Genomic DNA, 206,831 nt, shown 5'->3' with positions numbered 1-206,831 from the left:
CTCGTGTCTGCTGTCTTCAGGCTGAGGTGCAAAGATCGATGGTGGATGAAAGGAAATGTGCCAGCGAGAGCGGCTGGCCCGGGTAACCAGCCTACAATGGGACGAACCTTGCAATTATCGGGGGAGAATTACACCGACGAATCGAGAACGAAGTAATGTGTATGCCTTTTCATTATGGCTGACGCGAACTTGCTCGTTTTTAGAACTCATCGACCGATTTTCTCCTGGGATCAGCAGAACTCTAGCATCTTCTTAGGAAAACAAGTCTTTGATGCTGTATTCGCATATTTTTGGTATGAACCAAACAAAATCATTTACCTGCTGCTATAAACGGTTTTATTTTTAGGTTTTGAGTTCACTGATGGAAAATCCAATCCAACAAGAAAGAAAACTGAAATAACCATGAAACTAAAAAAAAAATTCGATGAAGTATGTCCGACAAGTGAAAACCTAAAATAACAGCATCAAGGTATGACTGTCCTTTCAGAATAAAATATTGTGTAGCTAGATGACTGACCTCGATTCTATCTTGTTTGAGAAACACGTGTTTTGAGCTAATGAGGAATAATTAGCCTTCAGGAACGATGTCAACGCTTTTGTATCGATTATATACTTAACATCATTACATATGCAAACACACTGCGTGCTCGGAGATTACAAACAGGCAAAAACATTGAGACGGAGAGACAGCTTGGCATCGCAGACTTGTGTTTGTTGTCTTTAACCTAATCAATTAGACTTGTGAGTAAATCACCGACTGTCAACTGCTCACATGTGCAGACGTAAACACGTAGTACGAGCGAACACCGCCATCTGCGCTCACAGCCGAGGGGAGCTAACCCGACGAGAGGTCACAGAGTTCACTCGCAATTTCCCTCTGCCAGCAAATATATAGGTCTCATAATTCAGGCAGACGATCTGCTTGCTCTGTCGAGCTCTGGCGAGCTCAATCAGGTTTTCATCTCTCTTTCTTTTTTTTTTTCTTTTAATAATCTGACGTCCGTGACGTCGATGCAAGAGATAATTTGCAACAAGGGAAAGGAGGGGCCGCGGAATAAGAATAGAGTCGAGCAGATTACGATATTAAAGAAGATGATGTGAGAGTTGCTGTAGCCTAGCAACAAACAGATGGAGCCCGACTGCTGTATTGGGGAGATACACGCAAGATGTTTAGTTTCTGGGTGTTGGTGTTCTCGACACGCAATAACGAATGGACATTGAATGCAAACGAACTGCTTGAGACTTGCAGAATATTAACTGTCATATTGCCTGTACAAATAAACATTGCAAGAGCCAACCTCTTCTCCCGCCCTTCTGCCTATGAACACAAATTAACACACCACAGAACAGCTCGAGCTTCTCTCTACAAGCATCCTTGTCCTCCGACCCTGCGTGTGATATCTGTTTAAAGGGCTGGATACCTTTAGTTGAGGGCTCGGGGTAAAACATTAATCCTCCTCCTCCTCCTCCTCCTCCTCTCCTTCCATCCTTTCTCCACCTACAGGAAAAATCTGGTTATAATCTGATTAGCTGAATCATTCTGCGAGACCGACTATATAAATGATGCAACAACTTGAACAAGCAAGCTTTGAACTTCACAAGTGCCGAGGGCTATGTACATAGAGGCAGCGCAGTTCTTAAGAGCTAACATCTTGCACAGTTTGCTTAGTCATCATCGCAAAGACTAAAATGTGTCAACACCTTATTTCTTGCAACATCACAAGAGTAGACTCCCTGTAATAGCAATTTGTTACCATGGCCTCAAAGTAATTAACTAAACCTTCCACTGGCGACAAAAGTTAGAAGTTAGGTCGATCCCTGTATTCCTTCCCAAACAATTATCCAAAGATCATTACTGACACAATTATAATATGGGTGTGATCTACTAGCCTGTCAGCAACTTTGAACTTAATTTCATATTTGTTTTGGGTTGGCCTTTAACGCATTGTTCTCAATAAATGAATTAAAACGAGTGTACAAATAAATTTACCAATGAATGTACATATGTCACAGAAACACAATAAAACACCAATCTCATGAACTGACACCAGTGTTGCTACCGCTGTCTGTTCAACCTGAGTAGCACAGGTAGATATTCATTGGAGTGGGGTTCGAAAGTTTCACTATAGAGCATGATTACACTTTTTTCTTCTTGAGACGACAACAGTACAAAGTATCTGGCATTATACTCATTTGTACATCAAACAACGCCCCCTAGGTGATGACTGCATGTCAAAGCAAGGGATGGAACTTAGTAACTGTAGCTACAAACAAGCTTGCAGGTGTGAAACTGTGTTTACTTTCTCAATGTAATACCGTAGTTGATTAGTTTTCAATTTCTGAGGGTCCTGGGACAGGAGAAAAAAAATCGCTCGCCATTTTATTGGGCGAACAAATCATCAGACGCCACATAAGCCAAGGTTTACCAGAAAAATAAAAAGAAAAATAAATGATTTCTATGACTGGCTCCACCTCACGGCATTGTGGAAATCATCGGGTGTGGCTGTGTACCGGGGTTCGTGCCGCGACTGACTTACGGATGTCACCAGCGTCCCGTGTGTGGGATGAACCGCCTTTGCCTATACCACTCACAATTTATCAAGCATCAATGTGCGGAAATGTCAGCATGGTGCAACAAAAAGCAAGTTTACTGAAGACGAATGGAGAAAGGCTGAGGAAAATTCGTGAACATAGATAACTGCTGACAAAAGTCTTACCCAGGTCCAGCTGTACTTTATATTCAGGATCAAACAAACTGTCGACAGGGTGTCTGCCATCTTTACTGGTGACAAGTACCCTGTACTTTCTGTAATGTCAAGGTTGCGGTTTCTTTGATGTCAAGGTTGCATTGTCGTTAATGTCAAGGTTGTAATTTCGTTAATGTCTGTGCTCTTTGATGTCAAGGCTGCAAATCTTTAGAGTCAAGGTTGCAGTTTCCTTTATGACGATGTGATATTTCTTTATTGTCAGGGTGGCCGAACTTGCCAACAATACTCAAAGAAACTATAATTCATTTCTCGACAAATAAAATGACAAAACTGAGAAATAAAGAATCTGAAACAGGCCGTGAGGGGCAGTAAACTGAGAGAGTAGCTTTAAACAGATGTTTATCATCAGTGCAGCTGTTGAAAGCTTTTCTCCTCCCACTATTAATACACCTGACTAGAGAACAGACATGTAGTTGTCGATAGTTGGGATTATAGTCGATTGACTAGTCCGTCTGCTCGTCTTCTTCTGCGGATTTATGACACTCTCCATCTTTACTGCTTGTTCCCTAATTCCTCTTTGTGCATTTTATGTTTTATTTTATTATAGTTGCTTCTCCGTCCGTCCATCATCAGCGTTATTATGCGTTATATTATTATTACAAGTGGAGGGACAAAAGGATTTACTCACTTGGCGAATAGGTGGGTGTGTGGGTGAATGAGGAGGAATTAGTGTTTTATACCGAGCTAACAACTCAGCCTGTATCACAGCAAGGCAGCCAGCCCTGTAAACAGATGCCACATGCAGAGAAAGAACAGCATACCCGAGATAAAGTCGACACCCAGGACAGCCAATCCTCGCTGTATCGGTGACAGGCGCTAACCGGACCATCCAGATGGATATATGTTCCCTGCAATCTTTCAATCAAAATGTATTGAATCCCCATCCTCCAACTGGCCTCCATGTGTTTCCATGTCATCAACCAGATCGCTGCTTGAATCATAGCAGTGTTATCTCCGTCTGTGTTCCATCCAGGTCTCTCGGCTCTTATCGAATTTTCATGATCCTCTTTGAGAAAAGATAATCCCCATGGACAGCTATTTTTTCTTTCCATCCCACGCTTGGGATGTTCCAGATATACTTTAGGTTAGCCAAAGATGTATGGTGGGTGGGTGCAATAAATATACTTGCATATGACACTTTGTAAGCGCCATAAGTTTTCCAATCATCAATAGTAGTAGTTCATAAAAACGGAAGAACGTACTAAATGTATGAGCAACTGATGAATTGAACGAGAGTGGCAGGACGCGTGGGTGGACTGCCTAATAGATGGAAGCAAAAACGGCTGGTGGAGGGACGAAGCGTACACGCGTACTGTACGTAACAAGTCTAAAATGAAATTATCAGCAGCCACCACTGCTGCACCTGAACATGAATGTTCCTCTATCAGACCGGTGTCATGCGACACTCCACTCCTGTGACAATGCTTTACCTTTTTGAGGGCCTTGATTTTGCTGGCCATTCTCAGTCCCGCAAAATTCTCATGAAAAATATTCGACGATCGATGGGGCATCAGCCTCTGAAGACTTCCAATGCTCAGCTTCATCAGTGAAGCTTCCCATTGCACAAAAAAAAAAAAAAAATTGGATCAATGAAACTGGAGTATATGAATATTCCACAGTCTCTTAAAATTTGTTTAAGCAAAACAGATGATACAAGGCGTTCATAGAATTCCTAGCAAACTCAAATCAGAGATGTTACTTTAAAGAGACACAATACGGACAGCAGTTTTGAAGCTGGGGTGCAAGTACAGCTGCCTCCGAGGTTATAACTGTTCACCAAAGCAAAGACAGGTTAATGGACAAGTTTCAATCAGAACCACTTTAACCCACAAGGTATCAGGTAACTTGCGGGTCAACATCTACTATAACCTTTACGGTTTAGAGATACCTTTGGTGCAACATTACCTAGAAACAAGGAACTGAAGTGACCCCCAGGGTCTAACCTCGATTAGCTAATTGGCCACTCTCAGCCTTGACCTTGAAATCTCACGACCAAGGACTCGCTGCACAGCAACGATGACGGCGATGACAACGACACACTGGCTTCATAGTAACCTCTGACAACCTTATTACACTTGCTACTTAAGCTCACTGCAATTCTCAGTTCAACCCATCAGCCTGCTCGAAGTTTCTAGACAGCATTAACGACTTTCGCGTTTCTTGGTCAGGAAATACAGTTTTATTCTCGCTTGTTGAGGTCCTGTGTTGTCCATGGTGAATGTGTGTGTGCGTAACACCTTCCTTATCAGTTATATCCATATTCACGGAGCGCGGAGACCCTGGATTCTGCCATTCCGTTCTATACAAGCATGAGGAGGAGGAGCAGGAGAATGATTATTATTATATTCCCTACACAACAGCGTGTCACGGCGTTACCCTCCTAATACAGCGGACAACTTTGCACTCGTTACATAGCAAATATTACAATAGTACACGTGTTGGATTTACGCTCGCTACGTCTGACAACGTGAGGCTCGTATGACATCAACCGTCTGCTTGTTACATAGCGATATCCGGTAATTAATACTCTGGCTGGCGAATAACATGTGATAATCTGACTTCACAACGTCTGACAGCCAAACTCTTGCTACACAGTCACGTCGCCCCTCGTTGCCTAGCAACGTGTGACAACTAGCTTACCCCCGCTACACAGCAGCGTCTGACATCCCGTGTACACTCGCCACCCTGCAGTCCAGGCCACGCCGCAATCAATACCTCCGGCAGAAAGCCACCATTGCTGTTGACGGAAGCACGGCTAACGAGATGTCACAAACAGGCCGGTGGCACACGACGCGACATCATGTCATACCTCCGTGGGTCATGACAGTCCCACTGACCTCCGACCTTACGAGACTTTTTGTTTTCTGGAACTCAGTTTTCGGGGTGGCGGGGTAACAGAGGGGCAGCAGCTGTGCTAATCTAGTATCATTCCTAGTGTGTTGACTGTGGGATGCAACTCGATCAGTTGTATGAATGTGAGAGCAACTGGGATTTTTTTTTTTTCACCTGAGCATCCCCGCGCGCTGTGGGTGACACCACGCTCACCTTTTCGTTGCGTCAATCCAAAAAAAGCGTCACATTAATACGCAAATATACTGCGTAAGAATCTTTACAGTCAAACGTACGTCACATACTTAATACGTAATTTCTATACGTCATTAATTTATAGTCAAAACTATATTTAGTACGGACTTTCCCTACATCGCCGGCGCGCGCGCACCAACACACGTTTGCACGCAAACATTAGACTCAAAATCACACTCTCTGGGAGGCGGCTCTGCACACGACTCCATTGGTCTGTTGATGAAAAACAAGATATATCACAAAAACGCGTGTGCGTTCAAGAATTGGTTTAGGGAAAACAATATATATATACACTTTAATATATGGGAGAAAAAAACCCTCGGAGAAGCAGGAATGAAATGAAGGACAGACTGGATAATAATGGCAATGGCATAATTCTTGCATCTGGATTTCACCAAACACCACCACTCGACGGCTTTCTTGGCCAGAGGACGGGAATGTCCTGCAGCCCGGTAGTGAATACCCTTGGGTACTGCCAGTCGCTAGAAGAGATAGAACAGACTTTAGGGTTCCTTACCTTTAACCCCTTTTGACGCCTGGAGGAAGATGCGAGTGGTTCCTATTTATCTTACGGGTTCTTTCTGTGCGTTCAAACATTTGTGATTAAAGGATACTTCATAAATTGTATGTCCTTAATGAACAGGGCGAGTAAGCTAGCAGAGGAAGCAGAGAAGACTGGCTTAAAGGTCAACAGAAAGAAGACCGAAGTGATGAGAATCAGCAACAAACTCCCAATCCAACTTCAAGGAGAGAACATCCTGGAAACAGACCGCTTCACGTATCTGGGGAGCATTGTCAACAAGGACGGTGGTTCGGACGAAGACATCAAAAGCCGCATCAACAGGCTTTCAACAGCCTACCCCCATCTAGAACTCCAGAGCATTATCCGACCCACATCTTCAATGCCAATGTGAAGGCTGTGCTACTGTATGCTTCTGAAACCTGGAGAGTGACAAACACCATCAACAACAAGCTCCAGACCTTTACCAACCGATGCCCACGCCATATTCTGGGAATAAGATGGCCTGAAAAGGTATCCAACAGCAGCCCGTGGAAAAGAACCAACCAGAATGCCACTAGCCAAGACATCAAAAAGGGGCTGGACAGGACACACCCTGCACAAACCAGCTGATACCATTGCCAAGCAGGCACTTGACTGGAACCCCAGGGGAAGAGGAGAGTTGGGAGACCAAACCAGACTTGGAAAAGAACAGTGGAAAGCGAGGCAAAGGAGGTCGGAACCACATGGGCCCAACTGAAAAGGGGCTGCCCAAAACCGGGTCCGCTGGCGAGGTGTTGTTGCGGCCCTATGCTCCTAGAGTAACAAGGACTAAACTAAACTAATGACGAGGGCGGTTCTTTCTACTTTATTGCTGTTTCACTCCCACTCATATTTACTCCCAAAGATCTGTTGTGTTAGCCCTCAAGACAGATTTCTCACATGCATGGAGGAGGCATTCTTGCAATACTTTTCACGTTCTAAATCATTGATTTTTTAGAATAACAGTCCCAAATGTTGATTTTGACACTCTTATTGAAAATTCATGTCTTACACCCACAATCTTCATGCAAATAATTTACAACAGGGTGACAAAAAAAACTGATACTGAAATTTAATACTAAATACCAAAAAAAAAGTCACAGGTTGTAACATACAAATAAACCAGAAAATTGTGATACGAATAGAGAAATATAGCAAACAGTGGGCTTTATGCATCTCCCACACAAGTAAAAAATAGAAACATGGCTTCACTGTCACAACATTGATAAAATATGCAGATCAGGGGAAATTTCGATATCATACAGCTAATCATGAAAAAATGTGTAACATAAAATCTGAACCAGCATATAAAAGTATATCATGTTGGCAGCATCTAAAAATATTGTAAATGACATGAAATACGTGATTTACTTGGGTACCCTTTTGTAACAGGCTAAATGCTGAACCACTCCCCCCTTTATTCCAGTAGGTCCCATCACCAAAACCACCACCACCACCACCACAGCAGCAGTAGCTGTACCCTGTTGGCTGTTGCTGATATATAACAATCTTTCAGTTTTAGCTGCTGACACTGCTGTCTCATTACCCCACCAAAGCCCTCCTCTAACCTGTTCCAACATTTTGAAACAACATACAGGGTCTCCAAAATCCTTAATAAAGTGCAGTTTGCACCCCACCCATCCCACATAAACTTACACATGGTTATTTGCATCACTGTAAATAACTATGTCCCTGTGATCTGTCAGATATGGGTTTAGCAAGGATGTGGCTGAAGCTTAATATAGACAACAGCCATCAGGTGAGTATAGATTTCCTAACAGTTGGAATTCCCAGATTCTGAAGCCTTATAACAATGAATTTTTTTAAAGTCTTTGCCTGCATTCCTATGGTCTAATCCAATGTGTAAACAATTTATGGCAGTGTCTTCATTTATTTTTTCAACTCAATACAGCTCATGGCATTTTTTTGTTCTTCACAATTTTGTTTCATTCTTTTTTCCTGGAGTTGTCTGATGTGCAGACATGTGCTTGCATTCATCCACACCTGCAAAATTTTTCATACAATGCCCATGTGCACATGCATGAATTTTTTTGTACTATGCTTTTGTGGTGTCTGCAAGACAAAAACATTAAATTTAACAAATTGGAGCTTGGATGCATCAATCACAATGAACAATGATTAAAAACACAAACAATACTGTATGAACTGGAAGCTGTCTTCACAGACATAATCACCTTGAGACACTGGACATCTGCTTCATGTACAATTTTATCAAACTTTTTAAAAAAAAGCCTTACACAGACTGCCTGCAACTGCCAAAAAAAAATACAGCCCAAGCAAAAACTGGCAACCTAAAACCACATGCCTTGTAATGGAAGCAGAAAACCATTTACACCATTAGGATCAGCAATAAAACAGTTGCCCTCCTCAAAAGGGAAGCATGCTGAAGCGAATGAAAAAAAAAGCATTAAAAAATTGGCTGATAGAAACATTAATTCTTAACTACAACCTCTCTCTCTCATCATACACATCTTTGTATCCAATCTAGAATGCAAAAGGTAGTGTGTGTGTGTGCAAACATGCACGCATCCTAGTGTTGATATGTGTGTACACATGCACTTGTATGTGTGCAAATGTGTAAAGAACAAATGCATGCAGATGTGTTTTTATTAATTCATTGTGTAGACATGAGTCTCTGCACTGCCTGCACAAGCACACACAGAATTTTCATTTTGCATGCACAAGCACAAGTATCTTAAAATATATTCATGCACAGCTAAAAATGAAAGAGTTTGCATATGCAGAGAAATGAAGCATATGAACAACACATTATGTCAGGAAGACCTGGAAAAAATCACCCATAACAGCAATAACATCAATGTATACAAGAGTCAACCATAATGTAGGATGCTCATTCAAATACAAGTATCTTAATATTTGTTATAATTTGTATGGATAAGAAAAACAACCCAGCATCGTACAAAAATTAACAGGATCCATCAATGTTTGACATCTTGTACTTGCACAAGGACTGTTTGACACAGACATAATTACAAATCTCTACATCATCTCAGAACTTGAGTCTCTTAGACTCTGTAGAATTAAACAGTATTACAATATAACTTGACGGGGTGGTAAATTAATTAATAGAGTTCTGCACATATCTGGCCCCTCAGTTTGTTTTCCTTTAAAAAAAAGGACATTTAAAAAGAAACTCAGCAATAATTAAACATCAGTAAAATATTTCTGTAAAAACCAGTTTTATGTATCATATTACATATTATAAAAACACAGACACCATAAATTATTTACAAAAAGAAATGCAAAGTCATTCTGCAGATTTTTTAAAGATGCAGGGGTAAAACTATAATGTGAAATATTGTTTAGCAGTTTTCTATAAGTAATGTAAATTCCACAACAATATTAGTTATTATTTATGAACACAATCATGTTCCTCAGTCAGGCTGTGCAGCAAAAGGGATCAGCAATAATACACCAGTTCTCTTTAAGAGCAGCATATGGCTTACAAAAATGGACCCTATTCCCAAGAACTGTCAATAGGTATGTTTTGAGCTGACACATATTTGTTCATTTAGACGTACACTGTTTGGTGTACAGCACTAAAACAGGAGGTATGATTCATTTTTACACATTTTGTGTCAATTAGTTCTACACAATTTCCTAAACAATATTTGGATTGCTCAAAATAATGTAAACATCTTTTCTTTCCAAAAGTATCTCAAAAAGCATATGATCAGATAAAATTCTACCAAGAAGAGTACATTCCCAGCTCATTATCTTACCACCATTCATCCAACACAAATCTTAAGTGAGAGGTGAGGGTACAAGATCCATAGCCAGGAGGGTGGTAGGAGTGGGAGTACTTGGGGAAATCTGTACAGCCACAATGTGCGGCAAAGAAGTTGGGGTTGGTGAGATAACAAGTAGATGGGAGTTCAAAAAAATGTTAGTTAAAAATATTCCTTAAAGAGAATGGATGAAAATTAAAGTTGTCAAGACTTCCATTACTCTCATCACTGATGTCTAAAATGCTCCAAGCATTACTTTCTTTTCTCCTGCCTACAAATACATTGTACAATCTTTTGTATGATGGAATTGTAAACAAAGAAGATAATCAACCTTTACAACAACTGCTTTGATCCTGACAGGAAGTAACTTTTACGGCAGCTTCTGAGTTCAACATCTCAATTTTTCTGTTTCCAACTCTGATAATTTTGCTACCTTCTTTACTTTTACATAAACACTAAAAATGTCTTCTGCAAAAATGACAAGAAAATGAAGAACTGATAGCATTTAATTAAAGGATTTGGGAAGACATGTTTGGCTGGTTATTCAAGATCTATGCTGCCCTTAACATGCATGTCAGTTCATGACCATAGAGCTGGTGACATGAAAATCAGACAGTTCTTCCTTCTTTTTTATCCATTAATTCATTCAGGATTTGAGGTTCTCCTGACAAAAACAATACTGGCCATTTTTAATAAAAGACACAATGAGCAGACAATCAAACAGTCAAGAAAATGACTGATAAATGAACAATGCAGGTGACCAAAACAAAGTAAACTCCTTGTAAGAAAGGAAAGCCTAAATAAATCCATTTGTAAAACTGGTGCAAAGTAAACTAACAAGAAATTAGGTGTACTGATGACTAATGTGTTTTCTATGTATCCTTGTAAAAATCAATCTTTTCGTAGCTTTGGCAATAAAGGATCAAAATTATTTATCTGATGAACAGGAGACTGAAATATACACTATGGGTGAAATGACAAAATTACTGAATCCTGAATAGAAGTTTACAACAGTCTTATTTAAGTCCCATTTCTTTTTTTAAATGACACTTTGAAAAACACATGCACCTTCTGAGATATCTGTTTGTCATGAAAGTCATGTATTGCATGTCAGAATAAAGTTACAAAATCTTATAGATAAAACAGTGCGGTGATGTTTATGAGTATGGCACCATTTGTCAAACCAAATTCATAATCTGGCAGGAATATTCATTTCAGTTATAGTTCAGTTGCTGACTATGATTGGTTACCTTGCAGAATGTTTATTTTTGATATCTATTTTCTCAAATATGCTACCAATGACTCCGGGTGAAATAAGGCTAAGCAGAAGAAACTGTTAAATATTATAACCAAACCAATGACAGAAAGCAAAGAGAGAAGGAGGATAGTAAATGACAGTCACAGAGAGACAGAGGGGGAGCAAAAAGCAAGCTGCCTGGTGGTTTCATGCAAAATGTTGTGCACCTGTTGCCAAAGATGAGCAGCCAATTTTTGGAAGGGACATCAAGAGATGAAGTGTTTGGCTATTTTTCTACACTGATGCTGCACATGAATAAGCTTGGACTCAAATGACGCTACAGAGTAAATGCTGATTGTAACATCACAGCTTGGAATAGTTAGCGGCAGAAATCATCCCACATGAAACTGGGTATCCCAACTAGTAAAAAACATAAATCCACAACTTGAACAAGGTTCAGACTACAGATTTGTGCATAGCTATTTTCAGCTTATGTGCTTAACACAGGTGAAGGTCACAATAAAAATTACATAAAAAGTTTTGACAGCTTATGAAATCCTTTTTAAAGCACTGCCTATGCAGATATATTTACAAGCTAAGAACCAGATGTGCTAAGTCTTTATTTAAAAAAAAAAAAAGGAAGACAAAGAACATCTTGCTGAATCTCTTTTGTCATCACAAGAGATCTATAAGATAAGGGCGTTGGTAAGGTCCATTCACATAAGGTCAATTTCCATCATGGTGTGAACAGCCAAGCCTATTGTGGCTGAAATGAAACCCACTCCAGCTATGTCTGCAAACAGAACAGATGGCAAACTAAAATGCACTGTTGTGATTGTCTGAATTGTTCCTATTAAATTTCTTAGCTGTAAATATAACATTTATGTAGAATATTGACATGGACACTGTTCTGTTAGATGTTATAATCCAAAATGTGCTTTGCAAAAAAAAAAGCTATGGTCAGTCAATGGCAAATGATAGAACATTTCTAATACTAACTGATGGATAGAATAAAAAAACAAAGACAGAAATAAAGAAAAACAGATGGGAGAGAAAACATTAAAAAGATAGAAAAGAACCCCAACTGTACCATCCACAAAACACAAATTAAAAGGGCTAATATTGCAAATCCTAAGGATGCCCTCCCTCAAAAGTAACATCGCTGCCTTCATCTTCAAAGATTCTTACTTATTATTACAATATATTATGAGCCATGTGATAAAGTGCTTCTTTTCTCTCCTGCTCTCAATTCCTCCGTTTTTGTTTCCTCTTCCCCAAGTTGACCCTTCTAATAGCCATCCAGCAATTTCCCAAAATCTCTGACAGTTCCCTAAACATACACACTTACATACTTCAGCATAATGTTAGTTCATGTATAGCTGCATCTTCATTAAATAACACTTTTCTTGAGTAAGCAGAAACAAAAGATCAAAGAAGGCAGCTGGGACATCACTAAAATATAGTGAACTTTGCCAAAAATAGATGGTTCTTCCATAAAATGATTTCTTGTGCACAGATCTTTTAAAAATTTATATATACAGATAAAAGTCGTTTCTTGAGAGTTTTGCCAAACACATTCATAAAGGGAAAAGAATGCACATTATTATGTTTTAATACTCTGTTGATGCACCTACTAAGCATGAAAAGTTTATGAAGGTGTAAATGTTTGTTTTAAATGATAGTTCATTACAAGATACTAATTCCCAAATTCTGAGTGAAAAACCTCTTTTGTTCATGAATAACAAATTTTCGAACACAGAAATCTAAGTCAAAAGAGTAATGTCATTAATGAAAGAAATATTACTCGTGGAATTGTGCAGAGAATGAGGTAAAAAATATGATGGCATTGTAGTTCATGGATACCTTATATTGTGACAAAGCCATAGTCAATCATACGTTATATTGAGACAAAGCCATAGTCAATCAGAGAGCTCGAAATACATGTATCTATGCAAAAAAACTGGATTTTAAGCTCAGATTTCAGGAAACAGAATCTTTTAACAAGCTATGCCCATCACAGAGTTCATGGATGTCTTTTTTGCACAACGTAGTGTACATGTTCCATCCCATGCCTATTGCCACTTTCAAAGTACAATTGCAAAGCTCGCAAAGTAACCGCATATTACACAAAATAAAGCAAGGGTTGCCTTCAAAGAAAACTGTAGGTAAGAATAATAGAATCATGGCATGCATCAAGAAGAATAAGCTGCTCAAAAGCAGACAGACATCATTTTACAGCTGTCATAGAACGACTCATTCACTTTGGACCCAGTATCAGCCTTAGGGCTTAAATCTGAATGGAACCATGGGAAAACAAAACCAGTACTCTCGATTCACAAACATTCTATCTAAAATTGTCTGGCAGAAGCTGGAACCTCCTAGGTCCCCCTCAAGCCCTTCTCTTTAAACAAGGATTGTATCTTGTTCAAAACTCTCCAAACCTTTCCCTCCTTCTGATCAAAAGCCTAACAGACATTTGGGAACCTGCCCCAATTCAAGCACCACCAGTGACCATTACTCAGAATTATCACCTGCAATAAAGAATGCCTCACTTGATTTATTTCCACAACTGATAAGTGTTCTCCTGAGTAGGTGTGCAAGAGAACTACATGCACGTTACTTCATTTTCTTGATACACCTGCCCATTTATGCCATCTTGACGATGCACAACTACGATACTTTTCTCTAAACAATTTACAGCTGCCTAAATACAGTCACCACCGCTTACTCATGTCACTACTGGCACTTACAATGTTGCTCATTGCAAAACAAAAAAACACAAGAGGCATCAATGCCTGGCAGTTAATGCAACTGACTATGGATCAGCTTCTGACCGGAGATATCACCTGACCACCCAGCTGCTGTCCTGAAGAAAGAGCTACACATACCTGTTTTATCAAGGAAGGCAAAAGCAGTGGAAAAAGAGGGTTGAGCTTATCTGCCACAAGCCATACCCTAGTCACAATGTCCTTGCATTCACTGCCTCTATGGCCAGTAAGCTACAGTGTAGGTTCGTGAGCAAGTTATCTAGAAAACAGTTAAAAAAAAAAAACCCAGAAAACTGTCAGCTCAGTCATCATCTAAAATGTCACATTTCTCGTTTTGAGTATTAATACTAGACTGCTGCACCTAACCTAATCACAGGCATCTCCTTAAATTATTCAGGTAAAGCCTAGTTCAGTAATAAACAATTCAATGACCACATGCATAATAATAGGCTTCTGTGTTGCTTGTATGTCAAATCGTAATCTCAATTGTTCTTGATTTGCTGGAAATAACAGATTTCTTATGTAAACTTGACTCTTTTCACATATCCTAGCAAATGGCATGATATTACCACTAGAAGTGTAAGCTACAGGTGCAACAATAAATTTGCTCGACACTCATCACTCCTACTAAGATATTCTCTATTGTTTTGATAAACTGAGCCTTTACAGCAGATCAAACATATGTCCTAATATGAAGTTAAGGTGATGTGCATGACTGTAATTTTAATGTAGCTTATTATCACTCCCAAGATCAGCATTATGTTGCAATATTTAGCTAAAATGGACTGCCAACACACTTTTATCTGAACTCTTGATAGTTTTGATATTATAGCAACTGATGAATATTCAAACCATAATGTGAAGAAAAACGCTCTACAGTTTGAAAATGAGCTTAAACCGAAATGTATGCATGTGAAAAAAATCAGCAAAATAAAGACAAAAATGTCTCTAATAAAAATAAATCACACATTCCAAGATTTATCGCTGTTCCGTCAAGCAATATGGAAGACAGCAGACAAAATAATTGCTCCTCACAAATAACTATGATGATCTGATCAGCATCTAAATTTCACAGCCTTAACATCCAATGCCTCCCTCAGTGCAAGTCATGCATCTTTCACACAAACATGGAAATCATGCTGCCAGTCACAATCTTGTGGTCCTCAAAAAATCCCTGCAAATGAACTCTTAAAAAATTTTAAAAGCATTATTTTACACTTTTAATAACAAACATGAATATTCTAATGCAGTTTATAGCTTATTTGGAAAAGAAAGGAAAAGCATGAACATCTTGCACACAGTCTAGGCTTCTCTACCTGGGAAAAGGACACACCTGCAGGAAACTGGCTGCTATTTATTCCCACCTCGTCTGACTAGCGGTTACTTCCCCCTGGTAACTGCTCACTCAGACCAGGAAACACTGGGAGAGGACAGGCAACAAAGGTCGATGGGTGTGGAAGAGTTTGCGTTCCTGCCTGACTCAGAGCTGCTGTCTGTCTGAGCAAGGAGTCGTTTGGATTCTGTCCAAGTGCCATGCGGGCCCCAAAAAAGTCATGCATGTTGGCACCCATTCCTCCCGCCCATGGGGACAAAACCCCAGCTCCAAATGACTGCATGGTGACATTCTGGGCGCCTGGAGCTTGCTGCACCTGAAAACCTGCTAGCGAGGAGGGAACCACCAAACCCTGGCCCCCACAGGTCTGAGTGAGGGAATCGACTCTGGTTAGGCAGGTTCCCTTCCACCCCTGTTGCTGCTGTGCATGCACCATTCCAGCATCTTGAAGCTGTGGGGTTGAAGCAGGACCCTGTCCATGGTGCGGGCCTTGCTGTTGCTGTGGCTGCTGAAGTGACACCTGTTGTTGCTGCTGCTGAGGGTTTGGTGTTGATGCACCCATGGGTAACGTATTGGTCTGAGTTGCAGCTACTGTCTGAGTGGGATGCGAGGATGCATTTGGCCCGCTTTGTGAAATGTCGGCCAATGTTGTCAGAGTCTTGTCAGCATTCCCCCCACCACTACCACTACCACCAACAGAACCATTGGCACTGCCTGAATTCCCTGCGTTACTTCCTGCAGCAGATTTCTCTCCAACCTCGACATCAGGATGGGCCTGGTTGCGGTGGTCTATCATCTCCTTGTGATATGCAAAACACTGACCACAGACATCACAAGCAGACTTTCTCATGTGGTTGTGACGCACTTCATGGAGGTGCAGCACTGACTTGTACTTGGCACGGTAGTCACAAACTGAGCATTTGAAGGGTTTATCTGTGTTGTTGTGCGTATCTTTGTGCAGACGGAGGGACCTGTAGCAGCTGAAAGTAAGCCCACAGACAGAACAGTCGAACCCTTCCTCTTTCCCATGTTTGAGACGGTGAGCACGAAGGTTGTGCTTGTCAGCTGTACTGTAGCCACAATAGTCACAAATGTACGGCTTCAGGCCAGAATGCTTCAACATGTGTTCCTTCAGATTCTTTTTCCAGGCTGTCTGAAATCCACATGTCTCGCACCTAAAACACTTGTCTCCTGTATGGATTCGCATGTGTTTTTCCAGATCAGAGGCTGATTCTGTCTTGTAGTGGTCACAGAACTCACAAGCGAATCGTTTCCGAGCATCACCACTACACTTGTGAACCCACACCATCTCTTCACTCTGGAACTTGAGTGTGCACACCTAGCAGACAAAAATAAAAGTAAGAAACATCATGATCAGAAAATTTATTCCTACATTTAAAAAAAATCAATGACTTTATTACTTGATAGTGGGAAAAAAACAATGACATACAGTGTGTACACTTTTAAAGACAGAGTAGCTAAGATCATACAGAACAATCTACACAACTCACCAAGTTGCTTGGGAGCTGCAGCTCCTGCACATTGCACAGGCATCACTTGGGAAGAGTATTTAGTATATATATATTTTAATCATCCTCTATACATGGACTAAGGGGAGCTACTGCAAACCAATTTGCTTAGGCCATGGTTATCCCACTTTAACCACATTAAGAGCCATTTCCTGTACGATTCCCTAAGTGAGAACAGTAGTCACCAACTAGCAGAGCAAAACGTTGTTTTTACATAATTACATAATTTAGACACATCAAGAACAATTTTGGTTGAATGGCCATAGCCAGTGAGAGACATGAAACAACATTAAATGAAATTTGTAAAGTTCATGTGGAGGTGTAACGATTCGCGATTGAGACGAATCTAGTTAGATTCATTTTTATTTTTAACTTTCCCTGTGGTCAGGGAAGAGCAGTCGCGCGAGCGCTGACGTAGCTCTGTGTGACGATTCTTTTGCGTCATATAGTGAATGACGCAAAATGAACCGAGCACAGTGTAACTAGGGCGACGGTAGGCTATGGAGAGCCATGATTGGTGGAGAGAGTCTACAAGAAAGACAGTTGGATGGTCGTCCTGGTTACCTGGTCGCTAGGTGTGCCTGATTGGTCAGGAGGGAAAAAAGGACGTGTTAACTAGCGGATGCTAACGGTTCTCGTGAGAGACGAGACCAAGCAGTTGGTGTGTAGAGACCAAGCAGTTGGTGTGTAGAGACCAAGCAGTTGGTGTGTAGAGAGCTCCGTGGGGAGTGTACAGTATACAGTTAACTACACAGATAACTTCACGAACTGCGTGAAGGAATTCAGAGGATTAGCCTGCTGGTCAGTGATTTCTTCAGCGCCAACCATCTGAGAAGCGTTTGGAAGAGGTTGACGCTGGAGGGGGTAGTGTCCTTTTATTTTGTTTCATCCTCATCTCATCGTTAGTTAATTTCATAAACATTAAATGTGTTAATCGTTGGCCGGACCTTTTTGTTGAAAAAGGTGAAAGAGTGCGGCGAGCGTGGTTTACATGCAGATGTTTACACGCGCTCGCAAACACATTCAACACACTCTTTCGTTAAAAACGTTACAAATTGGGGGCTCGTCCGGGATTTTTCCCATAAATCTTTTTTATTGTAACTTCCGACCAACGCCACATTTACTGTTTACCATTTTCATCTTTTATTTGCTCATTCTTTTAGTGCAGTTAGCACATAGCAGCGTAGATCGGGAAGCGTAGCAGCGTCAACCTCTGATTCTTCTGAAGGTTGTCTACGGATATACACAAACATGCCAAGGAGCGGCAGATCTCGAGACAACGTCGACGAGGAAGAATTAGACTCCACGTTCGCTCGGGCGAAGGCCGAAGGGGAAGCTCTCGGTCTCAAAGGTGCCGAGCTTGCGAATTATATTAAGGAACAGCGCCAAGCTGAAGCAGAGGCGGAACAGCGCCGACTACAAGCAGAGTCGGAACAGCGCCGACTACAAGCAGAGGCTGAGTCGGAACAGCGCCGACTACAAGCAGAGTCGGAACAGCGCCGACTACAAGCAGAGTCGGAACAGCGCCGACTACAAGCAGAGGCGGAACAGCGCCGACTACAAGCAGAGTCGGAACAGCGCCGATCCCAGGCTGAGGCGGAGGAGCGACAGGCGGAAAGGGACTTTGAGCTGCAGAGGCTTCGCATCCAAATGCAAGGCGATACAAATGAAAATGCAGCGAACCCGTCACGCTCTAGTTCCGGCCATCAGCATGAGATAAGAATCAAGCTCCCATATTTCGAAGATAGCGACGACCTAGAAGTCTACCTTCGGAAATTTGAAAGATCTGCAAAAGTGCAGGGGTGGCCTGAAGACCAGTGGGCGCCACGTTTAGGAGCGCTGTTGAAAGGCAAGGCTGGTGAAGTATACAGTCGGCTAGACGATGAAGATGCCAATGACTATGTTATCTTAAAGAAGGCCCTGCTCAACAGATTTCGTCTGACAGCAGACGAGTACCGGAAAAGGTTCAGAGACGCCAAGAAAGGACAGGATGAAACCACACAAGAACATTTAGCCAAAATTGATATGTGGTTGTCCAGGTGGCAAGAACTAGCAGGGAGGAAAAGTACTTTTGAAGAAATAAGAGACATGTTCCTTCAAGAAAAATTTATCGCAGGTCTTCCGCTAGACCAAGCGAGGTTTATCATGGAACGCGAACCAGCCACAGCGCAAGAAGCGTTAAAACATGCGCTAGTGTTTGAATCCGCAAAACAGGCAACCTGCAGTGATCGAGAGAGGGTGAAGAAATTCGAACCCAATCAAAATGATGGGACATCTGAAGGGAAATCACAGGAAGAAACAAAGTCTGGAACAAACAGCAAAGGTGGACCGACGGCAACTAGACAATTCCAGCATTCTAAAGAGGGTGCGAAGAAGATAAGTTGCTTCATATGTGGTGGTGACCATCTTGCTAGAAGCTGCACGCACAGGCATCAGGTAGCGGCTGCAGTGATTCAGGACTTTCCGCACGCGCACAAGAGGTGCGATCATAAGTCATTGTGCACGACTCATCGTGAAATACCTGCAAGTACATGCAAACAGACATATCAGTCAGCGGTTGCATTAATTCGAGACTTTCCCTACACGCACAAGGAGGGCGATTGTAAAATGTTGTGCGCGACTTGCTGTAAAATACCGCTCTCGCTAGAGTGTGAAGTGGTCATCGAAGGGAAAAAGATGTCTGCACAGAGAGATACCGCTGCTTCAATTACGATTGTGCAGTCAGACTTAGTGCCTGAACGGTGCAAAACAGGAAAGACTGTCCAAATGACTTTAGCCTCGTCGTCACAAGAGTGCAATCTCCCAATTGCAATTGTACATATGGACACCCCATATTTCAACGGACTCACTGAGGTAGCGCTCATGGCAGATCCAATCCATAAGGTGTTGATTGGGAACTACCGCATAGAGGCTGATGGGACAGTGAGTGCAATCCCAGTGTATCCAGTTAGGAAAGTTGGTGCGACAACGCAGACAAGGCTTCACGGGAGAAAGACTGACGAACCATCGACACCATCACAGATACTGTTTGGTAACATAACTCTACAAGAACTGGGACGAGCTCAGCGGGTGGACCCCACCCTTGCTCGTATACGCAAACTGGCTGCAAGTCATAGCACCAGGCAGGGAAACGAAAATCAAGCGACAAAGCCTGAAGCCACCTACCGGTGGAGGCAAGGTGTACTATACAGAGTCCACAGCAGAGAAGGGAAGGCGGTACACCAAGTCGTGGTGCCTAGGGCATACAGACAAGAGGTGCTGCGGTGGGCGCACGACACACCCATGGCTGGGCACCACGGAGTCAGAAGGACTAAATACAAAGTGGCAAACAACTACTCCTGGCCGGGAATCTTCGCCGACTCGAGCAGGTATTGCAAGGCGTGCGACATCTGTCGGAGGGTGTCACCCTGCAACAGTGTATTCTCCAGAGTTGTGGTGGATAAAGGATATACGCCGTCTCTTACAGAAGAGATTAACAGTGGGAACTTAGAATCAGTTTGCCCAGGAAGCGCAAACAGTGATGTAGAACCCACCAAATCGTCTAACCCGGTGGAGGGTCAAGAGGAATCAGGTGGAGCAGAGACACCTGAGAGGAAGGCAGGAAAAGGAGACAGAAAGAAAGATGAGGAGAAGATGATTACTGAAGAAGACAAGAAGGAAAGAGGTGTAAAGGATGCTAAGGAGTGAATAAGAAGGAAAGTCGTTGGGCAAATAGAAATCATAGCACCATGATCATAAAATCGACAAGCAGAGTGCTTTGCGGGAATCAGAACTTCCAGAATGTCTTCAAACCCAAGATGAAGCCGGACAGCTTTAGGAACGGAAGATGGAAGTCATAAACAGTAGTGTTACATAGTTGTCGTTTATTTGAATCGCTCATCATGTTTTTAGCCAAAATTGGGAATTTTGGCTTAAGGGGGGCCTGTGTAAACGATTCGCGATTGAGACGAATCTAGTTAGATTCATTTTTATTTTTAACTTTCCCTGTGGTCAGGGAAGAGCAGTCGCGCGAGCGCTGACGTAGCTCTGCGTGACGATTCTTTTGCGTCATATAGTGAATGACGCAAATGAACCGAGCACAGTGTAACTAGGGCGACGGTAGGCTATGGAGAGCCATGATTGGTGGAGAGAGTCTACAAGAAAGACTGTTGGATGGTCGTCCTGGTTACCTGGTCGCTAGGTGTGCCTGATTGGTCAGGAGGGAAAAAAGGACGTGTTAACTAGCGGATGCTAACGGTTCTCGTGAGAGACGAGCCAAGCCAGTTGGTGTGTAGAGACCAAGCAGTTGGTGTGTAGAGACCAAGCAGTTGGTGTGTAGAGAGCTCCGTGGGGAGTGTACAGTATACAGTTAACTACACAGATAACTTCACGAACTGCGTGAAGGAATTCAGAGGATTAGCCTGCTGGTCAGTGATTTCGTCAGCGCCAACCATCTGAGAAGCGTTTGGAAGAGGTTGACGCTGGAGGGGGTAGCGTTATTTTATTTTGTTTCATCCTCATCTCATCGTTAGTTAATTTCATAAACATTAAATGTGTTAATCGTTGGCCGGACCTTTTTGTTGAAAAAGGTGAAAGAGTGCGGCGAGCGTGGTTTACATGCAGATGTTTACACGCGCTCGCAAACACATTCAACACACTCTTTCGTTAAAAACGTTACAGGAGGCAACAGCAATATGCTAAGCTTAGGAAGACAGACGAAAAATAGTGCACTCTTGGCCAACCAATTAAGCTTTTTTACAAGAATCTTGTCTTCCCCGACCATAATTGGCAATAGCCATTTAGAAAATATATAAACCGTCATGAAATACTGGTGTATAGGCACTTTTTTCAACATCCCATTAATGTTTGTTTAGTATAGACAAATCAACTAAGCATACTACCTGATAGTTCAATTACCGTCATAATAAACACTCTATTATTTGTGGTGCAATCATAGAAGCATTCCACACTGAGTTGGTCTGATGAACTATAAACTGAAAAATTCCTCCTATTGTGCTAATGTTAGCATTAACAGCACAGACAGAAAGTCTCAGAATAACACTAATGTATTACCCATTTCTCTTAGTTTACACCTGGTTCAAATCAATTGTAAAATAAAGACTAACGAGTATTTTAGATAAAAAAATTTAAATCCTTGGTCATGCTCTTTTTCTTTTAATAAGCACTGCAGATTGACCCACAGTGATGTGCAAAATACTTTTAAATTATTCACAAGAATTTACTTGCTGCTCAAAATGTAATTAATTCCAAGGTCAGGTTCACAAAGCTCTGGAAGAAAGCTGTACTGTATTATTGCTCACCTCACACGTGAATGGTCTCTCCACCATCTTGCACACATAAATCTGATGATGGACAAGTCCCGCCTCTGAGGTCTGTGTGCGACCACATGCACGGCACCTCAAGGGATGTGAGAGGTCAGAATTGTGTGTGTTCTTGTGATGAGCCAAAAGGTCAGTGAAGCGGTCAAAAGTAGCTTGACACAGCGAACACATAACCTTCTTCAAAACATCTGCAATTGAATACATTTTGCTCTTTTCTGAAAATGCCAAAGCAACGTAAACCAATAAAAATACATTTCAGAAAGGACTCTGCAAAACTAAGCACCTCAAATCCTTATGTCCACAACAGCTACTGATACTAACATTTTGATGAGTTAAGAAGTTGATGTTTGAACACCTATAGTGTTTTATAAAGCAGATCAAATAAACAACACATGACAAGCAGTGCATATGCACCAACCCTCAGGCTTGGTATCACAAGGAGTAGGATTATAGTTGGTCTGGGTGATCCGTTTGGGGGCATTTTTACGACGATTTGGTGTGACATCATCTCGACGGTACAGCGCCAGTAGTGATTGGAATGCCAAGACTGGGTCTGGCATGGTTCCTTGGTTGGTTAAGGATGTAAGAGAGGATAAAAAGCTCCCTGTAGTATTGCTACCAGTACTGGTAGAACCCGATGGGCCGTCCCCATCTCGTGGACGTTTACTCTGCATCAAAAAAAGAACTAAATGAAAAAAGGGACAGTTATAAAATATATACATTTCTGTATCAGCATGCATAGGTCATCCTCATACAAGTGCAGCACATGTGCACATCAGCATGCAAGCACACAAACAAGACCTCCAACTATATATGGCTATTAACTGATAAATTAAAAATATAGATTTCTCTGTACTTATGTTTTAGCTTGTAATCTGCAATCCTTTTTTCTTGACTCTTCTATCCCCATTAAAAACAAAATACAATTACCATAAAGTAAACAACGCAGTCTGAATTACCTGCTTGTTCTGGTCAACACTACAGCCCATGAAGGCTATTTCTCCATCTGTCTCATTATCTCCCTGCATTCGTTCTTCTGAACACTGAGGGTCAGGCAGCTCATTTTTAATGCTAATGTTGTTTGGCCTGCACATGAGACGAAGTTTTGTTTTTGACTTTAATAAAAGTATTAACATATTTGTGGTCTTGTCTTTTTCATAAAATTCCATTTTTGTTAAATATTTATGCTAGAACAAACATGAAAAAGATGAATAATTAAGTTTTTTTTTTAAAAAACAGTGAGGCAGAATTGTGCACGTCAATATTGCTTGAAACTTTTAAAATATCTATCTTGTTAACCTGCCATGCTTTTAATTGTGCCAGTCAAGAGGAAGAGGATTTTATCATAGAAAGCAAAGAATTCCACATGCACAGTTTGCTGGCGGGAAAAAAAACACCCACAATCTACAAGCTGTTTACTTTTTGTTGAATGCACTTATATTTAACAAATCTGTGTCATTCTGGTTTAAAGTTAAATATGATTGAAAACATTTAAGTTGCATTCCTAAAGTATCTGACAACCTTAATATTTTGCTGTAAGGAACAAAAACCTGTTTAGCTTCATAGTGTACATATTGAAAAAAAATTATAATACTGATCTATGGAAGATCACATCTTTGAACTGTCTTCATTTAAATTCTCACAAAATCTGTCATCTAGCTCTAGTGACAAGCTGCTGGCATGCCACAAAATCTCTTTCTCTCTCTCTTTCTCTCCCCCCACCCTTTATTTAAACTCCCTAAATTCCTATGTAGCTACATTATTGGGTGTATGCTGATGTGGAGTGTTCACTCACCCAAGACCGGAATTTGCCTGGTCTCTTTGAAAAGGTTGTACCAGCTTAACACAGCTGTGACAATAAACCATGAAAAATGTAAACGGATGCTCAGAATACTGCTTCACTATCTTTGTTTTTGTCTGTACATGGCTTAAGAAATTTATATTAAATTTATATTACATAAAAACTTTGGAAGGAAGAGTCAACATTAACTACAACAGGGCTTCTGCTTACGCAAAAAATTCCGTACAGTACGCATTAAGATAAGATAAGATAAGAGATAAGAGAATACTTTATTGATCCCTAGAGGGCAATTCAGTGAAAGAATTTAGTCTTAGCAGAAGCCCTGTACAACAAAAAAAAAAAACAAACAAACAAAGAAATCTAGATAGAAACTGAGGCACACGCAGAACAAGAGAAGGTAACAAAAAGAAAAATATTTTGATGATAAATTCCTTTCTTCCAGTACTTACCAGATGGCCTGACTATATGGAGTTATCCCAACTAGCTACCTCCATTCCAGCTATCCAGTACGAAAAAGAAATACCATTTTTTATGATAAAATTCCTTTCTTTGAGTACATACCAGATGACATGTCTTGCTAGCTCCCTCCAGCTTCCCCAATCCGGGTTTTGCTTCAGCCAGAAAAAAAAGTGGTGAGAGAGCTCACTGACTGGCAAGGGTAGAACGGGGTCAAACTGAGTTGGTCAAATTTGCGTTTTACCTGTTTATTGGTCAGGTCTGACCAATCAAGAGTGGATTGCTGGAATTGTAGTAGCTAGCTGGGATAACTCCATATAGTCATGTCATCAGGGACAGTACGAAGAAGAAAAAAAAAAAAGAGCAATGTGTTAAGTAGCATAATGCTCACACATAGGCGTGATTACAGAAGAACCCAGAAAAAAAGGACAATATATATGCATATCTTATGCATAAATGTACACATACATGTATGTGTAATGTGCATGTGTGATAAACTGAGAAAGATTAAAAAAATGAAAGGAGAGTTTCAAAGTTAACCCAAGTCTAGTATTAAGAATTTAAGATCAGTATACCTGACAGGTTAAAAAGCGTGGTGCTCTTATTTGTCAAAAAAAAATGTTTTCTTTTTAAATAAGTTAATAATGTTTACATATTTTCTAACTTCAGTGAAGACTGCAGCCAGTCCAAGAATTTGAAGCATCTGTTTATGAGGCACAAAAGCTGCTAGACTACATTTATTGGAAATGAAATATCACCTTTTCAAACTGCTGATGATGATTCAAATGTCTCAGATATTTTTACCTCACAAGGTTATTAGCTCACATTTTGGGAGTTAGTCTCCTGTAAGTAACCAGTTATCTCAAAATAATTTTGACTTATGTTTGTTTTGTTTTTAAGTGATTTGGTTTTCTATAATTAAAGATAATGTGACAAGAAACCAAACTAAAATGTTCTGGCAAGGTAGTCAAATAAAATACAATGCAGGAAATTAGGTATGCATTTAGAAACAAAAGAAAGAAGATCCCAAGACATGCACTTTCCACTAACAAAACTAAAAATAGTCTCAATGTCAAAACTTTGCTAAATTATGTATGAATATAGAGGCATCACAAGACTTCCAGGAAAAAATCTCTCCCAACATCATGTCTGTTCTTCCTTGTGTCCGTCACATCCAAAATTTTCAAGAAAGGAATTTTAAAAAACACTAACCCTTACATTTTGATTACATCGGTCATTATGCCTGAATCATTTTTATTTCCATAAGCAGCAAATTTGTCATTAAAACAGCATTCACACAGAAGTAAAATTCTTCCAATAAATATTATTTATCAATAATAAATCAAACTGTTTAGCATTTATTGCTCATTGATTGCTCATCAGTAATTACACCAAAAGAAACACCAACCACACCAACAAAGTGGTCCAATAATTTAGTGAATGCTACTTACTCACCAGTCATAAAATCCAATGATCCAGTAAAGTATAATGACTTACCAGTGATAAAGCCCAAAAAAGTGCTCCATCAGCTCATTAGCTTCAAGTTTTGTTTCAGCCATGATTGTGTGGAATCTGTCCATTACATCCTTACGAACAACAATGGCACCAGCCTCCTCTGCCATTCTGTTCTTTTTCTTGGCGGAGGCTAAACTATACACAGACAATAAAATGTATTAGTTAAAAACAATTCTGCACATGACAGGAGAAGTGAATGCATGATTTAAATATTTTGAGTAAAAACTTCTCATAAAGTAAATAATGTATATCACATCTGTCCATAAAAGATAGCAAGTACATGATCTCTTGATTGCCTTTGACTCTTTTTATCCATACCTTTGGAAAAATAAAGTTACTACCATAATAACCAACAGCTAGTATATAAGATGCATTTTATCACAGCTGTTTTTAAAAATGTGCATGATTGTGGCCATTTCTTTAAAAGGGGCACTAACCCTTACCGCTCTGATTGAGGTGTAAATAAAAACTGAACTGTTCTATTACACATGTACTTTTTAATATTTTTATTATATTGTTTCACATACTTCTTTCAGAATTCAATATATTGCTTTTGAGAATTACTTTATCGTTCTTTGTTAAACCTTAAAGTGCTTTTCAAAAATCGTCAAACATGGAGTGTCTGCTTGTTTATTGCTGTGCATTAATGTAAAAAAATTTACAAAATGTCATCCTCTAAGCAAACTATGAGTAGTCTATTGCAAAATATGTTTATTCCTCTTCCTTCCGATGTCACACACCTTGATTTCACCTACACATTTCTATCAATCAATTTTGCAATATCCCGATATAAGATCGACAGCTGTGCTGTGTACTAATTTCAATTTATTATCCTTCAATGGTGTTATGAACAAGTGACGAAATGCTGAACCGTGGGAAAATTTTTTTCTTTTTACTATCTCCAAGGGTTTAGTTATATAAATTTTTCAAGTGTGTGAAGGGGCGAGGGTGAGGACCGCAATCTGCTAAAGTGAGTGTGTGCTAATGTAATTATTGTAAGCCTCAAATGTTTGCTTCTATAATTCTGCATTGAAACGGTTGTATAAGTAGGTCAGGTAAGGAAGACCAAACAAAAGACTGCACACTTGCACCTTGCATTCATCCTCACATTTGCTCAATCGCAATGACCGTGACCTCTGACTTCATTAAAGGCCTTGACCTCCGAGGTCGTGTCACTGCGCTCTGGGGGGTGCTACCTTCTAAGCAACGATTGCAACTTTAAACCTTTTCTTTGCGACCAACTCATTCTCTACTGTGCTTTCTTTGAGACGCCGAAAACCTTACCTTGTTTTAGCAGAGAAGGCAACACGACAAACGGAGGATATTGGAATGCACTGTCACCCCCCGACCATGGTGGAAGGAAAATCCAAAATGGAGGCGTTGTGCGCCCACTGCAGTCGCATGCAGACAGTCGAAGACACACTTTCTACCGAAACCCCAGCCGCGTATCAGTTGATTTAGACGAATAAACCACGTGGCAGTAGGTTCTATGATGACAAAGTCATCCTTTGTTAAGGATGAAAATGGCTACTGATGTGATTAATAATGTCTGGTAGCGACCTACTTGCAGACACCACCTCCCCCCTTGCAGACTGAGCATTTTCCCCCTCCTGTCGGGGACAGATGCAGGGGAGATAACCAGGCATTGTGAAACGATTTTTTAAGTGGTAGTCAGTTCTACCTTCTGGCTTATCACAAAATACACCCGCAAGGCCGCAACTATACCCGTACGCCGCTATCCTTGAAGAAAAAAGTCGCCTTGACATGTAGCCTAAAATCATTCATGGAGGATACTTGAAAATTTAATCATATTTAAGCAGATTTTTTTTTTAAAATGGAAACCTGACACGATTTCACTCAGAAATTATAGCCGCGATGTTGCGAGTGACGATCGAGGAGGAGGAGGAGGACTCGGTAGAGTTAGGCAGTGCGTGGAGGATTCATCGACTACAAGTCAAGAAGCTCTCGCCAAGGAGCAGACTGTAGTCAATTGTTAGGTCTCCCATTTCTCCTGCTGTGTTGCTATACGCGGTTGCCCGGTCGTGCGTGCACGGGAGTTGATCAGAGGATGGAGGCTGCTGCAGTTCAGATTTTGCTTATAAGTTCCTACTTTATGTGCATCGAGCACCGTACCTCTCGCCTCCTTGTTTTTGTTGTTTACTATTTTGCAGACTGTATGGTATGTGCATGTGCGTACTTTATGTAAGATCTGTATTGCGCGTGCTGTGCGTTTATGCGCGAAAAATGTCGACGATGGTTGTATGTGTGCTTTCGAAATACCTTTAATTTCTTAAATAACGATCAGCTGATAACCGTACGTACGTGCCTTTTAAATCCTGCTCTAAAAAAGTATTCATTTCCGTGTGCAGGGATATATATATATAGCCGGAGGTAATTTAATTATTGTTTCCGACTGCTGATATATCTCGATCGCTGCCTGTTTAAATTTATTTAAGCTGGCATTGCCAAACTGGACGTATGGTTGCGTTTAAGAATTATGATAGAGAAATGTTTTAGTGTTATCAACTTATGTATCCCGTGCAAGCTGACTATAGCTATATACGACCTGATCGAGTGACATTTTTAGTCTACAATCATGATCGACCTAATTTGATTATCACAGCTGGGTGAAGTGGTCTGAGATTTGACATTTTTTTTTAAATTTTTACTCTAGCTCAAGTAGTGTTGACCCAGATGACATCTTCAGTCTCATGTGCTTTGTCTTCAGGTTGTAATGAATCTTGCATACGTGTAATGATCGTTATCGCACTTTATTATTTTTAATCTCCGGAGGATATCGAGTGTGATAGTCATCAGATCCAGAGTGAATCGATCGTCTGTCTGCTGGAGCTGGAACTGATCAGTAGCAAAATCAGCTTCCAGTATGAGCAGCGCGATGCATGGCCTGTTAGTGTTCTGGATCACCGTCACTGTCATCCAGTGGCCATTGCCATCTGCTGTTGGTGCTACCTTTGGGGCCACTGACAGCGTCACCGAAATATACGTTTCCTTTGACAGGAATAACAGCGTTTTTAGTTTTCGAGAAAGACCAGATGACTTTACAGTGGCACACGCTCGTTTTGACAACGCCATTAATCGCACTGGGTAAGTGTTGCACGTCGTCGCTGCTGGCAGTAGTTGATGGCCTTTCAGTGACGTATAGGAAGATGCTCGGCTTTGGGATCGGGGGACTAACTCCATGCTGACAGTGAACAATGTTATAATTCACATTCTTGTTCCTTTAGTATCTTTTTTGAGGGGGCAGCTGCCCGTTGCCCCTATGGTTCCTACGCCACAACCTTTTACATTGAAAAAGTGGAAGTTGAAGCCAACTGTGTGATGTGACGTCGCAGCTTACATTCTAGGGCAGTAGCGACGTCACCATACCACACTTCATTTGCGATTCCCACAAAGGGTGGGCAAGCTTAGCCTTACAAACATATATAGCTGCCACAGGGTAGAAGAGTTTGCCGCGAAAACACCATCGCACATGTATATACAGACTTTAATTATCTTACTGTCATCTGTAGGATTACAGGTGTCCTGTGTCGTCGTGGGGAGTAATCGCGGAGATCCATTTAGTGAATTCCGCCTTTCTCTAAGCCTTCTGCCATTTAAGTCTCATGAGATTCAGTGCTTATAGTGCCAATAGAGCGCATCTTTGTGATGCGGATACTAGCGCGTTATAAAACTACATCATCATCATCAATAGCACACAACAAGAGCTTCACTTCTAATTCTCACTTCAGATAAAAGCTGTAGTGAAAATGCCCAACCAGCCTCCCATACCTATATAGCTTTTTTTTTTCTCCCACTGATAAACTTTACAATAGCAGCTTAAGCTCCTTACTTTACATTGCAATGACCCAGAGCAACAGAAACTTTTTTTTCCTGGCTGATCTATCAAGAAATGCTAAGGATTGAAATACCCATATATATTTAAAGTCTGCAAATCTTCCAGAATCAACAGCTGCCCACTTCACTTTTAGGGGGGGGGGTTGTTTTGTTTGTTTTTTTTTGTTTTGTTTTGTTGTTGTTTTTTAAATCTGTCATAATTTTACTGACCAGCAAAAGCAGATAAATTTTAAATCTATGTGCAAAATGCTTTTTTGAGGTCATGCAAGTTTTGTTTGTTTCTTTCTGCAGGTTTAGCTACCTGAGCATCACAACAGTCAATGACTATACATACCAACTCAACAGCTCAGTCCAAGCATATGCTGCTGGTTTGGCTGAAGGCTTTCTTACTCGTGAACTCATTTCCCTTCATTTTCTGAACACTATTGGAAGCTTTTGTCAGAATAGAACCACATCGTCATGCCAAAAACTGGAAACGTTCTTAAAGCAGAACTTGGATTGGATTACTGACAATGTTAATGCAAATCCTGATGACTCCTATTGGTATCAGGTAGAATATTGAAATATTTTATCAGTTTGTTTTTCATATTATTTTCTGGATTTTTATCTGCAAATATCAGGCTGTTTATTTGTGGATCCATGGGGGAGGAGCATGCATGCAAACTCAAGTGTACCTTAAAATAATCATCCACATGTATGAACAAACAAACAAACAAATTTTATTGATTAGGCCATTGGTTCATTTCAAAAGGTAGCTTTTCAACCCTTTAACCCTCATAGCAGTGTATAAAAGTATAAGTATTACAAAGACTGGCTAATAACTGAAAACTGTGAAGATGGCAGTGGGTGATGTTTGTCTTTATTATTGCTGCTTTTATGTAAACATTACACCAAGGAATCTATACATTTTTAGAAAGGAGAAAGCGAACTTTTCAATAAAAGTAATGAAAACTGCCTTCCCCTTGCTTCCCTGGCTTATCATGCAATAAGGGTTTATAAGCTCCTTTGTCAGGAAATACCAAATAGGGGCTTATCACAAGTGAATAAAAATTATTAACATTTACAAAACAATCATGCAGACAAGACAATAAATTCAAGAACAATTTATATCCACTTCTAAATCCTTGAAAACAAATAGCAATAGACTTGACAGTCTTCTAGCATTTCTAGTGCTGAATAACATAGTTAACTTCAAACTGAATACCATTTAAAAATTATAGATGAATTTCTTTTTAATACTAGTGTATGCAAGACAAATAGTAATAAAATACAGTTCTGATTCCTATCATGGGGGAAAGTGTGTGTACATTTTCCTTCATATATTCATGTTTAAATTATAATTTTGGATCTATTTCACAGGTGCGGCTATTTTATGAACAAATTCGTGGTCTTCAAGATGGCTATCAGGGCACTCCAGCACAAATAACGATGGATGTAGATGATTTCTTAGGGATATAGTAAGTATATTACCGTACATATACATACTTGGCACATTCTTCTAAGACACATGGTATGCACTTGTGCTTTGCACATTAAATTGTTGAATTGGCAAGAAGAGGCTCTTTATAGACTTCTCCCCATGAAACATAAAAACATAAAGTAGAAATATGAACACCTAAAAGCATCCATAATAAAAAGATGATGTTTGCTAAAATCTTGTTGGAGAAGTTCAGAGTTTAAATTGAGTGATATATTTAATTATATCCTAATCATGCAATTATTTTATGCATATTTATTTTAGAATGAGTTGTACATTAACTGTTAAATAATTATTGGAGATCATGTGCATGTTGTCATTTCTGCATGTATTTAAAACTTCATATAGATATCATTCGAGCTTACAAACTTTTGTTCAAATATTGGCAAAGTTTACTGCAGATCTCAACTGATGTGTATGACATATCCAAAGCACTGTCTGATGATGGTGGCGATGCTGAATGGCCACAATATGGTCATTGCTCTGCACTTATCAAGTTGTTGCCAGGCAACAAAGAGATTAAGGACATCTTGATTGCACATGACACTTGGACGTCATATAAAGCCATGTTGCGTATTCTAAAACGATATGACACCTATCTTCATGAAAACCCAATCGAATCTGGTAAGACAGCTGTAGCAGCCACAGGCAAGTTAATAATAATAATTAAAGGGCATTTCATACTTGAATGTCTGTATCTCTTGAATCTCCACTGTATGGAGTAGCAGGAGCAAGGCACATACAAAAGTGCAGCAAAAGAAAAATTATGGTTTAGCTTCATATATTACAAACTATGAGAATTTTATTAATGAGTTGGGGTGTTCTCTAAATATCTAAGTCTGATGATGTTTAACTAAGAGGGTGACACATGATAGCTTGCATCATAGTCAAATTAGTCATTTTGAATCATCTTAATCTAAAGTGCCTCAGCAGTTTGATGAAATATTGTACTTCATTTAGTATATTCCCCTCATTTTACATAAATAATAAGTTATTAGAAGTTCCAGAAAAAGAGGAACACAGAATTAGAGATGATTTTCCAGCATTTCTCATTTATTTTATATTCTTTGATCAGATCCTGTGCTTGGACACACAATGACATTTTCGTCATATCCTGGAAGCATAACATCAATAGATGACTTTTATGTATTATCTTCTGCAATGGTAATATAATAAGTTGGTGTTAATTTAATGATGAGAAAAGGTAAAATTTTCCTGCTAAATTAAGGGAGAATGACTTAAAACAGATTTTCATGTGACCGGGCAGAGTACAAGGTACTATATCGCAAAATCTAAACTCACCTCCTTTCTTGAAAAACATGCTCAAAAATACCCCCATGCACAGAAAAAGATCAAGATGCCAGTTAGAGAATTGGGACCATAATATGTTAACTAGGCATATACATGGACAAGATCATGTTAAGTAATAATAACAACAGGATTTATGCAGTGTATTTTCCCACATAGAGGCAAACTCAGTGCATTTTACAAGAGACAAGGGGTAGTAGGTAATGAGACTGTATGACAGAGATGAGCATCATGATAAGGCAAACATCTATGCACAGTGAACAGGAAGGAATGCAGAGATAGGAGTAATGTGTCAAAAAGAACAGATCATCATGATGTACAGAATTGCTTTCTTTTTTGTGTTTATGTTTTTAGGCTTGTATCTCAGTAAAATAAGGGGGTTATTTTCCCAAGATATATGGAATACAGTATTGTGAGCTCAACTTAGCGATTGGAAACTTGACAGCCTTTAAGACAATGTATTTCTGCTTATTTCATATATCTTATACTGTGCACAAGGCATATACACTACTCAACAAGTTTCGGTAACTGAAATATAAATTATTGGTACATAAGAAGTAGCCATTTTTAATGAAGGACTATCACATAAAATGTATAGATAATAACAGTATATTGTAATAGTAAGCACATCTTAGTCTAGTTTTAACAAAAGTGTCTTTCACCAACTAGGTCACCATGGAGACTACTAACCCTTTATTTAACAAGAATTTGTATAAGAAAATTCAGCCCAAGTGCGTTTTGGAGTCAGTGCGTTCTATGGTGGCCAATCGACTTGCAGATCATGGTGATGACTGGAGTCAGATCTTCTCTCAGTTCAACAGCGGGACGCAAGTAGAACTTTAATTCATCTTAGTCTTAACATTACAAGTCTTTGGATTGTCATTTTCTGTTCCCCAGTTCTGCATTAGTGTTTGACATCGTAAAGCATTTTCATTATTTTGAAGGCATTTCAATGTCAGAATTTCAGCTCAGTTTTTATCCAGTCTTTAATTAAGTTCCTATTATGTGTGTAAACATGTACCTTTATTTGTAATATATATGTATAAAAGTATATTTTCATTATCTTACAGATTTCAGGAACACTCTTGCTTAACGTCAGACTTCATTTTGTATTGCAGGTATAATAACCAGTGGATGATAGTTGATTTGAAAAACTATGATCAGTATTTCCATGAAGTTCTTCCAGGATTTGTGACAGTTTTGGAACAAATTCCGTAAGTTTGTTTACATATTTCTGACACTTTGATGTCACTGTGAAATGTTTTAAAGATGCTTTAAGAGACATTGAGAAAATATTTTCATTTGATTTTTGTAATTAAGGGAAATAATATGTTAGCTTTATTATCAAACCATAGTGAACTGCAGCTTGAAAAATTTACAGTTTAAGTATAGCCTTCATTCATTTATTGCTGTTGCAGTGGCCAAATTCGCTATGCTGATCTAACTGATACCTTGCTAAGTAAAGGTTACTGGGCAAGCTACAATTTACCGTAAGCAATTACAATGATTGGTTATAATTATTCAACAAGTAATTGAAGTATCAGTCTCTTTCCCCACAAAATCTTTCCACCACAATGTCAGTGGTCTCAAGGTTAAATACGGGTATCACCTGCATTGCTACATTATGATGATGATAATAATAACATCAAAAAGTGTGATCTAATAAAAGAGAGGACAGAAAAAAAAAATGATTTCTATAAATACCAGGTCAAACATCCAAGAGTAAACTTAAAAATGCTAGTTTTGCTGAGAGTGAAAACTAAGAAGTTATGGAGTTATTTGTGGATCCTTGTCATCTGCAGGTATTTTCCAGACATCTTTAACATGAGTGGTGTGCCAGAAATGGTTGCAAAATATGGTGATTTCTTCAGCTATGATCAGAGTCCACGTGCACAAATTTTTCGGCGAGATCAGTCTCAAGTAGTTGATATTGAAAGCATGATTAAAATTATGAGGCAAGACTTCTTTGTTGGCTGAGGTGGCCTTAAGTTAAATCCATGAATTATATGTTTGCATGTTCTCATAATATGATCTAAAAGACTTGGCACAGCATATCCTATGACCATATATACAAAAGCAGTGGCATATTCATATGTAGTGAAGACTAGCTGTTTTCCATAATAAGAGACTATGTACAACTTTAAGCATGGTTTACATCTGAGACTAACTAACTATAATGTGTATTAATGTATGTACCACTTAATTATCTCAGGTACAATGATTTTAAGAACGACCCCCTATCCAGGTGCAACTGTACTCCCCCATACAGTGGTGAAAATGCTATATCTAGCCGCAGTGATCTCAATCTGCCAGATGGACAATATCCCTTTCCAGAACTCAGTTTTGGTCTTGGTGGAGGAATCGATATGAAGGTCAGCTACACCCTATGACAAGCTTTTCCGTTATAAAAGAAGAAAGGAAACATTTATCCTCTAAAATCCACAGTCTTTGCATCGAGTAAAAAAAAAGATTTGTAGGTCAGCATCTGCCTGCTAGGATATTAAAAATCTCTCCAAGGCACACGTGTATATTTTATTAAAAATTAATTGTAAATAGAATTATAATTTGATAAAATGATAGGGAAACACCAGTAATGCAGTAAAAGCAATAATCACAAACACACCACATTGCAAACAACTCACTCTGTTTTCACTCTAATACCTCATTATGTATCAGACTCAAACCCACATCATATGCATTCTATCTAATGTAAGTACTGCTTTAAATTTCTTCTAGATTCATCATATGATTTAGTCAATATATAGACCTTAAGTCTCTTTAGGCATAAAGTTGTGACCACTTTTGTACCTTTACTTGTAATAAAATCTTATAATATCAAGCAAATAATTCTTCATGAAATACTTGCAGCCATTCCCACATTGGCTGAATCTTGCCTGTTTTCATGGCTCTCTGACTTCAAGATACATATTACTTGTAGCTTAATGTAAACTTTTAACAATTTGCAGAGGAAGTTCCATAGATTATAGTTCAAATTTGTTAGCAGTAACTGAATCAAATGTACATCTTTAAGAACACAAGTTTTGTGCTTCAATCATCAATGTCAGACATAGCATTGGCATAAAATTCAAGAAATACATGGTATACAAAAGTATTGATCAGCATATTTTAGTCCGATCCCTAAAGGACAGCACCTCATTTCTCATAATCTAAATTAGTAGAATAAATGTATCAAATGCATTGGTCCCTAAAAATAAAGTTAATCTGTTACAATGTTGCAGTAGCTCATAAGCATTATAATTTGAAATTTGTTTGAATTATTAAATTGAGGTCTGGTATCCTGTTACAGCTGACATCCCTCTCCATGGCCTTTGAAACTTTGACCTTCCTAGCCATAAGTGGACCAACCTTTGACCCACTGCCACCATTCCAGTGGAGCAAAGCGTTTAATAACACCAGTGTGCCACACTTTGGTCATCCAGATCTATTTCAGTTTGGCCCAGTGTATTTCAATGGAACTTTCTAGACCAATAAAAAAAAATTATGCATGCTGTCAGAAAATGCCGTTGAATGAAAGGATGATGGATGCAACAGATATAGATCAGAGACAAAGTCATAGAATGCCAAGAGCCCATACTAGACAAAGAAATATGTCAGCAATATTTCTTTGCTGGGGATGGACATTGGCTGATGTCAGCGTCGACGGAGCACCTAGGTAGCAGTGCAAAACATCTTCAGCCTCCTCCAGAGTCCACCAACTTTTCTTTGAGACCGAGCCAAAAGGGCTAAGACTCTGGAGAAAAGACGATTGGGTTAGAGAACCTTGGCGAAAGGTCAGTGACAACGGACGTGTATCAGAGTCCGAGTCAAGTCGCAACAGGGTGATCAGCGGCTGTACGTGGCAGGTGATTTATTATAACCAAGATACAGAAGTGTCTGTTTGCAAAGATAAAATAAAGGATAGAATGAGATATCCAGTGAAACACAGGTGTAGAAGCATGTAGAGAAGAACAGGGAGAGGTGATAAATGGTGAAAAAAAGAGAATGGATGACTAGGAAAGCAGAAGATATTTCATTAAGAACAGCAATTCCAGATATGCATAAAAGATTCTAGCAGAGATCTGAGAGTAAGCAGAAAAATAGTTGCAAAATGTTGAAATGAATGAAGAGTATAAGAGACTAACAAAATAGAGATGTAGAAGTTGAACTTGTTCAAAACTAACAAAAACGGGTGACAATGCAAGAAGTCAGAACAGGTAGAGATGCATTAGAAAAGTTTAAGTCAGGCCATAGGAAAAGGATTATGTAGAAAAGTTTTGTTCATGTGTTGTTTGCCCTAACACATGCATTGCCTTATAGGATTACATTACCAATATCATATTGCTTTCAAGGCAGGATGTTTGTCACTATTTTCTGTGTAGAGTTCTGCACAAAGATATTTAAACCAGCTGATACACAAAAATGATGCTGGAAACGAATTGCATAGCAAGTTATTTAAGTTTATTCAGTTTTTTTTTAATTGGGCTAAAATTAAGGGTGTGTTGTGCTTTTTTATTTTAAACACAAGTATATTTGCTGAAGAACTGTTCATACATAAAAAGAAGGCTTCAAACAGGTGGCTTGTTTCTAATTAGATGAATTTTATTTACAGCCACCTTGAACAGCATTTTTCCGTTCCATGTCCCCGACTCCTCAGTAAAGAATAAACTTTCATGTTTGATCTTTGCATCCTTAAGCATACAAACACATGCATGGAAAAATAAAATAAAGGAGTTTTAATTTGTATGACACTTTTATTTTAAAGCTCAACATAAATACAGATGGGATTATCTACACCAAAAAGATTTAATACTGAAATCTATAACATCTTTCAACAGAGTCTTCTATTGCCATTTTTGTCTGATTGCCTAATTCACAAGAATTACACCTAACTGTAAAGTATCTTAAGGTTTAACCATCTTAGCATGGCATATAAGTATGTACAAAGACAATGGCTATTAACTGAAGACAACAATGGATGATGTTTATTATTATTATTGCTCTCAAGTAAATATTAGACCAAGAAACCTATAAATTTTTGGAAAAAACAAAGCTTGTACTTAGCAATAAAGGAAATGACATTTGCTTTCCCTGGTAAAGCCGTGATCATAGCTCATAGTGTTATAAGGATTAAAATATCTCAAAGTACTTATTAGCTCAAAGCCAGAAAAATGGTGCAAACAAAAATGCACACACAAAAGCTGCTACACCATAAAATGTTTAGTGGCATTCTCACAATATTAACCCAAATAAATGCAAAACAGTAGTTCTGCTGCAAAAACAAGCCTCCCCCCTCAAAAAAAAAAAAAAAAATGTTTAGTTCCTAACATTTATTTTCTGTAATATTTACAGAAAATTTATTGTCTTATATTTGTGCCTGTTGAGAAGCTAACCATGCGACGCCATAGTTATGAAGCAGATCTGTAATCCTGGGGTTTTCTTTATCTTTGCTCAGTATGTACAGCTTTAGGAAACACTATCCATAGACCGTACACAAAAGTTATCAACCAACCACTTAGGTTCACACCTGTTTCCAAATACAGGAATGTTTTTGGTCCACAGATAACCCCGAGACAATGTTACATTTGATTAGTATGCAGCCTTGCGTAAGATAAGTTAGATAGCATACCTCGATTATTACATCTAGAAAGTCTGATTCACATAATACTGGTTTTGCGAAATGGTATAAAATGTAAGTTTGTGTTTTAACATCCATAGCTTTCAAACCATACAGTATGAAAATATACTGAGTACAACTATTTGGTTACTTTTAAAAAATGTGAAAAAGGAATGCAAGCTTATGCGGTGCAAGTAAAGCACAAGTCTGAATATCCAATGGTCTTAACGCACTAGCCCCTAAGTTCCTCAAAATAAATTCAATCTCATTCAGAAACAAAATGACCAAAAGAAAATGTTGATCAGAATAGTCTTTTATGGTATCTGCTATTCTTAAAATATAAATTTATTAAAAATGAAATGCCAGTTCTGCATCATTATCTTTATTAATAATAATAAGTTTTTCAGCTCTTGAAAAATTTTGTTTTTGCTTCTGTTAACTAAATCACCACTCCTGACAATTCTGAACCCATAATTCTCATCTTTATTTTCTGGCATCCACTGTGCCTTAGTCTTCACCAACCCTGTTTTCATACACATAACCTATGATCATACAGATCTGAGATTCAATAGAGTATTTAGGACAATTGAAGGTTACTTAAATGTTATCTGTCATGGGTGACCAAGTATTTCAAGCAATTTAAGACCTTTGATAAAACATGTCCAGGCCATACTACAACCACTATTCACAAGACAGGTGCAAAGTCTAAATGGTGGGAGGTCAATGGGGAATATGCTACATTCAAGGTATACAATCATTTACAACAACCAAGAACATAAAATATTTCTTACTTTGTGCCTTGAGTATTGTAATATTCTTATTCTCTTTTGTCTACTCAGCTTTGTGCTTCTCAGCATGAATGCTTATGTAACATTTTAATGCAAATATTCTTCCCAAAACTATTTACATTAAATTCCATTACACAATTTAAACGAAATATCAAATGAGGCATTCATAGCAGAAGAGAAAAACCACCTGGTCAAGTGGTTGTTACTTTTTCAGCGCACTTATTCAGCATAACAAACCAATCGATCAGATTACTCTTTGGCATAAAAGTTGGTCATGCAAATCAAAAGCAGCAAACTGTGGCATCAATGCTTTTCAAGTGGTAATGATCAGTTTTTATGTCAATATTTCACAGTGATTTCCTTCAGTCCTTCAGCATTCAAGCACATTTTTAAGCAGTCTTTAGTATTTTAGGCATAAGAACTGACCATAAGAAAATTGGCTAAAGGTTCTCCAAAAATCAGATGAAATGGCTGAAACTTGAAATTTACTGTGGCATTACCTCTATCACAAATTAAGCGAGGAATAAAAATTGCAAAATAGCTCATTTTAGTGTAAACTGCAGTTTGAATAGTAGATGGATGGAAATACAGTCAGAAATAATACATAGCACTGAAACTTCAACGACATTCAACATATTAATAATTTATTTTGCGAAGATTTCAGTCTGAGCAGAAAATCAACAACTGGCATACAATTCTTATGCCTGGTTATTGTACTGAGCAAATGGGGTACTTGTTAAAAGCACCTATTAAAATTAAAATCCTGCTTTGTCTTTAGAGCATAGTATCCATCACAGGAATTATCATTTACTGAGGGAAAGTGATCTTGCATTGAAAGACAAGGATTAGCGAACTTAAATCAGAAATGTATAAAACTTCCTTCTCTAACATCTTTATGATTGATCAGACCTTGGATACTTTTAACTTCACAGACTGATCCGTGGGAAAGCAATATAATAGAGACCCACATCTGTAATCATATTGATGAAACAAAACATGTAACCACCTTGAGTCAATCAGGTTGAAGCTGCTTGCGTTTTCTGAATTTCCAATTGGTTACAAGAGTAACAGCATTCACTTTATTTTAAACAGCCATCCAGCGGGGTAGGGGTTCATACATCTATGCAAGTATAACACAATGATAATATAAGAATTAAAAAATACTGGACATCACATAGTTCTGGAAAGGACTTTCATCTTGGAAAATGCTGTCCTTTCATCTTAGATCTCCTTTCCAAATATTGGTAGACGCACAAGGATTAAAAAAATAATAATAATAATAAATAATAATGTGTAAATGCTATTCACTAATACACTGCATTAGCCCAAAGTCAAACTTTGATACAGCAAACATGTATGCAAAACCATGCGTGGAAGCATTAAAAGACCAAAAAGTTGCTACAGCAACTAAAGTTCTAAGCAAGAGACTCACATACCATTGTAATCTCAGTGGCACCAAAATGATACAGACCTGATCACCAAAAATATTCTTGGGGGGGTTGCTCTCCTAATATTTTCTTAATATCGTAATACATGGTTTTAATTTTTTGCAAAATGTAATCTGGCAGGGTTGTGGTTACTTTTTAGAATCTGCACATAATGAAGGCCTCCAAGTTTGTGAATGCTGTGGTCAAATACAAAAATGGTTATAGTTCTATGCTAGGCCCTTAAGGCCACATGATGGCAAGATATGGTTTTGTAAAATGAGAGAAATTTCATGTGTCCAATACAAACTCAGATCCTTCGACCAAAAATACCATCTTGGTTATTATTATCCTGCTCTATTCAAACTCAGGAAAATAAGAGGTATTGGAATACAACCTCAGGTAGCTGTGGCATCTTTGAGCATCATCATGCTTTAGGACAGCTGATTGGAAATTCTAATAGAGCTCCTCCAACTAAAAGGACTGTCATAACACTAAAAATAGTGCTTATGAATTTATATTTGAAGTACTCTCACAATCTGATAATAGTGTATCAAAAAGCATGATATCCCCCTATGGATGAGGGATGTGCTCCCAACATACAGCAACAGTCATCAAGTGTGTGCCTCAACTCAACCAGTAATACCATACTTAGCAAAGGTAAAATTATTGCTCTGCAAAGGAAAAAAAAAAAAATTAGAGAGGGTAAGAAGTTCATTCAAAAAACAGCAGCTTCCCCTCCATAAGACTAGTCCTCAAGTCTGATAAACTTTTTCATTGTCATCTTTCAACATCACCTCTGTCCAACTGAACAAATGTCAACTGACTAGTCCTCCTTTTTCATTGTCATCCAACAGATATGTTTCTAATCAAAATAGAGTTCTCCAGTCCTTTAGTGCTCTTAAAATGTTTCCCACTAAAATGTCATGAATTTTAAAACAAGCAAGCTTTAAATGTGGAAAAAAAGATGCATGGTAAATTTATCCCATCTTGAAATTCTGGACTTCCAAATCTTATGCTCTAAGTCCAGTCCTTTTCAGGGACTTTTGTATTTTCCACACAACAGCAGTTTGTGAGATTCTCTTGATGCTTGCTCCACCTGGTCTCAGATCGTATAACACATATAGTACCCTCTTCCCCTCCCTTTAAAAGGCCTTTCCCTATGGCCAGAGTCAGGATCCTCCACTTTTATCTGCACCATCCATGTATCACACAGCAGCAAGTACTTCCTAAATTTCCTGGTGGGGAGCAAAAAAATTTATTATCTCATACATTTTTGAAAACCTTTACATTATGCTCAAATCAACAAAAGAAAGCCTTATGTTTCAAATAATTGCAGAAATCTTTCATGAAGATGCTAGCTCTAGCAGACAACATCAATGTAAAGGCAGACGTAAGATGACTTACTATTTCCATCATCTTTATCCTTATCAATGTTAACAACAATGATGTCATAGCTAGTTGCAAATAATTTACAAAACAAAGTGGATTTTTCATTGGTAGAAGGGAGATTAAGCTTTAAACTGGTTGATACTTCCCTACTGCTTGAGTATGTTCTTGTACCACCCTTCTCCACAACATGTTTGTTTTGATTTAAAGCAACCAAAACTCTTGATTTAAATGTGACAAAGAAATAAAAATAAAAGATGAGCTTGCCAAGATAATAAAAGACAGCAATACACAGAAGATACCTACTTCTTCAGCTCTTTCAGTCACTCAATTCATACGTGAGGTATCTGCACAGAATGTTTGGCAATGGCAAGTGTACAACACTTTGTGTAGGCAAAGAGCGCCGCAAAGTTATTCTGCAAAGGTGCATAAGGCTTTCAGGTTCTGAAGGAGAGGCTAGAACTGTCAATGATCCACTGCTGTTTCTACAAAAAAAAGAAGAAAATACTCCTTTCAGTCATTTACAAGGAGTTATCAGCACAATTAGTCAGTCAACAATGCCTTTTTAATAAATGTTACCTACCACTGCTATTTAGAGATATACCATATAGTATAGTAGATGGATCTTAAGGCATTCATAGCTTGTTTTTATTTTTAAATCTCTGGAAAATTGACTGACTTGGTAAACATAACAGCTTGCACTTTTACAGTAATTACTATTAGTACTATTTTGGGTATAACACAGCATCTGTGATGTTTAAGAATCTGTACATAAATGTGTTGAGATCCATCTACTGCACAATAATTGGTTTCAACTATTTCTGTGTTGTCCAGTATCAAAATCTGAGTATGGGCTAGTTACCCACTTAGCATGTAACTGATGGCAAGTATAAGGAAAACAAATCACAAGATTCAAGAATAAAGATTGACTACTCTATAAATTTTTACAGATATCCACATTAATTTAATTTTAAAGCAATGTCTTAGATGTTGGCCAACAAACCTGGAGACCCTACTGACTAGCAACAAGAGTTACAGCAGGCGCAGAAAGTTTTTGGCTTTCTGGCTGCAGCAGAATATGGGCACGTCACTCTTGCCAGCGTCTTGACAATGTCAACTGCGAAGAAATTAGCAGGTTCCAATAACATGATGAAAATGGGCAAAATGTGCCCATAAACCAATGGTTGAAAGAAAAGAGGATAAAATGAATTTATAGTATCTCACGCTAGATGATATAATCATGAAAACAAAACAAAAATGAGCTCGTTTTGATGATACTATATTTCCCTTCTTATTTTAATGTCTGACAGGAAACTTGTGCTTAGCATTTGAATGGTTTTTCTTAAAATTTAATGTTTTTGTATAATAACAGTTCTCTTTCAAACGTTTACCATACTCATGTAACAGCTTTTCACCATTCAATGCTATTCTGTCAACAGCATGCACTACACTCAAACTAAGTGCAAACTGGGAAACAAGCACAGAAAATGTCTGAGCCATGACACTGAAATGCTCACATATGGATCATGCCGCTGTGACTAGAAGTCAGCTCCCTACTGCATGGTGAGATCATCAGGTCAATGTCAACAGACCATAATGGAATTGGAACTATCCAGTTCTCTGACCAAAGGTCGTCTCGGGCAGAATAAAACCACTGTTTCAAAGCGATCTATGATTGTTTACTTTTTATATCCGTTTTTCCTTAATTTCTTTTAAACAAGCAGTATCAAATATGACAAATTTGTTTAAAAGGTAGCACAAAGGTACCTAAATTCAACAGCATCATCACCCTTTCTCAAATCTCCTACAGGTTATAAACCTTTTAAACCGACCATATCTATTCTATGCATTTTATTTTTAACTTTTCCACTGATAAGACACTTGGTATTGTGATAAAAAAAAAAAATAAAAAAAAAAATAAAAAAATGGAGTACTTGATTTTGATTTTAAAGCTTAAGTGAAATTGGATGTGTTAACACACACCATATACTTAAACTTGTTACAGTAAGAATGAGTGACAATGCACTGGCAGTGTATATATCATAAACCAGCCCATCTGAGACCTGAACTCAAAAGTTTAGTGACCTTTGCTTGCTACAGTTCACCAAGAGTCTGAAGAGTGACATGAATGTAAATGTGTGCATGGATTCAGATAGATTTATGGCTGCTTTAAATAAGTCTCTTGAAGATGTCTTGTTTAAGAAAAAAATTCTTAACATCTAGTCAAGTGCTTGCAAGCATATAAAGCATATAAAAATTAAGACATGAAAAAAAATCTCTCATGAGCACTTTTGTGCCTTTTTTTTTTAGCTTCCACTTGTCTTCAACCCGTACACAAAAATAGCAAACCTCTACAATAGTCTTGTTTTAATAGCAAAAACCCCAAATGAAATTCCTAACCTTACATAATTCATGCATGAAAATAGGAACTGCCATCTCACACACTACTTGTAATATTTCACTCTATTTTCAACTATAATCGCAAGCAGCTTTACAGAACTTGCACATCCTCATATTTTTGCACAAAGACTTTTTGCTGGCTGCCTTTTTCAATGCCCACACACTGTTACACAATCCCCTAGTATTGCATCTCTAACCAATAATGTCCTTGACCTGTTTCTCAATGTTATGCCTTTAGAAAAGGCAGAAACCTGTCCTACACTATCAAAACCATAAATGTCATTCCCCGTGTAAATTACGGGTATATATCGACTAGATGTCATAAAACAAAAGACCAAGTAGCTGCACTATCCTCTACCTGAACTTTCTACCAATCTACATAATGCTAGGGGTTTCTGACTCTCATTTAAAACTGATGGAGGTTTTTAAATATGATAAATGTGATAAGATTTTTCGTATAAAATTTTGAAGTTTCAGATTTCTTTTTTTGTTTGTTTGTTTTTTTGTTTTACAAAGTTGTGCTGCAATAACTTTCATCTTAAGAGATCCATGTTTTAAAATTAGAAATAAAGCAGTCACTACTAACAAGAAGCTACAATGCAACAGTGCATACATTGTATGCTGCTTTGTTTGCTTGCAATTTCTTTTTTAATTTATATTTTCTTCGGAAATATTCAGGGACACTCAAAAAGACTGACTAAACTGTTTTTCCCAGACCAATGATAGTCTTTCTCTTTTTAAATATTGCTACCCATGCCTTTCAAAACCACCTGAAGCGAAGGCATCAAGAAATGCTCTCCACATGCCACCAGTCTAGGAAATGTTTTTTACAAGTGTTTAAACAGATACCTATGTTGTGACACGTCAGCTATTTTTAAGCTGAGAAAAGCGTATTTAACCAGAAAAAGGAATATGTTTAATAAACTGCAAACTTGCAAACTTAACAAAAGGTTAATAAAAAATTCAATTTTTTTTAAGGTGACCAAAGCTTGTCTGTGTATTAGAATATAAATGCAATGCCTGTACCTAATGTTGAGTGCTCATGAAAGTTTTTACATAAATACTGACACCTCTAATTTGTCTGCACAATCCAATGGATTAAATCTCCAAATATCAGTAAAAATTATTTTGAACTCAAGAAAATCTTTCACTCCTAAACAGAAGATAGTAATAAACAGAGGCATGAACCTTACTGGTGAGAGAAAATACAGATTTGTACTATTCAGTTATAAATGTCTAAACTGTACCCTGAACTAATATCCCTGGACTGCTGGCAGACGATTTTTTTTCCAGTTAACTGCTAAAACAAGGCATGAGACAACAAAGCTTCCGATTTATTCACATTCTTTGTTCAGGCTCGCCGAGACTAACAGCGAATCACTTCGCAAGAGCTGAGCGTTGGTCTTGGCAGACAGACAGCAATCCACCTATACACATCCATGGCTGTACTACTTCTGACAAGCGTTCTTACTTTATTTATGAGCTGCACAAAGGGAGGGTCAGGGAACAGAGTTACTTGAAAGTTCCATCTAATTTTCTTTTTGGTTTCAGTGGCAATGTTTAAATCTTTCTGAATTTAAAAAAGCAAAGCAAGGAGCTCAATCTTCTAACCTATTTTATGGTGTAGAGAGCAGTCCTTTACCCTGTGCATGTTAACACTGAATTACACCCCTGGCCCACTCTAATCAACTATAGATATATAAACTATCAAGTTTCTTTAGCTGTTACATTTCTCTTTATCAATTTTCTACACTCCATTAATATTATAAACCATCGGGATAAAACCAGAAGGAAACTGATTCCACTGTTTATTTTTTTTTTTTTTTATTATAATTAATTCATCCTACTGATACGTCAGCTGAAAAAGAGAAGGATTTATTTTCCTGTATTAGTTGCAGGTAGCAGTAAATAAGCATGTGAAGGTTAACAGCATCAGCAAAAATTTCCGTTTAGAATTGATAATCATAAGTAAGCCGAGCATTTTAAATATCTCAAAATTGTAAAACTATAATTGAAATCAATATATGTTAACTTCCTTTAATGATCAGTCACAAATAAGCTAGGCTGAAATGAGAGCACACAATGTAGACAAAAAATATAGTTTATAATGGGGAAAGTAAATGCAAAGAGAGAACAAGCCTAGAAACAAGGATGTGTTCGCAAGATACAGGGTACACTTGAAACTGATAATCAGTACACCTACCCCTACAGCCAGCTGCTGTCCATCACAGAAAATGCACAGCACAGTCCCACTTCAATCTCTGACACAGCTTGAGGATCAGCAAGTATTTCTCAGATGCCAGAAGTCGAACAACATACCTGCCATAGGAGCATAATTGTTTTCAGATCAAGCTACATTTTTGTACTTAAGGGGATTAAAATTTAAGAAAACAAAAAAGCAGAGAGGGGAACAGAGGAAAAGGAAGAGGATTTAACAAAAGACTACATGAAGTTCTACTTTAAAATGCTGCACATATCCATTTAACATTTTTTAAAAAAACCACACACACAAATGTATTTACTATGCCAAAAATGAAATGGTGAATACTTGTTTTGTCTTTCTGTTGAATGAGAAAGGTGGTTATCTTTAACAATGGCATTAACTGAATAATTATTTAAACATAATCAGATTCACTGCAGAAACAGTTTAGTGCATAAGGCAAACTTACCCATCATAGACACAGAGGCTATTCTCAAGCATCAGGAGCAAAAGCAACTCCCCGCACATAGTGGTCATTGGCTTCCCCCAGCATAGATTGGTCGTGGACTTGATGCAAGTGACTAAATAGGAAAAGGTGATAGTGTTAACTGACTGAAGACACCCTTCTCTCTGAACTAAATGGTGCTCTCATTTATGGATTTAGTAACTTAAAGGTAATACATGTTATAAAATCCAGAATGCTCACCAAGTTCTAAAAGCATTGTGCGTGTGTGAATGTCCATACAATGACTCTGTATCACAAAAGCTGTTGCAAGCAAAGCACCATCCCGATGAAAGTCACAGCTACGACATCATGGTGTGTCCTCTTCCAGACGCCATCTGTTTGGGACAATCACGTCCTTCTACACTGAACAAAAGCACCTGCAAGATTAAAAAAAAAAAAAAAATAAAAATGAGCATTTTAAATAATTTAATGTCAAATTCAAAATATATAAACAAGTTTTCTGTGATGTGTTTTAGCAAAACAAAACAAAAAGTTATATCATTTCTAGGAGCAGAGATAAACTACTTCAAAGATGTGAGTTGTGCTTTCAGCATATTTTGATAACTTTTTTCCCAACTTTGTAAGCTTGCTATTTTAATGGCAAGTGAAGGTAACAATGACAATATTTGCAACTCTAGGTTGTTCCTAGTTCAAACAAAATCCACAACTCAGGAGTATTAGTTAACCTTAAATACATGATCCAAAATATATAAAAGCATATTTGAGGCTTCAAAAACAATAAGTAATGAACTATCACATATCCAAAATCATAAAATCTACAGACAGCAGCAAATACTTTGTACTTATTTCTTCCTGGGTAAACAGTCAGTAGTGTCCCAAAGTGTGTTTCTATCTGTAGCCACAAAGTTTGATATTTTCTAATCTATTAGGTGTAAAACATAGGAATTAACTTTTTGTTAAAATACCGGTAAACTACAAAAGATACAGCTACAAAAAATTTGCAAGATTGTTAAGGGGTATATAAAACTATTTGAAGGTTGTAATCTATTATATAAGGACATTCATTCAAAAGTGCAGGAAGAGAAATTAAAATGAAATTCAAAACAATATTGGTATGCATACATTCGACTAAGAGGTGACTCAATATCATGTCCAGGTATGAATTTTTATCCCACTGTTAAATATACAAGTTAGAATTAGAGTTAATTATATGGCTATAAAAAATTTTGGCTTGAAATAATTTTTAAAAGAAGTAACGTACAAGTCTTTTAACTTTAAGTGGGCCCTTCAACTAAAAACTGATCATGTGTGTTAAATCATAAAAACTCAAAATATTAATCAGGCTTACTTATCGACAGTTCTAAAGATCATTTAAGAACAGCAACATTTTTAGATTTAGTAAATCAAAAAAAAATATAAACCTACAAACCATCTATGCCTCAAATAAGAGTGCATCATGCCTGGAATAATGCAAAACTCTCCAGTAAAAACCTACAGCAGACTATCTGCTTTAAAAACAAATCCCTTTCAGTGACAATAGTCACTAAATAACATAGGGTTTTTACAAATGTGTCAAAACTATTGCACACAATGTTACATGAAGTCATCTTCTACTGTATATGCAACTACCAAGCTCATAATATTAGCTTTAAAAAAAAAAAAAACATAAAAAAAAATAAAATGAAATAAAGCATTCGTTCTGGTATGTCCATGGTCAAGAAGAAATAAACCTAATCCTGTGGTGTGGCATATATTTCTCAAGCTTATAAAATAAAAAGAAACACATTTATTTGCAAAAACTGCAATTATGGTGGAAGTAACTGACCATTTTGCAAGATCGACGTTATTTACCGAGAATATGTTTACATTTTTCAAAAATGCTGTCCATACTAGCAAACTTATCGCTCAGGCATAAATCTATATATAGCGATCTCTGGCTTGGCCCGGCATTCTCAGCCATGCTGAACTAGCAGTGTGGCGTGACTTCAAAGTTACTTTTATTTGAATGGCTGATGAGAGGCATCATCACAAATAAGTTCTAGGTACTGATTCACTTAGTGAAAAAAGAATCTTCCAGACATACCTGACACTTGAATGTTATTTTTAACAGTTTTTCATGGACGTAAATCAAAGTTTACTATATTTTTCAAATTAAAATTTTGGTTATCCTAGCTCTTAAAAACAAAGATTATAATCCTCGCCCCCCCCCCCCATAAAAGCGTGATCGTTCTGCTTTTTATCAGATGTAATTCTCAATTTCTGATCCGTAAAATTGGCACACAGCCTGGAATTTTCAAGTGGTACTGCAATGAGCAAGGAGTCCGGGCTTTATAAAGTCCCACTTATTATTAATACTGTTTTCACTTTGTCAAAATTGGACACCGTCAGAAAACAAGCAAATGTCTAAGGTAGTAGTCTGCTTTTGTCTTCACCACACAAACATTAAGACCCAAAAATAAAATACAAAATATGACGGTGAAAAGTCCAATCTTTAATTTTATCTATTTTCCTCACAACAAAACTGAGGTATAATGTACCAAAAAAGCAGTTGGAAAACACGATGTTTTTAAAGGGGTTTAGCGGGTTTCTGTATCCACCATGGGCGATAGCCCCTGCCTAATGACAACCTTTTTTTTAAAATAAAAAGGAATTATTTTTTGCTAAATATTTTTCTATTTTAAATACTAACCACTTTCGTGCTCCCAACAGCAGCAATAAACTTCATGTTTGGAGACCATCTGCAACCAAATACATGTTTTGTGTTGGATTTTAAAGAGCGATATAAATTGCAGTCTCCTTTTTCATCAAATTCCCACAATTTGATGTAGCCATCCAGTGAAGCTGAGACAAGGCGCAGACTGTCATCGGTTGCAAAATGCATGTCACGAACCACATCTTTATGATCAATAAGTTCCAACAGTAGTGACCCTGGAACAAAACATGCACTTAAAAGGTCTGGCTGTATGAGAAAGCTTTCCCGTACCAATGAGGAATAAAACTCAACAGTAAGGATGGGGAACAGACTGACAAGACATTCAAATTATTTGAAAGAAATAGTGCAAAAGTAGTATAAAGACAAAGCTCTCATATTTAATATATTAAAAGTACGTTATATCCTACAGTAATTTTCTAGTTGCTTTTCATGAAATTTCATGTGATTTTTTTTTTTCTAACCACTTGTGATACTGGTTTGGACAATTTGTCATATTAACGAAGGCAAACTATGAAATAAGCTTAATATGTAAAGCAAAAGAATACACAGCAGTTTCAAACAGATTACCCCCACCCCTCTTACTCAATTAGCTAAAGCACGTTATGGAAAAACACAAGTAGATTAAAGGCCTCTGAAAATGAAGTCCTGCAAACAGATGTCTATTCCCCACAGTCTGATCATGAGCAAACAGCATGATACAACAGACATGCTCTTACAAAAGAATCTCAACTTCCAGTGGAACAGAGTTACACAGGGACATGTGTCTATTATGCCAGCTGTGCAAAGGTGGGGGGAGGAGGTATACAACATTTCTAGCCGCAAAACTTGACAAAATTTAAAGCATACGCTGTAGAAAATAAAATATTGTCTTATCATTATGTAATGTTCATTTTATAAATGCTCTTTTATTCCTGTGCTGACAAAAATTAATTAATTCTAGGTTAAGGTAATATCAGGATAATAAATTTTGATTAAAAGTCGTGTCTTCAAAAGTTGGCGAAGGAAAAAGCAAAAATTTAAATAAATGGAAGCAAAGAAATGACCAAAAAAATGTATTATCTATATTCTGTAGTTAATTTACCTAAAACCTACCAGTTTCACAGTTCCACAGCTTAATACGACCTGATTTGTGTCCTGTTGCAAGCACCACTGTGCTGGTCAAATTTTGATACATCCATCGCTGCTTTTTGACTGTGTTTGATGTAATTCCAAATGCTACTGAATGCACCAACTCTCCAGTATCAATCACATGATAATTTCGCCCTTGCAAACCATCCATATGATTAGGGTTGTGCCTATAAATGAACAGACCACTTTTATTTAGTGATTTGATAATATATGGTCAGTAACAAATACCAGAGACTGTTTCACCTATGCATGCATTCTCATGCTTCCTTCACTTAAGCATGCCACCATACAAGAGAGCTGTGAATTTTATAGGACTATAAACCCTTATGATAGCCCTACTTCACCGATATGTCTGATTTTTTTTTTCTTTTGTGGATAGGAAGGCTCCTCTCTGTTCATCATAGGAAAAACTGTTACTAATCCTAAACAAATGAGACTTTCAGCTTAATTACATACTGATATCAATGAACAATACAAAATTATAGCCAATTTTCTTTCTTTTTTTTAAAAGCAGATGTTAATATCTATATTTGAATTATACTAAGCATTTTCCAGAAGACAGCCCCATTCTGGAGGAGTCATTTAAAGGAAGAAATTCTTACTTTTTTTGCTTTTCAACATCCCATGGCAGCAAATGGACTAAGCTGTGACCAGCTGACCAAGCTAAATATGATCGATCTGGAGCCCATGCACATTTCCAACTCTCACAGCCAGTTTTGTGGCCACTTCGTCGTGCACTGACAGGCAAGTTCTGACACACAGTTACATGGTCCAATTGTTCCAGCTCAACAAGTCTGGCTGTAAACAAAAACAATAAAATCGGCAATTTTAAATTAACTTTAGAGGCAGTCAAACATAGCAGGACCCAGATATGTATAATGACAAATCATTTTTTGCTATAAAGCTATATACCATATATAACAGCATAATGGACAGAGAAACTAAAATGCAAGAGAAAAAAAAATGAAGCTTGTAAAGCGTAGTGGTATCTGTTAATCTTGAAAGTTATGCTATAACGATGGTGATTTAGAGTGTGAATGTTTTGGGGTTTTTTCTCTGCGCAGCATTACTTGTAAAATTTAGAGTATACAATGCACTTTGCTTTTTCTCACTATTAAACCATTTCCAAAAATCAAAAGATAAACTCCTTAACTTGCTCAAGGGGTTAGGAGAACAAACGAAAGTGTACAGGAAAAAAAATTTAAAACGCAAAAACAAATTATAAGGCGTATATAACCTCTGCAAGGCGCCTCACTTGAAAGAGTTAAACTAGCAAAGCTGACGTTGCCGTGAATATAACTATTCAAACCGCAGGTTTTATTTTTACAAAATAACTAAGTTCACTATTACAATTACGAGCTAATCACCATTAGTATGCCCATGACCCAGTTAATGGACATTTTAATTAAAAACAGTCAACAGTTGCCACTTCGGAAATACTTACGAAGTTCCTCGGGATGTACAAACTGAAAACTTGCTTTATTCATTTCAGTGATATACAGAGTCTCTGAGTTTGGAGTTATGTGTTGCCTAGCCTATGCACACTGTTCGAGAAAGTTCAGTACACAAGGAATTTGTAGACAACGTCAACTCAAGCTGAGTCGACAGCGGCATGTGCGACTCACAGAGCCCTCATTTGCATACCAGTCAGACGAGCTGCGATTGGTTGGAATCAAGGTCATAGTGGGCTACGTGCAAGTTAACAGACGAATACAGCGAAGAAAATGTTTTACAAACGTAATAAAGAACAAACAAACGAATACCCCATCTGTCAGTGATCCAGAATAGTTTTCTTTAATCTGTATATGCGGACTTCAATAAATATTCTTTTTAATAAGCATTCATCCGCGTGAGCGTGAAAATAATGTCCAGACGATGGGCTAGATAAGAGACAAGGTCACTGTGAGAATTCGTGTCAGTGGGGCGCAAGCATATTGAAAATACAGTCGTGAGGTCATTGCAGGTCACTTCCTGTAGGCGTCAAGGGGGAGTTGTCTGAGTATGTTTGGGCAGAGCACTCCAAGTAGAATGACGACGCTCTCAAAGTGTGCTCGGCACACACTTGTATACGTCTACCAGTTCTGCTGCTGCCTGCAACCACCTATCTGCTGTGGTTGTCAGTCTGCTCTGCCACTGCTGCCACATTGACATTTATGTACCATCAGATCTATGACATATAACCAAGACTTATGAAGTGAAACAGACTGTTTTCTATAATTTTTAAAACTGTGCTTTGAAAAGTTCGCGTAAAAACCAAAATAAACTCACGAGACACCACCAATGACGAAGTCAAATCTTCGCAATGACCTCACACACTTCCTGTCCGTCTTTGACTGACGTCACAAGCAGACTCGTCTGCTTGACCATCTCGAGACGCTATACAAGTTCCTCTGCGGAAAGACACAAGTGTCGATTTCATTGGATTTTTTCAATTTGTATAAACGTCGGCTGCCGAAAAAGTGCTAATAAGTGGTAATTAAGTGAGAAACGAATCATTTATTTCTCCTGTATTGCTCGCATGCTCTGTAATTGTAATTAAATATATTTTTGAAACGTTTGACCGTCGCCACAGCCTTATTGCAAACCTTGATTATTCCTTTAAAGCAGTAGTTCTTAACCGGGGTTCGACGTGAGTCGGTCTCGGGGGTTCGGAGGAGCTCCCATCAAGGAAAAACCCAGTCACACCACAAACATCCAAAACACTATCACACTCTTTCCTTTGTTCGAACAAAACAACCTATAAACACCACTTGATTAAAACAAAGACCGGCCGGCCATCCCTGTATGACACTGACAGCCGCAGTAATTGGCCTCTTTCAACCTCAATTACTTTTCCCTATCCCCTTCCTAACTTTAAAAAAAACATAAAAAAAATATAGCGCAGCAGGTTTGTGACACAGTGCTGCGGGGAATTTAGTGTGCTCAGTGGTCACCACTTGTGACTGTCGTAGTCGTATGTTGTGTGATTTCTTTCTTAGTATTTTAATCCATACTATGTGTTGCAAAAAAAAAAAAAAAATAAGAAAGTGGTCGGACGAATATGTACAATATGGATTCACATGTATTACGGAGCGTGATGGGAGTCAGCGTCCTATCTGCATGATTTGCAATGCCAGGTTGAGCAACTCTAGTCTCGCACCGGCAAAACTGAAGGAACACTTTAATAAGCTGCATGGAGATGAGGAATACAAGAACACAACGCTTGCTGAATTCCAGGTGAAAAGAGCAAGATTCGATGAAAGGGCCACTCTGCCTGCTCTTGGATTTGTACCCGTGAACAAACCGATCCTCGCCGCCAGGCCCGTTCTTAGCCCCCGCGGGGCCCGAGGCAAAGGGCATGTGCGGGGCCCTCACGCCACGATCACACGGTTTTGGTTGGGATCTAAAGTCACTTTTTTCCTCAGGGATATCTCGTCTTTTATCATTGACAGCACGCTGCATACACATTACAACATAAGCCTACGATTAATTTAAAAGCGCGGGGCCCTAGGCAGATGCCTCGTCCGCCTGCCCCTAAGCACGGCCCTGCTCGCCGCATCGTACGAAGTTGCTTACCTGATCGCAAAGCAGGGCAAGCCGCACACCATCGGTGAAACTCTCATAAGACCAGCAGCGTTAAAGATGGCGAATCTGATACTTGGAACAGCGGCCGAAGGTAAATTATCCCAAATTCCTCTTTCAAATGACACCATCAGTGACAGGATAGAGTGCATGAGTAAAGACATCTTGGCTCAAGTAGTTGCAGATCTCATTTCAAGTCCGGCAAAATTCAGCCTTCAACTGGACGAGACCACAGACGTTTCTAACCTAAGCCAGCTTGCTGTTTTCGTGCGCTATGTGAAAGACAACATGATAAAAGAAGAGTTTTTATTTTGTAAGCCTCTTACAACAACTGCTAAGGCAGCCGAAGTGAAGAAGCTTGTGGATGACTTCCTCAGATACAACAATCTTTCATGGGATGGTTTCTGCAGTTTGTACGGACGGAGCTCCAGTCATGCTGGGAAGAAAGTCTGGTTTTGATGGCTAGTAAGAGCCGATGCACCACACATCATTGTTACGTATTGTATTCTGCATAGGCATGTGTTGGCAACAAAAACCTTGCCTCCAAAAATGGCAGAAGTTTTAAAAACTGTAGTGGAATGTGTGAACTATGAGCGAAATAGTGTTCTGAGGCACCGTATCTTCAGTCAGCTGTGTAAAGAAATGGGCTCTGAATTCGAGCTAGTCCTGTACCACTCTAATGTTCGGTGGTTATCCTGGGGACAGGTGCTGAATCGTGTTTTTGCCATGCGTGTGGAATTGGCCCTGTTTTTGCAAGAGCACCAACATTGTCATGCAGATTGCTTCAAAAATCCTGAGTTCATTCTCATTTTAGCGTACATGGCTGATATATTCGCAGCTCTAAATCATCTCAATCAGCAGATGCAGGGTGGTGGAGTCAACATCTTGGAAGCAAAAGAAAACCTGAAGGCTTTTCAAAATTCGGAAAAAATGAGATACTTCTCGCGCTTCGTAAATTTGGCCGATACGATGGAAGGCGCGTATCGCGTTCGTTTCCCTCTGACCTACGCATAGAAGCGTGACGTCACAAGAAAAAGTAGTTCCACACAGCGTTTCCCTCTGACCTACGACACCCGAACCGCGCATAGAAGCGTGACGTCACAAGGAAAAATAGTTCCACACAGCAATCACTCTTGCTGGCACAATTCCGCATGAGGCATTTGTCTCCTACATTTGCTAAAGATTCCACAAAACGTGCAGTTGTCTTTTTGTTGAGAATATTTACGATTTCAAAGAGAAAATGAAAGTCAGATTACAGCGTTTATTTCACGGAAATCTTTCGTGGGGAAAAAACCGAAAGTAGAAACAAAAGTGTTAGTATGCCATCGCCATGGATGCTGACACTCAGCACTGAGGTACACTTTTGCTCAGTGTGAATTGTAACTACCGACAGTGATGGCAAAATATGCTGAGAAAAGAACGACATAGGCTATAACATCTGATTTTAATACAGCTTTTACAGCATCGTACACCAAAAAATTAAGGTAAGCATTCATTTATAAACGAGATATTTGTGTCATGTCGAGAAAGCTGAAAAAGGCCATCTCTATGTCACAACATCTCTGTGTGAATCTTCGATGCATTCTATTATTTATATATTTAGTGAAATTTCCTGTCATGATTCAACTTCATTATAGGAAGTGGGGTCTGGAGCATAGCGAAGAAATTCCACACTATATTCAAGCCACCTGCGCAATAGCAGGGGCACTGCGTAGTTGGCGCTACAGTAACGAATGAAATAGGGTTTAGGAAAATGCCTTTTCATCGAGGTACGTACATTCCACAAATCTGGAAAACTATAGCCTTCCCTTTGTCTGGCCTCAGGGACAAAAAAACAACAACAAAACAAACAAGGCAATCTTTAATAAATAAGGCATCCCTAAGCTAGTAACTATTTTTGTGTCACGAATTTTAACAATGGAATCAAGAGTGAATAACAGTGCAGCTACATGACTATACCACGGGCTAATTTACGAGAAACTAATGCTTATGTGAAAGGAGGCAGTGCCCAAATGTTTGAATTAGTGTCATTTGCCAAACAAACGTAGCTGTTGGTACGAAAACAATAATAAAGTATTTTGTTATGATTACAATTAAGCCGTTCAACGGCTTCACTTGTGAATGCTCAGATGTAATTTTAATTATGACATAAACCTTGAGTGATGATAAATGCGTCCAATATAAGACAACCGGAAAAGAAAGTTGTAGGAAGATTAATCCACAAACTTGTCTCCGTGATTAATCAGTGGGCAGAAAGGGAGAATCAGGGACTGATCTGGGCCGTGAACTTGTCAGGTTTGTTTTATACGTGCTTATTGATATAGCAGGGTGTAGTTTTTGTACTTTTAGTATCTGTTCATTATTATTGTAATTGTCGGACTGTGAGCCTCGACTTTTTCCCCAGCGGATTTTTCCGACTCCAGGAGCATCATACCACGAACTTGTATTACTGGACTGCTGGCAGACGATTTCCCCCACCCCCAGTTAACTACTAAGACGAGGCAGGTGTGTACAAAGCTTCCGGTTTAGTCACATTCATTAAGGCTCGCCGAGACTAACAACGGAAAACTTTGCAAGAGGCTAAGCGTTGGTCTCGGCAGACAGCCAGCAATCCACCTATACAGGTGTAACAGGGTTAGATGCGGTTCTCTTCCCCAATCCTTCCTCAACAACAAAACACAACACTTTCTTGGGTTCTGGATCATTTACTCCAGCGCCAGTCGATGGTTCTGGTAATGGCGAAACTCCACACCACACACTCACTCTCTCCGACGCTCAAAGACGGTAGTCCCTGCTGGTGTGTCTGGGAAAAGGTCCCGACTCCCGCTCTGTCCTAGCCTATATGCCACTAGAGCACGTGGTCCCTCTGACTACAATGAACTTGTCCTTACGCTATCGATCTTTAACTAAAGTGACTACCGCGCTATACTCGGGTACCTATGACATCTACTGTTCCTCTTTCCCACGGTCGTCCACATCAACCTCTGACTGCCGCGACCATTCAGCACCGGTGTCCCGTTGAAACTTCGCCCACGACTCTGGGTCGTGACCTTGTCCATCAATCAAGGCTGCCTGTCGTCCGTCCCCCCCCCCCCCCGATCGGCGATCACTCGTCACCCACCTGTTGTTTCAACTTGCTCCCACGCCGCCCGTCCATTGTTTTTCTGGGTTGGCACCCGGCCAGCGACCTTCTATCAACAAAAATATTTGAATAATTAGGTTTAACTCCATTTTCTGAAACAATAAATGTAGGCTTACATGTTACTATTCTTGATTGTCGTGACATGTCTCAGGACTAAGCAGATTTGCATTCGCGAGCAGTCATTCGACGACCAGAGACAATGCCAATCGATTCGTAAAGAACGCTTTATGGCGACGAATGAACATTGTATAACCTAGCTGAATGTGCATCACGTGTAACATTCTTTCCTTCCACACAATAGCAGAGGCAAGCTTCTCGACTCATGTCTTTTTTCCGTTGTCTTCCCGCCTACAGACCACGGTGACCGTGACATTATAATGGCTGGAAATAGAACTATAATGGATCCGTTCGTGCAACACCTCTAACTCAACCACTTACATCCACACAAGCAAGAAAGGTAAAATAAGAAATTAGGAAATATAATTAACGTAAAGAGACAAATCGTGTTAATAAAATATATACAGCTATATGACAGTGTATACCAACCATGCAAACTTATCTTTACAAACTTTCATGATGGCATAGAACTTAAACCTTTTTAGAGAATTTGCTCTTCGTCACGTCGATTGCACACTGATGTAGACAAGAAATCTGCAGCACCTTTCTATAGTCGTATTTTGCTGTTTGGTCTAAAACTCAGACTATAACAGCTTCTGACATCTACACACAGAGGCGGCGTTAGGAATACGCGGGGCCTGGGGCCGACCATCTGCGCGGGGCCGGGGTCATCGAGTACGACTCAGTACGTGTATCAATATCCCTATTGATATGATGCCGGAAGCACTGATTCATATACAGTTAGATAGGCTGGATCCATTTCGCGAAATAACCACGAATTTAGTGTTTTAATTGTTCGTAACCTTTCCCACCGTTTGTGACAGTAGCGGTTTTTTCTTAAAGCGAAATAATATGGTGACGATAACTTAATAAACTGCTTGTTATTATTGTTGGGCTTAACGTGAAGACATGGGGTCAATAATTTGCTTAATTAGAACTTAGAAGTGTTTTCTGAACGTCAATGTTTTTGTCACAAGATGTTTAACACAGCGAGCAATAAGTCATAAAGATGACCTCGGCTAAGGTGACCAGACGTTTTGGGGGCGAATGCGGGACGTGTGCCGATGATGATGGTGTCGTCACCGACAAAGAACAAACAGTGGGGGGGAAGGGGGGGAGGAGGTGTGTGTGTGGGTACTTTCCTCTGACTTTGTCGAGTAGTGATGCTTTCAACGGCAGGTCTGTCCACGCCACTACAGTATTCCACTTTAAATAGAAAACCGGTATTTAAAATTTAAATTAAAATATTCCTACCTTATCTCCCGCTCAGCCAACTTTGCGGACGTGCAGGTGAGGCGCTGTATAAATTATCGTGGCAATAATGGTTCGGCACCTTCGTCATCTTGTGGGGCTGTTGCCCCCAAGCCGTACTTCATAGACCGTGAATCTCCTAGTAAAGTTTCAGACATTGCAAGATAATGTCATAAATATTTTCACAAGGATTTCCTGAATTTTCGCTATCGAAGTTGCACTTCACAATTAAAAGTCCTTTCAGTCTTTTCACTGGCGATCTTCGTATCGTCTCCGACATTAGTTCAGTCACTGATCCGTACTCACAGAAAAAGATTAATGGAAGCGAATAAAATGCCGGGCAGCGGAAGACACGCGGGAGGAAGAAATGCCGAGAGGTGAGAGAAAGGTGCTGACGTACACTTTATGAGATGGCAGGGTATCTGATACCCGGCCCGCGGTTGTGAAGGGGCCTTGGTCAGTGGATTGTTTTCCTTCTTTTTCTTTTCTCTTACAGAAAGGTCTTAAGAAGGAACACCCAAGTCTGCAGTATACAATTTCCACACCTAAGGTAGGCGGGCAGTCGGGGTAGCGGGCAGGTGTCAGAAAGCCGGTGGACACAATGATTTATCGCGCATGAACCGTAGAAGAACGTTCGTGCATTGTGGTCGCTGGATTAATGTGCCACTTGGGGGACCTGCAAGCAAGTTGGAATCGACAGTAAAGAGGTGGATATGTTACCACTCTGGTATGGCCACTCTGTGAACGGAAAGGATGGGGCCACTGGCACTACAACCTCTAAGCCCGAAGTGGTAGTTACTTCACGACACCGTGAAACTTTCTCTTCCCGTCTCTCCATCACCAAGCAAACTACATTAGTCTACAACTCTATACCAGGGGTGGGCTTCCGTACGGCCTGTGGATGCCTTTGGATCGGCATGTCTGCACTTGTTTTCATTTTTAAGCCTAGCTTAATTTGTTAAAAATTTATTTTATCAAGTATAACAGAGTTAGAAATCGGCAGTCCGTAGCACTCCAACACAGACAAAGTAAAAAGATAAATAATAATAACTGACATGTCTGATGGAGTCGTTAGAGGCTTCCTTCAAAGGAAAGCGAGCGACTTCAAGCAGCTTCACTTTACATAATAAAGTCAGCAGATGAAAGCAATTGTGTACTCATTGGTTGTCCATTCCATATATCACTAGGTTTGGGGTGTAGTCAGCTGTTGGCGTGGGTTGCCACTGGGAAGTAGGGGAACTCGGACGGACAACCGTAGCCAAAGAAGCTGACACCTTAAAGAGGGAGCAGCAGACGACCACCGGCGATGTACCAGCGGCGCGTGCAATAAGATATCTGCCGGCAGGTCATTGTCGTCACGGGTCAAACACCGGAGCCCGAAGAGCTACGGTGGGAAAAAAAAAATAGGGATCAGTAAGACAACACCAAAACCAAAGGCTCCGATGAGAATCAGTGTAGGTATTTTTAAAGCTAAGCGGGACATTGATGGACTTGCCACAAAGCGGGACGTTGGGCGTTCGGACATTTTATGAGCAGGCGGGACACGAGGTCAAAAGCAGGACGTCTGGTCATCTTACCACGGGGCTGAAGCGCGGGGCCCCTTCGAGAGCGGGGACTGGGGCGGCCGCCCCATTTGCCACCCCCTAACGCCGCCGCTGGCTGCAGTGTTTCCTATGCATAAGTCTGGAACTTCTTCTAACTTAAAGTAGAAGTGAGAAAGATGAGACTGGTGTATGGTCCAATCCATCCCAGGGATCCGCACCGACCATTCCCTTCCCCATCCACCAACGCAGCCCCTCCCCCACCCCTACTCCGTACCCCTTCCCCTTGGTTAACTGGTCACTGCAAATATGCCTTCAGATGATATGCTTTCCTGCAACACATGAACTGCAAAACTCGCGTGTGAACGTACAAGCAGAGGAAAAGTGTCCTTCAAATGTCATTATGAAAATGTTTTTCCCTTACATTTTCAGCCACTTACAAAACAAACACAGGCCATTTTTGAGCCCCCACTCCCTTCCGTGACTGTGTCTTAGACAATCTGCCTAATGGTAGAACCGACCGTGTGGCCAGACCATAAGGAGATGTAATTCGTTCTACCTGAGGCATCAAGGTTTGCTGAACTACAAGACCAGTGTCTACCTAAAAAGCGCATAATGTAGCTTTAATTCCCTACGCATGCGCAGACCATGAGGAGACGTCGATTCTACCTGAGGCATCGGGTCTCGTTACACCCCTTCGTCTTTAATTTCTCACCTTAATTTCTCATTATTTTTGGGATTGTGAAGCTAGCATCTCCGAGCAACCGTATACGACATGTGAGAGAGGCAAGTTTACAAAGCCTACCAAAATGGTGATTTTCCCGACAACCCCTAATTTGATCACGTGACGAACCAATGGTTTCGCCCGTCCGAGGGAAGGTAGGAGTACACGTTACTGATTTTTACCAGCGGTCAGTTTTCCCTAACTGCTACCCTGGCCCCGAAGCAAGGTAGAGATCACAGGCAATAAACCGAGCAATAAAACGTCTTTCTCAGCCGAGTGCTTGCTGTTGGCGCTTAGAAAGCTGAAGTGAAACGGTTTGCAACTGAACATACTGTCAGTATCAATAAGTCGACCTTCCCTAAGTCGAAAACCTCCCTACTAAGTGTTAGTTCCCGGTCAAATTCCATAAGACAATGTATTTTAGATCCCCTTAACTCGAAGATTTTTTGGCTTCCAACCTCCGTTAGTCGAATTTTGAGTCATCACCAACCATGCAGACGCAACTATGTCTCAAACTGTTCCAAACTATGTTCCTGTCTCAAGAAAGACGCACGCTTTTACCCCATTTTTCTTTCATCTTTGTCAGTCTCTTATCGGGACGAGCACTGACTAGAGTTGGTGTCGGTGTGGTTGTTCCCGTGCAGTACGTGTCGAGGACATGGCAAGTGGTAAACGTCAGTTGACAGCGTTGTCAATCGCAGAAAAAGTTACTGTCATCATATATATATATTTGAATGTACTGTTGGATAGTACAGTACGTATAAAACGATAATATAATAAATGGTTCTAATACATTAATTAAGCCGGAAAAATAGTGTCCTTGATTAACCTGCGCCTATTACGCCATTTTCCTTAACTCGAAAACTCCGTAAGTCGATTTTTGTTTCCCGAGTCCCTTTGAGTTCGACTTATCGAGGTCCGACTGTAACGGATTTGTATCTTGTTCACTTTACATATTTGTTATTCTGTTATATAAACTGTAGGATCAGTGTTAAATTTTGTGGTTCCATTGTTATACTGGCGATTTTGCTTTGTTATATATCAATCTGTATGACAGTGCCTCCAGCCATGCATTGATTTTGTTTGCATACCTGTACTTCATCTGCCAATAAGAAACGTTGAATTCCTTGAAGTGTTACGTAAATAATGAGATGAAGGGGGAAGGTGTTTGAAACTGTGCAAATAAATTAAATGAATTTCAGTTGCAAACTATATTTTGTTGTTATAGCTGTTGCTCTTTTTCCCTCTCTTACTCGTTTTCGTTGGGTTGCCCAAACCGAAACAGACCCCACCAGAGCCAAACTAACAGCGATGTATATACAAGCTCTGCCCTCTTAATTGCTTCCAGTTTCGGATTTTATTGAGTATTTACAGATTACTTTCCAGAAGTGTATAATGAGTAGCTGTCACGGAAGTGCAGAGTGTGGTAAGAAAATGGTGTATTAGAAAGGACATCGAATTAATGAGATGGACACGACTGTCATTTTCCAGATTCAGAGTGTAAGAAACAAAGTAAACATAACAACTGGAAACTAAAATAATACCACTACAGTGTGAACACTACCGTACATGCACGTCGCACTCAAAATTTGGGTGGAATACACACATAGTACATGTAAGCACGGACTACAAGCCGAATATTGATATCCCCGCTTATGAAGAAAGAAAGATAAAGATATAGAGAAAGATAAAAAAAAAAAAAAAAGCAATAAAAATGGAGTTTGAAAATTCAGTTGTCTTTATGTTTGTGTCATTTGCGCTGTTCATCATTCTCTCCTTTATATATTCTAGTTTTGTTTGGAGAATGCATCAGTCCTAACCCTGACGGTATGTTCAGTTGGAAACCGTTCAGCTAGAAATCGTTTCACCTCAGCGCTCAGACCCTACAGCAATTACAATTACAATTCTTTATTTACGAGGGGTAAAATAAGCAACTGAGCGCTTTTTTCCATTTAGCCCTCGCCCTTTACAGGGAACGTAATTAATTAAGCATTATAGAAAAAAATTGAATAAGCATAAAGAAGGGTGGATATTTACAAGGTGATGGTTAAGAATATATATTTACAAGGTCACCTGGAGTTGGGAGGAATCTCTAGAGGCCACATCTATATGTCTTGTAAGTGTTTAGATAGATGGCGTCGAAAGCAGTTCAGGGAGTGCAATTGCTTGAGATGGAGAGGGAGGCTGTTCTAAAGCACGCTTCCTGAGAATCAGCAAGGGTGAGGAAGACGTTTTATTGCCAGACTCGTCGGTAGTTCCTGTGATGTCTATTGTCCCTCCTATTGACCGGGTAGTAAATGGCGACGACTGGCCGCTTGCAATCCGCACCACGTGTACTCCTACGTTCCCTCGCACGGCGATACCATTCACCTCCGTCCGGACGGTAGACATCAGCCAATAAAATCAGCCTGAGCCCTATGGACGGTAACTCTTAGCAAAAACACAGTTACCTCTTATTAGCCCTTGCTACGCGAGGTTCCTGGACAAACGACTGTCAAACGACTTAAGCAGAAGGTACCTTCGAGTTAGAGGCATTAGCGTGAGGCACATTTTAAAAAAAATTGTACGAGAATGATTTTGTTCCTAATTTAAAACATATTTTCTTCAATTGTTTGATATTTGATTTCATTGCATTTTATTAACCATGAACAACTAGTTTAGCGTGTGGCAGTTTGATGTTCGCGCCGCTGAGCCACGTTGGATAATGCATTATGGGACGCTGAGGGGAATTTTTGTATTTGTTTCTCATTTTATAATTAAAAAAATTGAAGTTTATAGCTAGAGAGAGAAAATGATGAAAAAAACAAGGGCATCCTTATTTGCTGTTGACCTATTTCGTCTTCTTTCTTCACTGATCGACACTAACATAACCAGGTGGGGCTGTGGGAAGTCTTTTTGCATGTTTTTTTTTCAGCCTTTCGCCCTTCTTTATTGTGTGTGTACGCGCGATATTGCATCGCTTAAATTTTTCTACAAGAAGCTTTCTGATTTTTTTTCCGAAAAACTAATAGGTATTTTAGGGATGCTTGTTCTATGAAATCGGCAGGGCTTCTGTTAAGGCTAAATTCTTTGGGGTCCAAATTCTTCAGATTTTTAAGGGGTCCCTGTTCTTCGGCCAAATTTGAAGGGGACCCCATTGACGAAAATTGAAGGGATTCTCCGAATTTTTAATGCGTACTGTACGTAATTTTTTGCGTAAGCAGAAGCCCTGTTAAATCGCCATGGTGAAGAAAACTGAAAATTTTGGAAATTTGGGTATCATTAGCGTATTTAAAAACTCCAGCATTTGTGTTTTTATAAAAACGTAATACAAACCAAGATGTATTTTAAAAACAGTTTATAAAACCTTTACGTTTAGCTGTGTATAGTCCATCATTATTTATAGGCGGTATAGAACCCCAGCAAATGTAATCTTTATTATAGCCCAGCTCCCCCCCCCAAAAAAAAAAAAACAAAAAAGAGAAAAATTTACAGAATTTCTGCAAATTAAAATTCGCTGTAGACTAATATTAACTAGGCTCTAATTTTGAATACTTTTGTCAACTCTCAGGCTAAAACTTATAGAACTATTTTACAGTGTTGATGGTTAACAAACTATATTGTGAAGCTGTCATCTGCTTAAAACTCAGACCAAAATAACATGATTTTGAAAAAAGGACGTTGAACAGGCTCTTAGTCCTGAGCAATTTAATACTTTTGAGCATATTAATCACAAATTAAATAATACATGATGACAAACGTTAGTGCGCTACATTACACAATTTTTAAAATTATTTTATCTGACTTATTGATAGCTTACCACCAGATTGTTTTTGGAAGGGGGGATGGGATGGTAATTTTGCCCCTCAGCAAAAAACAGTTCATCCCAGCTAGGTCCAGTTTGTTCCAGGTAAGTCCATTTTGTCCCAAGACTGAGAAGTCAAATCGCCCGAATCCCAATAGTGAATTGATCATCGATGAAACAAGTAGCTCTTGACGTCAAATATTACCTAAAGAGCCATGTGTTATTCGAACAATATAGGTATATAGGTATGCAAGGTCAGCTGTCCATTTTAAGCAGAATCGTGGCAATAAATGTAGCCACCATTTTACTTGCATGTATCTTACAACGGTAAACAAACATGATAAGGGTGCACTACTGTAGTATGATGTGCTTTAAGCTAAATGACTACCCAATCAGCGATGTCTCTTTATATAATTATACGTAGCAAAAAAAAAAAGGGTCAAAATACAAGTTCACAATGAAGTGACAAAATCTTTAATTTAAAAGAGAAGGACAGTTGTGCCAAAAGTGTTGACACACTTCGGCGAAACTGAAGCTTAACCAATGACGGCCTGTGAATGACATTATAGACTTCAAAATGACCTTGGAGGAAAAAAAGGGCTCCCCACCCTAACGTTTAAACTTTATATCTTAACCTCTCCATTGCTTTCGCCAACCTTTCCTTCACAATAGTTTACAAAGTGAAGTTATATTGGCAAGAGCTGGTTGTATGCAGGGAGAGAAAGTAATGCTACAGCTTACAGGGATGAAGGGTTTGGTGTTCAAAGCAGAATATTGTCTTCAAAGGTAATGGCTTGCATAGAAGTACATAAATGTAGTCACTGCCTTTGGTTTAATGCATATGTGTTTCCTATGTAATATTTTGTAATTTTGAAGTGACCTTTTTCTTGATAGGTACTTTAAAGATGAGTGGAAGGGCCCGAGGAAGAGCGCGTGGCCGCGCTAGGGGCGCCGGAGAACCGGACGTAGTACGTAGGCCAGGGGAGCAGAACGAACCGCAGGTACTTCCCTCATGTTTCTTCTAATTTTATCTACTGCCTGGGAAAAAAGAACTTTAAAACCTGATGATTAAAATAAAATTCCCAAAATATGACGACATAATTATTCTTAATTTTAAAGATATAAGCCTTCAAACATCTGCATTCTCACCTGCCACTAGGAAAGCAGGAGAAAATTAGTCTCCTATATTGAAGAGTTATGTTATGTGCCAGCAGTATTTGTAACAGTGAGTGTGTCTCATTTCAGCAAATCTATGCATGTCTTTGAGTCAAAGGATGAAAATCGCTCACTTTGTGTTCAAGAAACAATTTTTTTGCCCAGAGAATGAAACATCTGATTTTGGAATACAGTGTTATAGATTTAAACTTAAGTTAGAAGTTCAACTGAAGTTTAGGAAAAAAATTAAAAGCTTCGAACCAAATTCACTCAACAGACTGGTGAGAAAATTTTTTCCAGATCAAAATTTAATGGGCAACAATCACAGACATTGCAGTCTATGTTACGTTATTATTGATTCTGTGTTACTAAGTAGGTGCATTTGGATTAATTTTTCCGGGTGAATTATTGTTAATGAAATATAAATGCAATTTAAATGTGCATTTGTCTAAGATAAGCTCCAGTGATTTTTTTTTGGGGGGTGAATTTTCAAGCACTTTATTTTTATTTATACTTTACAACTGACTGCTCATAATGACTTTTACCATTTAAAATAATAATTTGATACATTAACATATTGAAGTAAAGACTTATTTAGTTGCAAGAACATCAACGGTACCTTTACACTGTCAATTGTTTTTAGCATTGTACAGGATAAATAATTTATAATTTGGTAATTTATTTATGACTGTGTAATGATATTACTTGTAGAACGTGTCAGTGTTCCAGATTTGGTGCTTGATCTTTAAGCTTTTTCTTGACAAATCCAGGCTTGATTTAAAGAAAGATATTAATGTAGTACAGGCAGTCCTCGACTTACGTTCCTACATTGTGTCGTAAGCCAAATTTCGCTGTAAGTCGGAACGTACGTACACAATGTACGCAAATAACATACTGTAAGCACTTATCCTATTCTAACTTAGTAATTATCAAAAAAGACATACAAAATATGTTTAATAATGAAATCAAACATTTAGTTTGCGTTATGACGTTTACTATGCAAAACCACTTTAGTCGAAACAAGGCTTTATACAGTAGATGGAAGATGTGTCGTAACCATGAAACATCGTAACTCGGGGCTGACGTAACTTGGGGACTGCCTGTATATGTTGTTATGATACTTTTTGCTTTATTTCTAGTGATTTTTGCTGAGCATTTATGTGGTCCATTAACGATTTTCCAATTTGGACCAAGTCAATTCGACAACCAAATATCAAAGATACTATTTAGTATAATTTTCATTGTACATACATTAAAGTAAATAAAATTTTTAAAAATAAAACTTAGTCACATGACATACATAGGTCAGCCACCATTGTTAACAAATGAAAAGATGTTAGTATATAGCGCAAGGACAACTATCTATGAGCAAGGAAAAAACCCAAACATTTCTTGCTTTACTTAATAGCAGAGTAATCACCATGGCCCAGCCATACTGTTTGTAGCCAACCCTCCCTTTTTTTTCCTTTTTTAAAAAAGAAAAAAGAAAAGCAAAGAGTTCTGAAAGTGTGACGGTGTTATTGTTTACGTGTAGAAAACTCTGGTTTATATTGATTTGGATTCTCTCTCTCGCATGCGCACACACACACATACACAAAAGTGAGATCAACATACATCAGCAAAAGGGGAGTACATTGAAATTTTTTTGTGACCAAATAATCACACAGGGAATGATTTGGTTGAATCTACCATAGGTAAATGGTGGAATTGACTGATGCTCAAATCAACAAGCCATCAGAAAATTTCATGTTTGTTTCCAGTGTATCCCCCACACACATATGCATGCCTAGACACATTAATTAAGTCTTTTTTTGATTATTTCCAGCAACAACCCCCACCTGTACAGTTACCCATGCCTCAAGGTGTAGTTACACCAGAGCAGATATCAGCACAGACAGGTGGTACTGGTCGTGCTGCATACCGAGGGGGACAGATAGTGGCCCGACCTGGAACTGGCAATGGTGGGGCAATACCAAAAGTGCCAGCGGAGAAACTTGTAAAGCTCGAGATGGGAGCTGCTGGAGAGGCTGAAGATGAAACTGTTCGTGCTAAGACGAGATATTACAGAGCTGATCATGTGAGACAAAATAAGAGAGGTAACTACTCCTTGTTACTTTGGATTATTCTTTTTTACCTGCCAAGACTAAACGTCATTGCTGTAGATTTGGTAATGTTAAAGCAGGGCTTCTGCTAAGGCTAAATTCTTTGGGGTCCCAGTGACCCCTTCTTCAGATTTTTAAGGGGTCCCTGTTCTTCGCCCAAATTTGAAGGGGACCCCATTGACGAAAATTGAAGGGGTCCTCCGAACTTTTAATGCGTACTGTACGCAATTTTTTGCGTAAGCAGAAGCCCTGCTTTAAGGTATTTTTATCTATTACAGGCACACAGGGCAACAAAGTACAGGTGCTATCAAACAGCTTCAGGCTGACAACAGCTCCAGATTGGACCCTGTATCAGTATCATGTGGACTTCTCCCCACCAATAGAAAGCAGGAAACTGAAACAAGCACTTCTGGCTCCTCACAAGGAGTTCTTAGGAGTTGTACAGGCATTTGATGGGCATGTGCTGTATCTGCCTAAGCGGCTACCGAATGATGTAAGTATTGATTTTTAGTGTTGAATTTAGCTTCTGAAATAAATGACATGACAAACTTTATTAATCCCAATAAACAATTAAAATTTAAGAAAGTTCTCAGTTACAAGACAAGGTAAGTGATGCAAAACACAAAGATGTGCACCCAAATGAAGCTGTTCTTCTTAAGGTATGTTATATGTATGAGCACATGATTATATGCACAACACCAACACATCTTTGGTTAAGCAGTTAGATTGCTAAGAGTATAAACAGTTCAAAGTGCCTATTGTATCTGTTTGCATAGGCAAAGCATAATGTTTAACTGAGCTCAGAACAAGCTTATGTTTGAATGTGGAAAAATTGCTGGACAGTATTTGACAGCTTGATCACAAGCCAAGTCCCTCATCTTGACACCAATGAACTTTGAGCAAATATGAACAAACTCTTCAAACTATTCCTATTATGGGCAGAGTGACATGGAACCAGGGTATTAAGGAAAAAGGCAAAAGACTTGGATTACTGATAAAAGCAACAAAATATTGCTTTGCTGATTAAAAATGATTGGTTTGTGAAGAAGGTACACTCTTTCCTGACAGACCACATTTTATAATATGTTCAATGGTTACGTCCCTTGCCAGCAGTCAAAAACATTTGTCTTAGTATCTTAGAGCCAACAATCTTAACAGGTTTGTTGCATGTCATGCTGGAAACAATAACAAAAACTTTTATTTTCCTAAATATTTTGTTATGGTCTTTGCATCTTAATCTCATTTAAAACCTAATCTGCACATTTCTCATTTTAGATAATAAAAAAAAATTAATATTGGTTCATATTTTAGTCCAGAAGAATTTTTAAACAAAGGTTACAGCGCTTTACATATGTAACCAACAGTCCCTGATAACTACGTAGGGGTGGGCTATTACAAGAACACATCAAAGATGGAAATTGCCGCACAGCTGTAGATTTTATTCAGTTTCACTCAGCAGCTGGCCTGCCATCTCTTCACTCTCGCTTTCAAACCATAAAAGCCTCTCTCAGCTGAAAAGCTACACTACTTATACTATCTCCCATCAAACGTTCCAGAAACATCCACTCCCTTTTCCCACAGTTTTGTCACAACCTTTCTCAGTCCCCCTCTTGGAGCCAGTGGACACACCGACCCCGCCATCTGGTAATTGTTTCCCCAAGTGGCTCAGGCAACTTCATAACTTCTGGTGTATTAATAGGCGCAGTAGCCGCTTGCGGACAGTTCAAGGCTGGCTATGAAGCACACGGTCTTCGTGAGAAAGGGATAGTCCTGGGAGCCGTTCGACCCCTACCCTCTACAAAGACCTAACTCAGTACACAAGGGTCAGTCCTGGGAGCTGTTCGATAGGTACACTCTACAAAGACATAACTTGGTACACTACTAAGAGTGCTACACATACATGTGGTAGATTTTCATGTTTAGTCCTTGTTGCTCCTCGAGAAGCATAGGGCCGCAGATTTTCATATTAAAGGACCATGAAATTATGTGGTAATTGCAAAGAATAAGTGTACAATAAAATGAGAACAAGAGCACATTTTTAAAGGCTCAGTGGCACGGTACTCAAAGTGGTCCAGGAAGTAAAATACCTTGGGGTCATCTTTGACAGTAAACTGTCTTTTCTGTCTGCTATCAAATCTCTACGCCTTTCTTGTCAGAAAGCCTTCGACATTCTTAGAGTAGTTGGCCATGTCAGCTGGGGGCGGACCGCACGGTCCTGCTTCATCTGTATCATGCCCTGGTCCGCTCCAAGTTAGACTATGGATCCATCATCTATGGCTCTGCTCGAGAGTCCTACCTCACAATTCTTGATCCTATTCATCAAGGGCTCTGTATCTGTTTGGGTGCTTTCCGCACAGCTCCCGTACAAAGTTTGTATGCAGAGGCTGGTGAGCTTCCACTTTCTCTTCGTTGTCTGAATTTCAAGCTGAGTCTATCCTGTCAGATCCTCAGGAACAGGAAATGGGCATCCCCCGGGGCAACATTCTTTCACCAACTATTTTCAACATCCCTCTTGCAGAAGGCTTCTCTGCAGAACTTTACGCCAGTTTGCTTGCCTTGCAGCACATTTACTGCTTTTTGGAGCACAACTTTTTGATTAGTTCAGGTTCCCTTTCTGCCCTCCAAGCTCTGTTTTCCAATTGTTTTGACCACCTGCTCATGGTCCAACTTCATAAACTTCATGCAGCACTCATTCATGGTAACAAGGACATTATTTTCATCTGGGCTTCTGGCCATGCTGGTATCTCAAGCAATGTTTGAGCAGAACAAGCCACCAAGGCTGCATTTCGGTCTCCTGGCAAATTACACTGACTGGTGTCATAGGACTGTAAATCTATCTTCTCAGCCTACGTTCAGTCCCTGTGGCAACACTACTGGGACGCTCTAGCCTATAATAAGTTACATGCCACTCTTTCTTGTCTTTCCGACTGCCTGTCCTTGTGCTAACCTGTTTGGTTGGAGGAGCTAGTTCTGACTATGTTTAAAACACACCTTTGCCATGCAATTGCATCTTTTACGTGATGAGCCATCACACTTTGTCCATGGTTCAGTGTGGCAAATGTTTTGTCCTGAATAGCCAGCAGGGTTTTTTTACAACAGACTCTTTGTTTTACTTGTTTAGGTCTGTCCCATCAGCAGCTATTTTTACATTTTTAAGAAGAATAGGGTTCTACCATAACGTTTAAGCTTTCTTTTTAAGGCTTGATAGTTTTTTGTTTGTTTATTTTTTGATGGGTGGGGGTATTCTTTGGTGGCCTTTTGGCCCACAACACTCCTTTTTACTCTTTACCCACTCTTGCTTATTGTGTTGGCTTTTATTGATTCAAATTTTGTTGTTATATCACAGGTTTGCAAGCTATTTTTGTTCAGTGTATGTTTAAAGCTTTAAAGAGCCCTTTAAAAAAATTTTGTGTTAGAGGATAGTCACAGTGATTGCCTTTTTCTGCAGAAATCTTAGAATTCAAACGTTTGTTCGCAGATTGTCACTTAAAAAAAATTTTTTTTAAACATTTGTGCTATTAACTTGTTACAAATGTGTTACAGGTTAATGAAATGCATTCACTACGAAACTGGGACGGTGCTCAAATTAAGATCACCGTAAAACTAACAAATGAGGTGCCCCCTATGAGCGTGCAGTTTATTCACGTGGCTAATATTATTTTAAGAAGGTAAGAATATTTTCTCTTTTGCTTATATATGTCACAGGGTTCCCAGGTCCTTGCAAGGTCCTTTTAAGTCCTTTTATATTGAATTTTCGCCAAAAGGCCTTTTAAGTCCTTTTATTTGCCATGCGGTCCTTTCAAATTCTCACACAGGTCCTTACATTTTCTCTGTGACCCTTTTAAGTCCTTTTATCGATAAAATATTACAACAAATTTATTTCCGGAGTAGACTTTGGCGCAAAATACCGACGATTTTTCGCTGCATTGCTATTTTAATCACATGAACCCAGTCTCGCTCGCGGCGGGAACGTCCGTTTCGGCCTTTCGCGAGTTCACTCTCGTCGTGTCGACCACATTTCTTTGTCTGCTTAACAATTTGAAAGATGCCGGGGAAGTGCTCTTTTCAGGAGAAGTGGCTAAAGGAAGACAAGTATAAAGATTGGTTAATAAAAGACTCGAGCAATAAACATTTGGCACGATGTGCTGCCTGCAAAATATCTCTGAATCTTTCATCAATGGGCGAAAGTGTTCTGAAACAGCACATGGTTACCGAAAGACACCAAAGGCAAATAAAAGTATTTCTGAAAGATGCGCGCTTTTGTGTAACTGATTACTTTCGTCATCGAGAACATCCACAGCCCGCTCAAAATCAGACGGCACCGACCAGCTCTGCAAGTGTGTCCAGTAAGTTGACAATTATTATCTTTAGCGATTCATTTAGTTAACGATGTGGGTACTTAGAAAAACACATTAAATTAAAGCGTGCATAACATTTTGCGGTTTTTTTTCCACTCTTTATTAAGCCTATCGTCTAATTTACGGTGAAGCCAATAGCTTAAAGATCAGTAAATAGCAAAGAATTATTTAAATTAAAAAGTTGAGATTTTCATTTTCTCATGATTCGAACTACAAATAGAGTTTTATACAATCACGAATCTTACTACAGCTTTGCTGCAGAAAATTGATCTGAATTTTTGGCATCTGATCAGGAAAGATTAAAAAGAAAGTATAATTTAATAATGTATGCTTATTATCCTATTTTACCAGCAAATACATTATTTTTTTGGATTTTTAAAATCAAACAATTTAACATTAAAGCTAAATCAGTTAGCTGAAAATAACTTTCATTTTCAACTATGCTGCCATCTTTATACTTTAACTTAGTTTAGTATTATTTATATTAATCATGTCATTAATTATTGCTTTTTGAAACCTGTCTTTTATTCAGACAGAACATAATGTTTACAGACATAATGGTAACTTAAATGTTTTCTTTGAATAGGTTTCGTGATGAGCAATGAACGATTGAAGGCAGAGATCCTGTGGACTCTCAAGATTGTGGAATCACACTACAGTTTCAGATCTGCTGAAAAGTCTGCTGAACTGTTTCGACTTATGTTCCCAGACAGCCAAGTAGCTGCAGAATTTAAGTGCGGTCAAACAAAAGCCAGTTATCTAACTTCATTTGGGCTTGCTCCTCACTTTTCGAAATTGCTTCTGGACTGTGTAAATTCGTCGCCTGAGTATGTTCTTTTGTTGATGAATCTTCTAACCATAGACTCAAACTAAACAGCTGGATTTCCATGTTCGTTACTGGAGTGACAATGCTGTAAGGACTCATTACCTGACCTCGGAATTTTTGGTCATTCCGCGGCCATAGACCTTCAACAAAAGTTCAGTAAGGTAATTAGCGAATCAAACTTCAAGCAAGCTAATTTACTTCAAATTTCTATGGATGGACCTTCTGTAAACCTAAACCTTCTTGAGAAATTAATAACGACATGATTACCAATCACAATGTTGGTTTGTTAAATGTGGGCAGCTGTGGACTCCATGTTATGCACAATGCATTTAGGCGTGGGTGCGAGGCTTCTCAATGGGAGCTTGAGTCATTTCTTACATCTGCTTATATCTTGTTCAGAGACAGCCCAGCCAGAAGAGAAGATTATATAAAAGTAACTGGTTCCACATCTTTTCCAGCCAAGTTCTGTGCTCACCGATGGCTTGAAAACAATTCTGTTGCTGAAAAAGCAATTGTTATGCTTCCATACTTGGAAAAATTTGTCAAAGCTGCAATGGAGAAAAAAATAACATTGCCAAAGAACAAATCTTTTTGATATTGTAAAAGCTGGAGTCGTATCTACCCCTTTGCTTTCATTGTCGTCTGGCTTTCTTTAGTTTAATTGCCAGTATACTTGAACCTTTTTTGAGAAAATACCAAGCTGATCAGCCTCTTCTTCCTTTCCTTTGTTTAGACTTACATGACATTATGAAAAATCTGATGCACAAATTTATCAAGTCAAATGTACTTAATAAATGTGAAACTGCCCTCCAACTTGTGCAGGTTGATATATGCAACAGTTCTAACCATGTCAAATCTGAGCATGATCGAACTTGGCTTCAGGGTTGATAGACTACTGGCTGTAGCTAAGAAACAGTCATCAGTAAACGATGGAACTCTCATGGCCTTCAGAGCTGAATGCAGAGATTTTTGAAAGCAGTTGTTCTAAAATTGCAGGATAAATCTCCACTGAAGTACACCCTAGTGAGAACATAACTTTCTTAAACCCAAAGACCATGGGGAAAAGACAAATCAATACAAAAAATGAAAAAGGTTTTTGTTGTATTGCCAAGGTGTGAAAAGGTTTGATGATGTGACTTGTGACAAGGTATTGTCAGAGTTCCGTAATTTTCTTGACAGTTCTGCAGGTGAGTGTGGTAGTAAGGCTTTTGACCCTATGACACAAAGACTGGATAGTTGGTTTTATGATGCCCTTGCTGGAAAAGCAGAGTTTCAGGTGTTGTGGTCTGTTGTCAGACAGTTACTCCTACTCTCTCATGGTCAAGCTACAGTGGAAAGAGGATTTTCATTCAACAAAAGAAACAGTAGCTGACAATCTTAGTCAGACTGCACTAAAAGCACGCAGAGTAATTCTTGATCATATTCACAGTGTGGGAGGGGTGGAAAATGTTGAGATCTCCAAACCACTGATGATATCCGCTTCTAGTGCCTATGGCAGGTATGAACGTACCTCTCTGAGCAGAAGCAGCAGAAGGAAACAGAAAAAAAGCAGGTCCACAGAAAGAGATTAGGAGATGAGCTGGTAATACTCACAAAAAGGCTAAAGACCACCAGTGCCGAAGAACGACACTGCTGGAACTGGCTGACAGACATAGTTTCCAGGCTGAAGAGCAAAAAAGTTTTTCACTTATTGAAAGATCTAACAACATGCGTTTGTTAGCCAAAGACAAGAAGAAGGAGATAAACAAAGATTCAGTCAGACATTGATAGATTACAGGAAGAAATTAAAAGGTGTTGAATTGTGACATTCAGAATTAATGTTTATTTCAGTTTAAATAAGCTGCACAATTCTGTACATGTATGCTATGGAACAATGTTAAAAAACCAGAACTATTTAGAGGAAATTAGGTTGTGTAAAGAAATTGTATTGTTTAGTATTGGTAAAGCTGTAGGGGTGACAAAGAATTGAATTTCATCAATGAAACTTTTGCTTATAGTAGATGGATTGCTTTGTCATTTTGTAATCTTAATCTTATGTGTATTAGTATATCATGCTGTTTATGTATATGTTTGCATGTGTTACATGTATGTGTAATAAGAATGCTTAAATATATCTCAAGGTTAAAAAATAAATGGGCTGTAATGCTTGACAGTTTCGACTCATTCCATCTTGGTTTAGCATTAGGATCACACTCTTTTCATTCCTCATCTGATCCTCCAATCCTTGGCATTCCTTGTAGTCACAAGAAAATGTTTGGTCTACACATCTGTACAACACTAGTTGCCCTTCCGTATTCGCAAAAAACGCTCTTTTTTCAAAAGTTCTTTAGAAACTTACTCTTTCTTGAACTTTGATCTTCTAGTACTACTGTGCATAGCTCTATTTCTATCTCTCTCTTCCCATTAGAGTGTGTGTGCGAGAGAGAGACACGTGAACTGACTTGTATTACACCAAAGAATGGCTTTCAGGTTTTGCAATTATTATTACTTAGATTTCTAGAAAACTTGGAACATTAACGGTGTAATGTTATCAGCGCGCTAAGGACACTTTTTAAGTTATCTAATCTAAAATATGGCAGACAGGCATCAAAATTAACTCTTTGATTATTTATTACTAGAAATACATGTATTTGAGAACATAGAGAAGACCACAGATTCATAAATAATACATCTTTCCGACCACACAAGAGAAAAACTTAAGCATTGATGACTGTCACTTAGGTCCTTTCGAATGCATGAAAGGTCCTTTTAGGTCCTTTTAAGGTCCTTTTTTGGCACCATCCCTGATCCCTGGGAACCCTGATGTCAGTGTATCTTAATATATTTTGGAATCCAGACGTAGTAGCAGTGGCAGAAAAAAGTCCTTGCTCAAGACACTTTAAAAACTTGAAGGTCTGAAATAAGCAGCATGATGCTGGTTCTTTATATTTTTAACCTTGCCAGTGGATGTTGAGGTCAAAGAAGGTTAAGAAATGTGAGGTTTCTTTTTCGAAAAAAAAAAACCCTCACAATTGTTTGGTGACACCAGAACAAAGTTTGAGAAACAAGACAGTATGAAAGGTAATCTTCAACTATCCTGGTCAAAATGTTGGTAAAGTAATTTTTATGAGAGTTTTTACATATGCTTTTTTGACAGAGTGCTTGCACAGATGGGATTGAAGCAGATTACAAGGCATTACTTCAACCCAGACAATCCAGTGATCATAAAGCAACATCAGTAAGTTAGACACACCATTCTACTTGAATGTGCATGCCAGTAATTTAGAAGATGGGCAGTTGAATTCCACAGTGTAATGTTTCGAACACAAATAAACAAGTAAATAAATTGCCTTACCTTTTTTTTTTTTACCTGAGACGGCATTATGGTTTATGTTACCTTCATGTGAGAATTGATTTAAATTATTAATATTTATCTGGTAATGCAAGTCTTAAATGAATGATTTTAATCATAGTCTGCAGGTCATGTCCGGTTATGCCACATCTGTCCTGCAGTATGAGAATGATGTTCTTTTGTCGTGTGACCTGGCCCACAAAATTCTTCGTGATGATAATGTTATGGACCAGATATATGAACTGTTTGTCCAGAAGTTGCCAAATGCACAAAAGATGGTTGAGAGAAAGTTGATTGGAGCCATCGTCATGACAAGGTGGATCTAGATTTCTCTACTTTTCTTTTGCCTCATCCAAATCACCTTAGCTGACATTCTGATGTGATTGTTGCTGTATTGGTTTTATTTTAAACAGACTGCTTATAAAGGTTCAAAAGACATGGGTCTTTAAAAGTGTATATAGTTATCCATTTGTTGGGTTCTGTACGTTAATGGTTCCATGCCCTAAAAAAAAGAGCATAAAGAGGGGAAGTAGAAGAGATGACATTTGCTCATTACATGTGGTATCAATATACATTTGGTGGTGCTTGTGGTGATTCAGTTAAAAATATTTCACATTTTAAAATGAACACTTTGACTCACAGTATCTTAATGCATTCAGTACAAAGTCTATGTCCTCTGTGTTAAGTGTCTTAATAGCTCTCCCTCATCCTACCCATTCCACTCTATTCAGATCTACACACTGCCTTGTTCTCTCCAATCCTATTCTGATCACCATAGCTCTGGCCTTCTTGTCCTTGTAACCCTAAGGATAGGACTACACTTCTTTTTATTTTTCATGCACTCTTTTATTTATGTATGATTGTGTGAATGCTAATGCATTCACCATGAAATGCTGTTGCAGGCACAAGTGTTGGCTAAATAGTTATCATTCCTAATATCTAAATATGAAAAAAGAGGCTGTTAAAATAGTTAACATTTTTATATTTCAGGTACAACAATAAAACCTATCGTGTTGATGACATCAGCTGGGATCTCAATCCTACCTGCACGTTCGAGAAGTCAAATGGCACATCAATTTCTTATGAGGACTACTACCAAAATGTAAATAATTTTTTTCCTTCAGTGTATTTTAACTTAGAAGTTTACGGTGTTTCTAAAAAAGAAATTTATTTTTTTATAGGAATCGGGTCACGCACAAAGGCAGTGAGCAGTTTTTGGGCCATTTCAGTTTGTGTCGGCATAAAATGCTTTTGCTATCAAAAGTTTATTCTTGTAGACAAATTGTTAGGTGGTTTTTTTTTTTTGTGATAATAATATTGATACCAGCTATCCTCTGGTAACAGCTTATGGTGTTAACAATACAGGTAGTCCTCGACTTACGACGGGGATCCGTTCTTAACGCGGCGGCGTAAACCGAATTTCGACGTAAGTCGGATCATACGTTGATACAGTACTGTACCATAATAGCAGTACAGTACTGCAAACACTTAGCCTATCCAAACACCTATCCTTGTCACGACCTGACGTCGGACTTGCGCATTCTTTTACGAAAAACACGAGATCACTTCCAGGTTGGGACGTTTCTTTTACTAATACACATAAAAACATAAACAAGCATACACAGGAGAACAGCAGTTTCCACAATTGTTAACTTAAATCCACTGATAGCTACGACAATCTGTCAATAACAAGGCACTGGTGAAGATGCGTCTTAAAGCACCTTTCAAATCGCACGAAAGGTCCACGTGCACAAATATTTGGCAACACAAATCAAGGAGTAAGGGTGCACATGCACCGCTACTTACTACTAATGTCCCGCTCTACCAGTTTGCTTCTCACAGTGTCTCTGTCTTCTTAAACAGTTCAAACATGGGCTCTTACCCTGATCATTCTTCAAAGGAGTATGAATGACTCACGGTCCCCTCCACGTGGGTGACGATGGTGCCTCAGTCCTTCGGCACCTGCTTCAGTGTAGTCACTGCTGACTTCCTTTCGGCGGCTCTTGTCCTCGCTCCTCCTGTAGAGTTGCTGAAGACAGGCCTTCTCTAGCTGTTTGGGATGGTGGGGGGGTTCCTCTACTCGGGCCACCATCATTCCGATTGCAGGTGTCGTCGTCGTCGTCGCACCGACTCCGGCTGTCCAACCTCTAGCCGTCTCGAGCGGCGCCTCACTCCCCGCACACAGCAGTAGAGTTCACTTCTCCGCAGACAATCGCAGAGCTTCTTGGAGACTGCAGCGAGACTCTCTGGTCCCACTTGTTTCTTGTCTCACGACACACCTTACTCCCGCTAGCAACTTCCAAAACAGCTCCTTCACGTTTACACACCGTCTGTGTTAATCCAAAGATCGCCCCCTTAGGCTTTCAACTCTCGTCAATATATACTCCTGTCACACCCCATTCAGGGTGAGCACTTCATGCCTCGCTCACGAGGTCCACAACTCACGTGGTGCCCGAAATACACGTGGTGTCCAGAGACCCACGATTTCCAACTATAACAGGACAATCACGCTCTCAACCTTCCATCCGTCCTCTCTTACACTGTTGACAATTACATGGCAGAGGGGCGACACACAGGGCGGGCTACTCCACCCTGCTCCCCTCCACCTCTTTCTACCATACTCAGGTGAAGAAACACTGGAGGCACGGACTAGTCCGTGACATTCCTCCCTTCTCTAAATAAAAAATGTTACAAACATTTTTCGAGCCATGGACATCCGTGACAATCCTAACACAGTACCCTACATAATTATCAATAAACATAAGTACAGTAAAGTATTGTGCAGTACAGTACGCTTTGTTATCACTGTCGCTGTCATAGAAGCAGATCCTGTCACGTGTTCAAGGATACGATCTTTATCCTTGATAATCGTAGCGACAGTCGAGCGACTAAGTCCTAAAGACCTGCTAATTTCTGTTGCTGTTTCCCCTTCTCAGACTGCCTTATGATATCCACTTTCACCTCCATGGTGATGGCCTTCCTTTTCTTTGATGCACTGACCTCGTAAGTCGGAATGAGCGTCGTAACCACAAAACGACGTAACTCGAGACCGTCGTAACCCGAGGACTACCTGTATTTATACCTATCTATCTGACCAGCTCAATATGTTCAAACACATAGCTTTTCATTATGCTCAACAGACGCAAGTGTGCACAATAATTTTTAAAAAGTTGTTGCATTAGTGGCAAACGCATCTAAATCGTAAATGATAGTGTCATCTTTAAGCTTAGGAGGAACAATAGACATGTCTATAGAATGTTTACAAAATTCTGAAATCATTGTTTTCAGGAAATTAGTTGTCAATTTTCAATTATCTTGTAACTATTGTATGAGAATGTCACAACAGATAATCTCTGCACACTATAACACCAATATTTCTTGTTTGCAGCACTATGGAATTAAGATTACCGACCGTAATCAGCCACTTCTTTTGAGCAAGCCAAAAAAGAAGGACATCAGAAGGGGTCAAAAAGGAAACATCTACTTGCTTCCAGAATTGTGCCTTTTGACAGGTATAGTAAGCACTTAGACCAGGGGTGGGGAACGTCAGGCTTGCCAAGGCAGCAACAGATTTAAGTAAATCTATAAGCTTTTTTAATAGAAATTATTGCTGTATATTAAGTAATAATATAGTACATTTTGAGGGGTAGGCAAGGAACGTCTTACAAGATAGGAAACATACGAGTACATGACGGGACAGACACATGTGCTGTCGGCCTATGTGGACTATTTTGGAGAATTATGCATGCATGTAACCTTCAGTCCAAACCTAAGATAGACCACTTCCGGTTTAGTTGACTGTTGATACACATAGGCTTCTTCATCAAATAATTTAAAAAAATCAATCATTGAAATTGCTGTTACTGTTCAGGCTTACATGTGTCCAACATTTTCTTATTGCATTTCCTAAGGATGAGCAAATGAAAGCTTTGGTTGGTTTAAATTCGCTTGGATTTATAACTTGTGCATGTGCAGGAATGTCTGTGTGTATAGATTGTTCAAGTTGCTACCCGTAATAATAAATGCACTTGGTGACTTAGAACAACAGTGTGCACATTGTCACAGTTTCTCACATTCATGTAGTTGCCTGGACAAACAAGACAGCTGAATCTGCCTCTTTTCAGGCCCTGTCTAAATTTAAGTATGGAAAAATTATGTTACAGCAATTAATAATACTGGATAGAATGTAGAGAATCTTTCATTTACATGCATTAGTCAATCCTTATTATTACCTAATTTAATTGTACAGACAGTCCTAAAAGAAAGCTCCTTTCTCAAGTTGACAGTTCAACATACAGTCACTCTTAACACTGATAATTATTTTTAACGATACTTTTAGTTTCAGTCACTGGATACTGTTGTTTCACTGTACTAACGATACTCTAAGTGACAGTGGGGACTAATGTTCCAGGAATCCAAATACATATATATCTTGCAAAAAAAAATCTCAAACCACAGACACCTCCACTTGGGGACAGAGGTTGCAAAACAAATCAGCACTTGCTGTTGGAAATAAGCGACCACACTATGCTTTCTTAGATGCCACCTCTAGGGGCAGACATCACACACACTGGCGTACACACAAAAGTATAAATACCTTCCTAGAAAGCTGCAGCCTCCAGTCCTCTACACGTAGTGTCTCTGCACTTGCTGTCTCCCTTGGATGTGCTGGCCAGTGTCGTTTAATTTATTGCCTTCCACTTTTCTATTTCAGCTGTATTAAAAAAAACAAACCAAAGAAACTATTACTCATTCAGCAGGTGCAGCTCGGCCACCTTCGCTGTGCCGATTTGTTAACTTCATGTTAACCCTCTGTGACACATTCTTCATTTTTTCCTTCTTGATCCTAGTCGCCCCTAGGGGAGCATAGGGCTGTGGCAAAATTACAGCTCGATCAGTTAGAGCAGGTTAATTTTAAGGAGATAATTTTGTCTGTGAATGATGAGAAACTGTTGATTTAATAATTAAAGCTTTTAAAAAAGATATACATTTATGTTGGCATTCTCAGGTTTGACGGATGAGCAGAGGATGAACTTCACTGTCATGAAAGATCTGGCAGTTCACACAAGAATTGGCCCAGACGGCAGAGCTCGGAAGCTTTTAGAATTTTCTGACAAAATCCACAAGTAAGAGATGCATTATATTGTGTGTGATTGTCTGTGTAGAAAGACTTGGAATGGTGGAAGCTTGCCTACAAGAGTTCCTGGTGGGGTATGGGTTTGATTAGCTTTTTCTTGTGATTATGGTAAAAGAAAATTCAGGATTGAATAATGTCAACTGCTTACAGGACTCCAGATGTGGTGGATACGTTAAAGAAATGGAATATATCTTTCGAAAACCAGCTTGCCAGAATTGATGCTCGCATTTTGCCACAGGAAGTGATCAAACTAGGAACTGTGCCAGTAAGTACATCATGCCGATAAAAGTTTAGGAAGCTGTGATAAGAATTAAAAAAATTTTTTTTTTTTAATATTAAATGAACTTCCTCTTTTGTTTGGCCAACAGTTTTTGCATTATTTGACACTAAGATAACATGCTTGTTTTTAGATTTTGTTATTTTACTTTTTTTAATTATTATTTATTGTGAATAAAATAGAAATTTGCTTGTAACTTCAAGGCTGCTTTGTATTACTTCTAACAACAGCGACAGTGATGCAGAATATAATTTATTTTATAGTAAAAAGTTTTTGTGGTCTGTCCATAGACAGTTGATAGTAGAGGTTTCAGTGTATATGATTGAAGATTTAGATTGAGTTATTCGCTGTGATGCATGCTTTGAAAAAAATTGTCAACATCTAGTTTTCCTTTTTATAAATAGAGGTAGTTGGATGATATAAACAACAATCCTTTTGTGAAGAAGGTTTGCACACAATAACTGTTTCTATTGCTGTTACACTTATATTTTACGCAAGAAATATTGCTGTTTTCCTTGCGTAAAATATTAGTGTAACTATTGATATATATATACTGTTAGGACTGTCTATAATGAATAAAAACAGACATTAGCTCCGCTCCAGTAGATTTTTGTGTTGTGAAATATTGCACTATTATGGGTGCCAAAAGTTTTCTTCAAAAGAACTAATCTTGTAAAGTAACATTGTTCAGGAAATGGTTCTTAATAAACTCAGTAAGGTCACCTCCCATTCTGTTGCCACATTTTGACTATTTTTAAAAAAATTGTACAAAATTAACTTTGTCAAAAATATTTTGAATTAGTGTTAAATATCACACTTAGCAAAAATAAACTGTTCTACCTTTAGAAAGTGTATAATATACATACAGTGGAACCTCGGTTAACGAACTTAATCCATTCTGGAAAGCTGTTCGTTATCCAAAATGTTCGTTATCTGAAACATTATTTTCCATAAGAAATAAAGGAAATTGATTTAATTGGTTCCCAGCCCCTGTTGACTCACTAATCTTTGAAAGTCACAGGCTATATAGGTATTTGTTTTAATGAGAACAGTTATAATACAATCTAAATGGAGTTAAATAAACATAAAAATATTAACGAAAGCATTTAAACATCAGAAAACTTGCTGTTTTGATGGCGTGGTAGGAAGCAGGTGTGGGGAGGAAGGGGTGGAATTACTGTTTTGATTCCCCCTCTATGAGCATACGTGACATTATGAAATCGGGGGTGACTTCCCTTTTCTGTAGCTTTGAGGTTAAAGGAAAAAACTTGTCCAGTGTCTGTTCCTTCTGCCTTTTTTGTAAAACTCTTCGGTAATACATCACATATCTGACAGACGCATGCCACCTTCACACTTTACAAATCATTTCCTTTTTCAATTCATTTGTTGGCCCCTTCCTTGTCATTACCTCACTACTATTAACTGCTCTTAATCTTCTTTGGAGCCATTATTGAGGATTATCTTATTAAAATAAAGCACAAAAATCACTAAATAAGAAGGATGCGCATAGAAAAGGATCGACTGATCGTAACTGTGTCTCGAGTGCGAATGATTAGATGCTGGTCGGTCACGTGTGGTTCACGTGGGTCACGTGTGGTTCACGTGGCTGTTCGTTATCCGAAATTTTGTTCGTTATCCGAAATATTCGCTATCCGAGGCGTTCGCTAATCGAGGTTCCACTGTATAGAAAATAAGCATATATCGGCATACTCAAAACTGGCTTATAGATTTCGGGAGTAGAGCCATAATGAAAACTTGGTATACGTAAAAAGTTCCAGTTATTAATACACACGAGTAACTTTTTTTCATCCTAGTGGGAATACATATCCAGAATCAGGAAAATCACATGATACACTGTGGCCCACCATTTTATTAGTTATGCTGTATAGTTAAGGAAAGGAGAATGAATAAGAAAAAGAGTAGTGATCATTAATGTTCTTGGAATTTTGTAGGTGAACTACAGGCAAGAAGAAGCTGACTGGAGCAGAGACATGAGAGGAAAAAGATTAACAGCGCCGATAGACTTGAGGGACTGGATTGTCATAGCCTTTAAGAAGGATATTGATTTAGCAAAGGATCTTTGCAAGGTTCTTATGACAGTTGGACCACCAATGGGCATGAAAATTTCGCCACCACAGCTGTATGTGAACTTTTTAAAGTCTCGGTATTGTTAAATGATGCAGAAATATAGTTGGTACTGTCTTCAGAGTAAAGTTTAAGAAGAAACATTTTTCATCAGATGTTAAACTTTCTATGTAAAAATTCTTAGTAAGGTTTGGGCGGGGGGTGGGTTGGTGTTTTACGCCGTGTCAGCAACTTAGGCTATATTACGGCAAGGCAGCCAGCCCTGTAAACAGATGCCACGTGCAGAGAAAGAACAGCGTGCCCGAGACGAGAAATGAACTCTGGGCAGCCAACCTTCACTGTATTGGTGACAGGCGCTAACCGTTGCGCCACCGGACCGCTGTTCTTAGTAAGGTATCATTCTGTCTGAAAAATTAATAAGATAGAGTATAAACAGTGTCTGTGTGGGTGTATATTTATGTTTTGGTGTTTCAGAGTGGAGACGCCCAATGATAGGAATGAAACCTTTGTGGTGTGCGTGAGAGAGAACCTAAGGCCCACTACCCAGATGGTCTTGGTTGTTCTGCCGAACAACAAAAAGGATCGCTATGATGCTATTAAAAAGACAACATGCATAGACAGAGCTGGTAATATGTATTTTTAAAAAAAAATTATAATAATATAAGTTGATTGGGGGAAGAGGGTGGTGTAGAAATGTGGCATAAAAATGAAGTTTTGTTGTCAAGAGTTTATTTGATTATTTTCCTTCAGCTTAAGCATTTATTTTGCAACTAGCTTTTAACAATACATTAAGATTTGTAACTACCTGTTTTTGAAGCATGTATCAAGAAATCAAAAATTTTTGCGGTTTATGCAAAAACAGGTAGTTTTGTGGATTTCATTATAATCACATGTTCCTCGTGTTTTGTGCTTTAGAAATATTTTAATTTTGCAGTACCATCCCAAATGGTGGTTGCCCGTACATTGACAAAGAAGCAAGGTTTGATGTCTGTGGCCACCAAAATTGCTCTTCAGCTGAATTGTAAAATGGGTGGCGAGTTGTGGAGTGTGGATATTCCTGTGAGTATACTTTTGACTTTAACTTTTATGTTCCCTTTGGTTTAAGCCATACAACAAATGCAGTCTTTGAAAGTAAACTTTTTTGGAGGTGGGTTGAGGGGTAAATTTGGGCAGATCCTCCTGATTGCTCATAGAAGGTAGCTACACTGACTGTATTTAGATCTTTTTTCAATAATCGCAATGTCTATAAACATTGTTGGCAAAATCAGTAGTAGTCTTAATAGTCATAGTACTAATAGGTAGTTCCATATGAAAATTTGTTAAATAATTGTATAATTGCTAATTATATAAATTGAAGCTGAAATTCTGTTTGGATAATGTTTTATTTATTGAAGATTGATTCCATTCCTTCAAGAGTTTTGACAGTTTTGGTTCATGATTGACACATACACTAAAATGTTTTTGCAGCTGAGTGGCGTCATGATTGTTGGCATTGATACTTACCATGACTCATCAGCCAAGGGCCGTTCGTGTGGTGGTGTGGTGGCATCACTGAATAGGGAGTGTACTCGCTACCACAGCAGTGTCACATATCAGACCAGCCACCAAGAGCTGCAGGATGGACTGTACTGCTCATTTACTGGTATGTAAATTTAATAGAGAAGATTTGTAGTCATAGTAAGAGATGCTGAAGGAAAAATAAAAGTTTTTATAAACTTTTCATATTTCTTTGAGTGCTGCTAGTAAGAAGTTTATAACTATAAAAAGGACCATAAAATGAAGTGAATTATAGTTCTAGACATATGCAGCAAACATTTTAACATTGTCAAAAACTGTTTAATTTTCCAGCTGCTATTAAAAAATGGCTAGATGTGAATCGAACGGCACCAGAAAAGTTTATCATCTACAGAGATGGAGTTGGCGATGGGCAGCTTGAAGCAGTCTATGAGCTGGAAATGCCTCAGATAGAGAATGCTATAAGGAATGCTGTTGGAGACACATTTATGTAAGCTTGACACTAGGGAATCACCAAGCGGTTTCTGTGCCCTCGTTTTCAAAACTACAGTGTCCGTGGGGATGTTTATCTGAAATAACCTAAACTTTAGGTAGTGCTATTGATGGCTTTGTACTTTGAAATTGGTCAAAGAGTGAATAGATGTCTGTTTGCTTAAATTACTTAAATAACATAATCTCCAATTATAAATTGCATTTCTACATGACCATTTACTGCCACTTTTAAGTGCTAAGTGACTGGCAACAGATTAATTCCATATACCTTATGGGATATTTTAAAAATAGTTTTCATTCTTTCCTTAAAACATTTCTACATTAACCCTCTGAGCATGACATAAAAGTATACATATTACAAAGACTGGCTAATAACTGAAGACTAAGAAGACGACAGTGTGTGGTGCTTGTTTTTTTATTATTGATGCTCATGGGCAAACAATAGACCAAGAAACCTGTGCATTTTTGGAAAGGAGAAAACTTGAACTTTGCAATAAAAGTAAAGAAAATTGCCTTCCTTATGCTTCCTTGGCAAAGCCACAATCTTGGCTCATTGTGCAGTAAGGGTTAAAGAAGGCCCTACCTTTGGCATAAACTTCAGAAATTTGTATCTTTGTGGGGAAGATGTGGATACAGTATTACATACAGCTTGATGACAAAACACTATCATGCCCTGTTATTGTATCAGCCTACTAGTACTTCATATCTTCAGGTGACTTTTGCCACATTGAAATGATAATTTGTCTGAAAGATGCCTTTAATATTAAAGGGCATACTTTTACAGCTATTTAGAAGAATTTAGCCCTTTTTCATATTTCTTTCAATCAGGATGTTCTTACAGTATAGAACAAATTTGTTAAATTATTCTTTAAATTTATTTAAAATTTTTCCCTTGCTGATAGACTATCATCTACATTTTTGCCCAGGCGTAATTGTCATTGTTTTTTTTTTTTTTTTTTTCAGTTATCTTTAATGGCAGAGCATGAGTTTGCATTTACTGCACATTGCTTGCTACTAAATTAGTTTGTACTTTCTGTGCCTTTAAATACTTCCAGAAATAAACTTAAGGTGTATGGTACAAATGATAATTGTTATGCTTTGTTATTTGTCAGTATTAAATGACTACTTCTTGAATGAAACAGATTTGTTCTTGGATGGTTTCAGTCCAAAAATCACTTTTGTTGTGGTCAAGAAGAGGATTTCAGCAAGGTTCTTCAGCCCGAGCCATAACCAAATGCATAATCCTTCTCCAGGGACAGTTGTTGACGATGTTTGCACAAAGAAAGAATGGTAAGCAAATCTAGAGGGCTCCATTTGTTTGTTACTTTAGCATTAAAACTAAACAGCTTGAATACGAACAGATGGCATATCTCTAAACATCATATGGCTTTAGATATCTGTGACAGTTGTAGTTTGCTTTATATTAAGTGCAGAACTGGGCTAAGTTAACTGATTATTATTATTATGTTTATTTTAAGTATTCAAAGTAATTTCACTAAGGCAGGGGCTTGCATAAAAAGCTATACTTTTGATGTCATGCAAATTTTTTCTAGAAATGACTTTTGTGAGTGTTCTTGACTTTTGCAGGTATGATTTCTTCCTGGTTTCTCAATCAGTTCGTCAGGGTACAGTGAGTCCAACTCACTACAATGTAATTAAAGACACCATTCAGCTTAGGCCTGACTATGTTCAGCGACTGACCTACAAGCTTACTCACTTGTACTACAATTGGCAGGTAAGTCTCTCTGTTTTTTTTTTTTGCTTTTAGGAATAAAAGTTTTTTTGAAAATGTATTGTTTAGAATGCTGAAGAAAGAAATCTTTTATTAAATAAACATCAGTCTGACAGATATATTTGGTCTAAATGTAAATTCATTCTTTGTTTCAGGGTACAATTCGTGTGCCTGCTCCATGCCAGTATGCCCACAAACTTGCTTTCTTGTGTGGACAGTCACTCCATCGTAACTTTGATTCTGACAAACTTTCTGACAAACTGTGGTTCTTGTAATTCAGAATTATGAACATCAGATCTTCATCCATGCACAAATAAACATGTAACATTTCATCCTATCAGGGTAGATAGAGACATCTTTAGGGGTAAATGAAAAAATCACCCAGGGTAGATGTCTTCATTGTGGTCTCATTATTGCAATAAGGAAAACAAAAACTGCAGTGAATATTGCCTTGAGAGACAGGTGTGCATGAGGCTGTTATGGAAAATGTGAAGATGTGCTATAAAGGTGTTCAATTTTGCTGAAATATGGGTTGTCTTTGTACTTGACATTTAATTCTCATGTTAACTTCAAGAAATATTTGATCTTCAAGTTTCGTGTTTAAAGTTAATAACTTTTTCTACTGTTTAGTCATTTTACTTTGAATTTTTTTATAATATCCCAGCCTGCAAGTGGTGCAGCATTCAAAGAATTTTTTTTTAAGTCTTTTGAACAAAAATATTTTTTTTTTGGCTGTATTTTGTATCACTGCTGATGTAGGACAGGCCAGTATGAGAAAAGCATTGCAGTATCAAGGAGCACTTTTGCTGCAGTTTTTCTTTCTTGCACTTTACAGCAGCATTCTGATTTATACAGTCTTTTTAAAACCTTTCATGTAGGCAGTGTCATCTTCTAGTCATTACTGTCATCATGTTACATTTGTATGGTTCCCCCTTCAAATACAGGTCCCACCGATTTTAAAGCACACTTTTTTCATTTTCATAGTTTCAAATCTGGTTATTTGTTTCATCCTTTTCATACTTCATTTTAAAAAGCGGTGTTTTTTTTTTCAACATAACTGAACTTGAAAGTAATCAGTAATAATTTTATACTTTGACTATTATGTCCTTCTTCGCTCAACAAACATGGTCAAACATTTAACAGAGTGTGGCAAGTGGCTTATATATAAAAAAATTTGGTTGAACATTTATCCATGTTTGTTTTGTTAAGAATGGTTTTTAGTCCTTAGTGAGTACTTCTCACTTGTGAATATGTTAAGGAAATAATCCTTCCTACATTTCCACAATTTTTGTTACCTTGAATTTTAGTTTTAAAGTTGTTTACATGGAGAGCAAATTGATGAAGGATGAGAAAATAAGCATCATAGATTGACTGTAGCTCTTGACTTAAAAGTGGTGACAAAGGTTCTGCACATTATGAATGTTAAGTATTAGCAATACATACAAGAACAATCCTGATGTCAATGATTTTGACCTCCTTATATGAATGTTTGTAGACAAATGAAAAGAGGGGTGTTCACCTGTATTTGGAGAAATGTCTTACACTGAGAAGTGTCCAGTCATCAAAGAAAGTGTTGGACTGTACTAGGTGAACATCATACCCGTTCATTTTTGCCTTCGTGAATTTTTTGTTTTAGATTAAAGTTCCCATTTTGTTTGATTTGATCTGTATCTTTTGTCTTTTTAATTTTTAAGATCTGGATGCTGTCGACAATAGCAGTTTTATTACAATTTGAGTTTAACAGTGTGCTAGTTGTTTTTGCTTTGTTTTGTTTTTTTAATTAGACTCTGATGATTGCCAGCTCCACATACTCTGTTCAATTGATAAGGATTTTAAGGAAAAATCCCACATGATTTTAAAATAAAAAATTCTACTTTTATCATGATGAATTTGATTTTCAATCAATATATTTTTCTATAATCATAAATCACTTTTAATGCTATGTAGCTTGAAACTCAACAGAGATAAAGGATGAACTGAAACTGAACAAAAGTTGCAGGATTTAATGGACACAAGGTGCTCAGCCCATTGCATGATTTTACACAAAAGTGTTCCTATTCACCTCCAGTGGAGTATAGGACCACAACAACATGGCATCGGATCCGGTTCTGGGCCAGTCATCGCTGCTGCTTCTGAGAGCCGAGTGAGCTTTGTGCATGTTGTTGCTTGTGGGACTGTGGGCTGTCATCCGCAAAGTCGAGATCCTCAAGTTGCCTCTCTACCATTGTAAAGGTTGTGCGTACTGGCCAGTTGTAACGGTTGAGTGCTCTGTCACGCAATGGATAACTCTTTTGACAAGCAATCAACCACACCTAATTACAACGCTCACTACATGTCCAATCACCGAATCAGTAAAATAGATCAATAAATGTTTATGAAACAAAAGAAGGTATTTTAGCGGGAGGGTGCAATAAAACTGTACACATATACAGAAATAGTTTACATTTAGGTCCAAACGTAGTCTTAGAACTTATCCCTCATCGATGTCGCTCGCCTCATAAATGTTCACAGTGCATTTCTTTACTTACATCAATAAGTCTAAACTCGCTCTGGCATAAACTTCCAATGCACTAGACTGAGTCCAGCGAACAACTTCCTTACGTCTCCGAGACTGACTTCCAGTCTCTGTCACGCAGATTAAGAAAGTGATAATTCTCTCGTAGTCCGAGGCTGAGTCGCCTCGTGTCCCTGGTCCCCCCTTGATCTTGGACCAATTCAGGGAAGTTCGCATGTACCTTAACTATTCTACCCCGCCGCCTTGTGTACAGGCCAGCGGGTCCCGTGTCACTGGTCAGATTTATACGCCCCGCCTTGACTATTCTGTCCTGTCATTAGCCAGAGCAGTGGCAACTAGACCAGTGCACGGTTGGTGGTCTAAACTCTAACTCAACTTTGCTAAAAGTAGAAAATACGTTTTCTACAACCATTCTGCGTGTGAACTGTCTCTTTTTGCCTCTTGCACTCTTCTTCACTTCTTGGTTTATCCCCCAGTACTTGGGTCTGAGCTCTTTTCCTGCTGGTCTTGGTTGATCTTCTACTTCAGCTCTTTCCTTTCCTCTATCTTTTGCCAGGTCCCTAAAGTAAAACATTCCTTGTGTTGTTTTTTCTTTCTTTCCCAGAACGCGTGTGCAAGCAGACATCCACGTCCCCTTTAATTCTGTCCATATGTTGGCCAGTTTCTTCCAGGAGTCCCTCCAGCACCGCAAACCTGTTTTTAACTTCACAGTTGAACTCTTAATGCTTTTTGCAGTCTGTAAGAAACTGCACGTTGAATTTGTGGTGCGGTCTGTCTGATGAGATAGCGGTAAGAAAATGGTGTAGTAGAAAGGACATCGAATTCGTTAGGTGGACACAGAATGTCATTTCCCAGATTCAGAGTGTAAGAAACAAAGTATACATAACAAATGGAAAATATAATAATACCACTACAGTGTGCACTCAAAAGTCAAAACTTGGGTGAATGCACATATAGACCGTACATGTAATCACGGGCTACAAGCCATATGTTGATATTCCCGATTATGAGGAAAGAAAGATAAGAAATATATAGAGAAAGACAAAATAGCAATAAAAATAAAGTTTTAAAATTCAGTTGTGTCTATGTTTGTGTCATTTGCCTGTTCATCTTTTCTCCTTTATATATTCTAGTTTTGTTTGTTTGTGGAGAATATTTTCAGTCCTAACCCTGACGGTATGTTCAAATAGAAGTCGTTTCACCTCAGCTCTCAGACCCTACAGCAAGTATTGGTCGGGTGAGACAGACGTTTTATTGCCAGGCTAGTTGGCAGTGCTGTTGTGATGTCTACCCTGTTCGAATATTAATTGGAGACGACAGGACATAAGTACAGTAGTTAGCTCGACGTGGTCTCCTACCTTTGAAGCAAGACTCGACGTTGAAGCGAGGTATGCTCATGCGTAGTAACTATGGATCTTCTAGTGTTGCTGAATGGATTAGCAGACATTTTGGTGGTATTTTTGTAAATCAAAACCAATAATAAAGCGTGAGTTGTATGTGTTAAGCTTTTTCATGTTATTTTTTTAAATTTAAATTTGACGTGTATTTACTCTTTAGCAGACGATCAAACACCCACTCGCGCAGGGATATCAAACAAAAATAGTACACTATCCGCATCACTTGCAAGCTATAATAGTTTGAACCTAAAAGTTTCATTTGTTTCTCAACTGTTGAATTTAACTTTGTAGTATTTTTTTTCCTGTAAGGTTCAGTACATTCTCTTCGCATGCCTCGCTTCAACATCGAGTCTCGCTCAAGTCGAGTTTTGCTACACCCTCGCACTGGCGATACCAGTCCAGGAACTATAAAAAGTATAGAATGGGTTTGCGTTATCTCCCTTTGCATCTTCTCGGGAATGTGTGAAACATTTAGTCCATAGTAGCAGAGTCACAGGCACTACATCTATTGCATGAATAGAAGGTAATTCAAGATGGTAAATGTTGGGGATCAGCTGAAGAAGACGTCAAAAGGACAGCTGTTGTATTCCAGAGACCTAGATGACAAGTCCGTGAAGGTAAATTATGTCAAAAGATCTTCAGATTATAGTAACTGCAAGTTACATGTTAAAAGCACTTTCAAACACCATCTAAATTACAATATTAAGATATCTCAGAACAAGACAGAGGACGCTACTTTCTTCATTAACACATTCAGAGTTTCAGTTTTTTTGCTTTTTTGTGTGCAAAGATTTAAATGTAATGAAGACAGGGTTAAGATCTTTTCTCGTTATTTTAATCAACGACACTCGGGGCCTAAGAGTAGAATCTATATATAGATATTGTAAACATTTAGGGACATAATCCTCTTTAATTTTTAAAAATCATGTTTCTTTGACGCGTTTGAACCCTCTAAAAATTTTTCTCTCTCGCAATGAAAAAAATATTTTAATCATCTGAGTGTTGATAATTATTATGATTAGTAGATGTATACATTATAGGTTATAGTAACAAAACTGATTTATTATTTATTTTCAGATCTTGCTTGAACAATGCTCATCTCCCCCAACCATTTCATCTTTTCATAAGGAAGTTACAGATGTTTCCATTGGCAGTTCCTTTGGTTTACAGGAAAAAGTTGACGAGAAAGGAAAATATGAGGAAAAAGGGCAAAAAGAAGCATACAATGAGGATATGTGCAAAAAAGTCACAGATGACATGCAGGTTAAGCATGCTGACATGCAGGTTGAAAGGTTAGATCTCTTCAGAAAACTTAGCTCTTTAGCAAATCATGAACGATCCCACCAGGTGACATTCATACAAAAAAGATAAAAAAAGGCAATGTATGAAAAGCTGAAAATTTAGGCTGAAATTGTGTGTTCTCTGACATTTGAGTAGGTTTCATGACAAAATAACATGCCACTAGAATCTCAACAAAGAACTGAGATTAAGAAAAAATATAGATTATATTATTATAATGAGTTTTAGACTGGTTGATGCTGCATTGTTTGTGGAATGACTTGCCAGTTCATAACATACTAGCCATGTAAAAATTTAAAGGTCTTGTGGGTGCTAAAAAAGGATGCTAAAAGTATACATCAGTGTACATGTTATTATCTTGATTTTTATCCTTGTTGTTAAGAAATTTTTTTTATCAGTGTCATAATTTTAATGGTTTTATAGACACTAGATGGCAAGTATGTTTCTTATATTTAGTTTATTACAAAATGTCTTGAGAATATCTCTGATCTAGACTCTTAGTTATATGTTTTCAGACTCAAATTGTCAAATTGTTAATTCTTCGTTCATCACACTTCCCCTCCCCTACCTCCCCATCCTGGCAAATGCTTTAATAACAATTATTATACTTCACAAATTCTGGAAGCTACAAACCTGCACATAACACACACAGACATATACAAGAACATCATTCTGTTTAGTAATTTCTGGAAAAGATAAGCTTTAAGGTACTTCTTAGAAGTTTCATGGGCTGGCTATACCTTAAGTGCACTGATAGGCAATTTCAAACTGTGGATATAACTACTTTAAAAGAACACGTCTAAGTGGAAAAAAAGAACGTTGCTTTTTCAAGCGGAAAGATATCCAGAGAGCTTATTTTCTTCATGATTTCTCATACATAATATATACACTTTTCTAGACCATTGGAAAGACAGGAATGGCTTCATTTATTAGGAATAATAATAAGTGTTGTGACCCGTCTTTGCAGCAATGCTAGAAATAGCAAATTACTGCAGGAAAGAAAGACTGAAACAATATGTGATGAATCAAAATCAGAGTTAGAAGAGCAACTGTCACATTTGTTCAACATCAGCCTCACAACCATCAATGAATTAGACAGTGAGTGGGACAACAAAGCTCGGGTAATTACACACAATAAATGAATTTTTTTGTTATATGTTCTTTTGTTCAGAGTATTATGAGTCCTATTAATTTTAATTATACAAGACTATTAAGAAGAACAGTAGGGAGCGAGGCAAAGGACATCCAAACCACATGGGCCCAACTGAAGGGGGCTGCCCAAAACCGGGTCCGCTGGCGAGGTGTTGTTGTGGCTCTGTGCTCATCAAGGAATAACAAGGACTAAACTAACTATTAAGACTTTTTTTTAAGACACCTGTTTTTTGTTTGGACTGTCATACTTTTTTTGCTCAAAGTTTAACAGTGGCTGTAAGAAATGAATGTTTAGAAAATTGGGTTAAATTGTACAATTTTTGTTTGATTAATCTGTTTGGCTATGTGTGCGATTAATCTGTTTGGTTTTGTGTGTGTGTTTTAATGTGCTAAGTAGTGTGTCTTGTTGTTAAGTCACACGAAAAAAGTGGCATTCAAGCAACTATCTATTTGTCGTGGTTATTTAGATCTGTTTTAGTCAAAATAATGCTAAAAGAGAAGACAAAAAAATGCTATTTACTGTTTAGTGAGGCCCAGGAAGCTGAAAATGCAAGTAGTGAAACTGTTTGACAGATGTAGAGCTCGGAGTATTAGTGAGACAGTGTTTCTGTAAGCCAGTTAGATTTGTACTGTTTTTGCTGCCATACTATATGGACCACATTCAGTGTTTGCTTAAAAAAAATTATGGTTGAATTTGAGTAAATCAGATTTTTTATTTTTATTATATTCATTTTGAGTACTCATTGGTTCATTTGATGAAATATTTTTATTCTCTGCCTTGCATGAATCAAGCTTCCAATGATACTGCACATCTTTAATTGCTGCTTTAAAACCTGGTTTCTTTTCCCAGGACTACTTGAGGGAGAAAGAAATTCAGTTTCACAAAAATGACATGGAGCTTAAACAACAGTATGAACAGCATATGGAAGATGCACGCAGACGTGTCATGCAGAAGCCAGTAATCAAGCAAAGTCAGTTTGAGCAAGAACTTAATACAAAGCAAGTATTTTTTATGTTGCATTATAAGCTTTGGGTGGAGGTGGGAGGGTGATGTTTTTCTTTTTAATCAAGTCTAAGCCATGTAATTTGCTAAAGGGAGAAGTTACAATTTAAATGCAGAAAACTCTGTTATGGAAAAGTGTCTGAATCTTAACCTACATATCATTTGTATTATAGCAGGATTGAACTTTCATGTATTAATCTTATTTAATTTTTTAAAATGTTTTTGCTTTTAGAGTAATAGTGATTGTACCAGAACTGCATACCTTTCTGATTTTTTTTTCCCAGACAAGCCTATTTTATAGAATGCAAAATCGTTTGCCTATCAGTTCAAGCATGGAAATCATAAAAGGGAATTTTCTATACTTTGTTATTAAAACTACATGAAAATACTGATTGCTGACTGCCTTTGTTAGAAAAACTTTTTATTCTTCCTTTCCTAGTTGCTTCTGTATTATAATTGAAATAAACCATATTAAGTCATGAAATGACATGTATGTTCACCTGCTTTTAACTCACGAAATCATTATTTGAGAACACTTTTTTGTATATATCATATTGTCTCAATTGGTCTTATTTAAAGTGATGTTAGTACTAAAAATAATAAAATGTGTTATCTTCCAAAGTTTTATTTAAGTAAATGATACAAGACTATGATTTTTTTAATATTCTTCCAGTGAAGGAAAGATTCCACAAACTGTTCAGAAGCTAAGAAAAAGCCACAGTGATTGTACATTGGTAAGAACACACAAAGAAAAAATCTAGACTCAACAGTTCCTACAAGTTGTGGAAAAGAATACAAAAATCATGATAGACCACAACAATGAAGCAAATTTCAGCAACAAAAAAAAGTGTGGCTAAGCATATTGAGGTTCATGCTGGAAACTTTGTTGATCCTCACTCAGGAATATGCCTTATGTGAACATGCATGCTGAAGAATTAATATAGTGCAAAGCATCTCTTTGCATTATTGTGAAACTTTAATATACTAAACATATTTATAGTTTTTGTCAGTATAGTTCTTGTCTGCATAAATAAATGTCTGCGCAATGAGCATTCTTTGGAATGGATACCTGCGCATTACAAATCGACATCATCATCATCAAATATTCTTTCTTTATGTCATGTTTTAAAGATGTTTTCTTTAAAGTATTTACATAGTGTGTTAGTTAACATTATGCACAATTTGCAGAGACAAGATGCTCGTATAAAAGAAGTAGAAGAACTAAACCAGACCCTTAGGCAAGAAATGGTTAAAAGGTAGGTATACATTTTGCTGGCAACAAAGACACTTATGTCAGGAAAAACAGCATCATTTCTACATGCTGATTCAGTACATGAATGGCTTGGCATTTTGACTTGGCTGTTTAACTCTGAGTTAGATAAAGCTTCCTGAAGTTGGTGGGAACTGCAAATGCAAAAGCAACAAATGCAGCACGCAGATACATGAATAGCTGTCATTGTATTAATGTCTCAAAGAATTTAATTTCCTCAAGCTTTAATAATTTGATGATTGATAACTTGTCATATTGAATTATTATCATGTTTGTCAACATGATGTTTTGCAGACAAGAGTTAGAAAGGAAGATTGCAAGCATTCAAAAACTTGCTCAGGAAATTCAAGAAGTGACTAGCTTGTTACAGTCTTCTATTGATGGCTGCCAATACAAGAATCACTTGGGACTTGATGTTGAGAAAAGCAAGACCTGGGCAACAGTGTTGCTAAAGAAGTTGAGATTCTTGCAAACATGGCTGGAAAAAATGGAGACGATGATGAAATTTTACACAAATTGAAACAGTTCAAAGATAGCACCCAGAATTTTGGTGATTTAATAAAAAAGGCCATAGGTAATAAAACATATTGGCAAGAAAATTTTCTTTTTTTAATATTTACCTTTTTTTTAAAGTTTTTGCTGTCTAATAATATAGGAATGCAACGTGTTACAGAAAAATAGATATCTGACACAGAGATTGTGCATCATTAATATGTGTATGTGTGAACATAAGTGTGTTTTTAAATATAAATAAATATTCATCTGCACATGTTTATCTTTTAAGTGACAGCAGAAGAGAAAGGCAAAGAGGCAGAGGTTTCAAGGCAGTTGATTCAGTCAGCACCTCAGGTGAGTTAATAATGATAATAGTAGATTTAATTAGTTCATGTTTGCACGGTACAGTAAACTTCATGCTCCTTACACAGATCAAAAAATAGTTAAATACAGGTTCATGTACAGAGTTGTGCATGCAGTTGGAAATGTTACACTTAAAATTAAATTTTCTGTAAAATTTCACTTGAGACCATGTGCTTCAACCCTCATGTCAAAATTACAATGTGAATTATTTTGTTCTGCAGCTAGCTCAGCCACAAAAAACAGCTGTAGAGGTGCAGCCAACAGCAGCTGATGCATCTCATACTGAAGGTAATACAGTTGACAAATAATTAGCTCTATACCCTGGTGATAGCAGCTTGTATAAAAATCCAATGCATATAAAAAGACAAGTTCCTTTCCCACTCTGCAGGTTGCATAGGTATGGTACAATGTTGTCTGATTAGAGAAATTCATGTACATATAATTTGTGTATTTTTTTTTTAGATAGCTTGTTGGTTGTAAAGCTGTCTTTTCAGAACTGGTGCATGGTTATTATGCTTTTATGCAGAAAAAGTCTTAGTGGAGGTGACAAAAGAGTTTGAGAAGAGGAAAGAGCTTATTGTGCAAATTAACAGCAAACTCGAGCCATTCATTAAAAACAAAGACCAGCAGGTAAGGCGAGCCACTTTTGGGATTATCTCTGCCTTACACTATTGGTGAATTATGTTTTTGTATTTAAAAATGCCCAGCCATTAATGGCTTTTTATCTCAACCTGTAGGCATTGAGTCTGCCTAATAGTATTAATGACAAACTGGACTGTTTAGTAAAATGAACAATGCATTTTTTGTGTGAAAACTTCAGATGAAGAAATTTCGCTTTGAGCTACAAAAAGCAGTCAACACACCTGTGAATGCTATATCTCCAGTGAGCAGAGCTCATCTTTTGGACATACTTAAGCGACTACAGACACTGCTTAGAGGCCAAGTAGTTCATGTTTCAGACAAGTCAATATCAGCCTGTTCAGTACCAGAAGGCATTGATTTCTGCAAAAATCTTGTTGCAAGGATGATAGCTGTGAGTAACTTACGCTGATTATTTACAATGCAGCCATACTTCCATTTATGTCCGCAATCAGTCTTCAAAACACTGTACATAAAGAAACCATACAAGTTTGGAGATCAAAGTAGACTACTTTATCTATCTCAGACTCAGCCAAGACTACAAGACTGGAATTACCTCAAAATTAAACTCTAAATAAAGTTTAACCTCGCAGATCATGTTTAACAAATAGTAAAAGAAATTTTTCATGCTACTTATTAACTGAAGTTGATTTAAAATTATTGGTAGACGGTAGTTTTGACAAGCAGTTAGAGAAGTTCACATGAGCTTTCATTGCTCCTTCCAGGTGCAAAGGATGCACATAAATGGACATGCAAATGTCTGCACTGAAATGTTGCAGTTTATGCTGAATTTAAAAATTTTATAATAAATCTGAAATAACGTTTCTTAATGTCTCTTCCCCTCTTTACTTTTCAAATAGAATTTTTGTGCTTTGTGTAAAACAGACAGTAGAAAGCATATTCGATCAAAAATCTAAAGCAAATAAGTTGTTTGCTTCAGAGAGGTACCTGTCTATGAAGATGTGATAAAACTTATTAAGATTATATAAATTGCAGAACTTCCTTTAGCTGAAAATTTTTTTCTGTGTCCCTGAAGCGCAAGGCAGAAGAACAAGTGTCATCAAACCATGAGTCAGCATTTGCTATCGCAGCCATTGCTGTAGGTTTGTGGGCAGAATTCACGGAAGTTGGGGAGCTGTTAATGAGTCACCTGCAGGAATTGTGTCCATATGTAATACCATATTACCAACCTCGCCTTCCAGGACAATCATCAGCAGACTATCATAGGTACATTTTTTTTGGAATGGACATTTAGAATAGAAATTTTTTAAAAATCTTTAATGTTGAGAAAACAAAGTTGAGAAAAGTATAACATGGCCTTGTAAAGACTATTGCATAACATTTGCCCATCAAGCATAGTTCATTAATTCATCAAGATATTTATCAGTAACATACAAACTGCTAATGAATGTGTGATCTTTGTTTAACCTTCACATATCTATTTCAAAAACAAACAAATAATGTGACATTGTGCAACATTTACAAAACAATGTGATTAATGTTCACAACCATTAACTTTTATTAGCATATTCAAAGTTCTAGTTTGCAAAAGTCTTGTCATTTGCAGGGCTCTTGGCTACAAGGTAGATGAAGATGGTACAATAGAACAACAGGACAAGTTCCTCAAACGGATGTCAGGAGTTATACGCCTTTATGCTGCTATCCTAATCACCTCCCCACCCCAAAAGGTTCCTCACCCTCACGGACTTGAGTATGCATGGATCTGGCTTAGTCGGGCGCTAAACCTTCATCCTAACCCAGACATAACTGCTACTGCCATCTATGACATTCTGCAGGTGACAGGTCATGCACTGCTGAAGGCCTACCGTGTACAGTTTGTCAAGTTGTTGTACTTCATTCTCAAGTCATATTTGCCCAAACTGAAGGATGTAGCTGCCAACAGTGGTCCTGTTAGCCGTTTGGAGATATTCTTGGAAACAACAATGAAAAATAGTGGGATGATTGCCTTACCAGAAGGGTACATACCACCAGAATTTTGGAACTAGGAAAGGCACAGTTTGCCTGTGCACATCTGAAATTTAGGGTGTCAATCTTGGGTGTACTTACTCTGCAAACAGCCCTAGTTCTGTTGGGTTTTTCATACCTGATACATTAAACAGAATTAAATATATCAGAGGTGGCATAGACATTTGCACAAAATGCCACAACACAGCTTTCTCTGACAAGTAGTAGTTCTGGAAGAACCATAATGTATTAAGTATGCTTTACGCTAGAGCAGAAGTGATGGGTTCAAGACCCAGTCTGGCTACCTTTTTTTACAGAAGGTAAACAATGGAAGGAGGTTGGACTCCACATGCATGCATTGGACACTGGATTTTTCACTGTTCCTTTCAGAAGTAGGATATAGAACTTTTACTTTTTGAAGAACCTTTTAACTTAAAATAGCAAATTTGAGCTACTTGTTTATTAATTTATATTGATGCAGTTTGTACAGACATGACATGGCTGCATTCATGTTTAAGATTTTTAACAATGTCACTTGTGATTATATGTCTAAATTGCATCGGTGTGAATCTTCATACTTCACTGTGATAGTGAAGATAGGAGATGCAAGACGGGACTATATTTTTGTGAGACGCTATAAAAATAAACATATAAAGAAATTATTTTTTTCTCAGAATTACCCATGGAATCAAGAATGAAATCATAATGTGATGCTAACCGCTGTTTTGCAGCCCTATGCTCCACTGGGGGCGAACAGGAACAAGAAGAAAACCTGTGTAAAAATCGTTAGGAAAAAATCATTTAGGCACCAGATTGAAAACAAGGCTTGTACTTCAGCCGGCTCTACATGTGTTTCTCATTTCCCTTCCTCTGGTCAAAATCATTCTTACCTGCCCTAAGCTAAAAGTTTGGCCTTTAAATTTAACGACATTTAACCCTTTTACTATGTGAAACTACACTCTTGAAGATGTTTTAAGTACCTCTTTATTTTAAGGACTCCAGACACTGGTGGTAAGACATCAGCATAATTCCATTCTTCTTGTAAAATTGTGCCATATCCTCACTCTCCAGGACAGATTTCTCATATTCTCGGTCAGATGACTGCGAAAAGTCATCTGGGCCTTCTCCACAACCTCCATCCCCTTGGCATGCAAAGCCTGGATGACTCATCAGCTCACATGTGACAGTCTGGTTAATTAAGTTAGGTACAGAGTCAAAAGCCCTTGTAATACCTGTCTGAAGCCGCTCAATGCTCATATTGCATCCCATTGTTGCAAGTCCAAAGAACAGGTCTGATTCCCTGTGCACCCCACAAAAAAATTGTTAAAACCTGGTTAATTTTCATTCAATAAATTTGTCACAAAGAAACAAAAATCCAATTTTTAATTTCATGTTAAAGATTGTTAACCTCACCAGACTCAGGTAACTGCCTACCCCAACCTATTTTATGGCAAATTTGCTTTACAAATTTGAATGAAAGCCAGACTTGTCACCAGTTTGTGCAGATATAAGACATAAGAAAGCAAACTTTCCAACCAATCACTACAAGTTTTAGCTAAGTTTAAGAGAGAGTGTGTAGGTGCAGTAAGTCCTCAGTGTCATCAACAGCTTTTTGGAAACTATAAATTTATACAAAATGACAATGAAACTAATTTTACCAAAGGCTAATTGATATATATATATGTGTAAACAAGTTAAGTTATTCCACCCCTGGTGAATTCTGTTCATAAAAACATTCCCATTGTCTTAAAAACTTCTAAATAAAGCCCCCAAACGTGGGAGGAACTAAGAGTACCCATGTACACATAGTGAGTACATGCAAACTCCACACAGATCCTGGTCCTGGCCGGGAATCACTATACATATGTGAGTAAAGCAGAGGCACACTGTTTGCAGCATTTGGCTTCAATTACATAAAGCACAGAATAATTAGACGTAACAGTTGTACAGTTTTTCTCTCTGATCATGTGATATTTTTGACTGCTATCTACATAGATGTGAATGTATGTTTCAAGAAAGCATTCTGACAATCTAAACTCAAATTTACCAAATGTTGTGAGCTTTAAATATTGGCCTCGCTCTTGCAGCATCATCACTAAATGTGAAGAGAATCTTTTCCCATGGTTCTCCAAGCCATGAGACTTCCTTCAAGTTTTTCTCATAAGGAACCCGAGTTGCTTGAATATGATGCTCTTCCAGAACTTCAGCAAAAACTTCTGATAAACCTTTGAAAGAAAATCCAAAAGAAAATTATTTCATGACTACTGTATTATCTGCTTTTTATTTATTTTTTTTAAAGACTGATTTATACCCATCTTCAGACAATGACTCTTTACCTGCCACGTAGCAGAATATTAAGATATATCTCCTGTACATGACTAAACAGAATTTTAAATTATTCACATATTATTTAATTGTAACAGTGCAAAGAAAGAAAGTCTCATGGGAGTAAATCTAGGATCATTCTGAGATGGTCTCTTTCACCTGGAATGATATGAGCATGCTGGTGACCATCGACATACACTGGTTTGCTGCCAATCAACTCCTCATATCTCTTGATCTGGGCATTCATCTCCTCTCTTACCTGAAAAAAAGAGATAAAATTTCAGGTTAGATATACTTTTTATCATCTAATCACCCTCTTGATCATTTTTAATGTGAATTATTTAACCATCATTCTTATGACCATTTTGGGTAGCCATGTAAGACAGAAAGTCAACTAAATTGAACACAGAAATATGAAAATTTATCCATTTGTCCAAAGCATCCATTGAAAATTGACAATGTTTTTCAAGTTAACAGAATCAAACAGAAGAATTATGTTGGTGCATATGCCTTGTGCCCCACAGTCTGGCCCCAACCCCTAAAGTAGACATTGTATGGTCAGAATAAGCTTATGTCTATTAGGTGCAACAGAGCAGTAACCAGACATTAACATGCCTACATATTTCTTCACTGGACTGTGCTAGTAATACTGATATTATACATGGCACATACTATACAGAAACAGTACTGAAAAATTAAAATAATGTAGATATATGGTGAAAGCAGCATATTGAATGAGGACAACCTCTGACCTCAGCAATGTTGATCACACTTTTTTGTACGGCTGCTGGTAGACCATGCATACCAAGAAAATGACCATTCTCATTGGTAAGAGTCTCATAAGGGGAACCAGTATTTACCGGAATGCCTTCAGTTATATTTAGATGTAATCCTGATTAGAAATACAGCAGAAAAATATATAAAAATATCTGCAATCTCTTTCAATAGGGATTTAAAAATTAATATGTACAATCTAAAAGGAGTAAAGACTAACCAACATCCAAGGCCTACATATAAGGATAAGAATCTTGCGACTCAAGCGACTATCATGTGCTACAAGTACCCCTATACTGACCTCTTGACAGTCTATTATTTTATCAAGAACAGCTTGACGAAGACCTTGTTTGCCTAAGAAAAATCCCTCCTTGTCTGTGATGGTAGTGTATTTGTTGGATTTATTTACTGGTGCCCCCTCAGTGATGTTGAAATGAAGCCCTTAAAATAAGTTAATACATTTTTTAAATGTCAATGGCATAAAGCACAAACAATTATCAATTTATTGTCTTGTGAGAAGTTCATGTACAAATATGTTGCTACCAGGCAAGAAAAATATGCAGACAAAATTTACAAACAAAAGAGGGAGTCTTCATACTTTATTTACTACATAAGATTTAATGCTGATTTCTGAAACACATAAATATTAATTATTGCCCCAAATCACCCCAAACAGAACTGCACATGCCTGAACAGTCTCACTCACTCTTACTCTCACACACAGACATACACTCTCTTTCACACACAAACACTCTCTCACACACAGGCTAGTCAAGCCTTGTTTAGAATTATGGGCAGAGGATTGATGCTCCTCTTTGCCCTGCCAGTTAATAACTTGTGCACCCTTGACACCTGCATTGTTATCCACTGAAGAATACTATGGAATGTCTGTTTTTATATACTTCTATCCAAATTTTAACATCATAGTTTACTTAAAAAAAAGGAAACATAAATGCAGTTCGCTTTCCCATGTTAAAAAATAGGCACCAGCAAGAAAAGAATTACAGTAGTTGTCTGTTTGATGCCTTAGTAGAGACGGTAAACCTGAAAGAAATCTAAATGCAATCCACTCAAAGTCAGCATGAAAGTATAACGAAAACCTATACATAAACATAAATAAGGTTATTTCTACTGCACAACAATGCATGTCAACATAAATAGCATCCAGTAATAATGCATGCTTCTTCAAAATGTTTGTGGAAAAGCTAAAATAGGTAGCGTAAAATGCTCAGTGTTGTAGGTTTACCCGTCGGCAGGCCATATTTTAGAGCCAGATGAGCAGCATCGGCAGCTGCTATTCCATTCACCATCAACGATGAGTTAGTAATAGCTCCTCTTTGAAAACACTCGATGATTCCGCGATTACGTTCAACATTGTAACCCATGTCGTCTGCTGTTATGATCAGTCGTTTGGCCATCTTTACATTGCGTTACATGTCTTCAGGGGCAGAAGTAAACCCCAATGTCATCAAGTTAGGTGATGCAAAAACTGATAGCGCAACCTAAATGTAAAAAGAGATAAAGATATCCCACATGGCTGGGGGAAGGCCAAGGTTTGCACTGTCACCGTGTACCACAAGAACACAAGGATCTCCGTATTGAATGATGCCCCTTGTTAACTCTTCTGGTACAGAAAATCCACGAAGCTTGAATGATGCCCCTTGTTAACTCTTCTGTTACAGAAAATCCACGAAGCACTAGGATCCAGAAAAATGGCAGGCGAAGTGGTTGTAGATGCGTTACCTTATTACGATCAAGGTTATGATGAACCTGGTGTGCGCGATGCAGCGGTCGCACTTGTGGAAGAAGAAACAAGAAGGTACAGGCCCACTAAAAATTACTTAGACTACTTGCCAGCGCCAAACTACCATGCATTTGAGACAGAAATTTTGAAGAATGAAATGGAACGCGTTCAGGTGAGTATAATAACAAGATGTGTAATTCAGATTTAATAGATATTTCGATCGTTCTTAAGTAGAAAGAAGAATTGTTAATTAAAGCATTAACTTCATTGAGGGACCTTTTCTCCACATATCAAATCAAAAGCGATTTATAAACTGCATCTGAATGGACACCTTCCTCACTAAGTAAAAAAGGAGTAAATTTTATGAATTTTTGAGTATAAGGTTTTATTAAGAAATGTAACCGCTCAAAGCTGCTGATTTTGTAAATTGCAATAATGTGAAAACCTTGGGTATAGAAGGAAATGTGCTGTGAGTATTGTTTTAAATTTAACTTTTACGCATTACAAAAACAGGCTCGTCTTCCAATGGAGATGCTGAGTATGAAGCGGTATGAGCTGCCTCAACCACCAGCTGGAAAAATGACTGATGTGGCTGCCTGGCAAGAATGTGTAGATAATTCTCAGGCGCAGCTAGAACATCAGGCACTTAGGATTCTGAACTTGGAATTGATGGCTGATTTTGGAGTTCCAGGATGGAAGGCATATAATGAAATTCTGGTTTCCATGATTGAGAAGGCTCAAAAGCAACTACAGGTGTGGGTTTTTTTTTGTTGATTTTGTTGTCGTGAAGTTTGTTTCACATTTGCTGTCTTTCTGATCAGCTTATACCACTTTCATCTGCCAGATATCAGATGGGATAAGTTTGGCTGCTACTCTCTCTGGAATGCTTTGCCACCATCTTTTTGCAAAAGTATAACCTTTTTAGAGTTAAAATTTTCAAATTCAAGGAATACTTTCAGTAGCTGGTGGCTTTCTCTTCCTTTAACTTGATGTATGTTTGCTTGGGATAGAAATTATCATGCCAAATGATGCTCATATTAGCTATAACACCTACACTGTTGCCTTGGCTTTGTCTGCATGAAAGTTCCTGATGTCATTCACTGCAGTCACTTGTTAGTGGATTCAAGGCCTCAGCTATATTCCAGATAGCAAAACCCAGGACTGCTTTTTTGTTTACATTCAAGATTTTGACTACACTAGTTTTTCTTGTAATTTGTCATGCTAGATGTTGCTTCTCTTAACTTACCATCGCCCATCTAGCGTGTATTTTCTTGTGTTTTCCCCTTGTTCACTTTTTACTTACATTTGCTATTGAACTGCACTTAAAGTTGTCACAAATGAAAAATAAGAGATAATGTGAAAAATATTTTCTATGAATTTTATCAGGATTTGAGGAAGAAGATCCAAGAAGTGAATTGGCAACGGAAAAATGAACAGACTCAGGCAGGCAGTAAATTACGTGAGTTGGAGACCTCGTGGGTAGGACTGGTCAGTAAGAACTATGAGATAGAACGGGCTTGTGTTGAGCTAGAGAAGGAAATTGCTGACATGGAAGAACGTAATGCCAAAATGGACAAGCTGAACAGTGGACGCGTGGATTGAAATGAAGTGGATTCTGGAGTTAAATGTATATTGTCCATGAACAGTTTTTTACACATTTCATTTATAATGAATGAAGTAACAAAATGCATCACTTTTACAAATGTGATGGCTAGATCTTCAGGTGCACCAAATATTATGGAAAGCTGTCAATTTGCATGGTCTGGTACAGTAATTTGTTTCCCAAGTTAGGGACTGAAGCTAGCAATCATAGCAAGTTTTGCTGCTGTTGCAGTTAATGCTTGCAGTCAATAGATCCAGGAGGAAAAAGCATTGCTTTAAATTTTTTTGTTATTTACTACACTTCAAAATTAATCCAAATAAATCTTGAAATAAATGATATTGGTTACTTAAGTGTGGCTGTGGATGCCTAGGATGCCTGTTGTTTGCTCTTGAACATATCAAAGGTAATTAGTTTTGCATTAAATTTTCCTTTTCAGAATGCATGCCTTCAAGTGGGATAACAAAATAAGAGAGCACACAGATCGTTAAACACAAAGTATACATTTATGAATGTTGGTCTCTGTACATTTGTTTCAATTCAATAGTGTATTGCCTATTATGATCTTTGAAAAAAAATGGTTTTGTCAACAATTAGTAAAGAAACATATTTCTTTGGTGAATTACTAAATACAATGCTGTTGCAACATTCACAACATTTCCATCAATGTAAATATTTAGAGATTTCTTATATCAGTCATTTTTCCCATATTTTTTTCTGTACCTAATACTTTTGACTATTGTGGGCCGGTCAGGAAATGCTGAAATTCCCCCAAACATAGTGTCTGTGGCTGGGTCAAAACGTAAAGCCTCCAGTTGAATGTGGACATTAGGAGGTAGGTCCAATTTTGCAAGGTCTTCATACTTGGAAGTATCTTTCACTGGTTTATTGAAGAATGCAAGAGCATCTCCAATAGAATGGAGGCTAGCTAGATCAACGTTTGGGATGTTGTGATCAAACTCTGCTATCAATCGTGTCAAAATCTGAAAAGAAATGAAATTTCAGATAGTTACACACAAAAATGAGTTAAACTTATTAGTGATCATATAATAATCTTAATACTTGTATAAAAACAGCATTTTTTCTTTAACACAACATAGAACATTTGGCTCCTGTCATATGTTTGCTTTGAGATTAAAACAATTTAAACTTAAATTTTGATCATCCAAGCGATCAAATTTCTGACAAATTCACAACTGTCTAGACATGTCTGTGTTTTTTTTTTTGGCATATAAGCTATAACTGTGAGAGTAAGCAATTTAAAATAAGTTTGAAAAGAAACACACAAAAAAAGCAAATGACACAGAATGATTTCTGCTGACACATCTTAACTGAAAATAATAGACTGAAATCCTGACAGATTGGGTGCAGTGCATTCACCTGACAGTAATCTGGATATGCAATAATAATTTAATTTGTAAAGTGCATTTGCTTGTGTTCAGGCAAGTTTGATGCACTGTGCATGAAAGAACGAAATGACAGTTAACATTGAATTAATCATGAACATCCAAAACTAGATGACACCATGGCAAACATGAGCAAAGTGTTTGGGTGAAAATATGGGGTAGGTGGAAGGTTGGTTTTGAGACCAGACTTGAAAGCCTTAGATGTAGACAGTTTAAAAAGAAAGAGAATATGCAAACACAAGATTTAGATAATAATAATGATGATTTCTACTGCACTTTTCCAAAGATTTGCTCTGAGCACGTTGCATAAATAATATATTGACTGAATCATCAACTATGCACCCATATTCTCACATAACAGACACGCTCACTTCTACAACACATACAAAGTAAATTATAGACAAGCATTATGCACGCTTGTGGTCAGGATAGACTTATGGTGAAGTCATCATTCTCAAAAGATGAGTCTTAAGAGTGGGATCACTCTTGTGAGAAAGAAGGGGATTAGGAGTGTTTGCGTTTATGTTGTAAAGAAGCTTACAATGATAACTGCATTTTTCACACAGCGAATACAAAAAAAACTAACCTTAAATTTAATATTGTTGTTTTCAAAGACATAAGTTTTCCAATCTTTAATATCCCCACACACTTCTCTGGTAATTTGTTCAACACGCTCTTCAACATCTGCTGGTGGTGTGTAGCCTGCAACTGTCTGTAGGCCTCTATGATGAAAGATATAACATACATAAATTTATATATTTTAAAATGTTTTATAAAACCAGAATTTCAATGTAATTATCAGATAATCATTTATGAATGTAGAAATAATTATTTACATAGCTTCAACTTCTTGAAGTTAAATAAAGTTGATAAGCACTATATAAACACAAAATCCTGCCAAGTTGATTCTACACACATATATATATATCCATAGCAATAACAGATCAAAATATGGAAAACAAAAAAGTAATTCTTAAAAAAAATTATCATCTGTTGTTTAGAGCTCCTAAAGGTAGAACCACCCATCACTGCAATCATTTATCCCAGCTGCAGCCAAGACGTACAACTGACTCCTGAATAAGATGCACATGTATGCAGATGGCATTAAACCTTTTCCTTTTTCCTGTCCAAATATGCATATTTTGGAACTAATGTATAACTGTTTTCCATTACAGGTGCCAGTGTAAGGAATCGCATATAGTCAGTTTATACTTCTTCAAATAAATTGTGTCAACATTTTATATAAAGCAGAATTATCATGTTATCGTTGATTTCTTTGACCAATTTCCTGGAGAAAATTAATAAAGATATTTTATATCATATTGTGAAAATCCCACAAGTAAACGGGCTCAAATAAAAAGCGAAGAGCCCATACCCTAGTATGGTATAATAGATGCAATGAATGTAAGTGGTTCCTCATGTCTGGCATAAGGAAGGTGGAGCCAAGCCCTTTCTTTTTACCACCTTTTACTCTCTTGAAAAAATAAGGTACCCATTGCTGCAGGAAAGCCTTGGGTGGACAGGGGGAGTTTACCAAGCACAGGACTGAACAAGCAGACTTCAAATCCACAACTGAGGTGCATTAACTACCACACCACAAAGCCTCCCCAAAATTTTGTATATGCTACTACAACTAATTCAGATTCAGTTTTTATTTTCTTGGCTCTAGTATTATCCATTGTTATCATTAAACATAGCAAGTGATTTATGACCTTTTATTTTGGAGGAAGGGAGCATGTAACTGACACTTTATTAATTAGCATAAACATATATCACAAAACATATCATAAAGGTCTGCTAGTGTTATTCCTGAATATTACATACATCTTTTTTTTAAGAATTTTTGTAGTGGGTGTAGTCTGCAGTCTTTCATCTTCCAGAGCAACCTTGTCTTGTGGCAGTCGCTCATCTTTCTTTTTCCAGAAGAATGCTGTTCTCATCCATGTCTTGTAGGACATCAAGAAAATAAGAAAATGTGACAAATGCACTGTGTGTCCACTTTACATAATTAAGCACATTGAAAAATATCAAAGAAAATTAACAATGACTAGTTCTCTACTGCTGGTTTCGATATCTCTATACTAACATCCATTTCACTCACAATTATTCGAGAAAAACAAATGATGATTGGTGATGTGTAAATCGTTATTAATGTCGTACTTTATTTTATCACAGAAAACAATTTAAACATACAGAAATAGAAGTAGGTGCAAATGAGATACACAAATGGCACTTGCGACGTCATGTTAACATCTATTGCAAACAATTCCATTGAATAAAGGGCAATGGGGTGCAAAGTTGCGTGTCGTAAGTAAACTGCCTTTTAATAAACCGAGCAAATACATCTGTATATAAATTATATACTTCTTATAGTCGGTACTTAAACTAAGTTTAAGTTCGATCCGGTACACTCATGGCGTCGCATACCAATCGAATAGCCCATTTGTCGCTAAATTCTTTAGAAAACATAATGACAGCATATAAGACCCAACTGTGTTGCCTCATGAATGTTACATACATTCCATGGACTTTTTACAGCCGCATGACCTCCTCGGCAAACCTTTAGTAACACAGACGCAGACATCTTGATAAAGGGAAATTACTCTCAAACACACATTAAACGTCGCGGGAAACTGAGAAAGTGTTAAAAGGGTTTCACACGCAGTGATCGGCTATTTGCTGAAAGTGGTACATATAAATGTGATCATATCATTTTAAAAATTAGTTTCCCCTAGGCCTTTTTCTAGTATCCCTCACACTGGTACAGTCCACCATCACACGGGGTTTCCCATAAGTTGTTTTCGTCATGTGTCTTTGATGAAGTTTTATCACTCATTGCCCTCCTATTCAAAAGTAAAATCATTTAAAAGTTTCACGTAGCAATGTGGTTCGGTAGATGCACACGAAAATACTGCTTTATCGTTTTAGTTTCTGGTTGAAAGAAATTAAGACAAATGAACAACGCATACTTTTTTTTTCAGGTGGTCTTTAGAAAGATGTCTAGAGCAGTGAGACAGAGCCAAAAGGCAGCGCCAGTCTGTTTGGTAAGTTCTGTTCTGTTTCGTTAGCTGTTGATTGAGCATATTCTTAATATGTGTTTTCTAATTTTTTTTAGCTCATCTTTTTCATACAATACCCGGCTCGCATAGGCATGGAGGTGTTTTTACATTTATCTATATGTCATATACATGATAGAAATAAAAACATTGTCTTGTTTTTAAAGCCGGACGTAGCAGACTATGAACCAAGAAAATTCCTGAGATGCCATGGAAATAGTGATGATGATGGTATCAAAGTGTGGTCTTGTGCATTTGAGCCCTCTCCACACAAACCAGGTACTTTTAGAGATCACATTTGATGTATTTGTTTTAACTTAAAAAGACGACATGTAGATTAAAATTGACTTTCCACAACATCTGTCATGAAAAAGGTATAATATATATTTATATAAAATACATACTTTACACATTACAATATAATTAATTATTATTATAAGCATTGTGCTTATATGAAGAAGACAGCTTCAACACAAAGTGAAGATGCTAGACCTGTTATCACTATGTTATAGTTAAATTAAAAAAAACCAACTAAAGTATGGGAGAAATCTGTGGTTGATACAATGTGAATTATGAGCATGCTGCTCAACCTATTTGTATCATGTAATTAAGGACAGTGTTTCAGGTGAGACAGGAAACATTCTTGCAACCTGTGGAAGAGATACTGTATGCCTTATTGATGTGCTAACCGGCAAGATCATGAAGAGATTTAAGGATCCTGACAAGGAGGTAGTAATGCACCCGGTTCACACATTCACATCAGTCATTATTGAGTCAGCTTGTGTTATTTAACTGCTAGTTTTAGTCTGCTTAGCTTGTGTTATTTAACTGCTAGTTTTAGTCTGCTTTATTCACTTAGTCCTTAGGTCATACTGGATTAGATTTCAACTGTAAAAAAATTATTTATTTTTCTTTTGAATAAAGCATTTCTTTTTCGAGATCAATCAAGTTCTTGAGCTGAACATTTTCGAATGTAAGCCCAGGTCAGCAGCAAACACACATTACATTCTGAAATGGGTATTTGAATACATTATGATTGTGTTAAAAGAAATCTAATGAAGTGCATGCAATACAGACACAATGAAAGTAAAAGAAATGCAGATAACAACAATGAGAAAATTCTCTCTGCCTGATACTTGTCATTTTATAGCTGTGGAGACTGCTTAGCACTGCATGACGAAAGTGTTAGGTGAACTTGTCTTTCTGAGAAAGTGTGCTATAGACTCGCATCTAAGTAGCTTTTTCAGCCTAACAAAATTATGTTTAGTAAAAATATCATGCGCCATGTTGTTTTAGATCCGACATTAACTAGCCACACAATCTTTTGGTACCACAGAGTTCAAAGCTTCATATTATTATTGGTAATTAATCTTGTTTCAGAACTTTTACTCCCTAGCATGGACAGTTTTGGAGCAAGAAGGAAAATGTGCCAGTATTCTAGCTGTGGCAGGTATATAGCATTAAGTCAGTGACCTTTATTTTTCTTCTTTTCTTTCTGTCTTCTTTAGAGATATATTAATGAGATTTAGCAGCTTTTTATTATGCAGAATAGACTCACAGTCTTGCCACCATCCTTCTGCCTAACATTTTGGTTAATGGCAAGGGTGACAACATAAGGAGCAAACGTGATCCACAGCATAGTGGCCAGAGGCTCAGTTTACAAAGATAACAGGAACAACTACAAGATAACTAGTCTTAATGACAAAATTATGAGGGATACATCAGTTAAGAATTAAACCTATGTTGCACAGGAATGTAAGCTATGAGATGCTAATAACTTACTGAAATGTTTATGTCTGTGTTTATTGCAAAATGCATTGTTAATTTAAAAAAAACAAACATTTTTAAAAAGCATGTGTGGAATACTTCAGATTTAAAACAGGACTTGATGTGACATCGTTGATACAGTTTGTCAAATTAGTACACTAAAAATGTTTTCACGGTATATTGTTTTATGGAGTCACCATAGCTAGTCGAAACGAGGGAGAAAGAAAAACAGAGTGGGTACATTTATACATGTGTTTATTCACTTGTGAGCTTATGCACTTAGATGTCTCTATGCATGTGCAGGTGAAGGAGGAGCAGTGAAAATGATTTACCCAGATCAGCTGGTTGTGTATGATGTCATTAGAGGCCACAGAAGAGGGATCAATTGTCTCTGCTTTCATTCATCTGAGCCTCGTCTGCTCTTCAGTAAGAAAAAAGCTGTTTCTGATTTCAAGGATACAGCTGCATATTTAAGGGAAAAAAAATCTGTAAAAAAAATAGTGTAAAGAAAGAATTTTTAGGTTAAATTATTTGATACTGACATTTCTAATTTTGTCCATGCACAATTCATTCACTTGAAGCAGATCAAAGGAAAGGGGTAGCCCAAAGATGATGTGGCCTGTTTCTAGTGAATTGGAGAGATATTGCTACTGTGCAGCTTATTCATTTCCTCTCCTCTTTCACCGTCTCACATCAATACTGTCTGAAATTACGACATTGTTGAAGTTTGCCTTACGTAGTACAGCTTTATTCCTTGTTAGTCCTCGAGGAGCATAAAGTAACTCGTGATACAGGTACATCACAATTATTTTTGAGCCTCTGAAAATCTCAGAACATAAAAAACTAATATGAAAACATGCTCCACAGCAACATACACGAACCAAACAGCCTAGGACCTTCCTGAAGATGAAAAGAATGTTTCCTAATTTAATGAGGATTGGACAAATGCGGTAGATTTGCATGGATTCTGACAAAATGACAGACATACAAACAATATCATCTACCTGTCATACTCTTTCATTTATAAGATATATAAAAGTTAGCCCAATTTCTGGCATATATTACAGTTTAAAATGTTTTATTGAGTTAAATGTATTACTACTATATTTACAAAGTTTCTTGAGTGTGATAGATAATTAGAAAACAGCTTATGAATTTCTTAGATCAACCGTTTAGTTTGTTGAAGAAAACGGTGATTATCAAGTAATAGGATAAATGAAATTTGTGATAAAAATATACATATATCAATGGCAATAACTAGCTTTTCCATCACAGTTAAACTTCCCTTTTAAATTCACCAAAATCATGTTGTAACTGAGAAAGGTCTTAGTAAGGAAATTGACTATTCTGCTTCCATTCTATCAACCATGCAAGTTCATTTATTGATTTAAGTGCTGAGTAAAAGCTTTTCAAATCATAGTGCTTTTCTTTGTCAGTTTTGCTTTCGCTCAGTCATGCTTATTTATTCTGCCATTGTTGCACTTGATTGAAGATTTATAGACTAACCTTCCAGGTAAGAGCAATAAATATATATATAGTGGTAGACAAGAATGCTCTCATAAAATGTGCTATATGTATTTTCTTTTCAAGGTGATTTCAAAATTGTAATAAAATACAAACAGTTAGTCACAATAGTCTCTTTTTTTTAATAACCATGGGACTTCTGCAAAAGATTTTTAATGAAGCACAATCAGCTGATTGTGCTGGAAAATAAAGACAACAATAAATGGGGCCAGTCATTTGCCGTATTGACCTCCCATCTGACTTGAATAGATATTGGGCACTGTAGTCTTACTTGGGACAATATGATCATAGCAAAATTGATTTGACTCAGGTCAGTATGGCTGGAGTGATATGGTTTTGGGTCAAAATGACCAGTGACAGTAAAAAAGCTGTCTTATTTTAAAAGTATGCTGATTTATATTACTTCTACATTAAATGTAATATAGTGACGAGAAGCAGTCTGCTCTAAAATGTATTCAACTTTTTTCAACTTGTGAAAAAAAAGTTGTAATAGAGCACAAACTATTGGTCATTTGTCACATTGGGGAGGTAATCATAATGGAGATGACATTTAAATAGGGAAATATGTCTCTAAATCTTTTTAGTCAGGTTTGGTTTAAAATATAGAAGGTCTTAAAGAGAAGGTTTTATTGTACTTAAATAGTAAATAGAATGATAGCCCACCTCATTTTATTAAATTCTTAATTGTGCAGGTGGATCTACAGATAGAAGCATTATGCTCTGGGATATCGGTTTACCAGGTATGAAGGTTGTAAATCACAGGTTAGCATGTTTTCTTTTGAACTTTGCCTAATATTTTGAGCATCAAATATTAAGATTGCCACTCCATCAAAATCTGTATCTTTTCAGTCTTAAAAGTGAAAGTAAATTCCTTTTGCCACTGTCATAGACTCATCTGTATCTCACAATTAAAGCATGTATAGGAGGTTTGGTATTTGTTTAGTGTGTTGTGTTAATGGTGCTATAAAGAAAATAACCAAACAATGACCATCTATTCAAAATGCTACTTCTTTCAGAAGGGCTATTCAAATTTATGATACATGTATGCTATTCTTTCTGCTATGAGTTGTTCTTTAATGTTTCATGTTACCATTTTTAGCAAGAATAAGGCATAAACAAGCGAAAGAACCCCACCACCATTTATAATATCCAAAAATATGCAAGCTGTAAATCTTACAAGATTAGTTTTATTTTCATGTTAATTTTAAGATTTATTTCTTATGATGGTTGACAGTAATTGAAATGAATATTTACAGTCCACTTTTACAAATCAATTTATCTGACATGGTGGGGGACCCTCTGAGCTTGATGTTCAGTGCCAGCAGCAATACACTGGTGTCAGCAACAGAGAAGGGATGCTTTGGATGGGCTTTGGGAAGAGTTAGCCATCTTGCTTCCTCTAAAGATGTCATTAAGTAAGGGGATAATTTAGTTTCTTTGATTCTATAAATACTAAAATAGTTTACCCTTCATGTATAGAAAACTTCTAAACCGAAGAATCATCAAAAGAACAAAAAAAAAGCCCTCCCTCATAGTCTACATAATTATCACTACAAAGCAAATTTTATTTTTAAGTTTGTTGTAATTGTCATTTATTTCAGTGAAAATTTCATTTATTCCTGAGATAGTTTAGTCAGAACTTAAATGAAAGAAAAAATTTATTTTTTAAATGAAATTGCATGACGAACATGTCTTAATGATGACTGCCACTTGCACCCACATTCGCAGATGCTATTTCATTTGCTACTATATGTAAACCTAAATAAAAAAAAAAAAAGAAGTGCGTAAGAGAATGAAAAAGAAAATTCCTCTCGTTGCACCCACACATGCAGTGCACACCTCTTCAACACCCTCATTCAAATACACACTTTTACTCCCTCTCTCTCATATACATTATACACTATCATTACATGTCAGTTCCACCACTGACTGCATGCATAGATAACCTAAATACATGCGAGCATACACACACATGCATGGATGTTCACTCACATCAATGTACTACAAACAATGCCCTCAGAGTTCAAGGAAACACATTCAACATAAACTTTTAATTTGTGCTACAACCGAGTTCAGTCAAGCTACTTTAGCATAAAGACTGTTTCTCAGGTGGGATGTTCTGGCTTAAATGTATCTGTACCTGATCTCAGGTATAAGGAAATAGGTACAAGGATAAGGAAAAAGAAGTAAAATATACTAAAAGAAGAAAACAAATCTCACTGCCTATCTCTTTTTTAATTGCATTGTGATTGCTAAAAGTTTTACTTTGAGCAAAAATATTGAATAAAAGCATAATGGATTGAGGTAGTTATAAGTGTTGATGTTCTTTTTGTTGTCAGGAATGAAATAAATGTTATCAACCATAGATAAAATAATTGTATTGTAAGTTATGATAAAGATATCTTAGATCTTAATAGTCTTTTGACACATTTCCTGCAGAACACCAAAGATGTCATTTCAACATCCTGAGGATGGCTGCAGTCTTGAAACTATTGATGGTCTGGTGTCTCTTGGTGGTGGATTTGTTGGTAAACTAAAATACTGTAAAACTGATTTAGTAGTTTGATGCCACTCACTAAAGTGATCCCGAAGGGTTAGTGTTAGCCTTTAACACACTAAATGTAGCTGGAGTTGTTTTTAATTTGCAATTTACCCAAAAAGATACTGTCCTAATTAAAATGAATGTAAATGTTAAATTCTAATTTAAGCAGCGAATTATTATTAGATGAGGATATGGAAATTATTCAGAATTTAATTTCCCTAAAGAGTTGGTGAAATGCATTTTTTAACGGGTTTTTTAAAAACTGTTTCTTAGATTGGCTAGCACATTATCTTTAGTTTTCTGGATTTCTATTCATAGAGTGTACATAAAGTTAAATTTGTGTTTGTTTCATAGCCACAAAACGTGTTGGAGCTGGTGAAATTTTAGTTTGGAACTTGGAGGAACACATGAAGAGCAAAGCTAAAAACATTTCAATAACTCCATTTGTAAAATTACAGTGTTCCAAAACAGACGTAAAGTATATAAGTTTGGGATATTCTGCTGGTAAGTATATCATGGTAGATTTGCTTATGGCAGTGTTTGACAGGTTCAGTAGCATAAAGACTTGCTAGGAACCAGTCTGACGCTTTTAGTGGTACTTGCTAAAAGTGATTAATAGAGGAAGGTAAAGAGATATAACAACAATAAAAGAGAAAAAAAAATTGTCAGTTGAGTGTTTTGAACAATAGTTGTGGACTGACAGTAGATACAGTATTACAAAACACTCTAATTCTGGCCTCCAAAACACCTTGCAGTATTGCCTGAATTATCAGCATATAAATAATTTGCAATATAAACAATAATTTATTGAAATATAAAACTATTTGGGTATTTCCATGATCAGAGTTAAGCTTGAATAAAAGTATTCTGTTTGTGCTTAAGTATCTGTAAACTTACATTGATGACAATGGAGATTTTTTCTTGTTTTCTTCCAGGATTGCTGTGTCTAGGAGATAATGAAGGAAAAATCTACTTGTACAATCTGAAAGATTTGCCAAAGACTAGCATGCCCCTATTGAAACCATCTCGAGTAAGTATATTTTGTAAATTAAATATATATTACATTGGGAATACTGTTGTCTACATCATTAAACTAAGAAACACAATTTTGTCCCATTAAACAAATTTAGGTTTAAAAGTATAGTTGTCTAACAAATGTAACATTTTGCTGGATGAAGATGATAATATAGAAAATTTTGCACAGCAATATTTTAATAGTCAGTCCCAGTTTCTGGATTTAATAAATTTATGTTCATAATCTATTTTTTTTTCTTCTTACAAAGGTACTTGAATGGCCACAAGTGGATAATTTGAAGACAGACAAGGAAGGAGAGGTGAAAAGATTTTCATATCTTTCTTATACAACAAAGAACTTATCTAATTTATGCGTAACTCATTATAGCAGTTTATAAGGCTTACATCTTCAATTTCCCTTTTATTTGTTAGCACAAAATGAATGAGGACAAAAGAAAATGACATCAACAACAAGTGATGCAACTAAGTAAACAAAAACAAAGCTGAACTAACCAAACAAACTTAAGAATCGCAAAAAACCAAACAAAAAAACCCCAATCCACAAACAACAAAGAACGGTCCTCCCCACCTTCCACAAAAAAACCTAAACAAAAATGACCTGGAAGTGCCATTACATACCCTTTTATGTTGTGCTGAGGTTAATTTGCACAAAACCAATCTTGCTTAGTCTACAAGAGAGAGTAGACAAAATATTTACTTTCTCACATTTACTCACATCTTTACAAGCCCCCTCCCACTTTTTTTCTGTTAGCAGATTATTCATTATTGCCTAGATGCCTTGGCACAGAAAAAGGGATGATTTTTATTACTTGTATCTAAGAGATTTATTGAAACTGTTGATAGTTCAACCTGCATCAAGTCCAATGTAAGATATATTTGTATTGAATATTGTTTACCTCTGCAGGTTGTGATAAACACAGTGGCCATCAGTTCAGACCACAGATTTATTATTGGTGGAACAGACAATAATCTTGTGTGTGTGTGGCAACAAATCTAGAAAATGTGTTTAAAATTGTTCCCCAAAAAACAGGAAAGAAGAGATTTCAATAATATATTGACAACTGTGCAGCAAGAGTGACACAATAGAATCATGGACTTGTATAGGTGAATTGCCTGCCAAGACCAACGCTTAGCCTCTTGCGAAGTGATCCGCTGTTAGTCTCGGCGAGCCTGGAAAAAATCGTCTGGCAGCAGTCCAGTAATGGAAGTTCGTGATAGAACAGTCGACTCATACCACAAAGTCTGCACAAGATTCCATTTTGATAATTTTCAAGGAAAGGGCTGCCTGAAAGAAGGAAATTTTAATGTCTTCTTTTAAATGTAATAATTGACAATTATCTGCATCTTTTAAACATCAATTGTTTTGTTTATTTTAACAAGAAAAATGTGGACATTTTATCACAGGTTTGACAAAGAATAGGTTCGTGGTTTACTTTTAGAACAGTTGTGAACAAAAATTGCATATCATTTACAAAAAAATATCCTTCTGGTCTCCTTAAAATTTTTCAATGTGATCTAGATTATCAACACAAAAGATTGCAATATAAAACTATGCATATCCATGGTCACATAATATCAAAATTGAAATGAAAGTAGTTACACAAGATGGAACAACAATCAAGTGTATTTGCCTTGGAGCACTGTTCTAATGTTTACTCCAACTCCTGACCTCCAAAAATAAAATAATAAAATTGAAAATGAAGGGCTTTCTGTTTTATTTATTTTCTTAAGATGTGAAAGCACGTCAAATAAGTGTAAAGTTTATGAATATAATGAAGTTGATGACAACAGTGCATTCATGTATATGCATGCATGCATGCTTTTAACATTTCTCTGTCATTTGATATGAATGTCTTAAAAACAAAAGTCGCACATAAATTGCATAAATAGCCACTGTAGTTTCAGACAACCTGAATTGTAAATCACTAATGTCTACTGTCCAGATACCTAATCACTTGATTTGGATCTGACTCAAAACCTCTCCACATCTAGCACTTATTTTCAAAACAGCAACAGGATCAGCTCTTGTTTTACCGATGTTGACAATGGCAATTGGCTTGCCTTCATCATGTGCCTTGATAATAAACCGATAGCCTGAGTAAACCTGAAAAATTTTAAATGCATAATAAGCTTATAAATCTTTTGTGCAAACAAATATTAACAGAATTTTTGTTTATGGTGTTTGTCATATAGACACAAAATAAAAATTTGTCGTTACTGAATCTGAAGTAAGAGATTTCATGACCTGCCTTGCTTTTCACTAGCTCTATGCAAAGCTATCCCTATAATTTCGACTAATACGGTTGTCTCAAATGTTTCCAGTCTATTTACATATCTACTGACGGCATAATTTAACCAATGGCAGTGTGACAACTGATTCCTGATTTGAATCATGACACTCTTAAGTTTTTGTTACCTGATTCCTCAATGGGTTTTTTTATATTTGTTTTTTATTAGTCATCGGTACTGTTCATCCTTCTGTCCTTTGTATGTTTTCCATGTCTTGTTCTTGTCTCAAGCGCTAAGAGCACACTCTTTACAAGAATGAGTATGCACTATACAAATCACATTTATTATTATTATTATTTCCCACACACTTTCCTCCATTCTAAATAATCTAGATAAAACATGAAACATAATTTGTTTCTTTGTTCTTACAACAAACTGGGGAAGCCGACCATGAAAACTTACAATTTTCTGTTTAAGGGTTATTTAACCACATAATATTTCTCAAAATGTCTCCACCTGATAAAACAAGATTCACAAATTACTTATAAGCCAGCACATTCTTACCTCCAAAGAGGATCCAACCACAAGCACTGCATCACTTTCTGAAAGTCTGTCAAAGACAAACTGAACTGTGGGTCTTGGCACATTGTCACCAAAGAAAATAATATCTGGCTTCAGAATTCCTCCACAATGCTGGCATTCAGGAACCTGGTGATGTTTTTTGAAATCAAATTTTATTATAAAGCTTTGGAAATATACAGAACGAAAGTTTGCTTATCTGGTTCAGAATGGAAAGGGCTGGAAGAAACTAAGAGACATCTACAGCTGAACAGTCTCAAAGAAGTACAACAGTAGGAAAATAATGTTAATCTTCCCTCTCAAAGTTTCACAAAATGGACTGTATAGTAAATCATTAAGATGGAAAAAATAAAGAGAAAGAGATGTTTACATTTTTCCTTTAAAGATTGTTAGGAATCTTACTTCATACTGCAAGCAAACAATAACAACTGGTTTTTGGAAGGAATGAAAGGAGTTAAAAGACACGTCTTTTTTTTTTTTTTTGTTATAAACGACTACTAGTAAAAGGCATAAAAAGTTTGAGGGCAATAAGAAAAACAAAAAAACTTTACATTCCTAGCATTTAAAAAGGAAGCAAAATAAAAAGTTACAATATGAACCACGCAATAGGAGCAATCTGCAAATACAGTTGTTATCTACCTTAAAACCTTTGATTTGTTCAGCTGTGAGACTGACATCTCCATCAGGTGCCATTGTCACAGAGGATGCATGCCATGTAGGATTTTGAGCTTCAATCTGTTTCTGGATATCTGTGCGTAATGAAACATTTTGGCAAGAAAGACAGACAACCCGATGTGCACTGCCATGTAACTCTGTCACCCGTAGACTTTGTGCCTTGTAGTGCAGAGCATCGACATTCTGTGTCACTAACCTGTTTAAAAAGAAAGTCTGTATTAGCTGCAATCAAGGCTTTTTTTTTGGAAGTCTCCACAACTTTGTTAATGCCAATGACGTGTGTTGGAGATTTTCATTTCATACTGTTGACAAGCTGGCTTGGCTAGAAATGAAAACCAGAACTTTTCCTTTCATTAAAATCTAGAAGAGGCTAGAAAAACTCAAAAAAGACAATTATTTTGTTATTCTACAAATACTGAAGGTGGTGAGGGTTGGAGACATTTGGTGAATAAGGTGTCTTGGCATCACTGCTCATTTTCTCTAGTCATTCAAATAGAAGATCATGAATTTATTTATTTTTACTTATTTGAGCTTTCATATCACCAGACTTCATAAAATATACTGAAGGACTGATCCATTTTAAAACAAATGCCATAAATTCCAGGCAGGTGTGAGGAGGAGAGGGGGGGGACATGCCATTATCTTTTCGCATGCATGTTGAAAACATTTATACTGCTGCAAAAACAATACAAATGCCTTTAATACAGAAAGCTATTTGGACACGTTTCTCGTCTTTAAATTAAAAACACTACTCATTCAACACACAACCTTAAGTACTAATTTTAACGTACCAATGAATTTTCTCATGCTTTTCCCATTCACTTAAAACTTTATGACCTGTGTTTGGAAAGAAGGAAGAAAACCTAGGCCATCCTACATAGTTCCGGGCCCAGTATCTCTGTCTTATATCTGCACTTTTGAGGAAATCTGTATATTGCACAGGGCGATTTGTGCTTGTCGCGTACAGCCCGACACCTTCAGATCTGTAATCTGGGATACCACTTTCTGTCGAAATTCCCGCGCCCGTGAGAACCAAAATCTTTTCATTAGCATCGACAAAGTTTTGGAGTTTATGCATGTCATCCGTAGTAACATCGTTGCAAGGCGGCACGAAGGGTAAACAGTTTTGTTCTTGCGGTAGCCGCTCTCGACTACTGAAGCAGACGACATTTTGGAAGCCTTGGTTTCGTAACCAGGATTTTGTCAACACAAAAAACGATCGAGCCATAGGCGTTGGAAAAAAAAAACTGTACGAACTTTCTGCCCTGTCTTTTTCTTTTCTGCGATCGAAAAAAACTCAAAACTGACCGAAAGCAAATAATACTTGTAAAAAAATTTGGAAAAAAGACCACAGTTTGAGCAAACTTCGATTATCTTTCACGGAAGTATGGCTCCTTTATATAAGAGTAGCCTCCCTCAGTAACAAGCCGGCCAGTTGACGGACAAGAAAGAAGAATGGTCTTCTTATTACATTATGTTCAATATACGTATATACTCCATAGTCATTTTCTATTGTGTCTTCAAGTCTTTATGACCTCATAAAGCGCAAAATATCTTCTAATAACCTAGTACATAGTTATTTTTATGGTGATCTCTCTCCTGGATGGCTTTTTGTATTCGCCGTGAAGTCTCGATGTGCTGACGACGCGAGAGCTCTCATACCTAATGAGGTGCAAAAGTAAACATTTACAGATCTGCCGAATGTCGTTTCGTCTACGGATCATCATAAAGGACCGGGTGGGCATAATCAAGCCACGTCACTTTAAAAAAAAATCTACCGAAATATTGAAATATTAAAAATAATCAGTATAATGTAAATGTTCTGACCTGCACCACAGTGCAATTTTTTTGTTTTTATTCTCCAATCTTCCCTCCCATAGTAGGGGCGCAAGGACAAAAGGCAAATAGGGTAGAGTTGTCGCTTAGGCTAAAACTTTTCTTTTCATCAGGGGCAAGAGGGGAAGTAGGTCTGTCGAGGATGTGCACGTCAGTTTTGTCGCGTCGATCAAAGGCTATTAGTTAAAAAAATTAATTTTTGCAAAATAATCTTTCGCATTTCACAGCCTCAAAATTTCATTGCGTAAAATATATAAAAATCATGGTCTTACACACTTGACGATCGGTACTCCGGGTGAGGAGTTTATACCTACAGTCCTCGAGGGGGCTTACAGGTGAACAAGGTATACTCAGTCATTCCAGAACATTCTTTAACCCTCCAAAAAATGAAAAAGTTTGGGATGGTTAAGAATTAGCTTAGGTTCATAAGTTTATTTGTGCATGTGCATGTATGTGTATGTAGCATGTGTGGAGACACTTTGCTACACAGCTACAAACAGAAAATTGTGCATCAGGAAAAAAGATCTTATTACTATACACTGTATACTACATAATCTTTTAGGAATTTATTCATTACAAACTACAAACGGATGTTTCGCCCTACTTTTCATAGTACAGAACACCACAAACAGGCGGAATGCGATGACTCAGGACAACAGTATCAGGCAGGCTGGGGTTGTATATGTTGCAAAAGTGTGACACTCAGTAGGCCTGGGTCAGCTCGACTGTCGGTGTTGGGACGATGTGGTCTCATGTTTGACAATACTCAAAGACGATTTCACAGACGTGCGGTGAATGTGTGTGGACCGAGATGGCACCGAGTCCAAACAACCGGGCTCCCTCTCATTGTTGGCAGTGTTTACCAACGATTATCCGGTGAATGTGCAAAAGCCATTAGCTTATAAAGATAGTGTGACCCACTGTTTGTGGTTGATTGCGACTTTAAAAAAAAAATCAGGTTTAAGAAATGCATAAAGTGCGTTTTAAGAAAGCGTCTTTGTCTATCACGGTGCACGTTTGTAGATCAATTACTCTTACCTGGATAGTTAGTTCCCTTATAAATCTTCAGGTGTCAGTGTGTATAACATCTGTCCCTAGAGACAGTGTCGATGAAAGCAGAGAGTGGTCACTCGTCCCCAAGAGTCAGCGGCGAGAGTTTTTAACGTGTGTGCCCTATAGTGGAGGCCTCAGAGATATTCGTGCTCTCTCTATATATATATTCTTGGTTCAGTGGAAAATCAGGGTCCAGAGACTGTAATTAATAGTTTTGTTAAAACCAGTATCAAGTTTGACAATCAAACTGAGAAAAAGAAACATTTTATTGGAATATTTGATAATTAGAGTTGCTGAATAATTAGTAACTTTACGGATGTGCATTAAGAATTATTTAAAAAAAACCTATTGTATATTTTCTCCTTTTAAAGGAACTTGAAACCAACAACAGTTTAAATCATTGATTCGCTGAACACAGATTCTCTGACTGGAATACAATACAAATTCCTTAAATCTCCCCTTCCACTTAGTCCTTTCCGCCATCCTAGCAAACCATTCCTGTAAGGTACAGATGTCATATTGCGATTCCCTGTGGCCGTGGTTATGAAGTGAGGGTTAGGCGTTGCAACATGGGAAATTCAAGGACTAGAGTATTGTAAAGGTGTCCCACGGTGAAGAAACCCGAAGTAGTGTCCGCGGGATCTGGACACCACTTTAAACTTCTAAAACATCACTCGTTTCCTTAAGTTCCACATGTTGCTCAGGGCAACGACTTACCTTCGCTTCATGACTACGACCCCTGGTGCTAAATGCTGTGTCACACTCCGACAGTCCACCCCATCTTATATTCTTACCTCGGAGCACAGTGCCCCTCACTTCACTTTCTCCAAGGGTCAAGAAAAGTAAGTACATTTCTTCTCTTTATCGCTAGAAATAAGAACTTAGCAAGGTTAGCAACTTTTCTACTGATGCAGTCAAATATATTTTTGAGTGTTTTATATATAGATATGTATTTATTGACTAAAAAAAATTGGAAAGGTCACCTTCACATGTTCTACATTTTTATTAATGGTGTTGCAGCAACAGTGAGTAATCGCTTAAAAATCTGTATCAGGGAATTTGTGTTAATGAACAGCAATTTCTCATGATTAATATTGTGAATAACAAAATGACCATTTTTTCACTGTACAGCATTTCTGCAGCATTTTTGTTTATCTGGGAGCCAAAAAGGCTTTGTCACTGACATGATGACTGCGAAGCAAGTAATTAAAGGTAAGTGAAACATCTACAGCGAGACTCCATTCATGATGTAAACAAATAAAGACCCAACACATCTTATCTTCTCACAAAAGCCTTCAGGGAATACAATTCTTCTGGAAGAAACATTTAATTTACTGTAGTTTCTGTTAGATATATCTCGTTGTAACATTTATGCATAGCAAATATCCTCAAATTGCTCTTCTTTACCGTACAACGGTTATTTCAGTATGGACGGCACACAGAAGACAGTTTAAAAAATTTTCAGCAATGATCATCGTTATCTGGAATATTTATTTTGCAGTAACTGTCATACTGACGAATGAAAAACTGGGTTTTCGTAAGCTTCAATATTGTAAGTTTTATTCCTGAACATTTTTCCTTTATTTCTTTTTTCAATGAGTTCAACATCAAATGAACCAGTTTATGTAAGCGACATAGCACCTATGGTGAAGGACCAGGCACTGTCCCCTCATCCATATGGCTTAGACTGGGAGCAACACCTCGCTGACATCCAGTCGCTGACACTACATCACAATGATGTTATTATTTGCGCCTATCCTAAAGCAGGTGACGAGCTGTAATTTTAAATAATTTTACACTAGTAAAAACAGTCTATAATATCTTTAATAACTGGGTAAATTATATTGGTCTTGTATCGCGAGAACAATAAGGATCTTTTATTATGGTATTAGGAGGTTTAATATTTAATCAGTTATTAGAAAAGTATTGCAATCAACTGATCCTTTCAAACACATTTTCAGATTTAAATTTCCTTTAGAAAAAAAAATTTAACATGAAATTTGTAATCTAGGAACGTGACTACATTTTTATCTGTGCTGCAGGTACACACTGGCTGTGGGAGGTGTGTCACATGCTGCACCAGGGGGATGTACAGTACGTAACCCGCTCCAAAGAACACCTGATGATGGAGTTTGTCTCTAAGGACACACTCGCAAAAGAGGACCCCCGCGCATCTTCAATACACATCTTTATTTCTCCTTACTTGTAACCGAACAAATAAAACAGAAAAAGGTCAAGCTGGTCCACGTTTACCGCAATCCTAAAGATACGGTGGTGTCCATGTTCTTCCATTACAGACAGAAACCGGGTTACCCACAGGACTTGAGAGAGTTTGTCCAACTATTTCTGAGAGGCGAAGGTACCTGACTGAACTGGGTTTTAGTTTTTAGTTTTAGAGTTACAGACTGTTGAAGAGTTAATTGCTTGTAGCCAGCTTTAAGCCTACGATGATGTTCAACATTGCAGTTTAGGGAGAATATAAAGACATACAGTCTCCAAAACGACTTATTTAATAGTTTGTCGAATAAATTATCTTTTTTGTTCTCTCTATTTTAACTGTTGTTAGTGTCGTTTGGGGACTATGTGAGGTACCTGCAGCAGATGGAGACATTCATGAAGGAAAACCCTGACCACCCTGTTGTGAACGTGTCTTTTGAGGAAACCAAGCGAGTAAGTGACAACGTTTGGTCAACAATCCACAGATGGACAGGAACATTAACTGTATAATTTACCTTCTCGGAGGATTGATAAAAAAGTTTTTTAAAACAACAAATAGGAAGACAAATATAAAGGAGGAGAATAAGAGGTACAAGTGACGCTTGTTGTCCTCCTTCTTTGCAGGATCCAGTGGGTGTGGTCAGGCGCCTGGCTGAGTTGATGCAAGTGGACGCGAGCGAGAAGCTGTGCGAGGACATTGCAGTGGCCTGTAGCTTCCAGAAGATGAAGATGGTGGACGATACGCTTAAAAACATTTGGAGACTCCTGTCTTCACATTTAACCTGAAACTATACAGAAAAGGTAACTTAAAGTTTTTCTTAACAGTGAGAATGTTTGGTCAAACGTGGCTTAGTTGTGCGTGTGTGCGCGCATGTGTGTGAGAGCGTGTGTGTGTGTGTGTGTGTGAGAGCGTGTGAGTGCGTTCTGTATTACAGTGCTAGATCTTGGTGAATGGTGTCATGGGTAGATCTCTCAAGATTTTCCCAAAACCATATGAACAATTTACAAGTCTAGGTCACATCTCCACGCACAGGTAAAGGTCAAATATCTGACGTCACGAGTGTAGATATAATGGCAAACTCATTGAAGGCTACAAGAAGCAAAGAAGTGTGTGTGGGGGTGGGGTGGGGGCGGGGATGCCTGTATATATCCTTTCTGTGCATGTTTCACCACCTTTCTCAGCTAGGTGTCTGAATATGTCTCTATTTGTTTCTAAGGGGAAGTTGGAGACTGGAAAAACTACCTGACTGTGGCGGAGAGCGAGATGATCGACAAATATATTGCGGAAGGACTGAAAGACTGCACTCTCTTCAAACTTGAGTATGAGTAGAGCAACACAATGACCAGAAGGGAGGTCACTGTGATGAGCAGTCAAGGTGCGAGAAATCATGAAGCTACAAAGACAACAAAGATCCGGAGCTGTATTCCAAGAAAATATTTTAATCCTTTGTAAATGTCGATAATCAATAAAAATCTGAATGAAATGTGTTTTTATGAAGGAATCATGCTGCTCCTGCTGCAGCTGATGAAGATGAATATTATTGAGAAATATTTCGCATAAATATTTCGTGTGCTATTGAAGTAGATATTTCATTAATAAAAATATTGCACACGTGGAAACGACACTGGTGAATACTTTTCGGAATGCTCATATAAAGGATGTCACATGTGTCAGATCTCGTATCTGTTTGCAACTTTTGTTTCTTCTCTATTTTTATGCTCATCAAAATTCCCGTTTCTCCCTCTTTCACTTAACCCACACTCGCAGGACACCACGAACCTCAACTTGCAACAGTCAAGAATAATAACTGAAATGCTGAGGTACAAGCAAAGAACGTCCACGCGGGACACTCAGAACACATGTAGTATAGGACGGGACGGGAGGGACACGTAAGCTTCTCGCCGGCTGCTACAAACAGAAAATTGTGCATCAGGAAAAAAACCTTATTACTATACACTGTGTACTACATAATGTTTTAGGAGTTTATTCATTACAAACTACAAACGGATGTTTCACCCTACTTTTCATAGCACACAACACCACACACAGGCGGAATGAGGTGACTCACAGGACAACAGTATCAGGCAGGCTGGGGTTGTATATGTTGCAAAAGTGTAACACTCAGTAGGCCTGGGTCAGTTCGACTTTGGGTGTTGAGATGATGTGGTCTCATGTTTGACAATATTCAAGGACGATTTCACAGACGTGCGGTGAATGTGTGTGGACCGAGATGGCACCGAGTCCAAACAACCGGGCTCCCTCTCATTGTCAGTGTTTACCAACAATTATACGGTGAATTTGCAAAAGCAATTAGCTTATAGAGATAGTGTGACCCACCATTTGTGGTTAACTGCGACTATTTGCAACAAAACAAATCATGTTTAAGAAATGCATAAAGTGCGTTTTAAGAAAGCATCTTTGTCCACCACGAGTATCAAGTTTTGACAATCAAACTGAGAAAAAGAAATATTTTATTAGATTATTTGACAGAGTTGCTGAATAATCAGTAGCTTTCTGGGTATTAGATTATTTAGTATTATTTAGAAATAGTATTATTTTCTGGGCATTAAGAATTAGTTTTTTTCCCAGAAACTATTGTATATTTTTAATAACTGCTGTACCACATTTTAAAATATAATGAAATATATAAAGGGCCTGAAAAGAGGCAAATTTTATTGTTCTGTTTACAACAACACACAAATGTCCATGGACCTGCATGAGTGTGGGCGTCTGCGATATGTTGACAATACGACACCTGGTGGGCAAAGTGTACAAGAAAAATCTATAAACAGTTTTTATATCTTTGTTTACTGCCATTAGTGTGCACTTAGGTCACATAAAAACTTGCTGTGTAGTCATATAAATGTAATGGAAAGTGTACACTTGACTGGGGCCTGTGACTAGCAGAGCTGAGATCCGAACCACCTCACAGAAAATCGTACGTAAAACTCGCCAAAATTTAGTCGCGGTTTTTTTGTTTGTTTGTTTTTTTTTTTTTTTGTTGTTGCATAAACTTATGTACATGTGACACTGATCTTAATGTTAAAGCTGCCGTGTCTTTATTGAAAACAAGTCTTACATGCACTAAAACTGTTAAACAGTCGTGGTGCCTGACTATTGCTGCCAAGGATGTCGCTTTCCACTGCTACTCCTTTGGTAAGCAAGCGACCATCTTTAGTAAAGGAACATAAAACCAACAACAGTTTAGATCATGGATTCGCCGAACCCGGGTTCTCTGGAATACAATAAAATTCATTAAATTTCCCCTTCCACTTAGCGCCTTTCCTCCATCCTAGCTAACTGTTCCTGTAAGGTACAGATGCCAAACTGCGATTCCCTGGGGCCGTAGGGTGAGGGTTAGGCGTTGCCCTTGTCCTTAAGCTTTACATGTTGCTCAGGGCAACGACTTACCTTCTCTTCATGACTACGACCCCGGGTGCTAAAGTGCTGTGTCACACTCCTAACCCCGACAGTCTTATATTCTTACCTCTGAGCACAATGCCCCTCAGTCCACTTTCTCCAAGAGTCAAGAAAAGTAAGTACATTTTAATTCCATGCATTACTTTAATTAGTCGTTGCTGATAATACAAACACAAATAGTTTATTTTTTTAGGCATTTTGGGTCCATTCAAAAAGATTTAGCATACAACATATTACAGGAAATAATACACAATAGACGAAGAATATCAGAATATCGTAGAAAAGTATTTCTTTTCTTTATCGTTAGATATAAAAACTTAGCAAATTACACAATATTATCTCATTGTTGTTTACACCAACATCAGTAGTTTAAAACTGGTAGTTCTGTTGTAATACTGTTTTGGAATTAAACCTTTTCCTCGATCTATCAGACATGGACAGCAAGATATCAAATGAAATTCATCCTCTTCATCGATATGACACAGGGCACCTCTTACTTATATTATTGTCAGAATGTGAGGCATGTGACATAATGTTTGAAATTTCAAATTTAAGTGCATTTTTAGAAAATCTATTACCATCTAAATTAAAATACATGTGGCGCAGAATTAATTAAATTATAAAAACTAACTGTCAATGTTGTTGGTGATATAATTCCATTCATTGCCAGTGACAATCAATTATCTTTTGCTTAAAACATTTAGTAAACTGTTATTTGCTTCCACTCCTCGATTTAGCCACACGTGTCCAAAACAATACTAAAAAGAATAAGTCCAACCTCTAATCTCCACTTCTGCTTTCCATCACTGTCCAGTCCTTGTAACATTTTGTAGTCTCTCCATGGACGCCTGCGTTGCTCCATTTTTTCTATTTTTAGGCAGCATCTTACACAATTAGGATATGTTAACGAAAAGTGGGTATCTTCCAAAATCACCATTTATCGACATGTTAATAACAAAGTACTCACAAAGAGACCGATTTGCTTAGTCCAACCTTCTGTAATCTTAGCCAAATACAATAACTCCTGACTTCAACAATGATCGACACTTAAACTAGTCCACCGTGGATGAAAAGATGTGGCATCTTTAAGATCTTTTATGAGCATTCTAACGACTACCCAAAGTTAGTGCTTAGGGGTAGAAACTCTTTTGTGAGGGCCAAGGAAAGATAAATAAGTATTAATGCAATACTCAATTGTCACATGTAACAACATCGTTTCCGTGATTTTAACATCTTTTACAGCCAGATATTCTTTCTTTTATTGCACAAAACTTCATCAATATTTTTTTACATGGGAACGAAAAGTGTTTTGACTGACATGCTGATGATGAAACAATTATTAGGTAAGTGTGGCGGGTCTACCAGACTCCACTCGTAATGTAAACAAGCCAAGGCCAACACTGTCACCACCTGACCACATGCAGACAACACTGCTGCCTGCATTCAACACTTTGTTTATGTGTTTTATTGCCTTAGTAGTCTCATTGCAGTCTATGATACACATAGTTCTGTGCGTGTTCTAAAAGCATACAAAAATAAAAACCTCAGGTGAGTTTCCAATTTTTCTACTGATGCAATCGAATGCATTTACGATTATATCTATACCATTGCTCAAAAAAGTGGAAAGATCATATATTTTCTATATTTTTAATTAATCATGTTGCATCAACTGTAACTGCTTCAAAATCTATCTTAGTGAATTTGTGTGGATGAACAGTGACAATCCAGTTTGAACTGAGTACAGCAGTCAAGTAGCAACAAAATAAAGTAAAAATATTAAAGGTCATCGAACATGCATGCGTGCAATTGCAACACATCCACATGACAAGGCAGATTGGAACAGTAGAAAGCACGCAGTGCATGGACACAGTGGTGGCGTGGAATGACATGTGCTAATTAACTGTTTAAATAGTATGGGTGTTGTTATAACTGCACGCTGGGGTAACATAATGGAATGGTAAAACTGCTGGATTCATAACCACATTGTTTTCCTAAGCTGCAATATTTTTAATTTTTGCTCCTGAATATTAAGTGCAATGCCTTCTTTGTTTAGTTCGCAATGAATGAAAAATCAAATGGACCTGAAAACATCAGGACATTCTTGGTGAAGGACCAGGTACTGCCGCCTCAACCATTTGGGTTAGACTGGGAGCAGCAGGTCGTCAACATCCAGTCGATGAAAGTTCGCGACGATGACCTTATTATCTGCGCCTATCCTAAAGCAGGTGACGTGCTGTCGTCTTGAAACTTTGTGTGTGTGTGTGTGAGTGGGTGTGTCGCTGACGTCACCTAGCTGAATAACAGCGTTATTGAAAACTTTTCAAAGTCTAATGCGGTGCAAACTTTTTTCTAATAACTCTGAAAACCTCAATGCAAAAAACTATTTCATAAAGTCTGGGGGAATACAGGTATTCCGTACTCGACATACACGCCAACAAACATCACTATGCATAATAAGAAGCTACACTTGTGACCTCACGATCTTAATTAACAGATGCTCTTAACTCTTCCATCGCCTGCTTCCTTCACAAATGAACCAGTCAAGCAAGTCCCTACATCATAATTGTTTATATCTTTAATTCTGGTCTTACTTAAGGCACACACTGGCTGTGGGAGATGTGTCACATGCTGCTTCATGGGAGAGTGGAATATGAAACCCGAGCCAAAGAACACCTGATGATGGAGTTTGTCTCGAAGGACGCTCTCGCAAACGATGACTCCCCGCGCATCTTCAACACACATCTTTATTTCTCATTATTCATGACTGAGAAAATGAAAGAGAAGAAGGTCAAGCTGGTGCATGTTTACCGCAATCCAAAAGATACTGTAATGTCCTTGTACTTCCATTACCGACAGCTCCTGTGGCACTCGCAGGACTTGAGAGAGTTTGTTCAAGAGTTCCTGAGAGGCGAAGGTACCTGATTTAATATAGTTTTATTGATAGTATGGATTTAAATATGTATATGTTTAAACGGTCAGAGTTAATTGTAACCAGCAATAATAAAGTCAAACAATGCAGATACAATCTGACAGCAAGAGTTCCCAACATTTGCTGTATATAATTATCTGTGTGTATGAGCGTGTAAGAATATATGGAACATATTTTTGTATAGGCTTTTGACAGTTGCAATCTAATTTACCTAGACATTTTAAGGAAATCTGCCTCTTCTCAGCTTTAATGGTAATGTTGTCAAACCACAACATATATATTTATATGGTCGTTATATGGTAGATTCTTGCACCTTTGTTATATCAATGTGTTTCAAGCAATAAAAGAAATGTCTCTCTAAGATATACCACCTTCGAATGTTCTTCAGACAATGTTTAAATATGTTCATGAATTTTATTTTTGTCCTTCATATGTTAACTGTTGTTAGTGTCGTTTGGGGACTATGTGAGGTACCTGCAGCAGATGGAGACATTCATGAAGGAAAACCCTGACCACCCTGTTGTGAACGTGTCTTTTGAGGAGACCAAGCGGGTATGTGACAACGTTTGGTCAACAATCCACAGATGGACAGGAACATTAACTGAATATTATGCCTTCTAGAAAGATTGCAAAAAAGTTTTTAAAAGTCGTGGTCGCTAGAAATGATAATCGTGAATTAAAAGTAAGAATGATTATTACTTTAGAAGTTTGTTCGTCAACCTCAGCCCAAATGACACATACTAGAAAAGGCAAAAAAAGGTCAAAGGAATAAAAAAATAGAAATATAAAGCAACAGAATGAGAAGGTAAAGTGATGTGCATTGTCCTCATTCTTTGCAGGATCCAGTGGGCGTGGTCAGGCGTCTGGCTGAGTTGATGAAAGTGGACGCGAGCGAGAAGCTGTGCGAGGACATCGTGGCAGCCTGTAGCTTCCAGAAGATGAAGATGGTGGACGATACGCTTAAGCAATATTTGCAGACTCCTCTCATCACATTTAGCCAGAAACTATACAGAAAAGGTAACTTAAAGTTTTTCTTAACAGTGAGAATGTTTGGTCAAACGTGGCTTAGTTGTGCGTGTGTGTGCGTATGTGTGTGTGTGAGAGCGTGTGAGTGCGTTCTGTATTACAGTGCTAGATCTTGAAGCCCCCACAAGCCTAGGTCACATTTCCATGGACAGGAAAAGATCAAATGTCTGACGTCACGAATGACATGCGCATTGAAGGCTACAAGCAGCGACTGAGCAAGAACCACATGTTTGTTAAGAGTATCCAGGGGTATTAGTGAAATCATGATTGCGACCTCTGTGCATGGCGATTTTCCCTGTTTTCAAGAACCCCATGCTCGTTTTCCTAGCCACCTCGCCAAGTCTCAATATCACCATTTGTTTTCCAAGGGGTCGTTGGAGACTGGAAAAACTACCTGACTGTGGCGGAGAGCGAGATGATCGACAAACTATATTGCGGAAGGACTGAAAGACTGCACTCTCTTTAAATTTGAGTATGAGTAGAACAAACGAATGTACTGTACTATGGCCTCGAACAGTCGTCATATCTGGAAGGAATGGTGATATAACATGTGAAGAAAACTTCAAATTGTCAAGATTTCTGCTTTCTAACACAAATGTAAGAATATGCTATTTTTATGAAGGTATATTGTACAAGGGACTAACTGTGTTCTCATAAATGTTGATTCTTCGTATTTAATTGCAAGGCTGAAGGTGACAATAAGAATCAACAATAATTCACTAGCAACTGTTCTAACGTATAATATAAAGAATGATAAGAGTTAGTGATTTGTTTTAATACAAACACGGTGACTCATTAGTGTGTAGCTGCTAAAGTGTGAATGATTCTTTTGAAATTATAACTGTAGAAGAAAAATTAGTTTCTAACAGAATATTGATTTTTTGATTATGTATTATGGATTAAATATGCGTACTATCAAAATAATGTTATGCATTCATTTAGCATAAAATTGCAAGTATATGCGTCTCGTTCATGGACTTTTTTAAACCTGTTTCAAAATATTATAGCCTTCTTACTGGTGCCCCTATAGACAGAATTTGTAACCTGAATTAAACATAATTAGTATGGAATAGTGTGAGAGTGGTGAGAGTTGAATCCATTGTCCTTAGTTTCACGAAGAGAGCAGCAACAGAAGTGGCAACATATATTCAGGGAATATGTCTTCTTTTATTATTCTTGTGATTCTCAGTTGCTGTTGTCATTTAATAGCTGCAGAATTAAAGTCCAAATTAAAATAAATATTCGCTAAATATAGTTTGTAATTTTAAGTGTTCTTTGGTGTGTTTATTTCCTGGCATTTGTCTGTCGCTAGCAGAAAGGTTGAAGAAAGAAATCGTTCCCCTTTTTCTTACTTTTGCTAAGCAGTTGGCTTTCAAAATAATCAGGCATGAAAAGGAGACAAGTTTTATTTTCACAACTGCTACAAATATGAAGTGTATAATCAGCAGTCGATGAAGATTATGTGACATTCCCACCGAGTTCGTAATAACAACAACAAACTAAAAAAAAAAAATAACCGAAACGCGTTAACACGAAGATTAAACCATAACTCATATAAAAAGCGTTTGAAGACAATTTAGAATGACAAATACAGAATAACAAGTAATAATTTACATGAATAATTAATAATAATCAACAAAGTGGTTTTTGTGTGTGTGTGTGGTCGTTTTGGGGACGCGCACGCACGTACCCATACACACAGAGAAATTAGAAATAATTTTCAAAACAATATTTTTACAGCCGATGCAGTATTTTTTCACAAAGTTAAGCGACATAGTTACGATGAACCTGCATCGAACTCTTTGGAAGTACAAGGTTATTTATTTCACATATGAAACTGTACAAAGCCACAAAATACCATCCTTAATAATTTTTACAACAGGTACGAAGCTGCCTTAAAACAGATTTAAGCAAACAACAAAAAAAAGTATTTGACTAGGTTAACTGAAAATCTCAAAACTTTCACAAACTAAGCTGGGCAGGCAAGTCCTTCTCACAGCAGTGTGGATATCGTTCAAGGGCGCCCCCTGTCCTGTGCTGTTCAACATCATCTTGAAGAACACTTAAGAAACCCTTCACGACCATTAGTCACACCTTCATTGGTGGGAGGCCCATATGCAACCTACACTTTGCAGACGACAAAGATCTGATGACAAACACCAACAGCGAACTGAGCAAGTTTACCAGCAGACTGATAGTGCCAATGAATATGGAATGGAGACCAGCACTGACAAGAATAAAGTCATGGTCAACATCGAAGGCAACGACAAAGCAGAGGCTTACATGAGCGAAGTACAGCTCAAGAGTTTGAAGAATTTAAATAATTGGAAGCATCTTTTCCACAGATGGCAGTTGCACGGCAGACATCCACATCAGGATTGCAACAGCGACAGCAGCAATGACCAGGCTGAGCAGGATTTTGAACAGAAACACCAGTGTTGCTACACGACAGACTTTACAAATGCCTCGTAGTCCCTGATGTACAGATTCGAGACATGAATTCTGCTTGCTGATTCGGAGAGGAGGATATCCAGACATCCCAGAGCAAATGCACGAAAATCTGGCGCAGGGAACGTAAAGCCAGTCGCTCGGTATTGGTCACCACTCTCCTCTGACACCGGAAGCCCTTCTCGTAACAGTCTATAGGTACAAACTCTCTCGTTTGATCATGGGATTCGTAATGGAGCTGTTTTCAACCATCCTGTAGGGTATATTGGATGAAGTGGTCGTCTGGAAGAACTGGTTGGTGAATGATTGGACTGGTGGTTCCATGCAGGATCTGCTCACCACCACTTGAGACAGAGATGTCAGATGCTGCGGTTGTCCAACTGTTACCTCGCCACCACAACGACGACCAGTAATAACGAACCAACATAGCCGCTGGTCAGTTACTACTGGTCAATATGTATGTGTGGTTGTAGATGTATGCGTATATATTTATGTGCATGCATGTTTTTAAAACGGAAGGAGTGAATGCAACTGACGCAAAGTTGGGGAATGTGGTATCAACAAGTTTTTTTCAAACCTTTCCATTTCCTCTGCCACCTTTCCAAAAACATTATTTTGTTTTAATTCAGAGATCCATTTTAAGGGTTTCCTTTGATAACTTAGAAGGGGATGAATCCCTCATGCTTTGTGAAACAGCATCTTGTACTGATCTCAAATTTGTCACATAAAAATATCGAGTAACAATGCAACATATTTAGCCTTTAATCTACATGGGAAAAATGATTTCATCGAAGGGAAGTAATATAACCCTCATCATTAGGTGGAGGGGGAGACAATCACTGTCTAGTTCATTTCGCTGCTTGGCGAAGGTTTATGATGAACACTTGAGCAGTTCTGTCCTCAGAGAGAAGTGTTTTGTTTTGACGAGTCTGTGTACTCCAGACGAGGGACGACACCGTTGCTGACGGTGCTGATCTGGAGGGTCGTTCCTGCAGTTTGACAGTTCGATTCCGAGTTGAAGCCCTCGTCGGTTTTTTCCCTTACTGTCTCTAGCATGTTTTCTGTGAAACAGTATAGACAAAATATTTTCACTGTAGTACTCTTGACTACTAGTAGTTCCTCCTAGTTTCCATTCCCCCTCTCTCTCTTACATTTGTAGACATCTGAAATCTTTCTGTCTAGACATCTTTCCGTCTTTCCAGTCCGTCCATCCATCAGCTGTCAGTGTCCAATGATGGCGCTATGTTCTGTAAACCTGTCAGCAACTACACTGATTGGGTGGGACTTTAATTGCACCACTCGACCATCTCAACGATTGCATGTAAGCTTACCGTGACGCCGGTTCTCGAAGAAGCAGGCGCAGGTGCTTCCAGGGGACCGCAGGTGGGGCAGATGAGGTCCACGTCAGGCGTGGGCGGGGCAGCAGCCACACAGCAAGTGAAGTCCTTGCAGTGGCTGACCAGGGTTTGGGCGGCCTCCACTGGCTTGAGCAAGTGCCCCACCCTGCCGAGGACGTCACGGATGAACGCCTTGCGAGCGCGCCGCTGGTTGCAGGAGGCCAGGTTCTCGTAGTACGTGGAGAAGTTGGTGGCGATGATGGCGATGGGCATGGCCAGTATAAGGAGGCCGGTCAGAGCGCAGGCCGACCCGATGAAGTAGCCCACCACGGAGGTCGGGTAGTAGTCGCCGTAACCCACTGTCGTCATGGTGATGATGGCCCACCAAACGGCCATGGGAACATTCTGGAACATGTGGGTTCCAGCGATGAACTCGGCCAGGTAGGCAAAGTTCCCGTAGATGAGGACAGCCATGAAGAGCACGGCCATCAGCAGCCCCAGCTCCTGTCCGCTGGCCTTCATGGACAGGACCATGACCTTCATGGAGTCGAAGCGCTTGGTTAGGTGCAGCACGCGCAAGACCCGCAGTGCCAGCACTGCACGCATGGTCAGGATCAGATACACGTGACCCTGGTTGGCCTCACTGCAAGGAAACCCACACCTTATTTAGTCTCACTGATATAAAGTGAACTTGACTCACATTAGTCTTATTGCAGTAAAGTCCAAACAAAATTTTTTCTTTCTCACCAACCTTATGCCGGGAACGATGAAATCTTCCAGCGCCAGCCCCACCCACATGGTGATGATGAGGAACAGGTCCACGATGTTGAGCGGGGAGAGCAAGAAAATCCGCCGGTTGGGGCACGTGGCCAGCCGGACGAGGGGCTCCAGCGTGAAGAAGACGTTACATGTGATGTCAAGGTAGTGCAAGACAGCCAACGGCTGCGAGAAGAGCAGCAACTCTTGGGGGGTGAGTGTGGAGCTGTTGGACCAAGTCCTCCCAGGTCCTCTGAGCGTGTCCACTGTCTCCAAGGCAAAGATGACGATCGACAGCATCATGAAGACCACATAGGCGAAGTTCCATATCTGAGACAGAGCATATTTTTCGACTGTACAAAGGGATTGTTTTTTCTATCAAATAATATGTTATTGTCTTTAATTTCGTGATTGTAAGGATTCACGCGCCATTTTGTTCAGGAAACTTTTTGTGATCGATTCGGTGTCTATTGGCAACCAGCAGGTTTACTGACAGCGATTATTAAAAGGTAAAGACGGTTTCTTGGCTTTTAGGTCGTAAAGAGGGTGAAGTGTTAATGACTTTGCGTATCTATGTACCAGCTTTGTGAGGGTGGGGCCCATCCATTCCTCCTTGCCTTACCTCCTCTAAATCTCTCAGGAATTAAAGGACAACCTGAGATGCGCACAATGTATAAACACACACACACTTTGGTTTCGATCTTGTTACCGGCGATCTGCTTACCCGTATAAACTTTGTAAAACTCTTATGGAAGACAATCTGAGCTGATGACTGTGGGTTAAGTTGTGCCACTTGGTCTCCTGTTTCTCCTGTATTCTCCAACAGCCTCCATAATTGAGCGAGTGCACATCCGCTGTTTACTTCGTGCAATTCTGTTTAGATGCTACGTTTCACTGATTTTATTTTTCGCCTCGTTCGTGAAAGAAGTCCTAAACGACTTGGAACTAGCAATGACTAAGAAGAGCACTTAGTTTTGATGACAAAAAATAATTTGCTAACACCTGAACCCCTTTACTTTACTAAAATTGACATTGGTTAATTAATTTTCAATTAGTTCATTTTCTACTGCTATCACTAACCCTCGCTAATAAGTCTTCGCCGTGAAATCGCCTTTTGCTACCGGAGCACATTTTTCTTTTCACATCATTGTGACTGGTTCATGAGACTGTTTAGCACAGTGAACTTGCCTGTTACAGAAGGCACGTGAATCACACCTTCACTGTCTCATACGACATTTGTTTTGACTATGGATAACGGTTCTAACCTCCCTCTTCTTAAATCGTGATGATACACGTAAGTAAAGTTTTCTTTCGAGTTGGATTTGTAGTCTGTGACAAATATCAAATAATTCTAGAAAGAGTTAAAGTAAAGGACAAGGCATGGAAGTGACAAAAGGACTCCAAGTCGTTGCCGTCGTTTGGTCCATTGGAAGGGGAAATAAGCTGCTTCACACAGGTATCGAATCGTTTGTCGTTTGGGTTCAAAACAGCAATGTTTTCATTTCAGAAAATATGTCACCCTTCGAATAGAAATTATAGGAATAATCTACAATTTCTAAATAATAAAATAACATTTTTAAACAAACGTTGCGGTTTTATTTTTGCTTTTAATTTTAGAAGCGGCCCGATGAAGATTTGATATTTTTATATTTAAAGTTTCGCCATATTTTGCTTTCGTTGACTTCATCGCAATGTCCAAAAGCCAGAATATTCTAAATCAAGACTCATGTTCCCACGAAAATATGTTGGAGAGGAGCAAAGTTCTATGGATGCAGAAAATTAAGTTCTAATTTTATCTCGATGTGAGTGGCGCAATGGAGACGGATTGAGAACCGAGGTCTTAACTGCGAATTCTTAATGCAGTTTTGAACAAGAGAATTTGTCTGATCCATATCACGTGAGAATGACTGATTTTCCCGTTTGAGGAAGGAGGTGCGGTACGGGAGCAGGAAAGGGAAGATATCAATATGAAGATGTATTAATAACATCAAAGATTGGATGACACAAAACAAAACGATGATAAAACGGACGTCCGTGTTTTGCTCGAGAAAAAGAAATCATTCATCGCTTATCAGTCCACCCAAGTTCGTCAAGGTGGGCGACAGCAACATCGCCTCCACGTTGTCTTTGGAAATCTTTGATTCACCGTTACTAAAGGTATGACCTTTGACAGATAAGTTACAGATGTCTGTCAGTTCAGTCTGTCTGTTATGAGATTCGTAAGATCATCGCCACTTTTCTCTCCGTTTTTCTGCACTGGCTACCCCCAGTGAATAATTAAACATAATTTACTTATATATATATATATAGAAAGAGAGAGATTAATTAAGGATATTTTTACGAATTTGTTTTGGTGTTACATTCACTTCTATTCTCCGCACTAAGCATTTAAGTAGCCACTAAGAACACAAAATAGTTGGCCAGAGCTGATCTTTACACGAAGAGACAGGCATGCGCACAGGAAGCAGGCCAGCAGAGGCTTTCTTTACAACCGGAAGTAAACAAAAAGCAATTATTCTCTAATTACTGTAGTGCATTTTCTCCAAAGTGAATATTTCCAATATTGCTTAGACTTCTTTATTCTCACCGCAGTATGACTGGTCGCAGAAGGCATGGCTGGAACTAGCATAACTCCAGAACAAGTCAATTTTTTTTCCTTCCTTCATTTTAAACATAGAGCAGGGATAATATTCGATTTAGTTCCAGAAAAAGGAATGAGAAAATAAGTTATATGTTCGCTTTTTTGTATTACTGAGTCTTTTTTTGAAGGTGGAAAAAAAATTACACCACACACCCATATTTTTCAGCATTCGAACACACACACACACTTATTCCTTGTTTAATTGTGCGCATATGAAAGTGGTGGAAGGTATAAGCAGAATCCTTCGATTACTCAGAGACCGATTGACTTCATGTTGTCCCGTACTTAACATTCATTGCCGCCTCGCACCTGGCATCTGTCAGCCTCACTAATGATCCGGGATGGCAAACAGAGACAAGAAAGTAAGCTAAACTGTGACCTTCCTCCCTTTGTCACAAGCATGAGACACTGTCCTCCACAGTCACTGATGCTCGGCCACACATCCGGGACACGGAGAGCATCTGTCGCGCGACACGTGCGCCCTGCACGCACAATTTGCATAATTCATCCATAAAGTCACAGATGAAACATCACAGGCAAATCTTGCCCAAGCTTAGTCTGCCACTGGGCGCTATGGCAACCATTTACACTGGTGATGGATATGAACTTCCCTACATTATACAAAATATAAACGTCTATATTTAGCAGTCTCCCCTTTTTTTGTTGGACATGCGCAGAATTGGCAATCACGCTCTGTTTAGCTTCAAACAGGGGAATCCTGACTACCGTCTGTCCGTGTATGACAGGCATCAAACTTAACAATCTGTTGCTGTTCAGCCTGCATAAACACTCGAGGCTACCTTGTCGACTTCCATGAAAATGAGATTAGTTTAGAAACTCCAGGACTTTATATTTGCCTGGTGGCCTGTGTATGACCGTCTGCCTTGTCTGTCTGTGGATAGAAATGCGAGGGTGGGTAGGGTGGGGAAAGAGAGAGCGAGAGGAGAAGAAAACAGAAGGAAAGGAGGAAAGATGAAATAGGCGAGAAGCACGCAAAGATTTCGTTTTGAAGCTGCTGCTAGTTAACTTGCAAATGACTGGCGAGGGGAGCCTGCACAGCATCCACGCTGTCTCTCTGGATACTGGTTTCCATTTTTTTACAACGACTTTTTTGTCTAACTTTCTATCCCAGATTTTGAAAGTGTCATCCGTAACTTTTTTCCCCAGATAAATTTAGGAAAAGAAGCGGAGGTGTGTGAAGGACTAAAACGAGGGGATGATGAAGAAGAAGAAGAAGAAGAAGAAGAAGAAGAAGAAGAAGAAGAAGAAGAAGAAGAAGAAGAAGAAGAAGAAGATGATGATGATGATGGCGACGACGATGAAGAAATAAGCGATGATAACAATGATGATGTACACTTTTTACGAGACTTGAGTGATGCTTAATGATAAATGTGCTTTATTACGATGTCTTTAAGAGAACGACGACGATCCAAGATGCAGACGTTGCTTCCTGTGGAGGGTTCTCCTCATGTTCTAATCTCAGATCATCTCGGTCAAACTTTCCGTTAAGTGCGTCGTCTGTACGTCTGTCTGTCTTGTCCACGATTCCATGGAAATATTTATCTTTCCATTTTTGATATTATATTGATGCCAGAAACTGTAACAGGACTACAGAATAAACTGAATATTGCATAAGGCATCATTACCTCTCAGACAGAAAAGGAGGATTCTTAGAAGCGAATAAAAGGTGGTTATATGGAAATCCACAAATGAATATAGTTAATACGTGCGAGTATTTAACCTTTTATTTCTCCACTAGTCTAAATTTTTCCCGTGCATCAAACTGCTAAGCCCAAGAAAGCAGCATTTTAAAAAGATTTTAAAAGACAACCGGGACATTTGATGGACTTGTCAGAAAGCCAGAAAACGGGACATTGGACACGAGGGCAAAAGCGGGACTGTCCCGCCTAATGCGGGACGTCTGGTCACCTTAACTCCTCACATGATGATACATGACGATTTTGGAAGATATCCCTTTTAGTTAACATATACTATGTTGTGTAAGATGCTGCTAAAAATAGAAAAAAATGGAGCAACGCAGGCTTGCATAGAGAGACTACAAAAATGTTACAAGGACTGGACAGTGATGGGAAGCAGAAGTGGAGATTAGAGGTTGGACTTATTCTTTTTAGTATTGTTTTGGACACTTGTGGCTAAATCGAGGAGTGGAAGCAACTAGCAGTTTACTAAATGTTTTAAGCAAAAGATAATTGATTGTCACTGGCAAGAATGGAATTATATCACCAACAACATTGACAGTTAGTTTTTATAATTTAATTAATTCTGCGCCACATGTATTTTAAGTTTAGATGTTAATAGATTTATTAAAAATGCACTGGTGTGACTTCGATTTGGAATTTTAGACATTGTGTCACATGCCTTAAGATATTCTGACAATAATATATGCATGTTGACAGTCAGCGATCAGAAGCAGTTTCAAAAAAGCATATTTCAGTGGCGGTTATGTCGACAATGCACATATTCATTCTATATTTCTTTATTTATATATCAAACTTTATTTCTTTCTTTCGCTCGTTCTCTTGCAAACGTTTCCCGTTCGTAGCCAAATCAAGGATGATGAGGGTGATGATGTGGAAGAAAATGAGGAAGGTATGACGATGAAAGCACTTCAAGTATGTAAACGCCCGGTAAGCATTACTACGTCATCGAGACCCACTTCTGGCGAACTTGACGACCTTCATATCATCATCGAGAGAACGCGGATTTCCTTAAAGGTCTAGTGAGATGGATTTTTCTGCTGAATGGCGTAAACGTACTGTTGTCCACGAATCTAGGTGAACACCTCCCTCCCCTAGATCTCAAGATACACGCCCTCGACCATAGCTCGGCACTGAATGAGGTCAGTCTCGTGTCATCCCGTTTTCTGCAATCTACCCCTAATTAACAGATGGTTCCAGATCTTCCACCGGCTTACCCTTGATAAGGTAAACGTTTCCACGAACAGTCTTCATGCTTGTGTTGCTGATTTCTTTCTGTGAATGTTTGTAGGAGTGTTACTCGATAATAAAGAGGTGTGGAGGGTGTTCTCTACATTCGGGAGAGTAGAATCTTGCAAAGAACTTTACCCAGTCATTAGGCAAGAGTGCGCCCCACTAGATCATCCGTGAAGTAACATGTTGATAAACACTTGCCCCTTGGTACCGATGTACGGACAAATTCTAAACGAGTCTGCACTTGACAGATAAGAACACTGAAAGAAACGCTTTTGCTAGTTCACAGCAGGGAGAGCATCGCTTGAAGATTTTAATTATCATTAAACAGGGGCTGTGTTGAGGGAAATCCACATGCACAAGAAAGTCTTTCTTTCTGCATGTTTATTAAAAAAAACCCGGACAAGCTGACAAACACGCGGGTTAACCAGACATTTTCAAAGGTTAACGTCACATCTGATGGGGAGGTCACGCGCGTCATTAGCAGCGAGGAGACAACTCGGTGTGTGAGTGACTGCACTGTGGCAGAAATGAAGACTGAGATAGCTTACTTCGATACGGTCTATTCAAAAACAAAAGCAAAAAAAAAAACAAAAAACAAAAAACAAAAACAAAAAAAAAACCCCAAAAAAAACCCCCAAAAAAACAAACAAAGCAAAAAACTAAAAAGCAAAACAAAAAACAAAAAATAATCCCCCCAATCTATTGATTGCTAGTGTAAGTAGTACCAGAAATCGGCGAGGCAATATGGAGAAACAGAAAGAGAGAGAGAAGAGGAAGAAGACATAAGATTACATCAGAAAGAGCAGTTATCGAGTGAGTTCATTTTAAATGAAAATGACCCTGCCTGTAGTGTCAAAACCTTAAAAAGGAACCACATGGGAGATACAACAGCACGATATTAATTCGAAGACAGCGTTTTTTTGACAGGAAAAGAATCAGAACTTCCCTTTTCGTCTTAAAAATTGTACCCAGCTAATGAAGGAGCGTTCCAACCGTCAGGGGCCATATTCACGAAGCTAAGGTAAGCTTGTTACTCAGGGGTAAAATGGGGAAATAAAGGGGAAAAAGTCTTGTCTCCGTAGTAACCACGGACTATCTAGATCAGGGGTCTCAAACTCATATTAGCATGTGGGCCGCAGTGGAAAGTAACAGCCAGTCAGCGGGCCGCACCACGAAAAGAAAATGTTTTTTCATTAAATTTTACGAACACTACTGTCACTGCAGTTAAATGCTAAAATAAAGTTTTTATAATTATTAATTACATTTAGTGTAGTTTATTAAATTCACAGGCAGTTTAGTTTATTAAAATAAGTTGACGTTGTCTCTGTCACTAATAACGGGGGTAATTTTCACTGCGGGAGTTAATCACCAAGCACAACATACATATACACCGCGGACGTGGCCGAGGGCCGCACAAAAATGTTTCGCGGGCCGCATTCGGCCCGCGGGCCGCGTGTTTGAGACCCCTGATCTAGATACTGATTTATGTTACTTTATTTAGGGAATATTTACCCCTGCAGTATAACTACAACGCCAGGAGTAAGGCAACACCCACGTGATCTGGTCACGGATACGGAGACAAGACACTTGCCCATGGTGTACCTGGGAACAGTGTCTTAACCTCTCTCAATGAATACCGCCCCAGACGTGCCAGCGGGGTGCTCACGGTCATCGCGGCGAAACAAATTTTGTTGCTCAAATTGCGTAAACGCGATAATTGAATAGAAGTCACGTGAGCGCACAAGGCACGAGAAGACACGAGACGTCAGCACGCACCTTAGCTTTGAGCGAGTGGTTGGGGTGTTCCAGTGCCAGCCACAGGCGCGTGCTGAGGGGGAAGAGGTGATGCGCGTCCTGGTGGGCAAGGCCGTAGGGGTCGCTGAGGCTGAGATCGATGTGGTCGATGATGCATTTGGACGTCTTGCTACTCTGGTATGTCTTCCAGCAGCACTCAGAGATCAGCTCCTCCGGAACTTCCCAGAACTCCAGCTCCTTGGACAAGTATAAAAAATCATCATCATCATCATCATCATCATGGTCGTCGTCGTCGTCGTCGTCGTCGACGCGAAATCCTACTTTCATAGCCAGGCTCTACTCATTCCATGTTAATAGACAGATACAGCTTCTTGCACTCAAAACATCGTGCTCTTTCGGTATAGTGTTATTAAAAGCATTTTTCTCTATATCTACCTCTCTTTCTTCTAAAGACCCTTCACCATCATCCTTACCTATTTATCCCTCCTTCACAGTGAGTATCCTCTAGCAACTTCTAGAACTTCAGTTTCTTTGAATTATTATGCACGCTCGAAGCAGCATTTGTTTAGCTCAGATATTTTTATATAAATTATAATCTCTCTCTTCTTTCGTCCTCTTTTTCTGTCTACTGGCACTTCCCAGCTTTTACCTTCATGGGAAATTATGAAACAGATTTTTCTAGGTCAAAAGTGCCTACAACTTATAATATATGCTCACTAGAAATTTTATTTTTCATGTAAAACTTCTAAATCCCTCCCTGCTTCTTCCACTCCTGTATTTCTTTGAATATCATAATCAAATCGCAGATTTACTTCGTTTTACAACGGGAAGTGTTTACATATGACCTCTCTATTTATAAAACCTCTGTTAAACTTGGTCAAACAATTGTCCATATTCGTCCAATTAAAGGTATACTTTATTTATGGAAAACAGAGGAAGAGGAGAAAAAAAAACGAACAACTAAATATGCTAGTGTCCCAGAATCATGGAATACAGGCCGTCATACGTTTGTGTTCGTATGTGTGTACACCATGTTATCGAATGGGTGTTCAGTGAGTTGTAAAACCATTCACACAATAGGTAAAATTATGGTTAAAATTGAGGATGTAAATATATATATTATGAGGCTTCAAGGCTCAGTGGAAGGAACTCACCTTTCGTATTAACGTGCTGCAGAGGTTGTTGGGCAGGTGAAGCTCCCCCGTGCGGTAGAGGTCCAGAATTCCATGCATCACTTTCGGGTTTCTGTCGAAGAACAGTTCACTGGCGTTGCTGAACACACCACTTTTGGAGAGTTTTCCAAGTTTGGTCTCAGGTAGTCGGTTCAAGCTCTCCAGGAGGTACAAAACACTTTCCCTCCCACGTTCAAAATCACTCTGTCCGTGGTGCTTGCAAGCTGTGTGGAGAAGTCCTCCATTTTGAAATCCATTGTCAGTAAACGAGTCTAACCGATTCTCGGCTTGTCACCCTCTTGTCCTGTTTCTTGACAGAGTCGTGATCATTATGCAAATTGAATGGGGAGCAGTTTAGACGGTGAACTTCTGGTGGCACAGTCCAACGACATTAAATAAATTGCCATCAATTATTTTTGTCTGCCCAGGAATCACTACCTCCAGAATGTAGAATGGCTCAAAGAGTCATTAACTCTCATTATCTTCCTCCCTTCTCTCCTATCTGAAAAAATTTTCGCACATAAATATCTAAGCCAGGAAACCAAACTGTGGTGTTCATAAAAATGTCTCGCCATTTGACAGAAACTTTAAACTTGCGAATATCAAACTGGTTTTGCTTGTATTCATTAAAACAGCTCTCTAAATATAATTTGTTTATGCTTGCAAGTCTAAAAAACCCTCAGTGAACATCGTATTTTTTAAAACTTTTGTACACTGAAAGATTGAGTTTTATTAGCTAGACACTGATCATAATGCATTAGTGCATTTCTTAATTCTGTTCAAATCTTCTTCTCCAGTTTCGTTCGCGATGTGCGCGTAAAAAACTATACTTCGTTTTAGTGATCCCTAATTCATTCAATGGAAGAATTTAACACTGTTGCTCTTTTGAACTATTAAAAGGGTGTCAGAACTCAATCACAGAATGTAAATCGTGAGTTTACTGGTAATGTGGGAGTACTTTTCTGAGCTATAGAATAAAAACTCACAAAGAAACTTCCAAGACGGATCAATCCCTCCCCAACAGGAGCTGATGAGTTCTCAGAGGGGAAGGTGTTAATATAAACAAAACACATCCAGTACCAGAAATAATGAGACATACCTTAGTCTTCCTCCTTATATAAACAAGTTTGAATACAATCACAGAGCGTCTTTGTTTCCATAGACGAAAACATTTTCTCAAAATATTTTAGAATTTTATCAAGCGTAAAATTACTCTCGGAACTGCACTAGAATTGAAAGTTTCGTACTTTCAGTAAGTCAGCGAACGAAAGCAGTTGAAATTAGTGAAACATCTTGTTTATATTTTCCAGTTCTAGAAGGTAGACCGGCAAAGCTTCCTGGGTAGGAACGGTCTTTCATAATCTTTACTTCAAAATTCCATGCAGGTGTTCACTTCCGACATACTATTTTATTTCGGACAGAACATCCCAAGAATGGTAAATGAAGCACAATATTGCCAGCACCGAGGAAAGCACGAGCAGCAGAAAGGACGAGTGAAATGGAGGCACGTGAAGAGGCTGATGTCGCAAAGAAGCTTAGTGCAGACTGTTTAAAGACTGCTTGATGCCAGAGAGGTCGGAGGAGGTGTTTGTGAGATGGGGGGAGTCCACGCGCGGCGGGCGACACGTTCACACGCGCAATCCTCCCTTGTGTTTTGTGCGACCTTCAGCTTCCAAGGTAACGAATCAGGCCGTGAATGAGGTCAGAGCAAGTTGGAAAGACATTTCTGAACGTGCTCTTAACTCATACCGGGTTTCATACAGACCACAGAGTTAATGCTAATATCTCCTTTCCCTATTTCGTCTACGGTTTTGTGGGATCTCACAGAAATAACAATCGAATTTTAAATATAATAAATAAATAAAAGTGCCTACTATTTTAGGAATCGAACACACTTTCATCTGAGATAAAAACCGAACACCCTCAACTGTCATTTACTTCTGTCACAGCATATTAAAATAGCCTTAATTAAAACATCTGCACCATAACAATGTTGCTTAATTTTTGATTAATGATATTTTAATATTTTATCATTATTATTTTGGTTTGCAAATATTTTAGAGGCCAACAAACAACAACAACAACAACAACAACAACAACAAGAAGAACAATAACAACAACAAGTTTCCTTGTATAGCGTCTTATCCTCCCTTTTGGACAAGCTCAATTAAGGCGCTTCACAGCTGACAGATAGAGTGACCGCAAACTAAATATACGTCTGTGGTGTGACGTGAAAATAATCTGACGTCAGAGCAAAATGACGACTCTCCAGGCTATATTTATTCGGCTTCTTACATCTTCATCTGTACCGCCATCTTTGCGGACTATGCTGCTAAGGTAGGTGAAACCGTCAGACTCTGAAATACATTCCCCATGTAGTTGGAGTGGAGCTTCTTGCTTGTTGTTGATCCGCATTACCTCCGTCTTCTTGATGTCGATGGTCAGGCACAGTGCTGCAGAGGTTTGTCCAATCCAAGATACTGTGTAACTGGATGTATTTGAGAGTCGAACAAAATGAAGAACACACCCACGGAGTAGTATATTATAAGGATGTATTGCATTCAACTCTTGATGGCCGCCATTCGTGTGACAACTTAGTTGCCGGTTGACAGTATGCTGTAAAACCACTCAAAGTGCCAGGCTTCACTTCTTTAATAAATCGTTTGTGATAAGGATTGCATGAGAGGGAAAAGACCGTGGGGATGTGTGGTGGAATGGTCACAATTCATTCTGTTACTACAGCGTTGTAACCTTGCTAATCATCTTCTGACCTTGACCGTGCGCTTGCCTCGTTCTGGAAGTGACGTCTGTTCTCAGTCACACATTTACCTTTGACTTCCGCGTGTTTTTTTTTTTTTTTTACTTGAAAATTGTTTTAAAAGAAGCGATATACTTAATTGCCTGAAGCATACTTTTCGTTTGTCCTTGGCTGTATACAGTATATTTATAAATCTATTCCTACGTTAATGGCGTCTTGTCGGCCACATCACACATCATCACACATCACTCACATGTCCACTGCAGTTCAGTTTGCTTGAGAGCCGGAGAGTTCCAAGTTGCATTTTGTCTAGAATTTTCAAGTGTATTTTACGGGTGTCTGGATAGAAAACTAACTCCGAGAGAGAGAGAGAGAGAAAGAGAGAGAGAGAAAGAGAGAGTGATCTTGTCCGATTTAGCAAATTGCAGACAGCATCTGCATCAACGTGCACAGTGCCTAAACTGTTGCTGTGGAAATGTCACTGTTATCCGAATGTTTACTTTAGAAACACAGAGCAGCTTGTCTAAAACTTTCGAGAAATAAAAATAATAAAATCCAACAGGTTGTAAAAGCGAACGTATCTCATTCTCCATGCCAAACTAAATAAATAAATTGTGATGGACTTCATTGATTCGCCAAAGAGATGTGTAATCGTGGCCTACACGCACTCATATTTCTACTGGACTGCTGACTCTGACTCGTGAGTCAACCGAATGTCCTGTCGAACCGGAAGTGGCTGTTTCTTGGCATCAAGGTGTGAGTATTAAATAAGGAGCAAGAAAGATCTAGGGGAGGAGTAGACATACAAGCACGCACGTCCGTGCTCGACTACACTACTACACTACTCACTAGTGAAAGGCCGCCTGCATGTCGTAACACGATTTATGCCAACCCCTCAAAGCAGCTTCCTGCCCTTTAACTGGAATTATTTTATCAGAGTCAGCAGAAAGAATTCTCCCTACCCCCTGACCACCAGCCAGACTGCATGTCTCCAAGAGCTCTTCACCGAGATTCTTTCAAGTCTTGCCGAAAGAAACTTGATCCCAGTTTCTCTTTTGGATCATCATGCGCTGTGAATCCTGTCGCAGAAAAGATTGTAGAAAACATAACTCGAGTGACAATCAGCGATAGTTCGTTGGCAGCTCTCAACAAATCGCATTTATGTTTCCTTTCATCACGAAAGAACAAAACTTTGAATGCTTTTCAGTGTGTGTGCGTGTGTGTCGCGCTCGAGAAAGATAGGGAACTGCGTATTAATCAGTTCAAAATACTAAATGAAACCTGAAACTGCATATCCTTGAGAAAAATGATCCTGTGTGTTTTGCAGGTGGTGGTAGTGGTTATGATGATCCTGCATGATTGTGTTTCTCTATCTGTTGGTCTCTTTTTGTAATTTATGAAGTTTCAACAAAATTAAAACTTGTTGCATTCTCACAAAAACTGAAATGCCATCTTGGACAAACAATAAACAGTTTCCCTGTAGCCATTGGAATTGTCAGGAATCTTGCAGAATAATTTGTAGATCAGCAATGATGTTATTTTGACATTTAAAATACAACATTTTTTGACAAATAGCGCTTTGTCTGAGCCGAGCAGGAATGGACGCCAATGCAAAACATCACTTACATACAGGAGTGAATGGAAGCAAACGTGCAACTAAAGTTGTAATGGACTGTCCACATAATATGGGTTTGTTTGTTTTTTACGTTGTTCTTTGTGAATTGGTCCTTCTTTTTGCAGTTTGCAGTTTGTCGTCTGGTTTGCTCAGTTTCGCTCTTGTTTATGTAATTACGCCACTTGTTGACGGCATTTTCTTTGTATTTCGAGAGATCGAAGGTGAAGAAACCCTACAGAAAGAGAAGACTGATAGTTCAACTGTACAGCAGGCAGGTATTGTATCACAACGCCTGGTACAAAAAAGAGTCCTGCTTACAGTCTACATCATATTCATTTCAGTGATCTAATCAGAAGAGATACCGAGATGATAAGAATGTTATAAAATCCGATGATCTGGACACCTGCTCTAGCAAGATTGGCTTCAAGAACCCAGCACCTTCAAACTAGTGTATTTTACAGAACACACGATCTATCTCACCAGATATGTCGTGCTCAGACAACTCGTTATTAGGACCTAACCATGATCAATACAGAATATTCTGGAGAGCTTGATGAGGATCAGATATCTTTGAATTTACTTGCTATTTCATAATACAATGTCTTTCATGGAGATTCCTTTGACATACCTTTCGTGGAAAGAGCTGTTCATACACTCAAGTGTATAAACCCAAGTGGATGAGGTATAGGGGTAGAAAAATGACAGACAGCCCTCCGAATACCTGCAAGAGGCCCATGCACGTCCCGCTTCCATCCCCCTCCAGACTGGGGATGGTAGTGTAGCAGCAGCCCATTTTTCAGCCAGTGATGAGTCCTTATGGGGCCCAAGAACTCTTGAATGCTGATAACGACGCCCAGTATCACCATTTTTCCATTTCCTTATCAAACAGTTGTTTGCTAGCATTAAAAAAATATTTTCCATTCCTTGTTTCCTATTTTCCTTTGTACTTTTCTTATTTTTTAATTTCCCTTTGACATAGACTAACTTCTGTTGTTTTGTGTTTGCATGGTTTGATTGACAGGGACTTTTCTTTCTTCATTCTTTGTTTCCTATTTTTCATTAGATTTCTTATTTTATTGCTGTTTCTGATTTCTTTTTCTTCTAAATCGTCTAGACTTTTTATACTTTTATTCTTCCATTAATTTTTCTTTGAAGCTCGATCACAAGGTTTAGCTTTATAGGACTATTATTGCTCTTAATGACAACAGACGATAGCGAAAATGTGTGTTGTGTAAACCTTCCCAAAAGTTACAGTTTATATGCTTCTGTCCAACATGCTGTAACAACCGACTCAGCTCGCTATTCTTGAGCTTCTGATCGTGACTATAAGCCCAAATAAAAGACTTCATATCCACCCCACGTGATAATAAAATCGAAACTGCCATGAAGGGCAAGTGCCACCTCGTTAAAATTCTACTAACATAATGGGCGTTCTTCAGTGGCATTTAATTGCCAGCAAACGATAATACGGCTGGCTTTTAAAACCACACGAGAGAGCAGATAATGGAGGCTGGCCCAAACTGAAACTTCTCACTCCTACCAGAACAAGATGAAAGCTTGTGCCCGTATCAAAAGTTCCTTGTAAATAGTCCCTCTCTCCTGTAAATTATGGCTCTCGTAGTCAGGTCTCCCAGCGAACAGATGTTGATCTCCACTTTCTGAGGGATCTGTTGATCACCTCTCTGTGCTTGGACTGTGCTGAATACCATATGCTGTGTTTTAGAATTAGAAACATCGGTTTTTGAGTATTTGTTGAGGTGTTTCGTTCAATAAAATTTTTCCTGCATGGTTTCTGTTTGTTATTGGGTTCTAAAAACGTGACTACGTTCACTTCCACCTCTTACAACAGATGAAAGGGGAAAGAAGAAGGAGCTAACTCTTAAGTTAAGTAGTGTTGTGATAAGAGTAGCGTCCCTGTCGTACAGTTTCATTATTACAACAGAATAAAGAATCTTAAGCAGACGAAGTCAGTGTCGATAATGTCGTTTCGATGTTTAATCAATTTTCTTGGGCAAAGGGGCTCGAAGTAAGCAGATATAATGTTATGTATTACATTAATGCAGAATATAATAGTATTTTTCTGCTTCTTGAAAAATCGATCACAAGAGAACTATCGAGCGATTTAAACAATATGATCCAATTGAATTCTGTCCACTAAACAGGTGCGTCAGCGCAGCAGGTTTTATGTCGAAAGAGCGATTCTACAGCAAAATCTACACAAGAACTGGAGATAAAGGTGAAGTAATGATCCTAAAACTATGCACTCGCACACACACGAAAAACATAACACATGTTAACATATTATATATATACAGATACCATAAACACACATCCTATTGCTTCCACTCGATCATTCTTGAACTTCTTTGCGTTCGTTCTGTTTTCTATCTCTGAAAATACTGCAGATATATATATATCTGTTCAATTTTAAACATAAACGATAGAAAATTATCACTTTAGATGTGTTATTACTTGTGTGTTATTACTTATAGCATCGACATGTAATCAGAAATCTTGATTTTAAAACCAAACATTTAAGCCCCATGAATATATTTCCTTTGAAATGTTTATCATCCTCGTGGTAAGCAGATTAAAGATTTTCATATAAGAATCTTTGTGTGTTTACAAGAACCTTCAGTAAAGTTCATTTATCTTTTGTGTAATTTGTCAACTTGATTAGTTCAGGTACTTCAGCAACATTCACTGGATTGCGTAAAGTGAAGGATGATGAAGTTTTTCAAGCTCTGGGTACAACAGATGAGTTATCATCAGCTATTGGGTAAGTGTCAAAAACAAACTTTTTTAAAGCTGGAAATTGTATGTCATTACAAAAGTACTCAGCAAGACGTAAAATACATATGTACATGTACACAAGCAAGTAACCAGCCTGCACGAGCAAGCAAGCTCATATGTACATACACACACACATACACACACATTTCCCATCTACTGTCAAGAGATAAATGTAACCCAGATAATCTCATATATGAGTTACAAAATTGTCTTTGTTGTAGTTAGATTTTTCTGCCTTTTGTTATAGAGCAAGATGCTTGTAAATGAGATGCAATACAACATCATTGCAACTTGATTCAGGTTTTGCTTCATCTGCTACCACATGATAGACTTTATTGTAAAAAAAGAAAATCTCAGATGTTATAAAACATTTTTATTTTAGGGGCCTTTTGTATTAATCACTAAGGTTTACCAGCTAGCCAAATGGCTTTTCTGCATAGCAAAGACAATAAATCGTTCACTGTTTAACACACTAGAATAACCTACAATTTTCTAAATAGCTGCATGTTAGAAAGAATAATCATTAGGGGTAGATCAAAATAACATCTATTTAAATAACAGAACTAACATGTTGCATTTATTTCAGAGTTGCCTCAGAATTCCTTAGGGACAGGGTTCCAGACCTTGAACAGAAATTAGAACAGGTGCTGTCCAGTCTATTTTGAACATCAATTTTGCTTACAGAGTAGAGTTGTGAATAGCACAGAAGAGGGTATACAGTGTTACATATTTTATGTTCACTACTATAAAATTATTTATATTAATAATTAAAAATCTATTGCTTTTCATAGTCAGCACAGTTGTGGTTGGAGGTCTTTTGCATTCCACAAACAGAAACCTGCAGCAGACCATTTCTTTTATCTCTGTTGTCAAGTGTTAATTCAGCCGGAGTGAGAATGTTGCTGCCAGAATTTTAGCATAGTGGTCCTGAAAATTTGTTTCTAAATTCTGATGTGTCAACTATGATGCTTTGCAGGCATGCACAATTTGTGCGTATGAATGTAGGCTGCCAGGCGGATGTGCTTGTGCCTGAGTGCACATGTATGTACATACTTAACAGATAAATAAGACAATGGGAACAGCACTGGAAAAAGCAGAAATTTGAAGTGTTCTAGCACAGGATGATTTGCACAATGAAAACTGTATGAGTTTATACTAAAATATAGCTTTGTATGTGCATTGCAGATTCAGTGTATGCTACAAGATGTTGGATCAAATATTGCAACACCAATCAGTTCTGCCCGTGAATCACATTTAAGTATGGATTATTGGAAGAAAACTTTTAAAAAGTTTGTGTCTGGCCTTCATAATGTACAGCAATTGTTAAAATAAAAATGGTTTTAAAATATACTTTTTAAGAATATTTTAATTGCTGCTTGCTACACATACAAACTGATATAACCAGTGCAATATCATTAGAACTGGTTACATACAACCAATCAAAAATTGGCCTATGCCTGATAATTATTATTAGACAAATGCTGCAGTAATAGGAGGAGGACATTGATCTTTAATAAGATAAATTTTACTTTAAGTTGCTGAAAAAAAACAAGAGCAATTTATTGAATGTTTTTAATATCATATGGAAATAAAAAACTGTTTGAGGCAACATGTTATTCTTCAATGCAGTAGTGAGACAGAAAGTTTATGAACTGGAATGTAAGCAGTGCTTTCCCACAGTCGTTGCTAGTGATAGTGTGAAGAAGCAATTAATGAAATATTTAATTTTGCTGGTACGTAAATACATCAAATGAAATGAGATGGGTAAGCTGTATCATGTATCTAGCAATCTAGCAGCATAGCAGTTTGTTTCAGAGCGAGTGCAGTTCAGTAAAAACATTGTTCTACAACTTGAGCATTGGATTGACGAAATGTCACAAACACTGCCTCCGCTGAGAAACTTTATTCTACCTGTAAGTACTGAACTGATTTTTCTTGCACATGTCTAGAACATCCCTGCAGGACCTCACTCCATATGTACTTTTTTAACATAAATTTATTAATGAACTACATCTTTCTGTGTCACAGTCTGGAGGAAAGTCAGCTGCATTTCTTCATTTAGCTCGGACGATTTGCCGCAGAGCCGAGAGAGAGTATGTCTTGCTTGCTATTTGTCAGAAGTTTTATCTTACTATCTAATGTGTGTAATTGTTTCACAACAAAGCATGTTATATTTGTTAGAGAATTGTGTTTCTAATGTGGATGGGAAAAACATTGTTAATCTCTGTCATTTAAGAGTTAAGAAAAGATTATTTGGGAATGTTGTGTTCATGATCTTGCAGAGAGAGAGTTTGAAGGGGAAGTGTGTTGCCTGAATCATAACCATATATTAGAAAATAAGCCATCTATTATTTGGATAACATGAGAAGTTTTCCTTTTTTTCTTATTTCAATTTTTAGAATGACTTCTTTGCATCGAAAGGGGGAAATAGATGAAGAAGCCTTCAAGTTTATGAATAGGTAAGAACAGCTTGTCTTGTAATATCACGCAAAATGCATTATCTAGATTTGATTCTGATGATGAAGAGGCAGAAGAAAACAAACAGTTTTAGTGTTAAATTTGATTTCAAGTTTACATACCATCAATTAAAATGATATTAGAAACACACTAATGCTGGTATTTGTTCATTCCTGTCAGGTTAAGTGATTGAGAGTGATGTCCCTTCACCTTACTGGCTGGAGAGGAAAATCTCTCAGTCGTTTTGTTTCGTCCGTGTATCTACGCCGAGTTTTGCATTCTCTTACTCATCTGTGATGTTTGTTGCGCCGTTCTTCTCTGTTATGAAATGTTTTTCAGTGCTTGTGCAGTTGTGCTGCGTCATTTCTTACAATAGACATCTTCCCTAACGGCTTCTGTCTCCTGTTCTCCATCTTGCTTTGGACTTTTGACTGTGCTTAATTTTGCACCTCCTTTTCTGACACTTTTAGCTATTTTAGCATTGTGGCCGTTTTCTATTTTTATTTATGAACCACGTACGTTGCTGTATGTTGTGTAGATTAGAATCTAGATCTATGCGTTTCTGCGATTTCGTCTGGTGATGAGATGTGTTCGTCTCATCCTGCGTCTTGCTCCCTCGCGTTCGCTTATTCAGTGCCGGGACTGTACTTTGCTCTTAATTGTGTTCCATAAAGCTTCAAATTCGGTATTACAACGATTTTTTTGTTTTTTTTTTTTTTTTTCGTGTGGCATACACTTCAAATTCATGACATTGGTTACACCGATCCTCGCTTTGCGAAGATCAACTTCAAAGTTCAGTGCTGGCAGGAAGGGAGTGGGCGTACATAATAATAAAAAACACTGAAACGTATTAAGTCCAGCATCCATTATTTTATGTTTTTGTGTGTGTTTTTTTATGCATAGCGCTCTGAGCTCGCCATTAATGGTGGGGAAAAGCGTTATACAAATTAACTTTATTATTATTGACTTCTGTTCCTCCTTGTTGTCAGGTTGAGTGACTTTTTGTTCACTGCTGCACGTTATGCTGCAATAAAAGAAGGACGAGAAGAGAAAATCTACAGAAGAATTGCAACAAACCATGAAGATACTAAAATGGAAGCATAAGTTTTACTCAGATCTATTGTATAGTCTTGTGATACTATTATAAAAGTTTTCTTTAAAAAATAATTCTGACTGACTTACTTATTGACTGATTCTCTACTGTGATTCAGGTCCACAGTATTAGACCTGTCAGTGGCTTTTATTTGAATATTCACCCAGAAGTGGGGGTCTGTCCACTTCACATTGTACCCTGAAGTGTACAAGAACAGCTTCATTAAAATGAAGTTTTTGTTTAAATCATTGTGGGTATTTTGAAAGATTTGGAGTTACAATTTTTGTCAAGTTTTAAGAAACACCAGTAGGGTCTGCATTTCAAATATCAAGGTACGTTTATACGCGCGCACAAATAATAAGGGGGTGCGGGGGATTGATGTTTTACGCCGTGCCAGTAACTGAGGCTATATTACGGCAAGGCAGCGAGCCCTGTAAACAGATGCCAGGTGCAGAGAAAGAACAGAGTGCCCGAGACGAGAAATGAACTCTGGGCAGCCAACCTTCACTGTATTGGTGACAGGCGCTAACCGTTGCGCCACCGGACCGCTCGCACGCATAATAGCACGTCACATGACACCACAGATAGCTAGAAATAAAAAATATGCAGGGTATTTCTAGCGCTTTATTTAGAATGGGCTAAAGCTACAAGATCTAGCAGGATGCAAATCATTTCCTACTCAGTAAATTTTAGTGTAACATGCAATTGTGAAACTGTGCGAAAGAAGTGGAACTTATGCCATATGGTTCCAGCTCTCCCATTGACTGTCCTTGACAACGTATCCATGACAACATAAATGTATCGATGTACAATCCTGCTGCTGACCTCTTTCTGTGCATGATAACGGAAGGGGGATGGTTATTCGTCAAGATTTTGTGAAATAGTATCTTGCACTGAGCTTTAGCCAGTTGCGAGAAAAAGTTGCAGCCCACTAGACGTTTACAAGGAAAAATTATGTTATTAACTCTAATCGGGATAAATATATTTTTTTGTGACCACTCCCGCGCACGTGTCACCACAGACGGAAGAGCAAAGCGAATAAATAAATCATGCAGTGATGTCTCTTCTTCGGCTCTCAAAGGAAAAAACAGTTTTATCCGTGCTGTTGCAGATGTCATAAACATAAAACATCAGTGATCGGCATACTGTTATCGCTAGCATCAAGTACTGCTTGTTGTGGCTCGGGAGATGTTATCTAATGTTACGTGACTAATGTCTAATGTTATGTGTTAGCTTACGGACTGTTGTGTGTGTGCACGCGCGTCCATAAATCTATGAATTAAGAACATTGTAAATAGAGTGGAATGTTGAATGCTTGCATGTGTGTCGCTCTCTCAATCTGTTTGTAGTTATCTATCTACGCACATTGCGTGGTAGTATGAGATCTTGCGTGCTTGATGTTTTTGAGAGAGAGAGACTGCGAGAAACAAACCAAAAGGTGGAAGAGAGAAGCAAGAAACAGGTAAATTGGATCAGCTTGTAATTAAGAAAAACTGTACACAAGTTGTGCTATTCGATTTCAATGTGTCTGTCGTAATTACATCAGCAGCACTCCTGCCAACGACTGAATTTTTTTCAGGGGTTGGGGGAAGGGGCGGAGAGGAAAGAGATCCAGAGAGAACTACTGACAAATGTTCAGAATGCGAATAGCAGGTGTTGAGCATATAGTCGTACACCTAGAACCTTCTGCTGCACAGAATCATTAACCGCCGCAGAGTCAACGAAAGCTGTGAAATTTAAACAACGAGTGCTAATGATTTGTTTGTTTTTTTTAACCTTAAAGCCAATTTAGTGCACACCTTAATTAAGCGTCTGCCAGTGAAAGTAACCTTCAGGCTTTCAGAGCACGCGAAAAAACATGGATTGCTGGGCTAACGGCGTCTGAATGTTTCATGTCTTGGTAAACAGTTTCTGGTTGTCTTCACGACTTTGGACATTAAGGTCGAAGAGAGAGAGAGAAAGAAAAAGTGTGCCTCTGTGTGAAGCAGGCAGGCAGACACGCATAGACGGAGAAAGAAAATTACCTGAGAACACTTCTGTTATTCACACATACATTGAATGTTTAACTCTCTAAAGATTCGGCAGGGAAGAAAAGTAAATCACAAAAACCTAATTTCATGACGGTCACTTCTTGGAGCAGTTATATTAGTGATCATGACCACTCCCACCCAAACCACGCTTCCTTAGTTCTCACGTTTCCTTTAGGAAGTGACAAGTGTTCAAGTCAGCATTCGATGAAGGAACTGTCAAACTGATCCTTGTCACGAATAACCACACAAGATTGCTGGCATTCCTCATTTTTCTTCCATATCCTATCCTCTTCCACTTCGACTGAGTCAGAGACTGTTCGGCAGATCAGCCTGCCTCTTCATTTCCACTCTTCCCACTTTCCCTGACATGCCCAAGCTAAAGGTACCGACAGCCAATTCGCTAGGAACGAGAAATCAATCGATCATTCTGGCTTTGATCCTTTTGCCGACCGCGATGGTGGTGGTGGTGGTGGTGGTGGGTGTTCAGTCTCTGGGGCGCGGCAGTACTAACCTGTTCATTAACAGTGGCATTTTGAACTGAGTTGCAGTTTCTCCTAGAGTTCTTAAAAGTGCACGATACCTAATTGATTTAAGTGGTTGATTTCAGTACAAAAAAATATTTACCAAATTTTAAATGAAAAAACCGTTTTTTAGATGCCAGTCTGATAAGGCCAAACTAAAAGAAAAAAAAATCAAATTAATGATGTTATCGAAATTCACGGATAACTAACGTCAAGTCCCAGTACTTCTACTGGCTGTAAACAAATCCCTTCTAGTGGCTGTAAACGAATCCATTTGTGACATCAGTGTTTTAACCTCTCTCTGCAAAAGCAATCATTGAAAAAAATGCTTTATGAACTAGCACGCGTGCGCGCCCTCACACACACACACACACATTGAAATAATTTGAACAGTTCAGAATGAAAGGAAAGACCCTATAACTTAATAGCTGTAGGTTGTAAGTAGCGATCCGTAAAGGGTTCAAAGGTCGCGTTGTATACCGTGTCGAAAAGCATACGTGCACATCTTACACACAGGTCCTTCAGCTCTGTCGTTCTCAGTTTTAGAATAGTATCAAAGATACTGACTCTTTACTGAGGGATGTAAAGGTACTTTAAGAATTAATCTTTTTAAACTTACTACCATCCGCGATAGTGAAGTGCACTTGTGTGACGTCAGCGGAAGATGCGCATGCACGCTGTTTGTCATGCAGGCGACAGCGTGCAAAAGTGCATTATTTCGCGAAGTCGAGAGACAGTTTCCGTTGAAGAAGTTTTTATTTTAATCAGCCGCGCTAAATATTTTAAGGAGAAAAAAATTAGTCGTGAACGCCAAGATGATTTTTGATTAAAGTGTAAAAAAAAAAAAAAAAGAAAAGAAAAGAAAATAATCATGTGGAAGACCAGGTCCCAGTAGTCGTTCTCGAAAGAGCTCTCATCGCAAAGCCACCCGCACTATCTGTCTGATAGCATTTCCTGCAGTAGCTAGTCAGTCTGGATGGCGCTAGTATTTGCCGTCCAGTTGACATTGCCACGGATAGCTATCTGATGTGCTCCCAGAGCTATCCGAGGCGCATTGTTTATTCTAAGCGAAGATTATTTTGCACGGGAAGTAGTTTCACCGGCACGTACGCAGGTAGATACTGGGCATCGACCGGTCGGTCAATTAGAGACAGCAGCTCGTTAACTACACATTCTTCGTGTTATTAGACGAGGAAATGAATCCACTATCTTAATGAGAGGTCAATATTGTTGTTAGCCTCAAGATAACCTTCAGAAAAAAGATATTGTCAGCCACTCGCGTAAATAGATTCGCCGCCATTACCTCCTGTGAACGAGGAGAACTCTGGGTCGGCAGCACTGATCTTCGGGTTTCGGAGAGAAGCTTCAATCTTTAATGAGACGACCCGTTGCTATATAACCGCCAATATGCTTGGGTGAGACGCATTTCATCGAATGCTTGAAAACGCTGTCGTCTGCCACAGGTCTTCAGGCGGCGACTGGAAGAATCTACAAGACTGGAACGTGTCGGGGAAAGATTTGGCGGCAAAATCAGGCGGACTTGGTGTCAAACATCAACAGACATGCACAGTCGATCAACAGGCAGCATGGAGTCCGCAAGGTCAGGCTTGTAACTGCTTTGATCTCTTCCGCGATGACCTTAATTATAAAGATGTGTCGGGACGTGATCTCTTTCTCTCTCTCTTGAATTGTGCACAGACAGGCACGCACGCACGCACACAACATTCTTCCTCATTCGCTCTCACTGTGGCTATACCCAGAATAATGGACATGACACCTTTTCTTGTTTTTCTAACGGTCCCACCTCCATGCGTGTTGTGAGGCGGGAGGAGGTAGTACTTTGTAGACTTACAATGGGACACCTCCACCTGGTTGTACTTAATGCCAGGGACTTTTCACTGCTGTACATGTTTTAATTACTTGTCCTGGCGTCCATAGTACCCATTGGCAATATCTTTTTACACCTGGCTCTTTGTTTTTCATGTTAATGTCCATCCTATCGGCAGCTCTTTTTTATTTACATTTTTTAAAGATGGCAAGGATCGCAGTTAAGGTTTTTATGTTCTGTTAGATTCTGGTTTAAGGTTATAGCTTAGCGATGGCCTTTTGGGCCACACCATCCTTTTTAATACATTATCTACCCTTTTATATTATCCATTTTCCTGTTAATGGTGTTGTTATTGTATTACTACCGCCAGCCAATTTTGTAAACATCACCAGCTAATCACGTTGAAAAAGCGATCAGTTTTTTTGCTTTCACTAGTCAGAATACTGGCAGTGGTATTCATTTGTGTCACATTTGTTTACACCATTCTTCGGGGTTCGAAGTAGACACATTTGACCTTTCATCACAGCTTTAAATGTTGCCTTTGCAGCTAGTAGCCACTCCAAGATAAATAATCCCTCCTAAAATAAGAGTCGTTGGTAACCTCTTCCTACATCAAACCGAGAAACAAAAAGACGAATAGCAACCACATTTCACACTTTAACAAAAACGTGTCTCGTGAATTCCCGCCTCCACCGCAAGGTAAGATAAAAATCCAGTCTTGACGTAATTCTGAGAGGATGTCAGAAATTACCTTGATTTCTTGCTGTCTTCATTTTGAAGAGAATCAGTGAGATACTAGCTGTTGCTTCCAGACGTTCCAGACTTTTCCTGCTCCTGTAGCTGCAGACGTTTTATTGTTCATATTACAATTGCGTCATTTTTTCTCTACGTCAAATTTAGTGTGACGTCAGTCATTGAATACGCAATATCCGTTTTGTAGACCATCAGAGTGCCATAAGATGGCAGTGCAGCTATATGCCGCAACGGTGGAGTCAAACGAAACAGACCCGGATGTAGTTGCTAAAAACAAACGCTCGTCTGTAAGTGGCAGAATCAGGTCTTGGGGAGAGATTGTGCCGCCGAAAAGAGATAACAGCAATTTGTGGTTTCCAGATATCGGAATGAAAGAGGCACCCATATCATCGTCTACCCTCTCCTCTAGCAGTCGGAGTTCTGTCGCCCCTAGGTACGACATCATGAGTCGAAGAATGCTTAGTTTCATCCACGTTGCTTTTTTCCAGGTAGGCCCAAAGAATCCCGATAATCTGCAGAAAAGTATACAACAGAAGATAGATTTCTACTGCTTTTATGCAAGAGCACCAGATCAGTTCAAGAATAGTCAAATATATAAAATGGAGGAGTGTAAGAAAATAAGATATCTAGGAGTTTCAGTTCTACAGTACCTGTCTACAAAGTCATAATTAATCTATGATGAAAGCGCATCAAATTATACTAGGAAATAGTTCTTGTCAATAGATTAGATCCTCCATAGATTGCTATTTACGATTATTTCGGATGAAATATTAAGCCCTATGAAGAGCGCATGCAAACTATCACCGACTGGTCAGCAACACATACATCAGGATTGTACACTGACAAGGCTACGTTTACGGATAACGGGAGAGCTAACCGTATGTTAATCAGGCTTATCTGTACGCAACAACATAAGTACGAAGCTAGTATGCTATAGGTAACATTCATTCTGTGTGTCTTGGGACCAGAAAGCGACCGCTCTCTCGTCTCTGTTCGACCACCTCTATCATGGACGAGCGCTACCGGGGTACCCTGCAACGTTACTACCGGGCACTGATAGCTAACATAACTCTGACCAACGAGTTAATAGAGCAGATCGCCAAAGAAAAGATACTGCCGGACGCCATGATCAGAGACATTCAGGTAAAGTCCGAGTATGGTCATTCGTGCATCAAAAAATTTAGACAATAATGGCTGTCCAGTTGATTCAAAACTGGCAAAAAGAAAACAAAAAGTCAAAGAAATGTATTATGTAAAGATGTTATGAGTTAGCTCAGAGTTTGGTAACTTTAATCTTTTTAGCATGCGTATAATTTATATGTGTATGTGTGTGCATGCGTGCGTGCGTATGTGAAGGCAGGAGAAACGCGAGAGGAAAGAAACGAGAGACTTCTGAACGGTCTGCGCCTGCGCGGGAACAACAGCTTCAAGCGCTTCCGGGACCTCATGTTCCGCACGGGCAACTTCTTCATCGCCGATCTTCTATGGGAGGAAGGTCCTTGTTGCTTACATTTGTAATGGATTGCTGACTTTGGTCACGTCACCCAGAAAATTCCATTTGTTCCGTTCGACTTACATTGTTGTAAACGAAGTACATACTTATTGACAGATTTCCATGTTTAGCATGTAGGTTCAGTTCTGCGCATGTGCAAACCACAAAGGGAGGCCATCGCTAATGGGTAGCTGAAGGTTACAATTCTACATTTTGAACGAATGCGTGGTACACAAGCTCACTTAACTGTACAGGGAAAGAGGGAAGAGTTTGTAGGGAGAGAACGACAACAGAGATATATCTTTCATGCAGACAAAGATTTGTCTTCGAAATGTAAAACTAAATGTCACTTCTCTGAAAATCGTGTGGCCTTTAGAAATCGCTATGAACATAAAATCGGTAATAAAATGTTAAATTTTTCTTCATGCTGCTAGACGACAATCCTTCCATGCTGGATATACAAGACTTCCGCAATTTTCCAGGCATGTTAGATTGTCTTCAGGAAGAACACAAGAAAAAACTAGTCCAGTACTTAGAGTCAAAGGTAAGTAACCGATATAAAAAAAATCATATAATTTTTTTGTAATTAATAAGCGCAAACGATTTTTAAAGCCAGCTTTTCATAAAAGCGGTAGCAAAAGAATGTGTGTGTGTGCGTGTGTGTGTTTTGCGTGTAAAAGAAGCGCACCACTAAATCGCAACTTAAAGGCCAATCCGAATTCACAATTATTTTCAGAAGTATGTATATGGCTGATTGTAAGATGCTGATTACCAAATTGTGGGCTAATGCCACTTACTTATTTATGAGATTACAAGTCCGTTAATATTATGATTCTGACCAGTATTTTGAAAGAGACCAAGACCTTTCCTGCTACGTCACCTAGGTAGGCTTACTGCTATGGCGTTATGAACATGTGCTTAAAATTCCCGCAGTTACGCATATGCATTGCTTCCAGAGACCCGGCATATCAAAAAAAAAAAAAAAAAAAAAAAAAAAAAATCCCCATCATTTCGAAGTCAACTGACCAATATTTAAAGCTCATTCGAAGGATTCGTATTCAAATCTACCCGAGCTGTTGGTTTTTTCACATCTGGTGAAGGTGAGAGAGAAAGCGCTGATGCTGTCCTGGAGAGGTTCCCCTGCGGACCGCATAGAATCTTTACACGCCAGAGCCACTGACTACACTCAGGAGAAGATTCTCAGGGAAACTGTCATGAACCAAGAAGAGACGGTAAGACACACAAAGGAAAAAGAACCCAATCAAAACAAACAAAAAAAAAGACCCACGTGGTCACTATGTAAGCACAGTTAGATACACTCTGTGAATACCTCCCCAGTAAGAGCTTTCTTAACTGGGTACATACGTTCAGGTCTGTGAGTATTTTCAGCATTTTTATATGAGAATATTTGAAGATAGAAAAAAAGCATGTAAATACAAAATTATGAAAAATAAGCTTGAATAATTACTGCAATGGCATAGAGAAAATATTGTTCAAAGAAGGCAAACACGTCAAACGTTGAGAGAATTCGGCTGACCTTTAGACCTCAACAATATTATTGTTTATATCACCAGCGCATCATAACGTTGTCATTTTAAAAAAAATTAGAACTGTTTGTCTTAAGATCTGCATGCAACTTTCAGTTTGATTTGTGTTCTTTACCATAAGACTTACTACTTTCCTTTTGATTTGTATTATCTGCCATCATTAAGCCCTTAAAAATTAGAATTGCATTTCCTTTGCAAAACTGTGGATTTTTTATAGTTTGATTAGTCAACCTTGTGGACATATGACTTTTTTTTCTGAAATCTGAGTTGTCTGCTCTTTTTAATATCACCGTGACCCTTTTCAGATCAAGCACCAAGAGAGCACCCTTCTACGGAAGGAGGAGGAGTTGCAGGGTTTGAACCTTGAGGTCGCCAATCTTCAAAAGCAGGTCGAACAGCTCAGGCAGGACCACCGATCCTTTTTGGACACCCACTCCCGTTTCCACGACGCCAACATCAACACTATCAGCAAGCTCAGGGAAAGGTTGGTGTCCGGGTAGCTGCTGCTGTGAGGTTGGACACATTCCTCCACCATCTAAGCGCATATATTGGGTCATCTGGAACAGCTAAAAACAAAAACAAAACAAAAATAAGAAAACCTTGAAGAGACGCGAGAATATAAGAAATCCAGGCAGCCAGGATCAAATCTTGGTCATTTTTTCATTGCGCGCCTGCCTGTGCGTGTGTGTGGGTGTGTGAGAGAGTGAGAGTGTGTGTGTGTGTGAATCCAAGTCTGTTTTCTACATAGTTGTGAAATCTCTAAAAGGTCTAATCAACCCTCTCCCCCTCAACACACACAACTCTTTTCCCCTTCTTCACCTCAACTCCCACCCCCTTTATCTCCCATCTGCCACCACATCCCTTACAGTGCAAAATAACCTCGAGGTGGAAGCGCTCTCCCCTTCCAAACACAACAATAAATGGTGCGAAAAGATGTATGCGTGCTCTTTATACTAACCAGCAGTACTTAATTCTGTTCTGTTGTAGCTTAGATTATCCACATTTGATTTATAAATAGGGCTTTAAATCAAACAAAACCATCTAGAGATCGTGAAACTAGCAGGATGTTTGTGTACACGGAAAGTTTGTTTATGGCAGGATGTCACTAGTTGGTGTACATGGTGGGATGTATGTTCAGGTCACTAGTTGATGTATATACGGAAGGATGTCACTAGTTGGTGTACATGACATTATTTATATTCATGCACATTGTTAGTAGTGTACATGGAGGATCTGCTCGTGTCAATAACTGCAGGAACCTTGTTCATTTAAATTTACACACAGATTTGTTCACTTCACTAGTTGGTGTACATGGATCTATGTTTATGTCACTAGTCGGTGTGTACAGCGGGATGTCACAAATCAGGATCTTTGTTCGTGTCACTAATTAATGTACACGGCAGGATCTATGTTCATGCTACTAGCAGGATATGCGTTCATGTCACGAACAGGACGATTCGCGCGAAGAAAAGCCTACACATGCTGAACCAGATGATGAAGGCGCACCTGACCAAAACCCGTGAGGATTTTGATGTCAGTAACGAGAACATTGATGACGAGGCGCAGATAGAGGAGCTGGAGAGGAACCTCGCCACGTTTCTCGAGAACTTAAAGAAAACAGAGGTAAGAAAACTACAAATCTATCCAATATCCCAACGTCTGTTACAGACGACACTTAAAAAAAACCTTTGCAGCATTAAATCCATTCACTTGTTTTGATCATGGGAACGTGATATTCTCTCGTTATCATCATCACCATGTAGTAAAGACTTTGAAAAAGATGAAAATAAGAGGTGCAACAGCTTTATTGGTGATTGTGTGGCGGTGGCAGGAGGCGAGCGTGTCATTAAGAAACGAGCGCGAGGAGGTGCTAGCTTTGCTCAACCGCAGGACGTCCAACGAGTCGCTGGTGGTCGTCGTCAAGGACGTGCTGCGCCACGAGCAGAAGCACCGCTTCATGGTCATGAAGGAGATCCTCAAGCTGTCCGACATGCTCAAGTCCGTCCAGCACGGCAAGAAGATAGCATCTTCCCCTGCCATCGAGCCGGCCATGCTGGACACCAAGCACTTTAAGGTCAGTTTTTGATTCCCAACTCCCTCATTTATCCCCTTTTGCAATCGTGTCCGTCTTAACAGGTATGTGCGGGCATGAATGTGCGAGTGTAACGGGTTTTCCGTTTAATAATTCGTTGACTATTAAAGTTGAAGCGCTGTGGGGAAATTTCAAGAGGCATTTTTTTCCTACGTTGTCGGTCGGGGCACATTAGTCAACGAACATGAAGCTGAAGCTTAAAGCGAAGCGACTCTCAAACAACCCCCGAATTCTCTTTGATTTGAAGAAGCTGCGAGACCCAAATGTTGCAGAAGTCTTCAAGGCCACTGTTGGAGTAAAACTTTGCCGCGCTGAACCTGGTGGAATGTGATGTCGACACCCTCTCTGGAAACACGAAAAAGGTGCTACTGGCTAGCAGAATAACAGGTTGGATTCAGACCACGTAGAAGCACAGTTAAGCAGATCTTCAACTGTCTCATCCTTATAGAGAAGCATCTTCAGCACCAGCAGAACATTTGCCACAGCTTCATTGACTTAACATTTTTTTTGACAGAGTCTGGGGCGAAGGGGGCTATAGCATGTGATGCGAAACTTCAACATCAAAGAAGGCCGCAAGACCTCAGACTGACAGTTAAAATGCATATGGAATGGAGACCAGCACTGAAAAGAGCAAAGTTACGATCAATGGCAACGGAGGAGCAGAGATCTATATCAACAAGGTACAGCTGGAAGAGGTAAGCAGCTTCAAGTATTTGAGAGCCACCCTCTCCAAGGATGGCAGCTCCATGTGATATCCGCATCAGCATCCCAACATCAACAGCGGCAATGGCTAAGCAATAGCTGGACTCTGCTCGCCGAAGCGGAAAGGAGAATGCACACATTCGAGAACAAGTGCCTGAGGAGGCTGCTCCGGATCTCATACAAAGAACATAGAACCTACGACTTTGTAAGAAAGAAGATTGCCACATTCGTAGGACACCAAGAACCTCTAATTTCAACGGACAACCGACGTAAGATGGTCTTCTCTGGTCACGTGACCCGGCATGACACTTTGTCGAAGACTAGCCTTCAAGGTACCTTGGATGGTAGCCGACGCCGTGGTGGCCAGACTTACGTATGTCAAATACTGGACTGGTCATCCTGTACAGGACTTCTGACTATCGCCCACAATTGGCCAGAGTGGCGGACCGTCAGCCGCCGCGTCTATCCATGTGATCAACGACAGGTACCGGTCAAGGGACGATTGATATGTCGAAGCGACAGTTTGAAACCAGAAAATCAGACGGTGACGATGGTGCCTCTAGTGGGGTAGGTCTCAGGGAGGCAAGGGGAAGGCGGGTAGAGGCTGCCGCCCCCCTCATAAAAGATATCCCTTCCCTTCCCGGCTAAATTTTTGAGATGTGATTCTTCATAAAGTGCAGAAAAGATAGAGAAGCCGAGAGAGAAATATGACATTTCTTTTTTCTTTTTTACGAGAGTAACAGAATAAGCAATCTAAAGAATGGAAACTGAAACACTACCACAAAACGGCATTGAAGAAGGAAAAATCAATGAGAGAAAACCGATATATGTCACAGAGGTTTAATTCTACAGGGACTTTTTTTTTACTCATGAATAAGTAATAATTGATGCATGATCATGTTTTCGTTGTTAGTAATGGGTGTTTACATTAGTTGGGAGGCCTCTCCTTCGTCTTTAATGTGCGAGTGCGAACGTCGTTGACAGTAAGCATGGAGTTCGCTGCCCCCAAGCCGAACATGTTTCTACGCCACTGCGAGATAATTGTGATGACATAATGACGACCAAGCATTATGAAATGATAATGACGATGAGATGAAGTTTTTTTTTTTTGTAAGTTCAGTTTGTTCACAGGCGGCATTGTGTGAGGTTCAAACATTAAGTTACACGTCTTCGTCTTCAAAGGTGATATTACTGTACGTACATTAATGAAACATTTCCTAGGGCATAGGAAAGGTTGGGAACCACTGGTATAGGTTGATTGTCTGTGTGTATGGTTGCGCAGGCCCAGCTGGCGATGCTGAAAGTGGAGGCGGAGCACCTGCACAAGCGCCTCAGCTGGAAGGACACGGAGATTTTGTCGCTGCGGAATGAAATGACGCGCCAGAATAGCCGACTGAGCGACGGCTTCGAATGCGAGGGTTCAGGCGCAGCCCCCTACGTCTCCTTGTCGCGGGAACCCTCGTTCCAAAATCCCGTCAGCCCGTCGTCTCCGCACTTCAACGCTACCTGCTCTGCCCCTTTCCCTTCCTCCAGTGACGTCACAGCGAAGTGGGTAAACTCGAGCTGCAGGCAGACTTCCAGGACACAGCAAGCCAAGCAGCAGGTCTCCCAGAAAAAGCTCAAGTCTACCTTGTCGACAGGTTGCACTGAAGTAAATACCAAGTTGTCCCCCAACCTCGTTCAGCGTCGACGGACAACCGTATCCCCCGTCCTCACAAGCAGGAGTTCAAAGTCAATCTCGCCAAAAACAGATGGTGTCTTTCCCGATCTGGACCAAACCCTTGTGGATGTCGATCTGTACTTGAAGCAGCAGTCGCCCTGGCCTTCCACCGACCCCATAATAGAAACTACTCAACCTGGAAATGTCGACGAATCTGGCTGTCTTAACTGAGCGGGACAGAACAAAAATCTTCAAGCGTTTCTAACTGCCGTGAGTGCAAACTGTGAACATTCAAAGAAAAAGAACAATAATAAAGTATCACCGAAGGCTATCCTCATTGGGTGTAGCAGACACCTTTTTCTTACAGGAGTCAAATTTCTCCCTGGCAAGCTTGAAGTGTCAAGGCCACTGAACTCTGCCATGAAGACCAAGAAAATAAATTTATACAGTGCTTTAAATGGTAGCTGGAGAGACAAAAGTACATTTTCTGAAAGTTAAAAGAAATATTGCTATCTTTAGGCACTTTTTTATGTATATATATAATTATATCTAAATATTATATCTGGATGATCCATTATTTTGAAGCTTTTTTTTGTGGTATTACACCAATACCGCCCTATACAAAATGCCATGAGAGTGGCTCTTTGAGGAGAGTGAAAACTTATATTAAATTACAACTTTTACCCCATTCAGTATTAAAATCTGAAGTTGATTTTGAGTTGTTTTTTTTTTCTGTGATGTTCACTCACCCGACACTTTCTCATACCCAGTAAAGTAGGGATGCAAGCTAGTTTCGGTCCTGGCATTAACACCCCAATAAACAATCATCAGGGATCTTTTCAGATCAAAACAATCAAAGCCTACCACTACCAATATCTGACTTCAGCCTGTGGCTGGAAAACTTCTCCTGCCCAACCCTCATAAACAAACAAAAGGCCATCGTTTTCTTGCTGTTTAAAGAACATGTTTCAAATGAATGTATTTTAGTGACTCTCATCTGTGACAAGCCTTTAAAATTAACACAAATTTTCAACAATAAACAATCCTGATTTTCATTCATCCATCCTAGGAAATATAAAGCCATACATAATCGAGACTCCTCCTCATTTGCTTTACGGTAATGGTGCATAAAAGACAATACCTTGATTAGACAAGGTTGTAGTAAGTTCAATTCCAAGGTACACTTCTTGCAATCCCCATCATCCACCTCCACCATACAGATTTTCCCCATTCCCCCAATTAGGGAATATACTGGTCATGGAGCTCTAAAATATTCTTTTAAGGCCATAACAAGCATAATCTTCCACCCTTTTATCGACCTACTAGGCAGCTACCTTAGTCCTTTAATCACAATAATATGCCTGCCAAAAAGAACGTTTCAACTTTACTGTTGTTATAAACTAAAACTTGGCACATACTTTACCAGTTTATGAAACTAAAATAGTTATGGAAGTCATTCCTTTCCTGCATTTATTTAAGTATCTACTGAAGCAAAAGTAGTGCCTTCACAATTAGACTGAATAAAACATACTTTAACAGTTAGTACAATCTTCTGATGTACCCATAAATTAAATGTATTTTTTTCATAATAGTGGGTTTGCATGTTTGTGTTTACATGCTTCAGAAATGTGCATTTGTGAAGAACAAAGATTTTCTATGCAGAAATTTGTGAGACTGTCAGTGGTCAGACAACTAAGTCAACACAGGCTCAGTGATTCAGACTCCGAGGAACTACATTTTTATTCAAGTCTTGTTGTTAACTTCAAAATTGGTTAATGTGCGTTGCATATTCCCTGAAAAATAGCTCATTTATTGCTTGTGATGAGTATTTTTTACTCACTCCTCAATCAAGATGGTCCACATATTTTGTCCTTATTTTAGTTTTGGCACTCTTGTACTAAGATCTGTGTAAGTTGTGTGCTGGAATGTCCCACTCCCTAAAATGTAAGCTATCCATCCTTCAGCATTCTGTTTTCCTAATTTTAAGGTACTCTTCTTTGTTACTACCTTATAATTTAATTGTTCACATAACTTCCTTTCACTCCCCTCTTCACCCTCGGGTGGTCCAGTGGCACAACAGTCTGCGCCTGTCACCAATACAGGGAAGGTTGGCTGTCCTGGGTTAAGTTTTCGTCTCGGGCACACTGTTCTCTCTCTGCATGTGGCATCTTCTTGTTGCCTTAGTTGCTGACCATGCGTAAAACACCAATACCTTCCCCCTCACACCTTGTCAACCACTAGTAAGTCCTCAAAATAGCACCACGCACAAACACTGAACTGTTTTCTGTATTTCCAAAAAAAAACCCTCTCAAACACCATTCTCACACAAGATGTCATTAATATTGGAAAATTTGTTTTAAAAACAATGTCAGGAAGGCTTGGTTGTGAGTCTTTGCTGTTTTTCAGCCTGCCTTTGTCTGTGCTGCTGAAGATATCTGTGGAAAGATTCCTCTTCCCCTGGCATGGTTCCTGGCAGACAAACAGTCAGATTTAGACAAAAGACCAAGACTAAATGAAAGGCTCTGCACTACACCTATGGATGGATGTACACATCTGCATTTACACTTCACAGTTATAAAGAAATCTTGATGGTCTGATGCTGCTGCTCAAATTCTGTCTTGGTTAATAGATTATGTCTATGACAAGATCCACTGACATGTTTTAGGTCAAAGATTTTGCTTAGCTTTTATTCTTTCTTTTTATAAGGTGTCACATTTCATTTTGGTTTCTCTCCTGGCTTCTGAATAACTTTGAAGCACATCTTTCTTTTTATTTTGTGCAGATGATTTTGTAGTCAGATAACATACAGTAGCACACATATATTAGTAATTCTTCAACATCATCAAATAGCATGCAATAGCTATATTTTTCCTGCTAAAAATGTTTGCGAACAAGAAGAAAAAAAGACCGTCAATAACTTTCACATGCTTTAATTTATTTAATTTTATTTAACACTGAATGATCACCAAACAATCACAAACAGAAAGCATATCATACCATATTCAGGTACATTACTCTCATCTTCATCTTCCTCCTCACCATCATCAACTGCTGCATGAAGTGACAAGGTGTCTGGCAAGGCATAGAGTACTTCTGAAAACAAAAAAACACCAACATCAAAGTTACAGTGTTTTTAACACAATGTCTGTAGTAAATTAAGCTAAATTGGTTATTTTAAAAACAAATGATAAAAGGTAAAATATTTCAGAATCTCACATCAGATATTTTTCTTGAAATTTTTTTATTAATTTTCCCCTGCAATTTAGCCCAGGCACTTTTTTGTGGATGTGTGGAATAGGGAAATGTGTGCATAGTAGGCGACGCTTGAGGTCATTTTCCCAGGCTATTTTTATCTGGCTCTAAAGGGATAGGGCAGATAAAGGTAATCCTTGTTTGCCGACGTGTGCATTTTCCCCCTCTCACTCGCTTGACATCATTCCCGTTTTTGAATCAGGCTTTCAATAGCACATTTGCTGTCAATTTCCTAGTTCTATCACTGTGCGTGCATTTCTTTTGTGCGAAATTTCAGGACTATTCTGACAATAACTGTTATGATTTAAAGTTCACACACATATCTATATACTTTAGACAATCAAACTCAGTTCAGTTTTAGCTCTAAGAAGTATCTTGCATAAGTGAGCAATTACCTATTAGACAGCTATCTTTGCCTTGGGCCATCTCCTTATTTTTGAGGAAGTCATTATGATTGAACAGTATTACATGATTCTTTTTCACCTATTAAAAAAAAGCTGTTATCGCCATTGTCATAACATTATCCAGCTGTACTGGAAAACATTTCTTAGTATGTACACATGATTAATTCATCAAGTTCTCTCTTTTCCTAATATGACCTGTTTTAATCTGAGACACAACTCTTCCTCTTTTTAAAGTCTGCCGCAAGAAGGGTCTTTTTCACTCCCCACTCCTCTCTTTCATATCTGTGTGTGCATGCGTGAGTGAGGGCAAAGACTTCATATATCATTTTGATGAAAGAGAACCTTTGAAATGGCGCACACTTCTTTCAAAAATAATACGGTGAACAACTTGCTTTGTTTTCTTTAGTCAGAAATCTGAACAAGCATTTCTCAAAGGAAAATCTAAAATGTTAAATGCTTATCTTATGCAAGATGGCTTTTTGACTGTCAAGCTTTCAATATTTTCCCCACATCATGCTTATTTCAATATTTTTTAAATGTCAATATTCACAAGTTCTTCAGAACAGCGGCACTTTTAACAAAACGTTCTAAGGTATAGAAATTGATATAAAGAGGAAATTTTAAGTAGTATTCTTAGTAATAAAAGTCTTGAAAGAAACAGCTCCCATCCCAATCAGTAAGCCACATTTTATAATTGGCCCGAGAGAACAAAAACACAATTTTAACATTACTAAATCAAAATGATTATCTGTAACAAAGAGATGACGCTAATACTGACTCAAATGGCAACAAACAATATGAAATTATGCAGCCCATCGTTTTCAGTATAGCTATCTCTAGTAACAGTCCTGATTTTTTGGGGGTAACTTTTCTATCCTCTTTCACCAATACCACCCTTCACCTGCCAGGTATACTTACCATCTGCAACCTTCTGGACATCTTTCTCAGGTCTGTAGTCCTCATGGAAACGAGCCAGCTCTTCCTCCTGTTTCCTCCGGTCTTCAGCCTCTTTCTTCTGCTTCAGATTCTCGTACATTGGTTTATATTCTCTGAGGCAAAAAGATGAACCTTACTCTAAGATGTTTCAAGTTTTCTGTTGTATCATTTATAGAGCTGACACAGCATACAAGCAGGAAAACAATTTCCACACAGCATAAAACAACACCCCACATAGCATACAAGCAGGAAGACACTTTCACACAGCACAAACCCATTGCACTGGAGTGATCAATAAGCTCCAACATGCACTAAGTCTACTGATGAACAAAGGTCAAATGGAATTGAAGCTGCAAAAAAAGACATCACTCTCCCAGTAGCACTCCGGTGTCACCACTTGAAGCTAATGTTATGATGCCTGCCTTCAAGCAAAATTCAACAACACTCCTGAGCATTTAGGGTTAATACTAGTACAGCATCAACAATCACACATACAAAAAACAGCATTCTTTAGTAAAATACTATACCTTTCATACTCCTCTCTTGCTTCATCCACTTTCTCAAAAAACTCCTGCATTCCTTCTCGCCAGTAACAGCTGACACTCCCACGCACTGCCACAAAATTTGTTTATTAAGTGTATTAACTAAGAGCATACTGACAAAGTCTGACACATTTATTTTGCACTAAAGAGAAAATTCCAAATTATGTCGTTATAAGAGTACAGGTTATAAAATTATCAGGTTGCAATGCAGCTTAGACAATAATGTGCTATGCAATGCTAGATGCTATGAAAATTAGCTATGATCACAAAAATGTAAAATCCGTTAAAGTTTACATGCAAGTGCAGGTAAGCATTGGCTATAAGACTAACCGGACATGAAAACTGAAAACTTTAATAAAGGACTTACCTTGAGATTAGCATAGAATTCATCCAGTACCAGACTCATTGAGCGTGTGAGGTTTGACACATAAGAAGTCTCATGCTCAAGAGCCTCATGGAAGGCCTCAAAGTCTCTCATCCATTCCACAGCGAAAGAATTGCTGATAATGTCTATCTATAAAAAAAATAAAAATAAACAAGACAGCAAAGTCAGACTACCAACCTTCACTGTATTTGTATTAGTGACAGGCGTTAACCGTTGCGCCATCTGAAATACAAATTTATAAGGCAGTTTCGGGTATGCTGATGTATTTTCTAAATCCCTCTGGCATTGTTTTAAACTGGTTCAGGCCTACCTGACTGATTGGTATTGAAAGCACCCCAACTTTGTCTGCTACTTTAAGTATGGAAGCCCCTGTTCTTATGTCTCTTTTATTCTATAAAATTATTATTATTATGGCAAGTACTTCTCCATTTACATTTAGTTACAAAAAACATTTACAAATATTATGGAACATACAAGATACGATTTTAAAAAATACTACCTTGTTCATCGCAATCAAAAATGGGAGTTTGGACTTGTACAGGATGCTGCAAGCATACAGCATGTTCGACATGAAGGTGATGGGACTCACACTGCGTGATGTGTCCATCACATACACAATGACAGTGGGAAACACCGAGGCCTATATAAAGACAGAAAAATGGCACACAACATTATGGAAAATATTACAGATGACCTCATAGGTAGAGAGGGTTAAGCTGTGCAAGTAATCAAATCCCACTTTTTCTTGCTCTGTACTAAGAGCATAACAAGCATTTCTGGCTATCATGTAAATATTAAAAATGTTTATGTCAAACCATTGCCACTTTTGCTCCTACCCATATCTATATGCAGAAAGTGAGGCATGCAAACAACATAGTCATGTAATACAAATGTTTGATAAATGTCCCAAAGACCTAAAACTACAAATGGAAAAAAGTGTATACCAAAGATTCTGTAATAATAGTGCCTGAAGCTGACCAGGTGAACACCTCAATTTGGCCAGGTGTATCAAATATGACATACCTGAAACACAAACAAGGATGCACATTTTTAAGCTGTTTTCACAGAGATCATCATGGTATTTCCATCTTAATTCACACTTACTTGGTTCACCCAATTTCAGTTCATGTTGTTTTTTTGTTTTTTGCTGGGAGGATGACTGAGGAACAAATTATTCTGGTTTATCTTTTAAAACATGCACTTTCCTAGAACATGTTTATCAAAGATGCAAACAAACTTTAACTGTCAATAAATGAAATGATCACATAAATGATTACTTACTGGCATTCTGTTGATTTCTTCTCTACAAATGTGATTACCTATAATAATAAATACTGATTGTTATATCATTGTTTAAATTAATATATCTGGATAACAGAAAGAATATTGTTAGCATTAACATTATTCGTATAATGCTAAGAACTAGTTATTTATATTTGATAAATATCTATTACCTAAACAGTGGGGACCACAGAAAAGCACACAACTACAAGAGGACAATGCTTATAGCTTAAAGTGCATGGTACCAAGAGAAAAGTTCCCTATTCTCTAAAATGAAATAATGGCATACCCTTTCACCTTTACAAAAAGTGAGAAAGAGAATTTCCTTTTAAATAACCATCATGCTGTTGCATTTTAACAATGATGATCTACTTCTGAAATAAAAATGTACCAAAACATATAAAGTGCTGAGAGCATGCACCTTTGTGAGTGTGCTACATAAATCACATGTTTATTATTATTATTACTATTATCAAGAACAATTTACAAACTGGAAAACAACCTGATCAAAACGAGTTGCAAACAGATTGAGTGATGTGACAATTCCACCATTTGGTCCTAATGAGTATCTGCTAAAGTTAAGGTGCGAATCAGATTGAGAATCTGTGGCAGATTTCAATTAAACAAATAACCAATCTATTTCAGTACTTTTAAGTCTTGAAGATGCTCTGCTGACAACTGCCACCAAGGATATGATTCAGCTAAAAGTTACTGACTTTTGAAAGACACAGTAGATTCTGGTTTTTTACTTACATATGCTATATGGCATTTTTCAAATCGGTGTTCAGATTTGCCAGCTGGAGTAATTTCATCTTAAAATTTTACTATCTTCCTCGTTTCAAATTGAATGAAAAAAAAAAATTTTCAAATTCCCGTATGTTTCCATAAAGTTTTGCATCTTTTGCACTCTTACTTTTAGGAAAGATTGAAAAGTACAGAAGCCACCTATTTACAAACGAGTTACGTTCCATTAGAAAAGTTCATACCATGAATTGCTCGAGAGTTATTTTCATAAAAATACTGGAACAGGGTTCCCAGGGATCAGGGATGGTGCCAAAAAAGGACCTTAAAAGGACCTTTCATGCATTCGTAAGGACCTAAGTGACAGTCATCAATGCTTAAGTTTTTCTCTTGTGTGGTCGGAAAGATGTATTATTTATGAATCTGTGGTCTTCTCTATGTTCTCAAATACATGTATTTCTAGTAATAAATAATCAAAGAGTTAATTTTGATGCCTGTCTGCCATATTTAGATTAGATAACTTAAAAAGTGTCCTTACCGCGCTGATAACATACACCGTTAATGTTCAAAGTTTTCTAGAAATCTAAGTAATAATAATTACAAAACCTGAAAGCCATTCTTTGGTGTAATACAAAAGTCAGTTCATGTCTCTCTCTCGCACACACACACTCTAACAGGAAGAGAGAGAGAAATAGAGCTATGCACAGTAGTACTAGAAGATCAAAGTTCAAGAAAGAGTAAGTTTCTAAAGACCTTTTGAAAAAAGAGTGTTTTTTGAGAATACGGAAGGACAACTAGTGTTGTACAGATGTGTAGACCAAACATTTTCTTGTGACTACAAGGAATGCCAAGGCTTGGAGGATCAGATGAGGAATGAAAAGAGTGTGATCCTAATGCTAAACCAAAGATGGAATGAGTCGAAACTGTCAAGCATTACAGCCCATTTATTTTTGTTAACCTTGAGATATTATTTAAGCATTCTTATTATACATACATGTAACACATGCAAACATGCTTTTACATAAACAGCATGATATACTAATACATATAAGATTAAGATTACAAAATGACAAAGCAATCCATCTACTATAAGCAAAAGTTTCATTGATGAAATTCAATTCTTTGTCACCCCTACAGTTTTACCAATACTAAACAATACAATTTCTTTACATAACCTAATTTCCTCTAAATAGTTCTGGTTTTTTTAACATGTTCCATAGCATACATGTACAGAATTGTACAGGCTTATTTAAAACTGAAATAAACATTAATTCTGAATGTCACAATTCAACACCTTTTAATTTCTTCCTGTAATCTATCAATGTCTGACTGAATCTTTGTTATCTCCTTCTTCTTGTCTTTGGCTAACAAACGCATGTTGTTAGATCTTTCAATAAGTGAAAAACTTTTTTGCTCTTCAGCCTGGAAACTATGTCTGTCAGCCAGTTCCAGCATGTGTCGTTCTTCGGCACTGGTGGTCTTTAGCCTTTTTTATTACCAGCTCATCTCCTAATCTCTTTCTGTGGACCTGCTTTTCTTCTGTTTCCTTCTGCTGCTTCTGCTCAGAGAGGCAACGTTCATACCTGCCATAGGCACTAGAAGCGGATATTATCAGTGGTTTGGAGATCTCAACATTTTCCACCCCTCCCACACTGTGAATATGATCAAGAATTACTCTGCGTGCTTTTAGTGCAGTCTGGCTAAGATTGTCAGCTACTGTTTCTTTGTTGAATGAAAATCCTCTTTCCACTGTAGCTTGACCATGAGAGAGTAGGAGTAACTGTCTGACAACAGACCACAACACCTGAAACTCTGCTTTTCCAGCAAGGGCATCATAAAACCAACTATCCACTACAATTGTCAACTTACTGGACACACTTGCAGAGCTGGTCGGTGCCGTCTGATTTTGAGCGGGCTGTGGATGTTCTCGATGACGAAAGTAATCAGTTACACAAAAGCGCGCATCTTTCAGAAATACTTTTATTTGCCTTTGGTGTCTTTCGGTAACCATGTGCTGTTTCAGAACACTTTCGCCCATTGATGAAAGATTCAGAGATATTTTGCAGGCAGCACATCGTGCCAAATGTTTATTGCTCGAGTCTTTTATTAACCAATCTTTATACTTGTCTTCCTTTAGCCACTTCTCCTGAAAAGAGCACTTCCCCGGCATCTTTCAAATTGTTAAGCAGACAAAGAAATGTGGTCGACACGACGAGAGTGAACTCGCGAAAGGCCGAAACGGACGTTCCCGCCGCGAGCGAGACTGGGTAGTCATGTGATTAAAATAGCAATGCGGCGAAAAATCGTCGGTATTTTGCTCCAAAGTCGACTCCAGAAATAAATTTGTGGTAATATTTTATCGATAAAAGGACTTAAAAGGGTCACAGAGAAAATGTAAGGACCTGTGTGAGAATTTGAAAGGACCGCATGGCAAATAAAAGGACTTAAAAGGCCTTTTGGCGAAAATTCAATATAAAAGGACTTAAAAGGACCTTGCAAGGACCTGGGAACCCTGTGGAATAATAAAACTTTATTACCTTTCAAGTTGGTGCTATAAATTAAAGTTGATATACGAGAAGAGGATAGGAGGTTGTGTGGGGCTACTGGGGAAGAGGGTCATCCATTTACTATGCATTCATCTCTTTATCAAGTGCTTCATCAGTTAGTGTTTCATTAGAATTGGTTTCTTCAACATCTGTGAAGGCTTTTGAGGTATAGGGCTCTGCATGGGTTGTTGGAAGGCAAAGTAAGGCGTGCAACTCAAAATTGAGACTTGTGGAAGTATTGCAAGAATTCCTTTTAACGACATGGTGTTTGTTCATACGTCTGAATGTTCGTAACTTGAATGTTAGCAAGTAGGGTGGCATCTGTATGTTATAAAACTAGAATAATACAGAAAGCTAGTTGCATTTTGATTTTATTCCGTCAGGTCCAAATGAGTTTATTATATTGAGATTGCACCTGAAGCTGTTTAATACACAGAGAGCAATTGGTATTATCTGCAGTTTCACGTAACCTGCAGACAGACCACTACAGTATAATGTAGGAATTTCGATTTGCAGTATATTTGCTTTTATATTCGATCTTCAAACAATGTGGCTCAGAAAAATAAGCCATCTGAATTTTCATTTGGCCAGTGTTATAGAAAAAGGATACTGTTTCATCACTTCCTTATAATTGACTGTGTCTCTTATGTCTGGAATAAAAATATGCATTCAAATAAATAAGCTATAATGAGAAAATATAAAGAATGTTTAGAACTTGCTAATACCAGAAAACTACTATAACAGGCACAATAAGTTGCTCACTAGAGGTATGTAGTTAAGATTCATACTATTTATTATAGTCAAGAAGAACATGCCGTTAATGTAAACTGAAATGTTAAATTAAAATGTAATCCTTTCTTTAAACATTTGCACAGTCTCTTAAAAATATGGGACAGATTTTACCATTCACAATAGCAACTGACTAAAATTTTTGTGCAGGCCTAATTCAGCATTTTCCATCCATAAAATGCAAGTTGTTTTCAGACCACTGATTAAAACTGTTTTGGATTTAGTCCCCCTCCCCACTCTCATTTCTGATAAAATATTAGATTTCTGGTTTATTTTAATGTCTTTTGCAGCGAGTTCTTTGACTAAACTCTCGTACATTTTCCAACTTTCAAGGACCCCCAAAGAAAAATTTCACTATGCTTTTTCGCACTTTCAATGATTTATGCACATTTCTATGCAGTAGAAAAAATTGGATATAAACGGCTTTGCTAATAGTTTCTTTACATTTACACAACTCCAGAGAAGATCAGTACCTATATTTGCTGGATATGGCACCTCTCTCACTGCAGGATCGAGATTAACCACATAGGGTGGTGTCTTTCTTGCATGAAGATGTGCTGTTAGCCTCTAAAGAAAAGAAAACAGATGTGGAAAAAACAAGCTATTTCAGATCAATCAAATGACATTGGAAAGAGCTGAACTACGAATGTGTGTTTACTCTTGTAACAGGTATGTCTATAATATAGCAAGAGATGGCTGGAATATGTACCTGAACGAATGTTGTCTTTCCTGATCCTGCCATTCCAAGAACCACAATGCATGTTGGATACTTTTTTGTGGCCGTCTCATTGTTGTCTTTTGCGGAGTCCATATCAACTTTATCATCCCCACAAGCTCCCACGATGTCATCTTCGCGCGAGTTCGCCATTTTTGTTGATTACTGAATTTGTCTTTCAGCACGCAGCTTTATTTTCGTACTAAGGAAAAAAAAACCATTGAAACTGTCATATGGATAAAAATAACGAAAGTTAAATAACTAACAATATATATATATTTAAAATTATTTTTAGCTTTCCTTTATTGCATTTTTTATTAATGTCACGTGACTTGCTGTGGTCATATGACCATAACATTACAAAATGGAGGAAAGAGCACCGCTAATGCGGTATGTTTATAAATAATGTTTTAGGTTTAATGCGACATCGATTGCTTGTGTTCTGCATTGACGGCACGCTGAATCAATATTTCTAAGTAGTCATTTATTGTATTGCATAATAAAAAAATATTTAATTAATTTAATCTAGTTAATGAGTTGCTTTGAATTTGATTACTGACTGCAAGTGTTAATTCTTACTTTAGTTCGTGCAATGCGCCTGTGTCAGATCTTTTGGATTAGTCTGAAGAGCCTAGATTTTAAATAAAAGCACAAACGAAACTAATCTTGTTTATTAATTAACGTCGCATTAATCTTGGAAATTTTCAATATACAGCTTATTACATTTACACGAAGATTGCAGAAAGTAATAAAAGACATTGATTCCTTTTAATTCAGGAGTGTTTATCATTAGTACATATATAAAAGCAATCTTTTGTATTTTTTTCACCGTATTATTTACCTTATTGTTTATTTTTATGGACAGACACCAGACAATATTTTTTGTTTATGATCATCGAAAACACCGGGAGGAAGATGACCCTAAAGATGCTGTACTTTATTTTTATCCTCCCTCAGTGAGTATTTCTGTTTATGCATTGCCATCTGATAATATCAGCAACCATCTGTTTGGCTGACAAGTAGATAGCCTATGCTCATTGTCTTTCACAAGTGTAAAATTAACACAAATAACACTGTGTATTAAATCACATTCTGAGATTCTGAAGGCCAACACCACATTTGCAATATCCACATATTAATCCAATGATTAATGAACTGATTAATAAGATCAGTAAGGTGATATAAAGTTGACAGTCTATAAGGTGACCAGACGTTTCGGGGGCGAAAGTGGGACACGTGACGATGGTGTCGTAACCGTCAAAGAACGCCGAATCAGCGTACGGTATTCAGATTTTTAAAGACAACCGGGACATTTGATGGACTTGCCAGAAAGCCAGAAAGCGGGACATTGGGCGTCCCGCCCGATGAGCAGGCGGGACACGAGGTCAAAAGCGGGACTGTCCCGCCTAATGCGGGACGTCTGGTCACCTTACAGTCTATTCATAATTTTCAAGACCTGTTAAAAACTCATAAGTATTTGAATTTTGTTGATGTTGATGAGAACAACATTAAAAGTCTGCAGACATCAACTTGCAAAATGATTGAGAGATAAAACAGCATAAGAGCTCAGACTTTGCACAAAATTAATTTTGGCAACACATCTTTCTCTGTGTCTCTCTTCCATTTCCACCTCCTGTCTCACCATTTATCTTTCTACCCTCGAATCAAATGAGACTTTATTGTATGTCCGAGGAAGTCCAAGACAGAAAATTTTCTTTTGCTCACAAACCCAACCACATATACAAACATAATATGAGTATTTATATACATACAACATAATGGGCAGACATACATATCAAGACATTTAACACACATGCACACCTATACCTTCTCACACATACATGTGAACCTCCTAAGGAGGTAATATGGCAGCCCTTCGAGTTCTTGTGCTTTTTATTTAGGATGGTGATTGCTGCTGGCACGCAGGATCTCTGGTAGACAGTTTTATACGCATCTGGCACTTTGTAGCCTGCCTGAGGGCAACAGCCAAAATTTGGCATGGATTCCAAGATTCTAATTTTTTATTGAGTAGGCCTGAGCCCATTTCAAGGTGGAACAACAGGAAGCCCTCATAATTAACATTTTCATAAGCTGTAGTGTGGAAAAAAATACAATTAACTTTCGAAAGTACAACTATGTAAGATGTATAGCAACATTATTATTGTACATCCCAACTTGGAACTTTGGGATGGTGAGGGTATTTTTGGTCTGAGGTGATGTTGTATGCCATCTCTTTGACTGCATGAGAATACAAGTCAGAAGGTGGCAGCTATGGTGCACCAGTAGTTTTATTTGCCTGGTGGATGACTCTGGCCAGCCTTGCCTTGTCTTTGACGAGGAGGTGACCATACCAGGCGGCGATGTTACTGTCTCACGCTGATGTGAATATCCACACACACACATGTACATGTGCATACACATACACAGAAAAACCTTGTTTGGGCTTTTGTAATAACTCATAATGTTTTGGTTTGATTACATCTGTGCTTTTTCATTTCAGGTAAATGTTGAAGAGCAGATCTCACTTGTTGGGGGGTTGATAGGATTAGTTAATTTTTGTACAGAGGTGCTTCAGCAAGGAACCCCTTCTGTGGTGTCCCTCACCACATGCAAGTTTGCTGTTCTTGCGACTGGAACTTTCATCCTTGTAAGTGAAATCTTAATTAGTTTAGTCCTTGCTACTCCTTGAGGAGCACAGGGCTGCACACAGTCTTAATACGATGCACATTAATCACCAGCAGTAAGCTTTGCAAAAAGTTTCAAGTAATTAAGTAGGAAAGGTCTGATAACATTTGGAAATTTAGGAAAACTATGATTTCTGTTAGTTTTGTTTTTTTTTACAAGCAACTTAACCTTTTTTTGCAATATCCCAATTTTTGCAGGGTCTGTCAGCAGAATTAAATACTCCCCAAGATTTTTTGAAAGAACATTTGCAGTTTCTTTGCGACACATTTTACCTCTATCAAGGAAGTTTTGAAACTGTCAGACAGGTATGTAGCATGTACTTTTTAATTTCTCTTTGTATTTATGCTGGGTATTGTACATTGAGGTGAAAGAAATAGAGTGTGTTTAAATATATTTTTTTAATATTTATGTGGACTGCTTGCATGCAAATGTATGTAAATATCTTGTTTATCAGAGGTTTTGCGCATTTTTTATACAGGTCATTGCATTTTGGCTATTTAAACAAATAGAAAAATAACTTTGTCACAGAATGAATTTGTCTTATAATGCATACAAAAATTAACTGTTCTTACCTTTAAGCAAATTCTAATCTTATTCTTTTATATATCCACATATATTGGATTACCCCAAACTGATTTTCAGTAATGTATTTCTGAAGTAGAACCACAATGAAAATTTGGTGGGTGTTTAAGCAAAAGTGTAGTTAGTAAGTCATTCAAGTAAAATGAAGTCATTATAAAGTGAATAAATATTGTTCAGAATGAAAAGAATCCCCAGATATAAAGTGATTCTCTTGACTTTGCTCCACCAAACAGGAAAAAATCCTCGCGTGGACATGTTTTTCTTGCTCACTACAGGCGGGGGTAAACTTTTATATTGGCAATTTTCTGTTTCAGAAAGCAGGATCTGAGGGTTTTGTTGAAAAGTTAAATGAGATTTGTAATTCTTACTTCTCATTTTGTGAGAGTTATGGCGACCCTTTATCTCAAGCATTCCATGTGATTCCATATAGGGAACTGCCAAAGGTAGAATCTGTTTCCTTTGCTATGCCCTCTTATCATGTGTGATAACCAGTAAAAACTGTAAGCACAGTCTGCACTAATTATGATGCCAACCCTTCCTCTCAATTGCACTCTGTGGCAAAAAGGATTTCCCTAATGTTACTCCTAAATATTTAACATCACTGTCTTGCCATTCATGCTTGTTGCTTAACAGTTGTGTTGAAGCAATGGTGGCAACACACACACACACAAACATGCAGACCTCTTATCAATATGAATGGAGTTGAAGTAAATTAGTACCTTGCATTTATAAAATATTAAAGTAACTTATGGTTGTAAGTTAAGTACAACTGGAGTTTTCATCCTTCTGACACAGTTTGCAGAGTGTATGAACTTTGTGTTTCATTGTCTACCACAGAGTCAGTGCACTGTGTTTTTGGAAGCATCCCACATCTTGCAAAGGGCTCAGCATCAGCCTGGTGTACTTGGTGGTGTCTTATTCAATAAGAACAAGTAAGAAAGAACAAAATTTAAAATGATGCATCTACAGAAATTTAGTTCCTTTTAAATTCATGATTGGTACGTTGCTGATGTCATGAGAGAGACTGGATAAAAGAATAATTAAATGAAGTGGGGCAGGTCTTCCACACCAGTTTTAGAACTGGTCAGCATTGGCATTACTCATTTCCCATCATTATGCTGTAGAATTTTAGATGGATTCTCTGGCATTTTACAAAGAATCAATCACTTTTTTCCCTCCAGGTGCAAAGTATTCATGGTAGCCTTTAAGAATAATGAAAGTGCAATACTGCTTCATGATATCTAGTGATTTAGTTTTCTTTCATCATTTTCCTTTGTGCAGGGTTTTATGTACACAACTGAGCAACAGTTTGACCCGAAGAATGCTGATTCTTATGCCACAGCAACAAAATGTGAGATTTTCCATTTGATAAAAATAAAAAAAAAAGCTATCTTGATTAAAATTCCTACTTGATCAATCATCTTCCAAAAGTACTCTCATGTAATAAGATTATAAATTAATGTATACACTCATGTGTTTTAATTTAAAAAAAAAAAAATTTGTTGATCCATGAAAAACTGTTTAAATACATTTTTGTTTTTGCAGTTTCCATGCAATGAAATCAAGCCAGGTATGTAAAACTGTTTTTTTTTCTGTTGGGTTACCGTCATCATCCTTCGCTTTTTGACTCTATGTCTGTGTATCTGTTTATTTGGAAATGACACATATCCAAAATTTAAATGACGTGTGTTCTGAGCTTACATTTGCTTGCAGAAGATGACATGATATTTCAATGTCTCTTTAAAATTATACACTTTTCTTAAAATTTGTGAAAATTGAAAATGTTTTCCTTTGAAACTAAAGAAGATAAAAATATAGCACCAATAATTAATACCCCATGTCTCTTTAACTTTGTGTTTTGCTTATTTAAAGAACTTTTCTTCTCCATGAGTTGATCACAAGTTATTGCAGCTATTTTGTTAAAGTTTTTCTTGCATCCAGTTCCTGTTATGTGATGTTTGCAGAGTTTGATGTGCCTGGAGGTGTTCGACTGCTTTGTGTTTTCTTGACAAGAGAGGAATTGATCTTGCTTAGTCCAAGGCGATGTCAAAACACTCAAGCAAGAAATGATTCTGCCGTGGACCAGACGGTACCTTCTGATGTGGCATTTTCCTTAAGAAGAAAAGCCGATCACTCCTCCCCCCAAACTAATGCTTCTGTGTCAGTTGACCTCAGTGATGTTTTTTGTGATAGTGTTAGTGATCTTCCAATGGATGAGTCAGCCATCACAAGGAGCCAAGCATATACAATAGACCGCAAAAGCAGCTTACAAAATGGTCAGGAAAAGCACAGTCAAAATTCTTTTGAAGACAATAGTGCTGAAAGTCAGAGATCTGATACTTACCAAGGAGGAATAAACGTGGATTCACAGTGTTTGTCTGAAGTTAAAAAACATCTTTTAGATAGCACTTTAAGCGAGCAGCTGAGTTGTGGTTTGAGAGATACAGCACTTTCGAATGATCCGTGTTTAGAGTTGCATTTTGATGGGGATGGGTTAGCAAAACAATCTGTGGCAAAGGGTAAGGTTAACAGCACAATGGATGAGAATATGGTGAATGTCTTCAATGATGGTTCTGAGATGGTAGAAAGTGTACTGGTGTCCACGGAAACAGTAATAACTGAATGTGATAGTCTCACGAGTAAAATTCAAAGCCATAAGAACAAGGATGAGTCCACTGACAAAGACGTTAGTGACACTGAAGAAAATTATAAATTATCTGGACATGAAGTTCTAAAAGGAGTCGATAATTTTGCTGAGCATTCACCTCCTGTTATCAAACGTGATGATACTAGCATTGTTTGTGATGTAAGAGAAACAGTTACAGAATTTTCAGCAGATGTGGTGGAGCTGTGTTTTACAGATGGAATAAAGTCTGGAATTGACAACCAAACCCAAGAAGTCCAGAGTGAAAATCCCACACATCTGATTTCTGCACAGGAAAATATCCAGATGGTGACAGGTGTTGAAAATACTAAAAGTAACAAAACCTATTCAAGTGCTTCAGCATCTTACAAAGCTGATGGATATTCAGACTGTGAAAACAAAGGTGAAGGCAGTGCAGCAGACAAAAGAGATGGTCTAACAGCAGCTGATGACAAAGACTTGTCGACAGAGAAGATAACTCCTGAAGGAGATGGTGCTTCTGGGAGTTCTTTTAGTGCAGATGAGGACAGGAATGGTGTGACAGTTACCTCTGAAGCTGCCTCATCATCAGAACTTTCATCTCCGTCCATCAGTGATCATATAACACAAGTGCACTTTAACACAGTCCCAAAAGTGTTTGGAGGTCAGGAAAATAACAGGCAGAGTACTGGACAATCCCCGACTGAGCAGGATGGTAACTCTGATCTAATTAAAAGTGGAGGTAGTTCTGTGCTGTCTGATGGGCAAATGAGTCCAGGTAAGGAGCAGATATTGTTTGAGACCACTATTCAAAGCACCAGCCATTCAAGTGCCACGGCTGTGTTGCCCAGCTCGGCACATCTACCAACAACTGTTCAAAGCACCACCTGCTCTAGTGCCACGGCTGTGTTGCCCAGTTCTGGACATCCACCAAGAACTGTTCCATCATGTGACTTTGGGTAAGACTGAAAATGTTTTGGAAGATTTAAAAAAAAATATTTTACACTTTCCACAAGTATTTTTTTTATGGAAGAATATCTGTTAAACATATAATTGTTTTGTCTCTCTTACTGTTTGATTAAATGAATTAGAACTTGCCTACTTTCACAGCAGCTTCAGACTGTGATGTGCTGTTGAGAAAAAAAAACGAGATGATATGACAAGTCCATCTCTTATTCGACTCTTCACCTTCAGATTGTGCAGGTTCATCTGAGTGAGATAGGCATAGCTGTTACAATTACTATTGGTGCCATTTGATGAGCACTTAATATGTGTGCAAAATTGGTTCAACTCCCCTCTACCCATTTCTCCGTGAGATATTTTTCGCTATCTTTCTAGACTTTCCATATCCACCTGTCCCTTGACCCATCTGAAATGTATCTTACACCCAATTGGTTTCAGCATTGATGCCAGTAGCAGTGACTTGGCTCCAAGCACAGAGAGTCACTTTACTGCAGGGCGATCTTCAGACAGTGCTAGACAATCACAGGAAAGCCTATATGCTGTGGAACACGAGGGGTATGTACATTTATTTTTTCAACTTCAATAACATTTTGTGGGTTTGTTCATCTGACTGAAAGATTGAAATACAAAAAGCATAGATTTAGCGATATTTAAATTAACTGGTTTAAACAGATAGTTTTCTTGCTTCTTGTTAGTCCTGCTGTTGTGTGGTTTGAGGTGTGTGCAAAGAAAATAATTAACTTGGTATTCTTTAGTCAAGGTGGATAGACACAAAAAAAAAATTTAAGACCAGTGAAGAAACAAACAATAATAAAGAAGATTCGACTGTCTCTTGATAACTAGAAATGGATTGTAAAGACTAAGTATTCTGTGTGGCTTTTTTTTTTGTTGTTGTTTTTTTTTTTGAATAGAATGATCACATCTTTCAGTCTGTGCTTTATCACTGACTAATTTTTTATTACAGTTTGAAAACTCCAAAATCTGTCCTTTTTTATAACTTTTTCTTTCACACAATTTTAGATTGTTCTTTTTATATGATTTATATAACTGCTTTTACTTCCTATATTTCTGTTTGTCCAGTTAACAAACACGAACATATATCCTGTGTTGTTTGTACTTTGTTAGCATTGTGCTTCCTATGCTAGTCTTCTCAGTGTTCTTGCTACTGCAAACAGCTCGGTTTCATCTCCACCTTGTAAATGGAATTTTGCATTCGTTTGTGAATTCAGATATTTTTTTAGGTTTATTTAATGTATTTTCTGTTTAAGGAAAATTTGTTTATGGTTTCTGCATGATAACTGGTTTGGAGGCCTTATGTTAAATGCTGATTTTCAGGAATTAATTTAAGCTGACCATTTCTTTTTAAAGATAAACTGAATGTATTGCTTAATATTTTTGTTAATTATCTGAGTGATCATATTTCCAGATCTGAAAGTGAAATGGCTGATCTTGAAGGTCGGCAGCCAGTGCTGTTGTATGTACAAGGACACATGGACACTTTGCTTATTCTAGTGCTTGATAGTCTTTCACGAGCCACAAAAGACAACATCAATAAACTAGTGAGATGTTTATTATTGTGATTGTTGGTATCACTGTCCTTACCTTCATATATCTCTGGTGATTGTTTTGCTGTCATAGGCACCTTTATAAGACTATTCGCACATGTAGTATGCTTAGATTCTGCTCTAAAGCAGTTTCTGTCACCACTGAAATATAAAGTTCGTCTCAGGCAGTCACACTTCATGACAGATGAATTATCCAACATTTTGCACTTGAACAGAGGAGACTGTCCTCAGTTATATGGAGAAGGGGTAGCGGTGGTACTAAGCTTATCCCAAATGTTGCGAGTTTCCAAACATTAAGATTATACCTGCCATTCACAGTCAAAACACACCTGTGAACAGAAATATTAACATGTTTAAAGAGGCCAAGAGCACTTGATATTTTTTTTCACATATGAAAAGATTCATGGCTTTCTGCATCATAATGTAGCATTTAAATTGATTTTTGTAACAGGAAGTGGTTTTAAATTCATTTAAACATGGTTCCCCCCCCCCCCCAGAAAAATTTATAGTTTGGGACTTGGTCATAAATGATGTGCGCAGTAATAATTTGTGGGGCCTGACATTTTTATTCACCTTTAATCCATAGTCTTTATAGGTAAGCTGAGAAATACATGAACTTAGTCTGCACTTTGATATTTTAAAATAATAATACTCTTTGTTTCTTTTTAATAGTGGAAGTCTTCATTAGCAAAGCTGGCAGAAATGGATTTTGCTGTCAATGATATGGATATGAACAGCTCACCTGAGGCTTTAGTAAGTGATCATGCTGTTTTGGAAGTGGAACCATTAAATCTCACATTACAGTAGGAGAAAAAAACTTACTCCTCTCTGTTAATATATCAGAATGGATCTACCTATTAGCAATTTTAAGTTCTTACAGTCTTTTTAAAGCTAAACTGATTGGTGTATTTCTCTCACTTTCAGGTCTTTTTTAATGTTTTTAAATTATTTTTTAATATATGAGTATTATCTGCTAGCAAATCGGGCTCTAAAAAAAGATTTTAAGGTGGTATCTTTCTTTTTCTGCTCATACTTGACTGTTTTTGTGTTAGTTGTTCATAGAACGAATACAAATTGTTAATAAGCTGTCATTTTTTTCGTTGCAGAAAAAATCAAAAGCCTCCTATCTATATCTGCATTATGATTTATTTAGTCAACAAATGAAGGGTGAGTAAACAATGGATTCTGATTTTTAAAAAAAGACAGATAAAAATACAAAGTGCAGAGCAAACATTTTGTGTGCGTGATGCAGACCTACTTTTTGTATTGTATGAAAAAGAGATAATGACAATGCAGATATATTTGGATTATTAAATGACACCTATAGTTTTTGCTATTGTGTTTTTTGTAATTTTGTTTTTTTTCTTTTGGCATTTTCACTGTTTTTCACAAATAGTAATTTTTTTCCTTTCTATGACAAAAATTGTGAGTTATTATAATGCAGTCATATAATAATTAAAACAGTTAATTTATTAGCTTTAAGTAACTTTCTTTTTAAGAAATATACAGTGGAACCTCGGTTAACGAACTTAATCCGTTCTGGAAAGCTGTTCGTTAACCGAAATGTTCGTTATCCGAAACAATTTTTCCATAAGAAATTTTGGTTCCCAGCCCTGTTGACTCGCTATTTGAAAGTTACATTTAATGAGAACAGTTTATAAATTTAAATAAACATAAAAACATTAACGAAAGCATTTAAACATCAGAAAACTTGCCGTTTTGACGGCGTGGTTGGAAACAGGTGTGGGGAGGAAGGGGTGGAATTACTGCTTTGAATTTGAGCACACGTGACAATCGGGGATGACTTCCCTTTTCTGTAGCTTTGAGGTTGAAGAAAAAAACTTGTCCAGTGTCTGCTCCTTCTGCCTTTTTTGTAAAACTCTTCGGTAAGACGACATACATATCCGACAGACGCATGCCACCTTCATTCTTTGAAATCATTTCCTTTTTCAATTCATTTGTTGGCCGCTTCCTTGTCATTACCTCACTACTATTAATTGCTCTTAATCTTCTTTGGAGCCATATTGAGGATTATCTTATTAAAATAAAGCACACAATCACTAAATAAAAGGATGCGCACAGGTAAGGAACGACTGATCGTAACTTCTCGAGCGCGTTCGGTCACGTGTGGTTCACGTGGCTGTTCGTTATCCGAAATTTTGTTCGCTATCCGAGACAAATTTATAGCGAAATTTTTGTTCGTTAACCGAAAAATTCGCTATCTGAGGCGTTCGCTAACCGAGGTTCCACTGTATATTGTTTTTCTCAACAGCATTTTAAATTTTTATTTCTGATTTGTGTGAACAAACTGAAAAGCTATAGCTGTTGAACTCTTCATAGTTTACTCGAAGATGTATTGCTGAAAAACCACACCTACACAGTGGCAAGAAACCCTTAATTATAAAGAGTTTATTCAAACTGTAAACTGATTAAAAAAAAATAATGCAACAGATGGGTAACACTGATGGAAAGTTTATAAATGCTGTATACCAGGTACAGCGTTACAACCAGTGACAAGCATGGCCAATGAGCTTGTCATCTCTAGCGTACAGATGCATGACAGCTTCTGCAAGATGCCAGCCAGCCAAGATATCATACTCAGGTACTGTAACTGATTGATCGCCTATAATCCCATAATAATAATGATAGCAGATGAAAGATTTGTGTAGTGCACACTCACACTCATAAGGAGAATGCTCTTAGCGTTTAAAACAAGAAAGAAACAGGGATAGCATATTAGGGATGGAAGAATAAACTTACACTTTTCATCATTTTGGATGGGTATTAATCTGCATTTAAAGCAGTTGATTTTTGGTTCTTAAGATGATACCAGTGGAGGCGCTGGCATTACAACTGTTACTGTCCATGTATTAAACATTATTACAATAACAATGTTAAGTACTGGTTGAAGTAGATGTAGTATCTGTAAATAATAGTGCTATGCACAGGTTTTAAATTCATCTTTTGATATTTGTATTTTCTTACTTTATTCACCTTTACTGGTCTACAAAGTAATGTAGTGAAAAAGTTAGCTAAAGGACGCACACACATTTAATAATTTCAGTATACATTAAATTTCAGGACTCATACAACATGTTCATATGGCCACAAAACTCTGAGCAATGAGACCTTTTTTCAAGTTGCCTCCTCAGGCCAGACCGCTGCTTTTCCTAATGCCCGAGACCCTGCATTTTCCATAGACCAAATGGCAGATCGACGACTGTATTCTGATCATAATGCAGCACTTCTGTGAAGAACACAATACATGATATTATATAATCACAGGACAACTCTCCTGTAAAGAATGCAGGACATGATTGTGGTGGAGTGTGTCATGATCACATGATTCGTCCATCAAGTCCAGGCTTCTGATATTGGTGACACTAGCAATGCTTACTATTTAGCTCCTCTCGGAGTGATCTAACAGTATGGATAAAGAAAATAAAAGTATCACTATATACTCTTCTGTTTTGCACAAGAGTATAACATTCATAATGCCTGTTAAACTGATAGATTGTTCATATTTTCATGTTTTACCCATTTCATGCTTTGTTCTTCCTTTCAAACGACTCACACCAGTAACAGCACCATCATGCAGATGGGCACTTCCCAGAACTTATAAAATAACAGCTAATCAGTTAAAGGTACCATGGGGTGCTAGTTTGGTGTAAGTCATCATGTTTACTTGCCTTGCAAATTTGTTTTTGCATAAATATGCATTGGTCAGTATATCTGTATTTTTATACAGTTCTTTATATGTAGAATATTGAACAAATACACAACGGTGCATTAACTCAATCAGTACCGATAAATCGATGCAACTGAGCTGTAGCTATGAAAACTTCGCATCAGTGGGTGCAAACTGTATAGGAAGAGTGAAAATAGTTTGTTTAAACATTTAAACATGCATTTATAGCTCATTGCTTATATATCCTTAGTTATGTGTCTTGTTTTACTATTCAAATCATTTCATTCATTTTTCATTAACATTTGTTGTTGTTCTTATTATTAGAACAATTATCAGAAGTATTATTACTGAAACTATAATCCTCAACCAGCATGATAAACTTTTATTAGAAGTGAAAATTATTAAACCCAACATTTCATGAATGAAAAATCTTTTCATCAACCTTGATCAGACTATTTCCAGGGTATCACCATTACTGACTGCCATGGTGTCAGTGGGCAGAGTGCAAGAGTCACATGTTGACAATACTTAGTATCCACAGTCAGTGTGTTAATGCAGAATGTAGTGTGCATTTCCGACCAACATGATGCTATGCAAGGTTTTGAAGAGACACTGAGACAGCACGCTAGGTTACTAGAGAAAGCTATGTCTCCAGAAAAGGGAGGATGAGAGAATGAGAGCTACAAAGACAGGCATTTTTAAGGTGTTATGGTCTTTTGTGTCTGAGAGGAGTTGGGTGGTAATTTTAGACCAGCAAGTATCTAATGCGTCTAAGAGACAATTTTAGTGTTATTTTTACAATGCTGTTGTAAAGTAGATTATTTCGTAGTGTCTGCAGACTTATTGTGAAAACTTTTATAAAATGTAGATTATACTTCATTTTATATTCAACTTTGATATATGCCTTTTGCAGTTGCGTTACATAGTCTTGTAATTGTTGGTGCTTGGTCATGGATGTTCATGATATATAAATATACAATTTATTCAATCTTGCCATTTTAAAAAATAATAGGATGTTGGTAAAATAGTGAGAGCTTAGCGTAGTTTTGAACTTTCAGAGTGTGTCTTAATATATTTTATTTCATCGGGAAGAAGAATCTGAAACACATGCTCACCAAAGAGCAGTGAGTGTGGTTGTGTGATGAGCCTTAAGACACCAAATCATTGCAAATGTTGCAAGTTTGTTTGCTTGAATAATTTTTAAAGGTGTGGCATGAATGCACATTGCTATAACATATGAGCTTTGGATTGCTGCAGACCCAGAAACAATCAGAGTTGATAATGAGCGTTAGTTTTTGAAAACTTTTGCTAGTCTGCAATAGTAAGATAAAGAAAAATTCTGGCCTTCTCCTTCTGCTACTTTTTCCTCAATAAATCAAATATCCATTACTGCTGAGTGGTTGGAAGACGTTTTCCCAGTCACAAGCTTCAAGTGGACAAACTGCAATAGCCATTATAATACACTAATAGTCATCAAAAGAAACATCTAGTTACACAAGGTTCTCTTCTGATTTTCATGGTAAGTAGTGCTGGGTGATGCCGCTTTCACTGCACTCATTTTCATGTGTCATCTTATGGTAAAGATGTGAACAGTTAGGTAGCTGTTTGTGTCTTGATACTATTTTTCATGCTGATTTTTCAGCTTTCTGTTTATGTTGTGATGGTGCTTGAGTAAACCTCTTTACAACTGTTGATCATTTAAAAAAAAATCTTTACTCCAAATCAAAAGGATTTTGTTGTTACTAGAATGATCTAAAACATTGGAACAAAATCCAACAAGGTGTTCTGTTAAGCTAAGTGTTAACTGTGCTGTGGTGTTTCACTCCCTGTATTACCAGTCACTGCACTTGTGAGAGGTTTATAATGTTTATGATTATTCTAAAGGGCAGCAATATATCTGTTGTCTGCATGTTTACCAGACAACTTCTATGAATGTCTGACTGTTGGCTGGATGATTGAAAACTCGCATTATACATTATATTTATAGATGATGAAAGAGAATCTGCATTGAACAACAAATATTTGTAATTTCAAGTTATCTTTTTGTTTATTTTTAACCTTTTTACTTAATATTCAGTGGCTACTTACAACAATATATCTTAATTGTTAGATTTAGGTAAAACACCAATACACTCTCTCCATGCTCTTCGCATGTACTTCTTGTTTTAAGAGAGTTACAATAACCCAGCTACAATTCATATTTAATTTAATTTTGTTTTCCTTAATTTTTCTTATTTTAGAAACATGATGCAGTTGGTAAAGTTGAATTGACTAGATAAATAGTGGTAAAATGTAGAAAAGAAAGAAAAACCGGAGAGGATTTGTTAATGCCAAAAATCCATTAAGTTTACTTCTTGGTCTTAAAGGACTGGTGGGTAGCAGAATTGTTTTCTAATGACTGAGTAAATTAGGCTACTATTTCCCTCTTTCTTTATTGAAATACATACCTACGTCACCATGTACAGAAAGAGGTCAAAATATCAGATACACATAATATCTAGTCCCAGCTCTCCCATTGGCTGAAAAAATTATAATGTTGATGTATTCATTTTTAGTAATGATATTTGTAGAGGTATATTCACCCAGATTTAGGGAAGTAATATTTTGCATTGTTACCCAATTATTAAAAAAAACTTTGTATCCTGTGAGCCCTTTAACAGACCATTTAAAAAAATCTTTTCAGAAAGTGGTAGCTGCATTTTGTACCCCATTGTATTCAACTAAAATATGAAACTTTTCAGCCATGGAAGGAATTATTGATACAATAATCCATTGTGCACATAAACTGTATAGGGAATGTCTGATTCTCTATGTTCTCATTTTGGAAAGTATGTAATAGTGTATTTTTTGAAATAAGCTATGAACACTGTCATCCTTCATTACTACAGTTTCTACCTTTAGTTTACTGTCTTCTTGGCAAATTCAGAACATTCCATTCAAATCTATGTTTACATTGGTATCCTTGCTTCTTCGCTTTGAGGTTTGCATAGCTCAATTTTTGAAATCACTGTCTTTTTTGGGTATTCTATCAGTTCTTTTTCATATGAAAGTGTGCAGATAATGTTTTCAGTTGTCTATTCTCCATAATATTCTTGCATCAGAGAAATATATCTTAAGAACCAGGCAAACTTTCCCCCCCCCCAATTATTTTAACAGATTATATTGAGAAATGTTCTCATTCTCTGACTATTCAAGATCACTTTTTTTTTAATGCAATTTTCTTAGATTTTGTTATTAGAGTTTTATACACTAAAAACCAACATTGTTGGCCAGATTTTTGAAGGAGACTATAAAATGTGTTAACTGTTTGCGCAACTTGTTTAGGATTAATTAACAGGTAATAAGATGATTTGGTGAGATATACACATAGAAAGAGATATGGGAGAGGTGATGTTAACAAAATTGTAGATTTTCATTCAATAGTAAAATAAGATACATTTTTCTTGACATTTTCGTGTAATGTAGTTAATTTTAGTTAACTTTTATTTACAAAGTCAAGCTGTGGAAGTGATGAACAGTGTGAGAATTCAGGAGGTTTTATAATCAGCAGGTAAATGAGGAATGGATATATAGAGTGGAGCTAAGAAATGAAACAAAGTTTCATAAATTTAGGTCCTTTAGAAGTAAGCTTTTAATAAACATTAAGGAAAAAAGGAGAAATTTTGTAATATATATATGTGCATGTGCACCTATGTATACATTTGTGTGCGAGAGAGAACAAGAACATGATGTAGAAAGTGCTGGTGCGACATGCCATGCATGTCTGCTACATGTGAATTTTTAGGTGTGCAAAAGATATGTACAGAACATTATGGCATAAGGTGCATCTGGTTTATGCATGGTTTTGTCAGTATTTCTGAAGCACGAACAGTGCACATCATCTGCATATTTATAGAAGTTAACAGTCTGTCCTCGATGTTTTATTCGGAAAAGAGAAGCAATTTACTTCCAAAATGAGCTCGAATTAAGATAAGTGCAAACATAACACTTGGCACAAGTATTTAATAAAATATAAGCTTAATAATAATAAAGTAAATTTATATTAATGCTTTACCCCACATCAAAGGCTATCTCAAAGAGATTTACAAAGGAAAATACATAATCACATCATAATAATAACGATCTCAAAAAAGAGTTCATTGTGTTCTCATGTTGAGAAGATGGTGAATGCCATCAGCATAGATGCAGTGACTACAGTTCAGTACTACTACTATCCATTTTTTCTTTGACTGTCTTTTTGTAGATATTTGCATAACTTTCTAGGGGACCTTATGAAGACAGACTGTTCACTTGGAGTTTACTTCTACTTGAACAAGTCAACTCGCTTCAAAAAAGATATTTCTATTTTAATTTCCTCTTCTTCATCACTGAAAACCTTCTTTCTCCGAAAAAAATCAGACAAGATAGTGGTGGTCAATAAAACAGGGAAGGATGGCATGGAACTTGCTCTTGCCCAGAGTCTCGTGACACTGCCGAGAAGTTAGACTAACAATCAGCAGACAGTAGTGACTTGACAAAACTACTCGATTAGAGAGTGTATTAGCGGTCTTGTCATCCTAAACATTGCCAGCAATGCAAGCATGACCAGAAGCCTACCTCCCACAGATGTCCTCTTTGTCGTGTACCTGGACGATAACTTCATGAACGTTGCAGTACCAGAAGACAAACTGCAACATGTCAACCAGTGTAGTTATGTCGCATGAGATCTCAGCTGTGCAAGTGAGTGGAGAAACCATAGTGACTGATCTTAGTTTGATGAGTCTTTTTACTGTTTAAAGAAATTAACTGTTTCATAGATAAAGGCATGGACAAACATCTTGATCCAAGTGTGATCTGAAAACATTCTTGTGTTCTGTTGTTTCTGTGTGGTATAAAACAGAGGGCTGAAACAAATTATAGCAATCAGAAGCAATTAGCACTTTTGTACCTTTCCTGTTCACTTCTGCGAGAAAAATTACCTGCTGAAGACAGTATCCTATGGCGATGGCGAAGAAACATCATCAATGTTCGTCAATATCTACCGGTGGATCTGAGGATAAAAAGATTTGCCTGAGCAATTCACACGGGTTCTCTTTCGCCTGTAGTGTTCAACAGTATCTCAGTGAACATGTGAGACCCACTCGCCTATAACCGTCACCGTCATCGGTGGGAGACCAGTCTACAACTTCAAGACTACATTGACTCTATAGCAGACAGGAGCTACCCGACATCAACTGAGATCACGCGCTGACTGAATGAAGAAAGTGTCTGACAAGAGCAAGTAGAGTCAACACCAATAATAACAAATCACACACCTGGACCAACAGAAACACATCAAAGAAGATTCATGTATCTGGGAAACAGATGACATCTGCATTAGGAATGTACTAGCAATGACAGGGTGTGCAGGACTGGCACATCAACGCCATGATACATGCAATCGGTTGTGTACAAGAACAAATTTGTGTACAAGAACATTTGTAAAATAAAATAAATGTCTTTAGTAACCTTTTCTTATTTCTTATGCCACCTATTGACTATTCCTCCAGCAATATTGTTGATAACATATTACAACTACATAGCAGTAGCGTACATTGCAAGTAAAAACAAAATTCTTTGTTTTTTTTTTTTTTTTGATGCCCAGTCCCTCACAAAGCCAAGATGTTTGGTTCAGCAAGTGCAAATGTTAGTTTAAGAACCATTGGGGTCCCAACAGAAAGGAATGTCGGAAATCTTATTTGTCTTTTTGAAGATACCAGATGCTGATGAAAAGTAAAAGACTGCACACTCTTACGAAAGAAAAGTAAACTAGATATTATTGTAATAAAAATACTCATCATTACAAAATATAACAGCAATTATCACTGAAAATTTTTTTCATTGTTAATCATCACAGTGTCCGCATTTTAAACTCAAGACTGGCAAATTGCTTCAACACACCAAAGCTAATATTATTTCTAAACAGAAAGAAAAATAAATATTTTTTTAAGAAAAAGATTAATCTTACCGTGATTGACAACTGCAAATTCCTGAGGCAAAAACATCCGTTTCATAAATTTTTTTTCAAGCACTTTTTGTTTCGTAAATATATTTTTGTCTTAAAAATAATTACCGACATTGTACAGTCTATTTTATTAAGAATCCACTAAAGTATCCTGACATTTTCAAAATGTGCTCATTTCAAAAAGCTTTCTGGAAAATAATAATACCAATAAAAAATCGATCTCGCTAATTTCGTCCACAAATTTTTTCACAGAGCCGCAAACATGCGATGTGTCATTGATTAAGAAATGCTGCAGTAGATGAACAAGAAAACAATTTTAAAATTATGTACAGAGATGGTTAGTGGAGGCAAGACATTAAATAATTATTTAATCACAGTTTTTCCGTTTTACATAAAAGGAGCGATTTGACTTCGATGTTTTCGCCTTAAGGCATTTACAGTCATCAGTCGTGAAGGTGAGGTGAGGGGAAAGTTGAATATTTCAGGAGAAAATGTAGTATCTGGAGGGAACTGGTTGATGACATGTTGGAGTGGCTGAAAGTCAAAGGTCAGTGCACAGAAAGGTGTTTTCGCCTGGTGGTGTAGCTAGTATGTGAATGCACATAAATCAGAAATACGTACTGCATCGGAAGAACAGTGAATAAAAGGAAAGTCGATGCTAAAGAGACAGAAACAGTAAACCCTGGATGAGAAATGCGAATAGAATGTCTTTTTATGTCAGATTGTGATTTTTACATCTGTAAAAGGTCGAAAGCTCTTACAGTTACTGGAAAAGAATTGCAAGTGACCGCTGTAAGTGAAGAAAAGTGGAAAAACAAATTTGTTCCTACTTCAGTCGTTACCGCCCTCCTCGCTACTCTTAATAAACTGGATCACAGCCTGACAAAAGACATCTCACCCATGCTTACTGAACCATTTATTATTGAGAATCCACGGACTAAATGTTCACTTGAAACGATTTCAAAGCAAGAGGCAGAAGACTTGGAGTATGCAGGACGACAACGTTTCCAATAAACAAACAAATAAAAATAATAATAATAAAAAAAGGCAGTGCGTGTCCTCTAAAAAGAGATAATAAGAAGCCATGACCAGTCTGGACTTTGTTGGAATCTTTGAGGATACACTACACCGTCTTTGGTTCATTAATTCTAAACCCTTTACTCGTTTACTAATATTCTAAGACAGCTCATTGAAATTTCAATTATAAAATAAATTTGTCGCTTTTTGCAGAAAATATCATCCACAATGAATAACACAGAGTGTGGCTCAGACACCTGTGGTTTTGCGCCATGGGACGACCCACGTGACATCATGTCTTACAAGGACTACCTGACGACTTTGTTTATTGTACAAAATTTCCTTCATCCTGTTGTTGTTGTTGTGGGCGTGCCGTCCAACATCATCAGCTGTGTGGTGTTCTGGCGCCAGGGACTTGGCGACCGCATGAACGTGTGTCTGTTGACGCTGTCGCTGGTGGACCTGTGTCTGCTGCTGGTGTCACTGGTGTACAGTGTCGGTTATTATCTGGGGCAACTCGACCCTGTCAGGTATGGAGGTCTTTATGACATAATCTTAGCTTTTGCGGCTGGAGTATATTTGGGATTTCGAAGCGCTTCCGGGTGCATCACCATGGTGATAGCTGTAGAGCGGTGCACGTGTGTTGTCCTCCCGTTGAAGGCGGCGTCTTTGATCAGTAGTCGCAGCATGGCGGTGATTATGGTTTGTATAATTTGTCTCAACCAGGTGGCGTTTTTCACTTCTCCTGCGAAATTGATAGTCGTCAAAGTAAACAACAGCTCTTCAAAGCTGGCGGTGGCCAAGTCTGCTTTCTACATCAACAATGGAAAGTTAATCGAGATATTAGAAAACATAATCATGATGAGTGTGGTGCCACTAACAACGTTTCTAGTCACGTGTCTGTCTACCGGCCTGACCGTGGTCAAGCTGAGAGCCGCCATGACGTGGCGAGGTCAGGTAACCTCTGGCAGTGAGAGAGGTCAAGGTCAGCACACGGCGGTGACCAAGATGCTGGTGGTGGTCTGTTGTGTTTATATCCTAACCACCATACCCTGGGTCATCTTTTACCTGTCTACCGTGCTGGTAGACGGTTTTTCAGAAAGAGGGCCTTACTATAATTTTTTCTGGACAGCGGTTGCAGCGTCCTGCGAACTTTCTTACATCAACAGTTCCGTAAGTTTCTATGTCTACTTCAACAGGTCATCCCGCTTTAAAAAAGATGTTTATTCTCTTCTCTGTCGCTTTTGCACATCCTTATCTCCAAATATTAAAACAAAAAGCTATTCTGAGAAATAGTTCAGTTGTATTTTTAATACAAAGCAATAAAGCAAGAAAGCCATTAAAATACCGCAATTATTATTTGATTCTCCATCAAGTGAGTTATGATCAACTTCGTGTACCTGACCTCAAAGTTATATCGACGATTATACACAAAATAACCTTCCTGAAGAAAACAGAAAGTGGTTCTGTTAGTGGCAAATAAAGAGAGTAAGATGACCCTAAAGATGAAGACTGCTGCAGTCTTTCTTAAATTGTTTATCAAACATTCTTGACTGTTTCTCTACAGCATTACTCCATCGAAATTAATACTCATACTCAATCACAATAAAAAAACAAATATCAGAAACAGAAAAGAACAAAAAACTCACTTTTCACGCGAATAGACGAAACAGAAGTTTGAAATGTCAAGACTGCGGTAAAGATGCAAAGATGCTGTCAGTTGAGGATGATCATCTTATGGGATGATGGTCCTAGTCCGTTGGTCAAACACACATCCTGACAGCAGAACTGTCACTCGAGGCCAAACAAAAGAGTTATAAAAGGTATTCTCACAGTTTTTATATTTTTCTTAACTAATAATTTCTCGACACATATGTTGTTTCAGGGGTGGTGACTCTTTTCTACTAACATTGTAACTACCTCATATCAATCTCCATAGCAACATCAACAATTCTGATTCTGGTACTCGGCTTTCAGACTAACCATTCACTGTATTTTAGTAAAGATGAGTTAGTCAACAAATAATACTGATTCATTATTTGCACGTGAATGTATCCGAAAGTATTCAACATGGGTGTAACCAACAGAACGGAGGTACACGCTTCACCGGGAACTGACCTCAAGCCATCTGCTGGATGTCGAGGACACAATCAAATAATGAAGGAATTGTTTTGGTGATAAACAAGTCTTCCTAGCAGCTTGACCTGCTATGTGCCGAATCGACTAAGAAGTTCTTTTGTTGCATCACGTGGCACTGTCTTGTGGTGACTTTAGGTGGGATATGAAAATCCCTCCCCACCCCCCTACACACACACACACACACACACAATTTTGAACTAAGCTATCTTGTCTGCTCGTGGTCAGCCAGAAAACACGGGGGTAACAGGAACTGACTGTTGTAGCACTGTACCATTGGGAAGTACGGACAAGGATAGTACTGAGACTCCTTCGGATCCCAAATTTGGAGTGTATATATTTTGCATCACCAATGTGTTTAATAAAACATTTTCTTATTGTACTTTACTTCGCAGGTCGTTAAGTCTTTTGATCAGAGAAGAGCAGGGGTAGGGGTTAGTGAGCCGGGTGTCGTTATTTCTCTGACTGAAGTGTGAACATTGTACGCGCCGTTTCTCCTGTGGCTATGTTAAGGTGAGGGCAGAGGGTAGAGGTCAGCCCGGAGTTGTTACCCACGTGCTCTAAACCCTATCCGGGGTCAACGTGTCCCTTTTGTATAAAGTGCAACAGTAACAATGCAACAGACAGCTGCTGAAAAGGAATCACCAAACCATCTAACATACCTTTTTCATCTTTGATGCTCTTGATAAAGAAGAAAGATGGCAGCATTGGTTTTGACGTGGACTATAGGAAACTAAACAAATTACTGTTCCTGGAGTAAAACTCATTTCTCCCCCGCCTAAACTGTTTTCTTAAAGTTAGCCAACTTAATTTGACAAAAAAATGTTGGCAGACTGCATTTCAAACGTACAGCAGACTGTGCCACTATACCATTGTAATATATTCTGGCCAGCATTATACCTATGGACTTTAGCCCTATACCAGTAGATTATTTCATTGTATGTGTATACCATTTAGTTACTGTTACATGCATTATCTCCACCTAGAAGGTCTGAGCATTTACCGTTTTTCGCCGTATGTTGGCATCCAGTCAAACATGAGACGACGATCTGGAACAGAATTCTGCATTCCCTCCACGATCACCCCGGACACCATCCAAAGTGGTGTCGAGATATCAGACACCAAGAATTTACCTATTTAGGCAATACAATCAGGAATGACTAGACGAAGCTGGACGAAAACGCAGTAAAACAAAAATCATTTACCTCATTTCATACTCCAGCAGAAAAAGTTCGTTCTCTTCTCGAATGAATGAGCCATTGTGGAAGGTACCGAGGTACTGTCATGGCGGCCTTCTCTAACTTGACGATAGCGAATTAAGTGTGGTTCATCGTCTTCTTCAGTCCTTCTAAGTAGCGGGGAGTAATATTGAGAACGAAATTAATTTTTGGTAAATGTAATTATTGTCATACGAGTCGAGGAAGCTTTGGAACTGTATAACTAGTAACACCAAAGTACGAGTTACAGGTTTGCACCCAGGGTAGGAGAGTCGACGGGTTTCGCACGACCCCTTGCCCTAGCGGCGTGAGCTGCTTGAGGTAGATAATTCGTCCACTCCTGTTGAAAAGTGTCCTCGTGTGAAGTCTGCTTCAGAAACTAGGTCTCTGGCGACTTCAGTCGGGTGGATTCATCATCGCGACTCAGAGCGTCCTAGGATACCAGTCGCAGGACAACCTCGTTTTTTCCGTGCGAAACCTTTCAGTCTCTACGTCTGTAGACATCAGCATCAGTAACCCTGTTCACCAACTTCGTGAGACCTGCTTCCCCGTTGGGTGTCCTTCAGAACTCTTCCACCCGCTGTTGCCAGACGCCAACGACACCAACGACAAGACGAGCCTGTGTGCGCCACCGCCACCTTGTACACCACCTCGTCACTGCCACCCACATCCTTGTGATGCTTGTTATGTACTCTGGGTAAACATTATAACGAGTTGCTTCACTGAATGTTCATCCCGGGACCTGCCGAAACATTGTAAGATTAATGACAAAAAGTGTGAGTATGGAAATTAGTGCTGGCAATGAATTTTCCAGGCTAATTTTTTTTTTTTTGAATTTCGTGTGATTTTGAGACACCTACTGTGCCATAAGTTTAAATTGCAGTTAAGAATAACTGTAATTATTCACCTCAGTGTGCGGAGTGGTTCTTTGATTGTTATTGTATGTTTATGTTATTGTATTTCAACCCCTGGATGTATTTATTACGAAATATGGAATTTTCCTCGCTAGACTTCGGTGTATAGGTCTTCTCTATAAATGTCAAACAACCACAACAAGCTGAATGTATTATTTGTTATCTCAGCCGTGTAGGCTCGGAAGCTACTATACAACATCATCAGCCACAAGCAATCGTTGTGTTTTTTGTTGAAAACATGCGCAAGTGAGTTTCGTGGTGTTCGGCTTGTGACAGTCTTTAGGAACACAAATCTTTATGAACTTTCTGTCCAGAAGAGCCATTCACAACTCCTCCTCGCCATCTTACTATCCAAGTATCCACTACAATAGTACAGCCAGTTGTAATGTAACTGAAGACAGTCTCGCTTGGCTCATACAGCTTCCGACCCAAAATGAGTTCAACTTTCTTTAAACAGAGGTCAGCTACTGCATACAGACAAGACACTACACCCTTGTGAAAGAAAATAATCAAAGCCAAAGTCTTTTGGCGTTTTTTTCACTGGAGAAAAAACCTCCCCCTCTTGAATTTTACCGAAAAGGTCAGTTTTAGTACTTAACAAAACTGTATAAATAAATGCATAAATTACAGTTAGTCTTGACAAGCTTTGAAAGTTTCAACGTGCGTGTGCGTACGCGCATCGGTTTAATTTTTTTCAATGTCTCAAGAAGTTCATTTTTATGTATTTACTTATGCAACATTTTCACAAATAAATGATGTCGTCTGTACTGCAGGAGAAATAGGAGACTGGAAAAAACTATTTCACGGTTGCCATGAGCGAAAAAATGGACGGCGCCATTAAAGACCGGATGGAAGGACTTCCTTACGGCCTGCAGCACTTGTGTTACCGGCCATGATGTTTTGTTTATTTACACAATCAGCTCCCTCTGCACCCAGATGTGTATTTCTAAGCGTTCAAAAACTGTCAGCTCTTTGACAAAATTCAAGATATTGCAATGTACGATTATCCAACTACTGTCAGATTAAAATTCTCATCTAATCCGAAATATCATTCACACATATAATCATCATATATATCATACATATAATTATCCATGCATAAAAGTCGTTCACTTTACAGAACCTATACAGGTATGCGGCAATGGCTGGTGTGATCGAAAACAAACGTCCTCTTCTTTGATTTTTCAAAAAAAATTTATTTATTTAGCAACGGTTTACTGAATAATGTGCTCGACCGTGTTTGTGTAAATTTTTGTTACAGATTAATGTTACATCTTTACATCACTACAAATTAATATCAAAATATATATTACATCAACTAATAAGGAAGACAAATATACAGATACATATTCAAGTGTCGATTCCCAAGTAGAGTCTAGTATTTGCGAAGATGCTTTCAAAACGTTTGTGTATATCTGACCTTTTAGATAACGAGGGTTCATTCTTTGTCCAATCCCTATATACCTACCACCAACTTCACAGAGCATGTTACCAACAGCACAGAGTTCATCGCCCCTCCACATGTCCAGCCAACTAGAATACAATAACACAAATACTTACACACACGCGCGCGAAGGCCGTACACACTGGCCGTGTCGTCAGGCGGTTTCCG

General features: G+C 38.2%; 17 protein-coding genes and 2 long non-coding RNA genes across 41 annotated transcripts; 11 read left to right on the top strand and 8 right to left on the bottom strand.

Moving 5' to 3' along the window:
• Positions 1-7,450: 7,450 nt before the first annotated feature.
• Positions 7,451-27,746, bottom strand: LOC112561188 (zinc finger protein 260-like). 4 transcript variants are annotated; one of them, XR_003098658.1, is made up of 8 exons: positions 27,408-27,746; positions 26,106-26,258; positions 24,147-24,200; positions 23,311-23,437; positions 22,770-23,019; positions 22,331-22,539; positions 15,485-16,840; positions 7,451-12,193 (listed from the first exon to the last, which is right to left on the bottom strand). XR_003098658.1 is itself a non-coding variant. In XM_025233502.1 (8 exons), the coding sequence occupies exons 2-7, from the start codon at positions 26,228-26,230 to the stop codon at positions 15,542-15,544; spliced, it is 2,064 nt and encodes a 687-aa protein (XP_025089287.1). In that variant the 5' UTR covers positions 26,231-26,258; positions 27,408-27,746; the 3' UTR covers positions 7,451-12,193; positions 15,502-15,541. The 4 variants fall into 4 exon arrangements, 3 of the variants coding, with proteins under 3 accessions (XP_025089287.1, XP_025089285.1, XP_025089288.1); XM_025233502.1 differs by having other exon boundaries at positions 15,502-16,840; XM_025233500.1 differs by having other exon boundaries at positions 7,451-16,840; positions 27,408-27,745.
• Positions 27,747-28,051: 305 nt separating this feature from the next.
• On the top strand, positions 28,052-36,267 carry LOC112561189 (putative phospholipase B-like 2). Its single transcript, XM_025233504.1, has 12 exons — positions 28,052-28,302; positions 28,852-29,228; positions 30,270-30,528; positions 31,338-31,435; positions 31,847-32,079; positions 32,531-32,619; positions 33,433-33,590; positions 33,882-33,977; positions 34,182-34,253; positions 34,566-34,718; positions 34,976-35,135; positions 36,071-36,267. The coding sequence occupies exons 2-12, from the start codon at positions 29,008-29,010 to the stop codon at positions 36,245-36,247; spliced, it is 1,716 nt and encodes a 571-aa protein (XP_025089289.1). The 5' UTR covers positions 28,052-28,302; positions 28,852-29,007; the 3' UTR covers positions 36,248-36,267.
• Positions 36,268-47,363: 11,096 nt separating this feature from the next.
• LOC112561190 (WD repeat and SOCS box-containing protein 1-like) lies at positions 47,364-52,510 on the bottom strand. The gene is made up of 5 exons (XM_025233505.1): positions 52,330-52,510; positions 51,488-51,683; positions 50,850-51,052; positions 49,734-49,972; positions 47,364-47,460 (listed from the first exon to the last, which is right to left on the bottom strand). Exons 1-5 carry the CDS (start codon positions 52,370-52,372, stop codon positions 47,383-47,385), a joined length of 759 nt encoding a protein of 252 aa, XP_025089290.1. The 5' UTR covers positions 52,373-52,510; the 3' UTR covers positions 47,364-47,382.
• Positions 52,511-55,598: 3,088 nt separating this feature from the next.
• Positions 55,599-89,894, top strand: LOC112563208 (piwi-like protein 1). Of its 5 annotated transcripts, none has more exons than XM_025237018.1 (19): positions 55,599-55,930; positions 65,900-66,006; positions 67,986-68,256; positions 68,541-68,755; positions 71,806-71,930; positions 76,583-76,663; positions 76,899-77,093; positions 77,768-77,879; positions 80,166-80,289; positions 81,786-81,903; positions 82,065-82,179; positions 84,144-84,331; positions 84,751-84,902; positions 85,211-85,335; positions 85,744-85,918; positions 86,125-86,281; positions 87,448-87,573; positions 87,871-88,018; positions 88,171-89,894. In XM_025237018.1, exons 2-19 carry the CDS (start codon positions 65,911-65,913, stop codon positions 88,288-88,290), a joined length of 2,643 nt encoding a protein of 880 aa, XP_025092803.1. In that variant the 5' UTR covers positions 55,599-55,930; positions 65,900-65,910; the 3' UTR covers positions 88,291-89,894. The 5 variants fall into 5 exon arrangements, with proteins under 5 accessions (XP_025092803.1, XP_025092802.1, XP_025092806.1 ...); XM_025237017.1 differs by lacking the exon at positions 55,599-55,930 and adding an exon at positions 63,597-63,735; XM_025237021.1 differs by lacking the exon at positions 55,599-55,930 and adding an exon at positions 63,742-63,760.
• On the bottom strand, positions 89,638-92,056 carry LOC112563214. Its single transcript, XR_003098983.1, has 2 exons — positions 91,889-92,056; positions 89,638-90,283 (listed from the first exon to the last, which is right to left on the bottom strand). It is a non-coding gene; the product is annotated as an uncharacterized LOC112563214 (long non-coding RNA).
• A 201-nt stretch (positions 92,057-92,257) lies between these two features.
• On the top strand, positions 92,258-100,775 carry LOC112563209 (nucleoporin GLE1-like). Of its 2 annotated transcripts, XR_003098982.1 has the most exons (9): positions 92,258-92,544; positions 93,005-93,219; positions 94,194-94,347; positions 95,229-95,377; positions 96,055-96,115; positions 96,570-96,637; positions 96,946-97,225; positions 97,436-97,500; positions 97,731-97,797. XR_003098982.1 is itself a non-coding variant. In XM_025237022.1 (7 exons), the coding sequence occupies exons 1-7, from the start codon at positions 97,126-97,128 to the stop codon at positions 100,152-100,154; spliced, it is 1,179 nt and encodes a 392-aa protein (XP_025092807.1). In that variant the 5' UTR covers positions 96,977-97,125; the 3' UTR covers positions 100,155-100,775. The 2 variants fall into 2 exon arrangements, 1 of the variants encoding a protein (XP_025092807.1); XM_025237022.1 differs by lacking the exons at positions 92,258-92,544; positions 93,005-93,219; positions 94,194-94,347; ... (1 more) ...; positions 96,055-96,115; positions 96,570-96,637 and adding exons at positions 98,036-98,139; positions 98,330-98,542; positions 99,185-99,375; positions 99,716-100,775 and having other exon boundaries at positions 96,977-97,225.
• Positions 98,519-104,824, bottom strand: LOC112563211 (carbohydrate deacetylase-like). Of its 4 annotated transcripts, XM_025237026.1 has the most exons (7): positions 104,459-104,824; positions 103,514-103,653; positions 102,598-102,697; positions 102,161-102,338; positions 101,346-101,413; positions 100,832-100,885; positions 98,519-98,614 (listed from the first exon to the last, which is right to left on the bottom strand). In XM_025237026.1, the coding sequence occupies exons 1-7, from the start codon at positions 104,628-104,630 to the stop codon at positions 98,607-98,609; spliced, it is 720 nt and encodes a 239-aa protein (XP_025092811.1). In that variant the 5' UTR covers positions 104,631-104,824; the 3' UTR covers positions 98,519-98,606. The 4 variants fall into 4 exon arrangements, with proteins under 4 accessions (XP_025092811.1, XP_025092810.1, XP_025092809.1 ...); XM_025237025.1 differs by lacking the exon at positions 98,519-98,614 and having other exon boundaries at positions 100,745-100,885; positions 101,094-101,413; positions 104,459-104,822; XM_025237024.1 differs by lacking the exons at positions 98,519-98,614; positions 100,832-100,885; positions 103,514-103,653 and adding an exon at positions 103,191-103,330 and having other exon boundaries at positions 100,919-101,413.
• A 62-nt stretch (positions 104,825-104,886) lies between these two features.
• Positions 104,887-106,892, top strand: LOC112563212 (pre-mRNA-splicing factor SPF27-like). Its single transcript, XM_025237028.1, has 3 exons — positions 104,887-105,128; positions 105,470-105,709; positions 106,343-106,892. The coding sequence occupies exons 1-3, from the start codon at positions 104,925-104,927 to the stop codon at positions 106,556-106,558; spliced, it is 660 nt and encodes a 219-aa protein (XP_025092813.1). The 5' UTR covers positions 104,887-104,924; the 3' UTR covers positions 106,559-106,892.
• Positions 106,893-107,043: 151 nt separating this feature from the next.
• LOC112563213 (39S ribosomal protein L50, mitochondrial-like) lies at positions 107,044-110,557 on the bottom strand. The gene is made up of 4 exons (XM_025237029.1): positions 110,481-110,557; positions 109,787-109,908; positions 108,549-108,684; positions 107,044-107,539 (listed from the first exon to the last, which is right to left on the bottom strand). The coding sequence occupies exons 1-4, from the start codon at positions 110,544-110,546 to the stop codon at positions 107,249-107,251; spliced, it is 615 nt and encodes a 204-aa protein (XP_025092814.1). The 5' UTR covers positions 110,547-110,557; the 3' UTR covers positions 107,044-107,248.
• Positions 110,558-110,565: 8 nt separating this feature from the next.
• Positions 110,566-119,584, top strand: LOC112563205 (leucine-rich repeat and WD repeat-containing protein 1-like). Of its 4 annotated transcripts, none has more exons than XM_025237011.1 (13): positions 110,566-110,650; positions 110,944-111,006; positions 111,186-111,297; positions 111,644-111,747; positions 112,399-112,468; positions 113,089-113,211; positions 115,002-115,071; positions 115,566-115,724; positions 116,749-116,837; positions 117,206-117,355; positions 117,787-117,881; positions 118,135-118,185; positions 118,791-119,584. In XM_025237011.1, exons 2-13 carry the CDS (start codon positions 110,959-110,961, stop codon positions 118,881-118,883), a joined length of 1,164 nt encoding a protein of 387 aa, XP_025092796.1. In that variant the 5' UTR covers positions 110,566-110,650; positions 110,944-110,958; the 3' UTR covers positions 118,884-119,584. The 4 variants fall into 4 exon arrangements, with proteins under 4 accessions (XP_025092796.1, XP_025092797.1, XP_025092794.1 ...); XM_025237012.1 differs by having other exon boundaries at positions 110,573-110,650; positions 111,631-111,747; XM_025237009.1 differs by lacking the exon at positions 110,566-110,650 and adding an exon at positions 110,719-110,815.
• LOC112563206 (NAD-dependent protein lipoamidase sirtuin-4, mitochondrial-like) lies at positions 118,204-123,012 on the bottom strand. Of its 2 annotated transcripts, XM_025237016.1 has the most exons (5): positions 122,161-123,012; positions 121,334-121,565; positions 120,680-120,823; positions 119,834-119,990; positions 119,036-119,171 (listed from the first exon to the last, which is right to left on the bottom strand). In XM_025237016.1, the coding sequence occupies exons 1-4, from the start codon at positions 122,595-122,597 to the stop codon at positions 119,838-119,840; spliced, it is 966 nt and encodes a 321-aa protein (XP_025092801.1). In that variant the 5' UTR covers positions 122,598-123,012; the 3' UTR covers positions 119,036-119,171; positions 119,834-119,837. The 2 variants fall into 2 exon arrangements, with proteins under 2 accessions (XP_025092799.1, XP_025092801.1); XM_025237014.1 differs by having other exon boundaries at positions 118,204-119,990; positions 122,161-123,011.
• Positions 123,013-125,065: 2,053 nt separating this feature from the next.
• LOC112563207 lies at positions 125,066-128,095 on the top strand. Of its 2 annotated transcripts, none has more exons than XR_003098980.1 (7): positions 125,066-125,100; positions 125,390-125,470; positions 125,859-126,025; positions 126,301-126,617; positions 126,825-126,928; positions 127,100-127,276; positions 127,693-128,095. It is a non-coding gene; the product is annotated as an uncharacterized LOC112563207 (long non-coding RNA). The 2 variants fall into 2 exon arrangements; XR_003098981.1 differs by having other exon boundaries at positions 125,086-125,100; positions 125,401-125,470.
• Positions 128,096-129,894: 1,799 nt separating this feature from the next.
• On the top strand, positions 129,895-135,119 carry LOC112563204 (sulfotransferase 1A1-like). Of its 3 annotated transcripts, none has more exons than XM_025237007.1 (6): positions 129,895-130,011; positions 131,950-132,121; positions 132,493-132,810; positions 133,274-133,377; positions 133,665-133,842; positions 134,220-135,119. In XM_025237007.1, the coding sequence occupies exons 2-6, from the start codon at positions 131,956-131,958 to the stop codon at positions 134,315-134,317; spliced, it is 864 nt and encodes a 287-aa protein (XP_025092792.1). In that variant the 5' UTR covers positions 129,895-130,011; positions 131,950-131,955; the 3' UTR covers positions 134,318-135,119. The 3 variants fall into 3 exon arrangements, with proteins under 3 accessions (XP_025092792.1, XP_025092793.1, XP_025092791.1); XM_025237008.1 differs by lacking the exon at positions 129,895-130,011 and adding an exon at positions 131,290-131,444; XM_025237006.1 differs by lacking the exon at positions 129,895-130,011 and adding an exon at positions 131,835-131,853.
• Positions 135,120-135,250: 131 nt separating this feature from the next.
• LOC112563224 (potassium voltage-gated channel protein Shaw-like) lies at positions 135,251-148,664 on the bottom strand. Its single transcript, XM_025237044.1, is given in 7 exon segments — positions 135,251-137,360; positions 137,631-138,279; positions 138,388-138,722; positions 145,764-145,979; positions 146,897-147,078; positions 147,081-147,416; positions 148,014-148,664. Coding segments are annotated over 6 exon segments (1,485 nt in total). The 5' UTR covers positions 147,172-147,416; positions 148,014-148,664; the 3' UTR covers positions 135,251-137,348.
• A 2,549-nt stretch (positions 148,665-151,213) lies between these two features.
• LOC112563153 (cob(I)yrinic acid a,c-diamide adenosyltransferase, mitochondrial-like) lies at positions 151,214-157,875 on the top strand. Of its 2 annotated transcripts, none has more exons than XM_025236915.1 (9): positions 151,214-151,361; positions 153,450-153,523; positions 153,973-154,066; positions 154,667-154,724; positions 155,266-155,338; positions 155,896-155,993; positions 156,109-156,173; positions 156,480-156,539; positions 157,527-157,875. In XM_025236915.1, the coding sequence occupies exons 2-9, from the start codon at positions 153,472-153,474 to the stop codon at positions 157,639-157,641; spliced, it is 615 nt and encodes a 204-aa protein (XP_025092700.1). In that variant the 5' UTR covers positions 151,214-151,361; positions 153,450-153,471; the 3' UTR covers positions 157,642-157,875. The 2 variants fall into 2 exon arrangements, with proteins under 2 accessions (XP_025092700.1, XP_025092699.1); XM_025236914.1 differs by lacking the exon at positions 151,214-151,361 and adding an exon at positions 152,481-153,313.
• Positions 157,876-158,983: 1,108 nt separating this feature from the next.
• LOC112562709 (trichohyalin-like) lies at positions 158,984-170,967 on the top strand. 4 transcript variants are annotated; one of them, XM_025236132.1, is made up of 11 exons: positions 158,984-159,092; positions 161,645-161,781; positions 163,123-163,195; positions 163,731-163,905; positions 164,119-164,257; positions 164,737-164,798; positions 165,355-165,486; positions 166,107-166,285; positions 167,253-167,424; positions 167,633-167,875; positions 169,878-170,967. In XM_025236132.1, exons 1-11 carry the CDS (start codon positions 159,028-159,030, stop codon positions 170,484-170,486), a joined length of 1,986 nt encoding a protein of 661 aa, XP_025091917.1. In that variant the 5' UTR covers positions 158,984-159,027; the 3' UTR covers positions 170,487-170,967. The 4 variants fall into 4 exon arrangements, with proteins under 4 accessions (XP_025091917.1, XP_025091916.1, XP_025091918.1 ...); XM_025236131.1 differs by having other exon boundaries at positions 164,689-164,798; XM_025236133.1 differs by lacking the exon at positions 163,123-163,195 and having other exon boundaries at positions 158,990-159,092; positions 164,689-164,798.
• A 999-nt stretch (positions 170,968-171,966) lies between these two features.
• LOC112562710 (GPN-loop GTPase 1-like) lies at positions 171,967-182,014 on the bottom strand. Its single transcript, XM_025236135.1, is given in 13 exon segments — positions 171,967-172,724; positions 173,253-173,348; positions 174,830-174,960; positions 175,375-175,430; positions 175,433-175,459; positions 175,757-175,903; positions 176,274-176,414; positions 176,719-176,797; positions 177,056-177,093; positions 177,558-177,624; positions 180,953-180,992; positions 181,605-181,698; positions 181,841-182,014. Coding segments are annotated over 13 exon segments (1,176 nt in total). The 5' UTR covers positions 182,000-182,014; the 3' UTR covers positions 171,967-172,623.
• Positions 182,015-182,201: 187 nt separating this feature from the next.
• On the top strand, positions 182,202-197,608 carry LOC112562525. The gene is made up of 15 exons (XM_025235807.1): positions 182,202-182,236; positions 182,712-182,802; positions 184,347-184,493; positions 184,729-184,836; positions 185,428-185,556; positions 185,951-186,045; positions 186,395-186,464; positions 186,659-186,683; positions 187,078-188,695; positions 189,138-189,254; positions 190,126-190,258; positions 190,937-191,017; positions 191,371-191,431; positions 192,758-192,866; positions 193,346-197,608. Exons 1-15 carry the CDS (start codon positions 182,211-182,213, stop codon positions 193,515-193,517), a joined length of 2,982 nt encoding a protein of 993 aa, XP_025091592.1. The 5' UTR covers positions 182,202-182,210; the 3' UTR covers positions 193,518-197,608.
• Positions 197,609-201,180: 3,572 nt separating this feature from the next.
• LOC112561487 lies at positions 201,181-202,860 on the top strand. The gene is made up of 2 exons (XM_025234012.1): positions 201,181-201,937; positions 202,838-202,860. The coding sequence occupies exons 1-2, from the start codon at positions 201,181-201,183 to the stop codon at positions 202,858-202,860; spliced, it is 780 nt and encodes a 259-aa protein (XP_025089797.1).
• Positions 202,861-206,831: the final 3,971 nt, after the last annotated feature.

Source organism: Pomacea canaliculata, linkage group LG4 (genome assembly GCF_003073045.1).
Source record: "Pomacea canaliculata isolate SZHN2017 linkage group LG4, ASM307304v1, whole genome shotgun sequence".
Lineage (NCBI taxonomy): Eukaryota > Metazoa > Mollusca > Gastropoda > Architaenioglossa > Ampullariidae > Pomacea > Pomacea canaliculata.
The sequence above is the reverse complement of the archived record's forward strand: the minus strand, read 5'-3'. Positions and strand labels throughout refer to the sequence as shown.

Excerpts from the sequence above, each read along its gene's own strand:
- LOC112561188 (XM_025233502.1), bottom strand. The coding sequence starts at position 26,230 with ATGGCAGAGGAGGCTGGTGCCATTGTTGTTCGTAAGGATGTAATGGAC. Across the intron at positions 24,201-26,105 it reads TTTTTTGGGCTTTATCACTG|CTGTGTTAAGCTGGTACAAC; the intron begins GTAAGTCATTAT and ends TTATTGTCACAG. Across the intron at positions 23,020-23,310 it reads GTGTTGACCAGAACAAGCAG|AGTAAACGTCCACGAGATGG; the intron begins GTAATTCAGACT and ends TTTTTGATGCAG.
- LOC112561189 (XM_025233504.1), top strand. The coding sequence starts at position 29,008 with ATGAGCAGCGCGATGCATGGCCTGTTAGTGTTCTGGATCACCGTCACT. Across the intron at positions 29,229-30,269 it reads AACGCCATTAATCGCACTGG|GTTTAGCTACCTGAGCATCA; the intron begins GTAAGTGTTGCA and ends TTCTTTCTGCAG. Across the intron at positions 31,436-31,846 it reads GATGATTTCTTAGGGATATA|TTTACTGCAGATCTCAACTG; the intron begins GTAAGTATATTA and ends ATATTGGCAAAG.
- LOC112561190 (XM_025233505.1), bottom strand. The coding sequence starts at position 52,372 with ATGAATAAAGCAAGTTTTCAGTTTGTACATCCCGAGGAACTTC. Across the intron at positions 51,684-52,329 it reads TGTACATCCCGAGGAACTTC|CCAGACTTGTTGAGCTGGAA; the intron begins GTAAGTATTTCC and ends TTTTGTTTACAG. Across the intron at positions 51,053-51,487 it reads GATGTTGAAAAGCAAAAAAA|GCACAACCCTAATCATATGG; the intron begins GTAAGAATTTCT and ends GTTCATTTATAG.
- LOC112563208 (XM_025237018.1), top strand. The coding sequence starts at position 65,911 with ATGAGTGGAAGGGCCCGAGGAAGAGCGCGTGGCCGCGCTAGGGGCGCC. Across the intron at positions 81,904-82,064 it reads TTTTCTGACAAAATCCACAA|GACTCCAGATGTGGTGGATA; the intron begins GTAAGAGATGCA and ends AACTGCTTACAG. Across the intron at positions 86,282-87,447 it reads GCTGTTGGAGACACATTTAT|TCCAAAAATCACTTTTGTTG; the intron begins GTAAGCTTGACA and ends GGATGGTTTCAG.
- LOC112563209 (XM_025237022.1), top strand. The coding sequence starts at position 97,126 with ATGGCTGGAAAAAATGGAGACGATGATGAAATTTTACACAAATTGAAA. Across the intron at positions 97,501-97,730 it reads TGATTCAGTCAGCACCTCAG|CTAGCTCAGCCACAAAAAAC; the intron begins GTGAGTTAATAA and ends TTTGTTCTGCAG. Across the intron at positions 99,376-99,715 it reads TCATCAGCAGACTATCATAG|GGCTCTTGGCTACAAGGTAG; the intron begins GTACATTTTTTT and ends TGTCATTTGCAG.
- LOC112563211 (XM_025237024.1), bottom strand. The coding sequence starts at position 104,630 with ATGGCCAAACGACTGATCATAACAGCAGACGACATGGGTTACAATGTT. Across the intron at positions 103,331-104,458 it reads AAAATATGGCCTGCCGACGG|GATTACATCTAAATATAACT; the intron begins GTAAACCTACAA and ends ATTTCTAATCAG. Across the intron at positions 101,414-102,160 it reads TTTAAAGCTCACAACATTTG|GGAATCAGACCTGTTCTTTG; the intron begins GTAAATTTGAGT and ends TGGGGTGCACAG.
- LOC112563212 (XM_025237028.1), top strand. The coding sequence starts at position 104,925 with ATGGCAGGCGAAGTGGTTGTAGATGCGTTACCTTATTACGATCAAGGT. Across the intron at positions 105,129-105,469 it reads ATGAAATGGAACGCGTTCAG|GCTCGTCTTCCAATGGAGAT; the intron begins GTGAGTATAATA and ends TTACAAAAACAG. Across the intron at positions 105,710-106,342 it reads AGGCTCAAAAGCAACTACAG|GATTTGAGGAAGAAGATCCA; the intron begins GTGTGGGTTTTT and ends GAATTTTATCAG.
- LOC112563213 (XM_025237029.1), bottom strand. The coding sequence starts at position 110,546 with ATGTCTGCGTCTGTGTTACTAAAGGTTTGCCGAGGAGGTCATGCGGCT. Across the intron at positions 109,909-110,480 it reads CTGTAAAAAGTCCATGGAAT|ACATGGATGAGAACAGCATT; the intron begins GTATGTAACATT and ends ATGTCCTACAAG. Across the intron at positions 108,685-109,786 it reads AAAATTCTTAAAAAAAAGAT|AGGCCTACAGACAGTTGCAG; the intron begins GTATGTAATATT and ends CTTTCATCATAG.
- LOC112563205 (XM_025237009.1), top strand. The coding sequence starts at position 110,780 with ATGAAGTTTTATCACTCATTGCCCTCCTATTCAAAA. Across the intron at positions 111,298-111,643 it reads GCCCTCTCCACACAAACCAG|GTGAGACAGGAAACATTCTT; the intron begins GTACTTTTAGAG and ends ACAGTGTTTCAG. Across the intron at positions 117,882-118,134 it reads CCCTATTGAAACCATCTCGA|GTACTTGAATGGCCACAAGT; the intron begins GTAAGTATATTT and ends CTTCTTACAAAG.
- LOC112563206 (XM_025237016.1), bottom strand. The coding sequence starts at position 122,597 with ATGGCTCGATCGTTTTTTGTGTTGACAAAATCCTGGTTACGAAACCAA. Across the intron at positions 121,566-122,160 it reads AAGCATGAGAAAATTCATTG|GTTAGTGACACAGAATGTCG; the intron begins GTACGTTAAAAT and ends CTTTTTAAACAG. Across the intron at positions 119,991-120,679 it reads TGGTTGGATCCTCTTTGGAG|GTTTACTCAGGCTATCGGTT; the intron begins GTAAGAATGTGC and ends AAAATTTTTCAG.
- LOC112563204 (XM_025237006.1), top strand. Across the intron at positions 132,122-132,492 it reads CTGCGCCTATCCTAAAGCAG|GCACACACTGGCTGTGGGAG; the intron begins GTGACGTGCTGT and ends GTCTTACTTAAG. Across the intron at positions 133,378-133,664 it reads CTTTTGAGGAGACCAAGCGG|GATCCAGTGGGCGTGGTCAG; the intron begins GTATGTGACAAC and ends CATTCTTTGCAG.
- LOC112563153 (XM_025236914.1), top strand. The coding sequence starts at position 153,267 with ATGTCGTTTCGATGTTTAATCAATTTTCTTGGGCAAAGGGGCTCGAA. Across the intron at positions 153,314-153,449 it reads CTTGGGCAAAGGGGCTCGAA|GTGCGTCAGCGCAGCAGGTT; the intron begins GTAAGCAGATAT and ends TCCACTAAACAG. Across the intron at positions 155,994-156,108 it reads TGAGAAACTTTATTCTACCT|TCTGGAGGAAAGTCAGCTGC; the intron begins GTAAGTACTGAA and ends TCTGTGTCACAG.
- LOC112562709 (XM_025236131.1), top strand. The coding sequence starts at position 159,028 with ATGTTTTTGAGAGAGAGAGACTGCGAGAAACAAACCAAAAGGTGGAAG. Across the intron at positions 163,906-164,118 it reads CCATGATCAGAGACATTCAG|GCAGGAGAAACGCGAGAGGA; the intron begins GTAAAGTCCGAG and ends GCGTATGTGAAG. Across the intron at positions 167,425-167,632 it reads AGAACTTAAAGAAAACAGAG|GAGGCGAGCGTGTCATTAAG; the intron begins GTAAGAAAACTA and ends TGGCGGTGGCAG.
- LOC112562525 (XM_025235807.1), top strand. The coding sequence starts at position 182,211 with ATGGAGGAAAGAGCACCGCTAATGCG. Across the intron at positions 182,237-182,711 it reads GAAAGAGCACCGCTAATGCG|ACACCAGACAATATTTTTTG; the intron begins GTATGTTTATAA and ends TTTTATGGACAG. Across the intron at positions 182,803-184,346 it reads TTTATTTTTATCCTCCCTCA|GTAAATGTTGAAGAGCAGAT; the intron begins GTGAGTATTTCT and ends TTTTCATTTCAG.
- LOC112561487 (XM_025234012.1), top strand. The coding sequence starts at position 201,181 with ATGAATAACACAGAGTGTGGCTCAGACACCTGTGGTTTTGCGCCATGG. Across the intron at positions 201,938-202,837 it reads TGGCAGTGAGAGAGGTCAAG|GGGTGGTGACTCTTTTCTAC; the intron begins GTCAGCACACGG and ends ATGTTGTTTCAG.